Source organism: Balaenoptera musculus, chromosome 3, assembly GCF_009873245.2.
Source record: "Balaenoptera musculus isolate JJ_BM4_2016_0621 chromosome 3, mBalMus1.pri.v3, whole genome shotgun sequence".
Classification (NCBI taxonomy): Eukaryota; Metazoa; Chordata; class Mammalia; order Artiodactyla; family Balaenopteridae; genus Balaenoptera; species Balaenoptera musculus.
In genome coordinates this window covers 90,655,129-90,943,486 of record NC_045787.1, presented here as the reverse complement: position 1 = coordinate 90,943,486, position 288,358 = coordinate 90,655,129, and the positions used below count along the sequence as shown (strand labels likewise).

Genomic DNA, 288,358 nt, shown 5'->3' with positions numbered 1-288,358 from the left:
CCTTCCTAGGTCGCGAGGTCACAGATCTATACACTTAGTCAATTTCTAAACTCTCCTCTTGACTCTTTCTTTCTCTTACTCATTGCCTTCCTTTAAAATAAAATTTTTTTTACTTAATACAATTTTTAAAGGTTATTTTCCATTTACAGTTATTACAAGATATTGGCTATATTCCCCATGTTGTACAATACATCCTTGCGCCTATCTTACACCCAACAGTTTGCACCTCCCACTCTCCCACCCCTATATTGCCCCTCCCCTCCCCCCCCCACTGATAACCACCAGTTTGTTCTCTATATCTGTGAGTCTGCTTCTTTTTTGGTACATTCGTTAGATTGTTGTATTTTTTTAGATTTCACATATAAGTGATATCATATAGTATTTATCTTCCTTTATCTGACTTATTTCACTTAGCATAATGCCCTCCAAGTCCATTCACACTGCTGCAAATGGCAAAATTTCATTCTTTTTTATGGCTGAGTAGTATTCCATTGTGTGTATATATGTATGTATGTATGTGTGTGTGTGTATATATATATATACCACATCTTCTTTATCCTGTCCTCTGTTGATGGACACTTAGGTTGTTTCCATGTCTTGGCAATTGCAAATAATGCTGCTATGAACATTGGGGTGCATGTATCTTTTCCAGTTAGAGTTTTATCTGGATATATGCCCAAGAGCAGGATTGCTGGATCATATGGTAGCTCTATTTTTAGTTTTTTGAGGAATCTCCATAATGTTTTCCACAGTGGCTGCACCAATTTACATTCCCACCAACAGTGTACGAGGGTTCCCTTTTCTCCACATCCTCGTCAACAGTGATTATTTGTAGACTTTTTGATAATGGCTATTCCGACAGGTATGAGGTGATATCTCACTGTGGTTTTGATTTACATTTCCCTTATGATTAGCAATGATGAGCATCTTTTCATGTGCCTGTTGGCCATCTGCATTTCCTCTTTAGCAAAATGTCTATTCAGTTCTGCCCATTTTTTAATCGGGCTGTTTGTTTTTTTGATGTTGAGTTGTATGGGCTGTTTATATATGTTGGATATTAATCCCTTATCAGTCACATCATTTGCAAATATTTTCTCTTGTTCAGTAGGTTGTCTTTTCATTTGTTGATGGTTTCCTTTGCTGTGCAAAAGCTTTTAAGTTTAATTAGGTCCCATTTGTTTATTTTTGTTTGTATTTCCTTTACTTTAGGAGACAGATCCAAAAACATTATTGCTGTGATTTATGTCAAATTGTTGCTCTTTTATGTAGCCTTTAGCTTTCTTTGTTTAGCTGTTGAGCCTTGCTATAATCACTCAGGTTTAAAGTTGCCACTCTGTTGGCGTCTGTACACAGTAGTTCATCAGGGATACACAGAGTGGTCCCAGGAAAATTCACTGAGAGACACAGGGTCTTTCTTCACTGAAGTTGAGTGCTCTACACCTTAGGAGGTTAGGTCTCCAGAAGTAGTCCTTCTCTTCTAGCAACTGTTCAGTTTAGATTAGCCAGTGATGGCTAATACTCTAAGATTTTTATTGGTGGTGACAGAAAAAGATTTATTTCATGGCCATCCCCTGAGAAGATATGATCATATAGTTAGAGAAGTTGAAAGGATCCACATCTTGCAGCCAGATTTGCAGGATATTAAGAGACGCTCTCCATCTCCTAAGTCACCCCAAGAACCTTCAAAAGTTGGCCATCCCATAACTCCCTCAAGTTATGTCATTTTTATTAGATCACTCCTGTGTTCAAAAGTTTTCAATGTCTCTTTCTTGCTTATTTCATCTAGTCTTGCTCCTTCTAAAGTCTTTTATAAACCAGCCCTACCATACTACCATCCATATGATAAAACAAGCTCTCCACTGATGCAGCCCTTTCTTCTCATGGTTATGGAAGTTGACCTTGCCTCTTTCCACCTGCCCTGTTGTCCTTACTTGGAACACCATCCTCAGTGCAGGCCCTACCCCTTCCTAGAGCCTGCCTACCAATATATGCCAGGCTTCACATTATTCTCTTCAAACTCCCAGAGCCCTTGACATCCATCCATAATTCAGCCTTTTACCTCACCTTGACTTTCTTTCTGTTTCCTTTTTTATTGAATTATAATTGATTTACAATATTGTACAATATTGTGTTAGTTTCAGGTTTACAGCAAAGTGATTCAGTTATTTTTTTTCAGATTATTTTCCATTACAGGTTATTACAAGATATTGAACACAGTTCCCTGTGCTTTATAGTAAATCCTTGTTGCTTATCTATTTTGTGTATAGTAGTTTGTATCTCTTCATTCCATTCTCCTAATTTGTCCCTTTCCCTCTCCCCTTTGGTAGCCATAAGTTCGTTTTCTATGTCTGTGGGTTTGTTTCTAAGTGTACATTCATTTGTATTATTTTTTAGACTCCACATGTAAGTGATATATATTTGCCTTTCTCTGTCTGGCTAATCTCACTAAGTATACCTCACCTTGATTTTTAATCTCATTCTGTACATTAGTCTAAACTCTCCATCCAAATGATAAAGTCCTCTCTAGTCTCACCACCTGCCCACTGACCTAGGTCAAGCCCTATAATCTCTCACCAGAATGATTTCAATAGCACTTAAATGGTCTGATATAGTACCTCCTCTACTTAGAAGTCCTTCACAGGCTCTCAGGATGAAGTTCATTCCCTTAACCAACACACACAACCTCTCATGCTCCAGACTCGCTGGCCTTCTGGCTTCATCTCCCAGCTTTCTCCTCCCTCACCATCACACACAACTTCAACCCAGTCACACAGAGCCCCTTGTTCCCTGAACCTGTCATCCTGATTCGTACTTCTCATGTGCCATTACCTGGAATGTGCTTCCATGCCTCATTCACCTACCAATCCCCATTCACCCATTCATTTTTTAGACTTAGCTAGAGGGAAACTTCCTCCAGCAAGTCTTCCCTCATTTATTTATTTATTTATTTATTTATTTATTTATTTATTTATTTATTTATTTATATTATTATTTTTAGTTATTGAGTTTAGAGATTCTTTTTTTTTTGAAGTTTTTAAAAATCGAAGTATAGTTAATTTACAATGTTGTGTTATTTCCAAGTGTATGGCAAAGTGATTCAGTTACACACACACACACACACACACACACACATTCTTTTTCAGATTTTTTTCCATTATAGGTTATTACAAGGTATAGTTCCCTGTACAAGATACAGATATATACAAGATATAGTTCCCTGTGTTATACAGTAGACCCTTGTTGTTTACCTATTTTGTATAGAGTAGTGTGTATATGTTCATCCCAACCTCGTAATTTATCTCCCTGCCCCCACCCAGTCTTCCCTCATTTAGATGCCCCTGTCCATGCTTCCAAAGCACCCTATTCCTACCACTCTCAGCACTTCTTGGGCTGTTCTGTAAGCACTGCTTCACTTTAGCAGCAGAGGGTATGTCTTTTTTGCATTGGTATCCCTAGTGCCCAACATTACAACTGGCACACAATAATAATAAAATATCCCACAAACATTTGTTCAATGACTGGAAGAAGTTACTATTGGTTTCCTGCCTGCTATTTCTCCTTCTTCTCATTTATCCTACATATCGGTGCCATAGTAACCTTCCTATTAGAACAGATACCTTATATCTTCCCTACCCCCAAAGCCACTGATGGCTCATCATGGCTAACAAAATCCATCCTCTTCAATTTAGAATTCAAGATCCTTGGCAATCTGATCCCTACTCTGCATATAACCCAGTTCTACTTGCTGTTTTGTAAGAATGTCTCCTTTGCTTTCCAAACCCTGGTTATTGACTCAAACCTGAATAGCCAGCCTGGAGGGATGTCCTTTTGTTTCCCCTCCTATGTTCTCCTATCAATGCTCAACCCATTCTGCAAGCCTCAGGTCAAATCTCATCTCCTCTATAAAAACATTCCCAAATTCCCCCTCTGCCTGAGTCATAATTAATTTTTCTCCTCTTCTACTTTTATATAATTTTGGTATCTAATTATAGTATTCATTGCTGTTTGCTTTATATTAGGGGAGTATGTGTGTGTGTGTGTGTGTGTGTGTGTGTGTGTGTTCCCCACTAGATCATGAACTCCTAGATGATACAGTCCCCATGGTACCTAGGATATAGTGCATGCTCAGTAAATGTACTAAACTAAACCTTTTTGTTAGAAGCCCTGAGTTCCAGTCTGGCTTCTATTCCAGGCTTGGCTGCTTATAACCTTGGGCAGGTCCCTTAACTTCTTTTGGCCTCCCTTGCTTCATCTCTAAAACAAGATTAATCATATCAGGGATGCTGTGAAAATTAATTATTTATCGTTTTGCAAGTGCCTTGAGATCCTTAGAGATTGGCATTTCTATTTTTGTGGCATCCTTCTCACTAGAGCTTGCAGTTCTTTTAAAAGAAACAAGCAAAAGAGAGGCATGGACTGTTCAAAGAACAGTTTTTTCAGAATCTGAAATAATTACACCCTGTATTTCAGACAAGGTCATCTTTTACCCTTTGTAGCAAATGATGGAGTCTTGAAGAAACCTATTTTTCCTACCAGTGACTTTAAAGTGATTACAGTATTTATGTAGAATTTTAAAAAAATGAGTAAGGATTCTATCATGCAGAGAACAGAGATTTTCCTGAGGGAAGAAATAGATGAAGTAAACTTTTAAAACACTCCAAATGTAAATGACCTTTACAGAAACAAGTCACCTGTTATATGTCCTGGTCAAGGCTAGCAGTAGAAACACTTACTTGAGTGACTTGTTCATTTCAAGACACTCAAGGTATGCCCAAAGTCAAGGGCAAAGGGAGCAATGTCACTGATGTACTAACTCTTGTTTCATACACATTAACTCAATCCTCACAATACTCTCATGAGACACTCAGAGCAGGTCTTACTAAACCCATTTTATGGTTGAGGAAATTGCAAGCCACTGTGGTTATGCAACTTGTCCAAGGCCACCCCATAAGCAGCAGAGCCAGGACTCAGTTCAATCTTTTGACTCAAGTTCAGGGCTCCTCCCACTCACCTCACTATATCTCAGCCCAGTGCTCTAAGCACTGTGCATAGGTAAAGGATAAGATGAAGGTGAAGGATAAGATGGGAGGGCAAAGAGAATGGGGTACTTCAGAGAACTTCCTATGCACGTCCCTCCCCACACCCAGGTCCCTTAACCACTCCACCCTTGTAGTAGGAGTCAAGTCACAGCATGAAATGGGACGTAAGAAAATGAGCGGCAGGTTATTTCTAAAAAGATAAAAGACCTCACCTCTCCCAGAGCCAGGGGCTAACAAAGCCAGAGCTGAGGCTGCACACCGACTGCCCATGCCCCGAGCTGCTCACACACCCACCGTGGCCATCACCCTGCCCAGGTCTTCACTCTTGTCTCCCACTCATCGCAGCGTACCCAGGCTCCTACACGGGGGTTTCTGCTGTAGTCCGTAGCAGACCTGAATTTAGAATCTTGCTCTTCCAAATGTTGTCCCTGGACCAACAGTATCAGCATGATCTGGGAGCTTGTTAAGAATGCAGAGCCTCAGGCCTCACCCTAAACCTACCTAAGCTCTGTCCTTGGCTTCTCTTGGTGATGATTTCTGACTCGTGGCCCTGGCAGTCTCTGGAAAACATCTAATTTCTCTGACCCAGATTTTACCCCACCCCTATCCCCAACTCCTTCCCCTGTGTCATCCCTACCCAGCCTGGACACACTGACCAAACCACTTTCTAGCACTCTCATGCTGGGGATATGGCAATGAACAAACATTCCCTACCCTTATGGAGCTTACATTCCAGAGGAGGGAGATAGACTGATAAAAAAAATTAGGTAAAAAATGAAAAAGACTACAAAAACAAACCTAGCCTTCGGCAAGGTCACTTCTACTCAAGCACCAAGGTCAGGGCTGGGTCCTCTGGATAGAGATCTATCGCCTCTGGCCCTATGTACACCTCCGCCCCCTCTCTGCTTGCCAAGAGATGACAAAGACCTTGCTGACTCCAATGCTAAAACCTGGCATAAGAGATCGGTGTTCAGCAGTTCCCAGGGCGGATGGAAGCAGTTTGACCTTGCCCAGCAACTGGCCCTTCTCCAAATGTAATTCCTTCTGGAGATAGTCACATTTTTAAAGTTAACCACATGCACATCTGTAATGTAACCTGTGGTGCTTATTACCTTTTTTAATGAATGGGGTGTAACAGATCAGTTTTATAGACAGACCTAATAAGCAGGCCTACTTATTTTTTCCAGTTGTAAGACTGCTCCACAGCCTAATTTGCTGCTTCCCTTAGGTCATTTCCACACTCAGAGAGTCACAGACATGGGAGGAGGATGCAGGCTGTCATTTCTTAAGAGCCAAAGGTGACAGCAGCCTCAACCCCTGAGATGCCGCCTGGTTGGTTTGATTTCTAAATTGGGACTTATCAGACTTCATTTTTTTAGAAGTGTTATTATCATTATTTTTGTTCAGACAAAATAATCAACTCTCAACTAATTTGGAGATTTTCTATCAAGAGAGAAGAAAAGCAGACTATAGTGAAATGGGGTTGAGCTGGAAAGGAAAGGAAGCAGAGGGAGTTTTTCAGCAGTATGGGTGCAGTCTCAGCTCAGACGCCTCCCTTCAGCCAGAATGAAAGAATGGTCTCTTTCTCTCTCCTTCATAACCCAGCCCAGTTTACTTTTTGAAATTCTGTAGTGTTTACAGAAATCCACCCAGGCATACGTAGTTATATTTCTTTCTTCCGGAAAGATTTTGATTTCACAGTTTCAAAAAGTTTACCTATAATGTCTCAACCTAAAGGAAATAATTGTTTACATTCCTTTAGTTCTCCTAATCTTTTTCCACATATACACATACTTTTCACATGATTTGTATCATAGAGTATGTATGATTTTGTGTTTCTAATGGAGATTTTTTCTTCAAGTCATCAAGGTTGGCTTGAGACCCTATTCTCTAATTCTTACGTTTCAAAATAGAAGATTTTTATTTTAAAGTGGTTTAAGTTATTATAAAAACTGAGTTGCAAGAGTTGCTTCAAGTGGAATATCTGTTTTATTTAGTTTCTGTGTGAAGAGAGTCTACCATAAATTCATGAAATCATAATCTCCCTAGTTGTCTGATTCCGCACTTTGTTCCATGTCCTTCATGCAATATTTCTAAGAATGAAGTGCCACTGTGAACTTTATAGGAGAAAAGTACTTCTTAGAGATTTCAAACAGAGAAGATTGAGACTATGAACCTCGTGATACAGAAGAGCAATCAATTCCAATCAGCTTGAAACAGAGGGAAGACAGTAGCGGTGCTGGTGACTGAAGGATCTGACATTCCAGAGGATCCAAGAGGAGTTTTAGAAGCAGGTAGAAAAAAGTGAAGAGATTCTTGGAGATGGCATCAAAGCCTTCCCTTGTCTAGAACTTGTTAGAGTACCTCTGTCAACTAAAAGTATTAACCTCCTACCTTGTTCTCTTTATAGATAAAATGTGAAGGGAAAAGACATACTGAACAGCTTCCGCCTTCACTGTTGTCCAAGAAATAAAGTGACAAAAGATTCCCTAGGTCCCCTATGACTTACGTACAACAGAAAGGAGTAAAAAGCAAAGTTTAACATATTATGCCACGTTCAAGACAAAAGAGTTAACTTCAAAGGTGTTTAACATGGTGAATTTAAATTGCATATTTAAAAAAAGGAGAGCAAAAAATAGTTTAAGGGCTTCCCTGGTGGCGCAGTGGTTGAGAGTCTGCCTGTCAATGCAGGAGACACGGGTTCGAGCCCTGGTCTGGGAAGATCCCACATGCCGCGGAGCAACTGGGCCCGTGAGCCACAATTACTGAGCCTGCGCGTCTGGAGCCTGTGCTCCGCAACAAGAGAGGCCGCGACAGTGAGAAGCCCGCGCACCGCGATGAAGAGTGGCCCCCGCTCGCCGCAACTAGAGAAAGCCCTCGCACAGAAACGAAGACCCAACACATCCAAAAATAAATAAATAAATAAATAAATAAATAAATAAATAAATAAATATTTAAAAAAAAAAAAAAAGAGCAAAAAATAGTTTAAGGGCTTCCCTGGTGGTGCAGTGGTTGAGAATCTGCCTGCCAATGCAGAGGACACGGGTTCGAGCCCTGGTCTGGGAAGATCCCACATGCCGCGGAGCAACTAGGCCCGTGAGCCACAACTACTGAGCCTGCGCATCTGGAGCCTGTGCTCCGCAACAAGAGAGGCTGCGACAGTGAGAAGCCCGCACACCGCAATGAAGAGTGGCCCCCGCTCGCCGCAACTAGAGAAAGCCCTCGCACAGAAACGAAGACCCAACACAGCCAAAAATAAATAAATAAATAAATAACTTAATTAGAAAAAAAAAAAAATAGTTTAAAATCCAGCCCCCGGCTTCCCTGGTGGCGCAGTGGTTAAGAATCCGCCTGCCAATGCAGGGAACACAGGTTCGAGCCCTGGTCCAGGAAGATCCCACATACCGCAGAGCAACTAAGCCCGTGCGCCACAGCTACTGAGCCTGTGCTCTAGAGCCCGCGAGCTACAACTACTGAGCGCATGTGCTGCAACTAGTGAAACCGTGTGCCACAACTACTGAAACCCGTGCGCCTAGAGCCCATGCTCTGCAACAAGAGAAGCCACCGCATTGAGAAGCCCATGCACCACAAGGAAGAGTAGCCCCCGCTCGCCGCAACTAGAGAAAGCCCGCATGCAGCAACGAAGACCCAACACAGCCAAAAATAAATAAATAAAGTAAATTTTTAAAAATTAAAAAAAAAAAGCCAGCTCCAAATTTACCAAAAAGAACCTAACTAGGAAATGGAAAATCCTAATCAATTCTATTATTTATCTCTTGCTGCTTAACAAATCACTCCCAAACTCGGCGGCTTAAAACGACATTTTTTTTCAGTGTTGGGGAGTCAAGAATCTGGAAACAGCTTAGCTGGGTGGTTGTGGCTCCAGTTTTCCCATAAAAAGACTTGCCTGGGGATGGAGGATCCTCTTCCAAACTCACTCATACGCTCTTGTCCAGAAGCTTCAGTTCCTTGCTGGCTGTTCACAGAATCATCGTGTGGCTTTGTCCATCGGGCTGCTGAGTGTGCTCACGATAGGGTAGTTGGCTTTCCTCAGAGCGAATGTTGAGAGGGAGAGAGGAGCGAGGAGAAAGGATGCCTTTCATGACCTAATCACATACCTTCACTTCCACCATATTCTATTCATTAGAAGACAATTCAGCCTACACCCCAGGGGAGGGGAATGCGCCTCTGCCTTTTAGGGAGAGGATGTCAAAGAATTTGTGGATATATTTTTAAACTGAAGCACAACAAACTTCTAAAACTGGGCAGTTGGAAGGCTGTGTGGGCAGTATGGAGGGCTTAGGAGGGACACCAGCTTCAAGAACAGAGCATAGAAGCTAGATACACAGGAAAGCTCAGCTCCTAACCTCACTCCACTCCCAGAAACTGTAGAAGATAGGCAACAAAATCCTGAGGATTCTCACCAATCTGAAGAGAAATATATTGAGTACATATGTATATCTCTTTCATCTTCTGACTGAGGATGCGTGGAAACGGATATGGAGAGAAAGGAAAAAAATAGAGAACAGGGCAGTCAATGGTGTTGACTCTCTCTGGAAAACATGAAGGATTCGAGTTCCAGGGTGAATTGGGGAAAAAATCCAAAACCAAAGGTATCTATCGACACTGTAGGGGCTCTGCCCACACCCGCTCGGCATTCACAGTTGCCATGTTTGCTTTTCAGGTTTCCAATCGCTAGCACCTACAACTCTCTGAGCGTTTTGATTTGTTTTTGACCAGCTGAGCCCACATAACCTCTTGTGGGGCAGAGAGAAGTGCTGGGGAAGTAATGCCTCCTTCCAGTAAAGCTCAGTCAGTGACTGACAACCAGGGGTAAATATCCAGTTCCTCTGTTCTCAATTATGCTGACTCTGCTACATGTTCTACACTGTCTCCCAGAGTTCCTATTGCCCACACAAGTACCCTACTCGAACCACACCATTTACTGCCTTCCTCCCCTACCCTCCCTCACTTTTTCTCCCCCTACCAGTGCTTCTTGGGATCACCTCCCAAATAAACCACTTCCACTCATTTCCTTCCCTCAGGTTCTGCTTCTGTGGAAACACAACATACAGCCCACTGAAAAGAATGGAATATACAGCTATATATATATATCACCTATATGTATACATATATCCCCATATCCCCTCCCTCTGGCCTCTCCCTCCCACCCTCCCTATCCCACCCCTCTAGGTGGTCACAAAGCTCTGAGCTGATCTCCCTGTGCTATGCACCTGCTTCTCACTAGCTACCTGTTTTACATTTGGTAGTGTATATATGTCCATGCCACTGTCTCATTTCATCCCAGCTTACCCTTCCCACTCCCCCTGTCCTCAAGTTCATTCTCTACATCTGCATCTTTATTCCTGTCCTGCCCCTAGGTTCATCAGAACCATTTTTTTTTAAGATTCCATATATATGTGTTAGCATACGGTATTTGTTTTTCTCTTTCTGATTTACTTCACTCTGCATGACAGACTCTAGGTCCATCCACCTCACTACAAATAACTCAATTTTGTTTCTTTTTATGGCTGAGTAACATTCCATTGTATATATGTGCCACATCTTCTTTATCCATTCATCTGTAGATGGACACTTAGGTTGCTTCCATGTCCTGGCTATTGTACATAGAGCTGCAATGAACATTGGGGTGCATGATTCTTTTCGAATTATGGTTTTCTCAGGGTATATGCCCAGTAGTGGGATTGCTGGGTCGTATGGTAGTTCTATTTTTAGTTTTTTAAGGAACCTCCATACTGTTCTCCATAGTGGCTGTATCAATTTACATTCCCACCAACAGTGCAAGAGTGTTCCCTTTTCTCCACACCCTCTCCAGCATTTATTGTTTCTAGATATTTTGATGATGGCCATTCTGACTAGTGTGAGATGATATTTCATTGTAGTTTTGATTTGCATTTCTCTAATGATTAATGATGTTGAGCATTCTTTCATGTGTTTCTTGTCAATCTGTATATCTTCTTTGGAGAAATGTCTATTTAGATCTTCTGCCCATTTTTGGATTGGGTTTTTTGTTTTTTTGATATTGAGCTGCATGAGCTGCTTGTAAATTTTGGAGATTAATCCTTTGTCAGTTCCTTCATTTGCAAATATTTTCTCCCACTCTGAGGGTTGTCTTTTCGTCTTGTTTATGGTTTCCTTTGCTGTGCAAAAGCTTTGAAGTTTCATTGGGTCCCATTTTTTTACTTTTGTTTTTATTTCCATTTCTCTAGGAGGTGGGTGGGTCAAAAAGGATCTTGCTGTGATTTATGTCATAGAGTGTTCTGCCTATGTTTTCCTCTAAGAGTTTGATAGTGTCTGGCCTTACATTTAGGTCTTTAATCCATTTTGAGTTGATTTTTGTGTACGGTGTTAGGGAGTGTTCTAATTTCATTCTTTTACATGTAGCTGTCCAGTTTTCCCAGCACCACTTATTGAAGAGGCTGTCTTTTCTCCACTGTATATTCTTGCCTCCTTTATCAAAGATAAGGTGACCATATGTGCGTGGGTTTAACTCTGGGCTTTCTATCCTTTTCCATTTATCTATATTTCTGTTTTTGTGCCAGTACCATACTGTCTTGATTACTGTAGCTTTGTAGTATAGTCTGAAGTCCAGGAACCTGATTCCTCCAGCTCCATTTTTCTTTCTCAAGATTGCTTTGGCTATTCGGGGTCTTTTGTGTTTCCATACAAATTGTGAATTTTTTTGTTCTATTTCTGTGAAAAATGCCAGTGGTAGTTTGATAGGGATTGCACTGAATTTGTAGATTGCTTTGGGTAGTGTAGTCATTTTCACAATGTTGATTCTTCCAATCCAAGAACATGGCATATCTCTCCATCTGTTGGTATCGTCTTTAATTTCTTTCATCAGTGTCTTATAGTTTTCTGCATACAGGTCTTTTGTCTCCTTAGGTAGGTTTGTTCCTAGGTATTTTATTCTTTTTGTTGCAATGGTAAATGGGAATGTTTCCTTAATTTCATTTTCAGATTTTTCATCATTAGTGTATAAGAAGGCAAGAGATTTCTGTGCATTAATTTTGTATCCTGCTACTTTACAAAATTCACTGATTCACTCTAGTAGTTTTCTAGTAGCATCTTTAGGATTCTCTATGTATAGTATCATGTCATCTGCAAATAGTGACAGCTTTACTGCTTCTTTTCCGATTTGGATTCCTTTTATTTCTTTTTCTTCTCTGATTGCTATGGCTAAAACTTTCAAAACAAAGTTGAATAATAGTAGTGAGAGTGGGCAACCATGTCTTGTTCCTGATCTTAGTGGAAATGGTTTCAATTTTTCACCATTAAGGACAATGTTGGCTGTGGGTTTGTTATATATGGCCTTTATTATGTTGAGGTAGTTTCCCTCTATGACCACTTTCTGGAGAGTTTTTATCATAAACCGGTGTTGAATTTTGTCGAAAGCTTTTTCTGCATCTATTGAGATTATCATGTGGTTTTTATCCTTCAATTTGTAAATATGGTGTATCACATTTATTGATTTGCATATATTGAAGAATCCTTGCATTCCTGAGATAAACCCCACTTGATCATGGTGTGTGATCCTTTTAATGTGCTGTTGGATTCTGTTTGCTAGTATTTTGTTGAGGACTTTTGCATCTATGTTCATCAGTGATATTGGCCTGTAGTTTTCTTTTTTGGTGACATCTTTGTCTGGTTTTGGTATCAGGGTGATGGTGGCCTTGTAGATCAAGTTTGGGAGTGTTCCTACCTCTGCTGTATTTTGGAAGAGTTTGAGAAGATTAGGTGTTAGCTCTTCTCTAAATGTTTGATAGAATTCGCCTGTGAAGCCATCTGGTCCTGGGGTTTTGTTTGTTGGAAGATTTTTAATCACAGTTTCAATTTCAGTGCTTGTGATTGGTCTGTTCATATTTTCTATTTCTTCCTGGTTCAGTCTTGGAAGGTTGTGCTTTTCTAAGAATTTGTGCATTTCTTCCACGTTGTCCATTTTATTGGCATAGAGTTGCTTGTCGTAATCTCTCATGATCCTTTGTATTTCTGCAGGGTCAGTTGTTACTCCTCCTTTTTCATTTCTAATTCTGTTGATATGATTCTTCTCCCTTTTTTTCTTGATGAGTCTGGCTAATGGTTTATCAATTTTGTTTATCTTCTCAAAGAACCAGCTTTTAGTTTTATTGATCTTTACTATTGTTTCCTTCATTTCTTTTTCATTTATTTCTGATCTGATCTTTATGATTTCTTTCCTTCTGCTAACTTTGGGTTTTTTTGGTTTTTCTTTCCTAATTGCTTTAGGTGTAAGGTTAGGTTGTTTATTTGAGATTTTTCTTGTTTCTTGAGGTAGGATTGTATTGCTATAAAGTTCCCTCTTAGAACTGCTTTTGCTGCATCCCATAGGTTTTGGGTCATCGTGTTTTTCATTGTCATTTGTTTCTAGGTATTTTTTGATTTCCTTTTTGATTTCTTCAGTGACCTCTTGGTTATTTAGTAGTGTATTGTTTAGCCTCCATGTGTTTGTATTTTTTACAGTTTTTTTCCTGTAATTGATATCTAGTCTCATAGCATTGTGGTCAGAAAAGATACTTGATATGATTTCAATGTTCTTAAATTTACCAAGGCTTGATTTGTGACCCAAGATATGGTCTATCCTGGAGAATGTTTCATGAGCCCTTGAGAAGAAAGTGTATTCTGTTGTTTTTGGGTGGAATGTCCTGTAAATATCAGTGAAGTCCATCTTGTTTAATGTGTCATTTAAAGCTTGTGTTTCCTTATTTATTTTCATTTTGGCTGATCTGTCCATTGGTGAAAATGGGGTGGTAAAGTCCCCTACTATTATTGTGTTACTGTCGATTTCCTCTTTTATGGCTGTTAACATTTGCCTTATGTACTGAGGTACTCCTAAGTTGGGTGCATAAATATTTGCAATCATTATATCTTCTTCTTGGATTGATCCCTTGATCATTATGTAGTGTCCTTCTTTGTCTCTTGTAATAGTCTTTATTTTAAAGTCTATTTTGTCTGATATGAGAATTACTACTCCAGCTTTCTTTTGATTTCCATTTGCATGGAATATCTTTTTCCATCCCCTCCCTTTCAGTTTGTATGTGTCCTTAGGTCTGAAGTGGGTCTCTTGTAGACAGCATATATATGGGTCTTGTTTTTGTATCCATTCAGCCAGTCTATGTCTTCCGGTTGGAGCATTTAATCCATTTACATTTAAGGTAATTATCGATATGTATGTTCCTATTACCATTTTCTTAATTGTTTTCAGTTTGTTATTGTAGGTCTTTTCCTTCTCTTGTGTTTCCTGCCTAGAGAAGTTCCTTTAGCCTTTGTTGTAAAGCTGGTTTGGTGGTGCTGACCTCTCTCAGCTTTTGCTTGTCTGTAAAGGTTTTAATTTCTCTGTCGAATCTGAATGAGATCCTTGCTGGGTAGAGTAATCTTGGTTGTAGGTTCTTCCCTTTCATCACTTTAAATATGTCCTGCCACTCCCTTCTGGCTTGCAGATTTTCTGCTGAAAGATCAGCTGTTAACCTTATGGGGATTCCCTTGTATGTTATTTATTGCTTTTCCCTTGCTGCTTTTAATATATTTTCTTTGTATTTAATTTTTGATAGTTTGATTAATATGCATCTTGGCATGTTTCTCTTTGGGTTTACCCTGTATGGTACTCTCTGTGCTTCCTGGATTTGATTGACTATTTCCTTTCCCATGTTAGGGAAGCGTTCGACTATAATCTTTTCAGATATTTTCTCAGACCCTTTCTTTTTCTCTTCTTCTTCTGGGATCCCTATGATTTGAATGTTGGTGCATTTAATGTTGTCCCAGAGGTCTCTGAGACTGTCCTCAATTCTTTTCATTCTTTTTTCTTTATTCTGTTCCTTGGCAGTTATTTCCACGATTTTATCTTCCAGGTCACTTATCCGTTCTTCTGCCTCAGTTATTCTGCTACTGATTCCTTTTAGAGTATCTTTAATTTCAGTAATTGTGTTGTCCATCACTGTTTGTTTGCTCTTTAGTTCTTCTAGATCCTTGTTAAATGTTTCTTGTATAGTCTCCATTCTGTTTCCCAGATTTTGGATCATCTTTACTATCATTACTCTGAATTCTTTTGCAGGTAGGTTGCCTATTTCATCTTCATTTATTTGGTCTTGTAGGTCTTTACCTTGCTCCCTTCTCTGTAACGTACTTTTTGTCATTTCTTTTTTTTTTTTTGATGGGTGGGGCTGTATTTTTGTCTTACTGGTTGTTTGGCCTGAGACATCCAGCACTGGAGTTTGCAGGCAGTTGGATAGAGCCAGGTCTTAGTGCTGAGATGAGGACCTCTGGGAGGCCTCACTCCAATTAATATTCCCTGGGGTCTGAGGTTCTCTGTTAGTCCAGTGGTTTGGACTCAGAGCTCCCACCACAGGAGCTTGGGCCTGACCTCCAATCTGGGAACCAAGATGCTGCAAGCTTCGTGGTGGGGTTAAGAAAGAAAGAAAGAAAGAAAGAAAGAAAGAAAGAAAGAAAGAAAGAAAGGGGCAGTACAATATCAAAGAATAAAAAACAAAATAAAACTTGAAAGATAAAAAATATATTAGGAAAAATAAAACTATAATTGAAACAACTACAACAAGGTAAAATAAAACCACAACAACAAAAAAAAGGGAGCAGGGGGAACAAGCAAAAGGAGAGAACAATAACAAAGAATAAAATAAAATTAGAAAAATAAAAAATTTATTAGGAAAAATAAAAATATAAAAGTATCAACAACAATGAATCAACAAGGTAAAACAGAATCTGAATCTAAAAGAGGAAAAAAGAAAAAAAAGAAAAGAAAAGCCTTGGCTATGGGGGCGGAGTTTAGGCGGGGGTGGAACTTAGGCAGGGGTGGGGTTTAGGGTGGGGCAGGACCTAGGCGGGGCATTGTTCAAGTGCAGGGCAGGACCTGTGCTTAGGACCTGCATGGAAGGGGAGTGGCAGCACTTCAAAAGGAGGGCCTCTGGAGTGTGGGGTTCCGGAGTTTGGAGTTAGGGCCCTGGGTGAGGGTGTGTGGGTGAGGTTTAGGCCCAGCCATTGGAGGGGGTCTCCGATTGTAGAGGTGGGGCCCTGGGTGGGGGTGTAGGGGCGGGGCTTGGGCTCTGCACGGCAGGAGGGAGGCTCTGGTGCAGAGGATTAGGCATGGGAGCCCAACAGGCTTCCTGGTGCCTAAGTGGACAGGGAACGCACTGGCCAGCGTTCCCTTCCATTCCTTCGCACCCCTCCCCCACCATCTCCCCCAGGGTCTCCCCTGTCCCTGCTGGACCCCTAACCGTGGGTGGGTCCCGCTGGGTGTAGGAACTGCTGCCCTCTCCCATTGGTGCCGGTCCTGGAGGTCCGGCCTTTACTTTTGCTCCCCCTTCCCTCCCTCCCACTCCCTCAGGACCTGCGTGGCTGGAGGGGGCCTAGGTGGGCAGAGGATCAGGCCCAGGATCTCAACAGGCTCCCGGGGGCCCAAGTGGGCAGGGGAAACCTGGCCACGCTCCCTTTTGATCCTCTGTCCTCCCAGTGGTCCCCCAATTTCCCCCTTCGGGCGTGGGATCCCTTCCCCTCCCCCAGCCACCCCTCAGGGGCGTCAGTCCCAACCCGCCTCCACTTCTCCTCCCCCTTCACTCCCCCCACACCCCACATCCTACCCGGTCACTGGGGGCTCCTCCTGTCCCCTTAGGTGTCCGTGGTCCCCCACTGGTGCCTGGTAGGTGCCCTAGTTGTGCAGAAACGCGAATTCCACGTCCTCCTAGTCTGCCATCTTGATACACCTTCGAGGTGGACATTTTTAATCACAGACAACTGAGGCAGAATGAGAAGGTGACGGGTGCACTTTTGTAGGTGATACTCATTTGCAGTTTCCAGCCTCAGACATAATCCTGTTCTATCTGCAATTTCGTATTTCTGCCAACTTCTATCACAGGAGAAGAAAGTAATTAGGAGCCCTCAGGTTCTGCTGTTTTCACATCTGTTCTATCCCCAGATAACTCTACTCCCAGCTGGACGGTGGTAACTTAGGAAGGTAGAGCTGCTGCTTCAAGTAAATAGCAAAGGGCTTAATTGGATACTAGTGTCTCTCCAGGTTTTGGTGGGAGGGATAACTAAACCTAAAGACTTCGGTAGAATTATTGATATTTTTAAGCCAATGTAGAAAGTTGCTTTAAATTGAGTGAGGGAGATAGTTAATTAGAAATTTTTTTCCCACTTAATCTAAAAATCAGGCTAAGAAGCTGGAATTACTATGGCTTCAGGGGAAAGAAAAGCAAAAACTGTTTGAGGTCAGCACAATCTCAGTAACCAAGTTAGAAAAGTTATGCTATTTTTCCTTAGCCTCATCTTGTTCTCAGTAATTGCTTCCTTTCAACCATAAAGTTGTTTAGTGTAGGAGAGATATTCCAAGGCTTCTCTTTATATTCACTGCTGCAAGATCCCATTTTAGCATAATTACAGTCTTGGAGTTGCAGAGACAGGCTCACTCTATCTAGCTGTGCAGCTGGCTTTCTCAAATGACAATGGGATGCTCACCAGCTTAGTGACGGCCAAGGCCGTGAGCCAGGGGGAGGCCCTCATGCTGAAATTTTGCCCTTGCTTTGTCTGCATTTCCTCTGGGAAGATGGGGAAATGGTTTAGAATTTTAAAAAGCACTGTTTTTATTCTCTTAGGGCTTTTAAAGGGATGTGCTGAGCTTCAAATGCAGATTTCAGAATCCTAAATCAGAGATTATTCATCTTTACATCTCAGACTGATATTACAGAGCAGAAACAACAAAAAAGAAAGATAAATTTTGTAGTACTTTTCTCCTTGTCCTTCTTCTTATATTTCTCTTTTCTTTTTGAGAGAAGATTAAAGAAAGTCTAAATTTGCTTGCCTTATTTACCTGCAAGATAATTCCATATTCAGCTTACTTATTTGCTACAGAAATTCTTTCCATGATTTGATAACCAATAACTATTCACACTCAACCCTCAGTTATCTACTTAGAGACTTCTGCTTATATATACTTTGATTTCCCTGCTTCTCAGTAAGACCAGGGCCCTTTCTGTCTTCTACCCAGCTTACCCAGATGTACTGTCCTCTGCCCCCAAGTTCTGTACATTCTTCCTTCACACGAATTCTTGCATCCATCCCCTTTCTATTTCACTTATCACAACCTTAGTTCAGGTCTTTACATCTCTTTCTCAATTATTACAGAAGCTTCCTAAATGGTCCATCTACTTCTAGGCTTTCTCTATCCAACTTTTAAAGGTTTCAAATCAACTTTCTTATAGCACCATTCAAAGAGGAATGAACAAAAAAGACTTATACACCATCCATGATGTGTCAAGTGCCAAAACTGACACTTGGAATACATAGGTGAAAGATACTCTCATGAGTGGACTTTCTGTTCTGATCAAATTGATGCCTTTTCTAGCTCAGGGACAGGCTCCATATATCAGTGGTTCTCAGACAGAAGGCATTTTTGATTGTCCCAATGGGGGTGGAGAAGGGAGTTACTGTCATCTAGTATTTAGAGGCCAGGGTTGCTGCTAAGCATCCTACAATGTAGAGGACAGCTCCCTCCAACAAAAATAGAACAGTACAAAGTGTCAATGGTGCCAAGATGGAGAAAGTGCACATGTTAATAGTTAATTCATCAATTGCCCCCTCAGTTCAATGCCTCCCATCTCCACATAATCAAATCCTACTTATTCTCCAAAGCTTACTTCAACTCCACCTCGCCCAGTTCTCTCCCTGAATTCCTAAGGCACTTTTGGGCGGAAGCACTCCCTATGTGTGTATCATTTTCCTTTGGAGATAGTGCTCTGTGTCCCATGCACCCCATCTTGTCAGGGTATTGCTGCTGCAAGTCAGTGGGTCCATATTCTACTTTATTGTCCACACTAGCAAGCACAGGGCCCCACATATATTACACAATCAGTAAATACTTATAACTCAAAAGTTGAATCCATTAGCACAGAAATTGACAGCTGAAGTAGTCAGAAGAGAACTTGCTACAGATTTGAGATTAGGGCAATTAATCTGCAACTATCTCATTAAGAGAAAAGCCAAGGGAAATGGGAATATAAAGAAAGGGACAAGGACATCAGGATGTACTGCCTAGGATAAAATAGTTGCAGTGTGCAATTAATCAGATTCTTTTATTGTGGTAAAATACATGTAACAAAATTTATCATTTTAACCATTATTAAGTGTGCAGTTCAGTGATATTAAATACATTCATATTGTTGTGCAACAATCCCCACCAACCATCTCCAGAACTCTTTTTTTTTTTTTGGCCATACCATGCAGTTTGTGAGATCTTAGTTCCCTGACCAGGGACTGAACCCACATCCTCAGCAGTGAAAGTGCAGGGTCCTAACCACTGGGCTGCCAGGGAATTCCCCAGAACTCTTTTTATTTTGCAAAACTGAAACTCTATAAAAAATAGAAACTCATTTAAAAAAATACCTCCCTTTTCTCCTTTCTTCCACTCCCTAGCAACCTAGGGAGTGGAAGAAAGGAGAAAAGGGAGGTATTTTCTGTCTCTATAAATTTGACTACTCTAGGTACCTCATATAAGAGGGATTATGCAAGATTTGTCCTTTTGTGACTGGCTTATTTCACTTAGCATAATATCTTCAAGGTTCATCCATGTCGTAGAATGTGTCAGAATTTCTTTCCTTTTTAAGGCCGAATAATTTTCCATTGTATGTGTATACCACATTTTGTTGATCCATTCATCCATCAGAGAACACTTGGGTTGCTTCCACCATTGGCTATTGGGAATAAAGCTGCTATGAACATAGGTGTATAAATATATGTTCAAGTCCCTGTTTTCATTTCTTTTGGATATATACCCAGAAATGGAATTGCTGGATCATGTGGTAATACTATTTTTAATTTTTTGAGGGATTGCCATACTGTTTTCCACAGCAACTCTACCATTTGACATTCCCAAAAGCAATGCACAAGGGTTCCAATTTCTCCACGTCCCTGACAGCACGTGTTCTTTTCTGTTTTTTTTTTTTTTTAAATAACCATCTTAATGAGTGTGATCTTAATAACCATCTTAATAACCATCTTAATGAGTGGTATCTCATTGTGGTTTTGATTTGCACTTCCCTGATGACTAATGATGTTAAGCATCCTTGCATCTGCTTAAGCGGCCATTTGTATATTTTCTTGGAGAAATGTCTATGCAAGTCCTTTTCCCATTTTTTTAAAAAATTTATTTATTTTATTTATTTATTTTTGGCTGCGTTGGGTCTTTGTTGCTGCATGCAGGCTTTCTCTAGTTGCAGTGAGCAGGGGCTACTCTTCGTTGCAGTGCGCGGGCTTCTCATTGCGGTGGCTTCTCTTGTTGCAGAGCACGGGCTCTAGGCTCGCGGGCTCTAGAGCGCAGGCTCAGTACTTGGGGCGCACGAGCTTAGTTGCTCCGTGGCATGTGGGATCTTCCCGGACCAGGTCTCAAACCCGTGTCCCCTGCATTAGCAGGCGAATCCTTAACCACTGCACCACCAGGGAAGCTCATTTTTCCCATTTTTTAATCAGGTTGTTTGTTTTGTTGTTGAGTTATAGGAGTTCTTTATATAATCTAGATATCAATCCCTTATCAGATATACAATTTGCAAATATTTTCTCCCATTCTGAGGGTTACCTTTTCACTCTGTTGATAGTGTCTTTTGATGCACAAACATTTTTAATTTTGATGAAGTTCAATTTATCTATTTTTTTTCTTTTGTTGTCTGTGGTTTTAGTTTCACATGGCCAAATTCTATGTCATGAAGATTTTCCTCTGTTTTCTTGTAAGAGTTTTATAGTTTTAGCCCTTATGTTTAGGTCTTTGATCCGTTTTATGTCCATTTTTGTACATGGTATAAGGTAAAGGTTCAACTTCATTCTTTTGCATATGGATATCTAGTTTTCCAACACCATTGATTGAAAAATCTGTCCTTTCCCCATTCAACGGTCTTGGCATCCTTGTTGAAATCATTTGACCATATATGAGAGAGTTTATTTCTGAGTTCCCTATTCTATTTCATTGGTTTATATGGCTGTTTTTATGCCAATACCACACTGTTTGTTTACTGGGATTTTGTACAAAGTTTTGAAATCAGGAAATGTGAGACCTCCTACTTTGCTTTTCTTTTTCAAGATTGTTTAGCTATTTGGGATCCCTTGAGATCCCACATGAAATTTTAGGATGAATTTTTCTATTTATGAAAATAATGTTGTTGGAATTTTGATAGAGATTGCATTGTATCTGGAGATCACTTTTGGTAGTATTGACATCTTAACAGTATTACACCTTCCAATCCATGTACACTGGATGGCTTTCCATTTACTTGTGTGTTCTGTAATTTCTTTCAACAACATTTTATAGTTTTCAGAGTACAAGTCAATCAGATTCTTTTTTAAAAGAAGTTATTTTTTCAAACAATATAATGAGAACAGTAATGGAAATTTTAAAATGGAGTTATTCATCCCAAATCTCACTTCCCAAAAAATCATTTGGCCTCACTTTCTCCTGTCTCCTTCGAATCTTGTCTGCATGTATATATGATATCAACAAAATTGCAATCATTTCATGAATCCAGTTTTGAACCTTGGTTTATTTACTTATTATTATACCCTATTCATTTTCCATGTTGTCATATAATCACTTTAACAGATTCTAAGGATGCTATACCAATAGTGAACTCTATCTGGGAAGGGCAAGGGCAGCCAGTGGCTTGATCTTTGGGTTAGGGGTAGGGATGGAAATACTCTTTTTTTTTTTTTAACTTCCCAAAGTAGCAAAAACCAATACTTCCTTAGCAAAATGAAAGCAAGAGATTTAGAGATTGTTCTGGGGAAACTGCTTTACTGATTGAATGGGAATAGTCACAATTCAAGAAAATATATTGACTGACTTTACCAGTGCTGTCTGAATATTCTCTAACCCTAACTCTAAAATGTAGCATTTAACATTTGGAATTCATCTTGAAAGAAAAGCGTCCCAAAGCATCAAGAACATTTATTTGCTACACTTATTACAGTGGATGACTGAAATATTTATATCCATCTGTAACTTTCAGTTACTCAGTTTTCAATAGCTGTTCAGAAATTCTATGAAACTGGATAAAATGCAAATAGGTTTTTGTATGAAGAGCCATTTTAGTAATATTTGATTTTATCACCTTTCTTGGAATGAAAAACTAAGCTGACAGTGTTAAGTGTTGAATTGGGAGGTATGAATTGGTAAAGACAGGTTTGGGAAGACTTACCGTGCCAAAGTTTATAATCAGAGTAGTGAACATGCCCCTACAGCAAAAGCAGCCTATCTCCTAGAATTATCTCTCCTCAGATAGTTAGAAGGAGCCTGTACATACTTGACTGCGCCAATGAAAACCCACTGCTTACCTTTCTTTTACAAGATTTATGCCATTTTGTGGATGAATTTAAGGACAAGATATAAGCATGGATCTTGGAGTCTTCCTTTCTCTGGCTGCCTGCCCCCTGCCTTCCCTTTTATTTTTCTTAATTTAGGGACCATGTATTTCTAATCAGACTTACTAAAGATATTATGGACCAAAACTTCCATCAATTGTTTTTCTTCTTCTTCTTCTTTATCATTATCATCATCATCATCATGAGAATTTTTTCTATATGAAATATTTTTTATTTTATATTATTTTATTTTTTTGATGGGTCATGTAGTTCTATTTTTAATTTTTTGAGGAAATTCCATAATGTTTTCCATAGTGGCTGCACCAATTTACATTCTCAACAACAGTGCACAAGTGTTCCCTTTTCTCCATAATCCTGACCAACACTTGTCATTTGTTGTCTTTTTTTATTATTATTAATTTTTATTGGAGTATAGTTGCTTCACAATGTTGTGTTGATTTCTGCTGTACAGCAAAGTGAATCAGCTACACATATACATATATCCCCTCTTTTTTGGGTTTCCTTCCCATTTAGGTCACCACAGAGCATTGAGTAGAGTTCCCTGTGCTATACAGTATGTTCTCACTAGTTATCTATTTTATACATAGTAGTGTACATATGTTAATCCCAGTCTCCCAGTTCATCCCACCTCCCCCTTCCCCAGCTGGTATCCACACATCTGTTCTCTACATCTGTGTCGCTATTTCTGCTTTGCAAATAAGTTCATCTGTCTCATTTTTCTAGATTCCACATATAAGCGATATTATACAATATTTATTTTTCTCTTTCTGACTTACTTCACGCTGTATCATCAGAGATTCTTATTCTAGTTTTAAAACTATCTATACTGTCTTAATAAGTCACATTTTTCTAGTATCACCACATTCTCCAGGTTCAAGAATTGAGACCTGGGTAAAGCAATCACAATGTTCCCTTTAACTAATTTCTAGTGTTTGTTTCCCACTCAGTTTAAAATGGAATATTTTTTTAAACTGGAATGTATTTTGATGGTCTGGGATTAAAAACGTTTTTTAACTCCTAGAGACCAGCCCTGAAAGATCTGAGATTTTACTTAAGAGGTTAAAATAACAAATACCCCCACTGAATAGCTCCTGGAGAACTGGTTAGTTTAACTTTTAAGGGTGGCTGCCCAAGGTGGTCTGCTTCCATCTGTGGGGCACACACTTTATTGTAGAGTTCAGAAGGCATACACTTCATCCAGTCACTTTCAACATTCACGAGGGTAGTAGATAGCTCCATTAGGCAATGTCAGAGACGATAAATGTGTCCAAATTACTAGCCAGAAATGCTTAGTAAGCGTCAGAAGATGGGTTCTGCTTTCCAACTTATTAAGCAGATTATTCAGAAATACTGAAACATTCGTTTTTCATTGCAGATTTTGTTGACCAGAAGCCAGGGACAGCTGTCTTCCTGTAATGCCCCATGGCGACGCCCACAGGAAATTTTCCCTTCAGTGTTCAACCCACTAAAAGGTGTGAAAGGATGTGCAGTCATTTAGCATCCTTGACATCTAGGATTTGACTGCAAGGTTTTATGGCGAGAAACCCATGGATCCTGGAAGGTCAGTTGTCTACCTTTAGATGAATTTGTTTCAGTAATATCAATTTGTCTGCTTTTCTCTGCATAAAAATAATGAAATGGTCACAGTATGTATATGCATTGTCTGCATAAATGTATCATAGGCCGTCTGTATGCATCTTTCTGGGAAGCAGGCCTTGGATCTAAGTCATGATAAGTTTAAAATATGGCATTTTCCGTGGAGCAACTAAGCCCGTGCGCCACAACTACTGAGCCTGCAATCTAAAGCCCACGAACCACAACTACAGAGCCCACGTGCCACAACTACTAAAGCTCACGCGCCTAGAGCCCGTGCTCCACAACAAGAGAAGCCACCACAATGAGAAGCCCGCACACCGCAGCAAAGAGTAGCCCCAACTCGCCACAACTAGAGAAAGCCCGCTCACAGCAACGAAGACCCAATGCAGCCAAAGTAAATTAATTAATTGATTTTAAAAATAAAATAAAATAAAATATGGCATTTTGCTTTGATTCTACAAAAGGTAGAGTGGAGAAATCAACCATCTTTAAGGAACAGTTTTTGAAAATGAGGTCCTAGGACTGTCTGCATCAGAATGATCTGACTTTAACAATTTTATATTTCAGAGTTTCACCCCAGGTAGGGCCTGGGCACCCTGCTTTTTAGCAAACACCTAGGGGATTCTGATGCAGATGGCCCCATCATCTCTCATCTAACAAACACTACCCTGAGGAAACAGCAGAGGACTCCCTCAGAGGAACTGAGCTGAATTCTCCCCTTGGTGGAAGGACGGAATTGAGCATTTCCAATACTGAATTATTTTAGGCAGAACTAGTCATAAAAAGGACTTAAGGGCAGTTAGTAGCATTACTTTGACAGCTATCAACTTATTCATCTTTTCTCATTCTGGCATTTCTTCAATTTTTCTCCATGATGAAATGAACCCTTGTGGTCTAGCCATGGACCCTCAGTTATTCTCATTTACAGTTTTGTAACAGAGCAGAAAGCTATGCATCATCATAGGGGAATGAATCATTAGGGAATGATTCAGTTATCAAATGATTATCCTTTTATTAGTCACTAATAATGTAATGGTGTGACTAGAATTCTAGCTGGATTTTCCCTTCTGACCACTAGAATATTTTATTTTATTTTATTTTAATTTTATTTTTTAGTGCTTTCCTTTTTAAAAATTAATTAATTAATTAATTAATTTTTTTTTTTTTGGCTGCATTGTGTCTTCATTGCTGCGCACAGGCTTTCTCTAGCTGTGGCAAGCAGGGGCTACTCTTCGTTGCGGTGCGCGGGCTTCTCATTGCAGTGGCTTCTCTTGTTGCGGAGCACAGGCTGTAGGCACACAGGCTTCAGTAGTTGTGGCACGCAGGCTCAGTAGTTGTGGCTCATGGGCTCTAGATTGCAGGCTCAGTAGTTGTGGCACACGGGTTAGTTGCTCCGTGGCATGTGGGATCTTGCCAGACTAGGGCTCGAACCTGTGTCCCTGCGTTGGCAGGCGGATTCTTAACCACTGCACCACCAGGGAAGGCCCTAGAATATTTTAAATAGAAAGCATACAATAAGAGGTATACGAAAAATATAGGAGGTATAGGAACATTTTCTTTGAATGATTTGAAACCATTTCTTACGAAACTTGTATAAAGTAGGTAGAGTTCCTATTTAATGCTTTTCTTATTGCTTGGGAATTCCTCAATCTCCTCATCAATTCTTTTGATGAGAACACATAGCTGTCGTACTCCTCTGCTTGCCATCACCCAAGTGCCCCTCCTCTTCACTAAGGGGTCTCCAACTAAAACCTTCTCTTCCTTTCTCTACACCAGAATTTGTTCTACTGTCAAACTGTGCCTATTCACTTATTAATAACAATGCAGAAATTATAAATTAAATATTATCAAACAAATCCAGCAATACATCAAAAGAATAACTCACCAAGTCCAAGTGGGTTTCATTCCAGAGATGCAAGGGTAAGTCCATTTTAGGAACTCTATTAGCTTAATTCATTTTAATAGATCTTGTAAGAAAAGTCATCTAATATTACCTACGCTGATGCTGGAAAAGCTCTTGAAAAAAATGTACATCTATTCTTCATAAAAACTCTCAATCCCTAACATGACTGAGTAGATCTGTCTTAACCTGAAAGCCTTCATCATACTTAATGGGAAACCACCAGGATTATTTCCACCAGAGTCAGAAACAAACAAAGGATATTTATTTACTCACACTTCTCTTAAGAGGTGCTGTAGTAAATGGTAAATCTTGTGGACTTTGGTATTCAACTACCACTACCAAGGTTCAAATCCCAACCTTGCCACCTAGAACCTGTGTGACTGTGGGCAATTTACTTAATATTTCTCTGCTGAGTTTCCCTTTCTGTAAATGGGGATAATGATAATACTTAAAATCAATCTTAAGGCTGCTTGCTATGAGGTATTAACAGCTTGATAGGAACAAAGTAATTGATAGGTGCATATAAGTGTTTGGTAAATATTAGCTACCATTGCAATTATTTAACGTTATTTCTGAGGCAGTAGACAAACCAAACAGAAAGAAGAAGGGATTTAGAGGTGTTAAAAGAAGAAATAAAATTATCTACATTTTAGTTACTATAATTGTAAAACTTGAAAATCCAAGAAAGAGTACTGAAAAACTACAACAAATAGTAAGAAAATTCTTTAAATAGCAGGGTATAAAATTCACATACAGAAATCAACAGAGCTCATGTGTTTGAAGAAAAAAATGAATGAAAAGCAAAGCAAAGCATGTTCCTGCATAGGAAGACTCAACATCATAAAGATGTTAATCCTCTTTAAATTAAGTTATAAGTTTGACACTGTCATTAATAAATACAAGGAATTTTTAAAAAACTGGATAAGTTGATTCTAAATTTCATAAGCAGAACAATCATGTGGGAAGTTACAGGGAATTTCTGGAAAATAAGAGTGTAAGTGGTAATTTATTTCACCAGATGTTAAACATTATATAGTCTCAATAATTTTTAGCACACACATAGACAGATTGACTGAATAGAATCTGAGCTCAGAAATGAACCTGAACTCATACAAGAATTTAGCATACAACAAAATTGGCATCTAGAATCAGTTGGGAAAAAAGGAACTATTCCCCACTTGCAAAAAAAATAGTGATGGGGTAACAGCCATATGGAAAAAATAGAGGCAGTTCCTGTCAAGAACGGTGATGAGTCTGAGATTTTACCCTGCTTGTAAGCTAACAAGTTCGCCTACTAGGTTTTCATAGGTGCTGTCAGAAGACATGAGACTCCTAGGCCAGAGACAAAAGATTTTCTTACTCATGGACCAGCAAGAAGCATGAGCTTCACGATTGTGTTAGTTCATCTTGCTCCCTAGGTAATGCAGAGTTTGGTCCAGATAGAAGCTGCATACACAGTGGGTTTGTGTCATGGTTGAGGAACTCTGAGCTTAGGAAATTCTCTATCTTATAAGGGGACTGCTAGCAAATCTGATCCAGAGGGAAACATTACCTTTATCACGCTGGACAGCAAACAAATCTGCCCTTCGACGTGGAGGAAAACACTATTTCCATCTCCCAAGGCTGATTATTATACAAACATCCTTGAAAAGATAGTTCAGAACAAAAGCTGTCATAAGATGTACAGAAACATGAGAGATCCATGGAGAATCAACTTCCCACAGACCCTTACCTTTCCCCTATACCAAGATAAGTTCCAAATGGATCAAAGAATTAAACGTTTACCAAAAAGTAAGCAATATAAGAATGATAAAAAGAGAGAAAATCCTCAGAATGGTAAAGGCCTTTCTAAACTATAACACAAAAACATCAAACATAATTTTAAAGTACATGCTAAAATCAAATAAAAGAAAGAAACTTGGAAAAAGAATTTGCAAATCATATTATAAACACATAGCTAATTAACTTAGTATAGCTGTTACAAATAAGATGCTGAATGAAAAACCAAAGACCAATAGAAAAAGGGACAAAAGAGATAAATGGTTCACCAGAAAAGAAAATATAAATGGCTCCTAAACATATGAAAAAAATTTCAGTTAAAATACACTGACAATATTTTTCACCTATTAGATTGGCAAAAAAAAAAAAGAAAGAAATTTGATAATACACTGTGTTGGTGCTGTGCAGTACAATAAGTTGTATATGCTGAACAAGCCCATCTATTGGATTTGCTACAATATTACTGTTTACAATTTTGAGCCACAAGAAAGTGTTTTAGCTATTTCTAAAAGTTAAATTAAAAAATTAAAAACTTACCAGTTCTAGTTTATAATGGCTTTATTCATAATTACAAAAATAAAAACAACCCAAACGTCCCTGTATTAGTCTGCTAAGGCTGCTGTAACAAAATCCCACACACTGGGTAGCTTAAACAACAGAAATTATTTTCTTGCAGTTCTTAAAGATGGAAAGTCCAAGATCCAGGTGCCAGCTGATTCAGTTTCTGGTAAGGACTCTCTTCTTGGCTTGCAGATGGCCGGCCGCCTTCTCTCTGTGTGCTCACATGGCCTTTCCTCAGTGTGTGTGCTCAGAGAGGGAACTCTTGTGTCTCTTCTTCTTCTTATAAGGGCACCAGCCCTATCGGGTTAGAGCCCCACCCTTTTGACCTCACTTAACCTTAATTAAGGTTATAATCAATTTAACCCAAAGGCCCTATCTCCAAATACAATTATATTGTGGGTTAGGGATTCAACATATGAATTTTGTGGGGGACACAATTCAGTCCACAGCAGTCCCTTAAATGGGCAATGAATAAATAAAATCTGGTACCTCCATACAGTGAGATACTCTTCAGCGATACAAGTGGACAAATTATTGAAACAGAAAGTAGCATGGATGGATCTCGAATTATGCTAAGTGATAAAGCCAGATTTAAAAGGCTATATATTATATGTGCCCATTTATATGACATTCTGGAAAAGGCAAACCTATCAGATCAGAAAACAGATCAGTGGTTGCTAAGGAATGGAGAATGGTTTGACACAAAAGGATATAGAGGAATTTTTTTGCTGTGATGGAAGTGTTCCATATCACCTTGTTTGTGGTGCTGGTTACGTGACTGTGTTTATTTGTCAACACTAACAGAACTGGACAGTAAAAGGGCTAAAATTTATTGAATCTAAATTATATTTTGTTTTAAAAATGAAAAAAGCTAGTCTGTATCCTATACCCTATTAGTTTGTCATCAGACTGTAAGGCTATAATGTCTAATACTGATAATAGTTCTTTCCTACCAAGGATTTCTTATTTTTGTTTTTTGAATTTAACAGAGCCTTTCAGAGAGAGATAATGACTTAAAAAAAAAAAACAAAAACAGAATCTCAGTGAAAGTTTAGGGAAAGATTTTTTTTCCTCTGGGTTAGGATGTCCTTTGTGTAACCCCACAAACAGAAAGTCACTAAGTGAGCCTCTAAGCCCACAAACTAATATTTTTGCTATCAAGGTTAAAGTAGAAATCTGTGGAAACAGCCCTGAGCTTTCTTTCTGGGGGCCAGTTTTTTTAAAGAATGGACAAAGGCATCAAAGGCATTCAGAGAACATGAACCCAACCTGCTGTGTCCTGTAGCAACACCTGCTCAGAGGAGGAGAGTTGGGTTCTGTTTCACAACTGATGTCCTCTACCATGTGTCCCCACCTCTCTCCATTTTCCTGCCATCTGCCCAGTGTCCACACAGCGACCAAATATCATTTCTACCATGCTTTACCATCAACAAAAGAAAAATAAACTGGTGAGCAAAGTGCTTCCTTATAGCAACATCAGAATGTTTTTAAACACCACCAAGCAGGAAATAACAGATGAAAGTCACAATCTCTAAAGGAACTTCTCTTAGAGAAAAACAGTAGCACAGTATTGATAGGTTATCAGTTAGAGGATGTGGCAACTATGCAGGCAAATTCCCTAGACAGTGTCTCCATTTATTTGATATGCAGTGATATTTGTTTAAAATATTTTACCATCAGACTAGAAATCATCAGACTGAAAAGGTCACCTGTCCAGGATGAAAACAAAAACTACTTTCCTCTAAAATAAAATCTCCCACTCTGCTCCTTACCCTTAGATTCCTCCTTTCATCACTTCCCCAATAGTCAGCTTTACACCCTGTGGAAAGATGGGTGTGAGTCTGTAATGCAAAATATTTCCAAGCTGGAGGATCAGTGTGAAAAGTAGATGGGAGTGGGACTGGGGATGTGTAAATGGGTACAGTTCTTGTAGGAGCGCTGGACCCCTGTTCTATAGGACCTGAGCCTCCAGTCCTTACTGTGGTTCTGAGGTCTGTGTTCCTTGGGGCCGGCCTGCACGGGAAGAAAGTGCAGCCACTGTGGAGAATAGCTCTGCAAGATAGCCGGCGGTCAGGTAGCTGCGCATGCTCACTGCTGCTCTGTTGCTGCAGCTGCAGAAGCAGCTTTGCACTGCCTTTGTCAGGTCTGGGCTGCCCGATGAAACCCACGGAAATATCTACTCCTCCCCACCCCTCTCAGCCAGTCACTCATCCCTATTTTTAGGATTCCTTAGCAACTGAGTGGCCTGTTATTCCGTAACTAATATTTTGCATTCCTGAGTCCATTACTACAGTTATCACCCCCTCCTTCCTCCTAAATGTATGCCATATTGTCCCTGCAAGTTCTCCCCGTGAATGTATGTCTTCTTGTTCCTGCAAGTTCTCCAAGGACAGGAAAAGCACATTCATCAGGATCTGCTCTGTGCCTCATAACTCCTGGATTCACGAAATTCTTCCTCCGTCAACCCTAAATTCCTTCTAACGAAGTTGAACCCTATTCCTCGCTGTCCATCTTCACCAGAGATGAGGACTAGCCAATCAACATTCTCTTTGTAATAAACTTTCATTTTGCTTAATCAGAAACAAGAAAAGCATGATATTTTAAAAAATCAATTATCTGCTTTTGAAGAAGTCAAAGGGCAAGAGAGCTGCATCTGGCCCACTATGCCCCACTACGGGAGGAGGTCAGGGGAGAATTCCTTCTTTAAGTCACCAGACCTGAGGAATACTGCCATTTTGGTTGTAAATCAAAGAAGCATTTGTGCTACTGTTGCAAGATGTTATAACACAATGGAGTGGGGGGGAGATCTCTGCCTTTTTAAACTTAGGATCATTTATAATCATTCAGTCTTGGCAGGTCTAGTCCTCACCCATCACTCCCTCTTACTAACAGCTTGTTCCTATTCTTAGCTTGGTGGGAATGTTTGAGTATGTGATGTATTTTGGGAAAATAAGCTAGAGTCATTGAATGTACAAAGGAAGAAGCTCATTTTGTAGATATTTAAATTAAGATAATGCTAACCTTAAAAAAAAACAAAACTAGTCTATCTTCACAATAAAATCCAATTTTAAATGTATCATATTTATTATGAACATTTCTTTCTAATGAAAAAGAGGTTCTATTTGTCTTTTACCATGAGAACTTGACAATAGCCTGTTCTATAGTGAGCTTCAACAAATACCAATGTACTTTCAAGTTGGACAGTGTGGGTTCTAGGCTCACTGATAGGGATTTTGTACTTCTGCTTTTCTGGGGCAGCTGGTATGCTCCACTGAAGAATTTTTGCTCAGTGGAGGCTGAAGCAGGACATTCTTTGGGGCAGGCCCTTCATTTTCTTGCCAACTCTTTGAAGCTTTGCCCAGTGCAAAGCTCACATCACTCTAGTACATAGTGGAATGACAAGATGGCATTTGCATTAGCATGAGCTCTGTGAGCCCAGGAATTGTAAACTCTTTGGATATAGATTAGAATAATACCTTCACTAACTAATACCAACACTAACTTCAGCCTGGTAAACTAAGATAGAAAATTTAAGAAAGATGTTGTGGTATTCTTGGTATATTAGAGCCACTGATTGCCTCAAAGAGCCCCCTTTTACCCAGAATATTACACGCTTCCCAACAGCCCAGTGGAGGAAGTCACCATTATGACTCTTAACCCTGAGATTAAGGTATGTGTAGATTTCATACTTCACTCTACAATTTTGCCATCAGAGTCTGTCTTTTAGACATTGTCATCTGCTCTTAGTAAATGCTGTGGATAAATGTATTCTAACAACTTCATCCACATTAATGTATACATTTTCCTAAAAAAATTATTTTAATTCTCACGTATACTTGCTAAATGATGTGAATAACTTTCATTGTTATCTAAGATAAGCCAAAAAGACTACTTTTGCATCAGCCAGCTGTATGTTTGAACAGAATTATTTAGGCAATTTGCCTCAATTTTCAGAATCACTTTGATCCAGCTGACACTCTGGTAATTTTAGTCAAATGCTGCTTGGGATGACCCCGCCCAAATGGTTCCCTGGGGACCTTAAGGACCCAGAAGTCTTTGGTCCCCTAAGTCTAAAAGCTTTCAGCCAAGGAGCTAGAGGCAGAAGTGGAGACTAAACCAATCCATGCTACCGCCCTCACTGCCGCCCTGCCCTCTGCAAGCTGTTCAGTCCAGGACAAGAGTCCATCTGAGATCTAGCTTGTTTCCTTTGTTTCAGAAAGCACTGAGAAAGGGAAGCTCCGTGCTCTGTAGGGCTGCTTTTCCTAAATTCCTAGCATCAGGATTTGATGGTTCCAAGTACAGCAATGGAACCCTCTCCCCCTCTTCTCCTCCCACTGCAACTTCCTATCTCCTCCAGCAGGAACAAATGGTGGGCATCGTGTTTCTCCAACCTCAGCCAGAAACTAATTAAATTCTGGTACCCAAAGGGGCCCTTTTGTTCTTTTACTAAAGGCAAGTCCAGCATCTTCTGTGTTTAATACCTGAAAAGCCAGTTTGTAATAGCAATTTATGGGTAATACACCTAGAAACAATACATCCAAGTAGTTCCTTATGGCGAGATTTTGCCAAAATGTTCTACTTCATTCTTATGTAACTCCTATGAGCTAATTTGTGAGATAAGATTTTGGCCCTAAGCACATTTCTTAGAAGTAAATAAGGAATTTAGGTAAATATCATGCGAGTTACTTTGAGCTACTACTCCTGTACTCCCTCCGCTATCAGTTTTAATAACTTTTTAAAATACCATGTTTTGAAGGGAGCTTTGTTTTTCTCAGCTCTGTCTCCCATCTGCTACATTTAGTAACAAAGCTATAATCTGGGGTTTATGATATTAATTGCTGTGGAGATTAATGTAATGCTATGCTCTTAATGTTTTACTGAGACAGCATGGATGGGTAAAGGGGTTTGAAACATAAATAATACACTACAGTAAGCATTTGAGAAAAGTAAAACATTTAAGAAATAGAATCAGTTTTAGAATTAATATGTACTCACCTTTGTACACATATTGCTTGGTTGCACGTACAATTTAAAGGATTAGGTCAAAGCAAATTCTGTTTGAAAAAAAACCCTATTACTTGGGAAATGAAACTGCACACAAAAGAAGAGATGATGCTATTGTATTTCAAAGTGACCTCCATTCTACATCCCAGCATAAAATATTTTTACAAAAATAATTGACCTCTCTTCCGCCTCAGAATACTAGATTAGTAACACCTGGTTATGGTGTGTGTTGAGGGGGGGGAGGTATGTGAACTAGTATAGGAGGGAAGATAGCCCTGTAATAGAAGACTTTTCTTGCTTCAATAATAATTTTCTTAAAGCCTTTTATTGCTGCCACTAGAGTGAAAGGAAATAATGCCTCTCTTTCTTAGCAGATGCCTGCCTTCCCATTCCCTCCAGTTCAAGGTAGAAGAAGAATAGGCCTGAGCCTTCCTCCAAGCTTCCTGTCTCAGGAATTTACTAACCCCTGGGAACTGGTGAGCAATTTACAACGTCCATGTTCAACAACAACAACAAAAGGAACCTCTACCCTTATCTTGTGCTATGTGCAAAAATAGATAATAGACATAAATGTACAACCTATAAACTATAAAACTTCTAGAAGAAATCATAGGAGAAACATTTTGACCTTGAGTTAGGCAAGTTTTCTTAGATATAACACCAAAAACGTGTTTTATTTAAAAAACAACTGATAATTTGGATTTCAAAATTTTAAACTTCTCCTCTTCAAAAGACACCGCAAAATGAAAATACAAGCTACAGACTGGGAGAAAATATTTGTAAAATGCATGTCGGTTAAAAGATTTGTATCCAGAATATGTAAAGAGTTCTCTAAACTCAATCATAAAAAACAAGTGCCACTACACACCTATTAGAAAGACCAAATCTGGAACATTGACAACACCAAATGCTGGCAAGGATGTAGAATAATGGGAACTCTTATTCATTGTTGATGGGAATACAAAATGGTACAGCCACTTTGGAAGACAGTTTGGCAGTTTCTTACAAAACTAAGTTTTGTAAGTTTCTTACTCTTAGTATACAATCCATTAATCATGCTGGTATTTACTCAATGGAATTGAAAACATATCCACACAAAAATCTGCACACAGATGTTAATAGCAGCTTTATTCATAATTGCCAAAACTTGGAAGCAGCTAAGATGTACTTTAGTAGATAAATGAATAAATAAACTGTAATACATCCATATAATGGAATACTATTCAGCACTAAAAAGAAATAAACTATCAAGTCCTTAAAAGACATGGAGGAAACTTAAATGCATATTACTAAGTGAAAGAAGCCAATCTGAAGGGGCTTCATACTGTATGATTCCAATCATATGACATTCTAGAAAAGACAACTCTATGGCAATAATAGAAACATCACTGTTTCTTGGGGAGGGGCGGTAAAGGTATAGGCAGAGCACAGAGGATTTTAAGGGCAGTGAAAATACTCTGTATGATATTCTAATTACGGCTATATGTCACTATACATTTGTCCAAACCCACAGAATGTACAATACCAAGTGTGAACCTAAGATAAATATGAACTTTGAGTGATTGTGATGTGTCACGGTAGTTTCATACTTGGTAACAAATGTATGTACCGTTTTGGTGAGTAATGCTAATAATGCAGAAGGTGATTCATGTAGCAAGGTGCTTGGGGATATGTGGAAAATCTCTGTACCTTCCTCTCAATTTTGTTGTGAACCTAAATCTGCTCTTCCAAAAAAGTCTTTAAGTAAGTAAATAAACACGTGGAATTATTCATAACCATTCTAAACTAAAAGCAACGCAAGTGTTCCTCAACCAGTGAATGGGTAACAAACTGTGGTACTGTATACTGCAATCTGTATACTGCAATAAAAAGATATGAACTACTGATGCAGGCAACAACATGAGGGAGTCTCTAATACATTATGTTAAGTGAAAGTAGCTAGACTCAAAAGGCTACATACTATATGAGTCCTTCTAAATGTCATTCTGGAAAACAAAACAAAACGAGAAGGATAGGAAACATTGGTGGCTGTCAGCATCTGGAGATGGGGAGGGGGGTTGATCACAAATAGGCTTAAGTGAATTTGGGGGGATGATGGAAATGTTCTATATCTTGATTGCAGTGGTAGTTACATGACTATATGCATTTGTCAAAACACATAGAACTGTACTCTATGAGGAATTTTACTGTGTATAAATTATACCTAAATTGTTTAAATGTTAAAAATAAACAAACAAAAAAACCCTAAAACAACCTCTGACCCAGAGTCAGCATGGTCACTGTTGACGGAGACTGCTGGCTTCTTAGCTCTCTAAAAGTGGGGTTGCCAGCTAATCCCACACATGTTTGTTATTCCAGGTCACACGGGTTGTGCAGTGGTTTGTCTCCTTTCTCGTAGACAGCTGCTGACTGATGTTGAAAGACAAGACAAGGAGAACTTTCTCTTTCCTTTCTTTCTTTTCTATTTCTTCCTCCCTTTTCTGCTTTCCCCCCAGCTCTTTTCTTTCACTTCTTTTCCCTACTGATTTATCAGTCTGTGCCTAGCTGAAAGGGATCTGCTGGAGGCTATGGTGAGTGGGGCAAAGGGAAGCATTTGCTCTGAATAGAAGTGTATTAGTAAATGATTAACAACCAGCTTTCTGAAACACACACGTGAATGCACACACAGATTTATTTTAAATTCTACTGATATAAAGGATATAGAACACATAGTTTATAAATAATAATAGAATATACATTATTCTTTAGTGTGAATTCCATATAGCCAATTGATTCCCAGTGAATGTTTCACTGATTCTTGCTGAACTTTTGTATCTGTAGCCAACATACCATTGTAAATAACAAACAAGTGTAGTTTTGACAAGAATCCTGGCTGATATTTTCACTGACATTAATGATTAAGATGAAAGTGAAACAACAAAGATATGTGTTGGAGCTTGACTCATTCACCAATGACCTGAGTGACTTGGATGAATTTGATAATAGTTTTTGAATACTGGAGGAATAATTCCTTGAACTTTGTGCTAGTCACAATGTAACAGCTATAGACACGACATATTTTTAAGTTTAATCTACAGTATTAACATTTTCCCCATCACTATACAATCAACAAAACAATAAATTGAGCCCAAATTTGGAGCATCCTTCTATTTCCATGGTTTAAATACTCTCAGACTGAACAATTCCAAACTACCAATGTGAAATCACTGGACAAAGAGAAGTCCTCCAGCACACCGTTATACACTATTTCCACCATCCAGATACAGTAGATGGAAACAGCATCAGGAACACAGGCAACAGCAAAATGTAGTAAAATAATTAAAAATGATGAGTTTTGAGTATGACCTTTGCTCTGAGTGTAATTTATTTCATTGAAAGCTTACATCATTGAATTTTTAATAATGACTGTGTTTAAGAACTAGCTCACAAAATTCCTGAAATTTAACAGTTTTCTAGCACTTCTTTGAGCTGGCTCCAGCCAATTAAGGATCCGAGTGCAAGGCTATGAGCCCCTGCCCCACCACAAATTCTGTAGCAGCAGAGGCAGTATGAAGGGAGAATGCGTGCAAACCTATGTTGCTTCCCCAAGCGCCACTACCCTCAATATATTGCCAGGGTTGCTTTAGCCTTGTGGGATATTTCCCTGAGCCATTCAGACTGGTTGTCAGGCCTAAAATATCAGTGTCATCAGCCACATCTTAAACTGTATGAGAAAATGGATGTGGATTTCAGTGGCATAAATGGTTTGGTGTTCTTCATTAAATTTCATCCATTAAAATATTCTCTTGTTGCTAATGAGGATTTGTTGTTCAGGGAAAAAATATTATTCTGAAATTCCTTTTATTTTTAAAGTCAAATATGGGTAGATAGTCATCAAAATGTGAACAATTACCTTGGATGGTGAGGTTTTTTTCCTTCTTCTCGCAATTTTGTGTGGTTTACAGATTTTCTACAATAAACATGTAACACCACGGTAATATGTAAAAAAATTGAGACAAATCTTTGGTAACTTGATATTTAAAAGTGCATTGATGTTATCCTTTTAAAGACCAAAAGAACAAGTTGCATTTTCGGTAAAAGAATGCCCCCGGAAACAAACAGTACTATGTTCAGTTTCATTTAAAAGCCAGATGTCCAGGAATTGGATATGGCTAATTATCAATTTCTACCCAGATGAAGTGTTTTCTTTTTTTCTGTCATTAGATGGAAAAACACAGTATCTCTGGCTGCTTACTTTATTACATTTAGTCACTTTAGTTGGAAAGCTTTAAGGAATAGGTGGAGCTTAGATAAAGGGCAGTTTATTCTATTATGAATGAAAAGTTGAAGCAGGTACAAGAGATAGAAGGCAAAGAGTTAAAATGTGTAATTGGTTATGTGACAAAGATTTTTAAGCCTGCTCTTTGTCCAATTCCAGCAGTGTTAGAAATGGAATTTATCCCTTCTCATGTATTAATCTTCTTCCTGTATTAATCTGTAGCTGTGTAACAAATTACTCTAAGACTTAGCAGCTAAAAACAATAGCTATTATTTCACAGTTTCTATATGTCAGGAAGTTGAGCATAGTTTATGAATTACTTGGCTCCCTGTAGCTCAAGGTCTTTCTATGAAGCTGTTAGCCAATGCTGTGGTATCATCTGAAGGCTTGACTGGGAGAGGATCCACTTCCAGGCTCACTCACATGATTGTTGGTGGGATTGCATTCCTTGTGAACTGTTGGACTAAGAACCTCAGTATCTTGCTGGCTTTTGGCCAGAGGCCTCCTCTGTTCCATGTCATATGGGCCTCTCCATAAAGCAGCTCACACCATGGCAGCTGGCCTCCTTAGAGCAAACAGGCAAGAGAAACATCTAAGGTATAATATTTGCTTCCTGTCTTTCAGAGCTCACTGCTCTCCACTGCCAGGTGTCCAGTGCCTCAAAAACAAACAAACAAACAAAAACATTGCTTCACATATTTCATCCAGTTTTGGGTTGTTTAAAGCTTGAGGGTGTACCTGGTACTTATTACTCCATCTTATCCAGAAGTGGAAGTGTCTGAAAATCTTTATTAATAATCCTATCATACTTCTCTGCCAGAAACGAATTTAATTTAATTTCTTATATTTTTATTTTTGTAAGCATAAGGTAATGTGTTTTAAAATTATTCTTATTGATTAAAGAAAAATTACCAGCACAAAAAGTAAAATTAGAAATCAATGTCTTAATGAGATGGACTGGGGGCATTATTAATAAATGTTAAATTATTCTTTTGCTTGGCATTCAGGGCAATGAATCATTGAGAAATGCTTGCTTCTCTTTGGTAAAGTGGTGGGATAGCTATTGTGAAAATGGAGTCGAGAAAGAGAACCAGTATGACTCCGGATGCCTTCTCAGGCAAATCAGTTTTAGAGACAAAGTCATATGAAAGTTGTTGATCTGAAATCACTTCCTTAAAACCATCCCTTACACATATTATTATTTCCCACATGTGCCATGACATAAAAATGGTTGGGAAGCACTAGTGTTGACAGTGCTCCATATCCCATTTCTGTTTGTAACTATGACTGGCTAAACTGTATCTTTGCTAGACTTCTCCAAGAAGAACTAGCAACCACCTCTGCTGTGGTCCTCCACTGGAGTCTTCCTCCCCTTATGTTCTGGGCTGGAGTCTTTCCTCCACCTTGGTTCTTCTGTCACTTCCTGTCTTACAGATACTTGTCAAAAATCTCTCATGAACTGATGGAACACTCTCCCATTCTCAACATTCATGGATGTTTTCCCTTTTATGTACACTTATTGGTCAGGGAGCAGGTCCAGGTTTTGTCATGAATAGGTTTTGGATTTGGACCTTGTCAAATGCTTTTCTCAATCAATTGATAACGATCATATGGTTTTTCTTCTTTAGCCTATTGATATGTAGATTACATTGATTGATTTTTTTTTAATGTTGAACAGTCAGGCATACCTGGAATAAGTCCTGCTTGGTCATGTATATTTTTTAATACAGTGTTGGATTTGATTTGCTAATATTTTATTGATGATATTTTCATCTAAGTTTAAGGGAGACAGTCTGTAGTTTTCTTTATTGTAATGTCTTTATCTAATTTTGGTATCATAGTAATACTGGCCTTATAAAGTGAATAGAGAAGTATTCCTTCCTCTTCTATTCTCTGAACAGATTGTATAAAATTGGTGCTAATTTTTCTCAGAATACTTGAAAGGATTCTCCATTTCTTTTTCCAGGGAATTATAATGACAAGTTCAATTTCTTTAATGGTTATAGGACTCTTCTATTTCATCTTGTTTGAGTTTTGGTGGTGTGTAGAATTGGTCTATTCTAAGTTGCTGAATTATAAGTTATTGGTGTCTGTGATATTCCCTTATTACTCCTTTAAAGGCTGCAGGAACTGTAATGATAAACTGTTTCATTACTGATATTGATGATTTGTGTCTTCTCCCTTTGGCAGTCTTGCTGGAAGTCTATTAACTAGCTTTTTGTTGCATTTGTTTGTTTTGTTTTATTTTGTTTTCCAATGTCATTGATTTCTGCTCTTTCTTTTTTCTAGCTTCTTAAGGTTATTGATATGAGACTTTCCTAATGTAATCTTTCTAATTTTTCTGAGTAATATTTAATGTATAAATTACCTTCTCAGCACTACTTTAGCTGTAACCCAGAAATTTTGAAATGTTGTATTTTAATTTTTATTCAGTTCTGTGTATTCTTTTATTTTTTAATATTTATTTATTTATTTGGCTGCGCTGGGTCTTAGTTGTGGCATGCAGGATCTTCGTTGCTGCATGTGAGATCTTTAGTTGAGGCATGCGAACTCTTAGTTGTGGCATATGGGATCTAGTTCCCTGACCAGGGATCGAACCTGGGCCCCCTGCATTGGGAGCGCAGAGTCTTAGCCACTGGACCACCAGGGAAGTCCCAGTTCTGTGTATTCTTTTAAATTTCCTTTGAGACTTCTTCTTTGACAAGATGTGATATTTTTTTGTTTTCGGCTGCACTGCGTGGCTTGCGGGATCTTAGTTCCCTGACCAGAGATTGAACCCGGGCCTTCAGCAGTGAAAGCACGGAGTCCTAACCACTGGACCACCAGGGGATTCCCCAGAAGGTTTGATTTTAGAGGGTGTTGTTTAATTTCCAAGTATGTGGAAAATTTCCTGTTTCCTTTCTCTCACTGATTTTTAATTCAATTCCATAATGGTCAGAGAACATACTTTGTATAGTTTCAATTCTCTTAAATTGTTAACATTTGTTTTCTGACCCAGCATTTGGTCTATTATCAGTGCTTGAAGAAAAAAATGTGCATTCTGCTATTGTGGGTAGAATGTCTATAAATGTCATTTAGATCCTGTTGGTTGATTGTGTTGTTTAGGTCTTCTATATCTTTGCTCATTTTCTGACTCTTAGTTCTATCAGTTGCTGAGAGGGGGATGTTGAAGTCCCCAATTATAATTTCAGGTATCAATGTTTAATGAGAGATCAATTTTGGAGTCCCTGTGTAAGAGAAAAAATAGAAAATTTGAATACAAATTTAAGTAAGGAAGTAAATATTAATTTAGAATGAGAAAAAATCACAACAAATTATACATTTTGGAATGCTAACATAAAATCCACAAATATCACAAAATCCAAAAAACAATATAGTATGTTTATTATTTTACTGCCTGACATAGTTATATAATACTTTTTCCCTACATTTTTTGTCTGGATGCTCTTTACTTGCCTCTGCATATGACAGTGATTTTGTTTTATCATATTTGTATCAATTGAACAGATCATTCAGTGTTTCTTCAAGTATGGTTGATCAAAAAATTTTTTATTACTGATAGGTTTTTTTTTTTTAGCTTGGCATCTTGTAATTTTTTAAGATTGTAGTCACATTTGGGGACGTTTCTATTAGGTTTCATTTATAGGAGCTATAAAATTTGGAAGAATTTTCTACAGACTAGCTTCTGGCTTTGTACTTACTTCTGGTACAAGTACCATAGGATGTGTTCATATTGCAACACAACCTCTGGCCCTGCACCTTGGTATTACGATGCTGGGAAAGTCAGACAATGGCTGGAGGAGTATTCCTGGAAGCTATTCCTCTGCAAGGATGGCTAGCAATAAAATACTACTCACAGAAGTGACTGTGAATCATATAAATATTCTCCCACTCAATTCTAACAAATTGTATCCCAAGCTCAACTTTCCTTTAACTGGATCCCAAAATGACTCCAACCACTCTAATACTACCTGACACAAGGAGAGCTGTGATAGAGGGGAAATCAGAGTAGGAAGAGACAATGCCCTTAACCAATTGTGGTTGAAATATATTACTTTTACAGGTTTTAGAAAATCATATAAACACATGAACATATTGCTAAGGCACCTTCCAGGACCTTGGAAAGGGCCTGTGCAAATGGGGGTCTTTGAAACTTAACCTTCATTAGTTTCATTGAAAATTAAGCCCTGCTGACATTTTAATGGGATACAGAGAGAAGGGAGGTAAACACTTGTACTTAGTCTGCTATCTTGAAGCAGAAGTTTCTTGGATGTCTTTTTTTTTTTAACTCTTTATTATGAAAGTTTCCAAGTATACCCAAAAGCACTGAGAATGGTATAATGGATATTCATGGTTCTCATCAACCAAGTTCTAAAATTATCAAATTTTGCTGATCTTGTTTGTTTGGATGCTTCCAGTTCAAGGCATTGTAGGGCATAGATACAAAGATGAATGAGACATGGATTCTGCCCTCATATATGTACCTGGTGAAGAAGATGAGGCATGAGCCCAACACACCATGTCATACTGCCCAAAGGAGAACCCAGGACCGTGGAAGGAGAGAACACCTTCAGCCAGGAATGACCAGTAAAAGCTTCAAGGAAGAAATGGGCTACTTAGGAAACAAGTCCATTTTTTTAACTTGTTCAAGCTGAGACAGAATTGAAGTATCTGAAATACATATTTCTGATTTTTCACTCTAGAATGTTCATCTTGGCTTTGGGGAAATAGTTCAACCTGTTTGCTCTTTATCTAGATCTCTAATACTCAGATTCATCCAGATTTGAGTAACATTTATTGAGTGCTTGGTAGGTGCCATGCATTTTCACACACAATATTTCATTTAATCCTCACAACAAGCCTGAGAGACAGATATCATCATCCCCATCCTTGAAGATGAGAAGACAGATCCAGAGGGACAACCTGCCTAAGGCTGCACAGATAGGAAGCATAACTAAAATCCAGGATTCTAATTCCACTTTTAGTATTCTTAAAGTTATACCTGTATCTGCATGGTACTTTTCTTAAACTTTTCAAAGGATTTCCCCAGTTCAGAAACCCTCTGTGGTTCCCAGTCACTACAGGATACGACTGATAATGAAAGTCCTTACACTAGCATTTCCCTTTCTCTACAATCCAGTCTTTGTTTTCCTTCAACTTTGTCTTCCATTCACAAGACTGCATCTGAATCCTCTTCCGGTGTCTGGGAAGTTGCCTTCCTCATGAAGCAGAGCCCACCTCTCACAATGGAAATCCAAAGTCCATGCGGTCATTCTCCCAGCCTCCATATCAGTTAGAGCTGTGCTGTCATATATGATAGCCACTAGCCATGTGTAGCTATGGAGCACATGAAATGCAGTAGCGTCACAGGTTGAAATGATAATATTTTGGATATATTGGCTTAAATAAAATATGTTGTTGAAATTAATTTCACCTTTTTCTTTAATTGTCTTAATGTGGCTACTAGAAAGTTTAGGATTATGTATATGGCGTGCATTATATTTCTATTGGACAGCATTGAGCTAGAGTGTTAACATGTACCTGGGTTGTGTCAATCATTTGTCCCCAGGCTTGGGACTGACAGCTAGCATGGTGAAGTCACAGTGACCCTCTGTTCTAATGAGAGTAGTGGCAGCAATAGTAACTGTATCTGTTTCCAGGGGCAGCAGTGACATCAGCCAGTGTCTAGGTCAAGTGGTGTTGGTGGTCCCAGTTTTGGTTATCTGTATCCAGCAGTGGATACAGGGGTGGCTCCTCGGGACCAGTTCTGGGCATAAAGTTGAGTGTTGCTCCTGAATATCCTGCAGGCACCCAATATTCTTCTAACGAATGCCTTTTCTGCTAAGGTTCTTCATGAGTTCTCTCCTCTCCACCCCTGTCCACAATGATTCTTCTTTCCATATCAACAGTGAATCAGATCCAAACTACACACTTGACACTTGACCTGCGCTAGTTATATTATCACAGGAAAGTACCTTTCTCTTCAACCAGACTGTAAAATTCCCCAGGGCAGGAACCCTTTTTTTTTTGCATAATTGTTTCTCAGCAGCTGTCAGGTCATCTTGGTTATATCATCTCTGGAGGAATACTTGTTAGCTATCGCTGCAGAGCTCTGAGGTAGGCAGAGCAGCTATCATAATTCCTGTTCATGCAGATGAGGAGACTTGCTCCGTGGGGTGGAGGGACTGGCCCCAAAGTCTTGCAACTGGTTGCTGCCAAATTGAGACAGTAACCCAGACCTCCTCACTGCTCATCCCCACCTCTTTCCTATACTTCAGGCCCTAACATATACATATACATATACATATATATATATATATACACACACACACACACACACACATATGATGGTGTATTTGTTTCTAGGGCTGCTGTACAAAGTGTCACAAACTGGGTAGCTTAAAATAATGGGTACTTATTGTCTCACAGTTCTGGAGGCTATAAGTCTGAAATCAAGGTACTGACAGGACCATGCTTCCTCTGAAACCTGTAGAGAAATCCTTGCTTGCCTTTTCCTAAATTCTCATGGTTGGCTAGCAAACTTTGGTGTTCCTTGGCTTGTAGCCACATAACTCCAATCTTTGCCTTTGTCATCACATGGCTTTCTCCCTGTGTGTCTCTTTCTTCATATGGCTGTCTTCTTATAAGGACACTAGTTATTGGATTAGGGGTCCACCCTACTCTAGTATGACCTCATTTTAACTTAACTAATTACATCTGCAATGATCCTACTCCCAAATAAGTTCATACTGGTTAGTACTTGAGGTTAGGAATTCAACATATCTTTTGAGGGGTGGGGGAATATTCAACCCATAACAGATGTTAACCATAAGAGGAGAGAATACCATAGAAACCAAAGACATTGCCTTGATTCCAGGATTTATTCTAAGGAGGAATCATACTACAGTGGGGTAGAAGGCAGAGGAGTCTTTTTCGGTATATATTCCCACCTACTACTTGGTTTGCTTATGGACTAACTGGGTTTGGTGGACAAGTGTGTGTTATTGTGAGTTAACAGTATAAAAAACTGAATGGCCTTCATATAAAAACTGAATGGCCCTGGGTATAAGATAGTGGCCCCATCCTTTCTAGTAGTTCCTCACAGCTATCCTGAGGCAGCTATCCTGTTTAGAGGGAAATGATGGTGTATAATTCTGATGAGTAGATGGGATAAGTGACTGTTGCAGTAACCCTGTCACTCTTTGCCAGAGAACTGTCTCTGATGACTAAAGTATTACTTGGGACCTAGATGAAAGAGTTAGTCATTCAGTAACAAGCCTAACTGAGGGGATGCAGCTAGCATTTAGGGAATGCACCCATTTTTCTGTATCTCCTCTTTTCCCTTGATCAAACATATAAAAGTTATTAATAAAAAGAAATACAAATTTTAAAAAGACATGAAAAGGAAATGGTAAAATGAGTTCTGCTCTAGTCTGAAAGAAAAGAATGACAGCAGTTTCCAATCAGGCCCTTTGTTGAGATCCTGTACAAGAATAGCAGTATGATTGGGATTCTTAAATGGCAGTAGCTGAAATCGCTAATGAGAGCCTGCTAATGACACAGACTCAAATCACCAAACAAGCCCATCTTGAAATCCAGTTTCTCTAGATGGGAAGGACATGGGCTTTAGGCTCGGCACTATCTCTTAATGTAGAACCCTGGGCAAGTGACTTAATCTCTCTGAAGTTTTCTATGTATAAAAACAAGGATAACTACCTAGCAGGGGTGTAGTGAGGTTTAAGTGTCCAGCAGAGTACACAGCACATATAATAGGTGCTCCATTAAATTGAAGCCTTCGTCCTCCTAGTCCTGCAAATATCAGTATATGCAATACAGGGCTTCCCTGGTGGTGCAGTGGTTAGGAGTCCGCCTGCCAATGCAGGGGACACAGCTTTGAGCCCTGGTCCAGGAAGATCCCACATGCTGCGGAGCAACTAAGGCCATGCAGCACAACTACTGAGCCTGAGCTCTAGAGCCCTTGAGCCACAACTACTGAGCCCACGAGCCACAACTACTGAGCCCACGAGCCACAACTACTGAGCCCACGAGCCACAACTACTGAAGCCCATGCGCCTAGAGCCCGTGCTCCGCAACAAGAGAAGCCACTGCAACGAGAAACCCGCGCACCGCAACAAAGAGTAGCCCCTGCTTGCCGCAACTAGAAAGGCCGCGCGCAGCAACGAAGACCCAGTGCAGCCAAAAATAAATAAATAAGATAAATTTATTTAAAAAAATATGCAATACAATCTCTGCCCACTACCCCACCATCACCTACTCTTCTTCATCTCATTCTCTTTCTCTCTCTCTCTCCCCCTCTCTCTCTCATTCCTATTTATAATCTAGCAGAGGAGACATAAACAGGAAATGACTTGCATTTAATTTTAAAAACCAACAAGTGCAAAACAATGTAGTATACCATTGACTATTTAGGTGCTGACAAACTTCCACATTCATGAATACAACAAACATATTGAGTGACCACCCATGCCAGGCATGGAGCTAGGCATGGGGTATTCACTGGTACATGAAACATCTTCCCTCTCTTGTGGAGTTCACAGTTTAGTGGAGAGCCAGTGAAGAACAATGAACATATAATTTAAAAATATGTTGAGTGCCCTGGAAGAAATGATCAGGTGCAATGATGGAGACTAATGAGAGGGCAGGAGGGAGACTTAGTTTAGGAAGGATAGCCTTTTTGAGGTGACATTTAAACTGAAACATGAAAGATGACAAGCTAGATGTGTAAAGAACCAGAGCAAGGGTCTTCAGGACAGTGGAATCAGCACGTGCAGTGAGGTAGTCAGGAGCTAGAAGTGACTGAGGAGGAGTAGTTCGGGCAGTGTCACCGAGACAGAGGGGCCGCTTGGAGTAAACTCCAACTCTTACCATGGCCTCAATGCCCTACCTAATTTGGCCCCTGCCTCCCCCTGACCTCATTTCCTCCCCAGGTGTCCATGCCGCCTATTCTTTCTGTCCCTTAAGTGCTGGTCTCATTCCCACCTCACGCCTCTGCTTTTGCTGTTTCCTCTGTCTGGAAGGCTCTGCCCCAGATGGTCTCATGACTTCTGGCTCCTATGGTCAGTCAGGCCTCAGATCAAGTGTCATCTCTGGAGAGATCGCTCGTTAATTACCACCTCTCACTCTCCATCATCTTTTCGTGGTTTGTTATCTTCCCATCCCTTTTCACTATCGACCGTTATTTTGTTGATTTCTTTTAGTCTTTTATTATTTTCTCCCCTAGAATGTAAGTCCCATGAGTTTATATTCCTTACTGCTATAAACCTAGAATCATATCTAGTATATAATAGAAACTCAAATATTTGTTGAATTAATGCTGAATGAAATAAAGCTAAAGAGGTAACGCAAGGTAAAAGAACTGATCAAACAGTGTGAGAGGGAGGACTTCCTAGAAGAGGTATGTTTTGAATTAAAATTGCGGGGGCAAGAGAGAGGAGGTCGTGTGCAGTTACAAAACAAGAAATTAGGAAATTACTCTCTCTTTCACTAGAAGAAAAGTTCGCTTTTTCAATAGATTATGAGCATCCTTAGCGCTGGAGCCGAGTTCTACTAATCTATCACCAGCGCCTAGCCTGGGAGCTGGCACATAGTAGGCACGAGATAGGTTTTTGCAGAATGACTGTGGGGTGCGCAGAAGGGTGTATTAATTTGGCCGCAGTACAATTCAGGAAAAGCCGGCAGTACCCGGGCTAGACAGAAGACAGCGACGCCGAAGCGGAACACCGCAGCCGTGCGCAGCGGCCGATACGGCTGCGCATTATATAGTTCCCTCTCCGCGAGGCTGGGGGACGCCCGCAACCTCGACGCACGCCTGCGCACTGCATTCTTCCCGCTTCCGACAAGATGGCGGAGGCCAAGTAGCGAGGGGGCGGGGTGTGGCCGCCGGAAACCCGGCCGCTGCTGGGGGGTGGGGGGGGGGAGCTGCGGGTGAAGGCCCGGGAGCAGTGGGCTGAGGCTGGCAGGATGCTGTTCCTGGGAAGCATTGTTGGCTACCGGTAAGGAAGGCGAAGCACAGAGTTGCCTTCTCGAGCCCCCCGGTGCCCCCTATGTACGCCTCCCTCGGCTCGGGTCCGGTCGCCGCGTTGCCTGCTTCGGCACCACCCTGTCCTCTCGGGTCCTGGAGCTCCGGCGGCGGCAGGGGCTGTGTCCGGCAGGAGAGGAAGCGCCGGGGCTGCGTCCGTTCTTCTGTCCGCGGGGCGAACGTCTGGCAGGTGAGTGAAGCTGCAAGCTTCGGCGTCTCCTCCTTTGGCAGACCTTTGTCGGCTTTGCCCCGCCGGTGCTTAGACCGTAGTGGTGCTTAGCTGGACTCTGCCGCTCCCTTGTGTCCACGTCCCACCCCCTCCCCGCCCCGCGCCCCCTTTCAGGCCTCCAGTTGGCCCCTGGCTTTGCAGGTCCTCCGTTCTCACCCAGTGGGTGGGGGTTGCGACGCCTGACGCCCTCCGCACCTTTCCTGGCTCCTAGTGAAGCGTCAGCCCTGCAAGCGGTCTCTCCTTCGCGTTAGGTGGGTGGGTCGTCCTCCTGTTTTAATCGCCTCCCCATCTTCCTGGTTTCGATCTTATTGCTTCCTTTAAAAGTTTTTAACTGTCTGGGAAGCTTAGCCGATAGCCTGGCTTACAGAGTTACAAAGAAAAAGCTTGTTATCCAGAGGCCAGTGGGTTTTGTTCACCTTGTTGGGGGAATCCAGTCCCCAGGAGACTGGGATGGTTTGGGAGAGTTTGACTCCTTGACCCATCGAACTCCTGTAGAGTTGAGGAATGGTGCCGGTGACGGCAAATGATTGATCATCTAAATTAATCTTTTTCTGACTATCGCAAATCTGGTCTGTAAACTTTGGGCGGGGGGCGTAAGTGTTCTAGATCTAGGGAAAGAATTGGGAAGTGTTCGTTTCTTAAAAAGAAGGCTTTATGAATGTAAGAAATGTAATAGTACAAGAAAGGGTGATTTAAGTGATTCTTTTATTGTGTTAGCTTACATTGTCCACTGAAGCCGTAGAATCCCATACTGTCCAAGCCCTTTGTTTTATTTAGAAAGGACTAAAATGGAGAAAAAGCTTTTTAAACTCAAAACTTCTCAAATTTCTTGGATTCTCAGTTGTTGCTACTACTTAACAATCTGTATAGTACTTGATATTTTCTGTTAAATTTAGCCTGTGCCAGTCTCATTTCTCCTTCCTTTAATATTGGGGCAAGAGTAGTCAGAATTAATGGTGTAAGAAGTTGTCCTAAATAACATGGTACCTTGCCAGAGTTCATAAGTGCAAACTGCAGGATCGAAGTGGTAGGGGAGGAAGTTGCCATGGCTGATTCTCCCATCTTTTCCTGTAGTTGGATGATGTATCAAGAGCCCCAGAATGGTAAAAATGAGGTTATAAATATAAATGGCAACTTGTCCATTGAGATTGCAAACGGGTGGACCTTTTAAAATTAACATTAAATTGAGTGATATCATTTTGTTGAAGCTTTGCTAGATGCTCTCCAAAGTTATTAAAGCACAAACTATCCTTGCCCTATTTGAATTCTATACTAAAAATCTTTAACAGGTGGGTTACAATTGGCCTGACAGATTTGTTAACTTTTCATTCTTCTTCATGACACACATCTGCCTTACCCTTTATTGTAGACTTTTGACTTTGGAGCTAGAATTGTTCATTTTAAAAGGAGAGGAGGTAGTTTAATGTTTGATTCCTGTATGGTCTAATTAATTCATTTGTTTGTTGCTAGCCTTCACTTTTCTACAACCAAGGACTGCATGTTTTTAGAGCTGGTTGTCTCTCAGTTTTGTGCTTTAAGCTGAAAGGATGTAGGACTGCTGAGCCCCAATCAGTGGCTCACTGCCCCTGGCATTGTGTTGAGACCTTTCTGGCCACAAACAATCACTCTTCCACTCTTAATGGAACCTGTTTTCTCTCTCTCTCTCTCCCCCTCTTCCTCTCTTTAGGAAAACACCCCTCTTTGTCTCTCTGTTCATTCAACCCATTAGCCTACTGCTGCAACTCATTTGCCTTCCCGTGTAACTAGGATCCCATGGTCATCAGTTTTTACCAAGCTGTCATTGATGCTTTAGAATGCTTTACTTTCTGTAGATTTATCTTTCTAGTCCCCTGTCCTGAACAAGTCTCATCACTAGCTTTGTCAGTTTGATCCCAGAAATCTTGAAGGATACAAGAGACAGTTATGTGAGGATATTGGTTTGCTTCCATACCAATTAGTGTTCTGCTTATCTGCTGGATCTTTAGTGTTGATTGTGTTCCTTTTTGTCTTATTTCCTGAAGGTTTTTATAGCAAATAACTCTTCCTTTCCTGAGAAAAATCTCAACAACCTGAGGTATAATCTTTTCTATCTTGGTGTCATTTCCTTATTTACTCATATCTCAAGAGAAGAAATGTCCTTCCTTTTTTTTCAAGAGCAACCCTCTCCAGATGTGTCCATGATCATCCCTCTCCATCTTTCTTTCTCCATAATTGTCCAATATCACTCCTTTTTCAGTCTCTCCCTCTCTAGCCTATATACATGCTTATGTATACCTTTTCCAGGGCTGTCAAAATACAGTGCTCTGTGCTGTGCAATTCAAGGAGGCCAGTCTGAATCTTGAGCCTGTTGTGCCACTGTATTTTTATTCTTTAATCCCAGGAGCCTGGTATAGTAGGAAGAACATTGATTTTTAAGCCACATAGATCTGGTTTTGAAGTCTGCTAAAACCAATTTACTGGCTATGTGTCTGTGGGCAAGTTACTACTGAGACTCTATTCTTTTTTTTTTTTTTTTTTTTTTAATCTATTTATTTATTTATTTTTGGCTGCGTTGGGTCCTCGTTGCTGTGCGTGGGCTTTCTCTAGTTGCGGCGAGTGGGGGCTGCTCTTCTTTGCGGTGCGCAGGCTTCTCATTGCGGTGGCTTCTTTTGTTGCGGAGCACGGGCTCTAGGCGCGTGGGCTTCAGTAGTTGTGGCACGTGGGCTCAGTAGTTGTGGCTCGCGGGCTCTAGAGCGCAGGCTCAGTAGTTGTGGCACACGGGCCTAGTCGCTCCGCGGCATGTGGGATCTTCCCAGAGCAGGGCTCGAACCCGTGTCCCCTGCATTGGCAGGCGGATTCTTAACCACTGCGCCACCAGGGAAGCCCGAGACTCTATTCTTGATCTATAAAATAGAATGTTACAGTTACCTCACAGAGTTGTAATAGAAGGAGTTTAACCCATGTTACATGTCTTTCCAAGGGTTTGGTACATTATGGAGTTTTTTTTTTTTTTTTTTAATTAGTTATTTATTTATTTTTATTTTTGGCTGTGTTGGGTCTTCGTTTCTGTGCGAGGGCTTCCTCTAGTTGTGGCAAGTGGGGGCCACTCTTCATCGCGGTGCGCGGGCCTCTCACTGTTGCGGCCCCTCTTGTTGCGGAGCACAGGCTCCAGACGCGCAGGCTCAGTAGTTGTGGCTCACGGGCCCAGTTGCTCCGCGGCGTGTGGGATCTTCCCAGACCAGGGCTCGAACCCGTGTCCCCTGCATTGGCAGGCAGATTCTCAACCACTGCGCCACCAGGGAAGCCCCTGGAGTTCTTAAAAATATAAATTATTCTTTCCTTTACACTCTGACTTCCTTTACCATTTCAGCACTGAAATTGCTTTTTTAAAAGTCACCTATGACAGTTTAATTACCAAATCTAATGGCCTTTCCTCAGTCATCCTTGGTTTCCTTAGACCATTTTTGAAATATATTCTAAAGGAATAAAATGATCTGATTTCTTGGTTCTTGTGCATTTTACTTCCTGATTCTCTTACTTCTCTGAAAACTTCTTTGCATTTCCTGCACTGTCTTGATTTTGCTCTTCCCGCTAAACATAGCTGTTTCCTACATCAGGTAGGATGCAAACTGGACTTAAAAACAAAAGAAATGTATTAGCTTAGGTAATTGGCAAGTGCATAGGTAGAATTGGTTTAAAGAGTAGTTTGTTCATAAACTTAGCTTTGTTATCAGGGGAGAGGTTCTGTTTTTCTGCTTTTCGCTAAACTTTGTCCTCCTGTTTGGGCTTCATGCTCAGACTGGCTTCCTTTCTAGAAAAAGACAGGTGTCGGCAATGCTCGTGTTAAACCCTTCTTCATTGACTTCCGAAGAGAGAAGGCTTCTCTTCTCCTAGCCTTTTCCCAAAAGTCCTAAGCTTTACTTTGATTGAACAAATGGAGAAGATCATGCTGCCAAGTCTGTCACAATAGCTTTGTCAAGAGGGATGGAACTATTCTAATTGGCCTAATCTGTGGATAAATCCCATCTAAAATGAGAGGGAGGTGGAATGGATCATAGGGAGATAGCAAGCATTTTCAGGGGTTTCTTTGCTTTTCACTGTGTTCTCTTGGTGATCATGTCCTCTTTTAAATGATGTAAGTCATCATTTGTGTGTGTGTGTTTCTCAGTGCTGTAACTCTACTTCCCTTCTACCCCTTGCTATATATATCTCTACCTTAGATGTACTAATGTAAGCTTACCTCATACCACACTGAATCAGTCTGATTTCCGTCCACCTACCCTCACCTAATGTGTTTACATGTGCATGTGTGAAGGTATATATATATTCCCTTTCCTCCTGATTTCCTTTTTCTAACCACCTTTCTCTCAGCCACCCAGTCTTGAAACCTTGTAGTCATCTTGGTTCTTCTCCCACTTTCATTCAGATATCAGAGCTTGAACATACCTTAAATTAGTTGGGCCCCAGGATACGTAATACTGAACTAACAGTGATTTAAACAGTATCTCGCATAGAAAGAAGTTCAGAGTTGGAGGATTCCATGGTGAGTCAGTTTAACAGCACAATGATGTTATCAAGGATCCACGTGCTTTTAATCTGTATCCACAGCTGCTGACCTTTGTGCTCAGGTTTATCCTCTCATGGTTGCATGTTGCTCTTTCTACTCCAGGCATCACATGCTTACATAGCCACCAAAGACAGGAGGAAGTTTGCCCTCCCATCTCCTGATGGGACAAGTAAACCCTTCACTGAAGCCCTGTATCAGATGTCATCCTGGCATGCTTATGCCCTAGTTGCAAGGGGGCTGGAAAAACCAATATCTGGCATTTCAGTCTAGAAGGAAATTAGCTGAATGGCTACAGGGAAGGTAACCAACAATGTCAGTGACGTATCTTGATAGTATTGTGTGGAGAAGTAAGCTTAAATAAATGAGAATTTTCAGATAGTATTAGCAAACTTAAAGCACTGAGTTGATATAAGCTATACATGGGATTTTGGCCAATCATTTAGATAGTCATGGATGACTGATTAAAATTGGATTATTATATAAAATTAGGATATTTGAGTGGTATATCCCAGTTCTTTTAAGGTTGTTGTTAAGTACATTACGCATGCATGGATATATATATAACAACTATTAGGGAATAGATTTGTGGTTCCCCTTGGAGGTGGGAGGTATTTGGAAATATATGGGGATATTTTTGGTTGTCATAGTGATTGTGAGGTCCTACTGACAATTACCGGGTAGAGACCAGGTACACTGAGTGTCCTGTGATGTTTGCCCACAAAACAAGAATTGTCCCTTCCAAAATGCCGGTAGTAACCCTATACACTGAAATAGCATATGCTTTGGTTTTTGAAAGAATTCACTGAGATTCATCTGTATTCTTATATTACAAGTGACAGAAAACCAAATTCAAACTGCTTAAACAATAAAAGGCATGATTAGATCTTGTAGTTGAACTTTAGCTAGGGCTTCATCCAGCCTGAAATCATCAAGGACCTTGGCTCAATTTCTCTGTGATTCGTTCTGCTCTGTCATTCCCCTTGTTTTGATTTCATTCTCAAGCTAGCTTATCTCATGGTAGCAAATTACTGTAACATTTTCAGACTTAATACCCTCATTTCATATACAAGGTAAAGTGAAGAATATCTTTTGTATTTGATTTTGCAAGTATTTGTTGATTACTTCCACTGTTATGTTACAACTTATATATCTCTATTACATGTCATACTCTATGGGTATTATTTTTATGTCTCATGAATTACCTTGTCTTACTTATCTTTGTATTCTTAATGTCCAGAATACTCTCTGGCTTAGTGGTACACAGTAACCATTTATGGAAAGAATTAATGAATGTCGGAGGAAGGATATGGGAAGGGGCAGAGAAATACAAGAAGGCCCCATTCCTTCAGTAGTTGTTATTGAACCTTGAATTATGAACACTGTACTCCTTCTACCACCAAAGTATGTGTGTAATGCTCTTGTGATTGCATATGAATTCATTTGAAAGCCTTACTGAATTCTAGTAGTGTTTTGTCATTATTTTCTCAACAAAAATAAAACCAATTACCATCATTCATTCATTCAACAAATATTTTTGAGAGCCTGCTGTTTGCACATAATGTGACAACAGTGGGGAACAAAACAGAGCCTATGCTTTCTTTGAGCTTAAATGTTAGTAAGGGAGACAGTAGACATTATACATGTGTGCACACTCAGTCACACACACACAAACACACACACATCAGGTAGCTAATAGGCTTTGAAGTAAAATAAAATAGGTTTCAGGGGATAAAAAGTAACGGGATACTACTTCAGCTAGGTTGGTGAGGGAAGGCTTTTTGAGAAGCCCTTTGAGCTGAGACCTGAATGAAGTGGAGTAAGCCATGGAACTATCTGGGGGAAAATGTTCAGGTAGAAGAAGCAGCGACTTCTAAGATAGAAGTAAGTGTCTTTGGTATGTTGGAAGAACAACACGGAGGCTAGTGTGGCTGAAGTAGAGAGAGAAGGGGAGTGTGGCAGAAGAGGTGGTAGGACAGGTACACAGAGGTTAGATCAAGTAGGGTTTTGAAGGTCATTTGAAGACTTGATTTTATTGCATGAGATGGAAACCATTGAAGGGTGTTAAGCATGGGAATATCCAGGTTTGACTTGTTTTTTGAGAGGTTTACTCTGGCTATGTGTAGAAAATTGATTGTATGAGGCAAGAATGGAAGCAGGAAGACCAGTTAGGAAAATCTTACAGTAATCTAGGTTGGAAATATGGTGCTTGGGCAGGGTGGTCGTGGTGGAGGGCCAGAGAAGTGGTCAGATTTGTGATATATTTAGAAAGTAAAGTAATGAGAATTCATTGATGGAATTGATGTGGAGTGTGAGGGAAAGAGAAATAAAGGATGACTTCAAATTTTTTGACATGAGCAACTGGTTGAAAGATGGTATATCTTATTGAGATAGAGACTATGGGGCAAGGGTTAGGAGTTGGTGGGAAGCAGGTTTGGAAAGTTAAATCAGGAGATTTGTTGTGGATGTGGCTTTGTTTGAAATACCTATTACATAAACCAACTGGAGACATTCAATAGGTATACATATTTAATGCTAGAGATAAACATTTGGAACATTTGGAAACATTTGGAAATTATCAGTGTATAGGTGGTATTTAGGGCCATGGGACCAGATGAGATCACCTGGGGAGTGAGAATGGAATTCATGAAACATTTTGGTACTAAAAATGGTTCTTATATCGAAGATTGGGAGCTATTGTTTTGGACAATAATAGTTATAGCATCCCGCGTATGGAGAGGTTAGTGAGTAAATCTCTGAGAAAGAGGTGGAACTTGACCTGGACTTCAAAGGATACAAAGGATAGAAAAGGCTTTTTTCTTCTATCATGCCAAGCATAGTGCCTGGCTTGTGGTGAACATTCTAAGGTGCTGGTGAATGAACAAAAAAGCATTTAGGCTAGGGAACAGCTTGAGGAGAGATATGGCAGCAGGCAAAGTCTACAGTGTTTTAAAAGAAAGTCAGAGAACTAAAGAAGACAGTTTGTGTTGGGCAAGTAGTGAAAAGTAGGATTGGGTTAGTCTGTTTAAGGCTTTAAATGCTAAAATGCCAGTTATATTTAACCCTATGATCTAATGATTTTCAACTCTATTTCAATTGTTAGCACAGTGCCTCTAGTTCCTGGCCTCTAATAGATGCTTAGTAAACATTGAATAAGTGAATGTGGAGTTCCCAACATGTAAGCTTTATCTTTACAGTATTTTCTCTCTCTCAATAAAGTATACCGGGATGCAAAGTACAGTAAGTCATATGGGGATAACCTTATGTTTGCTTCAATTTATTATTATTTCTAATGATAAGCTTTAAAAACAGTTATACTTTATTATTGATATCAAGTTACTTGCAACATCTCTCAAAACTGGTCAGAAAATACCAGGGTTGGCAACACCGAGGTAGAAAAATGGCTGCTCAAGAAACTGAGGAGCCATTAACAGTCTTATATTCAGAGACTAACAGTTATTTTGTTTTTATAGGAATAACTACTTGAAGCTTGTTTGTAGATCATTTTCTCCTTTAGCTGTCAAGGAGCAAACTGGTTTACAATTATGGGAATGTTATTGGAGAAAGAAAGAAAATTGGAGATGATACATCTTTGGGGATCTACTTAAAGTTATAATATTTTAAATACTAAATAATTAGAAATTATCTCTGTTCTAAGTAATTAGCATATCATAGACTACACAGTTTAAATGTTAGAAAATAATTTATCTAAATAAAATCATACTGAGATAAAAATTGAAATATTAAAGTTATATTTTAAAGTAACTTTTTTTAATATTTAGGATACTTTAGATTTGTGATTATTGTCTTCAGTTCTTTTTTTTTGGCTGTGTTGTGTCTTCGTTGCTGCGCGTGGGTTTTCTCTAGTTGTGGTGAGTGGGGGCTACACTTCGTCACGGTGCGCAGGCTTCTCATTGTGGTGGCTTCTCTTGTTGCAGAGCACGGGCTCTAGGCACGTGGACCTCAGCAGTTGTGGCACGCGGGCTCAGTAGTTGTGGCTCGCAGGCTCTAGAGCACAGGCTCAGCAGTTGTGGCGCACAGGCCCATTTGCTCCGCGGCATGTGGGATCTTCCTGGACCAGGGCTCGAACCCGCGTCCCGTGTATTGGCAGGTGGATTCTTAACCACTGTGCCACCAGGGAAGCCCCTTTTTCAGTTCTTATATACCCCATTACTAAATTTTTATGTAGTCATTAAAGAAAATTCAGGAAATGCAATGAAAAGTACAGATAAAAAAGTACAGATGACATTCATAAGCTTATATGAAGAAAACCAGTGTAGTTTTTGTCTCTCCCAACCCCTCCCTCCCTCTTTCCCTACCCTCCCTCCTTCTCTCTCTCATTTTCTCCTTTGTCTGTGCCTAGCACTTTTTCCCCACTTTATAGTATAAACATGTGTATATATCTCTAATTTTTAAAAAATTAGGTTATATACATTTCTTGGAATATTTTGTAAATCTTATTTTTATTGATTGTATAATAATCCCATTATAAAAATTATTTTTCTTAACTATTTCCTGTAGTTGGTTATTTAGTTGTTTTCTATTTTATTATCATATGGGCAATGAACATCTTAACACATTATGGATTTTTTTTCTCTTTATCTTGGTCTTTTTCCTTAGGATAGGCTCATAAATGATGGAGTTACTGGATAAGGCTTCATGGCCTTATTCAATTACACATTTTTAAGGTTTATGATACATATTGCCAAATTGTACAATGTCTTACAGGCCCAATAAATGTTAATTGGTTTGAAAGTACGGTAATCATTATGGGGAAAAAATTAGGACCTACGGAGTTGCTGAGCTTGAGTGATAGCCTAGGTCAACCTTTTGTTCATCTCCAAGTATTTCTTTCTTTTTTGTCTTTAACATATATTTCAAAGTATACATAAAACATAACATGAAGAACTTAACGTGTTACTGTAAACACACATGAAGTCATTACTCTGGTCAAGAAATAGAGCACTGCCATCATCCCAGAGCTACTCTCCCTTCTGGTTCCTGATCTCAAAAGAGAAAGCTTTTACTCTTTCACTCCAAGTATGTTTGCTGAATGTTTGTTTTCTGTTTTGTTTTGTTTTTGTGAAAACCTTTATTATGTTAAAGTAGTTCGCTCCTATACCTAGTTTACTAAGAATTTTGTGTTTTGTTCTGTTTGTTTGAATTTAATGCTTTTTTTGTTGCTGTTGAAGCTTTTCATTGCCATATTAATTTTCTCCTTCACTATGTTAATATATTGAATTATATATTATTTAAAATGCTAAACCTAACCTAATTCCTGAGATAAACCTAATTCGGTTTTACTGTATTATTCTTTTTATATATTTCTGGATTCAGGTTGTTAATATTTTGCATCAGTGTTCACGAGTGACGTGGCCTGTATTGTCCTTGTCAGGATTTGAAATCAACAGTCAACATTATGCTAGCCTTGTAAAATGAGCTGATCCTCATCTTCTATTCTGGAAAAGTTTGTGTAGGACTAGAATTATTTTTTCATTAAATTTTTACGAGGATCTGGCAGAGAAGCCATCTGGGCTGGGAATTTAATTTGTGGAAAGGTTTTTATTTATTTTATTTAATATATGATTTATGTTTATTTCACCATTTTTGCTTTCTTTTTTCCAATATATTTTTTTAATTTTTAATTTATTTTTTGGCTGCATTGGGTCTTCGTTGCTGTGCGCGGGCTTTCTCTAGTTGCGGTGAGTGGGGGCTACTCTTCGTTGCAGTGCATGGCCTTCTCATTGCGGTGGCTTCTCTTGTTGCGGAGCATGGGCTCTAGGCACGCGGGTTTCAGTAGTTGCAGCATACAGTCTCAGTAGTTGCGACACACGGGCCATAGAGCATGCGGGCTTCAGTAGTTGTGACACGTGGGCTCAGTAGTTGTGGCGCTCAGGCTGAGTAGTTGTGGCGCACAGGCTTAGTTGCTCTGTGGCATGTGGGATCTTCCCAGCCCAAGGATCGAACCTGTGTCCCCTGTATTGGCAGGCAGATTCTTAACCACTGCACCACCAGGGAAGTCCCAGAAAGGTTTTTAATTACTAATTTGATTTCTCATTTTTAAGCCTATTCAGGTTTTCTGTTTCTTGATTATTTTGGTATTTTCCCCCTAAGAGGTTGTCTTTTTCATCTAAACTTTTAAATTTACTGGCATAAAATTGTTTATAATAAATATCATTATCCTTTTAATGACTGCAGGAAAGAATTACCTTCTCACGTCTGCTATAGGCTATATGTACATTTTCTTTTTCCTTTATAAGTCTCACTGAAGATTTAGTAGTCTTTCAAAAAACCAAATTTTGAAACTTGCTAATCCTTTTTTTAAAATTATATATTTGTTCTCTGTTGCATTGATTTCTGCTCTTTATTTCCTTCCTTCTACTTTTTTGGGATTTACTTTTTGTTCTTTTGCTAACTTCTTGTAGATCACTGTTTTTCAGCATTTATTCCTTTTAAATATATGCATTTAAGTCTAAGCATTTCCCTCTAAGCACTGTTTTGCTAGCTCTATTACTCAAATTTTAATATGTAGTACTTTTATAATTCACTTAAAAATGTTTTCTAATTTTTATTGGTGTCTACTTTGACTTTTGGATAAGTTGAAAGTATTATATTTCTCAATTTCTGAACACGTGGAGGTTTTCTGATTATTTTTGAATTTGTTTCTTATTTCTAACAACATAATTTAATCAGAGAACACTTTCAGTGTTTCAGAGGTCTGACTTCAGACCTTTAAAATTTGGGAACTACACTATGGCCCAGTATATTATCTTTTTTTTCTCTGCAGTTATTGAATTTGGTGTTCTGTATATTTCCATTAGGTCATGCTTGTTAGTCCCGTGTTTCAAATCTTCAGGATCATTAATGACCTTTGTTTGCTTGTATTAGTTACAGACAAGAGTGTGTTAAAATATCCCATTTAAGTTGTGGATTTTCCCCCTTGTATTCTGTCAACTTTTGCTTTATATATTTCAGACAGTTAGTAGGTGGATAGAAATGTGTAATGGTTATATCTTCTTAGTGACTTAACATTATGAAGTATTTCTCTTTTATTCTGAAAATACTTTTTGCATTAAGGTCTAGTTTGTCTGGGATTGATACGAAAATACCAGCTTTCTTTTTATTATTGTTTGCATGGTTTATCTTTTTCCATTCTTTTACTTCCAGTCTTTCTGTATTACGTTTTAGATGTGTCTCCTGTGACGTGATTGGGTTTAAATCTCCCATCTTATCATGTACTTTATGTCTGTCCTATTGGTTAATTGTTCCTCTTTCTCTACTTTCTTGCCATCTAGATGAGGTGGCTATTCTATCATTTTACATTTTTCCCCATATTATTTGGAAATTATGACCTCTTTTTCTCTTTTTTTTTTACTAGTTATTCAAGAAATACAATATGCATTTTATAAAGTCTAATGTTAATCAATGCCTTTATCCTCTTCTCAGATGATACACTTTAATTATATTTACTTGCAGCCCTACTTATATAGTATTGTTGTGCATTTTAATTCATTCTTATTTATTCTCTTCCTCATTGTTGTTGTTATTGTTTTATACCATCCATATTCAGTTCAGGTTAATGCATATTTCTACCATGTCGTTACGTTTCCTATGATCTTCCATTTAGGGCCATTTTCCTTGATCTTGAGGACTGTGAAACACACTCTTTAGAATTTCCTTTAGTCTGTTTGCCTGGAAATGTATTTATTTTACCTCATTCTTGAAGGATATTTTTGCTAGGTACAGAATTCTAGTTTAGCAGCTACTTCAGTACATGGTAAGTTGGTGGTTACTTTATTTCAGTACATTCATTGCTGTTGAATCCTCAGCTCTTTGTGTCTCATTTTCCTTAAAAAAAAATCTGACATTTTCCTTTGGATGCTTTTAAGATTTTTATCTTTGTCTTTGGTTTTCTGTTGTTCTATTATGCTGTGATTAGGCATTGGATTCCTAGGGCTTCATGAATGTGTGGATTGGTGTCTTTTTCAGTACTAGAATTTTTATTTGGTTCTTTTTCCAATCTACCATGTCACTTTTTATAGTTTTCAGTTTCAAGCTATTCAGTTTTCAGTTTCAACTATTCAAAAATAGTTAAGCTCAACTTTATACCCTTGAATGTAGTAAGCATAGTTATTTTTCAGTCTGTGTCTTATGATTCCAATATTGTTAAGTTTCTGTGGGTCTGATTCTGTTGTCTGTTGTAGAAATAATTTGATGTATAAAATGAAGTGAATTTTTCTCTAGAGAAGATTTTCATTTGCTATTGCGAAGAATAGGAGACCATCTTAATCCAATTTCAAACGTTTACCTTTTCTGGACCACCATCTGGTTCTTTCTTACTCTTCTTAGGGTGCATCCCTTTGGAGTCCCAGCCCAAAGACAAGGGCATTTTTATTATCATCCTTACCTTCGGTGGGTCCCAGACTCTGACTTTTGTCCCCCAGTCCTGCAAGGCAGGCAACAAATTATAAAAGCTCAGCCTCTTAAACACTTTTTTATTGGCAAACCCACAAAAGGCAAAAGCTGAGCTTACCTGTAGAGAACAAATGTATGGACCCAAGTGGGGAAAGTGATGATGGGGGAGAGTTGGTGGTGTGATGAATTGGCAGATTGGGATTGACATATATACACTAATATGTATAAAATAAATAATAAGAACCTGCTGTATAAAAAATAAGTAAAATAAAATTGAGAAATTCAAAAAAAAATAAACACACACACACACAAAAAAGCTGAGCTTACCTTTCTGAGTTTTGACTTGTGGTAAATTTGAACTAGTGATTCATTCCTCACTATGTTGGTAGTTATTTGATGGTTTTAAGATTATTTTAATATTTTGTCTAACTTTTTAAGTTGACTTCAGAAGGATAGTTGGTCCGAATTGTGTAGTTTGCTACTATTACAAGTGGAAGTCCAACTATTTCTTTGACTAACTGTTCAAGGAGAACTTGACATTTCTATGTTAGTCATTCCTTTGTTTTAAGGCACATTTTGTGGTACAAATGAGATACCTGGGAAAGGTAAACATTAAGGTATGGTTGCCTTTTAATACTTTAACGTGTGTTGCAATAATCTTCAGTTCTTATTACTTTGCAAAGCTCCAGAGGAAGGAGGCAGACGGTATTTTATTTCATGGGAGAAGTCAGAAATACTTGTAGCATGTGGGTAGTGCTTTGGGGTAGGAATTGTCCTTTATGTGAGCAAAGAGAATACAAAGTGAACATTTTTGAAGTGGAGATGTGTGAAGAGGGAGGGAGAATGCTCTGAACTGAGGAGGGACTGCAAACAAATTTGTCCTTTGGTATTTCTTTTGGAAGTGGGGTGCCTTTCTAATAATTAATGCAACAGCTCTATATATGTCATGTTTTATTTTTATTTTTAAAAATATTTTTTGGTATACCTCAGGGACAGAATATAACTTTTGAATCTTTCTACTCACATCTATTTAAAATATTATAGGTACAATTTGCATTTGATTTCTGAGATTAAATCTATTAAATAGGAGGTTAAACACAGGTTAGAAATCACACTAGGCAAACTAAGTTATAGTAGTCTTTACATAAATTGACTTTCTTCTGTGGTTGCAAGGATGTTGAAAATTTAGTATAACATACCAATAGATTTTTATTTTAAAGACACATTTGATGTTAATCACAGCTCTTAGTATGAAATGCCATCCGTCACTTTGTGATTACATTGGTGCATCAACAAAATATAAAAGCAGTTCTCTTTTAAGGAAACCTAGACTTCTTGTATTTGTTTACTTGATTCTTTCTTTTTTTCTCTCTGCTAAAAGAAAATAAGTTGAAGATTCTTGTTAATTATAGTTCCTTCCCTTCCCTGCTATGTTAGATTTAAACAGTGGTTGTTTTTGGTTTGCTTGCTTCCCTTCAGAAAACTGAAGGGTGAAATGAGGTGACAGAGAATTTTAGGAATCAATTCTCTCATGTGCGCCCCTTTCCCACACCTTTCCCTTTTTAAATATGTGAAAACAGAGGCCCGATCTGGGTGACTTGATTTGCCTAAAGTTACGCTGAACTGATACCCAGATCTCTTCCTCATCATAGTTTCTTGAGGTTCTTTTCAGCCAGATGACTCCATTAGCTATACCAGACATAGATAAGATGATGATTTATCTGTAACTATTAAGATCTGGTAAGATATTAATGCATCTTGATTAGCCACATGTTTATTGCAAATGCAATTAATTTTATACTTCCTAAACTCAATTCATGAGTCTAGTGTTTAATTTTGTAAAGTTTGCTGTCTGTGACTAAACTCAGGTGTGTCTGTCTCGGTATTCAGTCTCAGCATTTGTTAATGTCTGTGCTGTTTCTGAGTTGGACTCTTACATATATTTTCTGGAGATTTTTACTTCAATAATATCACCTGTAAAGCAACTCTTATGTTAGAGTAAGTACTTAAGACAATGGATGAATGATACTGTTCTACTATGATAACACATTTAGCATATTTAGTCATTGTTAAATAACTTGTTTCCGAAATCTTGCAATGCTTGCCACACATTTTCCCTGTTGTATTCATCCATGTTCATTAGAGCCTGATTTTAGTACCTCTGTTTAATTAGGCCTAGGGCATTTTCTCTTCTCACTGTAGTCATTCTTTCATTTCTTCTGTCTTTGCTCTAGTTTCATTTCAGAGATGCTGATATCTTTTCTAATATTTCAATGGCATTTCTTGTATGGCTTTGGAGTTCTAACACAAGAGTTTTTCCTCTGCCTTCTCTAACAAACGTCAAGTTACATATTAGTATCACTGAAAGATGATATTAGCCATCAGTTAAGAAAATAAACTCTGGTTGGAAAAATGTCACACTGGACAAAATATACAAATATATTTTAATTATGTTCTCATTTAGTGCTCAATTATGTGCTCATTCATATCACATTATTCTAATGAATTACTGAGTTGGGTCTCAGTTAAAACTAAGTTTGAAATTTCACAGAAATTTAATGCTTACTCAAACACCAAAAGTCATGTGGGAGAAAAATCACTTCTGTTGTACCAATATAATGTATTATGCCAGCTTTAAAATCCAGCTTTACTTCACTTTTATAGAAGAATTTACATTCTATCTATTGGAAGTACATATTGGTAGAATTTTTTCCCCACAACTTAATGATATTTTATGATGAGTTGCCACATGCTGTGATTTCCTATTGGTTATATTGGACTAATGAGATTCTTCATTTAGTGTCCAATTAGGTCTTTGACAAAAAGTTTTAAATCTCAATTCTGATAACAATCAGCTAATTAAATATTATTATTAGGACCTTGAGGACTGGACTTGAACCATGACAGTTTTCTTGCCAAAATGTAGGGAATTGAAAAGAATAGCTGAATGGGGAAAAGAGTTCTTCTCATCTTCTGTAAGCAGTGTTTGGTATATTGCTTTACTATATTCCTGAAAAAAGTAGATTATTGTATGTAATTTAAAAAAATTCTATTCTAATCTATCTCACCATTGCTGAATTGCAAATTAAAATCTTTTATTTGGCTTTTAATTGGTTTTTTTTTTAATTTATTTTTTTATTTGGTTCTTAATGAAGTTGTGTAAGGCACTCTGTAAACCTAGTAGTGGAGGCTTCTGGTTTTATTACTTAGGTTACCTATATTCATCATTTAATTTAAGTTTGGGGTATTTTACACAGTTTTCTTCATATCTGACACTTATGTCTCATTATATTTGTCCATTTTTTATTGAAATTAAGGACCAACCAGTGGCACAAGAAGACATCTCTTTGTTAAAAGTAAATATATTTAGGTTTCTAAATCAGAAGTAATTTACTTTTTTTCAGTGGAAAATGAAACCTGGATTCAAGTCTGGCTCGGCCTTTAACTAGATCAGGACAAATCACTTGACCTTCCTGTGATTTAGCTTTTTCGTCCACGAAATGAGGACATACTACGTTTGTTTGTTTGTTTGTTTAGGCTGCGTTGGGTCTTCGTTGCTGCGCACGTGCTTTCTCTAGTTGTGGCGAGCAGGGGCTACTCTTCATTGCAGTGCGCAGGCTTCTCATTGTGGTGGCTTCTCTTGTTGAGAGCACGGGCTCTAGGTGCGTGGGCTTCAGTAGTTGTGGCTCACAGGCTCTAGAGCGCAGGCTCAGTAGTTGTTGCTCCGTGGCATGTGGGATCTTCCTGGCCCAGGCCTCGAACCCATGTCCCCTTCATTGGCAGACCGATTCTTAACCACTGTGCCACCAGGGAGGCCCCAAAGAACGTTTTAACTATGCTTTTTTTCGAATATTTTTCTGAAGTGATATAGCGAACAACTGTCAGATAACTTTTCTAAGGCAGATCTACATATACAATTTAAAAAATCGTACTTCTCTTTTATGTTATTAAAGCCAGATTGTTTCTTGTCATATCTTCTTGGTTGTTTCCAGAGTTGTAACATGTAACGTGCTTCTTGGCCTCAAACCTAAATGTAGGCACTAGTAAGATACTGAGATAATGTCTTACTTGGTACACTTTAAAAAGTAATGAGCATGATTTTGAATAAGTACTGAAGTTGTTTTAGGTTTCTCTTATTTTAAACATTAAAAAATGTAGTTTTGTCAGGAAAAGAGACTTTAAAATTTATATCCTTGAGCAGATGTTACATGCATGTAGTATACATTTCAAAAAGTACAAGAGAAAATGAAATGAAATGAAAATAAATTTCCTACCCCTGTTCCTTAGTTGCACACATCCCCTGCACAGAGGCAATCGCTGTTACCAGTTTCTTGTTTAGCTTTTCAAACTACAGTCCACAGAAACCCAAATCTCACAAACATAGCTGTTGGATGTTCTTTAGAAGGGCAAATATATATTATTGTGGTAAAATCTAATTTGTGCTTTCATCAAAAAGTAGCATTCTGGAACATGACATACTTAAGAATTTTAAATTATAATGATAACTCATTCAAGCTCCAGAACAGTTTTTCACTTCAAAAATTACAAAGCAGATCCTGGAAGAGGATAAAAAGCTTTCTACTTAAATATGATTATCCAGTACTTCAGTGTGGAAATCCTACTGGTTTGGAGTTTAACAAAAGCAGCTCCATGATTGAAGATAATTCGGAGAAATCTGACAAGGATGGCTCATTTGCTAGCTACCCAAGAAGGTGGTTGTGAGGAATTTCCATTGTGGGTTACAGTAAGGTGAGAGAATCTGTGTATTTTGCTTTTTCCCTGTCTACATGGGCAACAAATGTTGACTGGGGCTAGAGGATCTGCTTCTAAGGTCACTCACTCACTCATTTGGCTGGCAAGTTGTTAGTGGTTTGGGCCCCATGTTGGCCTTTCCATAAGGTTACCTGAGTATCCTTATAACACAGAGGCTGGCTCCAGAGTAAGCAATTCAGGAGATCAAGGTAGAAGCTACAATGTCTATTATGACCTAGCCTCAGAAGTCACACACTTCTGCAGTATTTTACTGGTCACACACGTCAGCTCTATTCAGCATGGGAGAGCACTGTACAAAGGCTTGAATAGCAGAATTAAAAGATCATTAGGGATAATCTTGGAAAGTGGCTGTGGTACTTCCCAACCATAGCCCCACCCCCCATTTAAATAAGTATTGGATCCGCAATCTTATATTAGGTGTTTATGGTAATCTCAAGGTGAATTTATGCAAAAAAAAGTAAGGCTTTTAGAATGCTGCACACCTTTCTATTATTTATGCACTGCTCAGGAAAATGCCTGTTTGATTGCCAAGCTTTTCACAATGATTTATTTTTTATTATGTTTGATGCCTGATGAGAACAAAACTCACATAATCTGGGAATATCTGAAGATACTAATTCTGGCTTCCTCTTAGAAATTGTAGGATACATCCTCGAGCTTTAACACAGTGCTGAAATCTTCACTACCTTCTATTGATGTTACTGCTTTAATCTAGCCATTGGATCCAGGTGTCATTCAGAAACCTGACTAGATATAGGGCATCTTTCATTCACAAAGTAATGAATTCCGACTATAGTCTTCAGAGATTTTAGGTGCTGGCATACTTACGCTGCTGGAATAGTATGGAAGAATAAGGCTGCCACTGTAAGACAAAAAAAAAAAATGCCCTTTGTGTTGTTTTTGAGAGAAATCTTTAGAGGAGTAAGAATTTGAAGATTTAAGTCTGGTAGGGAGAGGACAGGAAGATTTGTGGATCAAGTATCTGTTTAGTTTAAATGTCCCAGATATCAAAGTGAAATAATCAAATAGATAGTTGGATATTCACAGAAGAGGGTTAGGATGGAGATACAAATTTGAGATTTAACATCATAAAGATGATGGTTAAAAGCCTTGGGAGTAGGTGAGAAAACAGTGAAGAGAGAAAGCAGTCCTGGTACAAGCCCTGAGGCACTCATGTTTTAGAAGACTAGTGAAGAGACAGAACCAATAAAGGAAATTAGAGGGAGGAGGAAAACCAGGAGAATATGTCACTAGGGCCCAAGAGAAGACATCTACTTCAGGTAGAAAAGAGTGATCTGCTTGGTCTAATGTTACTAAGAGGTTATTGTACTAAGATGAGGGCAATGGAATTTGGCCACATGGTGGTCATTGGTGGCCTTGATTTGAGCTTCAGGAGATTGTTTAGGATTGGGGTGGGTTAAAGAGTGAATTAGAGGTGAGAAAATAGAGACAGGAAATGAAGGCCACTAGATCAAGAGGTTTGGCTGTGAATAGAACAAAGAAATGGTCTTATCTAGTGGAGGGGGTGCGTGGAGGGGAGCTAAGGTCAGGAGAGGAATTTGTAAAGATGAGTAATATTAGAGCATGTTTGTGTGTTCATGATAATGATCCAGTAGAGAAGGAGAAACTGATTATACAGGAGAGAGAGGGGCTAATCAAAGGTTTTCTTGATTAGCTGGACTCCATTGCCCAAGTAAGGTATTGGTCTTTGATAGGAGCAGGGATGCTTTTTCTATTTTAATAGGAGAGAAGCAGTGTAGGCATGGTAGGGAAATATGAGGGAATTTCTCTTTAATGGAATGAAGTAGATCTTCAACTGAGAGTGGCATAGGTAGGAAAATAGATGTTACAGGTTTGAGGAGAGAAAAAAGGTGTAAAGAAGTTAACTCAAGTAGTGAGAAAGCAGACTTTATAGGAAACACAGTAGGCCTGCCAGGCGGTGTTAAATATTCTTCCATGTTTATAGTTGTGAATTTAAAGTGAAACCAGCCAGCCCCTATTATCTGATCATTCCTCCACCCCCACTCTCCCCAACACACACACACACACACACACACACACACACACACACACACACACACACACACACACACACACACACACACACACACACACACACACACACCTGCCCTGATGAAGGCATGCAAAAGTAGATAGTTCATTCAGTTCAACCAGATTTGGGGTTTTACCAGGTAAATATAGTAGAGGGAGAGAAGAATAAAGGGTTTGAGTGAAAGGGAATGGCTATTGTTGGGTCTAAGGAAGAAAGTAAAGATGAAAGTGATAGTGAAAATTGATGAGAACATCGGATTGAAGAAGCCAGTGAGGTAAAAGAATGTTGTATTTGGAGACGGTAGCATAAACTAGAGGGATAGGAAGTATGCTTCAGAGACTGAAACTTGGGGAATTGAGATTTTTTTATTCAGATTTTGGAGTTGGTCAGAGTTGTCTTATCACTTCACAGGAGACTTTTTTTTTTTAAGAACTTTGCGTTCTCTATTGTAAAAGAACAAGTATCAAAAATATCTTTTCTATGAAAGTTCCAAGTGTTTTAATTGAGCAGATGTAACTATTAGTTTGAATTAAATAGCAGACCTTCTTTGGGAACAGAATAAGAAAATGCCTTTTTCATATTGTATCAAGTACAGACTGGTTTGAGAATCAAGGTACTTATTGACTGCTGGTGTCTGTTGAGGAAGATATTTGAATGTGAATGAAATTTAGTCCAATTCTTAAGAAATCTTACTTTTTGCTTCTATAAATGCTATGTGACAATTCAACTAATTCTACCTAGTCTTAGAGAACTTGGCAAAGCAAGTTTTTTTAAAAGACTTAACAAAATAAATATGAAGTTTTAGTTTTAAAAACAATCTATATTGAAAAAAGGAATTAAATTTATTAGTTTGCCTTGATTTTTCTTTCTCTCTTCCCTCTTAGAACATAATGTTAAGTGTTCATGTTGAACTCTTATGAGATGACTCATTCTCTTAATCTTTAAAATGAATCTATATATTAGATACTATTGTGGGTAGTCCAAGTCACCCAGAGGTTTCTGATTTGATTGACACAGTCCAGTAACGCTAGGTAGATTTTGTTTTTTCATTTTACTTAATAAGACATTTGGATTTTTAAGCCTATAATAGCAAACATTTATCTTTAGATATCCAGACGTGAAATAATTTTATAGTCTGTACTGTGCCTTATATATTAAAATTCAGCATAAAGCAAGAAGGAGAGAAGCTATTCAAAAAGGAAGGAAATGGTATTATAGAATTAGGCAATACCATCTTCAGTTGGTATATAGGGTATTGAAAAAGTCATTGCTTTCTCATTCAAGGTAAGAATTTGGGGATATTGTGTAAGGATAAAAGTCTTGACCCAAGGATTTGGTTTAAGGTTCTAATAAATACACACCATTACTAGGCCATAAATTTATTCTTTCATATACACCAAATTTTGTTTTTAACATCAATTTAAAAATTGGATTTTTTGTTATTAATTCTGATGTATTTCAAGGGGTAATTCGTGTGTTATAAATTGATAAATGATTTGTCAAGTAATCTAAGTATTTTATGATATTTTAAATGTTGAAATGATGGGAGTTTTAATTATATTTGGGGAGAAAGACTATTTTTAAAAAACTCATTCTGTGTGCTCCTTTTTCTTGAATTCACAGTGACACTGTAAACATTTGGTGCTGTTTTGATGACATAAGTCACTGAAGTCTTTAATGTTAAAATGTTATCTTTATGAATAGGGTTTGTAAGTTTGTATTGTAAATTGTACCTTTGGGAGCAGTCTTACAGCTGCTTTGGGTTTTCAGTAAAGATCAAACTAAAAACATTAAACAAGACACTTAAAACACACACATGGGCAAGCATAAAATTCTGCTTTAAACACTTAGTTTTTAAAAAATTAATCAGAATTTGTTTTTTTTTCCCCTAGGGGAAGGGTAGCTTAAAACATTGGTTGACCGGAAACTGGAACTTTATCAGATTAGGGCATGTTAAGAATTTAGAAAAAAAATTTTCTTTACTTGCATGGAAATGTTTGAATATTTGTTAATTGGGCAAAATGGTTGCCAAAGGTGATTTTGAGTTTTTTGTCTTATTAACAACATAAATTAATAAGTAAGTGTGTAGTCAAAACTGCCAAAATAAGACCAAATAAAACAAAATTAAACTTCTCATAGAGTGTAAAATTTTGTGGTTTTTTTCCTGCTATTATATTTTCCAATTGAAAAAGCCTTTGACCATTAAATTTAACTATAAATTAGTAACAGTATGCATATGACTTCTGATTATTTCTTCTTTTGAGTAGGAACTAGCAACTAGTTCTGTTAATTTTTGTAGATCTGGCTGTAACCATGTATCCTTCCTTATTTGAAATGTTTATATTTTTCATTGCCTATAAGATATCTAAAATTTTTAATCTAACAGACAAAATCTAAATCTCTGTCCTAAAAAATTCCTAAACATCTTTGAAGGCTAGTTCTTTTGCTGCTTTCTCTCTGAAATCTTTCTTGATTACCTGGCCAGAAATTATCTAATCTCTCATCCTTTGATATACATGTTGCCTTGTATTAAAACTTTTCTTGTGCACATTTTAGATCCCCTATCAGATTGTAAGTTGATGTCTTATTCATCTTTATATCATCTACATTCATGCATTCAACAGTGTTATTGAATGCTTACTGTGCACCAGACACTGTTTTAGGTGTGAAGGAAACAGCAGTGCATGAGAATATAGGTTCCTGTCCTCATGACATTTGTATTCTAGTTTGGGAAACGATGAGGGAGACAGAAAATTAAACAAACAGATAGATACATAGGTAGAACCTTTTAGGTCTTAAATGATTTGAGGAGAAAACAGTATGATGTGATAGAAATTTAAGGACAGTACCAGTGTTGATTCGATGGTCATGGAAGGTCTCTTTGAAGATGAGACATTTATGCCAAAGCTGAATGATACAATAGAGCAGTCATTTGAGGATTTGGGAACAGAGTTCTTGAAGCTGAAAGAAAGGCAGTGCAAAGGCATTAGAGAGAGGGAAGAAAGGGAGAGTTAGGGAGGAGGGTGGGAATGGGAGCAGGAAGTAGGTTATACAGAGTCTTGTAAACCGAGTTAAGGAATTTGAAATTTATTCTAATTTCATTTGGAAGCCAGTGAACAGCTTGTAGCTTTTAAGGGCTCGTGATTACATAGGGCCCACCCAGGATCATCTCCCCCTTCCCCCTTTTTTTGTTGTTCAACAAGCATTTATTGAGTGTACCGTATGACTAGCACAATATTACGCACTGATTTGCATTATTGAACAAGCAAAGATTTTAACCCAAAAGTCATGTAAAAACAAGGCAAAAGTGACCTGCATTCTCAAGGAAAGTCCATGTCTAAAGGCCCAGGACTGCAGTGCTCTGGAGTTGGCCTACTTGAATCTCAAGAGTTTGACTGTGGCTGTAAGAGTTCTTCCTTACAAGTTACCAGTTTCTCTTCTCATGTCTCCACATGGTTCTTCATCTGCAATAAAGCACTTATTTTATTACATTCATACTTGCCTCAAAAAAAGCAGATGTTTTCAGTACCATTATTGGATAAATTTCAGCTAAACAAAGCCAAACAAATCCTGCCATTGATCACTCCTGAACTTCTGGGCAAGGGTCACAGTGCTCTGGGGGTCATCTTCCCCATATAAGCTCATCCTTCAGGGTGTGTTACCTCCTTTAGGGGCACAGGATACCATATGGCATGCAGAGAAAGTGCCGAACCAGTGACAGGTAGTGAATTTCACCTCCCTATTTTAAAGTCAGCCAACTAATAACTTTAATTACATCTGCCAAGTCCTTCTTACCATGTAATGTAGCGTATTCACTACTGTAACACCAGGGCATATTTAGCCTAATACATGTTTAACATATTTAACATCATACAAGGGCAGTGAAGCAGAATTAACTCTGACAGAGTAGCCTTTTTTGAGTCATTCACAGTTTTTCTGCTTTCTTTTGCCTTTGCTTATATGCCCACTATCAGTCATTGCCTTGTATTTGCCACATGCCCATAAGACAACCCCAAACTGTTTCTCTTTAGTTATTTAACTAAATTAACATGACAATGTGAAAATGTCTCCTGCATTTAAAGAAATTTTGTTCTAGATATCTTCCAGAGAAATCTGTGGTTACCCATTGATAAAAATTTATGGGTTAAGGGGATTTTTTGTAGATTCCAGATTGACATTTTCAAAGCTGTTTGAGATTTCTTGTTTTCACTTATTCTGATTATTAAAAAATGTATTCACTCAATAAGGATTTATTAAGCACCTACTACTACAGAACTAGGTGCTGCAGTAATCATCAGGATGATAATAATTGAACAAGTAACTTTTTATCAAGCTGCTCTTGGAGATGACACACAGTCGTCCCTTGGTATCCACGAGGGATTGGTTCCAGGACCCTGGAGGATACCGAAACCCAGGGATGCTCAAGTCCCTTATATAAAACAGTATAGTATTTACATATAACCTACACATATCCCTCCCACTATACTTTAAATCATCTCTAGATTACTTATAATACCTAATACATTGTAAATGTTATGTAAGTAGTTGGAGGCTGCTTGGCAAATTCAAGTTTTGCTTTTTGGAACTTTCTGGAATCTTTTCTGTATATTTTTGATCCATGGCTGGTTGAATCCTCAGTGGTTGAATGAAGAACCCAAGGATATGGAGCACCTACTGCATTTAAATCTAATAATATATTTGCTGATCATAATGTCTGCTACTGGTTTAGAAGATTTATCATGAAACTAATGAAGTTTAATGCACCTAATTTCATGGACCCTTCCTAGGTTCTTTTGCAGCAGCAATAGCAATTTTGAATTAATTTGTATTTTCCTTAAGGAAGGCTCCCCCATAATTTATATATGATCCTGAACCCCACAAAATCTGGATCTACCTTTGGCTACAGATGAGATGAGAAAGAAATGTTAATTTCTCTCTTCTTCTCATGTGGTGATTTCAAATTGTGTCCAAAAGGCACTTAACTTTTGGAAAAAAATACAGAAATTATGTGTGTTAGGTTGTGGAAATTTTATAAAATTAAAAAAAATTGCAGTTTTTATAATTTCCACACCCAGGGAGGACACTTGATATTTTGTTGATCTCTTTCAATCTTCTCTGTGCACCTATATAATTCATTTAAAAAAAGACAAGGCTAGTTGGTACCATATATTACGCATATACAGTGTTCTGCATTTTTGCTTAATATTATATGAATTATTTAATGCAGTTATATATAATTATCTTCTTTGACAATTTTATTTTATTTTTTTCTGTGAATTTGGCTTTTTATTTAGATTCCTCATATAAGTGATTCCATGCAGTATTTGTCTTTTCTGCCTGGCTTATTTCACTTAGCATAATGCCTTCATGGTCCATCCATGTTGTCCCAAATGGCAGGGTTTCCTTCTTTCTCATGGCTGAATAATACTTCATTTCTTGTGTGTGTGTGTGAGATTTTTATCCACTTATCCATTGATGGACACTTGCTTTCATATCTTGGCTGTTAAGAATATGCTGTAATGGGCTTCCCTTGTGGTGCAGTGGTTGAGAATCTGCCTGCCAATGCAGGGGACACGGGTTCGAGCCCTGGTCTGGGAAGATCCCACATGCCGCGGAGCAACTGGGCCCGTGAGCCACAACTACTGAGCCTGAGCATCTGGAGCCTCTGCTCCGCAACAAGAGAGGCCGCAATAGTGAGAGGCCCGCGCACCGCGATGAAGAGTGGCCCCCACTCGTCGCAACTGGAGAAAGCCCTCACACAGAAACGAAGACCCAACACAGCCAAAAATAAAAATAATAAATAAAAAATTAAAAAAAAAGAATATGCTGTAATAAACATGGGAGTGCAGATCTCTCTTCCTTTGGATATATACCCAGAAGTGGGGTTGCTGGATCATATGGGAGTTAAATTTTAATTTCTTGAGGAACCTCCATGCTGTTTCCATAGTGGCTGCACCAATTTACATCCCCACTAAGAGTGCACTGGGGTTCCCTTTTCACCACATCCTCCCCAATATTTGTTATTTCTTGTCTTTTGATGACAGCCATTCGAACAGATGCAAGGTAATATCATTTTGGTTTTGATTTGCATTTCCATGATGATGGGTGATGTTGAACATCTTTTCATGTACTTGTTGGCCGTTTCGATGTCTTCTTTGGGAAGATGTTTGTTCAGTTCCTCTGCCCATTTTTTAATCCAGTAGTTTGGTTTTTTGGCTATTTAGTTTATGAGGTTGTTTTATATATATATATATTTTTTTTTTTTTTTTTGGATATTAGCCCCTTATTAGATATATGATTTGGAAGTGTTTTCTACATTTTGATAGGTTGCCTCTTCATTTTGCTCATGGTTTCTTTCACGGTGTAGAAGCTTTTTAGTTTGATATTGTCCCACTTGTTCATTTTTGCTTTTATTGCCTTTGTTTTTTGGTGTCAAATCCAAAAAAATTATTGCCAAGACTGATGTCAAGGAGCTTATTCTATATGTTTTCTTCTAGGAGTTTTACCATTTCAGGTATTAAATGTAAGGCTTTAATCCATTTTTAGTCGATTTTTGTGTATGGTGTAAAATAGGGGTCCAGTTCATTCTTTTGCATGTGGCTGTCCAGTTTTCCCAACATCATTTATTTATTTTTTTTAATTTTTACTTACTTATATTTATTTTTGGCTGTGTTGGGTCTTCGTTTCTGTGCGAGGGCTTTCTCTAGTTGTGGCGAGCGGGGGCCACTCTTCATTGCGGTGCGCGGGCCTCTCACTGTCGCGGCCTCTCTTGTTTCAGAGCACAAGCTCCAGATGCGCAGGCTCAGTAGTTGTGGCTCACGGGCCTAGTTGCTCTGCGGCATGTGGGATCTTCCCAGACCAGGGCTCGAACCCGTGTCCCCTGCATTAGCAGGCAGATTCTCAACCACTGCGCCACCAGGGAAGCCCTTCCCAACATCATTTATTGAAGAGACTGTCTTTTCACCACTGTATATGCGTGGCTCCTTCGTCATAAATTAATTGACCATATTTGCTTGGGTTGATTTCTGGGCTTGCTATTCTGTTCCTTGATCTACATGTCTGTTTTTATGTTAGTACCATGCTTTTTTTTTTTTTTTTAATTGAAGTATAGTTGATATACAATTATCATACTGTTTTGATTACTGTAGTTTTGTAATATAGTTTGAAACCATGAAGTGTGATGCCTCCAGCTTTGTTCTTTTTTTTTTTTTTTTTTTTCCCTCCAAGATTGCTTTGGCTATTTGGCGTCCTTTGTGGTTCCATAGACATTTTAAGATTGTTTGTTTTATTTCTGTGAAAAATGCTCTTGGAGGTTTGAAAGGGATTGCATTTAATCTGTAGATCACTTTGGGTAGTATGGACATTTTAACAATATTAATTTTTCTAATCAGTGAGTGTAGAATATCTTTCCATTTATTTGTGTCTTCTTCAGTTTCTTTCATCACTGTCGTATAGTTTTCACTGTACAGATCTTTCACTTCCTTGGGTAAATTTATTCTTATGTATTTTATGCTTTTTTATGTAATTGTATATCTGGCATAATATTAATCATCTTTAAGAGTGCCAAAAGTATAATTAACCAAGCTGTTGTTATCAATCATTGAGGTTGTTTCTAAAATTTCACTTGTGGAAACAATACTGAGTATCTTTGAATATAAATCTTTGTGCATGTACCTGATTGTACATAAGATAGTTTCTTTTAACTGGACTTATTTCACTATAAGCATTTTAAACATTTTAAGGATTTTCAAAAGCTACTGCCTATTTTTTTAATGTATTATCTCTGACCCGCAATATTATTTTAAAATATCATTGCTTATTTAATAGGTGAAAATGATACTCTTTTGTTTTTATTTCTTTGATTCCTTAATGTAGTAGAACATATTCTGTGCATTTATTAGTCCCTATTGTTTTTCTTATGTTAATTGCTAATACATGACTAGGAAGCTTTTTGACAGGAAAAAGGAAGGTTTTTTTCCTCTGTAAGCAAATGCCTCAATCTGTATAGCACTCTGAATTAAAAGGCATTTCAAAATGGTCTCCCTATCATAGTGCAATAGGAGCTTTGATAGCAGAAGCTAGAGTGGTGCGTGGTGCTTCGCAATCCTGGCAGCACACACCAGTGCCTGGACCTCATCCTCAGAGATTCGGACTTAATGGTGTTTTTAAAACTTCTCAAGCTCCTAAAGTGATTCTACTGTGCAGCCACCTAACCTCAGAAACTTAGTCCCAAGGCTGCGCCACATTTTTTTCACTTACAGCGCCTAGGGTTTTTATTTAAAGCATTCCATTTCCTCTGTAAAAAGTTATACTTTGTACTAATATTCATTATTCAGCATTTGCTCCACTATTATTCCTTGAGAGCATCTGCATTGGGTGCCCTTTGGAGATTAATTTTAAATCATTCCTTATACTAATACTTAATGAACACCTGTTATGTACAAAATATTATGGTATACACCATGAGACGTTCAAGATAAAATCAGGTGTGGCTCTTCCCTCGGATTCTTATAGTCAGGAATGGGAAAGGAGATGTACACACAGAGCTACAATGTGTTTTTGCCATAAAAGGAGGGAACAGTGGAGGGGAGAGGAGGGTGAGGAGTCTAGGAGTCTAGGTGGGATGGTATTACTTCATGGAAATGTATGTTTAAGCTGAATCTTGATTTGGACCAATAGAGCAATTAATAATCCTTTACTTGTAAAACATATTTCATAGTTTATAAAGTTTGTTCACAGTTACACATTTGATCCTTGTAACAGCTCTATAAAATAAGCCAAACAGTTATTCTCATTTTACAGATGAAAGAGTAGCCAAGTCTTAGGATAGTTAAGTAACATCCAGAGTCACAGAGCTACAAAGTGAAAGATGCAGAACTTTAAACCTGATTCTTCAGTCTCCATATGCTGGAGCCTTCTACTGTACCACATTATAGTAAAGGCAGAAAGTTCTATGTCTAAGGTGAGTTTTAGAAATGGCTAAGTGGGGACTTCCCTGGTGGCGCAGTGGTTAAGAATCCGTCTGCCAGTGCAGGGGACACGGGTTCGAGCCCTGGTCCTGGAAAATCCCATGTGCTGCGTACCAACTAAGCCTGTGCGCCACAGCTACTGAGCCTGCGATCTAGAGTCCGCCAGCCACAACTACTGAAGAGCGCGCGCCTAGAGCCCACGCTCCGCAACAAGAGAAGCCGCCACAATGAGAAGCCTGCGCATCACAACGAAGAGTAGCCCCTGCTCGCCGCAACTAGAGAAAGCCTGAGCACAGCACAAAGACCCAACGCAGCCAAAAAATAAACAAATAAAGAAAGAAATTTATTTTTTTAAAAAAGAAATGGCTAAGTGTTTAGTTTGATTGGACTGGTATTAGGATGCAAGTTCTGGAATAGTTGAAGATAAAGCTTTAGTGTGGTAGGCAGAATAATGGCTCCCTAAAGATGTCCAGTTCCTAATCCCTAGAACCTATGAATATGTTAGATTATGTTACAAAGGGGAATTAAGGTTGCAGGTGGAATAAAGTTGCTAATGAGGTACCCTGGATTGTTGGATTATTGAGGTGGGCCAACGTAAGAACGGTTTTTAAGTCCTTAAAAGAGGGAAGAGAAGAACAAGATTCAGAGAAAGAGATAATGACAATAGAAGCAAAGTGACAGTGCTGCAAATTGAGAAGGACTCAGGCCACCACTGCTAGCTTTGAAGATGGAGGAAAAAGGCCTTGGACCAAGAATATAGTTGGTCTCTAGAACCTGGAAGGGCAAGAAAACAGATTGACCCTTAGAGCCTCCTGAAAGAAGTAGAGCCCTGCAGACACCTTGATTTTAGCTCAGTGAGACCCATTTTGGACTTCTGAACTACAAAACTGTAAGATAATAAATTTTGTTGTTTTAAGCCACTAAATTTGTGGTAATTTGTTATGGCGGCCATGGAAAACTTAATACATGTAGGAAGCCTTTTAGCGTAGGCAGTCTACAATTAAACTCCAAACTATCTCACTTCCACTGTCAGTAACAGAATGCCGTGAAATATTCTTGAGCAGGGGTGTAAAAGTCTATTTTGATATTTGCTGATTAGAGAGGAGAAAGATTGGAGGGAAAAACACTAAGATTCTATTATTGGTGCTAGAAACATTTCTTTTGAGAAACTTCTGCTTTTTGAGGTAACACAGAACACATCTATATGTCTGGCTTGTAGAAGACCATGCATATATCTCTCACTTAGTTTATACATCACTAAAAATTCAATTTCCATCGCAACATTTCAGCTCCTTCCCATGTCCCAGGAGAAGTACAGAAACACTGGGAGAATTGGTCTTCGGTCTTTGACCCACTTTATTCTGTTCTTAGGATTTTTTGTCATACCCTAACCCAGTATGAATCTGAAGACTGGAAGATTTTTAAATGAATTTGAGCTTTATTTGGTTGCTTAGCACCTGGAGAACTTGCATTAGCATGTGCTTTTACAATACATAATTATTATTTTTAAAGAAAAAAACTTTTGTTGATGTCTTTGTAGGCATAAATCGATTCTGTTCTGCTATCAATGTATCTGAGGTCTCCAGTAAAGAAAGAGTTAAGTATTGAAGTACGAGTTGAGATAACTGAATTCAGAGCACTGATTTTAACTCATTTTATTCTAGTTGATATTGTTGCCCATATTCTTGTCAGTTTTTAAAATCACAAGTCTTAAATTAGGCCTAACATGTTCATGTTAAAATAGAATGCAGGATTTAAGACATTAAGAATCCTATTATTTCTATTGAGTCATCAATTTTTTTTTTAAGTTACAGAAGTTTCAGAGGTTATTTATTTTTTTAACATGAACTATGTGTTCATATTTATAACATTTACTTAGTAATATTTATTAAAAACAGTAAAGCTAATCATAATGAGCACAGATACTTGAAATCAGGGGCACGTTTGTCAGTACAGTCTTATAATAACCTTAATGTACAATTTATTTCTGTAGTAAATTTTGATCAGAAAATACTTTTAATGCATACATATGTATGTAGCCTGAATGATAACATTTTTATATAAATAGGGATGGCAGGAGCTTTATTCTGAGATACATATAAACCTAGTAGCACAAATTAATGCTTCAGTGACCTCCATTGTTTTCAAATTTGGTCTAAAACATTTTGATTGTATATGTTTTTAATTGTTTTAAAAATAGCTAAGTATATATTTTTTTTTTTAGCTACTTTATTTATTTATTTTATTTTATTTTTGGCTGTGTTGGGTCTTCGGTTCATGCGAGGGCTTTCTCTAGTTGAGGCAAGTGGGGGCCACTCTTCATCGCGGTGCGGGGACCGCTCTTCATCGCGGTGCACGGGCCTTTCACTATCGCGGCCCCTCCCGTTTTGCGGGGCACAGGCTCCAGACGCGCAGGCTCAGTAGTTGTGGCTCACGGGCCCAGCTGCTCCGTGGCATGTGGGATCTTCCCAGACCAGGGCTCGAACCCGTGTCCCCTGCATTAGCAGGCAGATTCTCAACCACTGCGCCACCAGGGAAGCCCTAGCTAAGTATATTTTTAATACAAAATTCAAATCAAACTTTTGTGGAATCTGAGAAAACTGGTTTGAAAATTTTACTGAACAAATTCAGTTGGCCACATTGTAAAATGTAAAGTTTTTAGATTGGCTTGCTTTTTGATTGATTTGAGTGTTATTGATTGGTGAACATATAATGGTCATAGCTTTCTTTAAAATTTTGTCATTTGAAACACTGTTACAACACATGTAATAAAAATTTAGACAAATATTTTGGCTACAAACTGGTATACTAAATAATAGCTTGAGTCATAGTCTGAGTCAAGAGTAATAGAGTTGTTTCTTAGGGTACTAAGTTATTTTAGGAGCTTCTAAAATGTATTCTTTGTTTAGAAGGGTACTTTTCCTTTCCAGAAGTTTTAGGCCTTATGAGAAATTATCTATTCAGAATTTGTCACAAATAGTTGATGACTGTATAAATAAGTCCTGTTCAATGAATCATGCACTTTCAGTAAGAGAATGTTGAAAGCCTTTTGTAAAACTAAGTCATCTTGACAAAAGAGATATTTAAGATAGAACCAAATTGATTTATGTTTCCTTTATTTCAAATATCAAGGGAAAGTGTTTCTAAAAATATTTAAATTTTTATATAATATATAATTTTTCTACTTACTAGTAAATTACTAGTAATATGTGATTGATGTTGGTTCATTTGTTCATTCAACAAATATTTAGGGGGTATTTGCTATATATTAGGCATTATAATACAGAGATAAAGAAAAAATATCCAAAAGCAGAAAGGAAAAGCAGAAGTCATTCCATAATCCCACCTTCCATGGATAACCACTGCGAACATCCATTGTGTGTACATCTACGAGCATTTTGCTATTTGTCTATTACTTTTCTAATTTATACCATTTTTAATAAAATGAAATTGCTCCAAGTGTGCTGTTTAATAGCTTGCTTGCTGCTTTTCATGCTATTAATTTGAAAAATTAAAAGATTAGAGTAAATACATTTCATTAAAAAACCTAAAGTTAAGTATCCTTTTAAATTTGAAATAGATCATGAAAACTGATTCCACCCCCATCCCCATTTAAACAGAATTTAAATCCACTTTAAATTCTTGGCAATTTGGATTTTGTCCTTTTAACTCATAAAAATTAGTAATTCAAGGACTTCCCTGGTGGCACAGTGGTTAAGAATCCGCCTGCCAATGCAAGGGACAAAGGTTCGAGCCCTGGTCTGTGAAGATTCCCATATGCCGCGGAGCAACTAAGCCCGTGCGCCACAACTACTGAGCCTGCACTCTAGAGCCCGCGAGCCACAGCTACTGAGCCCACATGCCACAACTACTGAAGCCCGCGTGCCTCGAGCCCGTGCGCCGCAACAAGGGAGGCCACTGCAACGAGAAGCCCACGCACCGCAACGAAGAGTAGCCCCCGCTCACCACAACTAGAGAAAGCCCGCGCGCAGCAATGAAGACCCAGTGCAGCCAACAATAAAATAAATTTATTTTAAAAAATTAGTAATTCAAACTTCACTTGGTTAAATTTAAGTGAAATGCAGAATTTGCATTAAAATATTTAAGTCTCAGATTAGTAGTGACTAACAGCATTTACTGTGTCAGGGTCTGCTCTAGATACTGCTTCCTATATATTAACTTCTCTATTCAACATTTCTACTCCCGTTTTGCTGGGGAAATGAAAGTGACTAAAGTCACACAGCTAGTAAGTGACGGGAGCAAAGATTCAGTCCAGAGTGTGTGGCTCCCATGATTCTGATCTCAACTACTCTACTGTACTGCCACCATAGCTTTTCTGGAGACTGTATTTTTAATTCAAACACAGTTCCAGTGATTTACCTAACAAATCGGTGATACGTAATGTAAAATTATTCGTTTTAATACATTTAGTAAAATTCTGTTTCTCTGTGTTGCAAGCATGTAAATCTTAGCGAATGAGATGTAATTTATTACCCACCCACCGCCTGTATCTTGTGCTAATCTTCCTGCGCCGTGGGCCTCCCCCACCCGCACCCGCATTATGCTTGTCCGCTTCCATCAGCTCCAGTGGGTTGCCCGGAGGTGGAGTCGGTGAGCACTAAGTGCGGGCTAGGGCTCGGAGCCGTGGGGTGGGGCGGGGCGGGGCCCTGTGTCCTGCTGCGGAGTGCGGACGGAGTGCGGAGTGCTGTGGAGTGCAGGTCGGGAAGCGGAGCGTGAAGCAGCTGTGTAATCCGCTGGATGCGGACCAGGGCGCTCCCCTTTCCCGTCGGGGACCCTCCGATTGGCTGGGCGTGGGCACACGTGACCGACATGTGGCTGTATTGGCGCAGCCCGCCTGGGTGTCACTGGAGACGGAATGGAGGTGCTGCTGAGCTCGGAAATGGGGTAGGTGCTGGAGCTACGATGGCCCGGCTAGCTGCCGGGGGAGAAGGAGGCGATTTTCCCTTGCACTGCCTAAAGCCGATGGTCTTTCCTTGGCACAGGGTCTGATGCCACATGCCAAGCGAGGAGGCAGGGGCGTCTCCCCCCCACCCCCCCACCCCCCATTGCAGCACAGGAGATGGATTTCCTGTGCTTCTGATCCAGGGTTTTTGACAGAAGAGGAAGAAGGGGGGGAGGGGTGGGAGTGTTAAGGGGAGTCTGGTGAGAAAGAGCTGTTTTTGAAGCTAGAAGGAGGTTTTGTTTTTATAATGCATGTTGACAGAGTCGAGTGGAATAACAGTATCTAAGGAAACGGGTAGAGGACAACAAAGAATGGAGCATATTCATGGCGAGGAGCAAAAGCTTTAGCCCACTGAAAGGCTGCTTTTCCTCCCTGGCCACAAGGACACATGCAGCGGTAGCCAGGAGAGGGGTTACGAAGCTGCTGCTGATGGCTGTTACGAACCTAGTGGAAAGGGCTCCTTGGGAGAGGAGGAAGAGGTGGAGGCAGGAACTGCAGAGCTTCAGTGGTGGTTTTGGTTGATCCGTGAAATTTGGGTTACCAAAAGTGCCTGCTTTTGCAGTTCTAAGTGAACTGCCAGTGTATAGGGTGGCAAAAAGATACCAGTGTCTTTGTTAGTTTTAAGATGCAATGGTAGTGCCTTTTTTGCAGATGACTGCAGCAGTGCTTTTCTCCTTCCCAGGCTGGAAAGATAACTGCAGAGGAATAAGAACCCTTGCAGCAATGCTGGCGGTAGAAGTCTATTTACAAAAAGCCATAGTTTATAATTACAACCTGGATAGAAAGAATAACTTAGTTTTTTAAAGTAGGAAGAATATCAGGCTATGAATGTTTTGACAGTGGAATTTATCAGACACTTTGATTCTATATCACAAAAGAGATGCTCAAATTCTTTGCTTTAAATAAATCCTATAGGAAATCTTAATAAATTATGTATGAAGCAGTGGATCTTTTCCTTTGTTAGTATAGCTTTATGCTATTAATTAGGTTACTCAAGAGTAAATCACTTTATAATGTAAATCACTTTGTGAAAAGTTACAGTGATAAATTTTTCATAGGCTTAATATTTAAGGTCTGTGTTTATTAAGTAATTTTTTATTACTCTGGTCAGTTTTAGATATCATTGAATAAAGTCTATAGGCAAATATTTCAAATTAAAGCAGTATGATTTTTCTTTTAGGTATATTTCTGTTTAGTGAATATTCATAAGATATACTCTTGATATAGAGTGTTTCCGTTGCACTGTATTTTTGTTTCATTAAATGTCTAAAAGCAAGTTTTCAGATTGAGTACAGTTTTAAATGCCTTATCTTTATGCCTATTTATGGTAGCCAGCTTGTCACATCTCCCTACTCTCTGAACAGGATGGCAGTGGCTTTATAAAGCCCTCCAGGATCAATGTCTCTTAAGTAGTGTTTATGTAATAGAAAGTCTTGAAAGAACCTATAATTTTTGTTTCAGTAATTTTTTTCAAGATAATAAGGAATTGGACTTGAATAAAATTAGACTATGTAAAGTTTTCACTGATAAATAAGCGATTTTATTCTTTATTTTTAAAACTATTTTTGCTTTAAGAATTATTTAGTCATGGGTATCAGGGTTAATAGTTCTTAGGATCTCTTTTTAAAATCTTATGGAAACTGTACCTAGAATTAAAGGTGTTGCATTAAATTTTCAAGTGAAATTTATTTATTTTTTGTTTTTTGCAGTTTATCCAAATTTTCCAGAAGATCCTTCAAGAAACTTTTTTCAATAATTTAAAAAAATTTTTTCAAGTGAAATTTAACAGCTAATACCATTCATTTCTTTGAACTCCAATTGGTATAGTTTTTGAGAGTTTATGATTCTTATTTTTACATAAATTATCTTATTTTATGATTTAAACAGCTCAATGTAGCATTATTTTCATTTTAATGTTAGATTATTCCTAATTGCATATGTTGTGACTTTATCCAAGGTCATGTATTATATAGGGATGTAAAGAACATAAGTCTTCTATTTTGTTCTAACTCTATGAGACTATCATCTTATTGATCAACTTAAACTCAACTAAACAGAACAGTATTAGATTGAGATATTTTTTGGAATTAAATAAGAAATAAAGAACTAAAGTAAGAAAAGTTGATTTCTTTCCCCTTATATTATGAAATACCTAATATAAGACTGTACTGTTGGCTTTAGTGGTCTTTGAAATTATTCATTGTTAGTTGATATTGCCAGAATTGAGCTATTAAGGAGTTCAAAGGTTAAATATTCATAAGTAGGTCTATGAACTGAATCAAAGCTATTAATTGCAGTCTTTTCATGCATTGCTCTTTGGATTATTATTTTACCATTTTTCTCTCTTTTTTTTTTTTTTTTTTTTTTACTAATTTTACATAATTTAACAGTCCTTTTATATTAAATGTTCTCTTTAATTTTGACCTCCCTCTTTTTTTTTTTTTTTTTTTTGGTACTACACTCTGGAATTTTACATAGCACATAATATAGGATAGGGCAATATAATATAGAAAAGATGACTTGAGGAAATACATTCACTACACATTTGAGTACCTACTAAATGCCAGACCTATAAAGGTTCAGAAGAATCAAATAAGACATGGAAGCTAACCTCTAAGAAACTTACAATAGAACTATGTGAAATATTATTGCTATTGCATTGAAAACACTGATTGCTTTGGCTACTCCTAGGATCTTTAAAGATTTATATCATCTAAAATGTCTTCTAACTGAAAGAATGTGGTGGTTTGCTCTTTGAAACACCATGCCTTGTAAAATCTGCTTGGAATAGCAGATAATTCTGAAAAGCAAATTACTTTTGAAGTATTAAGTGCCTTGAATGTAAAATGAGGTTAGATGAAGTGATTTCTAGATGTTCTAGTTCTAATAGTCAATAATCTGTGGTTCTTGATTTCTGTAAGTTCACCTCTTAGAAGGAAAGCTACCTAGACGGTTTCTTGTTTTGGTATAGGTGACATCTCACATGTTATGTAATAGATATGTTCTTGAACATTGTTTTTGTAAATCAAATCATGACATCATCAGTCCATAAAAGGCAAGCCTTCTCCCCTTTATTCCCAGGCCCTATTCCCACTCCCCTTATAGGCATTCATTCACATATGTTCTTAAATATGCGTTAATTCTTGTGAAATATTTAGCATTTTGTCTTTTTTATAATTAATGAGGGTTTTTTTAATTGTGGTAAAATATACCTACATAAAATTTACCAGCTTAACCATTTTTAAGTGTATATATAGTTCTGTGGCATTAAGTACATTCATATTGCTGTGAATGTATCACAGTCCATCTCCAGATCTTTTTCACATTCCCCAACTGAAACTCTACCTAGTAAACACTAACTCTCCGTTTTCTCCTGCCCCCCAATTCCTGGCAACCACCATTCTGTTTTCTTTCTCTATGAATTTGACTTCCCTAAGAACCTCATATAAGATATGTCTTCAGGTTTCATCCATGTTGTTGCATGTGTCAGAATTTCCATCTTTTTTGAGGCAGAATAGTATTCCAGTGTATGTATACCACATTTTGTTTATCCATTCATTTTTCAATGGACACTTGGGTTGCTTCCACCTTTTGGCTTTTGTGAATAATGCTACTCTGAACATGGATGCACAAATATCTGTTTTTGAGTTCCTACTTTCACTTCTTTGGGGGTATGTACCCAAATTTATGTTTTTAATTTACATAACTTTTGAACATTTTTAACTCGATACTGTTTTTAAGACCTATTTTACTTTATGTCCATGTAGTTTGTGGTTCTAACGCTGCTATCTAATGTTCTGTAGTGTCTTATCAGATGTGAAGGTCCTAGGTTTTTTCCAAATCTCTTTACCACAAACTTTGCTGTGGTGTACATTCTTGTATATGACTTCTTATGGACTATTTTAGTTACATATCGGTGTACAATAAATTACCCCAAATCTTAGTGGCTTAAACAACAAATATTTATTACTTTAGAGTTTCTCTGGGGCAGAAATTCAAGAATATCTTAATTGGGTATATGGTTCAGAATCTCTCATGAAGTTACAGTTAAGATGTCAGCCAGGGCTACAGTCATCTGAAGGCTTGACTGGACTGGAGGATGCACTTCCTAGATGGCTCACTCACAGTCTGTTTCTCATGGCCTCGCTTCTTTTCCATGGGTCTCTACAAGGGGCTGCCTGAGAGTCTTCATGACATTGCAGCTGGCTTCCCCAGTGATCCCAGAGAGAAAGAGCAAGAAGGAAGCCATTTATGACATAGCCCATCACTTCTACCGTATTCTTTGTATTAGAAGTGAGTCACTAAGTCCAGCCCACACAAGAGGAGATGAATTAAGCTCCACTTTTGAAGGTATAAGGTCAAAGAAATTGTGGATCTATTTTAAGATCACTACGCAGTCAGTGAGATTTCACTGAAATTTATTCTTTGGAGAGGGATCACTGGATCATAGGAAATTTTTGGTATTGCTATTGTAACAAATTATCACAAACTTAGTGTTTAAAACAACCCAAATTTATTATCTTGCAACCCTGGAGATCAGAATTCTGAAATGGTTTCCATTGGACCAAAATCATAATAGCAGCAGTGCTGTACTTCCTTCATAGACTATCTGGAGAATCCATTTCCTTGCTTTTTTCCAGCTTCTAGAGTCCAGCTGCATTCCTTGGCTCATGGCCTCTTCCTCCATCTTTGTGCGAGCAGCACAATAAATCTCACTCTGACTCCGACCCCCTTTCTGTCTTCACATATCCTTCTCTGACTCTGAGTTTTCTCTCCTTCTTATAAAACCCTGTGATTACAGTAAGTCCACCCATATAATCCAGGAAAATTTGCCCATATTAAGAGCCTTTACTTGTTCACATCTGCAAAGTCCCTTTAGCCTTGTAAGGTAACATATTCACTGGTCTCCAGGACTAGGACATGGATATCTTTGTGGGGCCACTGTTCTGTCTACTCTAGGCATACACATACAGGTCTTCATCTGTTTTCAGACATACACATACAGTTCCTTGTATTAAGCCGAAGTGGTTTTTTTAAAGTTGTATTTTTGTGAGTGAACATTACTTTTTTGGGTAAATTCAGATTTTCCAGATTTGTTTATAGTATGGTATACAATGGTGACTAAGATAGTAAGCAGATATCCAATGAAGAATATTGAAATATATATTCCACTAGCTATTTTTAGATTCTTGGTTTTATTATCATTAATTAAATGATAAATTATCTGTCAGTATGTTAGCTACTAATGACATTGTTTATAATAGAAACTGAGAAACGTTAAAGCAACGTGACTTTGTACCTTTTAGCCTTGTTATCGTACCATTTCTGTGGGTTCTCTATCCAAATCTCATCTTCTTCACACTGTGAAGATAGCTAGCCACAATGAAGCTCCAGTCCATATTTGTGCCCTTACCTCCAATTTTCTCAGCAAGGTGTGACTCCCATAGACTCTATATCAATCTTTTGGACCCAAACTTGCCTCTGAATTGTAGGTAATTTGTATCGTAGCATGGGTCCCCTGTAAGTCAGAATCTTGAGACAAGGCCTTGTGCGAAATACTTGCTTTGGGAAGTGATCCAGGGAACAGGAGTAGTGGCTTAGAAAGTGTTAAATAGCGAAGAGGGACAGCCAGTATAAGTATATGTTCTCAAGTTGGTCACCACTTTGGATAATTTGGAAAGTCCTGAAAGCTGGGACTTTTAGAGAAGCCATATAAAATTGTCCATCTAAGGAAAAGAATTATATTTACTAGCTCCCATTCCCCTTTAGTCAAGGATTGTCCCGACAAGTGTTCACTCTTTTATAGGCTGTATATGCATGAATGCTGGGGACCCACACTGGGGTGTCACTGAGACTAGAACAGAAAGCAAAAGGATACCTGACAGCCGTTGTGCTGTCAGTTTATCTCTTGCAGTGAGCTGATTGATGCGGCAATGACTAGAGTTAAAGTGAGCCAAGAGAATGTAAGATGAGACACAAACGTCTGATTTATTTGTATATGGATCCTATTTCCCCTTCCTACTGGAATACTACCCATTTGCTAGTTAATAAGATACTTGAGAATAAGGAACATGTCAATTTATCTTTTCCCCTGTGTTGTAGAGCTGCTGTGACAGAGTACCACACACTCGTGGCTTAAAATCATAGAACTGTATTCTGTCCCACTTCTGGAGGCTGGAAGTATAAAACCAGAGCGTCAGCAAAGTTGATTCCTTTTGGAGACTCCGAGAGAGCATCTGTTCCGTGCCTTTCTCCCTAGCTCGTGGTGGTTGCTGGCAGTCTTCGGCATTCCTTGGTTTGCAGCTGCCTCACTCCAGTCTCTGCCTCCGTTGTCACTTGGCCTTTTTCCTGTGTCTCTGTGTTCACTTCCTCACGTGGCCTTGTTTTAAGTGTACCAGTCATTGGATTTAGGGCCCACCCTAATCCAGTAAGACTTTATCTTAACTTGATTACAGCTGCAAAGACCCTGTTTCCAAATGAGGTCACTTTTCACAGGTACCAGGGATTAGCTACCTGTGACTCAATGTATCATTTTGGGAAACACAATTCAACCCACAAAAATCTCCTTATAATACTTGCACGGTGTCTTGTGAATAATAAGTTCTCAAATGTTTGTCGATTTGAATCGCATAGAGAGAAATCCATCATCTTACTCTTTTAATGGGAAAGTCATCCTGGACATTCTCTGAATCTGTGCCCTCTTTTTTCTCTTCTTTGCTCTCCATGGCTGTTTATTCTTGCATGTATTTATCTTTTTGTGGCTGTCACTGAGTAAAGCATTTTGGGAATTACAAAAGCTAAGTACTAGATACAAACCTTGTTTTAAAGGGAGAAAACAAAACTTGCCAAAGTAAAGTGGAATAATTAGAGAACAGTTAAGCCAAGTTGTATAGTATTTACTGTACAATCAGCAGGAAGACTCATTACTGGCTGGCTGTAGGAGACAGGAAGGTTTTTTGTTTTGTTTTTTTTTTTAAATTCACATTCTTTTTATTTATTTATTTATTTATGTATTTTATGACTGTGTTGGGTCTTCGTTTCTGTGCGAGGGCTTTCTCTAGTTGCGGCAAGCGGGGGCCACTCTTCATCGCGGTGCGGGGACCACTCTTCATCACGGTGCGCGGGCCTCTCACTGTCGCGGCCTCTCTTGTTGCGGAGCACAGGCTCCAGACGCGCAGGCTCAGTAATCGTGGCTCACGGGCCCAGTTGCTCCGTGGCATGTGGGATCTTCCCAGACCAGGGCTCGAACCCGTGTCCCCTGCATTGGCAGGCAGATTCCCAACCACTGCGCCACCAGGGAAGCCCCAGGAAGGTTTTATGTAAGGCAACAGAATTGGGCCTTAAAGGATAGCAAAGCAGAGGGGAAAAGGATGGGGCATTCAAAAAAGGAGATGAATTATGAGCAGAAGTACAAAATAGTTTGTATGGAATGGTGAAGAGGGAATTACTTAAGGAGAAGGGTTATACTGGAACTTAATAGAAAATAAGTTTGGAACATAGACTGGTATCGGGTACACCAGGTCATGAAAGTCCTGTAGAGGTCTTACATGGTCTTAGGAGCATGAGCATTGGGAACAAATATGAGTTTGAATCCTGGTTTAGCCACATGATCTGTGTTTTTACGAAAATTATTTGCCATTTTGAAGTCCCAGCTTCCTTAACTCTAAAATGGGAAGTGATACCTACCTCACAGTTGGGAAGATTAAATTACATATATATTAATATATGGTACTTATTGTATTACATGACATATTGTAAATATGCAATAAATGGTAGGGTTTCTAAATTTCACCTATCAAGTACAAAAATTAACAGATATGCAGAGGATTTAAATAATATGCTACAGTCAATAAATAGGTATATAACTTTGAGGACTTTGTACACTTTTTCCTTTTTTTAAATTTCAGTGAGCTATTTATGAAAATTAGTCATGTTCTTGACTACAAGGCAAACCTTAAAAAATTCAGAATGGTAACATTTGTAGGCAACAATCTCCAATCAATCTAATAAACAATAAATCAGTGGCAATAAAAAGATGACTCACAAGTCATCTTATACACCTAATAATTGAGAAGAATCTTTGAAGTATCCCTGAGTCAAAGAGGAAATCAGTATTAAAATTATGAATTATCAAGAAATAGAGGCGGAAACATTTTATACTAAAACCTATGAAACATGGCTAAAGCTGTATCAAGAAGAAAATTAGTACCTTAGGGACTTCCCTGGTGGTGCAGTGGTTAAGAATCCGCCTGCCAATGCACAGCACACGGGTTCAAGCCCTGGTCCAGGAAGATCCCACAGGCCGCAGAGCAACTAAGCCCGTGTGCCACAACTACTGAGCCTGCGCTCTAGAGCCCGCGAGCCACAACTACTGAGCCCATGTGCCACAACTACTGAAGCCCACGCGCCTAGAGCCCGTGCCCTGCAACAAGAGAAGCCACAGCAATGAGAAGCCCGTGCACTGCAGCCAAGAGTAGCCCCCACTGGCCGCAACTAGAGAAAGCCCGCGTGTAGCAACAAAGACCCAGTGCAGCCAAAAATAAATAAATAAAATAAATAAATTTATAAAAAACAAAGAAAAGGTTGGAATACTTTGTTCCTCAAATGTTTGGTAGAACGTGTCTGTAAAACCATTTGAATCTGGAATTTTTTCTGTTAGGAGAAGGAAAGGGGAAATATTTAACTGCTGCTCCAGTTTTTCAATTGTTGCAGAACTTTTAAGATTTTCTTTATCTTCTTGAGTCAGTTCCCCCCACCTTTGAATTTTGTTCATTTTAAATGTTTGGGCTCTTCTCTCTCTCTAATCATAATCAGTCTCTTCAAAAAACCAACTTTTTGCTCTGATCTTCAAACTTTACACAAAGATGTACAATGAAAAGGAAAGCTTCTTCTCAGCAGACCTGAGACCGTTTTTTCCAGAGGCAGTGACTGTACTTTTGTATATCCTTTCAATGACAATTTTATCTTTATACAATCCTTTTATTTTTTACCAGAACAAGATGGACAGTATGAGACATAGTGATCTGTACTCTTTTTTTGATTTCTCCCCCTTTTTTTGTTTGTTTTTACATCAACCTCGTTCTTTTTAATGCCAATGTAATATTCCACTGCATGGATGTATCCTATTTATTTGAAAGTAGTTAAGCTTTTATACCAAGTAAAAACTTTCGCATTTGTTTAAAGGAACCTAAGAACCCGATCTGTCACTCCTAGTCTAGTAATAGACATCATCACTTCAGAGCTCCGACAGGCCCTCCATGTGCCTTACCCATTAACTAATCAGTTAAAATTAAAATGTTCATTTGCTCCATAATAGCCTCCTTGGAAGCAGGTATATTCCATTTAAGTATCTTTAGTTAAAAACAGAACTGTTTCTATGATTTAAATGCCACGTAATGTTCTTAAACATTTAAATCCCTGTTTCTTTTGTAATTTACCCTGGTGTGTAGTATAAGGAAGGGTGCAGTTTTGTCTGTTTCCTCACGGCTGTCCTGTTTCCATTGTCGTTTATTTAAAGTTAATCTTTTCACATGTGTTTGAGATGCTACCTTTATTATGAATAAATTTACATATATTTACTTCTGGAATTTAAAAAAATGTGTTCCCTTGGTTGATCTATTCATCTGCCAATATCATAGCTTTTTTTTTTTTCTTTTAAATTTTATTTATTTTTTGGCTGCATTGGGTCTTCGTTGCTGTGCACAGGCTTTCTCTAGTTGTGGCGAGTGAGGGCTACTCTTCATTACGGTGTACGGGTTTCTCATTGTGGTGGCTTCTCTTGCTGTGGAGCACGGGCTCTAGGCGTGCAGGCTTCAGTAGCTGCAGCACGTGGACTCAGTAGTTGTGGCACACGGGCTTCAGTAGTTGTGGCGTGTGAGCTCAGTAGTTGTGGCTCTCGGGCTCTAGAGTGCTTAGTAGTTGTGGCGCACGGGCTTAGTTGCTCCGCAGCACGTGGGATCTTCCCGGACCAGGGCTCGGACCCATGTCCCCTGCATTGGCAGGCGGATTCTTAACCACTGCGCCACCAGGGAAGTCCTATTATGGCTTTTTAAAGCCTTTTTATTTTTAAATAACTTTGGACTTACAAAAGAGTTGGAAAAATAATAGAGAGTTCCCATGTACCCTTCACTTAGCTTCTCCTAATGTTAACATCTTACATATCCATAGTATAATGATCAGAACTAAGAAATTAACTTACTGGTACAGTACAGTTAACTTCATACTATTTTACTTATAATGGCTTTGTACAGTAATTTAGTATGTGGTAGGTGTACTCCTATTCTTCTCTTTTCATGTTTTCCCTTTATTGCTTGTTTGTTTTTTTCAGTTTTCTAGCTGCAGAAAACAAAATAAAAACCAGTCTTACATAATATTTATATTGGGACCATATAAAATTTATATATTAACTTAGGGAGAAATGACATCTTTATGATACTGAATCTTTACGTACACAAACAAGGTATGTCTTTCCATTTGTTGAAATGTACCTTTGTGTCTTTCAGAAGCGTTTTATAGTTTTCCTCATAATATGTTTTGAACTCTTTGTTCAGTTTATGCCTGTGTTTTTTTTTTTTATTATAAATAAGATCTTTTCTTCCATTTCATCTTCTATCTGGTTTCTCTTTGCACATATGAAGGAAAGATTTCTGTATATTTTGTACTACACTAAATTACTAGACTATCTTGTTGTAATATTTAGTTGATTCTTTTGGATATTCTAGGTATATAATTATATCATCTGCCAATAGTATTCCTTTCTAATTTCATTCTTTAATTGTGTTGACTGGTATAATGAGTAAGAGTGGTAAAAATGGGCTTTACCTTAGTTTAGCAATATAGTATATCCAGTGTTTCCATATTCTGTGGTACTGGCTTTGGGCTGCTATATATTGTTTTAAAAAAAAAAGTGTCCTATTATATTCAGTATTTTCAACAAAACTGGACATTGAATTTGTAAAGCATCTTTTCATCACCTTTGGCATGATAATATTTTTCTTCTGTGTAGACCTATTAATATGTTGAATAATGTCAATTTTATAATAGTGATTTTTGTTGTAAATTTTAGGTTTTCCATCTCTTTTTGTTGTTAGTTTTTTTTTTTTAATTATTTATTTATTTATGGCTGTGTTGGGTCTTCATTTCTGTGCGAGGGCTTTCTCTAGTTGTGGCAAGCGGGGGCCACTCTTCATCGCGGTGCGCGGGCCTCTCACTGTTGCGGCCTCTCTTGTTGCAGAGCACAGGCTCCAGACGTGCAGGCTCAGTACTTGTGGCTCACGGGCCCAGCTGCTCCACGGCATGTGGGATCTTCCCAGACCAGGGCTCGAACCCATGTCCCCTGCATTAGCAGGCAGACTCTCAACCACTACGCCACCAGGGAAGCCCTGTTGTTAGTTTTGATAAATTACATTTTCTAGTAAATTGTCTGTTTCATTTAGTTTTCAAATTTATTTACATAGAATTGAGCAAAGTAGTCTTTTATAACTCTTGGTTTCTTCTCTTTCTATTGGTGTTTTCCTCTTTTTTCATTACCATCTAACAGTACTGGCAAATACATCTTTTTTTAATTCATTAAAACAAAACAATAAAAGCAGTTTAACTAATTTTTTAAAAAGTGATCCCAAACTTCTTAAATTATAATAAAGAATCCTTCAGATTTAATTCTAATTGAATCCTTCAGATTTATTTCTAATTGCCTGCCTAAGCTTTTCTGCCTCCTTGCATTAATTTCTTAGGATGCTTGTAAATTTGTTTTCCAGTCAACATTTGGATAAAAATCTAAATAACAGTCCTTTTGCTTTCTTCTCCCCTACCTTACTCTTAAGGGGTGAGGATCTCTTTACTGGGTATCCTTACTGAAAAACAAATTTAGATCTTTGTATATTCTCAGTAGCGTGAAAGATTCAGAGTTTTTCCCCATTTCATGTGATAAATTTTGATATTTTTAATGATGCTGAGTGACTTTCATTTAAGATATATTTGGTATGAAATTCATGTGATTGTATAAAAGGCATTCTAAAATAAGTTTATGATTTTTTAAATTTTTCAGTAAGCAGTTTTGACTTAGGGATGGCTACAACATCCTGCAAGGATATAAGGCAAAGTATTACTCCATGAAATGTCTTATTTTTCCTGTAAAATTGTATGAAAGCACCCTGCTTTCTAAAGTAGAAATGACTTAAATGATTTGATTCTGGAGGGGGTAAAAAAAGGTGATCGAATTTTTTTTTTTTTAATATTTATTTATTTATTTGGCTGCGCCGGGCCTCAGTTGCAGCATGCGGGATCTATTTCCCTGACCAGGGATCGAACCCGGACCCCCTGCATTGGGAGCGTGGAGTCTTAACCACTGGACCACCAGGGAAGTCCCATGGTCAAATGTTTTAATTGTCCATCTGAAGGGCTGAATTCTTTTCCCTCCAGTAAAGAGCACTTTTAGTAGTCTCGTGTTCATTTTGCCCATCTGGTTCTTTTTGTGATTGTGTGAGGTTATAACCTCTGTGTCTTAGCATACTTCTGTGTACTTTGCTCTTTCTCTGTGTTATTACCTGTTCTCTTATTTTATTGTTTTAGTGGAAAATTACCTGTTAGGATTTTATTTGAAATGAAGAATTTTAGGGCTTACATTATTAAATACTGTCAGATCCCCACTTCTGTCACATGGTTTTTAATGTGCTCTTTCCAGACCTGCTTATTAATGGTATGGTGTAAAACAGATAAGTGACCCCACCTATGAATTTCTCCCTTGTTTTTGAGACATCTCTGTCCTTTTCAAGAGGGTGAATTATTCTTCACCTCCTGTCCATTGGTTGGGGGACTGGGGCTTACAACAATAGATCAACAGTAGGTCTTACTAAGGAAGTTATGTTTCAAGTGTATTTTCGTAATATAACTTACACAGCACTTTTATTTTTAGACCCTCCTTTTGTTTCTTAATTCTAACAATATCCCTGTAAATTATATTAGAACAGGTAGTAAATGTCCATTGTACAAGTGGTGAAATGAATTACAATGAAGGGGCAAAGGTAAAAACAGGACCAAGACTGAAATTAAGACCCAGATCTCCAAATACAAGTCATTCTTTTCAGCAGTAAAGACTTTTGTGAGTGATCCCCACCTCCTCCCAGGATTCTGTTTCCTCCTCAGGAGACGGTGGGTTGCACCAGGTTTATCATTGACTCTAGCCGTTCGAGAACAGACGAGACCTGAGTCCTTATATTTCCCTTGTTAGGGACCTTCCAGTTGCTGAACCCCCAATATTGTAATGACTAGCCAGTGTTATAATTTGTCTGCCTTATTTTGTGTAGTGGATTTTTATTACAGAAATATTTTTCTTAATGTCCAGATCTTTAAGTATTCCTTGAGTACAAACTTTGTTATACTTTTTAGCTTTTAAATATAGGTAGAATTTTATTTATTCCTAAGTGAGTTTGGGATTAAACTAAAAAGAGAATCTGGGTCTTTGAAACTTGGTTAGTCTGAACGTAACTCCTAGCATTCTCTAATTCTTCAGGCCAAGGACCTCTTATTACCTGGCTATCTTCTATATCTTTCTTTTCTCCCCTCTTCTTTCATAGTCACATAATTAATAGCCAGGCTCTTCTTCACTTCTCTTTGACAGTCTCCACTCCTAAAATCATCAGTTTTCTTTAAGTGTCTTTCAGCCTCAGTCTGAACACAGTGGGTCCCAAGATGCATATGCCATAGCATGGCCTGTTATATTCATCCTTCTGGATGACTGTATTAGAATTTATACTAGTAATTATTATCATCTTTCTATCCAAAAGATTTGAAGTCTCAATCTAAACTTCTCCCTTGTGTCCATTTTGTTAATGACTGCCTTTTTAATGAGGCCTTCTTGGAACTTCATACTTCCCTATGGATAATGTTTAAGACCAGCCTTTTATCAAATGAAAAGTGGTAGAATGCAATACCTAATCTCATTAATCCATTCTGGCTTTAAAATTATGTGACTATTGGACAAAATCCAGAAATATATTAATATTACCAATATAAATAAATTTCTTATCAATGATTATATTTCCTAAGTCTTGCCATTTAAAATATCTTTAAAACCTTGGAAAAATTCTAACCTGATAGAAATCTCATCCACCTGTGAAAAGACAAATGTTTTCAAACACTACTGAAGTGCTCTTCTATTTTAGTCCTATCTGTCTTTAATTAAGACCCCAGTATTTCATCCTCTTAGAAAGATGGTGCTAGTTGCACAGTATTGTTTTGAGATGGAAACTACTACATAAACACAATTCTTCTTATTAAGTGTCTCCAGGGTTTTGTTTCTTTATCCCTTTCTTTGTAAACAAGCAGCCACTATATTTTTAGTAGTGAATTTCAAAATCCTTTTTAACCTTATAGGTCCAAGGGTAGCCAAGGATGGCTGCAGCTTCATATGATCAGTTGTTAAAGCAAGTTGAGGCACTGAAGATGGAGAACTCAAATCTTCGACAAGAGCTAGAAGATAATTCCAATCATCTTACAAAACTGGAAACTGAGGCATCTAATATGAAGGTATCAAGACTGTGACTTTTAATTGTAGTTTATCCATTTTTATTCAGTACTCCTTTCTGTAAACTTGGGATTAGACACTTCACTTACTTAAAAGTGTGTTGTAAGTTAAACAGTAATATGTAAACTCTTCCTTGCAAAAGTTAACATTTATATTTTTAAACAAAATGTTTTGAATTCATCCAGCAAATCATATAAAGAAAATGATTGTAAAACCCCAGTGACTCATTAGTTAGTTCTTAGTTATTTTTAAGCTTAAAAATAAAAGGCCAACTTAACCATCACTATAGTGAGGCTGGGTGTTCTGTGTAATTCATAGAAACTAACCTCACAACCTTAGAATATATCTCAAGTATTAAATATTGCCATCATCCCCAACTCTCTCAGATCTTGTCTTCACTTAAGTGCTGCAATGATAGATGATCAAGAAAATCAGGGTGCCCTAGTGGGAAGAGTCCTGAACTGAAAGTCAGTACCTGGTCCTGTTCCTGGTTTTGCCATAAGCTAAACTACATACTCTAGGGTACCCTTCTAGAATTAAGTTGCCTTATTTGGAAAATACAGTCATTGCACTAGCATAGATGATTTCCATGACACCTTCACGCCCTGAAATTGGTTTCCCAAATAACATTGAAAAGCTGTGATAACCTCCACGAAAAGTTATAAAATATTAAGTCTGCACTGGGGAAAATACGTTCTAATTTCAAAATAATTAAGGTTAAAACTTTAACTGTTTTACTTTCCAGCTACTTAGGCAGATTCTCCTCTCACTGAATTTAATAACTGTATAGAATTGGAGATTCAACAAAACTGTTAACCTCCTTCTCTTTTAAAAAATTCTTCCTGCTACGTGTTGTTTCTGTGCCTTGGCTATTTTAACATCTGAGTTTCCGACCCTTTCTTCCTGTCTGCTCACTACTCTTATTCCTTATTCATTTCCTAGTCTCTTCTAGTTATTTTTCCATGCATTTTGAGGTCTTCCTTATTCTTCAAGCTTCTGTATATCACTGAACTATTTTCTCTCCTCTTTTACTTTTGTATTCATTATCATAACAGTTCAGCCTTTTACTCATATGAGCTTTTCTTTTTCTTTTTCTTTCTTTCTTTCTTTCTTTCTTTCTCTCTTTCTTGCTTTCTTCCTTTCTTCTTTTCTTTATTTCTTTCTCTCTCTCTTTCTGTCTTTCTCTTTCTCTTTCTTTCTCTCTTTCTTCCTTCCTTCTTTTCTTTCTTTCTTTCTCTTTCTCTCTCTTTCTCTCTCTCTTTCTCTTTCTTTCTTTCTCTCCCTCCCTCCCTGCCTCCCTCCCTATGTATCTATAAATCTTTTCCACTCTAATTGCTTATTTCTGTGGCAATAGCAATTGACAGATCTCCAAGATACCTACCTCAAGTCCTTTTGGAGTTTAAGTAGACTATAAAGAAACATTTTTTCTCACCACAGACTTTGGGTGACCTTAAAAACAGCTGACTCAATTATCTACTAGGTTAAAAAAGAATAGTCTGGTATTTTAAAACAGATCAACATTATATCTAAAATTATTGTACATGGCATGTGGTTTTAAAAGTTTAAAGATAAAAAACTTAAAATTCCCAGCAGGACTACTCTTTCATCTACTTCAGAAGTATACTTAGTAGGGAATTCTTCCTGGCACGCCTATCTCAATGTCTCTTTTGTAGTGCAGAATTCTGAGGTCCCTTTTAAAAGTTGTTGTTTTTTTTTTTTAAACTGCTTGAGCAAATTCAAAATTCACTTTTGGGAAACGTTTTAACCTATCTTTAGATCCATCTCCATGTTGAAATGGAATGTCTCTCAGAGTAACAATACAAGTCAGACCCTTAAATTTCTACAGTGGAATATCAGGGTGACCTCTTAGCCATGTGGTATAATATACATCATGAATATTACTATTTAATATTAAATACTAATTAAATACTAATATTGTCTGAATTCAACTGTGAATTGATTATTACTCAGCAAGTGCTTTTACAGACATCCTTGCTAAGCCATCCACATATTTCTTCAGGATTGGGTGTATGGTATCATACCAATTACGCCCTTGTACTGAAATTATTTATGTATCTCTCCCGTTAAGAGGCTTTATGGTGTTAAAGAATAGGAACCATGACCTGTTTATTTTGTCTTAGAATATCGATTTGTGAAAAGACACTTGGAAACATTGGCACTTCCTACATTGGATTAAAGTTAATCCAAAACAATGGTTATTTCTCAAAAAATCACTTATTAGACTTTGGAATACATCATATGATCTTGAATTATGTTTCCTGATCATTAACATATTTACCCTATGGAAGGCAAGGTGTGTCTTCTCCAGCTAGATATCTCAGGATTTCTGAAGTTTATGCAGTAGTACCATCTAGTGGCAAAAGAGAACACTGCTTTGCTATTGCTTACATGTCATTGATACTATAAAAATATTTTTTTTGTGTGTGTCAGGGAAGTATGTGTGCAACAGTTAGGGAAATGTGAACACTGACTGTATATTTGAGAATATTAAGGAAATGCTTATTTCTTAGGTATAATGATGGCATTGTGGTTGTGTTTACAAAGAATCCCTGTGTAAATATACATATCGAATTTTTTTACAGAAGAGACAGTGTGTCTGAGATTTGTTTTTCAGATAAATCTGGGTTGTGGGGGAATGGAGAAAATGATTATGGGTATAGATGAAAGAAGCCCATGAGTTGATAGTTACTGAAGTAAGATGTGAGGATACATAGGAGTTTGTTATATTGTTCTCTACATTTATGTATATACTTGACATTTCTGTAATTAAAATAAAATACAGATTTTGTGGGATTTAGATCAGATAAATGCAGCAATTACAGCTAAACTTAAGAGAAATTATGTACTATATTTTTTACTGCAGGGCTAGAAATCAACGTGATTTACTTTAAAATGTTGAGCATAGCAACAAGGTAAATATGGTGAGTTGTGAAGCATTTAAACTGAGATATGGCATGGTATAGAAAAAATTATCTTTAGGTAAAATATTAATCAACCATTTAATCTTTTTTGTATTTTAGCAAAATGAAATATTTATAACTTGCTCTGTAAACTATAAAACCATACATGGAAAGTATCTTTTATTTTCAGAGTATAAGAAAAAATGAGAAGTAGAAATTCAAATTGGCACATTTCATAATTTATTTTGAAGATTTAATTACCAAGTATACTTTTATCTGGTAATGAAAAGAATAAATAACTATGATATATTGAGAAAAACAGAAGTGGGTCAAGCAGAAACCCCCTTGAAATGACACAGTTGCTCATTGATAAATATTTCCTATTTACTGATATGACCACAGCATATTTTGTCTCTACTAATTAAGTCTCTGATGTTTTTAAAATCTTAAAATGTTTTTTAAAATAATGTGATTATGTAATGTAACTAAGTAATTTTTTAAAACCAAACTTCCAGAATTTATAAATACAAATGAATATTCTCTCCTTTAAAATTTACATATTAATTTAAAAAGCTGTCGTTTCTCAAAACATTTTTTGAAGTATTTTATTTGGAATTGCTTTGCAGTTGTGTTGGATTTTCTCTTAAAAACTCTCTGAAATTGAGGACTTCTTTTAGTTTGTATGCAACATGCAGCCCCAGGCAATCAATCAGTACTACTGCAGCAACTAGAAAACACTGGATAAAAAATAAAAATCGTACTTTTAAAGACATTGGAGAACTGTGAAATCATCAAGGACTGTATTAACTAAAATTCCTAAGAGGAAAGAGCCCTTTCTAGATGAGCTGAGATCACTGGTAATTTTCTTCCCCAGGGGTATTTGCTATTTCTAGGGACAGACTGATAATTCAGCACTGGCACAGGACTCTACTGGAGGAAAGAAACTGTTGGAGGTCTTGACAAACATGTGGGCAGATGTGAAGTATTGACATTTAGAGGAGCTCCAAATGCATGGCTAGTTTTCCCGAATTTTATCCAAATGCATGGGGCATTGGCTGAGTCTTGCTGTGGGGAAGGACGCTGGGGATGGACTATGGAGGCAGGATGTTAGGAGGCCATGTCCTGCTAGAGGAATACTCATACAACAGGTCTCCTCAGGCTAAGTGTAGAGGAGAGAGACATTCAAGGAACTTGGCAAACCAAATCAGATATGAAATTCACTTAAACTGCAGCTGCAACCTATTTTCAGTTATTGGATGAAGGAAATCAGACCCCAATGGTGGAAAGGGCAAACTCTTTGAGGCAAAATCTGATCTGAAGTCTTTATTGTTCTTGTATACATAATGACTAGCATGCAGTTAAAAGTTACAAGAAATACAAAGAAATAGGAAAATGACTGATAATCAAAAGAACAAATAGAAAATAGAAGCAAATCCCAAGATGATCCACGTGTTGTAATTAGTAGTCAAAGATTTTAACATAATTTAAATGTTTTGAAAAAAAAGGAAAAGATGGATTAAATGGATGAAAAATCAGAAAATGTCGACAGAGAATTGGAATCTGTAATTAAGAAGAATCATATAGATATTCTATAACTGAAATATTTTTGACATTAACTTATTGGATGGGCTTGACCACAGGTTAAACACAGGATTAATGAACTAGTGAGAAGATAGAATTAGTGAACATGTAAAAAGGTCAATAGAAAAATATCCAAACTGAAGCACAGAAGAGGAAGAAAAATGGAAAACAAAAAGAGTATGTAAGAGTTATGAGGGACACAGGCAAATAGGTAAAGGCAAATATAATTGAAGTCTTAGAAGGGGCAGGGGAAGAGAATGGAGCAAAAGTAATATTTAAAGACGTAGTGGCTGAGAATTAATGTAAAGCTGTTGTACAGTTATTAAGACAATGTGGTAATTAGAGTAGATTAGTAGACTAACAGCAATAGAGTTGAGAAAAATACCTACGTATATATGGTCACCGATTTATGATCCAGGCATCCCTGCAGATCAGTGGGGAAAGGCTGGTCTTTTCAATAAATGGTGCAGAGGCAATTAAATATCTGTATGAAGGAAAAAAAACCAAAAAAGAACCAAGAGCTCTACCTCAAATCATATGCAAAAAAGTAATTCAGGTAAATCATATGCAAAAAAAAATGTGAAGACAGAACAGTTTCTTCTGGAAGAAAACTTAGGGAATAGCTTCATCTCCTTAGAGTAGGCAAAGATTTCTTAAATAGAACGCCAAAGTACTAAAAATTTATCAGTTGGACATCATTAAAACCGACAGCTTTTCTTCATCAAAAGACTCCATTATGTTTCTAGAAGAAGATATAGGATAATATTGCTTTGACCTTCATGAAGGCAAAATTTCTTAGTACACATAAAGCTCTAAACATAAAAGAAAAAAAGGTATAAAATGAATGTCATCAAATTTAAAACTTAAAGTCTTTTCAAAAGACTTCATTAAGAAAATGAAAAGGCAAGGCATAGACTGGAAGAAAATATTTGCAGTATGTATATCTGATAAAGGACTTGGTTCAGAATATACAAAGAATTTTTACAAACCAATAATTTAAAAAGTCCAGTTTTTAAAATCTGGCCCAAAACTTGAAAAGACAATTAAAAAAGGAAGGTAAATGGTCAGTAAGCACATGTAAAGGGATTCAACATCCTTTATCCTCAGGGAAATGCAAATATCATTTCATTCCTACTCAAATCACTAAAATTTAAAAGACTGATCATGCCAAATGTGGAACATCAAGATGCTTATACATTGCTGGTAGGAGTATAAAATGGCACATCATCTTTGGAAAACCATTCAGCACTTTCTTTTAAAGTTAAACCCTATGACTCAGCGTTTAAACGTTCAGATATATACTCAAGAGAAGTGAGTGCATGTGTCCACCTGAAGATATGTGCAAAAATGTTCATAGTAGCATTCTTCATAATAGCCTCCAAACTGGCAACAACCCAAATGTCCATCAAGAGTGAGGATAAAGGATAAATCAGTTGAGGTGCATTCATACAGTGGATAACTACAAAGCATTAAAAAAAAAATAACTGATACATGCAACAGCATGAATAAATCTCTAGAAATTTTGGTGAGCAAAAAACGTGAGACACAAAAGACTTTATACTGTATGATTTCATTTATATGCAGTTCACAGGCATGCCAACTAATAGATACAGAAATCAGAATACTGGTTACCTCTGGGGAGTGAATATTGATTGGTAAGGGGCAAAACGGAACCTTCTGAGATGCTGGAAATGTTCTGTGTCTTCCCTGGGTAATGCTTACATGGATACTTAGATTACATCAGAAACTTAATATTGGTTTACTTTTCATATGTATGTTGTATCTCAGTAAAACAAAAAAAATTAAGGCTAATTTTTGTCATGGAATAGCCATAATCTATTCACAACAAAGTAGTGAGTAATCTAGTCATGCTGGATGATGTCATCTTGAGGCAAGGTAACTGGATCTGACTATGAATTAATGTGTGCATTTTTTTTCTTTTTTTGGTGAGGTTCATAACTCAGAATGTACAAAAAAAGTTTAATGGAACATATTGGAATAAGTAGCTTCCAAGGTGGCTGCTTTGAAAGTCTTAAAAAAATTTTTTTTAAACCTTAAATTTCAATAATTTTTACTTTTGTGGTTAGAGCTTTTATCAACAGACTTCTAACCACATGCAGAGAAACTTTAAAAAAACATATTACAAGTTGTGCATATTTACTATTTTTAAAAATTAGGAAATACGGGCAAACAAAAAGAGATATCAAAATCACCCATTTAAAAAATGTTTTTAATACCAGCAGTAACCTTTGATAATATGTATATTTTTCTCTCTGTGCATTTTATGCAGTCATGCATTTAATGGGATCATATTTTGAAGCATGCTTTTTAATTTAATATAGTCATCTTTTCATGTCATTAAATATTTTATAATATTTTCATAGTTCTATAATATTCCATTGTATGGCTAATGCCATAAATTTATTTAATCCTTTATTGTTGGACATGCAGGTTTACATAGCCTTTTAATTTCTATTGTTGGTGTTATTTTAATTTTTCTTTATTATTTTTTAACATGTTTTAAAAAAACTGTTAATGTGCCATTAGTTTTGAAAAATTAGGTATATGTCCTATGAGATGCCAAGGATTTCTTTTTCTTGTTGTTTTTGAACTCTTAAGTACTTGTACCTTTTCTAAAAACAATATTTTTTTGTAATACCTGTTGTTTTAAAATTAGGACACCAAAAACAAGCAAAAAAATTGCTTGCAATTCTAACTTCCATAGAATACCACTGTTAACTCTTGATGATAGGCTTTGGAGAATAATCTTGTATAAAGAGAGACCTGATCAGAGCTGTGTTTTAAAAGGCTTACTCTGATAGTTCTGTGCAAGGTAGGACCGTTTAGGAGTTTATTTTAGTAGTTTTGAGGTTAATAACCAGGATAGTGACAGAGTAGAAAAGAGATGGCTATAAGAGAGATAATAGAGCTAGAATACAGAATTTGATAACTGATTGGGAAGATGAAGGAGGGGATGCTGAGGATTTGAGCCTGGAGGTACAAAAGAAGGCTACTGCCATTTAACTGAAGGAATACAAGGCGAAGAACAGGTTTTAGTGGCACAAAATGATAGTTCGGACATTTACATGTGCAGTGCATATCATCCAGATGCACTGGATGTAAAGCATCTATCAGTCATACTGGGAAAGTGAGTCTGAAATTTGCAAGTGAGGTTAGGATTAGACATATAATTGGAAGTTATTTGAGAAAGGCAGTTGTTGAATTGTGAGACTGGGGATTATAAGAAATAGGGATAAGATTAAAGGATCAGGGGCTTCCCTGGTGGCGCAGTGGTTGAGAATCCGCCTGCCAATGCAGGGGACACGGGTTCGAGCCCTGGTCTGGGAATGATCCCGTATGCCGCGGAGCGACTGGGCCCGTGAGCCACAATTACTGAGCCTGCGCGTCTGGAGCCTGTGCTCCGCAACAAGAGAGGCCACGGTAGTGAGAGGCCTGCGCACCGCGATGAAGAGTGACCCCCGCTTGCCGCAATTAGAGAAAGCCCTCGCATAGAAACGAAGACCCAACACAGCCATAAATAAATTAATTAATTAATTAAAAAAAAAAGATTAAAGGATCATTGAAAGACTACAAGCAGCAGTGGATGGAAGGAGAATTGGGATCCTAAACACTGCAGGTAGCCTACAGTGGTAATCTCAAACTTTATGGAAGAGATGGTGTCCTGATGTTTATACCAGATGTTTTAGAGTAATCTACATTCATTCGAGAAAGGCATCCCTGTGCAAATTTATTTCCTATCCCACAGTTGTGATACACTCTGACATAATTTCTGAACATGAATATCAGTCACCTCCACATTCCCACGTCTACTTATCTAAGCCTTTTAACCTCCAACATGGTCTGTTATTTGAAGGTCAGATCTTAAGGTCACAGGCTATTTCTTGTTGTTAACATAAGGATTCTTTTCTTAATGCTTATAATGTCACTGTCAAGGTAAACCAGTGAAGTTGTCTTTGCTACATTTACTCACTTTTTGACAGATTTCCTTTTCAATCTATTTATGGATCATTTTTCATATAGAGGAACACTACCCATAGCTATAAGATTGTAAATGTTCAAATACACTGTTTTGCATTGGGAAACCTAGTTGACCAACAAAAGATTTTGTTGTGAACTAGAACGGGATGCCTCAGAATATATAAAATGTAAATGTATATAAATTATAGAAAAACTAGTAGAAGATGAAAGTTCCCAACCTTCTTTGACAAAAATTTATCAAGAGAAGGATTTAGATGGGAAAAGAAATAATGGATCAAAAGTCAGGAGACAGTGAGCATACAGTCACTTAACTATCTGCTGATTATAAATCAGTGTACTAGTAGAATGTACATAAATGTAGTATATAAAAGCTTGCTGTTTATTGGGGTGTTAAATAAAACAGCATACTGTGTTAATCTGGTGTTTTTCATGGCCATGTTGGTGTAAGCTTAAGAGACATGGATTTTAAACACATAACTAGCTTTTGCGCCTCGGGCAAGTCTTTGAGTCTCAGTTGATCTGTCTGAAAGATGAGAATGATCCACTTTGCTATATTATTTCAGAAGTTACAGATAATATATCTTAACTATTTCATATATATAGTATATTGCATGGAGACTACCCATAATCACCATTATCACAAAATATCACTGTTGTTGGGCTATAATTTATTATTCATAATTAGTAATAGGTAATATATGTAGAGTACTTTACAGATAGATACGTTTTCAGATAGATCTGAAATAACTTTGTTCCCCGAGCAGACCTAAATGCCAAGAAACTTAGAAGCATGTCTTCAAAAAGATATTTAGGGGACTTCCCTGGTGGCACAATAGTTAAGAATCTGCCTGCCAATGCAGGGGACCTGGGTTCGATCTCTGGTCCAGGAAGATCCCACATGCCATGGAGCAACTAAGCCCGTGAGCCACAACTGCTGAGCCTGTGCTCTAGATCCCATGAGCCACAACTACTGAGCCCACGCGCCACAACTACTGAGCCTGCGTGCCTAGAGCCCGTCTCCGCAACAAGAGAAGCCACCACAATGAGAAGCCCACGTGCAGCAACGAAGACCCAACGCAGCCAAAAATTTTTTTTTTAATTTTAAAAATAAAGTTGATATTATTAAAAAAAAATTACTTAGAATTTTGTCATGTTAATATATTGTGTTCTTTTTTACAGGAAGTACTTAAACAACTACAAGGAAGTATTGAAGATGAAGCTATGGCTTCGTCTGGACAGATTGATTTATTAGAGCGTCTCAAAGGTAGATTCCTTTCTTTATTTATTTTTTAACATCTTTATTGGAGTATAATTGCTTTACAATGTTGTGTTAGTTTCTGCTTTATAACAAAGTGAATCAGCTATACATATATATATATCAAAGGTAGATTTTTAAAAAGTGTTTTAAAGTAATTTTTTTAAGCTCCAGTTGTCAACTTAAGGTGTATATACCCAAGTAGAGTTTCTCTTGATTGAATGTTGGTATTGGGTTTTCTTGGCTTTGAATAAACTATTTTAGTTTCCTTCCTTGATAATCTTCAGCTCTTTCTAAAACTCATTGCTGTTCTGCTAGTCACTAAATAGGCCTTTAATAAGCTGTATGCCACAGAGTGGGCCCATTGCTTCATGTGAAGGAGTCAGTGACCTTCTTTGTTTCGTCCAGCATAGAAGTGCTTTATCTTCATGTACATATGGCCTGATTTTTCGTGGGACTGTTTCTCTTATAGAACCAGGAGTCAATGAATTTCTCTGAGCATCAGCATTTGTGATAAGGATTTCTTCTGTTTCCTATATAAATTTGCTGCTCAATAACTGCCATAATTTAGTACTCCTACAGGCTTTATGTAATATATATAATGTATTTTCAATTATATTATAAAATGGCTTAAAATTGGAGACCTAAAATATGAACCAAAGATTTCATTTTTAAAAGATAGAAGCGCCGGGCGGTTCCGAGGAGGGAGTCGCGGGGTGGCTCACTGCCCTGTGTGTAAAGTTTTCTCCGCGGGGGGCTGGGTTCACGTGGCAAGTTATCTCTGGAGTTCAAGTTTCAGTTGAAACCAGCCTCAAGTTTCACCTGTCCTCACTGACCCGTGGATTTCTGTGTGACCAGCTGTGTGGGTTACAGGCTCTAGGTGCTCCAACCAAGAGTCAGGGCTGTGCCTCTGAGGTGGGAGAGCTAAGTTCAGGACATTGGTCCACAAGAGACCTCCCAGCTCCACATAATATCAACTGGCGAAAATCTCCCAGAGATCTCCATCTCAACGCCAAGACCCAGCTCCACTCAACGAGCAGCAAGCTACAGTGCTGGACATCCTATGCCAAACAACTAGCAAGACAGGAACACAACCCCACCCATTAGCAGAGAAGCTGCCTAAAATCATAATAAGGCCACAGGCACCCCAAAACACACCACCAGACGTGTACCTGCCCACCAGAAAGACAAGATCCAGCCTCATCCACCAGAACACAGGCACTAGTCCCCTCCACCAAGAAGCCTACACAACCCATTGAACCAACCTTAGCCACTGGGGGCAGACACCCAAAACAACGGGAACTATGAACCTGCAGCCTGGAAAAGGAGACCCCAAACACAGTAAGTTAAGCAAAATGAGAAGACAAAGAAACAGCAGATGAAGGAGCAAGGCAAAAACCCACCAGACCTAACAATGGAGAGGAAATAGGCAGTCTACCTGAAAAAGACTTCAGAATAACGATAGTAAATATGGTCCAAAATCTTGGAAATAGAATGGAGAAAATACAAGAAACGTTTAACAGGGACCTAGAAGAACTAAAGAGCAAACAAACAGTGATGAACAACACAGTAAATGAAATTAAAAATTCTCTAGAAGGCATCAATAGCAGAATAACTGAGGCAGAAGAACAGATAAGTGACCTGGAAGATAAAATAGTGGAAATAACTACCACAGAGCAAAATAAAGAAAAAAGAATGAAAAGAATTGAGGACAGTCTCAGAGACCTCTGGGATAACATTGAACTCACCAACATTCGAATTACAGGGGTCCCAGAAGAAGAAGAGAAAAAGAAAGTGACTGAGAAAATATTTGAAAAGATTATAGTTGAAAACTTCCCTAATATGGGAAAGGAAATAGTTAATCAAGTCCAGGAAGCACAGAGAGTCCCATACATAAATAAATAAATCCAAGGAGAAACACGCCAAGAAACATATTAATCAAACTATCAAAAATTAAATACAAAGAAAAAATATTCAAAGCAGCAAGGGAAAAACAACAAATAACACACAAGGGAATCCCCATAAGGTTAACAGCTGATCTTTCAGCAGAAACTCTGCAAGCCAGAAGGGAGTGGCAGGACATATTTAAAGTGATGAAGGGGAAAAACCTACAACCAAGATTACCCAGCAAGGATCTCATTCAGATTTGACGGAGAAATTAAAACCTTTACAGACAAGCAAAAGCTGAGAGAGGTCAGCACCACCAAACCAGCTTTACAGCAAATGCTAAAGGAACTTCTCTAGGCAGGAAACACAAGAGAAGGAAAAGACCTACAATAACAAACCGAAAACAATTAAGAAAATGGTAATAGGAACATACATATCGATAATTACCTTAAATATAAATGGATTAAATGCTCCAACCGGAAGACATAGACTGGCTGAATGGATACAAAAACAAGACCCGTATATATGCTGTCTCCAAGAGACCCACTTCAGACCTAGGGACACATACAGACTGAAAGTGAGGGGATGGAAAAAGATATTCCATGCAAATGGAAATCAGAAGAAAGCTGGAGTGGCAAATCTCATATCAGACAAAATAGACTTTAAAACAAAGACTATTTATTACAAGAGACAAAGAAGGACACTACATAATGATCAAGGGATCAATCCAAGAAGAAGGTATAACAATTGTAAATATTTATGCAGCCAACATAGGTGCACCTCAATACATAAGACAGATACTGACAGCCATAAAAGAGGAAATCAACAGTAACACAATCATAGTGGGGGACTTTAACACCCTACTTTCACCAATGGACAGATCATCCAAAACGAAAATAAATAAGGAAGCACAAGCTTTAAATGATACATTAAACAAGATAGACTTAATTGATATTTATAGGGCATTCCATCCAAAAACAACAGAATACACTTTCTTCTCAAATTCTCATGGAACATTCTCCAGGATAGATCATATCTTGGGTCATAAATCAAGCCTTGGTAAATTTTAGAAAATTGAAATAATATCAAGTATCTTTTCCGACCACAATGCTATGAGACTAGACATCAATTACAGGAAAAAAACTGTAAAAAATACAAACACATGGAGGCTAAACAATGCTCTACTTAATAGCCAAGAGATCACTGAAGAAATCAAAGAGGAAATCAAAAAATACCTAGAAACAAATGACAATGAAAACACGATGACCCCAAAGCTATGGGATGCAGCAAAAGCAGTTCTAAGAGGGAAGTTTATAGCAATACAATCCTACCTTAAGAAACATCTCAGATAAACAACCTAACCTTACACCTAAAGCAATTAGAGAAAGAAGAACAAAAAAAAAAAACCAAAATTAGCAGAAGGAAAGAAATCATAAAGATCAGATCAGAAATAAATGAAAAGGAAAAGAAGGAAACAATAGCAAAGATCAATAAAACTAAAAGCTGGTTCTTTGAGAAGATAAACAAAATTGATAAACCATTAGCCAGACTCATCAAGAAAAAAAGGGAGAAGACTCAAATCAATAGAATTAGAAATGAAAAAGGAGAAGTAACCACTGACACTGCAGAAATACAAACGATCATGAGAGATTAAAACAAGCAACTCTATGCCAATAAAATGGACAACCTGGAAGAAATGGACAAATTCTTAGAAATGCACAACCTTCCCAGACTGAACCAGGAAGAAATAGAAAATATGAACAGAACAGTCACAAGCACTGAAATTGAAACAGTGCTTAAAAATCTTCCAACAAACAAAAGCCCAGGACCAGATGGCTTCACAGGCGAATTCTATCAAACATTTAGAGAAGAGCTAACACCTGTCCTTCTCAAACTCTTCCAAAATATAGCAGATGAAGGAACACTCCCAAACGCATTCTACGAGGCCACCATCACCCTGAGACCAAAACCAGACAAAGATTTCACAAAGAAACAAAACTACAGGCCAGTATCACTGATGAACATAGATGTAAAATTCCTCAACAAAATACTAGCAAACAGAATCCAACAACATATTAAAAGGATCATACACCATGATCAAGTGGGGTTTATCCCAGGAATGCAAGGATTCTTCAGTATACACAAATCAATCAATGTGATACACCATATTAACAAATTGAAGGAGAAAAACCATATGATCATCTCAATAGATGCAGAGAAAGCTTTCGACAAAATTCAACACCCATTTATGATAAAAACCCTCCAGAAAGTAGGCATAGAGGGAACTTACCTCAACATAATAAAGGCCATATATGACAAACCCACAGCCAACATCGTTCTCAGTGGTGAGAAACTGAAACCATTTCCACTAAGATCAGGAACCAGATAAGGTTGCCCACTCTCACCACTATTATTCAACATAGTTTTGGAAGTTTTAACCACAGCAATCAGAGAAGAAAAAGAAATAAAAGGAATCCAAATCAGAAAAGAAGAAGTAAAGCTGTCACTGTTTGCAGATGACATGATATTATGCATAGAGAATCCTAAAGATGCTACCACAAAACTACTAGAGCTAATCAATGAATTTTGGTAAAGTAGCAGGATGCAAAATTAATGCACAGAAATCTCTTGCATTCCTATACACTAATGTTGAAAAATCTGAAAGTGAAATTAAGAAAACACTCCCATTTACCACTGCAACAAAAAGAATAAAATATCTAGGAACAAACCTACCTAAGGAGACAAAAGACCTGTATGCAGAAAATTATAAGACACTGATGAAAGAAATTAAAGATGATACAAACAGATGGAGAGATATACCATGTTCTTGGATTGGAAGAATCAACATTGTGAAAATGACTATACTACCCAAAGCAATCCACAGATTCATTGCAATCCCTATCAAACTACCACTGGCATTTTTCACAGAACTAGAACAAAAAAATTTCACAATGTGTATGGAAACACAAAAGACCCCAAATAGCCAAAGCAGTCTTGAGAAAGAAAAACGGAGCTGGAGGAATCAGGTTCTCAGACTTCAGACTATACTACAAAGCTACAGTAATCAAGACAGTATGGTACTGGCACAAAAACAGAAATATAGATCAATGGGAAAAGTTAGAAAGCCCAGAGTTAAACCCACGCACATATGGTCACCTTATCTTTGATAAAGGAGGCAAGCATATACAGTGGAGAAAAGACAGCCTCTTCAGTAAGTGGTTCTGGGAAAACTGGACAGCTACATGTAAAAGAATGAAATTAGAACACTCCCTAACACCATACACAAAAATCAACTCAAAATGGATTAAAGACCTAAATGTAAGGCCAGACACTATCAAACTCTTAGAGGAAAACATAGGCAGAACACTCTATGACATAAATCAGAGCACGATCATTTTTGACCCACCCACCTCCTAGAGAAATGGAAATAAAAACAAAAATAAACAAATGGGACCTAATGAAACTTCAAAGCTTTTGCACAGCAAAGGAAACCATAAAGAAGATGAAAAGACAACCCTCAGAGTGGGAGAAAATATTTGCCAATGAAGCCACTGACAAAGGATTAATCTCCAAAATTTACAAGCAGCTCATGCAGCTCAATATCAAAAAAACAAACAACCCAATCCAAAAATGAGCAGAAGACCTAAATAGACATTTCTCCAAAGAAGATATACAGATTGCCAACAAACACATGAAAGAATGCTCAACATCATTAGACAAATGCAAATCAAAACTACAATGCAATATCATCTCACACCGGTCAGAATGGCCATCATCAAAAAATCTACAAACAATTATTGCTGGGGAAGGTGTGGAGAAAAGGGAACCCTCTTGCACTGTTGGTGGGAATGTAAATTGATACAGCCACTATGGAGAAGAGTATGGAGGTTCCTTAAAAAACTAAAATTAGAATTACCATACGACCCAGCAATCCCATTGCTGGCCATATACCCTGAGAAAACCATAATTCAAAAAGAGTCATGTACCACAATGTTCATTGCAGCTCTATTTACAATAGCCAGGACATGGAAGCATTCTAAGTGTCCATCGACAGATGAATAGATAAAGAAGATGTGGCACATATATACAATGGAATGTTAGCCATATAAAGAAACGAAATTGAGTTATTTGTAGTCAGGTGGATGGACCTAGAGTCTGTCATACAGGATGAAGTAAGTCAGAAAGAGAAAAACAAATACTGTATGCTAACACACATATATGGAATTAAAAAAAAAAGTTCTGAAGAACCTAGGGGCAAGACGGGAATAAAGACACAGACCTACTAGAGAATGGACTTGAGGATATGGGGAGGGGGAAGGGTAATCTGGGACAAAGTGAGAGAGTGGCATGGACATATATACACTACCAAATGTAAAATAGATAGCTCGTGGGAAGCAGCCGCATAGCACAGGGAGATCAGCTCGGTGCTTTGTGACCACCTAGAGGGGTGGGATAGCGAGGGTGGGAGGCAGACGCAAGAGAGAGGAGATATGGGGATATGTGTATGTGTATATCTGATTCACTTCGTTATAAAGCAGAAACTAACACACCATTGTAAAGCAATTATACTCCAATAAAGATGTTAAAAAAATAAGAAGATAATATAATTGCATTAGCAATATTTTAGACCATTTAAAGCAATTGTTTTATAAAAACTTGTCTGTATTTTATTTAGAACTTAACTTAGATAGCAGTAATTTCCCTGGAGTGAAACTACGGTCAAAAATGTCCCTCCGTTCTTACGGAAGCCGAGAAGGATCTGTATCTAGTCGTTCAGGAGAGTGCAGTCCTGTTCCTATGGGTTCATTTCCAAGAAGAGGGTTTGTAAATGGAAGCAGAGAAAATACCGGTTATTTAGAAGAACTTGAAAAAGAGAGGTAACTTTTCTTCATTAAATAGTAAACTTCTATGCTCCAATTTTTGCTAGTATTTTGTCATTTTTTAATGATACAAGATAGGAATTATTAAGCGTGTATAGTGGATGATCACAAACACTTAGAGAGCATTTTGCATTTATTATCTCAAAAACAATATGTTATTGATTGTACTTACCTTAAATCGAAAAAATGTAAAGGAGGCAATTTCTTGGGATTCCCAACTTCTACTTTGTCACTTAAATACTCACATGCTCTGTACCTTGAGTAATACACATGATCGCAATAGTTATATCTGGCTAAAGTATGTAACTGATTTTTAATTGAATTTCTGGTTATCTTTTGAAATGAATTAAATAACTACTAGATCCAGTATAAGATGACTGTTTCCATTATTAAAAGCCTATTACAAGTGGCCACAATTGAAACATTTTTTAATTTATCAGTTTCCGAGTCTAAAAAACATTACTTGACATAGAATAAGTTCTGGTTTCTCAGAGCTAGCCTATTAATTCTTTTCTTCTTGAAGTTCAAATCATCTCACTACGAGTATCAGAATATATATCGTTATTAGGAACTTTGTCAAGTGTTTTGTACCTTCTAAAAAATTATAAATTCCTTTATGTGTGATTAACACCATATTATATTTATATTCCTAAAAGTTCTATTAGACTTTCAAGAAATATTCAAATATATAAATGTTACATATTACCTCTGGGACCTTGGTCAAGTCATTAAATTTTTGTGTCATTCCTTTCTGTAAAATAGGGGTATGATTCTACCTTGTGGAGTTATGAAAAATGAATATTAATATATGGAAAATACCTAGCATATCTCACTGAGAGGCAAAAGACCTTTTACTACTTTCCCTCTGGTTTCAGGTTTGTCCATCTCTAAAAATAGGGATAATCATCTGGACCAGAAATAGTGTTAAGCTTTCTTTACTGTCCTGAGTTTACATGAGTCTCTATTTCATACCTGGAACCGTGACTGTTTCTGAGAGTCTAGGAAACACTATCCTGAAAAATAAGAAGCTAATAACTAGGGTCTACAGTCTTCCATCTCTTTGTCCCCTTTGAGTTCTGTTAAGAGGAATGTGAGCATACTGACTTTCCTAGGAACTTACTTTGCTTCATGTAGATAAAAGTCTAATTTTATTAGCAGAGAGGGGGGGGAGAGTATATGTGTGTGTAGTTCTGATATATCTTGTGTCCTCTTGGTTTTCACTGTGTTTGGAGGTAAATTTAGTTCTTATTTATGTGACAAAATCTTTATTTTGCTCTCACACCTGATAGTTTGGATAGGTTTAGGCTCAAACTTATTCTCCTTCTTCATAATCAATGTCACTGATGAGAAATTTGGTATCGGTCTGATTCACATTCCTTTTCAGGGAACCATTTTTCTTCTTTTGAAACTTTCAGAGTGCCTTGGTATATGTGTTTTCTTGATTCATCATGCTGTATACTCGCTGTGCCCTTTTGCTCTGGAAATTTATTTTCTTCAGCTTTTGAAAATTCTGTTATTTCTTTGATGATTTTTCTCCCTCTGTTTTTCTATTCTTTCTTTCTAGACATCCCTTAAGTCATAGATCAACTATCTCTGTGTCTCTTTTTTTCTTGTCTTCCGTACTGCCCAAGATAATTGAGATAAGTGTTAGAAATTAGTCAAGCCAGGACTCAAACCCAGGTCCATAACCTTTTTGAACTTCAGTTTTCCAGTCTGTAAAATGAGCATAAGAATAACTACCTTGGGCTTCCCTGGTGGCGCAGTGGTTGAGAATCTGCCTGCTAATGCAGGGGACACGGGTTCGAGCCCTGGTCTGGGAAGATCCCACATGCCAAGGAGCAACTGGGCCCGTGAGCCACAACTACTGAGCCTGCGCATCTGGAGCTTGTGCTCCGCAACAAGAGAGGCCGCGATAGTGAGAGGCCCGCGCACCGCGATGAAGAGTGGCCCCCACTTGCCGCAACTAGAGAAAGCCCTTGCACAGAAATGAAGACCCAACACAGCCAAAAATAAATAAATAAATAAATAAATAATAAAAATAAAGGAATTCCTTAAAAAAAAAAAAAAAAGAATAACTACCTTAAAAGATGTTGTGAGGATAAAATTCGATTTTTAAAAAAGTACTTAGCACTCTCATACACTCAATAGGCAGCTATTGTCACATTAACCATTAATACATTTAACAAATATTTAAGTGCATAATACATGTGCCATGCTCTTCTAGATGATCCTGAATTAGCTAGAGGACTAAGAAGACATGAGATTTACATTTTAAAGAAGACTCTTGGCAGTCAGTAAATAAGCCGTTAATACACTAAACAAACCATAGAGACCCACCAGCTTCTGGGTCTGGACCTTGTTTCAGTTTTGAGTCTTAAGCACTGTTGTGTGAGTTACAAGATCAACTACGCTCAGTTAACCACTTGTTATCATGCTGGCTCAAGACTCGGTAACTTTTGCTTCCCCAGAGCATTTTGCCACAGTTCAGTCTTAAACTTGAGAGTAACAACTTGTCCCTATTCTCCTTAACATTTTCCTCACTCCACTACCATCACTAACCTTAGCCTATCCATTTAAGCACTTTTAGCACCCAGATCTTATTTAAATAAGCCTATTTATTGGAGAGTAATCAGAGGAAATAGCATCTCCATCTATCCCTTATTTCCCCACCTTAGTCCTGGTAGGTCCTACAGGTACTCACCAGGGAACATTGAAAAATAGAATCAGATCTCATTTTTATGTCAGTTTTAGTATCCAGCCTGTGAAAGAGATTCAAGATTTCTACATTGCTTTCTCCTGGTTCTGTTTTCAAAAATGGAAGGGAGGGGACAGCTTCTCATTGGTCAGCACACCTCCCCTGCCCCAGGTTGTTACATCATAACCAGGGCCTGGCTTCCTTCCCATGGATTCCGTCACTACTGAGGTCGCCACATCAAAAGTGAAGGCTTATTTCTTATTTTTTAAATTGCTTCTCAGTAAAGGAAAGGGAATTTTAGCAAGAATAGAACCTTCCACATACTCACATGCATACATATTCTTCAAGAAAATATAATCAAATAGAATTTTAAAGTAACAGTGTCAGAGTGGGGAACAACTCTGTGTAAGAGCAAACCCCAGAAGCCATAATAAAAAATATCCTCAGATCTGACTACGGGAAAATTAAAATTTTCTACATGGCAAAAACATAGTGAAAAAACAAGTGTAAACTGAGAAAAAATATTTATAATTGACAAAGTGCTATCATTCTTAATATAGAAGAGGTCCTATAAATAAGTAAGAAAAAGTCACAGAAACGGAAATACAAATGGATTTTAAACTTGAAAAAATACTTAACCTTACTCATACTAATAGAAATCAAATTATAACCATAGTGATGTACCATTTCTTAAAATCCTAGGTATGTAAAAATTTTTAAACATTTGATAAAACGTTTGCATTGGTGAAGGTGGCAAGAGCATAAATAGGTACAATACCTAATAAGGGCAGTAATTTTAAAATTTACATACCCTAGGAATTTATCTTCTGTACATGCTTGAACATTTGTGAAATGAACTTATGTATAAGGTTATTCAGTGCAGCATTGTTTATAATAGCATTGTTTATAATAGCAAAAGATTAGAAAGAGTCTAAATGCCCTCCAACATAGAACCAGTTATAGTTTATCCCTGTATGGATTCATGAATATCTTTGCAGCTAGCAAAAAACACATAGGACCTTTTTATGTTCTGATACAGAATGATCTCCAAGATAGATTTTTAAGTGGGAAAAAAAAGTTATAGGACAACACACATAAAAATATGCTACTATTTATGTTTAAAAATGTACATGTAATTATATACATATATCCTTGCATTTTTATAGAGTATCTCTGGAAATATATACAAGAGAGTGATAATGGTCTCTTTGGGAAAGAGCCACATTAAAGGAGATAGATCATATACTTCTTGTACCTACTGATTTTTTCCCATTAACACTCTTATTTTGCATTTATCTTTATAATGATCAGATATGGAATATCTTGATATAGATTGTTATTGAGGACATCATCGATTAGGTTGTGAGGAATTATGTAACAAATTCATCTTCAAATTCCAAACTAAGAAAACGTTTCTCTCCCTCAGAATAACTTCCTCTTATTACACAGTGACAATATATTTCTTAGTGTTTTGACTGCTGAGAAGCCGAAAGCTACATCTATGTCCAATGCAGTAGTTCCCTGTACTCTAGGTTTGTTTTTTGCATAATTACTGCTTTTCTTTACTCCTTTATTATACTTTTTTATTCTTGTATTAAGTCCCACCTTCAAAAATCCAAAATTAATAAAATTTTCATTTATTCATTATACTTTAAATAGAGAACAGTACAGTTACAGCTTATAAGAACTGCTGTTGTGTGTGCTATATTAGCATTGTGTAAACTTAACTTTTTTTGAAAAACAGATCATTGCTTCTTGCTGACCTTGACAAAGAAGAAAAGGAAAAAGACTGGTATTATGCTCAACTTCAGAATCTCACTAAAAGAATAGATAGTCTTCCTTTAACTGAAAATGTAAGTAACTTGCCAAAATGACTTATTTTTAATATCTAAAAGTATATATAAATTTATAACTGCATTTATAGTTATTTGTAAACAGTAATATGTTTTATCCAACTTTAAACCTAAATATGTAATAATGAATTTTGTTTATAAAGATGATAAAACTTCATTACGCTCAAGCATATTTATTTTAAGTCCCTTGTTAAGAAAACCTCTTAAGTTTGAATACTAAAGGACTCAGGGTTCTACTAGGAAACTGGTTTTTTATTCTGTGTGTTCAATTACCAGACATACTCTGTAGAAATGTTTATTACCATCTGTCTGTTTTTTGAACCATATTACAGGACTCATGCCAGATAATTTTTGCAATAAAAGTATCTTTGAGATAACTTGTGTCCTATTCCAACGACAGTATCTGGTGGTATGGATCTTAGGGCTTTTTGCAGGTATACTAAATTTGTTTTGCAAATATAACTATGTAAAAAGTAATTTAATTCTGTCAGCCTCTTCTTCCCCACCCAGCCTCTCCATGTGAACTGTTTTATTCATGGGGTGGCACATGTAAGAACATTTCTGAAATACATTAGTAATTTTAAACAAGACTTTAACTGTTATCCATAAATTTAAAAATAATTTTTAAAAAGAGAAAAAATAGGCTAATTAAAATATATCTTCCTCTCTTAGCTTAAATTTTTCATTTTCTTTTCTTTTTTTTTGGTCCCGCCACACGGCCCATGGGATCTTAGTTCCCCAACCAGGGATTGAACCCGGGCCCCCTGCAGTGGAAGCAGGGAGCCCTAACCACTGGACCGCCAGGGAACTCCCTTTCATTTTCTAATAGCACTTTTGAGAGAGCATAATAAAGAAAAGGCAAAAGTGCAAAGAAGGAAAACCTTTTTCAAAACACATAGTCAGTTTCCTGACTGGAGTGGGCATTGCCTGGTGGGAGCTAGAACTAGAAGCTTAAGTGCTCAGCCTCCTAGAACAGTCATCCAGGATTTTGAGAGGGAACGAATCTCCCTTCCTGACGATGTCTTAACGTCTTTTCGGGCGTTAAGGAGACACCACTAGTGAAAGAACAGTTCATGGAGAGTTCTTGGCACATGAGGATTAGGAACTCAGGAGGGTTTGGTGGGATTTTTACTCTTAAAAATAGTAAAGCATTGTTTTGCTTAACATTCACTTTGGTAATTAGACTATACAAAATTTAGAGTCCAACTGTCTGCATGCAGTCGTGTATGTGACAATTCAAGATCGATTGGTTAATATCTGAAACAAAGATTAATTGTCAAATCATTCATTCCCATATTAATTTACTAAATAGCCAATCATGCTTATTTAAGAGGATATGTAAGATGTTATGGACCATTTGGCAACATTAGCAAATGTAAATTGCTTCCATTTCATAAATATTTTTTAATTTCACAAAACTTTGCTTTTATATTGGGAAGCCAAGTTAAGAACACTCTCATATGGAAATACTTATTAAGATACTAGGTATTGGGCTTCCCTGGTGGCGCAGTGGTTGAGAATCTGCCTGCCAATGCAGGGGACACGGGTTCAAGCCCTGGTCTGGGAAGATCCCACATACCGCAGAGCAACTGGGCCCGTGAGCCACAACTACTGAGCCTGTGCGTCTGGAGCCTGTGCTCCGCAACAAGAGAGGCTGCGATAGTGAGAGGCCCGCGCACTGCGATGAAGAGTGGCCCCTGCTCGCCGCAACTAGAGAAAGCCCTCGCACAGAAACAAAGACCCAACACAGCTAAAAATAAATAAATAAACTTATTTAAAAAAAAAAAGATACTAGGTATTGCTTAAAACATCAGATCTAAACTGCATTATTATAACATACTGTGTCATGTTCAACTTTTTGTGCAGGGGGGTTGGGGAAGTGGAGGACAAATAAGTGTAGTTACAGCTGGCTCACTGGGAATTAGAAATAACATGCAGACTATTTCATCTGTGTTGCAACCCGTAATGTGGGTATGCCTCTAGGAATACATTCTGCTTATGTCATCTGTATATTGCAAGGGAAATGGGTGAGTGCTCCTCTAACTTATCTGACAACACAATTTGGGATCCTTAGGCCTACAGAATGCTATTCTGAGTCAGACATGTGCACATGCAGCTTTTTTTTTTTTTTTATGGGATCTTAGTTCCCTGACCAGGGATCGAACCCAGGCCCTCAGCAATGAAAGCTCAGAGTCCTAACCTCTGGGCCACCAGGGAATTCCACACATGCAGCTTTTTATTGGGCATGTAGAGCATGAAAAATCTACAGCACTTCCTTACTCCCGTCATGGCCCATTATAACTCTGTTACCTATCATTTTGTGTAATCATATTTTTAGCCTTTATCACCTCTTGGAGCATGTCTTTGCAAGTTTATTTACCTTGTCCTTTTCATCCTTTTTTATGCCTAGCAGTTACCACAGTACCTGAAATTTTAGTTAAAGGGCAAATAAAATTTTGAATGAATTAACACCCACTCTGTGAAGAAGTACTTTTTTTGGTTTGTTTCAACTTGGGTTCACAATTGGATTTTTACCAAAAAGTTTGCGTTGTCTCACAATTAATGATTGTATTATATAAAAGCTTTTTCTTATTCTATTTTCTTCTTTTTACAAATGGAAAAGTTCTCTCTGTTTAGTCTACATGTATACAACAGTCCGTACCTAAAATTCAGGTATAAATTTAAGGATGATGGACCTGATTCTTGATTATTCTGTGTTGTCCACATTACTATTACTATCTGGTTTTTAATAATTCAAAGTAGTACCTTTTCAGAGCAGAAGGATTATAAGGTGACTGAAGATAGGCTTACCCTAACTGGACCGATTACATATTTTATTTTATTTATTTATAAAATTTATTTATTTATTTATTTATTTATAAAATTGATTGATTGATTGATTGATTGCTGCATTGGGTCCTCGTTGCTGCACGCAGTCTTTCTCTAGTTATGGCAGCAGGGGCTACTCTTTGGTGCGCAGCCTTCTCATTGTGGTGGCTTCTCTTGTTGCAGAGCACGGGCTCTAGGCGCGCAGGCTTCAGTAGTTGTGGCACGCAGGCTCAGTAGTTGTGGCACGCAGGCTCAGTAGTTGTGGCACACAGGCTTAGTTGCTCTGCAGCATGTGGGATCTTCCTGGACCAGGGCTCAAACCCTTGTCCCCTGCATTGGCAGGCAGATTCTTAACCACTGTGCCACTAGGAAAGTCCCCAATTATTATATTTTAAATGAAAGAGTACAATTTAATTAAAGCTGTTTGTGACTAAGGGGCAATAAAAGTGTTTCAACTCTGCATTTCACATCAGAGACCCAGTCTGAGCCTAGCACTTATAATCAAGTTTTAGGAGTCCTTGGAGTAAAAATTAATTTTCTCATGCACAGTAACTTACATATTTGCTTATTCATTTTCTTTATTGGTACTCATATGCTTTTTTATTTTTACTGATAAACACACAAGATATTAACATTTCCATTTTATTTGTGGTTTTAGTTTTCCTTACAAACAGATATGACCAGAAGGCAATTGGAATATGAAGCAAGGCAAATCAGAGTTGCAATGGAAGAACAACTGGGTACTTGCCAGGATATGGAAAAACGAGCACAGGTAACTTATTTATTATTAAACTATGAAACAGCACTAGCTAGAGATCTATTAAGAATCTAATGAATTACAGCTCTGTTACCATTGATTAAATTTTATTATTAGAGATATGTTAAAGTCTGTCTTTACTTTGACACTAGTTCAAAGTAAGAATAATTTACCATGACCCTGATACCAAAACCAGACAAAGATGTCACAAAAAAAGAAAACTACACACCAATATCACTGATGAACATAGATGCAAAAATCCTCAACAAAATACTAGCAAACAGAATCCAACAACATATTAAAAGGATCATACACCATGATCAAGTGGGGTTTATCCCAGGAATGCAAGGATTCTTCAGTATACACAAATCAATCAATGTGATACACCATATTAACAAACTGAAGGAGAAAAACCATATGATCATCTCAATAGATGCAGAGAAAGCTTTTGACAAAACTCAACACCCATTTATGATAAAAACCCTCCAGAAAGTAGGCATAGAGGGAACTTACCTCAACATAATAAAGGCCATATATGACAAACCCACAGCCAACATCGTCCTCAATGGTGAAAAACTGAAACCATTTCCACTAAAATCAGGAACAAGACAAGGTTGCCCACTCTCACCACTATTATTCAACATAGTTTTGGAAGTTTTAGCCACAGCAATCAGAGAAGAACAAGAAATAAAAGGAATCCAAATCAGAAAAGAAGAAGTAAAGCTGTCACTGTTTGCAGATGACATGATACTATACATAGAGAATCCTAAAGATGCTACCAGAAAACTACTAGAGCTAATCAGTGAATTTGGTAAAGTAGCAGGATACAAAATTAATGCACAGAAATCTCTTGCATTCCTATACACTAATGATGAAAAATCTGAAAGTGAAATGAAGGAAACACTCCCATTTACCACTGCAACAAAAAGAATAAAATACCTAGGAATAAATCTACCTAAGGAGACAAAAGACCTGTATGCAGAAATTATAAGACATTGATGAAAGAAATTAAAGATGATACAAACAGATGGAGAGATATACCATGTTCTTGGATTGGAAGAATCAACATTGTGAAAATGACTACACTACCCAAAGCAATCTACAGATTCAGTGCAATCCCTATCAAACTACCACTGGCATTTTTCACAGAACTAGAACAAAAAATTTCACAATTTGTATGGAAACACAAAAGACCCTGAATAGCCAAAGCAGTCTTGAGAAAGAAAAACGGAGCTGGAGGAATCAGGTTCCCAGACTTCAGACTACTACAAAGCTACAGTAATTAAGACAGTATGGTACTGGCACAAAAACAGAAATATAGATCAATGGAACAGGATAGAAAGCCCAGAGATAAACCCATGCACATATGGTCACCTTATCTTTGATAAAGGAGGCAAGAATATACAGTGGAGAAAAGACAGCCTCTTCAGTAAGTGGTGCTGGGAAAACTGGACAGCTACATGTAAAAGAATGAAATTAGAACACTCCCTAACACCATACACAAAAATCAACTCAAAATGGATTAAAGACCTAAACGTAAGCCCAGACACACTATGAAACTCTTAGAGGAAAACATAGGGAGAACACTCTATGACATAAATCACAGCAAGATCTTTTTGACCCACCCACCTCCTAGAGAAATGGGAATAAAAACAAAAATAAACAAATGGGACCTAATGAAACTTCAAAGCTTTTGCACAGCAAAGGAAACCATAAACAAGACGAAAAGTCAACCCTCAGAGTGGGAGAAAATATTTGCAAATGAAGCAACTGACAAAGGATTAATCTCCAAAATTTACAAGTAGCTCATGCAGCTCAATATCAAAAAAACAAACAACCCAATCCAAAAATGAGCAGAAGACCTAAATAGACATTTCTCCAAAGAAGATATACAGATTGCCAACAAACACATGAAAGAATGCTCAACATCATTAGACAAATGCAAATCAAAACTACAATGTGATATCATCTCACACCGGTCAGAATGGCCATCATCAAAAAATCTACAAACAGTAGATGCTGGAGAGGGTGTGGAGAAAAGGGAACCCTCTTGCACTGTTGGTGGGAATGTAAATTGATACAGCCACTATGGAGAAGAGTATGGAGGTTCCTTAAAAAACTAAGAATAGAACTACCATACGACCCAGCAATCCCACTACTGGGCATATACCCTGAGAAAACCATAATTCAAAAAGAGTCATGTACCACAGTGTTCATTGCAGCTCTATTTACAATAGCCAGGACATGGAAGCATTCTAAGTGTCCATTGACAGATGAATGGATAAAGAAGATGTGGCACGTATATACAATGGAATATTACTCAGCCATAAAAAGAAACGAAATTGAGTTATTTGTAGTCAGGTGGATGGACCTAGAGTCTGTCATACAAAGTGAAGTAAGTCAGAAAGAGAAAAACAAATACTGTATGCTAACACACATATATGGAATTTTTAAAAAACGGTTCTGAAGAACCTAGGGGCAAGACGGGAATAAAGACACAGACCTACTAGAGAATGGACTTGAGGATATGGGGAGGGGGAAGGGTAATCTGGGACAAAGTGAGAGAGTGGCATGGACATATATACACTACCAAATGTAAAATAGATAGCTAGTGGGAAGCAGCTGCATAGCACAGGGAGATCAGCTCGGTGCTTGTGACCACCTAGAGGGGTAGGATAGGGAGGTTGGGAGGGAGACGCAAGAGGGAGGAGATATGGGGATATGTGTATATGTATAGCTGATTCACTTTGTTATAAAGCAGAAACTAACACACCATTGTAAAGCAATTATACTCCAATAAAAACGTTAAAAAAAAGAGAATAATTTACCGTGGCTGCTGGGCAACATAACCAGTGTTCAAATAATTCTCGCTTCATATTTCATTTCCCTGATACTGTTCTGCTATGCCTTGGAATTATGAGGGAAGAAGAATTAGATGCTGATCTTCTGTAGCTGATAGCTAGTTTCTGTTAGCTATTTGTTAGTAATTGTCCACAGTACATCTTTCCCTCCTAACTCTGTACTTGAGTGACTCAACATGTAAGACTAGAATGGCCAGCTAATGGACATGGGGAAGTGGATCCCAGGAAGACCTGAAGCCATGAGAAAAAAATGTGGGATCTCATTTGCAAGGAGAAAAGATGGATAAAAATTCCAAATAAAATAAGAATAGAGTAAAAGTTTTTTAAGGAATAATTATGTATCAGAAACCAGAAGGCAACTTTATATTAACTTGAATAGAGAAATAATAAGATTATTACCATTGCACTCATTAATATGGTTGGGTGCTTGCTGTCATCACTATTATTTAACTGTGTTTGGAGGCTCCACTAATTCAGTTAGAAAGAAAATAAGTTGTTTAAATACTACACTATTTTCCAGCTAGAAGGGAAGGGACCAAATAATTGTCTTTTGTAAATTATATGGTTGTTTGCCTAGAAAAGCCGTAGAGAAGAGTCAAAAAATATTTCAGCTAATGAGAGAATTGAGTAAGGTGGCTGGAGTTAAGGTACATTACTAAAATTAGTAGGTTTTCTCTAGTAGCAATAGCTACCACTTGGAAATGGAAGATGGGGTAGGAGGACCTGTTTACAATAACAGGACACTTTAAAATACCTACAGCATACCCACATGAAGAAAAATATAAAATTGCTAAAGGATGCAAAATGTGGCCTTAAAAATAGAGGAGCCTGTGCTGCTGTCTGTATTGTATTTGGGGTATCTGGTTGCAGTGTCCCCTACATACCTGACCCCAGGGAATCGCGGAAGAGGGGCAGACCCTGATGGTAAGGGTCGTGCAGGGTATGGAGGGGTGGAGCGTGTGGTCAGGCCACCCAATATGGCTGTTGTCTTGCTCTCTGTACGTCCCCAGCTCGACCAGTGCCTGCTTCACCTACACCCCACTCACATGACTGACCTTCCTGCACGCTTGCCCCAGGCCCCAGCTAGTGATTGTTCTCATCAAAGGGGCGGTGAGGGACGTCCCCCTCTGCTAGTTTCTGCTGGCTTCCCTGGTAACTAATGAGCCAGCCTGAGGTAATTCTCCCTATAACTAGCAAATCTCCCCTTCCACCAGGAGGGAAACCCGCTGCCATGTCCTGCCCGCTGTCCGCTGCACATGGCGGGGTGTCACTCCGGGACCTTGCTTCAGGTGTGTAAGATCCCCCATCCATTAAACCATTGATGTCTCTGTTGCTGAAAACAATAAATAAATAAAGAAGCCTAGGTGAGAAGACTTTATTAATATCCTTTAAAATGTTGATATATAATACAATTCCAGTCATAACCTTAAATTTTTTTTGGAGCCCGGAAAAGTGATTCTAAAGTTTGCAAAGTAAAAATTTCCAAAAATATTTAAGAAAATTATGAGTGAGGATTTACCTTACCATTTGTTAAAACTTACTGTAAAGGTGTAGTAATCACAGTATGATAGCACAGGTATAGATGTAGGCAAATAGAACAGAACAGAAACTAGAAAAAGATATAAGAAAACATGGAATCTTTTAATGATAAAAGTTATAAATTTGGGGGAAAATGTTAAATAACTCAATAAATGCATAGGTATAACTAGGAACTTGTTTGGTAGAAGAGAAATTGAATTAGATCCCTAACTCACATCTTGTACATGAACAATTATAGGTGGATTAAATATCTAAATGTAAAAAATAAACATAAAATTAATAGAAAATATAGGACAAGAGAGATCTTAATTAAGAATGGAAACTCAAAAGCAATAAAGGCGGGGTGGGAAACAGGATTTATTTCATAAAAATTTAAAACATTCATCCTGCAGAAAATAAACTAAAGGAAAATATTTGTACACATAAGGGGAAAAGGTTAATATCCCTGTACTATAAGAATTCCTACAAACAGTAAGAAAAAGACAACTCTTTTTATATGGGCAGAGGATGTAATCATTCAATTTATTGAAAAGAAAATGCAAATGACCAGTAAAACATACAAATGACTGGCGAACAATTTAGGGAAAGTTGAAACAAAATCCACCCTTGCCCATGCGTGTGTGAGTTAGTCTCTATCTCTGTTAACAGTTTGGTTATTTATTTATTCTCTCCATTATTTGTTCAACACATATTTGCACCTAGTATGGTGGTCCCTGCTCTCCTCTATGTGTAAATTTTTCACTGTTAAAACAACTCTGGGGGGCTTCCCTGGCGGCTCAGTGGTTGAGAATCTGCCTGCCAATGCAGGGGACACGGGTTCAAGCCCTGGTCTGGGAAGATCCCACATGCCACGGAGCAACTGGGCCCGTGAGCCACAACTACTGAGCCTGCGCGTCTGGAGCCTGTGCTCCGCAACAAGAGAGGCCGCGACAGTGAGAGGCCTGCGCACCGCGATGAAGAGTGGCCCCCACTTGCCGCAACTAGAGAAAGCCCTCGCACAGAAACGAAGACCCAACACAGCCATAAATAAAATAAATTAATTAAAAAAAAACAAAAAAACAAAAAAAACAACTCTGATAAACATACTTATTCATATCCTATAAACACGTGCAACAGTTTCTCTAGGTCAAGAGTCAGCAGTCTTTTTCTTAAAGGCTGTATGGTAAATATTTTAGACTTTGTGGCCATCTGCCTTTGTAGCAAGAAGGCAACCATAGATGACAATATATAAGCAGATGGCCATGGCTGTGTTTCAGTAAAACTTAATTCATAAATACAGACGGCTAGCAAGCCCTAATTTGCTGACCTCTGCTCTAGGGTATATACCTAAAAGCGTAATTGCTGGTCATAAGGTATGAGTGTTTTGAATAGTGTGTGCCAAATTGCACTCAAAATGATTTTATCAGTTTACATTTCTCCTAGTTGTATGTGAGAATTCCTGTTTCTTTTACCTGATTTTTTCAGCAATTGTGAGTCACATTTTATAATTAACAAACAATGGGCATTTGAAACATTATCTTGTCATTTAGTTTGTACTTCCATGAGTACTACTGAAGCTGATTATCTTTTCATGTATTCATTAGATTTTCTTTTTGTCATTTTTCCATATCCTTTGCCCATTTTCTATTATGTTAAATGTCTTATTCTTATGTATTTGAGAGATATTTTAATATCCTCTAGATACCAATCTGTTATACATAATGTATATCACAACCCCTCCCTGCCAAATATGTTACCTACTTTAGCTTCATAACAAAAATTATTTTTTGTTATAAAGCTAAATTGTATTGCCATATTTGTGCTTTCTTTGATCTATTTATACATCTTTTCCTATCCTTAAAGATACCCTTGTATTTTTTTCTAATAGTTTTAATGTTTTATTTTTACAATTAGGTCTTTAATTCATCTCAAATTTGCTATTATATATGTTTTGGAGGTAGGAATCTAATTATATATATATACACACACATGATTTTTATATCAATGTACATACAATTAATATATATTATATGCAATATAATTTCTATTATTGAATAAATATATATTATTAATGATTATATAATATATAATTAATCATGTATACACACACATACATATACATAACACAGATACACACAGATCGATGTATTATTTATGTTGTTTAACTAAATTTCCCATTATCACTTACTGGATGTGCCACTGTTTCCCCATGGATTGGTAATGCTGTCTCTGGCATCTGAGAAGTTTGTATTTGCTGGATATTTGTAGACTCTATTCCAGTAGTCTGTTTTAACTTCTCTGTCCCTGTGCTGATAACCACATTTGTTTTATTTGCTATAGCTTTATTAATCTTGGTACCTAGTAGGGTGAGTCCTTCTTACTTTTGATTGTAAAAATGTGTTTATATTCTGTTTTGTTACTCATCTAATTCAAGGAAAAGCCTTATGGGCTTTTGATTAGAATTACATTGAATTTATAATTAATTTGAGGAGAATTTATATCTTTACAATATAAGGATTGGTTCTTGGTTGAAAGGGTGACTCTGGAGCCAGTCCTCCTGGGTTCTAATTCCCTACCTGTCACTTATCAGCACTGTGATCTTGGGTAAACTCTCTGTCTCAGTTTTCCCATTGGTAAAATACAAATAATGATTCCCTGTAAAATGTGAGGATTAAATGAGTTAATATATGTAAAATATATTGGAATCCAGCAAACAGAAAAGACTCAGGAAATATTAGGTATTGTTATTAATTTTTTATCTCTCTGTTCATTTAGGTCTTATTTTATGTCCTTCGAAAAAGTTTTGTAATATTCTTCATAAAACTCTTACACATCTTTTTTTTTACATTTATTTCTAGATATCTTACAGTTTTTGTTGCGTTGTGAATGGGATTTTCTTTAATTACATTACTAAGTTTGATTTGTTATGTGTCCAGCAGTCTTCCTGAACTCTTTTAGTAGATTGTCTCAGTAGTTTAAGATTTTCTTGGATTTTCCATTTAAACTGTTATTTTGTTTGCAAGTAATGACAACTTTGTCTTTTCCAGTCCTTTTTTTCTCTTTGTATTAAATAAGAACTCTAATACATCTTTGAATAAAAAGCAGTGATAATTGGTCTTCTTCATCTTCTCTTGGCTCTAAAAGGAATCCTTCTGAAATTTCACCATTAAGTATGTTGTTTACTCAAGGTTTTTGATACCATTTATCAAGTTAAGGAATTTACCTTCTATTCCTAATTTGTTGAGAGTTGTCCTGAATTCATATTGAACTGTATTACTATATGATTTTTTTAAATCAGTTTTGCAAAAGTCATACCATCTCCATATGCCTGAACAAGTAAGCATTTTTTGTTAAACATAATTTCATAAATATTCAAGATTGTCATATAGAGAATGGAAAGAAATACTACTGGCTTCTTCCATTTTCATGTTGAGTAACAGAAGCACAAAGGTTGTTGTGTCAGAAATCATCAAGGCACAGACTTGACTTCAGAATTTAGTGACCTAATAGCAATACAGAAATGTAGTTCTGTGGAGAGGAGTATTAGATATGATTTCCTTTTTTCATCCTCTGAATATTAAAAATTTTGACTTAGGACTTTATTGGTGAAGGGGAGCTAGTTACATAGAGAGAGGAGAACAATAAAATATTACAAAGCCACTAATTGTGTGTAGTTTCATTGCTTATGTAATGGCAGGAAGTATTTACCATCTGATGTAGAGGTGATCACTCATCTTTGCAGTCTCTTTAGAAAGCTACCAAAAGCACAGGTATTTCTTCTTCAGCATGTTTTCATGATGAAAATTGGATGTGGTAAAATTTCTTAATTAAAGAATATTATTTACCTTAGGTTCACTATTTTCAGAATTATGATATAGGATCAGCACAGTTGTAGTGTTACAAAGGAAGGAAAGAAGGGAGGGAGGGAGGAAGGAAGGATTCTTTTTTGGTGAGCGCAACTTTTTCGAGCTTTTCTGTGTTTGTTTATCATAACATTGGAAAATAGCAACAATAATCATTTTTACTATGGCAATAAAATCGTAAGGACATTGTATTTAAGCAAAATCAGATATGCTCAAAGGGTAAGTTTTGTATGTAAGTTTTATAACTATATATACTTAAAGCTATTTGTTACAGTACTTTTTTTAAAAATATTTTATTTATTTATTTATTTATTTATTTTTATACTTATTTTTGGCTGTGTTGGGTCTTCGTTTCTGTGCGAGGGCTTCCTCTAGTTGCAGCAAGCGGGGGCCACTCTTCATCGCGGTGCGCGGGCCTCTCACTATCGCGGCCTCTCTTGTTGCGGAGCACAGGCTCCAGACACGCAGGCTCAGTAATTGTGGCTCACGGGCCCTGTTGCTCCGCGGCATGTGGGATCCTCCCAGACCAGGGCTCGAACCCGTGTCCCCTGCATTAGCAGGCAGACTCTCAACCACTGCGCCACCAGGGAAGCCCTGTTACAGTACTTTTATTATTTATCTATTGAGGTATATACATGCTCAGAAATCTTTTATTGATGGGTGCATAATCATAAAAGTTTGGAAATGGCTCCATCTAGCTTCTAACACTTTTTTCCCCATTGAAACAATTACTCTTAATAATACAATTTTTTTATACCAATATTAGGATGTTAACTATAGAATTATTACAGAAGATGTTACAACAGTGGCAGTACTTGTTTTTAAAACATATACTTGAAAACACTTTTCCCACATTTTTTCAGTTCCACATTGTTTGATCTGTAGTTACTGCTTTGTGTTCACTTGAAGGTCTCAGGATATGGGCAGAGCAGTAGCTCTTACCATCATTGTGATCTTAGTGTTGGGAATAAAAATAATGTTTAGCTGCAGTAGGTATTTGGGAAAGCTAAATCTGAAAGGTACCACTGACTTGTAATGAGAATAACTTTGGGGAAGATTATTCTTACTGTTTAAAGCCTGATGTTTATTAAAACAAATCAGCTGCTCTTTCCCTTTACAGGTATACCATGCTTTGTATAAATCCATTACACTGTACTGACATCTGGATTAATATAGAAGATTAAATTCAGATGTAATTTTCTCTTTGTTGAAGTAGTTTTTGAGACTAGCTTTTAAATACCAATTTCACACTATATGCATCATACAATTTGACATATGACTTATATTTTTACAGTTTCCCTAAGTAGATCTAGAGATCTGTTGTATAAAGTTAGATTTATTAAAAAATTGAACTGATCCTAATATGTCATCAGTGTATGAATATATATACATATCTAATTCTTATATAAGAGTGATTTGGTATAACTCTAAGCTGTTAAATGGTAACCATAGTACGGTTATTTAAACTAATGTTTTTAATAAAAATTGATCTAATTTGGTTACTTATTTTATTTTAGCGAAGAATAACCAGAATTCAACAAATAGAGAAGGACATACTTCGTATACGACAGCTTTTACAGTCCCAAGCAACAGAAACAGAGGTTAGTAAATTGTCTCTTTTGTTTGCAGACATAAATATAGGTAGTTATTCTAAGAAGAGGAAATAGGTATAATTAACGTGGCATCATCAAGATAGGTGTTCTTCTAAAGAATTGAGACACTTAATAAGTTTTTTCATTAAATTAAATAAATTTCAAAAACCTTTACTACTTTGGTTTCTTCATAACTTTAAGGCAGTTAAAATTTGTAGAGCCATAAATACAGATACTTTACTTCAGTTATCTGTTTTCATATAATCAGATAACTAACTTAATTTGGCTACTAACGATTTGTAAATAAGCTATCTCTTTGTATGTAATCCATAGTAAAAATTGATCATACACATATATCTATGCTTACTCTACAAACTCCATTAAAATGACAGTAAAAGGATAAAATGAAAAATCGCAAATACCAGGGGAGGTGACATCAATAAAATTTGGGGAGCTGGAAAGCAGATAAACAAATTACTCTTCTGGCATATGGTAGAGAGTTGACCTCTGAGTCAGCAGTAGCAACCCATTTTACACTGTGGAGTCCTACAAGGTTCCAGAATTGGTTACACCTGGATGTGCTACCTCTGGATGTGAGGATTAAGAAAGAGGTTAAAAGCAAGAGGATGACTGAAAGTTTAAGAAGCCGGTGGAGCCTCCAGAACCTCTCTTCAACTCTGCATGGCTAAGTGACTGCTACTTTCCAGTCTCAGCAAAAGCTGAGAGATTTATTCTGGAAAAGGTAAAACAAAGGGTCTTTGGATAAGGGTAATCCTAGTATAGTTGACATTGGGAGGGAGGTATCATACTAAAAACTGAAATCAGTGAAAATTTCCTTACTGAATGCTGAAACCCTCATTGGCATCCAGGTTTATAATACAGGCAAGTTTCTAGAAGCAACTTCTCTAAGAAGTGTGACTAACCCAGGAAGAGAGACCTACAGGTACTGACACTGGCGGATTCCTCAATAAAACATCCCAGCTAGACCACCCTACTGGATGGCTACAGCTGACAGACTCCAACCTTTAGGCATAGAGCTTCATAGGCAGTCCATTCCTAAATATGGCTAGACAGCTAAAGACCACCAGACATTTTAAGAAAGTTTCTAATAAAAAAGATTTAATGTAAATAAAGACTATGCAAGAAGAAGAAAACTTAAGAAAAATAGAACTAACATTAATATTCTCAAGATAAAAGATAATGCATCCATAAAGTGAGAAAATGATGGTATACAAAAGGAACATTCAGAGAATTTAAAAAAGAGTTCTTGGGAATTAAAATTGTAATAGTAGAAATGAAAATCTCAACAGAAAGGTTAAAAGATAAATTTCTCAGGAAGTAGAACAAAAGAATAATGCAATGGAAAATAGAAAAGATAAGAAAGTCAGAGAATCATTCTAGGAGGGTTCGATATCCGAATAAAAAGGGGGTTCCAGAAAGAGAATGGAGAAACTAGAGGAAGGAAATCATAAAAATAAATTAAAATTCCCCAGAACTGAAGGGCATAGTGTTCCAAGTAAAATGGTCTTTCCAGTATCCAGTGCCACAGATGAAAATCCCACACTAGGCACATCATGATGAAATTTCATCTCACTGGGAATAAAGAGAAAATCTTAAAACCTTGTATAGAAGGAGAAGAAAACAAATTTCACACAAAGAAACAGGAATACAAATGTATTTAGGTATATAAACAGCACACTAGAAGCTGGGAAGTAGAGTAGCAATTTCTTAAAACTTCTGAAAGATTATCTTCAGCTATGTTCCCAAACCAGTTCTCTGACACCACTAGTTGTCCTACAGTTCAAATCAGTTCTGACACTACCCAGACTTAGCGTAGACCCTACATTTAAGGGTGAAGTCATTCACAAGACTGCCCTCACTTCAGGTACCAGGCAAGTTTCAGGTGTCCCAAACCACCTGCACTCTGCCCAGCTTGTTATAAATCCTACCCAAGTGGGTGTATTACACTACAGTTCAATTCTGACACTAACTACTAGGAGGGAGCCTAGACCTTGCAGGTTAAGGGCAGAGCCCTTCACAAGACTACTCCCACTTCAGATGCCAAGCCTCCCATGCTTCTGCAAATTTGGGGTATCCTACAACAACCTTAGGTTTGATAATTCACTTCAGTGACTCAGAACTCAGTAAAAGTACTACACTTATGATTACAGTTTTATTATAAAGGATGCAGATCAGGAACAGCCGAGTGAGACACGTAAGGCAGGACCTAGAGAAGGTGAGGGTGGAGGATGCAGAGCTTCCATGATCTCTCATGGAATCTGGACACATCACTCTCCCAGGGCATCTTTGTGTTCAGCAAGCAGGAAGCTGCATTGAGCTTCCGTGTCCAGAGTTTTTATTGGGGTTTCATTATGTAGGCATGCTTGATTAAACAAGTGGCTACATGATTGAACTCAGTTTCCAGCACCCTTCCCATCCCTGGAGGTCAGTCTTGACTAGTTCAACCCTCTAGTCATGTGGTTGGCCTTTCAGGTGACCAGCACCCATCCTGAAGCTATCTAGGGATCCCCCATGGGTCACCTCATCTGCATGGCAAACTCAGGAAATTCCAAGGGTTTTTGAAGCTCTGTGCAAAGAACAAAGGGACGAAGACCAGATATATATATTTTTTATTATACCACACGAGCCTGTAAATTTATCTCTAGTCAACTGCCTATTAAATTTGAGAGTAGAATGCATTTTCAGATAGTCAAAGTATCAAAAATATGTATTTCTCTATACTGTTTTCTGGAAGCTATTAGAGGATATAGTTAAAATGAGAAGGTAAAGCAAGAAAAATGAAGATTTGGGATCTAAGACATAAAGAATACAATACAAGAGAAAGACATGAAAGACTCCCCAGAATGAGGATGAAGGGAGATTCTGAGACTAATGATAGAGAAAGTAACGAGTCCCTATTGGCACAGTTGAGAAGATTCTGGGAGAGATGAGTCTAAGAAGATGAAATCAGTAGACTACTTAATGTTTTTGAATTTATTGAAAGGAAAAGAAATTTACACAGTAGGAGAGAAACTGAGGGTGTCACAAGTACACAGAACACCAAATAAACAAAACAAAAAAAAGATAATCTTACTCCATGGACAACAGGAAGTTGTAAAGGAAAGAATCATAGTATACCACCTGTACTCATGACTATAATTTAATAGTCAAAATAATGCAAATGGTGAACAATTTATCTAACTATAAAATGTAAATTGGACAAATAGAGGAACAGGATGAGTATGGTGTGTTAAGGGTGGAATGTTGATAAAAGAGAAATCAGTCCTCATCTTACATAATAGGAAATCAATAAATGAGGCATTAAACTAAGAAAAGCAGAACCTAGCAACACAAGCAGGTTATTTAGAGATAGAGAGGTGAGTTCCAAAATAAAAATAAAAATCCTCTGAAGGAGATGAAAATGTTTGCCTTAAGATAACAGGAAATGGGACAGAGCAAGCAAGTGTGAAAGACCACTGTTCATTGTCACAAGGCTTTAGAACTAATGATTATTTCAACTATGTGTAACTATGATAAAAATAAAGCATTTAAAAGAGCCAAGGCTATCATTTAGAAGATATTTATACTTATCTTCCTGTATAATCTGGATTGGCTTAATAATTATACCTTGATAATGATGATTAGTAAAGAACTTAAGAGGAGCTTAGAGAAAGCAAAAACGTTGGTAGCAGAATATCCTAGGAAAAGTCATGTTTAATATACTATCAGTGAGTAACAAGAAGACCAAGCAGTGGAAGTAAGAGGAAGGTACTATCTCAGTGGAACACAAATACTGTATATTTATACATGCTAGAAACTGAATGTTACTGAGACTTGTGCGTATTTGTCAGCTCTGCAGCTGAAATTTGGTTTTGATCACCATATAGAAGGATGGGGGTGTAAAAGACCATCCCCTCACCTATCTGTTTATAGCCAGCGAATTTGGGCACTTCTCACCTTGTTTATAGGTAAATAATAAGAAAACCTACATGGGACTTAAGTGAACTATTGCTGAATAAGTTTCGGAGAAGCATGTGGGAGGCTCAGAGAAAATAAATTTTCAGGAAATTATTTGCTTCTTTAGTCAACTGCAGGAAGACCTGTCTCTGTGCAACAGGAGCAAAAGAAAAGCTGAATAAAAATCCACATTGAACAATAAACAACAGAATTGTTGCTAGGAAAAATTGGCTCAGTATTTGGGGACAGATTTGAGACACATCAGTGGAAAGTTTCTAATGTGCAGCCAGATTCAGACTCACATTCCAGATCACGAAGAAAGAAGAGACTGCAAAGAGTGAAACATCAGCTTAGTGCTGTTTTCTAAATATAATTCCTAAAAACACAATGAAGCATTTATTGAAATTTTTAAATGTTTATGATACACAAAATAGTATGTACACTTTGATCCCATTTTTTAAAAGGTATACAGAAACATAGTGTATCAGAAATAGTATGAAAAGGCAGATAACCATTGTTAATACCTCCTTGTTTTTCTGGCTTAGCCAGTTGTTTTGTAATTTTTTTATACTAACTATGTACAGTTTTTATAATGAGAGAAAACTTTTGTATACAAAACAAATTTGTCATGTTCTGTCATGGCCAGCACGTATTTTCCACCCGTGGAAAATTTGATCAAATAATGAATAGTTCTGTTTCGAGCCCAAAACAGTGCAGGCCCGTTTATACACAGGGAAGACAACTGTTTCTAATGTTAAAAGTACAATTTTTGGAAGTGTAGAGTCCTTTTTAAGACTATTTTCATCCATGCTTGTCATTTTAAATATCTTTGAATTCAGTACATCTAAATTCGAAATATGTAGAAACATGTATTTGCTAAATAGGCAGTTTAAGTACAGTGTAATAGTCATATTGCTCAAAGTAGTTTAACCTGGCTGTCCTAAGTCAATATAAACCAAATATTTGTAATATAAAGAATAAGTGTCCTTTTTGCAATGTTGACTCTTAGGAACTTTAAAAAATAACCCAAAAAAACAGTATCTCTGCTTCTTTTTCAGTGTCATTGGCATTGCTGTATGTGGCATTCTGGTTATTATGACCCCTTTTGGCTTTCCAGTGTAGTTTATCTGTGTTTTGGTGTTTTTTGTTTGTTTTTTTTTATACAGCAGGTTCTTATTAGTCATCAATTTATACACATCAGTGTATACATGTCAATCCCAATCGCCCAATTCATCACACCACCACCCCCACCACCCCCACAGTTTTCCCCCCTTGGTGTCCATACATTTGTTCTCTACATCTGTGTCTCAACTTCTGCCCTGCAAACTGGTTCATCTGTACCATTTTTCTAGGTTCCATAATATGCGTTAATATACGATATTTGTTTTTCTCTTTCTGACTTACTTCACTCTGTATGACAGTCTCTAGATCCATCCACGTCTCAACAAATGACCCAATTTCATTCCTTTTTATGGCTGAGTAATACTCCGTTGTATATATGTACCACATCTTCTTTATCCATTCATCTGTCGATGGGCATTTAGGTTGCTTCCATGACCTGGCTATTGTAAATAGTGCTGCAGTGAACATTGGGGTGCATGTGTCTTTTTGAATTATGGTTTTCTCTGGGTATATAACCAGTAGTGGGATTGCTGGGTCATATGGTAATTCTCTTTTCAGTTTTTTAAGGAACCTCCATATTGTTCTCCACAGTGGCTGTATCAATTTACATTCCCACCAACAGTGCAAGAGGGTTCCCTTTTCTCCACACCCTCTCCAGCCCTTGTTGTTTGTAGATTTTCTGATGATGCCCATTCTAACTGGTGTGAGGTGATACCTCATTGTAGTTTTGATTTGCATTTCTCTAATAATTAGTGATGTTGAGCAGCTTTTCATGTACTTCTTGGCCATCTGTATGTCTTCTTTGGAGAAATGTCTATTTAGGCCTTCTGCCCATTTTTGGATTGGGTTGTTTGTTTTTTTTAACATTGAGCTGCATGAGCTGTTTATGTATTTTGGAGATTAATCCTTTGTCCATTGATTTGTTTGCAAATATTTTCTCCCATTCTGACGGTTGTCTTTTCGTCTTGTTTATGGTTTTCTTTGCTGTGCAAAAGGTTTTAAGTTTCATTAGGTCCCATTTGTTTATTTTTGTTTCTATTTCCATTACTCTGGGAGGTGGATCAAAAAAGATCTTGCTGTGATTTATGTCAAAGAGTGTTCCTCCTATGTTTTCCTCTAAGAGTTTTAGAGTGTCTGGTCTTACATTTAGGTCTCTAATCCATTTTGAGTTTATTTTTGTGTATGGTGTTAGGAAGTGTTCTAATTTTATTCTTTTACATGTAGCTGTCCAGTTTTCCCAGCACCACTTATCGAAGAGACTGTCTTTTCTCCATTGTATATCCTTGCCTCCTTTGTCATAGATTAATTGACCATAGGTGCATGGGTTTATCTCTGGGCTTTCTATCTTGTTCCATTGATCTATATTTCTATTTTTGTGCCACTACCATATTGTCTTGGTTACTGTAGCTTTGTAGTATAGTCTGAAGTCAGGGAGTCTGATTCCTCCAGCTCCATTTTTTTCCCTCAAGACTGCTTTGGCTATTCGGGGTCTTTTGTGTCTTCATAAAAATTTTAAGATTTTTTGTTCTAGTTCCATAAAAAATGCCACTGGTAATTTAGGGATAGGGATTGCATTGAATCTGTAGATTGCTTTGAGTAGTATAGTCATTCTCACAATATTGATTCTTCTAATCCAAGAACATGGTATATCTCTACATCTGTTGGTATCATCTTTAATTTCTTTCATCAGTGTCATAATTTTCTGCATACAGGTCTTCTGTCTCCCTAGGTAGGTTTATTCCTAGGTATTCTATTCTTTTTGTTGCAGTGGTAAATGGGAGTGTTTCCTTCATTTCTCTTTCAGATTTTTCATCATTAGTGTATAGGAATGCAAGAGATTTCTGTGCATTAACTTTGTATCCTGCAGCTTTACCAAATTCATTGATTAGCTCTAGTAGTTCTCTGGAAGCATCTTTAAGATTCTCTATGTATAGTATCATGTCATGTGCAAACAGTGACAGCTTTAATTTTTCTTTTCCAATTTGTATTCCTTTTATTTTTCTTCTCTGATTGCTGTGGCTAGGACTTCCAAAACTATGTTGAATAATAGTGGTGAGAGTGGACATCCTTGTCTTGTTCCTGATCTTAGAGGAAATGCTTTCAGTTTTTCACCATTGAGAACGATGTTGGCTGTGGGTTTGTGTTATACGGCCTTTATTATGTTGAGGTAGTTTCCCTCTATGCCCACTTTCTGGAGAGTTTTTATCATAAATGGGTGTTGAGTTCTGTCAAAAGCTTTTTCTGCATCTATTGAGATGATCATATGGTTTTTATTCTTCAATTTGTTAACATGGTGTATCACATTGATTGATTTGCGTATATTGAAGAATCCTTGCATCCCTGGGATAAATCCCACTTGATCATGGTGTATGATCCTTTTAATGTGTTGTTGGATTCTGTTTGCTAGTATTTTGTTGAGGGTTTTTGCATCCATATTCATCAGTGATATTGGTCTGTAATTTTCTTTTTTTGTAATATCTTTGTCTGGTTTTGGTATCAGGGTGATGGTGGCCTCATAGAATGAGTCTGGGAGTGTTCCTTCCTCTGCAGTCTTTTGGAAGAGTTTGAGAAGGATGGGTGTTAGCTCTTCTCTAGATGTTTGATAGAATTCACCTGTGAAGCCATCTGGTCTTGGACTTTTGTTTGTTGGAAGATTTTTAGTCACAGTTTCAATTTCATTACTTGTGATTGGTCTGTTCATATTTTCTACTTCTTCCTGGTTCAGTCTTGGAAGGTTATACCTTTCTAAGAATTTGTCCATTTCTTCCAGGTTGTCCATTTTATTGGCATAGAGTCGCCTGTAGTAGTCTCTTGGGATGCTTTCTTTTTCTGCGGTGTCTGTTGTAACTTCTCCTTTTTCATTTCAAATTTTATTGATCTGAGTCCTCTCCCTCTTTTTCTTGATGAGTCTGGCTAATGGTTTATCAATTTTGTTTATCTTCTCAGAGAACCAGCTTTTAGTTTTATTGATCTTTGCTATTGTTTTCTTTGTTTCTACTTCATTTATTTCTGCTCTGATCTTTATTTCTTTCCTTCTGCTAACTTTGGGTTTTGTTTGTTCTTCTTTCTCTAGTTTCTTTAGGTGTAAGGTTAGATTGTTTACTTGAGATTTTTCTTGTTTCTTTAGGTAGGCTTGTATAGCTATAGACTTCCCTCTTAGAACTGCTTTTGCTGCATCCCATAGGTTTTGGATCATCGTGTTTTTATTGTCATTTGTCTCTAGGTATTTTTTGATTTCCTCTTTGATTTCTTCAGTGATCTCTTGGTTATTTAGTAACGTATTGTTTAGCCTCCATGTGTTTGTGTTTTTAACGTTTTTTTCCCTGTAATTGATTTCTAATCTCATAACGTTTTGGTCAGAAAAGATGCTTGATATGATTTTAATTTTCTTAAATTTACTGAGGCTTGATTTGGGACCCAAGATGTGATCTGTCCTGGAGAATGTTCCATGCACACTTGAGAAGAAAGTGTAATCTGCTGTTTTTGGATGGAATGTCCTATAAATATCAATTAAATCTATCTGGTCTATTGTGTCAGTTAAAGCTCGTGTTTCCTTATTAATTTTCTGTTTGGATGATCTGTCTGTTGGTGTAGGTGAGGTGTTAAAAGTCCCCCACTATTATTGTGTTACTGTTGATTTCTTCTTTTATAGTTTTTAGCAGTTGCCTTATGTATTGAGGTGCTCCTATGTTGGGTGCGTATATATTTATAATTGTTTTATCTTCTTCTTGGATTGATCCCTTGATCATTATGTAGTGTCCTTCCTTGTCTCTTGTAACATTCTTTATTTTAAAGTCTATTTTATCTGATACGAGTATTGCTACTCCAGCTTTCTTTTGATTTCCATTTGCATGGAGTATCTTTTTCCATCCCCTCACTTTCAATCTGTATGTGTCCTAGGTCTGAAGTGGGTCTCTTGTAGACAGCATATATATGGGTCTTGTTTTTGTATCCATTCAGCGAGCCTGTCTTTTGGTTAGAGCATTTAATTCATTCACATTTAAGGTAATTATAGATATGTATGTTCCTATGACCATTTTCTTAATTGTTTTGGGTTTGTTTTTGTAGGTCCTTTTCTTCTCTTGTGTTTCCCACTTAGAGAAGTTCCTTTAGCATTTGTTGTAGAGCTGGTTTGGTGGTGCTGAATTCTGTTAGCTTTTGCTTGCCTGTAAGGCTTTTGATTTCTCCATCGAATCTGAATGAGATCCTTGCTGGGTAGAGTAACCTTGGTTTTAGGTTCTTCCCTTTCATCACTTTAAGTATATCATGCCACTTCCTTCTGGCTTGTAGAGTTTCTCCTGAGAAATCAGCTGTTAACATTATGGGAGTTCCCTTCTATGTTATTTGTCGTTTTTCCCTTGCTGCTTTCAATAATTTTTCTTTGTCTTTAATTTTTGTCAATTTGATTACTATGTGTCTCGGCATGTTTCTCCTTGGGTTTATCCTGTATGGGACTCTCTGCGCTTCCTGGACTTGGGTGGCTATTTCCTTTCCCATGTTAGGGAAGTTTTCGACTATAATCTCTTCAAATATTTTTTCAGGTCCTTTCTCTCTCTCTTCTTCTGGGACCCCTATAATGCGAATGTTGTTGTGTTTAATGTTGTCCCAGAGGTCTCTTAGGCTGTCTTCATTTCTTTTCATTCTTTTTTCTTTAGTCTGTTCTGCAGCAGTGAATTCCACCATTCTGTCTTCCAGGTCACTTATCTGTTTTTCTTCCTCAGTTATTCTGCTATTGATTCCTTCTAGTGTATTTTTCATTTCAGTTATTGTATTGTTCATCTCTGTTTGTTTGTTCTTTAATTCTTCTAGGTCTTTGTTAAGCATTTCTGGCATCTTTTTGATTTTTGCCTCCATTCTTTATCCAAGGTCCTGGATCATCTTCAGTATCATTCTGAATTCTTTTTCTGGAAGATTGACTATCTCCACTTCATTTAGTTGTTTTTCTGGTGTTTTATCTTGTTCCTTCATCTGGTACATAGCCCTCTGCCTTTTCATCTTGTCTGTCTTTCTGTGGATGTGGTTTTTGTTCCACAGGCTGCAGAATTGTAGTTCTTCTTGCTTCTGCCGTCTGCCCTCTGGTGGATGAGGCTATCTAAGAGGCTTGTGCAGCTGTTTTTTTTTCCTTGATTGAACTTAACTACACTCTATTTTTTAAATTGTTTTTAAAGAGGCAGCTTTTGTTTTTATTGAGCAGCACTGTGTTGTTTTTTTTAAAATTTATTTATTTATTCATTTTTGGCTGCATTGGGTCTTTGTTGCTGCACGCGGGCTTTCTCTAGTTGCGGTGAGCAGGGGCTACTCTTTGTTGTGGTGCATCAGCTTCTCATTGCAGTGGCTTCTCTTGTTGTGGACAACAGCGTCTAGGTGCATGGGCTTCAGTAGTTGTGGCTCGCAAGCTCTAGAGCGCAGGCTCAGTACTTGTGGCACGTGGGCTTAGTTCCGCGGCATGTGGGATCTTCCTGGACCAGGACTCGAACCCCTGTCCCCTGTGTTGACAGGCGGATTCTTAACCACTGTGCCCCCAGAGAAGCCCTGTATTTTCTTTTTTGATATTTTATGCTTTGAGTTTTTGCTGCTTTCTATCTTATTTAGTTATAGTTAGTTTTTATTCCCCCCATCTTTCTTATATTCTGATTATTGCTATTTGGCTGCATCAGCAGAGTTTTTTTCTATTTCTAAATCAGTATTCACATTTTTTCTATTTGATTGACTCCTTTATGTGTATGAAATAGCCCTCCTTATTCCATTTAATGCTCTTCACCTTGACTTTTATTTTGTTTGCTATTAGTATTACTGCACTGGCCTTCTTTGTGTCATCATTTGCTTGGTGTAACATATTCCCTGTCTGTATATTTCCAAATTTTACCAACTTTCTGGCCCCTGACAATTCCTTAAAGAATTGTCATTTGTTAATAGCAATTCTCATTTTCCAGCACAATTATAAGGTTATTGCAGGTTGGGGGCTTGTTTGTGTTTTTTGTATTTGTTCAAAATTTTATTTAGATCATTGGATTTGGGGCTGCCTACCACTGTGACCTAATCTAATTTTTGTTTCTTTTTGTTATAATAATGGTCATATCATTCATAGTCTAAAATGTTTACATTTATTCAGTGAATGAAAACTAAAAGAAGGTGTTATGTCTTATTCAAGAAAGAAAATTCTAATTTTGCTGTTTGATGTTTCTTTATTCCATTATTATCATTCTGCTAATATAGATCAGAGAGAGAAGCTTGAAAATAGAGAAAACTGGGAATCAGATACTCATAAATTAGGTCACATACAGTGTAGACAAGAAAAGAAAAGATGTCTGCTAAATAATTTCTCTACCATGAAGCATCTTATAACATTGTCTTTGTCCTACCTGCCGACAACTCTGGTTTAGGGTCTAGATGTGGAACATAATTCAGATGATGTAATTATTACACATGATTCAAATCTCAAAAGTTCCAAAAGGATATGTGAGGCAACCAGTGCTGCCACTTTCTTATGTATCATTTCAGACAGGTTGTTTACTGGCAAACAGGTACATTTGGGGGCGGGGGGGGGGGCTCAGACGGGTGCGAACTGTGAGGAAAATTATGGCACGGTTTAAAAATCTCTAGAAAATAGCCAGTGAGAAATATTTATTAAAATCCCATGCAGCTAGCACAGGGAGATCAGCTCGGTGCTTTGTGACCACCTAGAGGGGTGGGATAGGGAGGGTGGCAGGGAGGGAGATGCAAGAGGGAAGAGATATGGGAACATATGTATATGTATAACTGATTCACTTTGTTATAAAGCAGAAACTAACACACCATTGTAAAGCAATTATACTCCAATAAAGATGCTAAAAAAAAAAAATCCCATGCAGAGTACTCTTACAACCCATTAATAAGGAGACAACCCCACTTACAAATGAGCAAAAGATTTGAATACACGTTTCACCAGAAAAATATATAGGAATGGCTAATAAACACATGAAAATATGCTCAACATCATTAGTCACTAGGGAAATGCAAGTTAAAACCACTATGAGATACCACTTCACACTCATTAGGGTGGCTGTAATCATAAAGAAAACAGTAAGCGTTGGCAGAGTTATGGATAAATAGAAGCCGTCATACACTGCTGATGGGAATCTAAAATGGTTTGGCCACTTGAAAAGTGTGGCAGTCACCTAAAGTATTAAACGTACAATTATTATATGACACAGCAATTCCACTTCTAGGTATCTATCTAAGAGAAATGGAAACATGTCCACATAGAGACTTTCACTTGAATGTTCATGGCAGTATTATTCACAATAGCCCAAAAGTAGAAAAATGCAAATGTGTATCAATTGGTGAATTAATAAACAAAATGTGGTATACCCTTACAATGGAATACTGTTTGGCAATAAAAAGGAACAAATTGATGACACATACTCTAACAGAGATGAACCTCAAAAACATTATACTAAATAAAAGTAGCGAGACACATAAGTCCACATATTCTGCTTATAATAAATGTACAGAAAAGACAAATTCATAAAGACAAAGTAGATTCATAGTTACCTGAGGCTGTGGGTGGGAATTGGGATTAACTATAAAGGGTTCTTTTAGAGCACAAGGGATCTTTTTAGAGTGATGAAAATGTTCTAAAACTGGAGTATTGTGATGCTTGGTAAGTTTATTAAAAATCATTGAGCTGTACACTTAAAGTGGGCCAATTTTGAGATATGTAAATACCTCAACAAAATTGTTTTGTTTGTTTTTTAAATTTTTTTAGTCCTAGGATAGAAAACTGGGGAAGGTGTCCAGCAACTATGGGAATAAGGAGACTAGATAGGATTATTCTTTCAAAGGAATCAGAAACAATCTCTCTGTTCTCAGTGTTAGCAGTAGTTTTAGATAGTGATCAAAGAACACAGACAGACCTGTCGCCTAGGATCAATGAAAGAATAAAGGGAAGTAAATAAGTAAAGAAAATAAAGATAGTAAGTGTTAAATATTACTTTGTGCTCTAGAGTCAGACTGCTTGGGTTGTGATCCCAGCTCTGGCTCTGCCATTTACCAGGTATGTGACCTAAAGCCAGATACTTATCGTCTGTGCCTCCTCAGTTTCTTCATGTGTAAAATGAGGATAATAATAGTACATGCTTCGTAGAGTTGATGTAAGGATTAAATCAATAGATGCCAAGTGATTAGTGCATAACAAACATTAGATTTTTTTTTAACTTCATTATTTTCATCATTATCACCATCATCAGTTGGGCCTGGCAGTCCTGCAGGCCTACTGTGTTTCTCTGGATCCCCCATTCTCTCTCTACTGGAAACGACTATTTCTGATGTCTACTAATCTTCATCCTGCTAATAATTTCATCTCCTCCTTCACAGAGAAAACAGTAGCTATCGTCAGAGCGCTCTCTCCTTCCTACCAGGAAGCATTCTGCCTTCCTTCCTGTGCTTTGGATTTTCAGCTCCTGCCTTCTCAGGAACTTAGTACTCTTACCTCGTTTCTCTCATATTTATCTTCTTTCTCTTCTGTAGCATCTTTTCATTGGCATTTAAACATGCTCAAGTCTTATCTTTAAAAACAGAAAATGAACTTTCCTCAATTCCACCTCTCCCTGCAACTGTTCTTCATCTGTCCCCTTCCCGTCCTCATTGTCTTTTCCTAATCTTCACTCCAAAGGTGTTTCTAGACTCCAAGTCTGTATTTCCTCCCCACCATTCACACACACCAGTCTAGTCTCTACTCTCATAGTTTCACTGAAATGGATCATTGATGACTTCCATATTGCTAATGGACATTTTCAGTCTTCATCTTCATATTTTCCACATTACTGAACACTGTTGCTTGAAATATTATACTCTTGGCATCTTTTTTGGTTCATACACATTCCTTAAGACATATTTCACTTTTCCTCTTTTATTTTCTCTCCCTCCCTGAGACCATCTTATTTATGCTTAGGGCTTCACTCACCATCTGTATGCTTTTGGCTCTCAAATTCATTTTTCTAGCCCTGAGCTCCAGACTCCTAAATCTGTGTACCTACTCTGCATCTCTACTTAGTTGTCTTAAAGTCACTTTAAATCCAACATATCCAAAGCATAATTAATGATCTTCTCCTCCTAAGTCCTCCTTATGAGCCCCACATCCTCCAAAATACCCTCATTCTCCTTTAGTATCACCTATCTCTGTGAATGGTACCATCATTATTCAGTCGTGTGAGCTAAAGAACACAGGAGTAATTCTTGACCAGACCTCTTCCTCCACTCGCCATATCCAATCTATCATGCAGTCCTTCAGATTTACCTCTGTCTCCACTGCTTTTATCTCCATCACTGCTTCCCTAGGTGTAAAGTACCATTATCTAATACTTACTTTAAGACATAGTCTCCAAACTGGTCGCTTCTCTTTCCTACCTACTTAGACCATTTTAAATTTGACTTAAAAAAATCAAAATACATGCACCTTTTCCCATTAGTATTACTGGTATTAGTTATGTGAGGGCAAGAGTGCCATCTGAGAATCACACTAAATTCAGTAAAATCAGTAAGATTTTTGTTTTTGTTTTTGTTTTTACCATCTTTGTGTTCTACTCTTCACACTGTAGTTCTTTGATGTTCTAGAGCAAGCCATGTTTCCTCCCAGCCCAGGTTCTTTGCACATGGTCTTCTGTTTACCTAAAACCTTCACCTTCTATCCCCATCCCATTTCCTAGGACTCCTGTTTGTATTTAGATCTCAGTTCAGACAAGGCTTCCTAAGGGAGCTCTTCCCCCCAAGTCCCCACAACATATGGCATCCCTCTGGTGTATATCCTTACAGCGCCCTGTACCCTTCTTCAGAGTACTTGTCAAAGTTTTAACTCTATTGTCATTTCTCTCATTATTTGATAGTATCCCTGACTAGACTGAAGCTTGAAGAGTGCGTTGAGCAGTGTCTGGTTTTGCCAGCGCTGTATTCCCCAGCACCTAGTGAAAGTAACCAACGTGGCAGATACTCAGTACTCTTATATTGACGTCTTCAATTATGTTAGTGTCAAATCTTGGTGGATTTAGTGGTTTTTGATTCATTTTGTCTCTAGATTGATTTTGTATTCTCTACTTTTGTTGATTTTGTTGAATTTCGTAGTGTAACTTTCCCATGGTGATATTTTTTCTTCTGTTTCTGAATTATTGGGACTACCTCTCTTTTGCCTGTATATAACTTATACTAGTTTATTGATGGAAATATTGGTAAATTATTAAGTCACATCTTAAATGGTCTAGAAAAGCTTTATGTTTAAAGAAATTCTAGTGGAAGCCATTTTGTAATACAGTTTTCCACTATTATGTCAAATTTTTTAAAGTGTAATTTTTATTTTTGCGTTATCATTTTCCTAGGGTAGGCACATTTGTGATTGTTTCTATAAAAGATAATGGAAAAGTTATTTTATTTCTTTGATTCTGCAGTGATATTTTTTCAAAGTGACTGCTTTGTACTGGATATAATCTCTCTTGAAATGACTGCTTTTACTGGATATAATCTGTCACTTTCATTTTACATAGCAGATGGTGGCTACATTAGAAAAGGTTTTTGGTTTTTTTCAGATGAGAAACTTAAGAACTTATCTGTTGGTTTCATATGACTTTTATTAGCAGAAGATGTATATATATATTCTGTGTATAAACATAGTTATACAGAAGGTGTTTTTAAGCTTAGGTTAATAGTTTAACTGATATATTTGCAGCTCTAGTAAACGCCAGAGCCATGTGACCTTGCGGAAAAGACAGTTATTTGTTCTAGTTGGGATATATCCCTGATAGTGATGTGAGCACAGCTGGTGGAGGATGGTGTTTCTGTGAGTCTCAGAAAATCCTTTGTCTTGTGTGGCTCTAATGCTCGAGGGACACACTTCACTTTCCTTTTACCGAAATAGTCGACAGTCAACCCTGCGGGAGCTGATGAAGTATAAAGTGCAGTTCCATGCTTTTGTAAACCTGTATAATTGAGGCATTCAAAGCTTTAAAGCAAGAACGAAGGAAAGCTCTGGGCTAAGAAAGCATACACCATTTTTGTATGTAATGATGTTAACTCCATATTAACAGAGGTCATCTCAGAGCAAGCATGAAGCCGGCTCACATGAAGCTGAGCGACAGAATGAAAGTCAAGGAGTGGCAGAAATCAACATGGCAACTTCGGGTAGTGGTCAGGTAAATAAATTATTTTATTAATTTTTTTTCCAATTAACTATTTAAATATTTAAAAAGGAATACAGAGTGAGATGATTCTCAGAAAGATCTGTAAATCTTATCTACTTTCTTAGTCTTGAATGGATATCTCCAGAAAAATTCAGTACCAAAATGCTATGTCATTTTTCTTTATTATATCTAACAATAATGCTTTCAAAATTTCTAAGTATATCTTATAGCTCTAAATTGTGTGTCTCTGTTTTAGCCTAAAATGATTAGCGTGAGAAGAATTTTTTTGAAAAATAAATACTAAGCTGCATTTTGGTCATATGTGATTTGACCTAGTTATTATTGCTTGCATTTGAATAGGTTTGCTCTTTCTCTGTGGCATTCTTTGCAAAGACATTTTTATGTTTTTAAAAAATGGTCATAAGAACTTATAGTTCTTGTTTTATGTTGTACTTCAAGGTTACATAAATCTAGAAATTTAAATCCTATCACTGAAAAAGATGATTCTAATGCTCATACCAAGTAGAAACATAGCCTAATGATGTTTACTATTGTCATCTTTAGCAAAATTACGGAAGTCAATTTTTGTTTTTTAATGTAGAACTATTATCTTGTTATGTTGCCATCAGTCTTCTATTAGAGTTTTATTGGAATGCATCCTACTATGACCGTATTTTTCTTTGGAGTGTTCTGTATTCTCCACATTTTTTCAATGAATATTTTATGTTGTAAATGAATCATTTTTTTAAATACAATTTCACTAAGTTAATTTTAAGGAAATTTTCTTACTGTTGATATAAAATATTCCCTTAGTGTCTGTAGGTTACTTTTAATGATACTATTTATTTTAAAAGAGCCTGCTTCTATTAGTTCATTAAAATTTAAAGCTTAAAATGTCTCATACTTGAGTACTTAAATTTATTTTACTGAGTTAAAACAAAAAGATAATTCATTTTAATATTACTGGTGAGCACTGTAGTGGAGAAAACTCTATAGATGGTAAATTAGGGAAATTATATCTAAATAGCACATTTGGGTTATTTCTTTGTGTATTGTTTAGGGAATTCTTTGGGAACATTATGTGTTCCTACACATATGTAGAAAGAAAAAAAGTTCTGTCTTTTTGATAGAAAAAAAAAATTGTTTGCTTAGGATTAGACCCACTATTAGTGCTTTGGGTTGTATTCCAATTATTATATACTTTAACGCCTCACCTATCCAATAAGCTGGATATTCATTAAAAAAAAATCGGATCCCTATTACACTTCTTACATCAAAATTAATTCTAAGTAGATTAGATTTGATGTCAAAAATGAAAACTATTAAAAATACCAAAAGATAAGAAGAAAATGAGGGTAGAATTTTTATAATCATGAAGTGGGTAGGAAACCATAAGAGAAAGGAACAGTAGGTTTCATATAAAAATGTAGAACTTCAGTATGCCATAAAATCATAGCAAAGTTACAAGATCACATTAATGATGCTACAGCTACTCCCAGATCCTAATGTAGATGAGTGATATATATCTGTGGGACTGTGATTCAGTTATGCCAAGATTCCTTTAACCTGTCTTAATAGGATCTACCCATGTGACAACCGCTTGGGGTTTGTTCATTTGCTTTGTTTTATTATTTGCTCCAGAGACAAAAACCATTGACACTAATTAAAAATGAAAATAATCTTTTTGACTCTCTCAGGATCACAGTAGCATGATCTACCAAAGCTGCTATCCTGGTGCCCTTATCTCTACCACTTTGTGGAAATTCATTCTACCTCACCTGGTTTCCTGCCCACATCCACTCTGCCGGAATGATCTTTACATGAGTAAATCACCCTCTTTGTAAAATCCTTTGTTGGCGTCCCTTGGTTCTTAGAATAAGATAACCCTTTATTGTGACCTATATAATCTGGCTCCTTCGCAACGTGTTAGCTTTATGTCACACTTTGCTCTCAGCACTTCTGCCGCGCTGACCTTTCCTGGGCTTTCTCCTCTGCAGCCCGCACACCGTCTGCTCCTGTTCCATGTAGTGCACTTCTCGTCCCACTCCACTCAGTTAACATCCGTTTGTGTGTGTCTGAGCTTCAGCATGACTTTCTCAAGAGGCTTGAACTCTCCACATCCCATTATTAAAGGCTGTCCTAGCTTGTTCTTCTCCTTTGCAGACCACATTTGCAGTTTTATGTTTATTTCTGTGATTATTTCTGTTTTCCCCAGTAGATTGTAAGCTCCAGAAGGGCAAAGATCCTTTCCAGTTTTATCCATTTTTATATCCCCACAATCCCTGATAAATAGTAGATAACAACAATAAATATATGTAGGTTGGAAGGAATGACTAACATCCCTTCTAGAAATAAGGTTTCTTGACCTGTGATTAATCTCCCCTGGAAGTTAAATGAAAAGAGAAAGCTAAAAGTAAATTATACAGATCAGATCCCTGCTTGCTTAGTATATAACTATGTGTGTAATTCATTTATGAATTGATCCTCAGCTTTTCTGTTTAATGTTTAGAACCAGATCTCTAGTGATATAACCAGTAAGTAGTAATGAACTTCAACAAAGAGTGGGAAAGAGAGAAAATGGTAGGAGGACCTTTTCTGCTGCTAGTAATGTGTTTTTAAACCTTTTATTATGGAAAATTTCAAATAGATACAGAGGCAGAGAGAATAATATAGTAATCTACATGTACCCTATCTACTTGCCCTCCCATTTTATTTTTGGAAAAGATCCCAGCCATCATTTCTTGCATAAATACTTCACTGTGTATTTCCAAAAGATACGAACACATTTTGGGGGGATTTCCCTGGTGGTGCAATGGTTAAGACTCCATGCTCCCAGTGCGAGGGGCTTGGGTTCAATCCCTGGTCAGGGAACTAGATCCCACATGCATGCCACAACTAAGGAGCCCATGTGCTGCAATGAAGACCCGGCACAACCAAATACATTTTTTTTTTTTAAATATTATTTATTTATTTATTTATATTTTTGGCTGTGTTGGGTCTTCGTTTCTGTGCTAGGGCTTTCTCTAGTTGTGGCAAGCGGGGGCCACTCTTCATCGCGGTGCGCGGGCCTCTCACCGTCGCGACCTCTCTTGTTGCGGAGCACAGGCTCCAGACGCGCAGGCTCAGTAATTGTGGCTCACGGGCCTAGTTGCTCCGCGGCATGTGGGATCCTCCCAGACCAGGGCTCGAACCCGTGTCCTCTGCATTGGCAGGCAGATTCTCAACCACTGCGCCACCAAGGAAGCCCCCCAAATACATTTTTTAAAAAAAAGAATACTTTTTTTTAATTGAAGTATGGTTGATTTACAATATTGTTACTTCCAGGTGTACAGCAAAGTGATTCAGTTATACATATATTTTTTTCCAATTCTTTTCCCTTATAGGTTATTACAAGATATTGAATATAGTTCCCTGTGCTATACAGTAAATTCTTGTTGTTTATCTAATTTATATATATGGAGGTGTATATCTGTTAATCCCATACTCCTGTTTTATCCCTCCTTCCCTTTCCCCTTTGGTAACCATAAGTTTGTTTTCTGTGTCTAAGATTACTTTTTTTAAAATTGAAGTATAGCTGATTTGCATTATTATGTTAGTTTCAACTGTACAGCAAAGTGATTCAGTAATTTTTTATTCAGATTATTTGTATCTGTTAATCCCATACCATTAATCTATCCTTTTCTCCTTCCCCTGTGATAACCATAAGTTTGTTTTCTGCGTCTGTGAGTCTGTTTCTGTTTTGTATATAGATTCATTTGTATTATTTTTTAGATTCCCCCATATAAGTGATATCATATAATATTTGTCTTTCTCTGTCTGACTTGCCTCACTTAGTATGATATTCTCTAAGTCCATCCATGTTGCTGCAGGTGGCAGTATTTCATTCTTTTTTGTGGCTGAATAAAATTCCATTGTATCTTCTTAAACTGATCATCTGTTGATGGGCACTTGGGTTGTTTCCGTGTCTTGGCTGTTGTAAATAGTGCTGCTGTGAACATTGGGGTGCGTGTATCTTTTTGAATTAGAGTTTTCCTCTTTTCTGGATTTATGCCCAGGAGTGAGATTGCTGGATCATATGGTAGTTCTATTTTTAGCTTTTTAAGGAACCTCCATACTGTTTTTCACAGTGGCCGTACCAATTAACATTTCCACTAACAGTGTAGGAGGGCTCCCTTTTCTCCACATTCTTTCCAGACTTTTTAATGATGGCCATTCTGACCGGTGTGAGGTGATACCTCATTGTGGTTTTGATTTGCATTTCTCTAATAATTAGCGATGTTGAGCATCTTTTCATGTGCTTGTTGGTCATCTGTATGTCTTCTTTGGAGGAATGTCTGTTTAGGTCTTCTGTCCATCTTTTGATTGGGTTGTCTGTTTTTTTGATATTAAGTTGTATGAGCTCTTTGTACATTTTGGATATTAACCCTTTGTCAGTTGCATCATTTGTGCATATATTTTCTCCCAGTCCGTAGGTTGTCTTTGTTTTGTTGATGGGTTTTTTGTTTTTTGGTTTTCCTTTGCTGTGTGAAAGCTTTTAAGTTTGATTAGGTCCCATTTGATTATTTTTGCTTTTATTTCTTTTGCCTTGGGAGACTGATCTAAGAAAATATTGCTATAATTTATGTCTGAGAATGTTTGCCTATGTCTTCTTCTAGGAGTTTTATGGTGTCATGTCTTATATTTAGGTCTTTAAACCAATTTGAGTTTATGGTTGATGGAGTGTTCTAACTTCATTGATTTTCATGTAGCTGTCCAGCTTTCTGAACAGTACTTGCTGAAGAGACTGTCTTTTCTCCATTGTGTATTCTTGCCTCCTTTGTCAAAGATTAATTGACCATAGGTGTGTGGGTTTATTTCTGGGCTCTTTATTTTGTTCCGTTGGTCTATATGTCTGTTTTTGTGCAAACACCATACTGTTTTGATTACTGTAGCTTTGTAGTATTGTCCGAAGTCCCAAAGCAATCTACAAGATTTAATGCAATTCCTATCAAAATGCCCATGACATTTTTCACAGAACTAGAACAAATAATACTAAAATTTATATGGAACCACAAAAGACCCAAAATTGCTAAAGCAATCCTGGGAAAAAAGGACAAAGAACAGTTTTTTAAAGTGCATAACTACAGTGCCATTATTACACTGCCAAAGAAACTAACAGTAATTCCTTAGTAGCATCAGATATCTAGTCAGTATTCAAATTTGCAATTGTTTCATAAATGTCATAATTTTTCAGTTTATTTGACTCTGGTCAGATAAGGTTCGTGCACAGAGATTGGTTAATATGTCTTTGAAGCCTCTTTTAATCTATAGGTTTCCTCTTTGTCTCTCAGTTTTTTGCTATATGTTTGTTGACTAACCAAAGTTATTTGTTTTCTAGTGTTTTCCATAGTCTGGATTTTGCTGATAACATCTCCACGGTGAAGTTTGACATGATCCTCTATCTTCTGTATTTCCTATAAATTGGTATTTAGATCTAGAGATGTGATCAGATTTGGTTTCAAGGCCCCCCCCCTTTTTTGGACAAGACTTTTTCATAGATGGCATTGTGGTCTTCCATCAGGAAGCACAAAATGTCTGGTTTTCTCTCTTTTTGTGGTATTAACAACCATTGATACTTAATGCTTAGCTCCATTAATTCATTAGGGGTTACAAAATTAGCTGTAGTATTTCTATAAAGAGAAACTTCTCCTTATCTACTGTTTGACTACTTCCAGATACGGTTTGTATGAAAACAAGGCAAGGTGAGGGGAGTGGTTGCTTCTTCCCCCTCATGTCAAGTTTCATAGTGAGTTAGAGACTGTTGCTACCTTTATGGTGAACCCTTTTGAGTCACTTTGTAAAGTGAGCAAGCAGAGGATAGAAGAGGGGTTCCAACCCAGCAAGTGTAATTGAAATTGACTGTATCCCAGCTGTGCTAATTTAACTGCCAGGCATAGTCCTTCTAGGGTCCCTCAGCAAACATTTGAGTGCCTGTAATGGCAATGGATATTTAAGGGTGAATAAAGGGGAATCAGAAGATAGATGCTTGATTCTAATATGTAGTGAAAAGGAATTGTATTTACTTGGAGGGGCCCCCTCCAGACAGTTCATCTTATCCCCACCTCTCTGCTCCTTAGCCCATTTTTCACTCTGCTGTTAACTTTCTCCCCCACCCCTTTTACCTGAAAGATAATATAAAACTCATCACTGTTCAGGATCTGTTTACTGAGGATCTGCATTATGCCAAGACTGTTCTCAACCCTCGGGTGTGGTGGTGGGCTAGGCAGATGCTACCTTGTCCTCAAGAAACTTATCATCTAGAAGTAAGACAGATGAGCATTTTCCACAAAGTGTGTTAAGTAGTATGAAAGGGCAAGTACGTAGTGCTACAGCACTTAACCTAGTGTTGGGGTGATTTTCATCCTAGAGGAAGTTACAAATTAATTTATTCTGACACCTTAAGAATGATTGGGTAAATTAGGAACAGTAATCTAGGTGAAAGATGATGGTGGCCTTGGGGGTTAGGGAAGAATTGATAGATGTGAGAGAGTCATTTAGTCAGCAGATATCTGAGTATCTGAGAGGATTTAGAAACTATAATCCATAAGGGTTAGTGTTGGATGCGAGGGCTGAGGAGGAAGGAGAAGTCAGGAATGACTTCCAGGTTTTTGTCATAGGCAGCTACAAGGATGGTGATACATTTCAGTGCTAACACTAGATGAGGAACAAGTTTGTGAGGGAAAATAATCTAGTTTCAAAAGTGTTAAGTTTCAAGATGTTAAGTCTGAGACAATGAAGCAGAAATGTCAAGTAGGCTATTAGATAGTGGGTTTGGAATCAAAGGGAAGGGTGAAAAATGTGATAATTAAAGGTATGGGAGATTTTTATATCCCCTGTGATTATAGAAAGAGAAGATGAAGACCTGGGCTAAAAAATTCCAAAGCAAGGGAATAACATTGTTGTTCCAAAAGAGGAAATAGTTAACAATATCCACCATTGACTGTAAGGACTTGAAAATTTTCCTTTAGGTTTCACCAAAAAAAGAACTTCAGTGCTGATCTTGGCAAGAGCCATTTCATTGGCTTTCTTCTCTACCATGTGATATTGGAGTGAGTTGAGGTTTAAATTGGAAGGTTAAAAAGTAGAAGAGAGCAATTTTAGCTAACTCAGAAAGTCTGAGTGTGAACTGCCCAAGAGAGAAAAGGCCATTAACTGACACAGAGTAGAGATTTGAGAGAAAATTGAGAGATTATTTTTCTTTTTATAAAATAGAAGAGATAAGCATATTTGAATGGTAATGGGAAGGAGCCAGTAGAGAAAAAGATTGAAGGTCCAAAAGAGCAAAGAGAAATGGGGAGGGAAAGGATCTAGAGCACACATGAAGGGGCGGGCCTTAGGTAGCAGAAGGGGTGCCTCTGAAGCAATAGCAGGAGGAGATGGAGATGGGTGTGGAGGCAGGTAATTTTGTCAGTTTGGTAGCAGCAAGTTTGAGGGAGTTTTGTCTGATGGCTTCTATTTCTCTGCAAATTAGAAGGTAAAATTATTTGTGGTAAAGGAGACATATCCAAAATAGCCACTGTGAGCAAAGAAGGGAGAGCTGACTAGGGAAACACAAGGATTACAGATGGAGGACTAAGGGCCCAGGTGTATTGGTGACCATAAATGTTACATGGGCAGCACCCTGGAGAATTGTGTGATATTTCTCACATGCTCATATTTCTCAAATACTGCTCAGCAGTCCATATTAGGGTGTAGAGAAAACAGACAGTTGGATTCATCTACAATTGCAATGTTTCCAGGCAGGTGAGATGGAATAGCCATGGGGCAAAGATATTGAAAACTGACAAAAGAATTACGGAAGTGATGGACCACGAAAACATTCAAGGTGGAGTATGTAGGGACATTCATGCGCTGGACATTCCAGTCATTTTAAAGACACTTTCTTGGGGAAGGTTAAAGGAGATTGCCAGAAGAATAGGTTTTCAGAGTTACCACAGGATAACTAAATGCATTATTCAGAGATGGTACATTTTAGGGTGATGGAAATGGTCTAGGATACAGCCATAGATGTCAGTGACTAAAATGGAGTAGAGGAGAAAAACGTCACTGAAGATACCAGAGAACTGAGAGACCACGGTTTTGAATGGGGCATAAGTTACCCAGAATGGTGGCAGTAATTGAAGTAGAAGGAGGTCAGTGACCCTTGTGCCCAAGTTGTTTAATGATTGAAGACAGTGATTGGTTAGTAGGTGATAGCACTGGGGAAAGGGAAAAGTGATTATAACACAAGGAGATTTGGGGCTATTATCGGAAGGTGGAGAAATAATAGTTTCAAAGTGGTGTTGAAGAGTGAGGAAAACATAGGCTTATGCTACCTCCTGACGCCAAAGTACATGGGATATAGGAGAGAGGGCTGCAGGAGGAGGTGGTGTCCAATAAGAGCTAGGTTTCAGTTAAGGCCAGGAATGAAAGGAGCATTATGTGAAAAGTTGAGGAGGTATGGGTATTTATGGAGCATGGAACCTAAATTTCACAAGGAAGTTTGGATAGGAAAGAAAATAGTAGGAAATAGTGTCTCACACACGTCTTAAGGCTGACAGTTGGAAATGATATGTTTTTGGACTTAGGTTTTGGACAGTGAGCAAGGCTGATTTAGTGGATGTAAAATATGGCTGATTTAATAGGTCTTGAGTTTGAGAGAGAGTTAATGACGCTCATTTCTTCAGAATTTAGTGATGCGTCGGGTGGGAAATACTTCTTAGGAAGGTACCATTTCTTGCAGGTTACCATTTCTCTGGTTCCTCTGAAAGATGTCGTTGCAGGCCTAGCCATAATAAAAAGGCCCAGGAAAGATTCTCAGGGCTCGAGTTCTAGGCCTATAGGTAGTGTGGGTATGGGAATGTTCTCTTGGAATCTCCTTATAAGAAATGCATCTGGATTTCTAGCTAGAGAGTTTGGGAGAACAGAGCGGTGAGTGTCCCAAAATCAAGGAGCTGTATAGGAAGATACGGAGACTGAAGCTTAAAGATGATTTGGTATCTACACTGAAATGAATGTCCGGAACATGTTTTAGTGTGGACATGGGTTTTCCCTTGTTTCATAGTTTAACCTCTTATTTCTCTTTTGTTTCAAACAATGTGTTAATTATCTATTGCTGCTTGACAATTTTAGCAAAATCAACAAACATTTATTATTGTTTCTGTAGGTCAGGAATCCTGGTGCAGCTTAGCTGAGTGCCTCCGGTTCAGGGTCTCTCACAGGCTGCAGTCACGGTGTTAGCTGGGGCCGCAGTCATTTCAAGACTTGACTTGGGGAAGATGTGCTTCTAAGCTCACTCATATGGCTGTTGGCAGGCCTCATGTCCTCAGGCTGTTGGCCAGTGATATCATGTCCTTGCTGCCAGGGTCTTTACAAAGGGCGTTTCACAACGTAGTATCTGGCCTCCCTCAGAGAGCACAAGAGAGGATGTCCAGGATGGAAGCCACAGTCTTCGTAACCTTATCTTGGAAGTGACTTCTCATCACGTCTGCAGCAGTCTGTTCACTAGAAGCCATTCACTAAATCTAGCCCACAGTCAAAGGCAGGGCGATTACGTGTGAATACCAGGAAACAAGGATCGTTAGGGGTTGTGTTAGATCCTCACTACCAGAAACAGTAAAAATATTTAGATATCCTCAAAGACAGTATGTTTGGAACTTCCCTGGTGGTGCAGTGGTTATGAATCCACCTGCCAATGCAGGGAACACAGGTTTGAGCCCTGGTCCGCGAAGATCCCACATGCCGCAGAGCAACTAAGCCTGCGCGCCACAACTACTGAGCCTGCGCTCTAGAACCCGCGAGCCACAACAAAGACACGCCACTGCAATGAGAAGCCTATGCACCACAACGAAGAGTAGTCCCCGCTCGCCACCACTATAGAAAGCCTGCACACAGCAACGAAGACCCAACACGGCCAAAAATAAATAAATAAATAAATAAATTTTTTAAAAAGAGACAGTATGTTTGCTTCAGGATAAGGAGTCATTCCCCTTCTACTGTAGAGCAAGAGAGGCCCCTTGCCTGAGTCTCCTTAAAAAGCCCCCTGACTATTCTCTTTACCTTGAGTCTTCGTCCCTCAACTCCATCTTCTTTATTGCAATCAGAATGAGCTCTTTATCTCCAAATCAATCAGTGAATCAGCTTCTGTCTCTCCCCTCTCTTTCTTTCTCTCCCTCTCTCCCTCTCTCCCTCTCCCTCTCCCTCTCCCTCTTTCTCTCTCTCTCTCTCTCTCTCTCTCTCTCTCTCTCTCTCTCACACACACACACTCACACACACACACAAACACACACACGTTCTTTCTGACCTTTGCTTATGCTTCTGCCTCGTCTGGGCTGCCGTGTGGCTAACTCTCCTCCTTTTTATTAGCTAAACTCTTCCTCGTAGTTCAAAATCGATAGCACTTTACTCTGTACTCCCAGGACTGAGTATATGCCATTCCTGTGTGTGCATGTGGCCTCTGTCAAAGCACTTACTACTGTATATTTACATGTTGAGCAACCTGTCTAGAGTCTGTGTGTGGTGAGGATGGGAATATCTTACTCACTTACATCCCTAGTGACTAGCACTGTACCGAGAAAGTAGCAAGAGCTCAGTAAATGTTTGTTGTTTGGTTGCGTGTGAATTGAAATACCATTATAGAAGCACCCAGCAGCTAGTGGCAGTGGAAGGAGTTGCAGGATGTCTTTCTCTGCTGCCTGTTCTCCCTACCCTGAGGGGTACTAACCTGCTGCTCCAGATTGAGAAGTATCCCTAGAGGACTAAGCAACATAAAGCATCCAGACCCATAGAAGGAGTAGAGACTAGAAAGGGTAGCCACTCTGAGACTCTGTTTTAGTATTCTTAATCTAACCCTAGATTTCCCTATGTGGGTGTGAATAAGTGGGTCTTCATGCTTTTGTATGCGGAGACATAAAAAAGACCTCTCAAGTTGCAACTTCTTAAAATCAGCTTTATTGAGGAAAGACTAACATACTCATTTAAAATATACAGTTAAATGGATTTCACATTACAGTTTTTTTCTGCAGTTACATTTACAAATGTAATTTTCTCTTAAAACTTTTTTTTTTTTAATAATAGCCATTCTGACAGGTGTGAAGTGATATCTGGTTTTGATTTGTATTTCTGCAATAACTGGTGACGTTGGGCATCTTTTCATGTGCCTGTATGTCTTCCTTGGAGAAATGTCTATTCAGGTCTTCAGGTCATTTTTTGATTGGGTTGTTTGTTTTTTTGATGCTGAGTCACGTGAGCTGTTTATATACTTTGGATATTAATCCCTTGTTGGTCACATCATTTGCAAATGTTTTCTCCCATTCTGTAGGTTGTCTTTCGTTTTGTCTGTGATTTCCATTGCCATGCAAAAGCTTTTAAGTTTAGTTGGGTTCCGTTTGTTTATTTTTGCTTTTATTTCCTTTGCCTTAGGAGACAGATCCAAAAAACATTACTACAATTTATGTCAGAGAGTGTTCTGCCTATATTCTTTTCTAGCATGCTTTCCATATTTATCCCTTTACACAGACTCTTCCATCATTCTCCCAAAATCCAAGGCCTACCTTTAAGTATAACTTATCTTATTCAGTCTTTAATAGTTCTTAAGCAAGTAGTTGTTTCTGTTTTCCGTCAGTATTTTATGCATTCTTCTTACTAAGTGCTCATGATATCTCAGTACAATTATTTATTTTTTCATGCCTTTCTCCAATAGAGGTTTCAAGTAGTCTTTTTTCTACTCTGAGCTCCTGGAGAACTTGATCTGTACGAAATTCACAGTTAGTTTTGTGGTAATTTAGAGCATTTCGTCACTCAGTGGAGCTTTCTACCAATCAATTTATATTTAACTGAATGTGGTTTCATGCCTTTTAATTTGTGAAAGAATATTACTCTTAGAATTTCTGCAGTGTTCGGTTACTTCCACATTGTACTTTAACTGTCTTTTGCAGCAACCTTTTTTCCTTCAGTGTTTCTCTAAACTCTACTTAAGTTTATAGGTAAAAATATTCATTTTGAGCAGTTATAATGTTCACACTTTTAATGGTATATTTAGCTGTTTACCCTAAAGACAGTTCATTTGGAGTACCTTAACATGAAGTTAGCTGTATTTATCTATAATCTAAATTATACTGTCTATAATTTGCTTAATTTCTAGGGTTCAACTGCACGAATAGATCACGAAACAGCCAGTGTTTTGAGTTCTAGCAGCACACATTCTGCTCCTCGAAGGCTGACAAGTCATCTGGGAACCAAGGTAATAGATTATAAGCACTGAGCACTCCCTGTGACTTCTGCCTCTGTGCCTTGCCTGCAGCGGCACACACCTCCACTTCCCACCCCACCGAAAAATGACTGTCAGAGTCCTAGCCAGCCTTCAGAAACCTTCTTGGGCTTTCCTTCTTTACAAAACGTTTTCTGATTTCCAGGGTCCTCTCACCTCCCCATGCAATCTGTCTACCTCCTTTGAATCACTACAGTTGGAGCACAGGGACTGTTTTTTTATCCTTTGCAGCATCTAGCACAGAATCTGCACATAATGAGTGTTTAATAAATACTTAGTGGATGGAAAAATTATTGAAATTGAATATTATCCTATCCACTGCTGATAAGTGAGTTTTCTTAGGGTCTCTTAGATGTTAGTAAATATTTTGGGGGACTTGAGAATAGTATGTTTGAAAAGAAAATAATTATTTTATTATTGTTTTAAAGCCAGAGGCTTTACTATTATATGAACAAAGATGAAATTCTAATATTACTAAGCAGTATATTTTCAGTTAAATCTAAATAATTCCACTAGTTGTTTTCACAGCATACTCTACATAGTCTTTTTTACTTTAATAATATAGTGGCTCTTAGGAAAAGCATTACTGAAATAACTAATGTCGATTTAAGAAATGAATTTTAGAGTATCAATGGTATTGTTAATATGAAACTTAATCCTTTTAATAGCTCACAATGGTTACTACTTGGGACCACTAGGATGCCAGTAACTGCTGGGAGTTGTATGTTTATTATCTCTGATCTTCTCGAAAACCCTTTGAGGTATTCTTGCCCCTCTTTTTAAAATGAGAATACTGAAGCCAAAAAAAGATTCAGACAGCTGAATCGTGTAATTAAATTGGAATTCAACCCCAGATCTGTCCAACATCAACAAGTAGTTTTCACTATAAAGAAAATGTTTAATATTCAACAGTACTATTGCATGAAAACTGGCAGCTAGAATACCATTTCCTTTTGAAGTGATTTATGTATGATAATATTAAGACCTTACTACATTTTTGAATGCCAGTTACTGTGCTATACATGTGTTATTTTATTTAATCTTCACAAAGAAAACCCTATTAGGTAAATTTCTCCATTTTGCAACTGAGACAACTGGGCCTCAGAGAATTCAAATAACTTGGTCGTGTCACACCACTCACTTGTAAGTGGTGGAGTCAGAATTTGAAAGACTATTTATCCACAGTTCTGTACTGCCTTCCTAATAATACTTTCATATCTAAGAGTAGTGTGTGTTTACCCATTTAGAGTAGAGTTTCTCAGCCTCAGCATTACTGGCTGGATAATTCCTCATTACATTGTAGGATGTTTACAGCATCCCTGGTCTTCACCTACTAGATGCCCGAAGCTTTTCCTCCCGAAGTTGTGACCGCCGAAAATGTCTCCAAGATGTTGCCAAAAGTGTCTCAGGGTGGCTAAAACTGCCCCTGGTTAAGAACCACTAATTTACAGATATGATACATTTATGTAATGGCCTCTACTTTTATGCAGTAGCTCTCACTTTAAAATGAGGTTGGTCACAGTGCAGGATAACTGGGTACTGTTTCCTGTTTCTAATCTGCTTCTAAGTAAATTCTTCGAATTTATGGTCAGGGAGTAATTGATGCTTACCAGCTGCTTTTAAAAAAAAATTGAATAAGAATCCTGGCTTTGTATCCCTGTATGATCAGAGCATTCTCCTTTTTATAACAAGATATTTTTACATGTATAAGGGAGAAATCATAACTTTAACAATATTATACAGTAAGTCCCCTACATATGAACCTTCAAGTTACGAACTTTCAAAGATGCGAATGTATTGTAAACCTATTACAGTATAGTACTAAATGCCGATTGTGTTAGTTGGGTCCCTGGGCTAACTTTGTTGGACTTATGAACAAATTGGACTTGTGAACGTGCTCTCAGAATGGAACTCGTCCATATGTAGGGGACTTGACTGTAATTATAATCTGGTGAAGGTTACCAATTGCTGAGAGCTAGTACTTAGTAAGTAATAATTGCAGAAAAATATTTTCTCTTTATTGATTATGGTTGTAGATTTTAAAAATTAAAATTTTAAATTGTGTAAAGAATTTAGATAAACCACATTTCTGACTCTGCGTGTGTGTTGGCGGGGGTGGGTGGGTGTGTTGCGGGGGGAGATATGAGAGAGAGAGAGAGAAATCAGTTGATTGTCATTCATTATAATCAGTGGATTATCACCAGCTGATCCAGACAAACAGCAATTTAGGTTTATGCAAGAACCTACTTTCTCTTTTTCAACACTATATACTACCACTACTAATATTTACTCATAAACAAGTTGGTGATGATTATATTATATGGATTTTGAAATAACGCTCATTACTTCATCCTGGAAAGGGGTTTTTGTTTTTGTTTTTAATGAGTTACAATAAATATCCCATTCATCACTTCATTGGTGTTGGCTTTTGGATATTAAAAGTCATAATTTTGTTTCTAAACTCATTTGGCCCACAGGTGGAAATGGTGTATTCATTGTTGTCAATGCTTGGTACTCATGATAAGGATGATATGTCGCGAACTTTGCTAGCTATGTCTAGCTCCCAAGACAGCTGTATATCCATGCGACAGTCTGGATGTCTTCCTCTCCTCATCCAGCTTTTACATGGCAATGACAAAGACTCTGTGTTGTTGGGAAATTCCCGGGGCAGTAAAGAGGCTCGGGCCAGGGCCAGTGCAGCACTCCACAACATCATTCACTCACAGCCTGATGACAAGAGAGGCAGGCGTGAAATCCGAGTCCTTCATCTTTTGGAACAGATACGAGCTTACTGTGAAACCTGTTGGGAGTGGCAGGAAGCCCATGAACAAGGCATGGACCAGGACAAAAATCCAAGTATGTTCCATATGGTGCATGTTACAAAGCAAATGTAAAAGTTTTGAAATGAAAACTTTAAATTAGGATGGTGTCTTTATGAATAGGCGTAGGAAATTCATATTAGCCATCTACGCTGCTAACATAGTTTAAAGCTTAATCTCTCTATTTCTCTAGAAAAAATTAGCAAAGGAAAATGTTATATGTACTACAATGCAACTACAAAAGAACAGAAAATCAAGACAGAGTCATAGCATAGCAGATCTAGAAAGAACTTGAGCGATTATGTCCTCCATCTCTTGAGATTAAGCTCAAGAAAGTGACTTTACACAAGTTCCTTCAGCTGTTAGTGACCAACCCATAATCTCTTACATTTGCATATCACTCTACTCAGTGGATACAGAGCTGTGTTATATATGTTATTTGATCCTTACAACAACCTTGTGAAGTAGGAAGGGAAGATATTATCATCTCCATTTTACAGATGAAGAAACTGAGGCTCAGAGAGGCTAAAAGACTTGCCTGTGGCCTCACAGCTAGTGGGTGGTGGAGGCAGGATCAGAGGTCAGATCTCCTGACTCTCAGCCCAGTGCTCTTCCTACTTCACCATCCTGCTTCAGGCCATGGGGCCCCAGTTGCTGGGGTGATCAGCCTCCCAGCTCTTTGCTCAGGGAGAAACCCTTGGCCACCAGCCCCTCTCCTTCAGGAGCAGGGAACATGGGAGTTGGGACCTTTGGGGACATAACTTACTTCATTCCTGTAGCAAGAACCAAAAGCAGTAAGTATATAAGGTAAGACCTTCCTTTCACCTGATAAGAACACCCACATGCGCACACACACATGACAAAGGACTATTGTATCAGTATCTTGATTGTGGGAGTAGGAGAAAGACTGATGTTGAGAACATGATCTATAAAGATTTAGATTTTTTTTAGGTAGGTATAAAGGTGAATTTATTTAAAATTTAAAAGTTTTCAAGAATAGAATACAGCAGAAATGTCCTTTATATCTATTTGTCCTAGGGATGAGGAGAACTATAGGATGCTTTACTGGAAGAACATTGTCTTTCTGGATTGTTTTCTTTGTCCACAATTATATAATGACTCGCATTTTGTGCTCTTAATACCTATTCTCAGAAAAGTTAAATAGAATAAATATTATTACTTCTGAAAAATAGACTTGCTTTTTAAATTTTTATTTCAAGTAACAGTTTTGAAACTTTGTGCATAGTATTAAATGTGCAGGTACATTTTCTTGGACACCTTGTCTTTAAATTTTTGTTTACTATCTGGTATCTGTATAGTAAGCTTTCTATACTAGGTTTATACTAGGTTTCTCTACTACATTTGTATACAGCCATGTGTCTTTAAGTTTAAATAGAGATTGCAAATAAAAAGTTTTATACCAAAATGTTTTTATTATTTCATATAGCCAATATAATTTTTAAGTTATTTGAATTATAGCATAAACCTGCATGGGACTTAGTCCAGCAGACTTGGTCAAAGGCTGATGAGAGGTAGACATTTTTATGGAACCAAAAAAAACCCTTACGTTTTCCTTTCCATGTTTGTAGTATTTATTCATCTCTTCAGCAAATACTTGTTGATTCACTAAACTGCTATGCATTAGGGATGTATTAGTGAGCCCTGAGTATTTTTTAAGTATAATAAATATCACTACTTTTGAGAAAACAAAGCATATGGTTTATGTCAATTTTATCTTTCAGTGCCAGCTCCTGTTGAACATCAAATCTGTCCTGCTGTGTGTGTTCTAATGAAACTTTCGTTTGATGAGGAGCATAGACACGCAATGAATGAACTTGGTAAGACAAAATGTTTCTTAATGCCACAGAAGAATACTAAAGATTTTTCATCATTGTTGAATTAGGATATAAGGCCACTAACTTTTATTACCATCTGCTTCCTCCTTGTAGCAAATGACTATACTCTGGTTTCCAGAGGAGACAGACAATGTCCTAAGTGGCAGAAACTGCTACCCTTGTAACCTAACTTGGATTTCTAAAATCTTAGCCAAAGGTTGGAAAAAAATACTAAATGGTCCATTCTTGCCCCTATTGTCAAGGTAGACCCTGGGTGACAGTTGACGGGGAGGGTAATTTGAATTGTTTTGAGACGTGGGGCTATGTAATTATTCTTGAACTCAGTCACTTCTGAAAGACATCAGAAGGAATTATTATTAAGATTCTCATTTATCTTCATGGTTATCAGTACTTTACTAGATTTTCATGATAAGCAGCGTGGTATCTCTGAAACCGATTAATACGGAAAAGCATTATGCTCTGATTTATGTTAGAAACAGTCCATTAATTGTGGAAGGATTACTCTTAGGTATGTGTTCTCACATACTCTAAACCTTATATAACCTGCATTTGTGCCCCCCATTTTTCATGTAATGGTTTTTCTTTGATTTCTAGGTTCATTTTGCACATGTGGTATTTATAAGTTGCACCATGCTGGGCCATCTCATGTGAACTGGATCGCTCTAGTCGTGCCACAAGCAAGAACCGCACACTGAGTTTCCATCTTAGTGTAGCTGTGCCCTTGCTTTTTGTGCCGTTTATGTTACATTTCATTCAAGCCCCCACTTTGTATTCCTGCCACCCCTCATCATTATCATTCATCACTTATCTTAAAAGTGACAAAGTCATGACACTCTTAAACACAGAGAACCTGAACGGCCAAAAATGAGTGTTGTCTCCTTCAGAGTCATCACTTTGGGAGGCTGTGTACTTTGTGATTTCCGCCTGCCCTCCAGCCATGCTCTTCTTCCCACAAGCCCTAGCAGTCGGCCCACTTGATTCTCTTTCCTTCCCTCATGCCCCCAGCCTCCTGCGAAACTGAGTATGAGCTTATGAGTTCTCCCCTCCTCAGTACTGTCTCAGCATTGGTGAAATTTTAAGTTTGGGTGTTTTTTTTAACGCTAGTAATAATGGGGAAAATAATGAATAAACGGGTAAACTAATCCAATTTTTAGCTCCCACAAACGTTTTTTATAAATGTTCCTGTGTTCCAATGAACTATAGACTAGGACTGACACATTAATCATCTGAATTTCCAAGTAAAATCTAGACTCAGTATTTGTTCCTCTTCCTTCTTCAGGTAGGAAGGCTACCCGGGGCATTTCATCACAGGAGCTAGGGCAGGGGCTTTCAGGTGAGGAGCAGGATGGGGCCTCTGGGGGTGTGACTGCTGGGGATATAGCCACAGGGGATTACCTTCTTCTCACTCCTAGCCTCTGAATTTGCATTGGAGCAAAAGAAGGATCAAGGTGTGTGGACCGTGGGGAGATGGATTAAGACAGCACAAGGGATCTGACAGTGAGGAATAAGGAGGAAAGAAGTCCCAGGTGGATGAAGGGAAATTTCTAAGCCCGGTCAGCTAGGACTGTCATTTGTACATAGAAGAAAATTCTACAACTATTAGGGTCATTTAAGTTTGCACCTATTAGTATTGCAAGTTTCAGGCCATAGTATCAGTAATGTATACATTTATTAATTCCCAGCTCTGTCCCAGAAACTGTGCTAGGCACTAGGTATAAAAATGATTAAGACGTGGTCCTGACTTTCAAGGAATTCATAGTTAATTTGCATTAGTGTTTCCCAAACTAGATCATAATGATCACCAGAGGCAGTTGTCAAACCATGTATTTCTCTGGCCCGTGCGTGGTAAAGCAAGCTTAGTAAAATAGAATCTCCGGAGGAGGGAACCTAGGAATCAAATCTAATAAGTGGCCCAGGTGATTCTTATGATCGGGAAATTTTGTGAAACACCAATATATAGAATATTGATGCTGAGCCCCTAATATTTATTTTAGAATGAGGCATTTCATGCTAATGGTGACTATCTAAACCAAGTAAAAGAAAAGTAATATACTGTTTTAAAACTTAAGTATCATCTTTCTATTATCTCTCTCTGATAAGTTTAAATTAAGGATTTTGTTAAATGTCACCTGAAGCCATTGATCCTCTACTATCTGTAAGGTTATGAGATACCATATGAGATAGTATTTGGTTCATCTGGACCACTGTTCTCTAACATAGACACCAAGAAAATGTGGAAGGATGTGTTCATGACCTTTGCATTACCTTGAAACATCCTAATATTTCTTAGGGCAACCTATTTTTTATTGTATTGATCATGAATTCACATCATATTTTTGTGAATCCATTTATAGTTTTAATGTATAGATTCTTTGCCTTAAAATTCACCGAAAGTTTTCTTTTTACCTCTCTGAAATCATAAAGGGCTCTCTCTTTTATCTGACACACTAAATTTTATTGAATGTCCTTTTTTTCATTAGCCACGTTCTTCATGGTTTTATTGGCATTGACCAAATCCTTCTTTAATCTTTGTTTTCACAATCAAGTCCTAAGATTTTTGGTTTTTCCATACAAAAGTAGTCAAGTGCCTTCTTGGGATTTTCTTTAGATCATTTCACCTTTCTTAAAACAGTATCACAGATACTGCTGTGCCAGGCAGGATTTTACGTAGGCACGAAGCATAGTATGTTTTGTTTTGGCTTTGATCGTCTGCTTTATAATCCTCAACATTTTGGTGATCTCCTCAGTACACAAGGCCACTGTCTTCAGGTCAACAATGACTCCCGGATCTGTTTCCTGGGTCAAAACTCTCAGTTCTTTTACCGGTGGTTCCTTCTTCTTTACCAAAGTAATAAATAGTGGACTTTTTTGAAGCTCTGTACTAGGCTTTCTTCCACTCTCCCTAGGCAGCATCCTCTACTCCATGGCTTCAGTTACAGTGTTTTTCAAATTTACAGCTTAATCCAAGTTCTCTCTCCTGAGATTTACACACATTTTTCAAACTGCTCATTTGACATCTTCACCTAGATGATTTTTCAGACATTTCTGACTCAGCTGACAGAAACTGAGTTTGTTGTCTCCTCCATCCCTAAATCTCTGTCTCTTCCAGGGTTCCTTTTCTCAGAAAATGGTCTTCCAGTCAACCCACTTGCTGAAGCCAGAATCTTAGAGGACATCCATGAGTCTATTCTTATCCCCTATATCTCATAAATGCTTTAATTCTGGTTCTTAAATATATCTCAAATCACTGCTCTTTTTATCCCCACCCCAAGCAAGCCTCTATCGTCTCTCCTGTTCTCCCATAGTTTGTCTTACTTGTCCCCCCACTTCCAATCATAATCCATTCTGCAGCCTACAGTCATAGGAATCTGTTTAGAACATACATCTGATTATTCCTTCCCCTGCCTTAAATCCTTGGTGAGGCACACAAAGTCTTGCATAATCTGGCCTTTACCCATTTTTGTAGCCTCACCTTGTGACCCTCTCCTTCTTGCTGTATATTTCAGGCCCAGCAGTCCTTGCATATGCTGTTTCATCTGCCTGAAATGCTTCCTTATTGTTTCTGCCCCACCCTTTTTAGATATTCATTCATCCTTTAAGTCTCAAGTTAAACATTGTTTCCTCAGCCATTTTCTTGATCCTCCCAGTCTAGGTTAAGTTCACCTGTTATCTTGCCCTGTGCTTCTACACAATCCAGTACACTTAAATTAGTTGTTCAGTGGCTGTCTTTGCTCTAATCTGTAAGCTCCATAAAGACATTGGCTGTTTTTTTTGTTGGCTGTTTATCTTCCCATCATCATGGGTGGATGGTGGAAAATCTTCCTAAATATGGTTTGGATTTTCCTTAACCAAATTAATTTTTACTTACCTACATTCAAACTCATCTGTCATTGGTGCTAGTTATAAAGATTTACACCAATGTTCCAAGAGTTAAATCCCCTGACCTGGCATTCTTGACCCAAGATAGAACTTGGTCTATTTTGCAGATTTGCTGATTCATCTACATACTGACACTTCTAGATCATTTACAAAAATGTACCGATCCTCTTTCAGATTAATGACCTGATTGTTTAGACTTACAGTATCCAAGAATTGCCTGTTTATATTCATCTTCTCTTTTTCTGTCTAAGCCACTTCTCTGACAAAAGAATATCTCCAGTCCCATGATGATTAATATTGATGATGAATAATATTTTGAATAACCTCCATATGCATTTTTATTTTTCTTTTTATTCACTCCCTCACCATTTTGCTTCACCTTTTGTCTTTTTGTTTTGTTTTATCTTTTTACCACCCCTGCCTTTATGTCTTTTCCTTTCCTTTCCCTTCATTTTCCTCCTTGCCTTCCTACTGCTGACCACTGTGGGCATTGTTAAGTATACCCATTGGTGGGAATCAAGGGGAAAGAAAATACTAAATGCTAGTATTGGTATTTGACACTTCATGAGTATCAAAGAAAAGTAAGAATTAAAAAAAGTAAAAATTAAAAATGATTTTATAGAGTTCAGTAATAAGTTGAATAGGTAATTCTTTTTCATAAAAAAAAATAAGCTTTGCTTCATGCACAGTTTCATTTAGAAGTTTTAGTATTCCTAAGGATACTAAAAATTATTTGGGAGATAAAAATATATTAAAGCAATTAGGCCACAGTGTGTGACAATGAAGAGTGTTTGTAAAGTCCTAATAATAAAAATAAGTTACCTTTTACTGCGTACATTCAGGAAGACCTAGTGTTAGAAAACAGCCTTCTTCATCCATGACAAGATACAGTGTATGTGCAGTAAATAGAGTATAATGTTCATTTCACTCGGTAAGGCAAGGGGCTGGAGGGTGGAGAAACTGGCAGAAAATGGAATAGTTGTCACTTGTACTTTATAAGTATATTACACAAGAGTCCTTTATAGTATTTTCTGTAGCTTGTAATTCTAAAGACAAAATTAAATTTATATATTCTCATTCTTTGAGGTTTTTTTCCTAATAATTTATAAACGTGGTACCCATTTGTTTTATTTTAGATTATTATCTTTTTCCTCTTGCCCTTTTTAAATTAGGGGGACTACAGGCCATTGCAGAATTATTGCAAGTGGACTGTGAAATGTATGGACTTACTACTGACCACTACAGTATTACCTTAAGACGATATGCAGGAATGGCTTTGACAAACTTGACTTTCGGAGATGTAGCCAACAAGGTATGTTTTATAAGATCCATTTCTTATGATATCTCTGGTATGAGTTATTTTACTTTCATACAAACTACTTTTCACCGACTTTTTGTCACTCTGCTCATTAAACACTGACCAACAAAAACCTGTACTTCATACCTCACTGCATATCCTTAATCATTTGGTTGTCTTATGCCTAAACAAAGGCAAAAGATGGAACACAGTAGTGGATTTATGTAATCACATTTAAAATACTATTCCTGGGAATGATAACAAAAATCTGGAAATCTTGGTGCAAGTGTTATACAGGTGTTGGTTCCATCCGAATAAAAGACTTTAAAATCCTTTGCTTATTGTTTCTTATCATTTATTCACTTTATTTTTCCGGTTTGCCAAGAGAAGAACAAATACCAAAGGATTAGGAGGGTATTTGTCTTTCATTTATGTAATCTGGTTCTAGTTCTTTTATGGGTAAAACATTAGTTAGGATTGAATGAGACGATTGAAACTGGATTTGAAGTTTACTAGTCAAAAATAAAGCATGGCTCCAGGTTGCCTTATTATTGACCCTCTGTAATATTTGATTTACAGGCTACACTATGCTCTATGAAAGGCTGCATGAGAGCACTTGTGGCCCAACTAAAATCTGAAAGTGAGGACTTACAGCAGGTACTGCTTAGAATTTCAAATGTTTTTCTTGGCTGTTAGTGGGTTAATACCCTGATTTAGATTAATTTAAGCTGTGGCTCAGTGTTTAGCATCTCATGTTTAAATTGTGGCTACATTAACACCAAAATAGAGGAAAATAATTATATTGTAGGAATTCCTTTTGGCACTATATTAGCATTTAGGAGAAATTTATTTATTAATATATTTCTACTCTTAATATTGCGAACAAGAAAGCAACTAGTATGAATAATTTTATAAACAAATTATTCTAAAATGGATTCATTTGCAGGTTATTGCAAGTGTTTTGAGAAATCTGTCTTGGAGAGCAGATGTAAATAGTAAAAAGACTTTGCGTGAAGTTGGAAGTGTGAAAGCATTGATGGAATGTGCTTTGGAAGTGAAAAAGGTACCTTTGAAAACATTTAGTATTGCAATATGGATTTCATCTTTGGTTACTTTTTTGCTGCCATCTCCCACCCCTGAGACTCACTAATTTCTGACCCTCTTATCTTACCTATCCCTAGACTTAGACTGCTCCAAACTCCTAAAGTATTAAGCTGGAAAAGATTGTACAAAGTAGCCTAGTATAAGTCAGGGTTTTTCAGACTCAGCACTGTTGACATCTTGCACCAGATAAGTCTTTGTTTTGGAGGACTGATCTGTGCCTTGTAGGATAGGATGTTTAGCAGCATCCCTGGCCTTTGCGCCAGTAGATGCCAATACACCTTCCCCTCAGTCATAACAATCAGGAATATCTCCACATATTACCAGATGTCCTCTGTAAAGGAAAAGGGCCAGAATCACCCTCAGTTGCCAATCACTGGTGTTAAGTGTTAACTCTTCGCTGCCCAAATCTCAATCTACCTGAGTCCTCAAATTCTGATAGTCACCCTGTCAAGAGGTAATCAGACCCAAAGGTGAGAAATCCCTCAAATAATAATTCGTTTACAAAAGGAAATAATCTCCAGATAGTATATCTACTTCAGAAACTAAGCTAATTTTTTTTTTTAATTGAAATTTGAGAGGAACTAAGCAAGTCTTTTTAGCTAATCTGAATTTCCTTTCACCCAACCAGTCCTCCTTGATCCAGAGCCTACATGTTTTTCTCTTCAAAATTTCCTTTTCAGAGAAGGAAGAGTCTGCGGATTTTGTTTGTTTACTTATGTATTTTTTCTAAATTATATTATTTTATACCTGAAAAACCCAAGAAAATCAACTGAAGAATTGTTAGAAATAAGTATTCAACTAAATAACTGGATATAAAGATAATATTCAAAGGTGGTCAAAAGGCACAAACTTCCAGTTATAAGATAAATAAGTACTAGGGATGTAATATACAGTGTGATAAATCTTATTAACACTGCTGGATCATTATATATGAAAATTGTTGAGAGTAAATCCTGAGTTCTCATCACAATGAAAAAAATTTTTTTTCTATTTCTTTAATTTTGTGTATGTATGAGATGATAGATGTTCACTAAACTTATTGTGGTAATTATTTCATGATGTTTATAAGTCAAATCATTATGCTTTATACTTTAAACAGTGTTACGTGTCGACTATATCTCAAAACTAGGAAAAAAAGGTAATACTCAAATATACTTAGGGTCTGCATAAAGATACCTTTAAAACACTACCGAATCAGCAGAACACTTGTACTCACACTGCAGAAAAGAAGATACGTGAATAGCCAATAAGCACTTGAAAAGATACTCAACATTGTTAGTCATCCGGAAAATACAAATTACAATGAGATACCATTACAGATATTATATTGGTTAGAATTTAAAAGATTGGCCAACTGTTGTCAAGGATGTTAAGCAGCTGGAATTCTCACGCACTGCTGGCGGGAATGTTACATGGCATACAGGCATACCTCGCTTTATTGCACTTTGCAGATATTACATTTTTTATAAATTGAAGGTTTGTGGCAACCCTGCATTAAGCAAGTCTATCGGTGCCATTTTTCCAACAGCATTATTTTTCAGTTAAGGTATGTACATTTTTTTATACGTAATGCTATTGGACACTTAATAGACTACAGTGTAGTGTAAGCATAACTTTTATATGCACTACAGTATAGTGTAAACATAACTTTTATATGCACACCAAAAAAAATCATGATGTGACTTGGCTTTATTGCGATATTGGCTTTATTGTAATGGTCTGGAACCAAATCCGCAATATCTCTGAGGTATGCCTATCCAACTTTAGAGAACATTTGGCAGTGTTTTAAAATTAAACATTTACCTACCATACAACCTGGCCACCCAGGAGAAACAAAAACTTAAATTCACACAAAGACTTACAAATATTCACAGAGAGATTATTTGTGATAGCCAAAAACTAAAAATAACACAAATGTCCATCAATAGGTAAATGGGTAAACAAATTGTGGAATACAGTTTGGCTATTAAAAAAAAAAAAAAAAAGAATGACCTATTGATACATTCAATAATCTGCAATGACAGGAATCAGAATAGCCGTTGCCTGGGGTTGGGGTTGGATTATGGGCGGCATGAGGAAAATGGAGGGGGTGATATAAATGTTATCTTGGTATACACACACATCAAAAATGATCAAATTGCACACTTGAAATATGTGCAGTTTATTGTTCTCTAATTATACCTTAATAAAATTATACAAAAAAAATTAGCGCCATGTACACTTTAAGACTCCTTTCTCATCAAGCTTGTGTGTTTTCAGAAAGATTTAATGTATTTGTAGGTATTATGGGAACTTGTATTGCTGCTGAATAGCTCATTATTTTATTGTCGCTCAAGGACCTCAAAGATCTACATACGAACTAATTGCTACAAACCAAGAAAGTTAGATTAAAAGACACATCCTACTGAGAAGCATAAGAGAAGACCATAGTAAATGGAAAGACATAGCCTGTTCTTGTAAAGGAAGAGTAGTAGTTTAAAGATCATTTCTCCCTAAATTCATCTATAAATTCTTAATGCAAGCCCAATCTTGGAAAAAGTAGCCCATCAGTAATTTATAATATCCAATTCTGGTTTGGGCCTGCTCTGGTTAGCAGTATTAGAATTTATTTTTTCCCTCTTTTTCTACATTCAGTGCAACCGTCATTATGAACGTTCTTTTCTCTTTTTTTAATTTGTCATCTCTTCCTTGTCAACTTCATTTACTACTAATGACCACAAGAACCAAAACTACCTTCCATGTTCCCCACGTACTGCATCATTTTACCATCATTCGCTGGCTCTTACTCTTCTACACAGCAGAATCTTTCCTTCACCTGCACTCTGTGCCCTAAGCGTGGCTATTTACGCAAAGCTGTTAGTCCCTTGCTCTTGTCTTCTGTATCTTCTCTACTGGGTGTAGAGAAGTAGGCTTTTTTATGTTTCAGCTATCTGTAAGAAGCCCAATATTTTGAAAATGAAAACAAAAATCCTCTGTTGCTTCTTCTAACTTCTGCAGTGTTTCTCTTTTTCCTATAAGAACCAAAACCCTGAACACATAGTCACTTGCTTCATTTTTAACTGGCCATACCTTCTTCAGTCCTTTCTAATATTGCTTCTAACAAAATCTAGACTTATAGATTAACTAGGGTATTTCTTTTCTACCTACACCTATATTTGATACTTTGTGATCACATTCCTTACTGAATCTCTTCCCTTTGTTTTTACCACGTGTACTTCCAACATCTAATCATTTCTCCTTGTCTCCTTTAACTATAAAGCTTCTTTGAAACAAGACCTTTGGCCCTCTACATGCAGTCTTGAAGAGAGCAAATTCTATTTTCCTACCTTCAACTCTCACCTCTAGGTCAGTTGTAAGTTTAGCTCACTCCTCTAAACTCTTGCCATTTTTTTCTGTTCTCAGGATACTTTGAATGTCCCACCTTTACCTCATTCACAATATAATTAAAATTGAGCTCTTAGCCTTTTCACATCTTCAGTGGTGAAAGCACTTCTTCCCTGCTTCCTGATAAGTAGTATCTAAACCTGCTCCTACACTGTTTTATTCATTTACTACCTTGATGAAGAGAATACAATGGCTAGTTCCTTATTGGGTTAGGCCCAAAATGTTTGCCATGACATTCAGGGCCTTCTTTTACCTCTCTGACCTTACTTCCCACAATGCCCCAGCATGGACTTTGACTTCCTCTGTGTCTTCTTTCTGTTCTTTAGTCCTCCCTTGCTTATTTCCACTTCCATGCCTTTCCTCCTTCTACTTCCCCGGCCTTCTCTCTGAATGTACGGGTCTTTTCTTCTGCAGAGCTGCTCTCCTCCACGAAATATTTTACTTATTTAATTAAATTCAGATGGCAATAATCTTTCCATTAGAGCCCTTGGTTTCAAGTATGGTTTTGCATTCTTTTTTCCCCAGAGTAAACAGTTAGCACCTTCAAAGCAAGTATCAGTTGCTATGTTTTCTGGAGTGCCTCTAATTGTGATAGGCACAGAGTAGATCTCTAATGAATGTTTGTTTGTTCCCTGATTGATTTGTAGTAAGAAGAAAGACTGACATCAGGATCATGGCAAGTTTTGACCAAATATCCTTAACTGTATACTCAGAGTATTTTCTGTGACATTTATAATTTGTCAGTTTACTGTGATACTGTATACCAGGGAGTTCTGGTTTTTCAATTACTTTGTTTCTTTGGGGATTTTAAGAAATTGGAGTTTTCCTAGTATGCTTTCTTTTTAATAAGTTACATTGTTACTTTTGAATCAACCACACATAAATATATGTATGTGTGTTTTTATACAAACAAGATTGCAGATACTCTTCTGCAGCTTGCTCTTTTCATTTAATGATACATCTAGATATCTTTCCATATCGGCATGTAGAGGGTTTTTTCTAGCTTCTGTTGTCCTGAAAATGCTATCTTTTCAGAATGCACATCAGTTCTGTTTCATATTGTAATATAAGCTCTTGTGAGATATGTGTGCACCATCTAAACACTTAGAATAAAGTTCATAAAGGTCATTATTTTAATATTGCGTTTTGCTTGTTTCATGGGGATATCACTGTCTTAAGTTCGATTTGGTATTTTATGAAAGTTTTTCTAAATGAGGAGTTCCTAATACTTTACCAGTGAAGGATGGGCAGCAGGGAAGATTTAAAGAGGAAAAAAAAAAAGAAAAGCTTCCTCAATAGAAGTAAACATAGACGTTATAAGAAGGAAATTCCAACTCTAATTAGATGACGCATATTCTGTTTCTTGATAGGAATCAACCCTCAAAAGCGTATTGAGTGCCTTATGGAATTTGTCAGCACACTGCACTGAGAATAAAGCTGATATATGTGCCGTAGATGGTGCGCTTGCATTTTTGGTTGGCACTCTCACTTACCGGAGCCAGACAAATACTTTAGCTATTATTGAAAGTGGAGGTGGGATATTACGGAATGTGTCCAGCTTGATAGCTACGAATGAGGACCACAGGTAAATACAGGGTTTTATATTACTTTTAAATGAAATTGTAAGATTCATACTCTCAGAAAGACTCAGCTGTATGCAGTGTTTTGTGTAATTATGCAAGTTCTAAGCCAAATTACATTTATGACAATGAAAATATAACTATTAATTCCTGACTTATTAACATATTTATTCTAATAAAAGTTCATAGTATCATAAAGATGTCTAGAAATAAATGATACTTGAGAGGTATAACCCATGTGTAGAAGAAAAAATGAAAGTCATAAATATTACAGAGAAGAAAATCCTTTCCTATATGTTAGCATGGCTTAAACGAGTATGAGGTTTATAAAAAACAAAACCTTGTGGTTATGATCCAGAGAGTACAATGGTTCACATTTTTCTAGTGGTGCCATAACATCAATAATCATAATATTTTTCAGCCAACCGCCATTCATCCAATCTGTTAGAGCTGTGAAACCTAAGAGAGCACCTCAGATACAAGGCACATATTTTCAGAACTTGAGCTCTGTATTATCTCAACAAAAAATATGGGTATCTTTCACAGCATATTTATTTATTTTATCCTGTATTGTTCCTCTCTCATTTTCAAAAAGACTATGAGGTACTTTTAGTAAAATGGCTTTGAAAAGAATGTAAACATCTTTTCTTTAAGTTTTTGATGCACCAGCTACAAGCCTTATAGCCCTTTCTTCTGTTCATAGAAGACCTCTTAGACTCAGTAAGCACTCAGGTGTCTACTGGACTGCTAGAGAGCCGCCATGGTAAAGCTTACTGCACCCTTGCCTATCAGTTTTAAAGCCCACCAGCGCCGACTGTGCTGTCATTAAGCTTCATTTTACCATGCCTTAAACAAGCCATAGCTCTTTCAGATCCTAACATTCATTATGCTGACTCTTAACTCTTGTTTTTATAGTTAATGTTTTGAAAACTTTTCTTTCACTTTATTTTTAGAAATAACGACTACACACAGTTTGCCCGAGAACACATGTAAGGGGGAATGGCAGTATTACATAATCAAACCAGAGGCAGAAAGATTATCTAAAAGTCATTCTGCTGACCTAGGAGCTTACAGTGTGCTCCCTGACTTTGTAAAGATCTATTGTCAATCAGTTTCTTCCGTCTACCTCTTCTGAGATGTCTCAGTTTGTCGACATTGTGGTGCCCATCCAGAGATTAAATTACCACAGCCCCTGTTCAGCTTAAGATTTCATAATACATCTGTACTCCTCAAACTGAGAAACTCCGTCACTATGTAAATAAAGTAAATACATCTGCTCGAGAAAAAATGTTTAAAGCTATTGGGTCAGAATAGGAAATGCAGAATTGATTAAACTTAATGCTTCTACTTCTTTTAGTCTGACAGATGAGTACTTTAAAACAATAAACATTAAATGAACTAAGATAGAACAAAAGGAGATGGGTAATGCTTGAAATTTATAGTATAATTTGGTGTAATTTTATTATGCCTGTTGTTAATAAGCTTTAGTAGTTATCCTTAGATTTAAATTTGTTTTCTGTCCTTTTATTTGTTGTTACTATGAACAGATTTTTACCTTACTTTTGTGATATTTTTATTTCAGGCAAATCCTAAGAGAGAATAATTGCTTACAAACCTTATTACAACACTTGAAATCTCACAGTTTGACAATAGTCAGTAATGCATGCGGAACCTTGTGGAATCTCTCAGCAAGAAATCCTAAAGATCAGGAAGCATTATGGGACATGGGAGCAGTCAGCATGCTCAAGAACCTCATTCATTCAAAGCACAAGATGATTGCTATGGGAAGTGCTGCAGCTTTAAGGAATCTCATGGCAAATAGACCTGCAAAGTATAAGGATGCCAATATCATGTCTCCTGGTTCAAGCTTGCCTTCTCTTCATGTCAGGAAGCAAAAAGCCCTAGAAGCAGAATTAGATGCTCAGCATTTATCAGAAACTTTTGACAATATTGACAACTTAAGTCCCAAGGCATCTCATCGTAGTAAGCAGAGACACAAGCAAAATCTCTATGGTGACTATGTTTTTGACACCAATCGACATGATGATAATAGGTCAGACAGTTTTAATACTGGAAACATGACTGTCCTGTCACCATATTTAAATACTACAGTGTTGCCCAGCTCCTCTTCATCAAGGGGAAGTTTAGATAGTTCTCGTTCTGAGAAAGATAGAAGTTTGGAGAGAGAACGAGGTATTAGCCTAGTCAACTACCACCCAGCAACAGAAAATCCAGGAACCTCTTCGAAGCGAGGTTTGCAGATTTCTACCACTGCAGCCCAGATTGCCAAAGTCATGGAAGAAGTATCAACCATTCATACCTCCCAGGAAGACAGAAGTTCTGGGTCTACCCCAGAACTACACTGTGGGACAGATGAGAGGAATGCACTAAGAAGAAGCTCTACCGCCCACACACATGCAAACTCTTACAACTTCCCCAAGTCAGAAAACTCAAACAGGACATGTCCAGTGCCGTATGCCAAAGTAGAATACAAGAGATCTTCAAATGATAGTTTAAATAGTGTCAGCAGTAGTGATGGTTATGGTAAAAGAGGTCAAATGAAACCTTCAGTTGAATCCTATTCTGAAGATGATGAAAGTAAATTTTGCAGCTATGGTCAGTATCCAGCTGACCTAGCCCATAAAATACATAGTGCAAATCATATGGATGATAATGATGGAGAACTAGATACACCAATAAATTATAGTCTTAAATATTCTGATGAACAGTTGAACTCCGGAAGGCAAAGTCCTTCACAGAATGAAAGATGGGCAAGACCCAAACATATAATAGAAGATGAAATAAAACAAAATGAGCAAAGACAATCAAGGAGTCAAAGCACAACTTATCCTGTATATCCTGAGAGCACTGATGATAAACACCTCAAGTTCCAACCACATTTTGGACAGCAAGAATGTGTTTCCCCATATAGGTCAAGAGCAGCCAATGGTTCAGAAACAAATCGAGTAGGTTCTAATCATGGAATTAATCAAAATGTAAATCAGTCTTTGTGTCAGGAAGATGACTATGAAGATGATAAGCCAACCAACTATAGTGAACGTTACTCTGAGGAAGAGCAACATGAGGAAGAAGAGAGACCAACCAATTATAGCATAAAATATAATGAAGAAAAACATCATGTGGATCAGCCTATTGATTATAGTTTAAAATATACCACAGAGATTCCTTCTTCACAGAAACCAGCATTTTCATTCTCAAAGAATTCATCTGGACAAAGCACTAAAACTGAACACATCTCTTCAAGCAGTGAGAATACATCCACACCTTCATCTAATGCCAAGAGGCAGAATCAGCTCCATCCAAGTTCAGCACAGAGCAGAAGCGGTCAGACCCAAAAAGCCACCTCTTCCTCTTGCAAAGTTCCCTCTATCAACCAAGAAACAATACAGACTTACTGTGTAGAAGATACCCCAATATGTTTTTCAAGATGTAGTTCATTATCATCTTTGTCATCAGCTGAAGATGAAATAGGATGTGATCAGACAACACAAGAAGCAGATTCTGCTAATACCCTACAAATAGCAGAAATAAAAGAAAACAGTGGAACTAGATCAACTGAAGATTCTGTGAGTGAAGTTCCAACAGTGTCACAGCACATTAGAACCAAATCCAGCAGACTCCAGGCTTCTGGTTTATCTTCAGACTCTACCAGGCACAAAGCTGTTGAATTTTCTTCAGGGGCCAAATCTCCATCAAAGAGTGGTGCTCAGACACCTAAAAGTCCACCAGAGCACTACGTTCAGGAGACTCCTCTCATGTTTAGCAGATGTACTTCTGTCAGTTCACTTGATAGTTTTGAGAGTCGTTCGATTGCGAGCTCCGTTCAGAGTGAACCCTGCAGTGGAATGGTGAGTGGCATTATAAGCCCCAGTGACCTTCCAGATAGCCCTGGACAAACCATGCCACCAAGCAGAAGTAAAACCCCTCCTCCCCCTCCTCCTCAAACAGCTCAGACTAAGCAAGAAGTACCTAAAAATAAAGCACCTAGTGCTGAGAAGAGAGAAAGTGGCCCTAAGCAAGCTGCTGTAAATGCTGCAGTACAGCGGGTCCAGGTTCTTCCAGATGCTGATACCTTGTTACATTTTGCCACAGAAAGTACTCCTGATGGATTTTCTTGTTCATCTAGCCTGAGTGCTCTGAGCCTCGATGAGCCATTTATTCAGAAAGATGTGGAATTAAGAATAATGCCTCCAGTTCAGGAAAATGACAATGGGAATGAAACAGAAAATGAGCAGCCTGAAGAATCAAATGAAAACCAGGAAAAAGAGGCAGAAAAACCCACTGATTCTGAAAAAGATCTATTAGATGATTCAGATGATGATGATATTGAAATACTAGAAGAGTGTATTATTTCTGCCATGCCAACAAAATCTTCACGCAAAGTCAAAAAGCCAGCCCAGACTTCTTCCAAATTACCTCCACCTGTGGCAAGGAAACCAAGTCAACTGCCTGTGTACAAACTTCTGCCATCACAAAACAGATTACAAGCACAAAAGCATGTTAGTTTTACACCAGGAGATGATATGCCTCGGGTGTATTGTGTAGAAGGGACACCTATAAACTTTTCCACAGCTACATCTCTAAGTGATCTAACAATAGAATCCCCTCCAAATGAGTTAGCTGCTGGAGAAGGTGTTAGAGCAGGAACACAGTCAGGTGAATTTGAAAAACGAGACACCATTCCTACAGAAGGCAGAAGTACAGATGAGGCTCAAACAGGGAAAGCCTCATCTGTAACTATACCTGAACTGGATGACAATAAAACAGAAGAAGGCGATATTCTTGCAGAATGCATTAATTCTGCTATGCCCAAAGGAAAAAGTCACAAGCCTTTCCGTGTGAAAAAGATAATGGACCAGGTCCAACAAGCATCTATGTCTTCATCTGGAACTAACAAAAATCAATTAGATGGTAAGAAAAAGAAACCTACTTCACCAGTAAAACCTATACCACAAAATACTGAATACAGGACACGTGTAAGAAAAAATACAGACTCAAAAAATAATTTAAATGCTGAAAGAAATTTCTCAGACAACAAAGATTCAAAGAAACAGAACTTGAAAAATAGTTCCAAGGACTTCAATGATAAGGTCCCAAATAATGAAGATCGAGTCAGAGGAAGTTTTACTTTTGATTCACCTCATCATTACACACCTATTGAAGGCACTCCATACTGTTTTTCACGAAATGATTCTTTGAGTTCTCTAGATTTTGATGATGATGATGTCGACCTTTCCAGGGAAAAGGCTGAATTAAGAAAGGGGAAGGAAAATAAGGAATCAGAATCTAAAGTTACCAACCACACAGAACTAACCTCAAACCAACAATCAGCTAGTAAGACACAAGCTGTTCCAAAACATCCAATAAATCGAGGTCAGCCTAAACCCGTGCTGCAGAAGCAATCCACTTTTCCCCAGTCCTCCAAAGATATACCAGACAGAGGGGCAGCAACAGATGAGAAATTACAGAATTTTGCTATTGAAAATACTCCGGTTTGCTTTTCCCGAAATTCCTCTCTAAGTTCTCTTAGTGACATTGATCAAGAAAACAACAACAACAAGGAAAATGAACCTATCAAAGAGACAGAGCCCCCTGACTCACAGGGAGAACCAAGTAAACCTCAGGCATCAGGTTATGCTCCTAAATCATTTCACGTTGAAGATACCCCTGTTTGTTTCTCAAGAAACAGTTCTCTCAGTTCTCTCAGTATTGATTCTGAAGATGACCTGTTGCAGGAATGTATAAGTTCTGCAATGCCAAAAAAGAAAAAGCCTTCAAGACTCAAGGCTGTTAATGAAAAGCATAGTCCCAGAAATATGGGTGGCATGTTAGCAGAAGATTTGACACTCGATTTGAAAGATATACAGAGACCAGATTCAGAACATGGTTTATCCCCTGATTCAGAAAATTTCGATTGGAAAGCTATTCAGGAAGGTGCAAATTCCATAGTAAGTAGTTTACATCAAGCTGCTGCTGCCGCATGTTTATCTAGACAAGCTTCGTCTGATTCAGATTCCATCCTTTCCCTGAAATCAGGAATCTCTCTGGGATCACCATTTCATCTTACACCTGATCAAGAGGAAAAACCCTTTGCAAGTAATAAAGGCCCACGAATTCTAAAACCTGGGGAGAAAAGTACATTGGAAACTAAGAAGTTAGAATCTGAAAATAAAGGAATAAAAGGAGGGAAAAAAGTTTATAAAAGTTTGATTACTGGAAAAGTTCGATCTAATTCGGAAGTTTCAAGCCAAATGAAACAACCCCTTCAAACAAACATGCCTTCAATCTCTCGAGGTAGGACAATGATTCACATTCCAGGAGTTCGGAATAGCTCTTCAAGTACAAGTCCAGTTTCTAAAAAAGGCCCACCCCTTAAGACTCCAGCCTCCAAAAGCCCTAGTGAAGGTCAGGCAGCTACCACTTCCCCCAGAGGAGCCAAGCCATCAGTGAAGTCAGAATTAAGCCCCGTTACGAGGCAGGCATCCCAGACACCTGGGTCAAATAAAGGGCCTTCTAGATCAGGATCTAGAGATTCCACTCCGTCAAGACCTGCCCAGCAGCCATTAAGTAGACCTATGCAGTCTCCAGGGCGAAACTCAATTTCTCCTGGTAGAAATGGAATAAGTCCTCCTAACAAATTATCTCAGCTGCCAAGGACGTCATCCCCTAGTACTGCTTCAACTAAGTCCTCGGGTTCTGGGAAAATGTCTTACACATCTCCTGGCAGACAGATGAGCCAACAGAACCTCACCAAACAAACGGGTTTATCCAAGAATGTCAGTAGTATCCCAAGAAGTGAATCTGCCTCCAAAGGACTAAATCAAATGAGTACTAGCAATGGAGCCAATAAAAAGGTAGAACTTTCTAGAATGTCTTCAACTAAATCAAGTGGAAGTGAATCTGATAGGTCAGAGAGACCTGTATTAGTACGCCAGTCAACTTTCATCAAAGAAGCTCCAAGCCCAACCCTAAGGAGAAAATTGGAGGAATCCGCTTCATTTGAATCTCTTTCTCCATCTTCTAGACCAGATTCTCCCACTAGGTCCCAGGCACAGACTCCAATTTTAAGTCCTTCCCTTCCTGATATGTCTCTGTCTACACATTCGTCTGTTCAGGCTGGTGGATGGCGAAAACTCCCACCTAATCTCAGTCCCACCATAGAGTATAATGATGGAAGACCAGTAAAGCGCCATGATATAGCACGCTCTCATTCCGAAAGTCCTTCCAGACTTCCCATCAATAGGTCAGGAACCTGGAAACGTGAGCACAGCAAACACTCATCATCCCTTCCCCGAGTAAGCACTTGGAGGAGAACCGGAAGTTCATCCTCAATTCTTTCCGCTTCATCAGAATCTAGTGAAAAAGCAAAAAGTGAGGATGAAAAGCATGTGAACTGTATTTCAGGAACCAAACAAACTAAAGAAAACCAAGTATCCACAAAAGGAACATGGAGAAAAATAAAAGAAAGTGAAATTTCTCCCACCAGTAGTACTTCTCAGACCACTTCCTCAGGTGCTGCAAATGGTGCTGAATCAAAGACTCTGATTTATCAAATGGCACCTGCTGTTTCTAAAACAGAGGATGTTTGGGTGAGAATTGAGGACTGTCCCATTAACAACCCTAGATCTGGAAGATCTCCAACAGGAAATACTCCCCCAGTGATTGACACTGTTTCAGAAAAGGGAAACCCAAACGCTAAAGATTCAAAAGATAATCAGGGAAAACAAAATGTGAGCAATGGTAGTGCTCCTGTATGCACCATGGGTTTGGAAAACCGCCTGAACTCCTTTATTCAGGTAGATGCCCCAGACCAAAAAGGAACTGAGGCAAAACCGGGACAAAGTAATCCTGTCCCTGCATCAGAGACTAATGAAAGTTCTATAGCTGAACGTACCCCATTTAGTTCTAGCAGCTCAAGCAAGCACAGTTCACCGAGTGGGACTGTTGCTGCCAGAGTGAGTCCTTTTAATTACAACCCAAGCCCAAGGAAAAGCAGCGCAGATAGCACTTCAGCCCGACCATCTCAGATCCCAACACCAGTGAATAACAACACAAAGAAACGAGATTCAAAAACTGACAATACAGAATCCAGTGGAACTCAAAGTCCTAAACGCCATTCTGGGTCCTACCTTGTGACATCTGTTTAAAAAGAGCTGGAATGATGAAACTAAGAATGTGTTATGTGTTAATTACAACTGCTATGTAGAAATTTTGTTTCAACCAATATGTATAAAACAGATAACTAATAAGAACCTGCTGTATAAAAAATAAAATTCAAAAAAAATTTTGTTTCAAATGAAACTAAAAGACTGAAAAATTTTGTAAATAGGTTTGATTCTTGTTAGAGGGTTTTTGTTCTGGAAGCCATATTTGATAGTATACTTCATCTTCACTGGTCATATTTTGGGAGGCACTCTTGATAGTTAGGAAGAAAATGGTAAAGCCAAGTATATTTGTACAGTATGTTTTTCATGTATTTAAGTAGCATCCCATCCCATCATCCTTTAATTATTGCTTGTCTTAAAATAACACTACAGATAGAAGATATGATATATTGCTGTTATCAATCATTTCTAGATTATAAACTGACTAAACTTACATCAGGGAGAAATTGGTATTTATGCAAAAACCATTCTGTTTTAGTCCTTGTGAGTCCATCTGACATCATAATCATGTGGCTGTGAAATTCACAGTAATATGGTTCCCGACGAACAAGTTTACCCAGCCTGCTTTGCTTTACTGCATGAATGAAACTGATGGTTCAATTTCAGAAGTAATGATTAACAATTCTGTGGTCACATGATGTTCATATAGATAGCTATAGTGTAACAACTTACACTATTTTGTGCTCAAAACAAACAAAACAAAATCTGTGTAACTGTAAAACATTGAATGAAACTATTTTACCTGAACTAGATTTTATCTGAAAGTAGGTAGAATTTTTGCTATGCTGTAACTTGTTGTATATTCTGGTATTTGAGGTGAGATGGCTGCTCTTTTATTAATGAGACATGAATCGTGTCTCAACAGAAACTAAATGAACATTTCAGAATAAATTATTGCTGTATGTATAAACTTACTGAAATCGGTATTTGTTTAAGGGTCTTATTTCACATTTGTATTAATAATTATCAAAAGGGCCTCTTTTAAAAGCTTATGTAATTTTTTTCTTCAAATTCTATGCATTAAGAGTAAAATTCCTCTTACTGTAATAAAAACAATTGAAGCTGACTGTTGGCATTTAACCATTCCATGCATTGGCACTTAACCTTTCCTGAAAAAAAAAGTTACTGTGTGATTAGCACCAAGTATAAATCAGCACTTTGCCATGCTCAGAAAATGCAAATCATGTTGAACTTCAAAGGTAGATTTAACACTATTAAGATATTCAAAAGACTATTTAGAAACCCCTGTCTGTTAAGGGAAACTTTGTTTTTGATAGGTTTGCGGAGTATGTGTTCAAGCTCCCCCTTCCTCACACAGCAGGGAGAGAATCCTTCAGGAAGGAGGATAAACTGATAGAAGTATTTAAAAAGCTAACTTAATATATCTTCCCAGAATTTGTTCTAAATGATCAGAGGGTAAGGATGATGATAAATGCTCACATATTTGTTGAATAAATGAAAATTTATTTTTAATAATAAAATTCATGCACTCTGCGTTGGGGGGAAGGGAAAAGGTATTTGGATATAGCAGGATGCTGGGAAAAGGGGTGAGGAGTAAGCACATCTACCTGGTGTCTTTGAAATCACATCATGTAGTTAATTATCTACCCTTACCTGTGTTTATCATTTACAGGTGATGACTTTTTTTTAAAGTCATTTACTAACATGCCAGTAAATAAGTGCTGTGATTTGAAATAAGGCATTTGACTCCAAAGCCCATACTCTTTCTACTGCACCACTTTGCAAACACCTCAATTTACTGACCTTTGGAGTATATCTACATTTAAATTTTTGTCAAATTTTATCTGAATGAAATAGTTTTTAAGTAATAATACTAAATTATTCTGTTTTTCTCAAAGGCTGCCTTATCCAACAGGGACACATGGATATAGGTCATATTTCCTTTTCCTTTAGTCCTGATTTTCTATTTTTTTGAGTTACTCGTGCCAATTTTTATAAACCACTTCAAATACTTTTATGGAAAGAGATGGGATATAAGTCAATTAGAATAAAATTGCCTTTCTCAAGGAAGGAGAAAAACATCAATGCTGAAAATGAAAAAAGGGTGCCTTCCATATGCCAGAAAATTCAGGAATTCCGGTAGACAACGCCTACTGGGAGAAGGTGCAATCAGTCTGCATTGCCCATTGAGGAAAAAGTTGCTGTATGAGACCTTCTAGTTAGAGAGAATGGCTCTGAATTAGTAAAGGAGCAAATCTCAATTCTACTTTTAGAACTTCACAGAGTGCTGCCATAAGTGATAGCAGGCCAAATACTCTCAGTTTATGCTTGTTACAAACGGCGTACTGAGCCCAGCGTGGAGTTGCAACGCCTGTTAAGAGAAGTAGGGAAGTGCCCTGTTATCTTTGGACTGCAGCAAACAGCACTCCTAAGGCAGTGAGTGGTTTTCAAACTAGAGTGCATTTGATCTTAGTGCAAATCCAAGCCACATTTGTTTATTGTTTGTTTGTGTGTATTTTTTAAATTAATCCATACATTTATTCTGTAATGTTGTAATATGAAAACATGCTCAATATATGTCCTTTGTGGTTTAAAAAAAAGAAAAAACTAGAGTGCATTTGAATCACCAAAAATGTTAAGACACACGCCCACACTTTGTGATTCTGAGTGAGGCCCAAGAATGTGCAGTTCTGACAAGTTCTCAGGTGATGCTGATGCTGCTGGTCTGGGAACCACACTCTGAGAGCCACTGCCCTGTGTCACCACAGCGAAGCTCCTTGAGTGACTGCCTTCAGTTCCAGCTGCTCTTCTCAACCACTGGACTCGACATACGAGAAAGTATACCAAACTTCCCTCTCCTTTAGGCAGGAAAGATTTGAATATTGAGCCATACAATCTGATACAGCCCATCGCAGCTCCCAATAGTAGACAAATTTGCCAGACATGAACGAGCAGGTAATTCTAAAGACAATGACTGTGTCTGAGGGATTGACTAATGTTCCCTTTGGAACGGTTATCAAAAAGGCAAAAATTTCAGCAAATATCTAATTTGGATTTGCAATAAGATCGAAAGAGACAAACACACACCAAGAAAAGGGGAAAGAGAACTTTGAAGTGAAGGCAGATTGACTTCAGATGAAAGAAAAATGCACCCGTTTTGTTAGTATACAAACAACCAATTAACTATGGCAAATTGGTATTTGAGAATAAGCTTTACAAGTTACCTTGCACTAACAGGAAAGTTAATGAGAGGGAAATAATGAAATAAAAGATAAGCCCAAAAGAATCAAATTGCACTCTAAGTACAGTCAAAAAACTTTTTTTCCATAAACTAGTTACCACAAGGTTAATTAACTGAAGGGATGAGTCTTGCTGGAGAAGGGAGCCAGTTGCACTATATCTGCATTCATGTTATCACAGGGGGTTCCTTGTATCTAAGATAGCAAAAGAACAGAGTGCCACAAATGCAAAAAGAAAATTGCCAAGAGCTGAAGAGTATTTCAGTAATCAGATTGTTCACACTTACCAAACAAAAATAATTTTTCAAGAGTCTTGATGGTTGAAATAGAGTGTATAAATTATTTTTTTTTAATTTCTAATTCCTTCATATTATGCCTACTTTTAAATATTACTTTGTAGTGTTGAAACCTATGGACTTTGACTCCTATAAACACCAGGTCATTTTCCTGCCATTCTCCTCTGTTCTTTGGTCTATAAAACTATATTCTGGTTTTTGTTAGACCATTGATGCTTCTTTCAACCTGTATGTTTTTTTGTGTGTATAATGTTGTTCTTGGTGCTAAATACACTTCTGATATTCAGGATAACTCTCAAAATCTGTGACTATTTGCTTATTTTCTTGAAGTTATGAGACTGTTCCTTTTTTTAATTAAAAATACTCAACTTTATGCTAGTGGAGGTGACCACTGAATATAAAGCAACAGTAGTGAAAAATGAACTATTGAGAATGTTGCACACATTACCTGCCCCAGCTACACCACCTTTTGGAACCCAGGCACTTAGTCTCACTGTTGGTCACTGAACCCCATACCCAGTCTTTCCCCCCAACCATGGCTGTTTGCACCAGAGGCAGATGCCTGACCCAGGGGAGACTCATCATTAACTGACCAGTGACCAAAGACTTGTGAGGCTTGTCAAAAACAAAAAAAAAGACTGGGCCAATTTTAAATAAGGGTCAAAGGAAATTTCTGGTTGGTGATTGAGTGCTGGAACTAAAAGATCGTGTAGAGTTAAGGCTGAGGCCACTATGATTGGCATCATGAAGCTAAAAGTAAGAGAAAGTCACTAGAGAGAGAAGGAACAGATATGGGAGGGAGGCATAGAAAGCAAGTGAGAGACAGACAAGAGTCACTAGCTCCTGGCGTTACCTCAGTCCCTGCCGATTCTGGGGCCTGGTTCTACTTTTCCTTGTGTTTGGGGCATTTATGAACTTCTAAACCCACTTTATTCCTGAAGTAACTTGAAACTAACAGAAGACTCTTTAGACACATCTTCGTGAGGTTTTTTGATTTTTTAATATAGAGAAAGCTTTCTAAAATCATCTGTGGGGAGAGAGGAATAGGCTGCCTACCAAAAAAAAAAAAAAAAATAGGTTGGCATCAGATTTCTTCCTGCAATACCAAATGCCAAAAAAGGAAAATAAAGCAATGGAACAATATATACAGCATTTGGAAGCAAATGGAAATACTACCTAAGAATTCTGAAACCAGCCAAACTAGCATTTAATTTATCTGGAATACTTGTATCATTTGGGATTCTTATTATAGTTATTAACAACAAGACCTTCTCTGAAAGACAAGACATTCATTTAAGGAATCTTAGGTAGCTCACAGGAGCTGTATGAGGGCCAGAAAATCAGACTTGGAAACCACAGTGGAAATAATACCCAAACCATACTGTGAGACTGCTTCAAAAAGAACAAGTTGTTGCCCCTAACCTCTGGAACCCTCTGACACCACCCTCCCCATAAATTAAGATTCTGTGCAGCACTTGCTTCCTCACACTGCTTAATTCTGGATTGAAGTCTTGCTTGGGTGGACATGATTGGCAGAAGCTCTGTCACCTGCCTGTAGAGTCTGGGAACGCTCGGTTGTTTGGTTTCTCCATTGAGGAAGCAGGATGCATAAGACATGAATTCTCGAAATCTATGAGGGGCATTTCTAAAGCACTGGGAAACCAGAATCCATGACATACCTCTACCATAGTATTCTTGCTGCCCAAGCAATTAAAATAAATGGGAAACTATTAAGGAAATGGTTTGAGCAATAAAACCTTTAAACTTGAATGAACGTGTAAATAATTGTGGTTAATCTGATAATGAATCTCATTGTGAATGTCCATGTAACTCAAAACTGAAAAGATGAAATGCTTAATAATTTTAATAATCTTAAATTCCAGATTATTCCAACCCAAACTGGGAAACGAGGGAGAGAAGACTTAAAAGCATGCTAAATTTCTAATCTTAAGTAGGCAGTGTCAAAAGATACTATTTTACTTTTAACTTGGAAAAATACAAATTCAATTTTTTTATTTAGTGGTAACCCCAATGTTAAAAAGAAAGAAAAATTTCCATCCAAAGCATTAGTCAAAGATAACTAAGAATACTTGAACAAAATATCAAAGAATGGAGAAAATGGGAGAGGGAGAATTAGCCACAAAGAAGCATATAATGACACAGTAATACCAAATAATGAGTGGATTGAGCACATATGGTAAAATAACCACTCTCAGGTTGGAGTCAAGTAAAAAAAAATATCCTCCAATTATACGCCATTAGTAAAAGACACATTTAAAATGATCCAGAATGGGGACTTCCCTGGTGGCACAGTGGTTAAGAATCCAGCTGCCAATGCAGGGGACACGGGTTCGATCCCTGGTCTGGGAAGATCCCACATGCCGTGGAGCAACTAAGCCCATGCGCCACAACTACTGAGGCTGCGCTCTAGAGCCCACAAGCCACAACTACTGAGCCCACATGCCACAACTACTGAAGCCCATGCACTCTAGGGCCCGAGTGCCACAACTACTGAGGCCCTGTGCTGCAACTACTGAAGCCTGCACACCTAGAGCCCGTGCTCCACAACAAGAGAAGCCACCGCAATGAGAAGCCCGTGCACCGCAACGAAGAGTAGCCCCGCTTGCCGCACCTAGAGAAAGCCCTCGCGCAGCAGCAAAAACCCAACACAGCCAAAAACATAAAAAATAAAAAATTAATTAATTTTAAAAATGATCCAGAATGTATAAAACTAAAAGCACAACCACTTTTGCACAGGCAAATGCAAAGAAAACAGTAAAGGTAAATTTATGTCAAACTATAATTCTGGATAAAAGACATCAAACATAATGAAAAGAAGGTGAACATCAGTTATGACTTTCTTTAAACATCAAATGATAGAGCATCAAGTGTATGAAACCAAATTACAAACACAAAGGGATACTGACAAAAACCATGGAACCAGTGACACTGTCAGTCTTTGACAGATGACTTCGTCTATACAAAACAAAAGGAGAGTTATTATTTAAAACCACAACTTCCTTCCAGAAAGGGTGGCTCTTGTTAAGGTAAAATTCTCAAAAGGTCCTTTTCTTTAGCTGAGGACCTTGGTGGGTTTGGGATCTGTAAAGCCAAGCCTGGAGTTTGAGTGGGAGGAGGATTAGAGAAAATCTCATAGGTGTGCTTAAGAGAGGCAAGAACTTGGGGTTCTTGGGGTACCCAGGAATGGGGGGGGGGTTGAGGAACAGAGACAGGAAGACAAAAGGAAAGAGAAGGCAGAAAAAATGGTAAGAAGTCAAGGTCCTATGAAAACCCTGGTGATGTAGCAGGTAATGATTTTAGAAACAGAGACATACACTATTTCAGTTGAAATCTAAGTTCTCTGCAAAATCTCTGTTCCAGTAGTAACGGATTCACTTGTTTTTAATTTTCAGAATCTTGTTTTAACAATTGCAGTTATCTTCACCATCACATTATTAATAATTATTTGAATTCACTTAGATATAAGTGTTCACCACTGTTTCCCCTATATAGCATAGAGGAAACACTTTCTTCAAATCTTTATGTTACTATAATTTGGCTTGGCTGGAGTATGTCCTTAAATAGTTTTGTTTTGTTTGTTTGTTTTTTCCCAGAAAAGCTAAGTTGGAAATATACTTTCTAAATCCTTGCTTGTTTAAAATTGTTTTTCTTTTGCCCTCACACAAAGGATAATTTGGGTCACAACTTCAGTCACAGTTCATTTTCTTCAAAACTCTTAACTTCTAATGTTTACTGTGTCTAAGAAATTCAACAGTCAGTCTGAGTTCTTTTCTCCTATAGATAACTTTTATTTCCTACCTTGGTGTTTTTAGAGTTTTGTTTTTATCCTTGAAATAAAGCAGTTTTACTAGTGTAAGTCCATGTGTGTGTTTGTTTTCACAGCCCTATCTTTTAGTACTGAGTCTTTTCAATCTTGAGTCTTCAGCTCAGTAAATGTTCTCATGTTATGTCTTTTCAAACCAACCAGATCTACCAAAAGTGCTCTCCATCAGACACCAGCCAGAATCTTGGTGGTGCCTAAGTGGGGAGACCATACTGTCAGGAGTTCCTGGTGTCCAGCAGTTGCACTCTATTCCTCTAGAAGTGGAAGAACACCTGTCCTCCACTTTGGTATTTGGTATAACACTTCCCCGTAAGAGTACCAAAGCAGTACTGCTTGTGTTCAAATGCCTTAAAGGATTTGTAATGAAACAGGTTCACTAAAAGTAATTTTACTTACAGTCTACCCTCCTACACCAAGATATATCAATAGATATGAATCCAACAGAGGCTGGAGATGGAATGTAGACAAATCTTACTCATAAACACCACGTTGTGCTCTGGAATTCCCCCCGTGACAGTTATCCTAGGGCAAATTCTCAGACTCCTGTAGAAACTGGTTTGGTTTGGTCATTGCATGAAGCTCTTTTTACAGGAATCTTGTGCACTTCAGAAAGAAGTAAGACATTTATATACATCAGCACCAAACTAATCCACCAAACTAAGACACTAGTACAAGGAAGACTGAGAGACAGGAACTGAGGGGATGGAGAAAAATCAGGGGCTTCCAGTCAGACCAGCTGGGTATTTATGCTCAGCCATCATTAGCGTTGAATGGCGAAAATTACCCAGCCTCGCGGAGACTCAAGCCTTTGGGCAGATTTTTGTTTTGTTTATTTTGTTTTTTCATTTTTAGAAGAAAATACCTATTTTACCTTGTCCGGTTTTCTGAATAAACGGCCGCTACGAAAATAGGAATAAAGTTGTGTTTAAAGAATGGGATGCTCAAACAGTGCTTTGCAATTAACCTAAGGTATGTAAAAATACAGTGAATTTTAGGGTAAAGGTTTTGAAAAGTGTATAGTCAAATCTCTAACATTACACAGCACACTGAAATACACTGCCAAGTAATTTTGCTAGTTCCATTTTTGCCAAGTTGAAAGCAAGCTGCAGGGCCCAGGAGCGGTTAAAGATTAAACATAAAGGGTATTTTCTTGCCTACTCTAACTTGCTCGGAACTCACAGATCACCCGTGGTGTGGAGCCCTACTCTAAGGACGAGAGAAGTTAGCACCATCCAAACGCAATGTGAAATTGGTCAAGAAAGCGCGTAAACGCTTAAGCCAATCTTACTGACAGAGCAAGCGCCCCAAGGGCTGGTTTTGGCGAGATCTTGAGAAGCGAAGGAATTAGTAGCGTTCGTGGACCCCCTCGCGAGAGGTTTCGACGCCACGTCAGAAACTAGAGATCCTGACGCCGAGCGACAGGTGCTGGAACAAACCGACGGTGAAAAGCGGCGGACGCATAGGCGCTTCGGTGGGTAGGACTTCCGCCGGAAATGGGGTTGTCTGGGAAATCTCCGAGCTGAATTGAGGCCGGGTTTTTCCCTGCAGGTTTGGCCTGGGGGCTGGGTGAAGATGGCTTGTGCCGCTGCGCGGTCCCCGGCCGACCAGGACAGGTGAGTCCGGAGAGAGGACGGGGCTTGCGGCGAGCCCGCGGGTGTTGCGCAGCCTTCCCCAGCCCTGAGGAAGGCTCGCCGGGGGAGCTCAGCCCCAGCCCCGGGCTCCGGGCCTGTCCTCCGGCGTCCGTTCCTCCCTGAGGCCGGCTGCGCCAGGGCTGTTCGCAGGTCCCTAGATCCCACTTAACCTAGCTCAGTGTTTACCTGTACGTGAGACAGAGGACTTTGGGTGCTACGTGGACATGACGTTAAGTAATCACAGTGTGAAAAATCTGTTCTTTCAGTTGTTGGTATGTTCGGAAAGGCTCGTTTGAGTTCTTTCAAGCCTTTAATACCTCTGACTCCGTAGTTCCTATATGAGAGAGCAGGCCCCGCCCTCAGAAGCTTTTGACAGGCACCTGCATCTAACTGAACAGTTACGGCGCTGCTTCCTTCCTTCCTTCCTCCCTCCCTCCCTCCCTCTAGCAAGTGATGTTTTTTTTCCATCTAAGATAGTAAGTTAAAGTTCGCTTTTTAAGTAGAGGGGAGGCAGTTTAAAGAAAAAAAGTTAAGCACATAATAGTATAGGTGTACCGGCAATCCTGATGATGATGATGATGATGAAAGAAAGAATGAATGAATTTTTGGAAATATTTCTCTAGTGATACCAGCTGGGCTTTTCCTGTGGCAGGTTCATTTGTATCTATCCTGCTTATTTAAATAACAAGAAGACCATAGCGGAGGGGCGGCGAATCCCCGTAAGTAAGGTAAGCGGGCTGTTACTTCTGTCTTTGAGGGCCTGGGGAGGTTGTATTGTCAGGGCCACAAAGGCTTCTTTTACTTTACTCCATTGTTTGGGGCATGAGGAGAACGGCAGCCAACAATTGGGGTGCTTTCGTTAATAATGGTGATGCAGGAGGGCACTGATTCATAACTGAAAGAATTTTTTAAGTGGTTCTTCATGAGCCTGTGTTTGAAGGAAGTTGGGGGTGGAGCGTTGTAGGGTTTGCACGTTTTTGTTTTTTTAAACTTAAGGTTATGACACTCTTTCCCTTAATAAAGGAAACCAAAATTATGGCATTGTACAATACGATATGCAGAATGCAGCTGAGTTTTTAAACAAGACTTGCAGAAAATTCAGATATGTTGAGTTTTACAGTTTTATGTCCGTTATCATCGTCATCGTCTTCTTTTTGAGAGGGGTAAAGTTACTTTAAAATTAATACTTTTTAAAAGTAGGTGTTTATAGTTTTAAAAGAGATGATTTCTCCCTTGTGCTGTTTCAGTAGAAAAACCCGAGTTCTTAGTTGGCCTGGTGGCTTAAGTTTAGAAAGTGCCTAGTGCCAAGTGAAGGGGGTCTTTGTAGCTTTTCATTTTCAAAATTAATGTTATAGTCTATTTTTTTTAAAGATTAATTTACATTTTGTAATCTGATGATGGATTTAAGGAACTTGGCCTGAAGCAATACATTATTTTTGTGTTATTTAATATCTCTCATTTTACTGCTTAAGTGTGTAGAGGAAAGTCTACTTTGCTGCTACAGGGTAAAAGAGAAGACGCCAAAGCACTGATTCAGAGTAATGCCTAACATCAAGCCACATTGACAGAGGCCTCTGGAAGCAAGCTCTCAGGATAATTTGGAGAATGATTGAATTGTTTTTAGCTTTATTGATTTATAGCATACATACGTAAACATACGTAAATCTTGTGTTTATTTTGATTAAATTTCATAAAATGAGTACGCATGGGTAACCAGGCACCCAGATTTTAAAAAGAACACGTTACCAGCACTCAGGAAGATTCCTTTATGTCCCTTCCCAGTCTCTGTTCCCTCCACATACACTCACTACAAAGGATGACCCCTGCCCTGACTTCCGATACCATAGATTACTGTTGCTTGTTTCTTATTTTGTTTCAGTGGCATTACACGCTATGTACTTTTATGTCTGTCTGATTTCAATGAACATGAAGCTTATGACGTTTCAGCTTACGAGTGCTTATACCCTGCACTTGTGAGTGTAGTTTGTTGAATCTCATTGCTCTGTTGTAGGGTTTCCCGACAGCAGCACCACCGGCGTTTTGAGCCAGATGATTCATGGTTGCAGAGGCTGTGCTGTGCTGTGCTGTGGGGGGTTTAGCGGCATCCTTGGCTTCTACCCACCGGAAGCCAGTGCCCTACCCCACCCTAGTTGTGATGATCAAAAATGTCTCCTAGCATTGCTGAATGTCAGGGGGCAAAATTACCTTGCTGAAAGCCACTGCTCTGTAGTACTGCATTGTGTGTATATACCACAGTCCAGCCTACTATTGATGGATAGTTGGGTTGTTTCTAGTTTGGGGCTATTAAAAATAGTGCTACTGTGAACATTCTTGAGATGTCTATTTTGTATTTTTCCCCAATACATACCTATAGCAGTGGAATTGCATGGCCATAAAAAATGCATATATTTAACTTTAGTAGATGCTGCCAAACAGTTTTCTAAAGTGGTTGCATCTGTATTATGTAGACTTCTTGAAAAAAAGACCCTTGTGGCAAAGACAGTTCCTAGCATATATTTATTTAATAGACAGATGTGTCCATCAAAATGTACCATTAATGACTACAGAATTCTGAGGGCTTCTGGAGGAGCCAGAAAGGGTACTTGGTGATAAGAACAAACACTGCTCCTCATTAAGCAGTGGAATCTCCATTACCCATACTAAGCTTTGTCTATCCTGAATACTGTTGTTATACCTTATAATTTGCTGAGTATGGAAACCAAAGAGTAAATACAGACAGACAGAAAGAAAGAAAGGAGGGAGGGAGGAAATGGTTGCATCTGTAATAGTTGTTTAACCAGTATTAACCCTGTGAAGTTTATGTTCTCTTGGAAGGGAGGTGGATACACAAGTATGAATCAGTGTGAGTCCCAGGAATTTAAAAATTACAATTGAAACAACTGTACCTAGTTAAAAAAAAAAAAGAAACCTAGGATTTTGGTATGTGTTTTGATCATAGTATTTGAAATGATTTATACAACAATGTAGCAATATCCACTTAAAGCTGAGCTATTTAGTGTTTTTGTTTTTAACTTTTCAGGCTGTTGAAAATCCTACAGCTACAGAGATCCAAGATGTATGCTCAGCAGTTGGACTTAATGTATTTCTTGAGGTATGATATGGTTCTTTGTTCACTATTTTCCATACTCATCTCATTGACATAATAACTTTCTTAAAGCCTGTTTTTATTTATTTCTTTATGTTAGAAAAATAAAATGTACTCTAGAGAATGGAATCGTGATCTTCAGTACAGGGGCAGAGTCCGGGTGCAGCTCAAACAGGAAGATGGCAGCCTCTGTCTTGTACAGTTCCCATCACGTAAGCTTTTTTTAATGAATGAATTAAGTTTGGGATAGGTTACTCCTCTACACTGCCAAAAATGTTCTAAAACTGACCTTTTGACAGGTCAAAAACATAATTTGCATTCTATAGATTAATTTAGAAAAAGGGCTACTGCTGATGCAGAGAGGTAAACAATGCTTTTAACTTCTTTTAAGTTAAGGACCTTTGAGAATGTGATGAAACCTACTAATCATTTCTCCAAAAAAAAAAAAAATTGTTGCATGAACATTTTATAAACCTCTGGAAGTCCCATCATTGTTCCCAGGTTAAGAATGTGAAATTATTAAATGGTCATACATTACTGCTATTTCAGATCCTAGAGACCCTTGAGGTCTGTTATTCATTTCTATCAGTAAATTTAAGAAGCCATATTGAGGGCTTCCCTGGTGGCGCAGTGGTTAAGAACCTGCCTGCCAATGCAGGGGACATGGGTTCGAGCCCTGGTCCGGGAAGATCCCACATGCCGTGGAGCAGCTAAGCCCGTGCACCACAACTACTGAGCCTGTGCTCCACAGCCCGTGAGCTACAACTACTGAGCCCACGTGCCACAACTACTGAAGCCCGCGTGCCTAGAGCCCGTGCTCCGCAACAAGAGAAGCCACCGCAATGAGACGCCCACGCACCGCAACAAAGAGTAGCTCCCGCTAACTGCAACTAGAGAAAGCCCGCGCACAGTAACTAAGACCCAACGCTGCCAAAAAATAAATAAAATAAATAAATTTATTAAATAAAAAAATAAAAAGCCATATTGAGGGAATTCCCTGGCGGTCCAGTGGTTAGGACTCTGTGCTCTCACTGCCAGGGGCCCGGGGTTCAATCCCCAGTCAGGGAACTAAGATCGCACAAGCTGCGCGGGGTGGCCAAAATAAATAAATAATTTTAAAAATTAAAAATAAAAAGCCATATTGAGTGAAAAACACAAGAGATATGCATAGTGTGGTGCCACTTAGGTATACATTTAAATATAAAATATTACTGTTTATTGATTGATGTATATGCAGTATTGTTTATTGACATATATATAAACACTTTTGAAATGGACTGGAAGAAAACACCAAGTCTCAAGGTACTAGTTAACCTAATGGCGAGTAGGGGGTGAGGAGTGTGGTCAGGGGTGTGATGGTCAGAGTAGATTGTAGCATTAGTTCTAGTGTTTTATTTCTTAAAAAACAACGAGAACCAAACAAAACATACTTCAGTATTCCAATATATTAACTCGGTGTATTGGGAAGATGAGTATTTATTTACATGTAATTCTTTACTTTTCTGAATTTTTTATTTGTAAAAAATATGTTCTAGGTTTTTTAAATGGAGCTGTTAATTTTTTTCTTGACACAATAACCCCAAAGTGACAACTGAATTGTTTTTAATTGAATTAAAATAACTGGTTATTATTCTAACATAATTATTTGGTTATTAGTATCTACCAAAACCTGTCAGGATTGGTAGATATTTCTAGAAACTTAAGGGTCTGACTCGGGAATGACAGGTAGTATATTCAGTGTATTTTTTCTTTTCTTTGGCATCTTCCTACACTACTTCTTACAAGTCAAAAGACAAAAAAACCAAAACAAAAACCATCAACCTTTTGCTTTGACTAGTTAATAACATAGAAGTAAAAATTACAGTTGAAAAGATGTTGCTTCCTGTTTCCAGTAAGAAAATAGTAAGAAAGTAAAAAGAACAAAGCTGAGCAGCGGGGTGTGTTGAAAGCAGCTACTGGAGCTAGAGGAGGTGGTTGGTGCCCAGAGCAGGGGTGCATGTATGCATAGATCATTTGGACATGTAAGTAACATATTTTGTAGCTTAATGACATGGGTTTTTGTTGTAAGACTGAGAGGGCTTGTGCTTCCTAGCTTAAGTTACAATGATATCCTGACTGTTTCCAGCTTGTTATGTTTAGATATATTTTCCTTTGATCTTCAAGTCAATTCCTAGGACCAAGATCAAAATTTTTATTTTGTTCATTTAAATATTTCAGCATTGTTCTTAATACGTTTTCTCCAGGAAAGGTCCCCACTTGAGCAAATCATTGTCTTCATGGTCATTTGATTTTTTCTTTTTAAATTCTTATTTTCTTGATGTGGTGATGATTTCTTAAACTTTATGATTTTCAAGTTAGCAACCTTTTATGTCTTATTTCTCAGATTATACACTAAGCCTAACTTCTTGTTCCTAGGTAAGTCAGTAATGTTGTATGCTGCAGAAATGATACCTAAACTGAAAACAAGGACTCAAAAAACAGGAGGTGGTGACCAAAGTCTTCAGCAAGGAGAGGGAAGTAAAAAAGGGAAAGGAAAGAAGAAGAAGTGACCTGGTATGAGAATCAAGGATGTGGTACTACTGTAAGAGACATGAATGGAGGTTTCTCATTTGTATCTGAGAGAAACAGAAGCTTTCTGTTTGCATCATTTAACTGAACTATGAACATTTGTGCCTCCCAGCTTCAGCATCAGAGTTGACAATGAAATAAATTTACATAAGAAGTATGCATCCAGCTCTTAGGCAGTATAAAAGAAATTTTTTCTTTTTGCCTTTTAATGCAGAATTTTTGTGAAAGAAAGAATCATATTTTTAAATGGACAGTGGACTCTACCATAAGTTACTTGAAATCCTATATCTGTTTGTCCTCTGTGTAAACGTGTTTCAGATAAATGAGTTTAATGAGATTTGAAGTACACATTTTGTTCATCTTTTAAGTTAATGAAATAAAATTTCAAACTGACTTTTGTAGCTTTTGCTTACGAACTAATTAATGCCAGTAGAGGAGATAAAGAGGATAAAACGGGGAGTGGAAGCGTAGTGTGAGCCTAAAACCAGAAGAAAGTGGTTAAATCCTTTTGGAGGTCTATGAACAGGCAGTCTGTAGATCATATTCTTTTTTTTTTTTTTACTTGGAGTATAGTTGCTTTACACTACTGTGTCAGTTTCTGCTGCACAGCAAAGTGAATCAGCCGTACATATACATATATCCCCTCATTTTTGGATTTCCTTCCCATTTAGGTCTCCACAGAGCACCAAGTAGAGTTCCCTGTGCTATACAGTAGGTTCTCATTAGTTATCTGTTTTACACATAGTAGTGTATATATGTCAGTCCCAATCTCCCAGTTCATCCCACCCCCCCGTTCCCTCATGGTATCCCTATGTTTGATCTCTATGTCTGTGTCTCTCTTTCTGCTTTGCATATAAGATCATCTATACCATTTTTCTAGATTCCACATATATGCATTAATATATGATATTTGTTTTTCTCTTTCTGACTTCACTCTGTGGATATATTCTTCTACTCAATTATTGTAATTGAATTGTTTAATCAATTACTAGTTTGTTGGCATGTGGAAAGTCCTGGAGTTTAAGCTTTAGATTTGCTTATTGTGTAGACTTAAGAATATTATTTTAATTGGAGTTCTAAAATTACCTATGCTTTAGCACCTTGACATAAACAGTTTTTCAAGAAACTAAATTGGATTGGTGATTCTGACTTTATTCCAAAGCACTGTTCTAAAAGTGGTGATTTTGTATAAAATTTAAGAGACTCCTTATCCAGCCATATGTTTTTGTCTACTGATCATCTCTTGGGGAACTGCCTTCCCTGACTCCATATGCTTCTGGAAGGGCAGTTAATTACAGGACTGCATCCTGACCACAGGATATGATCCAAGCCAGGCCAGTGGATTATTTCTCACGAATTTTAAATCTGGAGTAGAAACACAAGTACAGATGGTGATGGGAATTGTTTACAAATTTGAGCTATCCTGATTCCTGTCTTCCTGAGGCCTGGTATAGCTCTTCTGTGAATCTTATGAGCTCCCTTATGTCCTTCTTTAAATCCCCATTTCTTTAAGTTTTCATTGCTTGATATCAAACAATTCCAAGTGATTACAGAATAAACGAAGCCAGACTTTCAGAGCTTTAAAAGGGGTTACACATCCAGGCTGTATGAGATGATCCATTGGTATGCAGGAAGAAGTATTAGAATTGCTACTTAGGTTTTTTTCTCTCTAATGACTTCTGTTGTTAATACGTTTTATAGTGAACATAATAGTACAGCAGTTTATATATCAGACTTACAAATAAATACAGGGGTGCAAAACATGATTCAGAGAAGCCCTCTTTGGGGAAGTGTATCACTTAGGAATGTGTTTGGCTGTGTAACAAAACAATGAGGGACTTAAGCAGGAATTAAATTTTTTCAAATAACATGAAACCCAAAGGTTATTATAGGTGTTGGTTAGGTTGCTCAGTGATGCCCTCATACCTTTCTACTCCACTATCCATGGCATGTTTCTAATAACATCCTTACAGTTGTCGCAAGCTTGTAAAAGGGCTGATACCAGACCCGACATTGTATCAGAGTTCCACATCTGTCCCCCCCTTAAAAGGAAAGCCAAAGATTTCTCAAAATCCCTCCTGGCCAACTTTCACTTAAGTTTCATTGTCGAGAACTCTGGCACAAAGTGAAATACAGCGTTTCAGTCCTGATAGTAGACGCAGCCAAGGAAGTGAGTAGTTGAGAGTGGATACTGGGGCAGTCAACTTAAAAGATTTCTTACAGAAAGATGACTAGAATCTAAAATTCTTTTAGTTATGGGGCAATAGGATTGTCAGAAAAGGTTTCACAACTATTGCTGTAACATATTGCTGTTTCTTCATCTTGCTGCAATCAGTGAATAATTAACTTTGCTTCTTTCCCAATCAAGTGAAAAATAGACTCTTTTATAATGAGCAAAATTGAGCATTTATTCATATGTTGAAATGTCATTTGTATTTATTTCAGTGAATTATGTTCACATCCTTTGCCTTTTTTTTTAAGGACTTTATTGTTATCAATATTATACTTGTACATAATTTAAAGAGCCAGCCAGTTTTAATAGTTTCAATTTTAGGCATTAACTTCCATCTGTAGAAGAGGATGATTTCGTTTTCCTTCCTTTACCCCCAACACATGCATGCATCTTTCCCATCTTCCCTCCTACCACTGTATTTTATAATTTTAATCACTATTCAAAGTTTACATTATTATCCTGTATTCCATTCATAGCTGAACCACGTAGTACTTTTGCTGTTCAAAATTACGGTCAGGGATCCAGCAGCACTGGGCTCCCCTGGGAGCTTGTGAAAAATGCAGAATCTCTGGCCCAAGCCCAGAACTGGAATGCATTTAGGAAGATCCCCAGCTGATCTCCAGAAACACTCTTGAGTATGCTATGGTTATTTTTTATTTCTTTGGGGCTAATTTTTTTTCTTTTATTTGCTCAGTTTTCTGAATATTTGTCACTAACTCAGCCATAAACTATCAGTTGTCAAAACGTCCTTACAAATAGATTGTTCACATCAGATAGTTTATTTTTTTTGTTTTTTATTAATTTATTTTATTTTTATTTTTGGCTGCGTTGGGTCTTCGTTGCTGCACACGAGCTTTCTCTAGTTGCTGCGAGCAGGGGCTACTCTTCGTTGTGGTGAGCAGGCTTCTCATTGCAGTGGCTTCTCTTGTTTTGGAGCATGGGCTCTAGGTGCACGGGCTCAGTAGTTGTGGCATGCAGGCTCAGTAGTTGTGGCTCATGGGCTCTAGAGTGCAGGCTCAGTAGTTGTGGTGCATGGGCTTAGCTGCTCCGTGGCATGTGGGATCTTCCCAGACCAGGGCTCGAACCCGTGTCCCCTGCATTGGCAGGCGGATTCTTAACCACTGCACCACCAGGGAAGCCCAAGTAGTTCATTAATTTCATCTTTTTAAAGAAGTCTCTTCTGGAGCCTTTCACCTGGCTCTAATCTCTACTAGTTACCCTTTCCACCCAGTGCACAGCTTCACTCAGGGCTCTCTCTTAACCATCATTCAGAGTGTGACTCACTTCACTACTTTGCTGTTTTTGGATATCCTGTATTTCTGCATGTTATGTATTCTTTCTTGAGTTACTTCTTTGTTTTGTGTAGCCCATCTTCAGGATCTTCCTGGGAAAAATGTAAGGGAGGTAAATGTTCTTAGACTTTGCATATCTGAAAGTGTCATCATTCTACCCTCACACTGTTTGGCTGGGTATAGAACTAGAATTGGAAATCATTTTATTTCAGAAGTCTAAGGGCATTGCTTCATGGTCTTCTGTTGTAGCCATTCTAGTTCATGATCTATCGTGACTCACATTTTTCTTACTGAAACTCAGATCTCAGTATTCTTAAATATCACAATAGTGTGCTTTGTGTGGGTCTCCTTTTGTCTATTGTACTGGGTACCTAATGGACCCTTTCAATATGGAGACTTGTGTTCTTCAGTTCTGGGAGATTTTCTTGAAAATTTCATTGATGATTTTTCTCCCCTTTCTGATCTTGGAATTGCTTTTTTTAAAAAATTAGACCAACAGCTTTATTGAAAGATGAGAACAGAGCCCCTCTTCCCCCAGGGTCCTTGTGGCATCGACCTCAGGCTCTGAGCATCCAGGCATCCTATAGCCGGAGAGCTGATCTTGGAATTCCTTATTTGAATATTGGACCTGCTGGGCAAGTCCTAAAATTTTCTTATCTTTTTTTCTTCTTATTTCCATTTCTTTGTCTTTATGTTCTGTTTCCTAGAATTTCTCAGCTTTATCTTCCAACCCTTCTATTGAACTTTTCATTTTTCTTGTTATTTTCAACTTCTGTAAGCTCTTTTGTCATCTAAATGTTTCCTTTTTCTAGCATTCTATTCTTATTTCATGGATGTAATTTCTTATTTCTTAGAGGGTATGGTTTATATCCTTTTACTTCCAAGTCACTTTTTTAAAAAATTGTTTTTATTTAGATCCCTGTCATGTTTTAAGTGGTTTTCCTTAATTTTTTTTTTAAGAGTGAAAGACCAAAAAAGTTGATTGGAAGTTCTGAGCACATAAGAAGGGCTTGCAGGCTGTGAGTTTCACTAAAGGGATATCTGGCTGAGACATTTTAGGGGAAACTTCCAAGATCAGAGGTGTTTTCTCTTAGGCTGATGTGCTTCCCCAGAGAGAAGTCTAAGAAGCTTCCAGGAGGATAAAGATCTGGGAGCCTAGTGGGAGAAGGCAGGGTGGGGCTAATGGGTCTCAGCATTTAGTCGCTCAATCCTGTTTTTAATGCAGCTTCCCTCCCTTAACTCTGCCCGTGTCACCTACTCCAAAGATCTTCTTACTATCTTCAGACGATAAACCTCCAGTATTTACTTGGATATGAATAGTTCTTCCCTAAACCCTCTTTTTTTTTTAGTTTCCTCCCAACATTAAGATGCTCTTTGCAGTTATTTTGATATTGAGGGTAACTATAATGAAATTTCTGTACCCAAAGAGAGACTAGGTGGGGTAGGCAGAATGGGCCGCTCTCCCTACCACTTGCCACCCGCACAAAAACAAAAACAAAAACAAAACAAAACCACCTGTGAGTATGTTACTTTACATGGCAAAAGGCTTTGCATATGAGATTAAGGATCTTGAGCTGGAGAGAGTATCCTGGATTATCCAGGTGGGCCCAATGTAATCACAAAGTTGCTTATAAAAGGGAAGCAGAAGTCAGAGTACCAGGTAGCCACAAACCGAGGAATGCAGGCAGCACGTAGAAGCTGAAAGCAGCAAGGAAATGGATTCTCCCCTACAGTCTCCAGAGGTAATGCAGCCCTGCCAACCTCTTGGATGTCTGACCTTCAGAACTGTAAGCTAATACATCTGTGTTGTTTTAAGCCACTGAATTTGCGGTAATATGTTACAGCAACAATAGGAAACTAACACACCAGGTGAACTAATGAACTAAGACAAACTCTCCAGACCTTGGGATTCTTGACCTTACTAGTAGTCTCTACCAGTAGTTCTTGTTGGCAAAAAATTAATCAGTCGATCTAAGAAAGAACGGGAAAATTTTATTCAAGCCAAATTTGAGGATTGAGCATCCTCAAACCTGGGAAGAGCATCTCAGAAAGCTCTGAGAATTGTCCTGCCCATTAGAAGTCAAGACACAATTTATATATGGTTTTTTTTGAGACAGAGGGCTGTATGATAGATGATGTGTTTGTACTTGACAGTTTTCATAATCCAGATCTAAGTGTCATCGTGGTGGGTCACGTGAACCTTTACAAGCTCAAGAAGGCCTGTTATCTTTCAAGGAGTTGTCTTGTTGATGCTAGGAGAATGTTGCTATTTATGGTTGAGCAGGTATTCCTGCTGATGGGGGGAGCTTTGGTCAATGCATAATGTGGGTACACAATGCACACTGGGGGGAGAGGGGAGACCAAAGGACAGAGAAGAATTTTTATGTTTAAATTTTTCTTGTCTTGCCATAAATACGAATTTTATTTCACATTCTCAACCCTGGCTGCATATTTGAATCACCTGAAGAGTTTTAAAATACTGGCACCTGGGTGTATAGTAGATTAATGTTAGAATTTCTGGTAGTGGAGGCAGATACCAGTATTTTTTGAAAGCTGCTCAGATGATTGTAATGCACAGCCCAGGCCTGAAAACCTCTGTATACTAAGTGTAACCCAGTGGTTTTGTGTCAAATTGTGATTCCTGGATCATTAGCATCACCTCGGATCTTGTTGGAAATGCAGATTTTTCAGCCCCACCACAGACTTCCTGAATCAGAAACTTTGGGGATGAGGCCAGCAATCTGTTTTACCAATTCCCGCTCCTGCAACCCCGGCCAAGAAATCCTGATGCACACAAGTTTGAGAACCACTGATTTGACCAAATAACCTCTTTATTGCTCTTAATTCTCTGAGGTGTGTGTTTACAAAGACACTTTATAAGCTAATATTGTAGTAAGCAGCCAGAAAAACTTTTAAATAAGGTCATTCTCAAATATATTTACTTTCTCCTGCTATATTATATAGAACTGTAATATTTGATGGCTAAGGATGTGAATTGTATCTATTACTCAAAACACCATGATTCTAGACATACAGACATGGTAATAAGCAAATGTAGGAGATGAAGCTGACCAAAGTACGCCCTCCAGAAGTAGGTATTTTTAATAAAATCCCAAATTCTTTTCTTGGTCTCTTAAAGTACAGAGTGATTTGGAGGCACATATGTGTTTACTACATCAAAATATACTTACATGCAATAACACCACCAACTAGTAGTTGTATGTGACTGTGTGTAATACATTATGCCAGTAGAAAGCAGTACAGCTGACAGCTATCACAGTCAACTATCCAGTGATAACTTTGCAAACAAACGGCTCTCCAGGGCTGCAGTTTTGCAACTGGATATTCAATCAACCGCAGATCGTGTAGTACTGTAGTATGTATTTATTGAAAAAAATCCGTATGTAAATGGACCCGTGCAGTTCAAACCTGTGTTATTTCAAAGGTCAAGAGTAGTTTAGGTTTCCTCTACATCTAATGCTAATTACTGGTAGAAACTCTTTTTTTGGTTGATATGTTTTTAGGGAAAGTCTTTCCTCTGACAGGTAGTTACCACCGGGGGAAAATTACAGGCCAGGTGAGGAATGGGGGTCAATAAACAGCAGTGTTTAAGGTTCACTTATCTGTATTTACTTAAGATTTTGCTTAAATTATTCTAGATTTCTTTTAAGCCCCATCAAATAAAATGAACTAAAACAGCTCAATGAGATAACGGAATTTTATTTACATCCATTTTCATTTACTATATCACATCTTCAGGATAGGTGGTAACTTATTTAAAGGCTATGCTCATGTTCTTCAGGCTGCAGGTACAAGACTCCCCAGAGTAGCAGTAATTGTCAATCAGAAGCTCTTAAGTAGGAGAAGAATTGTCGTAGGAATTCTTTGCCTTTACATATCCCCGAAATAGTGTTCATGTATAAACAAATGCTTGTCTTATAGCTAGACACAGGCTCGATTAGTTTTTCAAATACTCTAGCCATGGCAGTATCTTATTTGGGAAAACTAAACTGAGACAGAATTGCTCAACTCATAAGTTCTCCTGTCATTAATATGTACACGTTGACTGCCAAAAAGAGTAACTAAAATTTCTTACAGAATGCACTGTAGGATAAAGCTATAGGGATTAAAAAAAAAAAATTGCATTCAGAATTTTCTTAGTAGTTTTAAAACTGGTATTAGCCTGTAAGTAGATATGAGCAATAGTAACTTGTATGCTCCACCCTGCCTGATACTTTGTATACTAAAAGTTACATATTTTGTATACTAACAATCTGATTATATATTCTGATTAGCTAGAAGTTGCTAATTTTCATTCTTCTGCCACCAAGAAAAGCATAGTTTATTTACAGGGAAAGGGATTTAAATACTCCTAGAGGTACTTTTTTAAATCTTTAACCTAAGGCTTGATTTTCTTCCAATAACAACTAATTCTGTTTGCTTTCTAAAAGGTTTTTATTTTTTAAGGTATGGTTAATAAGATGCCTAATCATCACATTCCCCCCCCCAAAAATATTATTATAATATTGGGTGTGATATTATCCATATTATTATAATATTAGGGTGATATTATGCCCTATTTTTGATATCTTTGATATTTCATGAGAAATGATTTCATGAGACATCATTATGATTTTACCTAATTGTTATCTAAAAGGGACGTAATCACCTTTATTTGCTTTAAGAAATATTTTACAGGCCTGGATATTTAATTTGAGTTTTGTTAGGCTCTTGTTTTGGTCAGTTTAGTCTAATTCAGAAGCATCCTAGCAGTATGGTTGGTGCAAAGCTCAGATTCTGTAGTACAGACAAGTTGTCAAGGTCCCTATAAGCTATGTGGCTAATCAAGCTAGTGACATTAATTTTAACTTTGTGTTCTGTACTTAAACTATGAGGTTGTATGCAGTTTATCAAAATAACGCATAAAGGTGAAGGCGTGTAAATGGACTACAAATGATTCTGATTTGTAAACTAGGGAAGCGTCTGGTGTTTGACCATAAAGGCCAGGGAAAGAAGGTGAAGGCCGTTTGTCTTAACCACTGCCAACTGGATTATGGGTTATATCACACTTCCTTTCTTCTCCGAGAATTGCTCTTAGAGCCTGGTGTCATCATTAGCATGTAGTTGCTAATGATAAAAACAAGAATGTACATGTAATCAGAAGTGGGCAAGCCTCCGGAGGTTCCTTAACTGCTTTTAAAAAGACTGGAAAAGAAACAAGACTAAACCAACATATTATTCAGCTATGAAGGTGAAACCAGGGATGGTTTCCACTATAGCATGTTAAAAACAGACAGATTGAAAGCTCATCAGCCAATTTTTAAAGAGCTACAAGACAATATTAGTAGTTCTACAGAACTGGGAGCTGTGATGTGTGTGTGTGTACATTTCCCCATTTATCACTCAACTGACTGCTGTACAAAGCTGTTTTTGTATTCAGCTGCTACAATGTTAGGAAAACCACCAGGCCAACCTCCAGTTCAGCCTCATTTATCACTTAACTGTTCATATGAAACATTACTCGTGTGTATTGCTTTTCTGAAGTATTATTCAGATCACACCAGCACAGTGGAACCTTCAGCCTTCGGCAGGAGCTCCCCATGAGCATTATGCCCAGACAGTAACACTTCCCTATGCGTGTGTATGCACAAATACATCAAAAACATTGAATACAAAATTGTACTTTACATGAAGTAGACCGTTATAGAGTATCCTAAAAGTACAGAGAAAATGCATGCAGAGAGAGCCCACTGAAGTACAAAGCCTGTAGGATATATAATTTTAAGTTTATATTTCCTGCAGGATGGTGACGTTATGTCTTTTCCTACCCAGAGGCAAAATGTACTTTCCAAAAACTTGGACACTGCCCATTACATTAAATTTAAATGCTCCCTGTGTATACAGACAGTAAAAGTAAGCAAAAAAACTTACACATTCCTTTTTTTAATATATCAAAAATGTTTCCAAGGCAACATTATTAAAATGATTATACCACAGTTCCTAATATAACATCAAGCTCTAAAAGGAAGGTACAGAGAGGGCAGAAAGGTTTCATCCAGTCAGTGATTTAGGTGCTCTTCTTTTCCTCACCCAGTAAATTCACAGCAGCTTTCTTGGCTGTTAGGAGGAAAGAAAATTACATCAGAGCTACTTGCAATGCGGTTCTGTGCCTAATGTAGCTACTAGATTAACAACTTGAATGACTCATGCTCAGATGAGAACATACCGAGGTTCGTGGGCAGGGCTAGGAGAGTTTCCCGGAAATGGACAAGAGACCTCTTCAAGGGCAAATCCTGAGTACCTGAGCAGAGTTACTGAAGGTCGTCTGGCCTAGCCCCCTTGTAGTGACTGTCACCTAAGCCATTGCCCTCTGTCCTTTAAGTATCACAAGAAGTAGAGATTCCTTGAGCGTATAGTGTCCCCTGTACATTCAAGAAATTCTCCTTTGTGTCTGGGCGCTCACCTGTACAATTTCACTATGTCTCAATCTGATGACAACAGGGTCGGCTGTCTATGCCTTAGTGACAAAAATCAGAGAAAATCATCATTCCCCGAATCAAGAAATGACGGAATACTTATATGCATGTTTATGTTCTATCGTTGTGCCACCATTTCCTTGTATGATGGGAAGAGTTTGCTGTAAGTCTTCAAGTTCGTGGCACAAAGCTACATTCATCAGGAAAATATTCTTACATCTGTGGGAGATTAAGCCCCACCTACCCTGCCTAATTACCAAGTGGCTTGGAATGTGCTGTAAGAACGAGTGTGATATGTGTGATGGGGCAGCGGGGAGTGTTCTGGAAGCCTCCAGGCCTCCTGAGATTCCACAAACTGCAGCTGTTCTTGATGGAGCCCCAAGGGGAATGCCAGCCAAGGAGACCCTCCTTGTTCACCAGCTGCCTGACAGCTGCTCTCCCTTCACTCAATTAAAATTGCTGAACAAAGTTTACACAGAAACTGCAGCTTCTCTCTTAACTAGCCTTTTGCAAAAATGTCCTTTTTGGAGAATCCAGAAACTCGGAGAAAAGTCTAAAATGTGTCAGCACCTAAATTCCTCTTAACTTATTTTCATTCTCACACCTCTGTTTAGGAATGTATCAAAGTAAAATCGGATCAAAGTAAAATCGGATTTCAGAGTACTGAGATCTGAGAGAATCAAAGACTAAGAAATGTGGGCAAACTAGACAGAAATGACATCATCAGAGGTTGCTGGTTAGGCTAAGAGCAAGGAGGAACAGTTAAGAAATCTCTTAACTGGAGTTAAGGAACTGTTCCTTAAAAGGAACTGGCGATCCCAACGTGGGAGGATGTGAAGAAACTGTAAAAAACATTCTGAAGGAGACTGGAGCCATGTGCCCAGGAGCAAGCGTCGGGAGAGAACGGCCTGTGATGCGGGGGAGGGGAGAGCACACCACTGCTGGGACACACAGCTGCTGGGGGACCGTCTGGGGGATCTTCCTTCCCCAGGGGCCAGGTCACCTCTTGTCTCCCACTTTCTCATTATTGTAGAACTTTTTTTTTTTTTTTAATTCTCTAATTCTATGCCCATTCTCCACTTTTTAAAACCCTTACTGTGCCCTCTGGAATTTAAGTCCCATCATTAGCGAGATCTCCTCTGTCCTCATCCATTTCTCTGAATGTGTCCTTTACCTCCTTGTTGCTTTTACAGAAACCTGGCTGTCCCCTAAGGACACTGCTTTCTCAAGTGTCGGCTGTTTTTACCTTCCATGACCCTGGTACTACTGGGTCTGGAGGTCCAGAAAGCGTCCTTTGTTCTTCAGGGCCATGTTCAGAATCTCATGTCATCAGATTATCTTTCCCACTTGCCCTTCTTTTTCCAGTCTGCTGACCCTTGGGCTGTGCTGCCTCATTTCTTTAAGATTTTACCTCCAAACTTAATATCACTCTCTAGCACTACTCTTACTTTAATTATCAGTGATTACGATATTCTTCCAGTATCCTGGCCTCTTGGTTCCTCCCCTCCAATAACCTTGACATTCCACCCTACCTGCTCCAGCCTACCTCACGTCCTCACTGTCACAACCAGTAATGGCTGCCCCTCTCTGGTCTCAGTGCCGAGCGTCCCACTCCACCATCACCTCCTATCTTTGCAGCCCGCTCCCTCTATTTTCCTGACTCCGAGTTCTTCTTCCCCCACCACCTGGTTGTATAGTCCATCGATTCTATCGCCCCTTTCACTGTCCCTCACTTCCCTTTTGTCCTCACTTCCCTCCTCTGCCATCGAACATGAACCACTCATTAGATCCCCCTTCAGAGCTCCTACTTAACCAAGTCAACCCGGACGCAGCTCTCCATCTATCCCACAGCTGCACCCACGCAGCTGGAAATGTGGCTGGAAAAGAAGACACAAGCAGACTACGCGGCCTCACTGTAAGTTCAGGAACACAAACCTCCAGTGAGCCTCTAATGCCCCCTGGCGATCACACGACACTGACCCAGTCCATCCACTCTCCCGTCTTAGAGCGGCCAGCACACTACAGTCACACTCACTGGTCACCGTGTCACCTCTGGCTGCGTGTTGCGTGAAGCAACAATGGCAGGGTTGAGTAGATGCCACAGAGACCTGACGGCCGGCAAAAGCTGAAGTATTTATTATCTGACCCGTTACGGAAAAAGCTTGCTGACCCTCGTCCTAAGTAACTATTTCATACCATCTTCCCTTTCTATCACCTCCTTCCCCACCCTCTCTCAGTTGACCTTCTTTCTTCTTAGTTTCCTGAGGAATTTGAAGTGATGAGAAAATCACTTCTGTAAGCTCTCACCATCACATACGCTCAGCTACCAGCATCTTCACCCATCAACACCGATTCCCCTCCTATAATTCTAAACTGTTCCCGCTCCTACGACCGATCCCTCTATTTGTACTCTAGACACTGTCTCCTCTGGTCTATTCCAGGACAGAGCTCCAGCAATTCACCTCCTCACTCCTATCATTTTTTTGCTCTCTACTGGATCATTCCTATTAATTTTCAAATGTACTTTGTTTCTTCTACCTTAAGAAAAAGAAATAAACATCCTCAGGACCCTAGTACCTTCCTCCAGTTACAGCCCCATTCTTCTACTCCTCTCTGCGGGAAACTTCTCAAAAGACTCATCTACGTTCTCTCATGCCCTTCCTCCCATAAAATCCATTCTGATCAGGATTTTGCTCTCGCCACCCCACAAACTCTGTTTTGTCAAGACCACTAGCGCCTTCCTCACTGCTAAATCCAAGAGTCAGTTTTCAGCCCTTATCCTCCTTGACCCATCTGCACCATGTGGCCACGGACCCCTCCCTCCTCTTTGAAACAGTGTCTTCACTTGGCCCCAAGGATACCACAGTCTCGAGTTTTCTTGCTTGCTCAACTGGCCAGTCCTTATCAGTCTGCTTTTTTGGTTGCTTCTCATTTCTTCAATCTCTAAATATTGGTGGCCACAGGGCCCAGGCCTCAGACTTCCTCTTTTCTAACTACACTCACTCCCTTGTGATCTCATCCAGTCTCATGCTTATTATACTGTCCATATGTGGGTAACACCCCCACCAAATTTCTATCCCTAGCCCTGCCCTGTCTCCTGAACTCTCAACATCCATATCCACCTGGCTGTGCCGACTTCTCCATGTACCCAGGAGACACAAAGGTATGTCCAGAACTAAATTCCTTATTTTCCCCTCTACACCTGTTAACACCCAGTCTTCCCCAGCTCAGTGGCAATCCTATCCTTCCATGTGTTCAGGCTGAAAACGCTTGGCCTCGTCCTTGACTCCTCTCTCGTACTCCATGCCTGATCCATAAGCAAATCCTACTGGTTCTAACTCCAGAACATATCGAGGATCTGACTTCTCACCTCCTACTGCTACCACTACAAACAAGTCAAGCCACCACCACCATCTTCAGCCAGATCACCGCAATAACCTTTTTTTTTTTTTTTTTATAAATTTATTTATTTTATTTTATTATTTATTTTTGGCTGCGTTGGGTCTTCGTTGCTAAGTGCAGGCTTTCTCTAGTTGTGGCGAGCAGGGGCTACTCTTTGTTGCGGTGCGCGGGCTTCTCATTGCAGTGGCTTCTCTTGTTGCGGAGCACAGGCTCTAGGCGTGCGGGCTTCAGTAGTTGCAGCACGCTCAGTAGTTGTGGCTCACAGGCTCTAGAGTGCAGGCTCAGTAGTTGTGGCACACGGGCTTAGTTGCTCCGCGGCATGTGGGATCTTCCTGGACCAGGGCTCGAACCCATGTCCCCTGCATTGGCAGGCGGATTCTTAACCACTGCACTACCAGGGAAGCCCCGCAATAACCTTTTAACTGGTCTCCTGATTTCCTTCTTGTCCCCCTTCAGTCTATTCCTAACACAGTGGCCAGCATAAGCCTGTTCCAACAGAGGACGAATCATGTTGCTCCTTTGCTCACAGTTCTCCAGTGGCACCCCATCTCACGCCCATCTCACGCCCATCTCACGCCCATCTCTCTCACGCAGAATAAAAGCCAAAGCCCTTACAACAGCCTGGAGGGCATTATATGATCTGTCCTCTTCCAGCTCCACTCCCCAACCTCTCTAACCTTGTCTCCTTCAACTCTCCCTCTGGATCGCCCCCCACCGATCCTACTCTGCCCGCTCCCGGCTTTTGCACATGCCATTTCTTCTATCTGGAGCTTTCTTCCCCATGGTTCCTACCCTTAACACTTTCAACTTTGACTCAGTAGAGCCTTCTTTGTGAGGATTTGCTACATCACTCTATTTAAAATTGTAACCTTCCCTTCAGCCCCTGGCACTCCCTATATTTCTATCTGCTTAGTTTTTCTCTGTATCATCTGCTAAGTATGCCATATAACTTGCTTTTCAATGGTATTGTCTCTCTCTCTCTCTCTCAACAAGATTGTAACCTTCATGAGTTCACTATGGTCCATTGGTCTGTCTGGTTCCCTGGTTCATGCCCAGTGCTATGAACATGCTTGGCACATATTAAGCACCTCAACAAATAAGTATTTGAATGAAAGGATCAGGAGAGCTGAGAGAGAGGGCATTCTCTTGGCCCTCTAACAAAAGCAGTGTGAACAGCATATTAAGCAGTTCAACCTGAAATGAAGTAAAGAGACTGCACTTGTGTATAAATACAGATGACTCTCTGAAATCTCTACCCACCAAAGGAAAGTCATTTTTCCTAATGTGCTGACAGAATGATGTGTTTTATGTGACATGGTAGAAGAATGTCGGGAAAAGTAAAGGCAACAGGCAAAGTCTTGGGAAAGAGATCCCAGACTAGCCCTGGCACACGGCTGAGGGAAGGTTATAGGACACGAAGTGAGGAAGCTTGTTATGTGGGCTCAGTATATCCCATGTCCTCTCACACGCTGAATCAGCTGTCCCCGAGCCATACCTTCTTTAGAGATGGCATCTGCAGTCTCTTTGGCTTTGTCCTTCAAGTCATTCACCACGTTGTCCACCTGCGACTCGTGCTTCAGGAAGAAAGGACGGATGATGCGCGTGTAGAGCAGGTCCGCTCCGTTGGCCGGGCTGGGAGCCATGCACCACAACAGGAAGCCGCACTGCACAGAGGAGAGGCAGCATGGTGACAGAGGGCAGCGGCATCTGACGACACACGCTGCCACCACTACTCTGGGGATGGCACTGCCTCTGCTATTTGCCCCAACAGCATTTCCAGTGTTTCCTGCAGGATACAGGTGCGCTTTTCTTAGATGGAAAAAACATGACAAATAATGACCTAGTAAGGAAAAGCTGAGACTGACAAAAGAAAGGCAAAACACACCAAGTCCAGCAGCTTAACTTCCTTCCTAACTTGGACCACTTTTTAGTTGAGAGTTACAAGAGACTTTTATTAATTATAACTCTTAATCAATTAAAAAAATAGTATTTATCTGCGTGTGTAAACCCTGTCCACGTAGGTATCTATGAGGCTTGTTCTCAACAGGCTTACCTCAGTAAGTTTGTCACCTTTATTCATCCTGTTATAGAAAAAAATACCCTGGCCATTCTTGAATTCTTCCCTTAGTGGGATCTCAGTTTTGGGTAGATCTTAGCCTTCAAGGAATCTTTACAGTCAGCTGTTCATCATCTTTCACCTTGAACGTAGATATTATTCTTAACTCTTCCTTTATGGCTCTACTTTGCTATTGAGATGAAAAATTGATAAGAGTTCTACCCTAAACACTTACACAACAAGAACTGTCACACTATGTTTACTTTGAAAAAACCTTTACTGTTTATTCAAATGATAAATAACTCAGCACTTTAAGTTGTCCAAGCAATTTATTCCGCTATAATGTAATGAATGAGCAAAAAAGGGAACATTCAGAATGATATGCTCATTTCCCTAGAATGTTTGATAAACAGCATACTGTGTTCTTTCAGCTTAAAAGCTTCTAACTATATTGTATTCCACACAGCATAGGTGACTCTATAAAAAACAGAAGTCATTTCTTGAGATTCCAAATCTGTAGTTTTTACTTCTCCTCCTTAAAGTAAAAACCTTTCAACTTCTTACGCCATATATATTTATTTCTATAGTCCTTTTATTCCAAACCAAAGAATGTATTCAAATAATCAAGAAGCTACGTTCCTTTCTAAGATGGTCTTTTAAGTTTGCTCTAGAGATGCAAACCTGCTAAGGGGCTACTACTAATGACAGAGAGCTTGAGTTAAAATGCACACATTTGGGGCTTCCCTGGTGGCGCAGTGGTTGAGAGTCTGCCTGCCGATGCAGGGGACACGGGTTCGGGGCCCTGGTCTGGGAAGATCCCACATGCCACGGAGCAGCTGGGCCCGTGAGCCGCAACTACTGAGCCTGCGCGTCTGGAGCCTCTGCTCCGCAACGGGAGGGGCCGCGATAGTGAAAGGCCCGCGCACCGCGATGAAGAGTGGCCCCCGCTCGCCACAACTGGAGAAAGCCCTCGCACAGAAACGAAGACCCAACACAGCCATAAATAAATAAATAAATAAATAATTTAAAAAAAAAAAAAAAAGCACACATTTGTGCCCAAAACTCACCCCAGCAGTACCACGTTGGCTCTGAGAAATTTACATTACACTTTGAACTTCTATGACACTCAAAATACAAAACAAAATGCAGGTTCTAAACAGATTAGGGTCGGAGGGCGAGCTTTCAAAAGACAGGGGTTACCAGACTGGATTTTAAAAAAACAAACTATGGCTATATGCTTCTGATAAGAAACACACCAGAGGTAAAACCAATTAGGAACACTGAAAATAAGGAGATGAAAAAAGATGTATCTGACAAATACCAACTCTCAAATTAGCTCATATATTATAGTAATATTAATAGTACATAAACATAAGGCAAAATAAGTAAACAGTGATAAAGAAGGAAAACAGTTAGTCAAGGAGAACAAGTTGCCTGAACCTATATGTCTTTGAAATACGTAAATATATATAGGTTTGTGTTTTTTATATTTACAATTATATAATTTTAATTTTTATAATTATATATCACTTCCAATATAGCTTTGAAATGTATAAACTTGAAAGTCAGAATTATATAGATAAATGGACAAAATCCACAATCGATTTTTAACATTTCCATCAAAAATTGATATATCAAAAAACTAGAAATCAGTAAGAATACAAAGCAAAATACACAAAATTTAAAATCTTGATCTAAAGATATACACAGATCTCTCCACCCAACAAACTGGGGACTAAGAGAATTGTATACTACAGTATATAGAGGTAAGAGAACTGGGCTCAGAAAAGCTGGTTCCAGTCTTCTCACTAGCTGGGAAAACCTTGTGCAAGTTACCTAATTGCTTAAGTCTGTTTTGACTCTATAAAAAAAAATATTAATAGAAATTTAAAAATATCTACCTCATACAGATTTTGTAAGAAAATAAGAAACACTTGGAGCATCTAGCATAGTAAGGCTCTGTCCCTATCCCAAGAATACTGTGTTTTCTACCAACATCCATGAAACAGTAACAAGCTACCTCATTAGAGCTTTAAGCCAGGTAAAATCAAATCCCAGGACCAACATACACCCTTTTTAAACAATTATTTTGTTCTTACCTCTCCTTTTACTACCTGAAATGAAATGCAAAGTCATGACATACTTACATACACAATTACAAAAAAAAAAACAAAACAGTCTTCTAACTGGAATATAAAGAAAAAACAAAGTGAAAGTAATTTATTAAAAAACAATGTATTTTAAAATGTAAATATTCAAGCCAAACTATATTAGAAAACAACATAAAATAATAAGTAGAATCAGTGACTATTAACAGCTACAGACAAAATTTTCTCCATGTATTCCCAAAAAGTTGCCTGCTTTCCATATCAGAGAATTCAGCCAAATGCAATTCATTGCCATAATCTCCAAGTTATGATTTTAAGCCAGCCCTCTCTTTACCTGTCCCACCCCTTACGTGCGACAGACTCCAAAACTCATTTACTGAAAATGGGATGTTCAGACTTAGGAAAGCAAAGGATGGGAAAGCATGGCAGTAGGAAGGGGAAGGGCAAAGATTCAGACTGGCCATCTCGTAGTCTCACTACAGCTGTACGTGCAACCACCCAAAACTCCAGTGAGCCCGCACAGACACACAGTGGCAAGTAGGACCTTCTGTTACAGGTCCAAACTCTTAAATGAAGCCAATTCCTTGAAATATCCTCAGTCTTTAGTGTGTGTGTGTGTAGCTCCACATTTACTTTTAGTTTTCCAAGTGACTCTGCTCCAGCACACACTGGGCTTGGCCAGCCATCCTTGTGAAGATACGCCAGAGAAACCTGGTTTTCTGAACTACACATTTGCATTAACCCGAAGCACAGAACTAAGTGTGACTGCAGTTTTCACTGGCTTTAGCTTTAATGTCCTCTGCTTACAGCCAGGTTATTAACAGGCAGACCCTAGAGACCATCTCTCTAGTTAACATTTCCCTGTGGTTTTTAGTATCCAAACATTCATGTTTTCCATCATTTGTTTTTTTTGGGGTTTCTTTTCCGGCCACACACAAAGCATGCGGGATCTTAGTTCCCCAACCAGGGATGGAACCCGCGCCCCCTGCAGTGGAAGCGTGGAGTCTTAACCGCTGGACCACCAGGGAAATCCCTCCATCGGCTGCTTATATAGGTAACGCTAATACATACACACACACCTAAAACTTAATAAAACAATTTAGACAAAATGATATACAGGAAAAGGAAAAGTTACATGCTTGACAGAACATCGGAATTCTGTGTGGACATTTTGAAGAGAATGCAGTGTCCAAGGGGATGTGCCATGTACTACTTACTGCAAACAAAGCAATAGTTTCCCACCAACTATATTAACTATTTGGAGAGCAGGAACTATTTGGATTTAGTTTTTAGCATCTAACATCCAATATATTTGTTATTTATACAGGGGCATCTTGCTGTATTAATATTTAGGAAATTGGCATGGAGTTTTAAATTGACATGTAATACATTTTAATTGTTACTATTTAAAATTGTAAGAAATAGTCTCCTGGCTCGTATTCCTACGTAGAATATCTAATTGTCAGGAATGGATTATTGATGTAGACACACATGCCCACAGGCCTCAAGGTGAAGTAGAAATGACTCACTGGGTTAAGAACCAGGAGAGTTGGTATCTGTTCTATGACTTTAGGTAAATCAAACAACCTCTCTAAGAGTCGATTTTCTCTTCTGCAGGATTTTTAGGAAAGTCACAAATTAAAAAACGTACAAGATAGTAGTAGTATTACCACATCCTACAGTTCTTACTGTTGTTGAAAAATCTCTGAAATATTACCTGCCTATGCAGGTAACAGCCCTTCAGCAACCCAGAAAAGCTGATTCATTCACCTTTTCTGGATGAATTAAGCATGGCTACCAGACAGGACCAGAGCCAACAGTCTACATTTCTGTACCTCTGCAATGTGATTAACTTTATAGGCTATTCTCCAGGCTGTTCAGTTAGTTCTTTCTGGTACCCTCTAGCTATCGTCTTGAGACAATAAAATAATTACTGCTCTTTACCTACATCGTGAGCATTTTCCAGTTCTCATATGAAGTAACTTTCTTGTATTAAAAATAAAGTTAATTACTATTCAACTCTCAAGGTGATATTCAGCCACCAGCTTTTACAACTCCCTTTTCTTAATCTATGTAACTACTCTACAGCCGAGGAATACCCTGAGCTACACAGATCTGGCCATCCTTTTAATCAAGCTGCCCTCAAAGTGCCCGCTGACGATACTTCCAACAGCAAACACAAGCCCACTCAGACAAAGAGTCCAGGCATGCCATTTCAACTCAACTCTCGGCACTATTAGCACGGACACACTAAATCCTTAAATTACAAATTACAACAGGCCAGATAATTCTGTCTATGATTCTAATGCTGTCACTACTTAATTTTCCCCTAGAAGAGGTATTTCCAAGGTAGGGATACACTTAATATGCACGGTTTGGGACTAGCCTGGTGAGAACTGAGAGTTAATGTCAGAAAAAATGTATGTCAACACTGACTTCCTGGTATGCTGCAATCACTTGATCAGAAACAGAAGCCTTGGGAAGCCTTTGCAACATAGCCACGAGAATAGTCATGGGCTAAAGTTAAAACAGACTGCTCAGCATGCACAAATGAAAGGTAAAAACGAACATGGGAAGGGGAAGATTTTTCTATCTTTTTTGCCTCCTACAAAGTTAAGAAGAGAAATGTTATGCTCTCTGTCAATGGGTGAAACAATACAGGTGACGGTCTGGATCAGGACTTCAACTTGCCAAAGTTTATTCAACCTTGTTTTAAAAATAAATCTAGAAGATGATTCAAATGAGAGTAAAGATGAGGTGCAAAGATATTCATTGTAGCATTAGTTAAAATAGCAAGGTAAATGTCCTAAATGTCTATTAACTGGGGAATGAATAAGTTATTGTCTATAATGGATTAGACATTTATGTCAAAGAATATTGAACGAGAAAATACTCATAATATTGTGTTAATTGAAAAAAAGTGAGTTATAGAATCATATATCATATATATCAGCGGTCCCCAACCTTTTGGGCACCAGGGACCAGTTTCGTGGAAGACAATGATTTTTCTGCGGGGGGGGGCGGGGGGATGGTTCAGGTGATGATGCAAGCGACGGGGAGCGGCAGATGAAGCTTTGCCTGCTTGCCCGCCGCTCACCTCCTGCTCTGTGGCCCGGTTCCCAACAGGCCACGGACTGGTACTGGTCCACGGCCTGGGGGTTGGGGACCCCTGATATATATGGTTTCAACCATACATCGATGGTTAAGACAATAACAATTGTCTTACATCAAGCAATTTATCTGCACATTAAAAAAAAAAAAGGAAGACTACCCTAAGATGATAACAGTGGTAGTCTTCCAAATACTATTTTCTTCCCTATCTAAAACATGCCCCAACACACATGCACACACACACAACACAAATGCAAACAGTATGACAGCAGGGATTTTGTTTTATTCACCAAAATCCCCCTGACCTAGAACAGATTCTGGCACATAGAGGTTCTAAATAAATATCTGCTGAATAAAGAAATACACTACTTTCACAATCAGAGAAAAAATTTATTTTTAAATAAATACATTTATTTTTAAACCTTCTGTTCAAAGATGGACCTCAGAGCAAAGCTCTGAACAGGCAGGATCCACTTTTTCTAGCTCAATACATTGAACAGTATCTTCTCGACTAACCCTTGACGCCTAATCATTGGTTCCTCTTATATTCCTGCAATCTTACAGGCTGCTTTAGAAAAATGGGGGGAAAAGGCCAACAATACTAATTCTGCAAAAGATAAAATAGTAAACATGGCCTTAGTTGCAGGTCTCCTTTTCATCCTCCCACACAATCACCTTGTGATTGTAGCAATGGCGCAGGTAAGATCTATGCTAGTCCTTAAAATGGGATATTCTCCTACACACTCTGCAATTCAGAGACCTTTTCTCAGTCAGTTCACTGAAGCCACTCAGAATACGCCACTAATGCAGGAAGAAAGCATTTTTATTGACAGCATAATCAATTTTTAATCATCTCAAGTATATTATCTATTTGGAACATATGCGGTAAATTCACTCTCTCATTCTGGACGCTGTGACATCAAACAGCTGGACGCTCACTACTAAATGGATGTGCATTTGTTTTACTGTTAGGGAGGAAAATTTGTTGCAAAGCAATTTTTGTAATGTATTTCAAAATCAAATATAAATGACTTGGTGATTATCTTTTATTCTGGATACTTTCTACCTCAAGGGGCCTCCCATTAGCAGAGGCGATCAGGAGCAGGCTGAAGTCGGGCTTGTGTTTCGGAAGTCTGAGGTCAGATACTGGTGTGAGTGGTTCTGCGGACGGGATACTGTTCAGGGCAAGCAGTGGGGCCCAAGGCAAAAGCCCAGTTTCCTTCTGTTAGAGACCGCAATGTGATGTCACTGCCGTTAGATGGATCTTATTAAGGGGTTCAAAAATATTTTAAGTTTAAAATATGGACATTCAAATTAAAGATTATAAAATTATTTTTATAAGTGCTAAATATCTTTGGATAACAAAAGCACACGAAAAATCCAGCAATCTCTGGAATCTTAAATCTTCCCACAGACCAATTTTTTTCCCATTTGTTTTGAAGGAAAAATTTTCAGCTATGTTAAAGGCGTTCTGTGGTAACAGCATTCAAAATTAAGAGAATATCCATGTTTTCATTTAAGCTTTTAAACTATTTAGCTTTTCTTTTTTTTAACCATAAGTGGTTTCATACTGTAATATTCTATAATTTTTTATAATTAATGAATTATGCAAAATTTCTATATCTCTACAAATGGACCGTTTCATTTCATTTAACTTGTATGGATGTACTATTAATTCATTTAAGCATTTATCAGTTGACGGATCCTGCAGGGTTTTTTTTTTTTTATAATTTTTATTTATAACCAAAAATGCTGCAAAAAATGTCCTTATGCAGCTCTTTTATGTGTGGTAAATATTTCCTTAGGATGGATACTTAGAATTGCTAGAGTATCATTTTTCATCTTGATAAGAAACTGTCAGAACCTCCTTTAAAAAGGCTATTCCAATTTATAGCATTACCACCACACATCCATTTCCCAATATATTCACCAATACCAGATATTCTCAACCTTTTAAATACCTGCCAATGTAACGAGCAGGTATTTAAATGTAATATGGTATTTCACTATTTTAACTCACATTTCCCAGATCACTGACTACTCATATTTTTTTCTCTTCTGTGAAATGTCTATTTATAACCTTTGTTCATTTTTCTCCTTTTCTTCTTACTTGTAAATGTTTTTATATATTCTGGATATTAATTCCTTACCTGGTGTAAGTGTTGTAAATACATCCTCCTAGTCTGTCATGATTTTATCTTTGCTTATACTGCCCATTGTCATATAGAAATTTCTTTCTAGTTTCTATACCTCCAAGTTAAAAAACATTCTCCTATACTTTTTCTAAAACAGAGGTTTTGGCATAGAAGCCCTGCCCTGTGAGGCACTGGGGAGAACAGCTACGGACTAAGTAGCCAGGGCAGTTCCTCCTCAAGCCCTCCTGCTCCAACCCCTAGAGCTGTGAATTCCAACTTAGGAGCAGCTGCCTGGGGAGGAAAGGGTGACACCTGCACCTGAGGAGCTGTTTAGTGGGGGAAGGGTAATCACCTGTGGCTCTTCTGCTGCCTGGGAGTCCCCACCCTAGGACTCACACACCCCTGCCCCGAGCTTATGGACTAGCATGGATCAGGGTGTGGCCTCCTCCATTCTAACACCCGATGGAATAGCTGATACTCCTGGAGGAGAAGGAACTTACAGGCCAAAATAACAAGGTATTTGAAAAGTACAACCAGTTCAAAACAGAGACAACACAATCAACTACAGATTCTATCAGCAGCAGAAATTTTAGAAGTGAACGACCAAGAATTTAAAAACAGCTATACTAAAAGAAATACAGCGACATGAAAGAAGAACAAGAAAACATAGGGAAGAGCCAAGCAAAACTACTAGGTATGAAAAATATAACAGCTGAAATAAGAACACAATGTATGGCATAAACAGCAGAATGGAACAAAACTGAAAATTGGAAGATTGGATTGAGAAAATCTCCCAGAAAGAAGGAAAATACAAATAAATATGTTTGAAAAATAGGTAAGGCCAGAGGAAAAGAAAAAATATATCCATAATTACCAAGAATTAAAAATCAAGGTAATATCAACGTGGTGGCGGCTGTGGGGAAGGAGACCAAAGGATGACAGAGCTTCCGCTGTCTAATTTCCTGTAACTACATTTCTTTAGATAGAAAATTTAAAAAGCAAGTTAATAGAAATGTAGACACTAGGACAAATTAAAACAACAAGGACACTCAAAATAGGCCTAAATATAGAAATAAGGAAACAATTATTGATTCCGGGGAAACTAAAACACTGCAGTTAACACTGCATGTACATTATATATATACTATATGGCCCAACTAAACAGTGCTTAACAAGTCATAATAATAAAAGCAGTGAAGCCTTTTCTAACCAAAATTATCCCTGCGGAAGATGGGGACATCTTTTATTATTATCAAGCCTGCATGTGTGGCAGGGAGGAAGGAGGAAAGAAAGCCAAATCCTTATCTTCTGGTGGGAATCAAGGGCTAATGTGTAGGGACTTCCCTGGTGGTCCAGTGGTTAAAACTCCGTGCTCCCAATGCAGGGGGCCCAGGTTCTATCCCTTGTCAGGAAACTAGATCCTGCAGATATGCCGCAACTAAGACCTGGCCCAGTCAAATAAATAAATAAATAAATAAAAGAGCTAACGTGTAAAACATAAAAATTAAAAGGTAACTAAACAAGGATATTATTTAGAAACAGGGGTAAATGACAAAATAATCTGTCATAAATGAAGGGACAGCGGCTGCTTTTAAGGAAGGGCAATATAAGGGGCAGGAGTGCAGATCTTCAAAACTCTTCCAGAGCTATTTGAGTCTTTAAACTATGTCATGTGTAACTCTTACTAAAGCAAATACATAAGAGTATGAGGGAAAAGAAGAAGACCCAGAATTCATAAGAGCTGGACTCACCACCCTCGGCAGCTTGGGAAGTCTGGGTCGGTGAAGCTGAGGAACTATTTACATCCTATGCAACTAACCAGAAGCAAGCCTCTTCCGCGGAAGACACCTGAGGAATCAACTGAAGACAGTCCATCCCATTCAGAGAAAAAGAACCAACCACTCTATCTATCAGAAGATGCAACCTTTTCATCGTCATTTGCCTTGGAGGCCAAGGCTGGAGTTGATACAGGTGCCATTAGGGACGAGTTCAACGTCCTACTCCCTTTCCTCACACAGTAGTAGCCGAGGCGAGTTCTCTGGCAAACACAAGGTGTGGCAGGGCTGATCCCAGACTACTGCACCTGCCAGAGTTATTAAAATGACTTCCTCAGAGAGCCCGTTTCACATCTGCTTTTTCCAAACCTATTAATAAGTATTTTATTCCAGAAATAATGACTCCAGCACACCACTGTGAATAATTGATGACTTGGTAACATTTACAATGTTGACGCATCAAACACAGACAACAGAGCATGAAGATAGGATCTTGGCAAAGAGCAATGCTTGAGCTAGTTCACAGTATTTCCATCTTTTATTATTATCAAACACATTGTAAAGACAAAATTGCTTTGGCTGTTTCCAAGACAATATACAAAATAAGTTAGACATGTTGAATCCTGTCTTCCTGTTTATTAATCTGAGGCAGAGCCACAGATGTCCAACATTCAAGCATCTGTTCCTATTCCTTGTATATAGGTCCTGAGATGGAGTTTATTTCAGGGGTAGGGAGCAAAGCAAAAACACAGATGGAAGAAGACGGCAGTTCAGGAAAGCCAACGTACCTTCAGCATGTAGTAGAAGGGGAACCATGACAGGAAGAGGTCAGAGAAGAATTCGGCAATGCTGAACACACCATACACTACCCAGTAGGTCAGCCACTGGGTATCATCTTCTTTGTTTGGACTCTCTATCGCTTTAATTCTGAAAGGCAACACAAAAGCAAGGGTATCATGTAGTAAGATCTCAATGAGACATTTTCAAACATTATACTTTCACAGCTGCCCTCCAACACCAACTGAGAAACTCAGGCAAATGCATGCATCATGTCACTAGATGCAAAAGTACAATATGAAAACAGGCAGCAATGTAGAGATGTCAGGACAAGCCATTATAACTACCTGTTACCAGTTCTCTGGTTACCAGAGAAACCAGCACCAGTTGTCCCCTGGATCTCCACTCTGCTTGAGTCTCCACCAAGGCTCCAGGAAACACCACCAATGACTGCGAACTAGAGTAATCCCCACTCTCAAGTGGGGTCCTGCCACTAGGGATATATCAATAATTCACTCATGTAACTCAGTTCTTATGCACTTTTAATAACTGAAGTACATCATGGTGAGTAGGCATTCCATAAAAGACTTTCTGGAATATAGTTTAGGCACTGTCCAAAGTTCACAACACACTTCATTACAAAGAGGTGAAAACAAACATCATGGTGTCCATTTGGTTTCGACTGACATTATGTGATCCTCAGGCTGTGGCCTTTCCTCCTCTTATCGGTTAATAATATGACTTTCTCAGTATCTACTAATGCTTAAACAAAATTCACTCTGTAAATGAATAGAACTAAATTTAAAATAACCTTCTTTTACTTCTGCATCACAGGAATTTCTTCCAGTCCTGGGAATCCCTTCATTCTAAACCTCAATTCCATAATTTTTTATCCTATCCTGATACATGCCTGGATACTTATCGTACCTGAGCTGGACTACAACAGTAAACTAGAAGAAACCTGAATCTTGTTTGGCCTATGCGATGGGTTAACTATTAAAAATACATTGGCTACTTGGTAACACGGGTTCACCAAAGAGACAGGCTGATGAATCATGCTGAGTCATCCCCTAAGAAAGCCTCTGAATTAATTGGAAGTAGCCGTGGGTGTAGGTGTGTGTGCCTGCATGAGTGTTTTAAGAAGATGAGGAGGGGGTAAAAGTTATAGCTGAATGAGATGACTGCTAATGAGGAAAAGGGGAGGAGGGAGTGATGAAATGAATGCTGCTTTGAGCATCAAGAATAAACACAGAATCATAAAATGAATTGAAGGCAGCTAATTATAAAATAATGGCTTCTCACATGTGGACTGTGTTTGTGTTTTAGCTTTCCTCAGGTAGAAGCTAGCTGATGTAACAGAAGGCCAAAGGAAAAGCGTAGGCAAGCATGTGAACCAAAGAACTAACAAATGTATACCCTTCACACGTAAGGTTTTTTTCCCCTCTGTGCTTTATTTGGTATAGAATATGGTTTACCTATTTATATTTAAGTGGATTTTTAAAGTTATCACTACGATAAAAACTGTTTCTTACACATCCATCCTGGGCAGAGGGGATACATAGTTATATTTCACTTAAGGTCTTAGTTTTGGGAACCAAAGCAGTCCATGACTAACCAGCAAACACACATCCACACACAAATATAAACTGAAACAAACATTTATGAAACCACTGATATTTTCAATTCCATTCTATGTCATTATTATTTTTTTACTGAAGTATAGTTGAGTTACAATGTTGTGTTAGTTTCTGGTGTATAGCAAAGTGATTCAGTTATATATATGTGTATGTATACATACTTTTTAATATTCGTTTCCATTATAATTTATTACAAGACACTGAATGTAGTTCCCTGTGCTATACAGTAGGACCTTGTTGTTTATCTATTTTATATATAATAGTTTGTATCTGCTAATCCCAAATTCCTAATTTATCCCTCCCCACCCCCACTCCCCCTTGGCAACCACAAGTCTGTTCTCTGTGTGTCTGTTTCTGTTTCGTAGATAAGTTCATTTGTGTCATATTTTAGATTCCACATATAAGTGATATTGTATGGTATTTGTCTTTCTCTGTCTGACTTCACTTAGTATGATAATCTCTAGGTCCATCCATGTTGCTGCAAATGGCATTATTTCGTTCTTTTTTATGGCTGAGTAATATTCCATTTTGTGTGTGTGTGTGTGTGTGTGTGTGTGTGTGTGTATACACACACACACACACACCACATCTTCTTCATCCATTCATCTGTTGATGGACATTTAGGTTGCTTCCATGTTTTGGCTATTGTGAATAGTGCTGCTATGAACATTGGGATATGCGTATCTTTTCCAATTATAGTTTTATCTGGATATATGCCCAAGAGTGGGATGGCTGGATCATATGGCAACTCTATTTTTAGTTTTTTGAGGAATCTCCACACTGTTTTCCATAGTGGCTGCACCAATTTACACTCCCACCAACAGTGTAGGAGGGTTCCCTTTTCTCCACACCCTCTCCAGCATTTGTTATTTGTGGACTTTTTTTTTTTTTTATTTATGGCTGTGTTGGGTCTTCATTTCTGTGCGAGGGCTTTTCTCTAGTTGCGGCAAGTGGGGGCCACTCTTCATCGCGGTGCGCAGACCTCTCACTATCGTGGCCTGTCTTGTTGCGGAGCCCAGGCTCCAGACGCACAGGCTCAGTAATTGCGGCTCACGGGCCTAGTTGCTCCGGGGCATGTGGGATCTTCCCAGACCAGGGCTCGAACCCGTGTCCCCTGCATTGGCAGGCAGATTCTCAACCACTGCGCCACCAGGGAAGCCCAGTGTGGACTTTTTAATGATGGCCATCCTGACTGGTATGAGATGGTACCTCATTGTAATTTTGATTTGTGTTTCTCTAATAATTAGTGATGTTGAGTATCTTTTCATGTGCCTAGTGGCCATCTGTATGTCTTCTTTAGAGAAATGTCTATGTAAGGTTCTGCCCATTTTTAATTGGGTTGTTTGTTTTTTTGTTATTGAGTTGTATGAGCTGTTTGTATATTTGGGAAATTAATCCCTTGTCGGTCGTATTATTTGCAAATATTTTATCCCATTCTGTAGTCTATCTTTTCATTTTGTTGATGGTTTCCTCTGCTGTGCAAAAGCTTATAAGTTTGATTAGGTCCCATTTGTTTATTTTTGCTTTTATTTCTATTGCCTTGAAAGACTGTTATGTCATTATTTTTAAGATGTTAGTCAAGATCCACAGATTCAAAAACAGAAAAACTACTCTAACAGTTCAAGTTCAGTCCTTCAAGGAATAAGCTCCCTAACTTATCAACAATATGAATTCAAAAGTTTCCATGCTGATACACTTGGAACACTCTATAGTAACACTGAAAAGCAGGAAGAACTCAAAATTGAACACATATATTGAACACAACTTTGTAGAAAAGCAAGGCCCAGGAAAAAAGACAGGAAAAGATCACAGAGTCTCATTAAGGTAAAGAGATTTTTTAAATAGAACTTCTATTATTGAAGCATTTAATTAGTTTTAATTTAAAATAGCACAATGTTCATTTTTTAAAATGTGTCTACATGTCATAACATCATAAGCTAGTCAGAACAAGAAAGAACGTAAAAGATAATCTAACCCACTCGGTGTACAGTTGAGGAACCTAAGACTCAAAGAGGTAAGAGAAGAAAAGAGCTTAATACTGGGATTTCCTGAATGCTATTTACATATATACTTTCTTGTCCAAATGAGTGGATGCAAAATTGTGATTTATAAGCAAAATATATATTTGGTCATTCGAAAGACCAAAATATAGTTTTCCTATATATCTGGTCTTCATCCATGTTCCTGCACAGCTCCCCAAACCCTTGCAATTTCTGAAGTGTTGAGAGGGATAAAGGTGTCTTTTGTTATGTTAATGAGGTGACTTTTATAAAGCACATAAGGAGGGGAGCTGGATGTCCCTGGAGCCAACTATGTGATTAGAGGGCTGGAACTTTCAGTCGCATCGCTGACCTCTGGGGAGGGAAGGGGGCTAGAGGTTAAATCGATCACCAATGGCCAATGATTTAGTCAGTCATGACTATGTAATGAAGCCTCCATAAAACCCCAAAGGACAGCTTTTTGTCCCTTTTCAGAGAGCTTCCATGTTGGGGAACCACAATGCTTCCTTGTGCCACTGTGCTGGACCCCAAACTCCATGAGGACAAAAGTTCCTTTGTTTGGGACCTCGCCTATGTATCTCTTCATCTGGCTATTGATTTGTTTCCTTTTATAATAAATTGGTAATCTAGTGAGTAAATGGTTTTCCTGAGTTCTGTGAGCCATTCTAATTGAACCTGAAGAGGGGGACGTCGGGACCTCTGATTTATAGCCAGTTGGTCAGAAGCACAGGTTAACAACCCGGGCTTGTTACTGGTGTCTGAAATGGAAGGCAGTCTTGTTGGACTGAGCCCTTTACCTGTGGAATTTGATTCTATCTCCGGGTAGAAAGTGTCAGAACTGAGTTGAACTCTTGGACTCTCTGCTGGCATCTGAGAATTGCTTGTTGGTGTGGAGAAGCCTTTGAATTTGGCCCTCTGCACGTGAGTGATTCTTTGACAATGTGGTCTACTGCCATGTACCTATGCTAAATGGTATTTCAACTCACGTATCAGAATGAGGATGTATCAACTTTTCAGGCAACACAGGGGATTCAAGAAATCCTAAGATGCAATCTCTATCCTTAGGTCATTTGTAGTTTTTGGTCTTTAGCCAAAGTGGCAAAGCTAAAGAATGGGAAGGGTAGGAACCTAAAAATTATTTATTGTAACCTTGAGAATAGCCCTATGGAATAGGTAACGTTATTCTCATTTTTGAGAGGAAGAAACTGAGGCTTAGGGAAGAAAAATAACATGGACAGGGCACCCAGCTGCAATAGCAGAGACTGGGTTTACACCCAAGACTAACTCCAACAAAGCCTGTGTCTGTTTCTCTATCCCAAGCTGTTTTCCTAATTGGGAGAACCACTCACTACCCGACTGCACAGCACTTAGCAAAGTGTCTGGTGCTAAGTGGGCAGCTAATAAATTAAATATTTATTGCATAAATATAAATACAAAAGGAGTTCATAATCTTACTTTTGGAAGGGACCAGAGTCCTCTATTGGAGAAAATCAAGGCTTAGAAAGGTTAACTTGGGCACAGAGAAAACAGGAGAAAAGGTCATAGTCTCAACATCCAGATTCCTAAAGGACCATTCCACCCTCTATCCTGCTTCCTTGAGGTGGCGGGATCATTAGGAGTGAACAGGATGGGACCTCCCTGGTGGCTCAGTGGTTAAGAATCCTCCTGCCAATGCAGGGGGACATGGGTTCGAGCCCTGCTCCGGGAAGATCCCACATGCCGCGGAGCAACTAAGCCCGTGCGCCACAACTACTGAGGCTGCACTCTAGCGCCCGCGAGCCACAAACAACTACTGAAGCCCACGTGCCTAGAGCCCGTGCTCTGCAACAAGAGAAGCCACCGCAATGAGAAGCCCATGCACCGCAAAGAAGAGTAGCCCCTGCTCGCTCCAACTAGAGGAAGCCCACGCACAGCAATGAAGACCCAATGCAGCCAAAAATAAATAAACAAATTAATTAATTAAAAAAAAAAAGTGAACAGGATGGTATTCTGAGTTGGTGCCCCACCCCCCAGGCCGTGGACTGGGTACCAGTCCGTGGCCTGTTAGGAACCGGACCGCACAGTAGGAGGGGAGCAGCAGGTGCGCGACTGAAGCTTCATCTGCCGCTCCCCATCACTCCCTGTCGCTCGCATTACCGCCTGAACCATCCCCCGCCCCGTCCCTGGAAAAACTGTCTTCCACGAAACCAGTCCCTGGTGCCAAAAAGGCTGGGCACCGCTGCTGGTCCACTGGTTCTCAAACTTAGATGATGATCCACATCCACCTTGGGAACTTTTAAAAACCATACATGCCCAGGTCCTTCTTCAGATCTAGTGACTCAAACTCTCTACCACATACAGCACAGGTATGTGCTTTTAGGAACATGTGCAGGCGATCCTAACACACAGCCAAGTTTCAGAATCACCAGCTCCAAGTTCCAGTTTCAGTACCACTTCGTCATGTCATTTCTAGGACAGAAAATCAAAATGACTGATTTGGGTCCTATCAGCTATAGCCAGAGGGGAGACTACCCCTTTCCAGCAATGAATGAGAAGCCAAGAGAGAAGAAAAGCTCAATCCTAGAGGAGCTCTGGAACTGTCCCAACAGCAGCTGACAGCAATTCCACCACTCTCTCCACAGTCCTGGGCCACTATCTCTCTAATGCCACCTTGTCTTCAAATGGCAGGTGTCAGCAGTGACCTTGGGCTCAGAACTACTCCCAGGGGTTTGGGAAGGACACAGTCACAAAAGACGAGCACCGTGGTCTTACAGTGCTCTCTGCCCACTGTTACTGCCACATTCTCACCACTGGCCCAAAGCCTGGCCACCTAAGCCCAGAGCTGTGGCTCCTTATTCTCTCCTGAGCCACCTGCCATGTCCTAGAGGCAGAGCTTCACCTCCCTCAAGCAGGTGGCAAAAGGAAGCAAGGCCTGGGTGAGCAGGAGATGCACCTAGAGTGAGGAAGATGGTTGGCAATATTACGGGAGCAGCTAGCAGTTCTAAAAATTCACTGAGCGAATTAGAAATTGTAGAATGTTGAGCTGGAAGATATCTTAAAGAACTAGTTCAAATTCTACATTTTATAGACACAAAAAATGAAGTTCAAAGAGGAAAGAGTGATATTAAAATGAATCTCAACTCAAACTAAAAGATTATAGAAAAAAAAAAGATTATAGAAGCATGTGTTTACACATTTTTTTAAGGGCAGAATGGACTGTTTAAATAAATTTGGGTATATCCATACAATGAAATACTCTGAAGCCTTTGAAAAGGATATTAACAGGAAAAGATGTCCAAGATATAGTGCTATGTCAAAAGAGATTACTAATTTTGTGTTTAAAAGAAAAAAGAAAGATATATATTTGCATGTGTTTACAGACCAAAAATGATATTCAGAAATATATATTTCAAGTTGTATACAGTTAATCCTGAGTATTGGGATTGCAGAATTTTACTTTTTTAAGATCTTTACAATGAGTATGTGCTATTTTTTTTAATTGAGGTACAGCTGGTGTACAATACTATATAAGTTACAAGTGTACAGTAGAGAGATTCACAATTTTTAAAGGTTATATGCCATTTATAGTTATTATAAAATATTGGCTATATTCCTTGTGTTGTACAATATATTCTTGTAGCTTATTTTATACCTAACAGTTTGTACCTCTTAGTCCCCTACCCCTATATTGCCCCACCCTCCCTCCCTGTCCCCACTGGTAGCCACTAGTTTATTCTCTGTGAGTCTGCTAGCATGTATTATTTTTTTTTTATTGGAGTATAGTTGATTTACAATGTTGTGTTAGTTTCAGGTGTACAGCAAAGTGAATCAGTTATACATATATAGCATGTACTACTTTTAATAATGAAAGTGAGGAAAAATATTTCTGTTTGGAAGCAAAAAAACCCACAGGGCACCAGACTTTATACAACTACTTTCTCCTATGAGACTAGGTCTCTCTTTAGGGCTTTGTTAAAAACAAACACTAAAGTGAACATCAGACACATTCATTTAATTTCTCTCTTGAAGAAACAGCTCATGATTTTCTAACAAACAAACCTCTCTAACAGTGATCAGACACAATCTATTGTGTTTTAGGGCATTAAAAGGGCTTCAATACACACAGAAAGACACAGAGGGAGAAAAGAAAGTCACACAGCCCATCATATGCGATTGACTCATTCTGATTTCTTCCTTAAACAAAGCAAACTATCAAAAAATTATTAATTACACTGAACTATGAAAGAGCCAGGCTTTTCCCTTCATTTCTTCCCAACGCTCACCTGGCTTTACATCATTTCACCATTCTTGGCTTGCAGCTTTGTATCCTGGTTCTACCACTTACTAGGTATTGGTTGGCCAAAAAGTTCATTTGGTTTTAAGTAGACGCATTTTTCATTTTCACCAAGAACTTTATTGAACAACGTATTCATCAACCGAATGAACCTTTGGCCAACCCAACACATGACCGTGGGCCTCAGTGTGCTCATCTGTCAAGTAGAGATGATAAACCTCATTGTGTTGCTGTGAAGATTAACTTAGTTGATACATGTTAAGCACTTAAACAGGGTAAGCACTCAGAAATATTACCTTATTAGGTAGTAACTATAATATGGTGGTGATAGTTTATTATTATCACAGGGAGGCAAGAGATTAAAAAGAAAAGAGCAATAAGAACACTCCAGTCCTTCTGGCTAAGTAGAACGGGTAAAGGATTAATAGCATTGTTAATAAGGCTAAAGGGTGATTAGGGAATTACTCGTGAATTTTAATTGTACCTCACTCTCCAAATCCCAAATGCTACAGAGAGTAAAGGGTTAGCTGAAATCCAAAAATCCTATTTGCAGGTCAATGGCAACAAATTTGGACGCTGCTGAAAACATTTTTCAGGCCCATGCTACAGGGGAGGACTGGCCAAAAGTCTTGATGCTGGTATTGGATTGGTACTGATAGGGAGGTAACCACTGGCCAGCCCTTGTCCAGACCACCCAGCACCAGTGACTGGTACTGGCTGCCTCTACCTTGTTGGCTCATCTCTTTCTTTCTTTGCTGCTTTTTCTAAACGCAAGATCACGAACTAAAAACGGCCGAAGGATAGCATTAAACATGTGTGAAGAAACCAAAGTTTGAGCAGATACAGTCCTGGGCTACCAGCATCCTCTCCCTCCCAAATTAAGTCATCGTTCAGAGAACCTAAATATGCTTTGACCCACAGGCACCACTAAACTGCAAATCCCCTGAGTACTTTATTAGAACGAAATCATGTAAACTAAGGACAGTCCAGGGGTTTAAATAATTTTGTGAGGCAAAAGGAAGGTATTTTAGAGATGAACTAGTTCAAAAATCATTAACGGAGGCAACAGTCTTGTGATACCTTGGAGCTATGGGCATGGGCAGGAAAGCCAGCACTCCAGGGTCACCAGAAAAAAAGCGTGACCCTCTGCTGTCCCAGCCCTGGAATATCAACCTCCAGACTTTTTATTATGCTAATTCAGTGGCTCAGGCCACTGTTAATGGAAGCAGCTGACTGAACCCTGATATAAAAGGTGAGTGGCCTCACCAAAAGCTTTCTAAAACAAACTTACGTTAGATATCTAGGTAACTGTCAGAAACAGCTCTGCTTCCCTTACTGAGGTTTTATTTTATCTATTGATTAAATATATCATTGTTTACAGTTAATGCTCACGTAGGAGGGCAGGAAAGAGATAACCCTCCATACTATTTTTAGAATTATTTCAGACACAACACATCCATCAGGGAAACATTCACCTTTACACACATCCTCTTAATTCAGATTCATGTTATTAGTAAGCAAAATAGATAAAAATGCTTTTCTATATATGAATTGTACAACCTATTTATATTTCTGTCTCTAATTCTTGTCTTTTTAGGACAAAGTCCATGTTTATTATGTGTAACATGTAAATAGCTTTCAGAGGTATAAACAATTAACAAATATAAACAATAATATGTCAAATAATATGCTACCCAACTTTTACCTAATATTTACTATTATAAATATTCTATCATTATATCATTAAGAAATTAAAACTAGCAAATAGGAAAAGCAGATATGTGGAGGAAAGCCATGTTTTCTAAGCCTTTGAGATATGTCATAGATATTTGTTACTGAGATTTTCTTCTTCCATCAATGACGACTTTAGTTATGTTTATCATTGGGATGGATGCTGCATTCTCTTACTTTGATGTAGTTACAAATTAAGCTTTTTTTTTTTTTAATTTACTTATTTATTTATTTTTGGCTGTGTTGGGTCTTCGTTTCTGTGCGAGGGCTTTCTCTAGTTGTGGTGAGCGGGGGCCACTCTTCATCGCGGTGCGCGGGCCTCTCACTATCATGGCCTCTCTTGTTGGGAGCACAGGCTCCAGACGCGCAGGCTCAGCAGTTGTGGCTCACGGGCCCAGTTGCTCCGCGGCATGTGGGATCTTCCCAGACCAGGGCTCGAACCTGTGTCCGCTGCATTGGCAGGCAGACTCTCAACCACTGCACCACCAGGGAAGCCCAAATTAAGCATTTTTAACACTATATTAACTTTTTCAGACTCAAAGGTTATTCCTGGTTAATGGGTATTTCAAAACCTTCATTCATGTCATTAAGTTGAAAAATGTCAATTTCCTACAATAGTATGAAGGATAAACCGTGTGTATATTATATTTAGTATTATATACATGTATGTCTACAATGAAGGAGAAGCATAAGATAGAGGACAAATACAAAAAGCTCATTGAGAAGTTTTGCAATTATTTATTCCTATGTCCTGTATTCCAAATGGTCTACTTTAAAGGTAGCTTCTAACAGGGAATAAGACTGTCTGGCTTAATCTTCTTTGTTAAAATTTTTCTTAAGATAAAAAGGAAATGAAAAAATAAGTAAGATTGTTTACCATTAGTACAAACCAAAAACCTAACTGGCTCTACTTTTCTCCACTCAATTCCTAGTGGTGGGGGGTGAAGTGAAACGGCCAGAGAGGCCCTGTCTCGGTAATCCACCGCAACTGTCAGTGACAGGCTCATTTGGATGCAAGCATATGCCGAGCACTGACCATGCACTGACACTGTACTGAAGCTCTGGGGCCAAAACAGTGACGCTCAAGGACATAAAGGCAAAAACAGTCAAAAGATCATTCCATTCTTAAGTAAGCAGCACAGGTGTGCTTGGGGAGGGGTCCAATGAAGGAGTTATGGGAAACTGGAAATCTCAATGGAAACAAAACAAGTAAAAAATAGGTTTAATATTTAAAAATTGTTCGTTAAACCATGCCCAGGGCTTAGGAACATGTATACCACTGTACCAAAAGAGAAGAAAACCACTGGCCATATCACATATTTATAACTTGGAAGAAGAAAACTTTATGGTACTTTATTGCACCTTAGAATAACAAAGTCTTAAGCTGCTGATCTAAGTACAGGAAAAAGTAAGATAAGGTACAGAAAAAGAGTAAGCGAAAAAAATAAGTGAAAGAAAATACTACTTGGGAGGTTTTTCCTTAATCATTTAAAGTTCAATGACATGAAGTTAGACAACCATGACTATGATTGTCAGTTTTCCTCTTTGTATGTTAATCAAAAGTAGCCACACTTAATTAAGCACTTAGTAAAATCTTGATCCTGTGCTAGCGTTTAACTTATCCTTTCCTTTTACATATGAGAAAATTGAGTACTGTAAAAGTTAATCTATTTCCCCAAGGGTTAATTCAACTAGTAATTATCAGGTCCATGTACATATGTTTCTGATCACTCACACCAAGGAAACTTAGGTACACACTACCTGTACTGTACATGGTTCATATGTAACTTAGCCACTACAGTTCACACTAGCCAAATGACATAGAATTAAGTAATATTATATGTCTTCAGACCATGGCTTTACTACTGAAACCAGTTGTACTCATCAATAGGATTTTAATTTTAATGAGTTGATTATATTACCAGACAGGACATCAAAAAAGCAGTTCATGAAAAAAACCTATAACAATAAAAAGCTTTGAGATGTGCTGTTGGTAAAGAACAGAAAGGAATCTACTTTGGGTCCATTTGCTTTGTTTTATTTCTAACGTGGTAAGTTATGTTTAATAATAAATATTCCAGGGTTCAAGGTAGAGTCTTTGAAGCATGAATATGAAGAATACAGACCATAATGTTTATAATCCTTTCTGATACAGCAGACACACAGTGTGACCATCCACAGTGCCCACTATGTGTAGGACTGCTTTTGGCTGTGTTTATTAGAGAATGGGAAGCAGGAATTCCTAACAGCTCAAAATAATTTTCCTATTTCCTATTACCTCTGTTTAGCAGTCTGCCATTGCAAATATTATTTGACACATACAGTGTGTCAAATTAGAAGGAAAAAAAATCACACATTTTAAGACATGAACAGTATTTTATTTCCATGCCAGTAAGGAAAAGATTTTTCTTCTTCATGGAAAAAAGAAGGTCAGAAACTATGGGCACTCAGAAAAGTACACTTGTTTTTCACTGCAGAGTAGGTGTGCTTTCAATGCAAGAGAGAGAACCAACAGAGCAAGAGATCAAACAAACAAAGGGAAAAAACTAAACATACAATAAAACCAATCTGCTTATTTACTGTTTATATCATGCCCAATCCTCCTCCCCACCACAAAAGAGATACAATCACTAGCAGCAAATATGCTTCTTAAATATGTAGAAACTATAAGATGACTATACAAGAACAATGAAAAAATATACCATGCTCCTTTCGTTTTTAATATAGTGTTCTCCTATAGTATAAAATGACTGACTTAATGAAATGCATAATATAAGGTAAATTCACAAGCAAATGCATTTTAAGATGAGTCTGTAAAACATCTCTAACGGAGATTAAATTACAAAAAAAAACCAAAAGCAGTCATTTAGTGGTCAAATATTTTTGTGTTTAATTATACTGATCTTATTTGTCAACTGTTCACCATTTTGTTTTTTAATGCAAAATGGAAGCTTCAGTCACAGTCGAATATAAAGCATGAGGAATGTTGGCAGTGGGCGGGCCAGGGGAGTCAGGCAACCCTACACCTACGCCTGGCTTTGCCTCAACAGACTTGTGACCTGAGTCATAAAACTTCATTTTGTCTCCTCGGTTTCCAAATGTTAAAGATGGCTATAGCCCCAGCAGCCTGATCTCTAAGACCTCTCCTAGCTAACATTTTATAACTCAAAACAGAATGCATTTAGACTATTCAATAGACAGTTAAAAAAGATGAACGCCTGAAGCAATAAAACAGCAGATGCAAACAACAAGGTCCTACTGCATAGCACAGGGAACTATATTCAATATCTTGTAATAAACCATAATGGAAAAGAATATGAAAAAGAATATACGTGTAAAACTGAATCACTTTGCTGTACACCACATTGCAATCACTAACACAACTTTGTAAATCAACTATACTTCAGTAAACAAACAAACAAAAAAACAGCAGACGCACATCCTACTGGGACAACCCTCTGTCAATAAAATTGATGGCTCTGTATATATAATATCTATGTCAGGTCTGGCATCAGAAAATTTAACTTGTGCTCAAGCACCCTCACAACCTGCACAAGAACAACCTAAACTGACCTTTCCCAGACAAAAGAGGGCCACATCAAGATGTAGACAGCAGTCCAGAGTTACCTCTGACGTGTAAGTGATCCCTTTACTAGATCACCTGGCCAAACTACCAGAAGCTGCAGGATATATATAGTAGCCATGTGAGAGGGACGCATGATAGCTCCACTCCCTGATTCTTCCACTCCCAGGAATCAGGGAGTGTTAGAATGAAATCAGGATAGGTTTCTGCAGCCCCTGCTTATATTTCAACTGCTACAAAAGTAATTTCATTAGCAATTTTTGAAATTGTTTTTAAACTTCTGCTATAATCATTTATTCAAAAAATTAATTACTTGGTAATATTATTGATAGGCACTAAATGTCTTAAAATGGCCCATAAATATTTATACTTGTTTTAAATACTATCTGAGGATATTAAGTTGAAAAACAGAGTTCTCATTCAAAGTCCTAAAAAAGAGAGCTCTAGAACGGGAGGAGAGGGACGCAGCTCAGAAGGACAAATAGACCCTATCTCCAGGGCCTCCACAAAGAGAACAAAAAAAGTTCATTAAAGTTCATAGGGAACACTCCAGAACAGAGTCTTAGGAATAAGATCACCCTCCATAACTGCTTTAGAGCCCAGAAACTAGATCATGAATAAATTGTTTAAATCTTATTTGCTCCTCAAAACTTTCTTTTCTCTATGACACAGGCAAAGGGAAAAAAACAAAAACGTAACCAAAACGCTGGCTTTAATTATCAACATTTAAGTTTTCTCCACAACTCCTTCCTTTTAAAATAGTTCAGTAATGCTAGCCATAATACTAAGTAAAAACACAACCAGTAAAAAGCTGACAAAGGTAAATGTTTAAATGTTTACGACTACACTGGTGCTTAAGGCATTTACAGAATGCCAGTTATATTTTTGGTCCAAGTGCCCAGTAGGCCAGAATATGTGCATGTGCTTCACGCTACCCAGAGAAGGAAAGTGTGGGCGTGAGCTGCTCTGCCCTGAAGCGCTAGTAACAAAGAACACACGGTTGCAGAGAGAAAAGCTGGTGTAATAGGAACATAAGCAGCTTAGTAGAAAATATATCTGCTCCCAAGTGCTCATGAGTAAAAAAAGAAAAAAAATAAGTACAAGTTCTTTAAAAAACACAAGAAAACAAACACACCCCTTACTAATGAGTCCATGAAGACAACCACAAATACACATCCTCCAGCAACATTAGGGAAGCCTAGCTCTGCTTCAGATGACTTGCTCTTGAGAAACAGAAAGTGGTTCAGAACCATCAGTCAGAACCATGGCGACTTTCCCAAATTCTCCTCTGGGTAGTGAACCTGTTCAGCAATCTGCCATTGCAAACTGTAAATAAGTAGATTTCAACCCTTTTTAACCTATATTCCCTCATGTTATCTGCTGTGCATCATTTGCTAAGATGCTGTAGCTTTTACTTGTGGTTGACTGTATTACAACTCTTGTAGTTATTTTGACTGTCTCCTTCAAATATTCTCCCTCACGATCCCCTTTTCTGATCTGACCTCATAGGGGGACCATCCCCAAACATCTCCCCCTTGAGATTCGTTGCCTCCTGACAAAGAACTACAGACAAGGCTGCATTTCCTCAGGAGATCCAATGCAGTGTGTCATCTTCAGATGGGCATGCACTGCTTAAAAAAAGGAGAAGGTCTCTGCACATGATGAGCTATGTTGCTGCTGTTGTAAATCAATGCTGTACCACAGCCAACAAGAGAAAGAACTTGTTAGTAATATATTCTAACTCATGTTCACAAAACGCTGCAAATGACTATGTGTGCAGATATATGATTTGGGATGGTAGTACCTTATTTGAGAACTACACTGCATGAAGATCATGTATTTGCACTGACAGTGTCAAACTGATAAAAGAAAAAGTTACATCAATAGTTAATTTTCATCTCTATATAAGGTTATGGCATGTATCTGTGGGACACTCGAAGAGCCATATGGGAAGCAATATAACGAAAAGTTAAAAACATGGGCTTTGGGGCCAAGCTCCCTAGGTTTAAATATCAGTGTCACCGTCTACTGTTATGAGACCTTAATCAAGTTACTTCTTTCTCTGTTTCCTCACCTGTAAAACGGGAATAATCATAATACCTATATCATAGGGTTGTTATGAGGATTAAATAAGCTATATTTATAAAGCACTTAAACAGAGGTATTTAAGTGTTTATTAAATTAAGGGCTGCACAGGTGTTCAGCAGCCATGCAAAGACCTAAAAGCAGTAACACTCTTTGTACTGATAGCAAAAGGTTAAAATGGGCTGGTGAGGACACACAGAAGATAAAATGACACATCACTAAATTGGGTATCAGATTTGAAAAGTGTTGCCAAACATTAAATACAGACATTAAAATTCTGGACTCTAAGCATATTTAATCTTTTCAAGCTTGGTACTAAAATATGCTTAAATGTGCTTTCACATTTCTGTGTAGGTCTGGAGCCCTCAGTTACAAGTCTAGCCTCTGTGTGACCTTGGAAAACCTTCTAACTCTCTCTGTCCCTCGATCTTTTGAAAAGCGATCAGACTACATGTTTGATCTCTAAGGCCCAGCTCTGATAGTCCCAGGAAGGTGGCCACCTGGTCCTTAAGAAACGTACGAAATAAATGAGAGGAAAAGTAAAAGACGTTTTAATAGAATTTTAAACAAAAAGATGGCTGAGTTGGACAAAATCCAACCCTCATCCTTTCCCTTCGCTGCAGGGCAAAGATAAAAATGGAAAGCAAAGTCATTAGACTTCCGTCATAACTGCACTCGAATGAAGAAGCAGGGGCGGGAGGAGCCTCCACATTCCGGCACCACTGGGAGGCAGTAACCTTCGGTCTCGGGCTCCGACTCTGTGTATGTGACGGTGCAGCAAAGCACACTCCCCGAGAGGTCTCTCAGAAAGACTCGCTTCTGTGCCATTCAAAGCAGGGCCGCCCCAGAAACAAAGAACCACGTTATTATATGATTCCATTTGTATGAAACGTCCAGAACAGGCAAATCCATAGAGACAGGAAGTAGATTGGTGGTTTCTGAGGACTGGGGTGTAGAAGAAACGGAGAATGACTGCTAATGGGTACAGGGTTTCCTTTGGGGTGATGAACATGTTTTGGAATTAGAAAGCGGTGATGGAGACTCCAGGAGGGCACACACCAAGGAGGACCCCCCAGAATTTCTGCTGCCAGTGTCCTTGTCCCCGTGGTGAGCCACAGCCGCCCCCCACCTCTGCAGGAGCCCTTCCAACACTAGCAGATGGAGAACTTAATGTTCTAGATGATATTTTGACTGAAGTACCAGAACAGGATAATGAACTCTATAATCCAGAGAGTGAACAAGATAAAAAAATGAGAAAAAGGGTTCAAAAAGAAAAAGTGACCAAATGGAATCTACTGACACAAAGCGACAAAAGCCTTCTGTTCATTCAAGACGATTGATTTCTAAGCCACTGAGCTCATCCATTAACAATAACAAAAGAATGGTTAGTACAAAAGGAAAGTCAGTCACAGAGCATAAAAATGAGGAATATCAAAGATCTGAAACAAACAAACGTCTAGAAGCTGATCGGAAAATTCGTTTGTCAAGCAGTGCCTCCAGAGAACCTTGTAAGAGTCAACCTGAAAAAACATGTCTGCGGAAAAGGGATCCTGAAAGGAGGGTCAAATCCCTTACGCCAGATGGTTCTGAGAGAATTGGGCTTGAAGTGGACAGACGTGCAAGCAGACACAGCCAGTCTTCTAAGGAGGAAGGGAACTCTGAAGAAGGTGGCTCTGACCATGAGACTGGCACCAGTGGTTCTTCCGACGAGCAAGGCAACAACACTGAGAATGAGGAGGAAGGGGTGGAAGATGTGGAGGAAGATGAAGCAGTAGAAGATGCAGAGGAAGATGAAGAGGTGGATGACGAGGGAGAGGAGGAGGAGGAAGAAGAAGAATATGAACAGGATGAGAGAGACCAGGAGGAAGAGGGAAATGATTATGACACCCGAAGTGAGGCTAGTGACTCTGATTCTGAATCCATTTCCTTCACAGACGGGTCTGTCAGATCTGGTTCAGGAACAGATGGATCAGGTACTAATTTTTATATGTAAAGGTTTGTGTGTGTTTTTTTTTAATTGACCTCACTGGTTTTTTTCTTGAATATGTTTAAATTGAATTATAAAATTTTTGAGGCAATGGGGGGGATGTTAGTAAGACTGTCCTGTGATTTTTTTTTTATATAGTGTACTTTTGAGTATTATAAATGCACTCGAATAAGATTTACATATCTTAGTAAAGGCATTTCCCAGCTACAAATTGACTGTATTATAAATGTACACTAGTCTGATTGTTTCTCTATAAGGAAGTGTATTTGAGGTTTTAATGTTGTAAATTCTTAGATTTCCATACTAGTCAACAGCAGCTTATTTAAACACTGATGTACTTGAAGTATATTCATATGGAACCCGTCTGCTAGGTATAACAATATTTTCATGTTAAATGCCTCTAGATTTCATTCATGTGGCAACAGAAATCAAAATAACTTTCTTTTTCTCTTGGGAGCTCAAACTTTCTTTCATTTCTGTACCTGTGCGTTGACTGACTGGGGCAGGGTCACCAGAGGGCTGGGTATAAAGGTACAAGATGGAAAATAAGAGTATAAAATTATTGTGGAGAGACTGGGTAAGAGGCATCTTGGGCCATTCCTTCAATATTACATGCCCTGCCACTTTATCTCTATCTGACCCATGAGACTTGACTACGGGAATGGTAGATAGTTGCAGTCATTAGGCTGAGGGAGCCCTCTTTTGGGGGGAAATTCAGAGGGTAGAGCAAGGAGAGGTCAGGGTACTTAGAAACCGCTGGTCACTCTGTGATGATTATACTCTCATGGCTGTCTTATATAAAGATGCAGCCAGATCTCCTACACAGGCCAAACGTACTGAATATTGGGATACAAGAAAAATTCTATTCTTTTGATATATTTGATAGTTGCAATGGCTTTATTATAGAATTTTATCACTTTAATGTAGTACATTGTTAGTAAATCATATTCTTGATATAGTGTAAATGATAAGAGCAAATGACCAGGTATTTTCTAATTGGCACCTGAAGTGCTTCTAGCCTTTTGCTCACTAGAGTTCTAGGTTTAGGAGTTTAGACAGGTTTTGAAGGAGGTTAAAGAGTTAAACTGAACAGATGGGTAGTTGGCTTTAATATAAAAAGAAAAACTTGTGGAATCTTTAATTCTACTATTCCATCATACTTTTTGAAAACTGATGGGATATACATTTTATAATTTATGATAATGGATAGAGAACAAAAATTGCATTGGCAATATGAATGAATGTTCAATTATTGTGGAGAATGTGTGGAACCTGTAAAAGTAGGGAACATTTTATTATAGGAATCTTCTTTTTGGTGTCCATGTTAGGAACGATATTTCTTAGACTTGAATGTTTATCCTGTTTAAGTCAAACAAGGGAGACATATAAATATGTAGGGCCCGAAATAATGTGTATTTTTATTTTATTTTATTATCTTTTTTTAATAAATTAATTTATTTTTGGCTGCTTTTGGTCTTTGTTGCTGCGTGCAGGCTTCCTCTAGTTGTGGTGAACGGGGGCTACTCTTCATTGCAGTGCGCAGACTTCTCATTGCGGTGGCTTCTCTTGTTGCGGAGCACGGGCTCTAGGTGCGTGGGCTTCAGTAGTTGTGGCGCACAGGCTTAGTTGCTCCACGGCATGTGGAATCTTCCCGGACCAGAGCTCGAACCCGTGTTCCCTGAACTGGCAGGCAGATTCTTAACCACTGCGCCACCAGGGAAGCCCCATGTGTATTTTTAATAAGTTCCTTAGATGCTGATACTTAGCAAGATACCTATTCATACTTTGTTTTTTGTGGATTAGACATTTCAGATTGAATGGTAGCCAATAGTTTTATAAAACCTGGATATTAAAACTGTTAAGAGACTTACTGTTACAAAAGAGATACTTGCCTGGAACTCTTACTTTCCATATTAAAGGAAATTTGTGGCTTTTCTTTGGAAGAGCTCTTACGTGGAACATATTTTAAAGACTGTATTTAGTATGCAGGACATTATTATTTTTATTTTGGAGTAGTTTCTCTTCATAATAATGTATGAGAGAAAAATGGGGTGGATCTGGAACTCCACCAGAGGTAAAAAAATTTTTTAAGATTTTTAAACACAAGGGATTACAGTTTAGTTTTTGTGTCATGAATTTTCTATATTCCAGTTTATTTTACCTTATTTTTCTCAAAATTTCAGTAATTTTCTTACAAAAGTGACACACTTGGTGGCTGTTAAGGGTTTATTTGTTAGACGATTTTCATTGTTTTTTTGACCTGAGAATAATAGTCGAGAGAGGGGATCATAAACTTAAGAGCAGTGAAAGTTATTTATACAAAAAAGATTAAAAATCCTTGGAGATTTTTTAATGGTAATGGTAATGCTACATTTAACATTACATAAAAATTGTTGGGTGAGATCTTACTTCTGCTTCTGTTATATTTCCTGCATCATCTTTTTTTTAAAAAAATTAATTTATTTATTTAAAAAAAAAGAAAGAAAGCAGTGATGGTTGCAAAACTTTATACTAACCGCTGAATTGTACACTTTAAAGAGGTTGCATGGAAATTATATCTCAGCAAAAAATGGGGGGAGGGGCAGGTCTGCTGTAATAATGGTTCCTATTATTATCCAGTAGTCTGCCTTCTCTTTTCAGAAATAGAAGGAAGTAGGGAGATTAAAGTCATTCTGTCAACAGCTCTTGATAATGATAAGTCTGGAATTATATTTCAAATTGCCTATAAAGAGTGGCCAAAAAGTCTGGAAACTTAGAGGTAGAGGATTAATGGCCCTGCTCTCAAAGAGAAATTACATATGCCGAAAATAAGAGTAACCAGTAGGAAGGGGCTACCTGATAAGGCACTGGTTGCCCCACCCCGAAGGCTAGCCAGGCCTCCAGCTGTCCAGTGCTCCAACATGACAAGGCGTGGTGTGAAGCCAGGTGCACCTGGGCCCCACCCAAAGATTTCCCCGGGTAGTGAGTCACGAGAAAAGCTACGAAGCCAAATGGGCTTTTCCTTATTTTACTTCTGCACCCTGCAGCCTCTAAGCCTATCACTGACCGTTAAGCACAATCTGTGGGCCACTCTATGGTGGCCCAAAGAAAGGAAGCAGCAGGAGCAAAAGCTGAAAGGTGAGAAAGGAAGGGATTAGCAATAGTTTGGCAGGATCACCAATTCCTTCCAGGAATCACAGCAGACAGAATGACCTTAAAATGTACATTGTAACATGTCACCTCCTACTTAGAACCCATCCAAGGCAATCAGAAAACATGCCAACTCCCCACAGCTACCTGGAATAAAATGCACACTTGGTGTGCCAGCCACCAGCTGTGCCTGATGGCACCTGCACCTCTCTGGTCCTCTTTCGCCCCTCTTCCCTCTCAGAGCTTCCAACGCACCAGGTCCTCCAACAGCCCAAGCGCCTGGCTGCCCAGGGCCTGGCACACGCTGCTCCCTCCGCCTGACTCTGCTCTCAGCGGGCAGCTTCTCATCCCTCAAGTCTTAACTCAAATAGCAGCTCAGATAAATACCTACAGGGGGCCCCTCCTGTTAATCTCTACCACAGCTCCCTGCGGGTGCTCTGTGGAGGGCTCACCACGCTGTCACTACTTTTCTATTTATTGCAGTTTACCCCGTAGACTAGTCATGCAAAGATGGGGAGTATGTGCAACTTAGTCCCTGGTGTATCTGAGGTGCTGCCACAGTGTCTGGCGCACGGTTGGCATTTGATGTTTGCTAAATAGATGAACCTGTATTCTTAAAAATAACTCTGGCTGGGGAGAATTCCAAGAGACAAGGAGAACAATTAAAGTGGTCACAGATCACACCTTAAGTAACACTGATTGTGGTGCTACTAACAGTACCACTTACAAGGACTTTCTTTCTGACAATTATACAATTACATCGGTTAAGCAATGAACAGACTTGATTTGACTAATATAACAGTGATTGCCTGAATGTTTACTAACTGGGGGTCTGTGTGCTTTTACTGTGCACACAATCCCATGTGTCCTTGAACCTCCTTCACAAAGCAGAGGCCAGGTGGGCCTCTGGACTATTCCCAGGGTTAGCAGGCTGCTCTTCTGCCCCTTTCACCCCCTCTTCAAGTGTAACAAGCACAGGTTATGCTGCTGCTCTACAGCAGGGCTTCTCAGCGTGGGCTGCACATGAGACTCCTTTAAAAATTCCAAAACCCAGGCTGCACCCCAGACCAATTACATCAGAATCTTTGGGGATAGGGCCCAGGCATCAGTACTTTTTAAGGCTCCTCAGATAATTCTAATGGGCAGCCAAGGCTGAGAAGCACTGTTTTAGTGAAAAATCCAAGTACCCACAGAGACCAACCTTCACTTAATTCCCTTATGATAATAGGATCTTGTATTCATTGTAAAGGTAAAAGAGCTGGGTGTACCAAAAGGAAGCATCCTATGAATAAATATTAATCTAGAGATACTCATAAATTATTTCCTGAATGTTTATTTAAATCATTAAATCCCCTTTTTTAGATTTTTAATACTCTTCCAACTCCTATTAAAGTGTACTACAAATGTCACTTTGCCTCAGAATACTCAGATAGAAAAGTGTGTCTACTTGGTGAATAAAAAAATTCTAAAATATATAAAACCCACTTACCTGAACTACTCAGGTACATGACCATCTCTACCATTTCCTAAAATTCCTAGCAATAGACATGAACACTTAGCTTCTTGTAAATAAAGAGAGCCAATAATATTAAATTGACTATGTAGAAAATGAATGAAAGAATGAGTTCAAACAAATGATAAAAAACTGAAACTGACTTGCTTGAAATTACTTTAAAATACGACTTTAAAAATGGCTCCTGCTAGAAAGAGAGTCACATGTAGAGAACAAACTTAAGGTTACCAAGGGGGGAAGGGCGGGGTGGGATGGACTGGGAGACTGGGATTGACATACAGACACTACTATGTGTAAAATAGATAACTAATGAGAACCTACTGAATAGCACAGGGAACTCTACTCAATGCTCTGTGGTGACCTAATGGGAAGGAAATCTAAGAAGAGTGGGTATATGTATACATATAACTGATTCACTTTGCTGCACAGCAGAAACTAACACAACATTGTAAAGCAACTATACTCTAATAAAAATTAATTAAAAAACAGACAAACAAAGCGGCTCCTGCTAGAATTAATCCACTAGGTCAAAGAAAAGCATGTCCAAGCCCTGTCTGCCTTCAGTCACATCCACTTCCTCATACACAGATCTACACATCCCACCCAGAAACAGATTTTTACTTTTCTAAAGCTCGTATCAATCATCTAATCACACCAACAGACAAGGTTATGTTTCTCACAAGATTACTCACCAAATAGCACTGATGTGGAAAAAATGTTTTTTATGCTCTTCAGTATTTTTAAAGATCCACCGTCTTCCCTAGTTCAAAACAATTTAAGCAGCTAGGCAGTTACTAAATGTGATCAATAACATCTAAAGCACAAACTTGAAAAATGCTTCAAAATCTTTCTTACTAAAAGAACTCTTACAAGTAGAATACACAAACAGAAGAAAAGTAAAGGAATGTTCTACCTGGTTATTTTGTCCATTATCACAGACACAGTGATGTGCAAGCCATTTTGAACCAGTGTTGCCTACAGACTTTCTATCTACACCATCTATTATTTTATGGAGAACTGCTATTCTTATAACTTTTTCATTGATCTGAAAGTCAAACCAGTTTTTCTGGTCTGTCTTCAGAATCGTGTGGTATACACAAACAGTGTGGATGGTACTTTAGCAGATAATGCTGGAGAAGATCTCCAAATTCAAAAGCAAGTAGTGTCCTATATGCAGCTAGATTTTCTGGAGCCACTAAGTGTCTGTACCAGACTAATTCAGTAATTACTACTTACGTAATTTCGATTTAATTTTTCAAGTCAGAACTTTTTCTAAAACACATTTCCCCTTTCTAGTCATATATTAAATTCTAGCCTGGCCTATGATAGACACAGTTGTAATAATGTGTTATTGGTGTCTTAGCCTTCCAGCTGAAATTTTTTCTTCCTTTTTTTTTATCCCTATGGTTGAGGAAAGTTGTACAGACCAATTCAAGAGAAGTAAAACCCACCAGCTTTCTTGGAAAGAGCTGTAGAATAAAACAAAATTTATTTGTGGGGAAGCATAATTCCTATTGAATGAATGGAAAAATGAAATTGTAGAATATTTTCAAATTAAACACACTGTAAAAACAGCCTCAGCCAGCAGAAAAGTCAGATCGTAATCTGATAAGATTCACTTATAATTTAGATTAATTATATAAATGGGTCATTTATATAACCAAGGAGATATATTAGGGATGCATTTTATAAGGCTTGTTTTTGTTTTTATACTAGGGTGTTTCCCGTTTGCCTGTAATAAGTGGCCAGCCTTTTTAATATAAAGAAGACAAAATTCTCCCCAGTGTCTGAATTAACATTAACTCTGAATTAAAGAAGCTCTAATTGATGGGGTTTTACTGTGTACATAAATATAAGGTGAAATACACACTGAAATAATTATTAGGGAGAAAGAATCGGCTCTCTGTACCCGTTGAGATCGTCCCACCGGTAAAGGTCGACTTTGCTCTGCCTTTCATTTGTGCAGCTGTTAGAAGGCACACGCTCCGCCAGTTTAAGCTGATGAAATATACATTTCGGCTAGTCATCAGGAGATCAGGTGTCAAGGTAAGGATCTAAAATGTGTAACCTTAAGCAGTCAGTTACTACTCTTTGGTCCTCTGACCACTCTCCCAGGGAAATGGGGATGGTACAGTAACTAGCACAGCTCTGGTTGGGGGAAGGGGAGTGAAGGGGAGGAAGGGACGGTTGCAGGGGGAGCCACTTACGAGACGTAGGCTGGGTAACCAAATCCTATCAGGTTGCAGAGGAGAGAGGCTCCATAACCGAACACCAGGTACAAAGCCACCAGCCCGATGACACCTGCAGACACGAGGAGAGAAGTGGGTCGGGTGGCACACAGGCGCTCCAGCCGGGCAGCCCCCGCCAACACCGCAAAGCTTGGCCCGTTCTAAGCGTTGGAGAAAAAGAAACCGCACCGAGGCTGGGCCCGCGCCTTCTCGGGGCTTTGCCTTTGGTCTGGGGATACCCGGCAGGCCGCACCTTTGTGCCCTTCCTTCCCCAGTCCCTCCCGCAAGGGGCCCCACGCCACGCTGCGCACCAGCTGCAGGAGCCCCGCTTCCTTCCCGGAGGGTCTGGGGAGGCCGGGATTCCGGCGCCTGCCCGGGGCCCCTCCCGTCCCGCGCCCAACTCCGCGGAGGGTCTGGCTACGACCCGGTACTCCACCACGGGGACCGCGCTCCCTCCCGCAGGGGCCCCGCCGGTCGGCGCCAGCTCTGCTCTCGGCCACTGGCACGCAGCACTGGGCCGCAGGGCAGACACGTCAGCGCCGGCCGGTCCCCGACCCCACGTCCCGGGTGCCTCGTCACCGGGCCGCCCCGGGCGCGGTCTCTGGTCCCTGGCCTGTGCAGGCGGCCAGTTCTGCCCCCGACGACGCCACTGACCCCCGTCTGTCACCGAGCCCGTGGTCCCAGCTGCGATGCGACAGCTGCTCCCGGGCCGGGCAAGCGGCGGGATCCCGCGGGCCGCAGCCCCACACTCACCGAGGACGATGTAGCGCCGGTTCACGCCGGTCTTGGCCTCGAGCTTGGCCAAGAGGTCAGTCATGCAGTTCTTCTGGTGAAGGAACCGGTCGAACCTCTGCCTCATGGCTGCAGACATGGCGGGGACCGTCGCGCCGCCGCCTGGGGCTACTCCTGGTGCAGGGTGGCCGCAGAGCGAGGTGACTAGGGCGGCGGCGGCGGCGGCGGGCGGGGCGGGAGGCGGGCGATTCCCGAGTCCCTCCGCTCGCGCCCCGCAGCCCCCCTCCTCGCCCCGCCCAGCCGCGCCGCCCCCTCTCCCTCCCGCGGTCCGCAGCGAGCGCCACACCAGGGGCGGCGGCCCGAGCAGCCGCTGCTCCCTGCGGGGCGGCCGCCCTCCGCCTCTGTTAACTGGGTAAAAAGAGGGTGGTGAGTCTTGTGAGGTCCCTTCGGAAATCGTACTCGAAAGGACGTGGAAAGGAGGGGGCAGGCGGCCTTGTTGCTCCCACCTAAAAAGTAGCGGGACTGGTTTGATGTACCTACCCTGCTCTGCTAAACATGCTGAGACGTTTTAAGTCTAGAAATTGAAATGCTCGACCATCCTGAAAGAACTCTTTGGTTGCAGACCTACTTTTCCCTTCGTTGTCAGTACTCGGCATAGTTCTCACTTACAGCTAGTAGTCTTTTTGAAAAGACCCTTGAAGAAACTTAACACACCCTCCTCTGGGGACACCATTTCCAAGAAATGTCCTGCCCTACACTGCTTAAACCATTTCATGGTGGGCTTGGCATTTGCTTGATCTCTGATACCCTGGAAACTTTTCCAGACGCCAGCCGCGAAGACAGTAGTGTGCGCTTGCCTACAAGCAAAATTACCCTGCAGAAGGTAATTCCAAATCTTTGGGCAGGACTTCACTTTGCTTCCTTCAGAATGTCGTGCTCAGGCTCTTCCTCCACCTAAACTTAGGCTCTTGTTATCGCTCGCCCGTATTATTTCAGGAAACTCCCTTTGAAAGTATTCTTTCTTAGTCCTGTGATCTGCACCCTGCTGCAGAGTTTTCCTCGTTGCTTAAGCTTGAAAGGCTCTCCGTTCCCTACAGACCAGAGCTCCCATTCCTTAGTATAGCATTCACTGGCCCTGCGCACAGACTTGCCCCCAACATTCTCTCTTTGTCCTATGCAACCCCTCTGCTCTTTCAAATTGACTTTACAGTACTGCCTTACACTTCAGTGAAAAGCTACCTTGCCCACTCTTAGGCTTTTCCTTTTGTGCTAATTCTCCTTCCTCTTTTCTTCCCCAGATCTTAGCTCAATTCTCTCAGTAGTCCCATGACCATCCAGGCAAATCAGTGACCAAATTAAATCAAAAAGAAAAAAAGTAAATAAACCAATAATAGGATTACTGTGATAGCCTCCCCGCTGAGGTGTCCATTTCTGTCTTTGTACCTACAGGCAATTCTCAGTGTGGCAGCCAATTGGAATATTTTTAAAATGTGAGTCAGGTTGTGTTGTCTTTTTGCTCTTAACCCTCCAGTAGCTTCCCATCTGCTGAAAGAGTGGCCTCAAGGTCATAGATGATATGTGTGGTTCATCCTTCTCCCTTCTAATTTCATCTCCTATTGCCTGCTTCCTTGCTGTGCCTCAAACAAGCTGAGCCCACTCCTGCCCCTGGGCTTTTACTTTTCTTCTGTCTCAGTGGCTCTCAAACAGCAGTGATGTTGTCCCCCACAGGACATGTGGCAATGTCTGGAGACATCTTTGGTTGTCAGACGAGTGGTGACAACTGGGGTAGCAGATGTTACTCACCACTGCTAGCATCTAGTAGGGATGCTAAACATCCTGCAATGCACAGGTCAGTCCCCCCCCTCCCCCCCCCCCCCCCCCCCCGCAAAGAAGAATAATCCAGCCCCAACTGCCAGTAGTGCTGAAGTGGGGAAACCCTTCTCTATCTAAAAGCTCCAGATAAGCACTTAACTGTCTCCTCCCATTCGTCAGGTCCTTGATCAAATGACAAATTTGTGAGGCCCTCTCTGATCCAGAATCGCAACCCCCAACGCTCTCTAGCCACTGTCTTGCTTTATTTTGCTCTATAACACTTATTACTCTCTGATAGTCTATGTGTTCTACTATTTGTATTTTGTTTCTTTCCCCGCTAAATTATGAGATCCACAAAGGTGGGTATTTTTGTATGTTTTGTTTATGTCTGTGTCTCAAACACCTAGAACAGTGCCTGGTACTTAATAGGTGTTCAGTAACTATTTGATGAATGAACGAATATCTAACATGCATTGTACTACTCAGCAGTCTATGTGTTACATGTACTAATTCACTTAATCCTCACAACAGCATGGCGTAGATACTATCTATTTTATCCTCATTTAAGGGAGGGAAATGAGATATGCCAGGGTCTCAAAATTGATAAATGTCAGAGCTAGAATTCAGACAGGACTCTTACCCCTCAATATACTGCTGATACGGGTTAAATTGTGTCCCCTGCAAAATGGATAAGTTGGAGTTAAAACCCCTACATTGTTTGGAGGTAGGGTCTTTATAGAGGTAATCAAGTTAAAATGAGGTTATTAGGGTAGACTCTAATCCAATATGACTGGGTCCTTATAAAATGGGGAAATTTGGATGCAGAGACAGACACACATAGAGGGAAGATGATCTGACGACACATAGGGAGAAGCCAGCCATCTACAAGCCAAGGAGAGAGGCCTTCCCTCACAGCCCTCAAATAAAACCAACCCTGCTGACACCTTGATCTTGGACATCTGGCTTCCAGAACTGTGAGACAATACATTTCTTTTATTTAAGGCAGTTTGTGGTACTTTGTTGCGGCAGCCGTAGCTAGTACAACTGGCTACGAGGATAACTGAATTTTGAACTTTTTAACCAGTTGTGTGTTTGTATAATTTCCTACTAAGTGAATACAGTAATTATTCATTTGCCTGGACGTCAGTGTCATGTTTTTGAGAACTTCAAGTGATTCACAGTTTGATAGTCTTATCTTTTTTAAGCCAAGGAGCAACATCTTTCAAGTTAGGTATTCAAATCAGCCTAGATTTTTATGACTACATTTCATATAGTGTCAACACACTATGCATGAAGTATTTGGAAACATACTATTCATTTGGAATTCTTTTGTATAAATATTGCTCCCTTCCCAGTTTTCTGTGAAGTTAGATTCCAATTTTTTTTCTTTCCTCCGTCATTCTAACACTGGCAAGATGAGGCAGCAAGGTAAGGCATAGCGTGTGTGTGGAGCACAGCCTCTGGATCCAGCCTGTACAGATGAAATCCCAGCTCCACCATTTAGCTGTGTGACTTTGGACAAGTTACATAAGCTTTCTGTTCCTCTGTTCCCTCATCTGCAAAATAGGGGTGACAATAGAACCTATTTCATAGGGTTATCATGATGATTGAATGAGTTGCTATTTGTAAAGTTTTGGGAAGAGTGCCTGTTGCAAAATAAGTGTTTGTTAAGTATATATATATATATTTTTTTTCTTTTTTTCTTTTTTTTTTGGCTTGTGGGATCTTTAGTTCCCCGACCAGGGATCGAAACCATACCCCCTGCGGTGGAAGCATGGCGTCTTAACCACTGGACTGCCAGGGAAGTCCCTCTTAAACAATTTAAGAAAGAAGAAGAAAAAACACAGCTAAAATTGAGATAGAGGAATACATAGTTCTTGCCTTTAGGAAATGACAGTAAGGTTGGGGAGTGTGGGACCCTTAGCCCATTCAGGCATCACTACAAAGCTTAGACTCTTTCAGAGCTAAGAAAAAAGATGCAGAAGATAAGAGCTCAGACTTGGGTCTCAAACCATTCACCTACTCATATTTATGGAGTATATCCTAGGTGCCAGACGCCGTTAGACCTGGGAAGCAGACAGACCAGGTCTCTGCCTGGAAGGCCATGGAGCAGGCTGGCCTGAAGCACGCTGACTTTGGCAGCTCCTAAAAAGGAAGTCAAACCAACTTGGGATGATGCAAATGCTATTACTCTACCCTTTCCCGAGCTAGAGAAGAAATTTCTGCCCGAGACCTATGATCAGGTCACTTTTGTTCTCCACAGCCTGTTTCTTCAGGTTAAGATAATTTCTTAACCACTTGAAGTCATTAACATATTTTTGTTCTAACTCTCACGTATGTTAGGAAGAAGTTGTAGTGCATAGTTTGCCAGATAATCTCTTTGTTACCCTCCCCCCACCCCGCATATGGAGGGGGGACCCTGGCTTTTATTGGAGCCTGGCACCCATGAGGTAGCCAGCCTTCTCAGTCAGGAGACCCTCTGACCCTGTGGACACAGCCCTGTTGGACACACACCCCCTCCCTCTGCTGGAGGAGGCTAGTGGCAACATGTCATCGAAATAAAAAGAGGAAAAGACGAAGTAAACAAAACCTGAGGCACAGACGACAGGAGGAAAATGCAGAGGCTATTCATATAACTGAAGAAAGAGTATTAAAAGAAATAAAATGTGAAAATTACCATGCTTCATTGAATAGATTTGAATTACATTTTGTTTGCCTCATTTGTCTTATTCTTAAACATTTTCTACTGAAAATATGGACAAAGCATTTTATTGTGTTTCCATGTATCAAACAAGAAGTTGAATTTTAGAAAATAACTGCTCACAATTGAGAATAAATCAACCTGGGAATAACCTATTGTTTAGCAAAAGATTTTTATTCTGAAATTAAATATCATATGCCATTGCTATTGCACATAAATCTAGAGATTTTCACCAGTTATAAAATGGCCGTCCATTTCTCTCATAGTGCCTGCACAGGAGACAAATAGAAAATAAGTCACTGGTAGGTTGTTTCTCTATGTTCAAGACCATTTAGTCCAGTTCTGGACAAACCATGGCATTTGGATTCCATACTGAGATTGTCCACTGACCCTGGGGTCTGGTTCCAACCACAGAGAACAATCCAGATTCGCCTCATAGCCTATAGGGTGGTGTGCATTTTTTGCTTTTCTTTCCATGTAGGAGAAGCAGGAGAAAGAGTCAGATAATTTTGTGCACTTCCCTTTGTGACTAGGCATCAGGAAAATGTACTTAACTTGAATAAAGGAAGCGAGCAGTTGTATCAGTTTCTTGTGGCTGCTGTGACAAATTACCACAAACTTGGTGGCTTAAAACAACACAGCCTTGTTGCCTTACAGTTCTTTATGTCAGAAGTCTGGAACACGTCTCACTGGGCTAAAACCAACATGTCGTCAGCAAGGCTACATTCCTTTCTGGAGGCTCAGGGGAAGATCTGTATTTTGGCTCATTTTGGGTTTTTGGCAAAATTCAGGCTCTTGTGGTTGTAGGACTGAGGTTGCCATTTCCTTCCTCATCTTCAAAGCCAGCACCAGTCAGTTGAATCCCTCTCATACTTCAAATTTCTCTTCCTTTTTCTTCCATCTCATCTCTCTGACCCATCTTCCTTCCACTTCCATTTTTAGGGTCTCGTGATTATGTTGGGTCCACCCAGATAATCTAGGATAATCTTCCTATTTTAAGGTCCATAACCTTAATAACATCTGCAAAGTCCCTTTTGCCATGTAAGGGGACATAGTCACAAGTTCTGGATATTAAGGGCATGGACATTTTCGGGGGGGTCATTATTCTGCCTACCACACCAGCCATACATGGAGGGTCCAAAACCAGCCTCAAGGTCCCTAGAAAGAATGAATATGTTAAGATCAATGAGCTGGTGTAGCCCTTTTATTCACACTGAGGGCCCACCCAGGACATGGCAAAGGTTTAATTAAGGCACAGGTCCTGAAGCAGACGCCCTGGGTTACTAGCTGCAAAATCTTAGGAAAGTTCTCAAAGTCCAAAAGCCCCACTTTCCTTAGTCTATAAAATGAAGGTAATGTTAGTATCTACCTGCTGTAGCCTGAATGTTTGTGTCCTCCCCAAATCCATATGTTGAAACCTAAACCCGAATGTGGTGGTATTTGGAGATGGGGTCTTTGGAAGGTAATTAGGTCATGAGGGTGGAGCCCTCATGAATGGGACTAGTACCCTTGTAAAAGATGCTCCAGAGAGCTCTCTTGCTCCTTCCATCATGCAAGGACACAGAGAGAACATGGCAGGCCATGAACCAGGAAGCCAGCTCTCACCAGATACCAGATCTGGCAGCTCCTTGATCTTGGATTTCCCAGCCTCCAGAACTGTGAGAAATAAATGTTTGTTGTTCGTCACCCAGTCTATATAAGTCCAAATGGACTAATATAATACCTCATAGGGTTGTTGAGACAAATGGCATACTTCATCTAAAGCACTCCTTAGAGTGCCTAGCCTCACGAGTGCTGATGAAGTTTTCGCTAATCTGAAAGATTCATACATACATGAAGTGTCAGAAGAGTCGATACCTAAAATTCCTCTCTTGTCTCATCCCTTTGATTCCAGTATTTGCTATCTGTGAAAATAAAAATACTCTAGAAGAAATAAGAGCATATTTTCATCAGCAATTACGGGAAAGAGGAAGGAAAACAAAAATTTTCACTGAGCACCTATTTCGTGTTAGCGATTTGTGTCCATGATGGATCTAAGAGCATATTTTAATAGAGTGGAGGCACCAGGTGCTTGAGGATTTAAAAAGTAGGCTTTCTCCAGGTACACAATAGTGAAACCAAGTTGCTAATTTCCTATTGCATTTAGGACCCTTTGACTAATCAGTGGCCAAAGGAAATGGACTCGCCAGGCCTGCACAGATGAGAACAAGGAACTGACCTAACAACGTGTGCCTGGTCAGGTCAAGCTGTCCTCTGACACGCAGCAAGCTGATGTATGCAGCTCTTTATCACTTAACAGTCTCCAAATGCTTCCTCTCTCTCCTTGGGCTCTGTCTTTCAACCATTTTTCGATGGGTTTTGGCCCAAGATCCTCCAGCTCTTGGACATCAATCATGCCATGACCACATTCATTGACTCAAGAACATGCCTCTTCCTTAAAATACGTAAATAACTTTTGCTTTATTATGAGCTCTGCCATGCACTTAGGAGAGGATGACTTGATCATGTAGCCTTTTGCTTATTATCCAGGATGGTCTCTCTAAAATCAGTACTGATGTAGATTTATAACTAGTTAGTATTGAGGGGTTTGGAATAAGATTTGGGAGTACAGGCTGGATTTTTTTGTCACTTGTGTTTCTAAGAACTCCTTACCTATCGACCACCGAAAGAAAAACTCTCTGCTGAAAGTGAGAATGTATTAGTATAAAAAATTATGATGTGTGTACACTGCCTCCAAAAAACATCACCTGTTGTGTGTATCATCTTAATCAGCTTTACACAGTTTACTGAAAGTCACAGTGTTGAGATTTTTCATGATCATTCTTAGGCAAACAGTTTGAACTTGGAAACATTAATCATTACAGCTGTAACTTATAATTTTTTACAATTGTCACTAAATTTTTGTTTAGCACAGTACACCAAGTCTACATCACCTGAATATTTGGTATGTTTATAACATAGTGACATATGAAATGGATTAAAGGAGGAGTTTCCACTTCTGGATTTTTGGGGAGTGTGGTTACTTACAGCATATGTCTTTAACATGTAGGAGGACCTTTATACTTGCTTGATATCAAGTTCACAACTTTAATGTTAATACCATGATTTGGTTAGACACAGATATCTTAAATAAGCCACAAAAGACTTGAGTGCAAAATTAAGTGGAGGATAGGCAGTTATCTTGATAAGCTAAAACAAAAACATTGGCTCAATTTCAGAGTAATCTATTAAAAATAATTTTTTATAGTTACCTCAAATTACTTTTTCCAATTTGTATTAATTCAGAGGAGAATAAAGAAAAGAATCAACTTAGCCTGAAGACCTGCATCAGTTTATAGAGTATGATTTCTTTTCATTTGCCTTAGATTACATCCCCACTGACAGAGGAAAGTGGAGAGTTAAGCAAAAATCTTTGGATTTTACTACTAAAAATTATATGAACAATAACTTGGTGTAGACAGCCCCATGCTACGGCCTTTTAACAGAGAAAAATTGGACATGGGTAGATTTTTCAGGATGACTTAGAATGGTCGGTGCTGTTTTTGTCAAGCATAGAAAATATTCCAGAATATACTCCTCCACCCTTGAAGTCACTTTCCATTAATATTAGACCTAACTATTTAGATTTAATTTGCTAAAGGTTTTAGACTCATTTTCAGAAGGCTACTGAATCATCAGTACTTAATATTCATTCATTCAACATTTATTTACTGAGCACCTACTATCTGCTAGGCACTGAATATACACCAGAAACCAAGATAGATTAGGTCCAAGCTTTATGTATCTCATAATATTTGATATCTATCCGTGAGAATTCGAAAGAAACTTTAATATCTTAACCCAATACTTATGTTTTTCTTCACTAAAGAGAAAACTATTATCAAGGTCAAGAAACTTCTCCACTTGACCATTATGTGGTATCATTTGTTCATTCTTTACCAGCCCCCCTGTACTCTGCTAGCAGCAAATCCTTTCCAACTCCATCAGCTTTCTCTCCCCCTTTCCCCAGATCCAATAGGAGTTGGGGGAGTAGTGACTTCATGGATGAATCATCATTATGCCACATTACATAATAAATTCATAAGTGCTAATAGTGGAAAAAACTAAACAAGGGGGAAAGATCCATTGTTTATCCCCCATCTTCCAGTCTCCCAGTACTTCCCTAGAGGGGTCAGTTGTGAAATGATCAGACCCGTGAGGAGTGGGAGGGAGAGTTAATCATTGACCTGACCAAGTACCTTATGTTAATAATCTCTTTTTATTCTTTAGGGAGACATTTCCAACTGTATAAACAGACATATTATTGTTTTACCTTAATGCAAAATGTGTTGGCAATTAGAAATTGTTTGTTATACCAGTGAACTAACATCTGTTAAAAATGAGATTCTGGCATCCCATCCCACTTGAGTAATTCTGAGGAAAGGAAGCCAGAATAGCAGAGTCACCCCAAAATAGCCTGAGACTACAGCTTTGGTCAGGACAACACAAAGCCAAAATTGTGAGGTGAGCAGAGCTATTTATTCACTGACTCATCTGTTTTACGCATATCTATATAGTGGCTGTGATGTGCTAAGCATTGTTCTTGAAGGTGAATAAGATGCACTTCCTGCCCAAAGAAATCTATAAATTTTAGCTTCCCTCTCCTGACCTTTTTTTTTAACCTCTATACCTTCCCCATATGTCCAGTATCCTAGTACTTCTTGTTCTTTGCTCTCTTTATTCTCTCCTGTTGTCAAAAGCTCTTCTTAGCTTCAAGTTGAGAATAAATTGATTGTTAATTCATACTACTGTGTAAAAGACTGTAATGGCTAAATTCATTGTATTCTACTATCTTTCTCAGAGGTGTTTGCATTGTCAGAGAAAGGAATTCCTTAATCTGAAGCAGTGAAATTAACGGTAGAGCTCTAGACATTAGTGAAGCAATAATGGAGCCTTTCTCCCCTAAATGTATGTAACTTCCCAAGGTCCACCATAAATGAATAAGGCTAGTCCTGACTTTGAGTCCTGAATTATCACTTCACTTTTTGACATGAGTCCTACTAAACCAAGCTGGCTACATTTTTTTGTGCTAGTACAATTAAACCAAAATCTTTTAGGTATTAAAGCACATTTCTCCTTTCATCTGTAATTAAAGTTTTCACAACTTTTAATTTTTTTTTAATTTATTTATTTATTTTTTTGGTTGTGTTGGGTCTTCGTTTCTGTGCGAGGGCTTTCTCTAGTGGCGGCGAGCGGGGGCCGCTCTTCATCGCGGTGCGTGGGCCTTTCACTATCGCGGCCTCTCTTGTTGTGGAGCACGGGCTCCAGACGCGCAGGCTCAGTAGTTGTGGCTCACGGGCCTAGTTGCTCCGCGGCATGTGGGATCTTCCCAGACCAGGGCTCGAAGCCGTGTCCCCTGCATTGGCAGGCAGATTCTCAACCACTGTGCCACCAGGGAAGCCCTAATTTTTTTTTAATAAATTTATTTTATTTATTTTTGGCTGTGTTGGGTATTCGTTGCGGCGTGCGGGCTTTCTCTAGTTGCAGCGAGCTACTCTTCATTGCAGTGCACGGGCTTCTCATTGCGGTGGCTTATCCTGTTGTGGAGCATGGTCTCTGGGTGCACTGGCTCAGTAATTGTGGCACATGGGCTCAGTAGTTGTGGCACACAGGCTTAATTGCTCTGTTGCATAAGGAAACTTCCTGGACCAGGGCTCTAACCCACATCCTTTGCACTGGCAAGTGGATTCTTAACCACTGCACCACCAGGGAAGCCCAGTTTTCATGACTTTTAAAAGTAGTTTTCTCTATTATGTACTTACTCATTCAATAAATGCTTGTTGAATGCCTATAAAATGCCAGTCATACTATTAAGCAGAAATAAAAATTCCTATTGGCATTAATAACACAAAGCATAAAATAGATAAGTACAAATTTGATAAGACATTGTTGGACATTTAAAAATATTTATTTATTTATTTATTTAGGCTGCTCTGGGTCTTAGTTGCAGCACGTGGGATCTTAGTTGCGGCATGCGGACTTCTTAGCTGTGGCATACGGACTCTTAGTTTGCGGCATGCATGCGGGATCTAGTTCCCTGACCAGGGATCGAACCTGGGCCCCCTGCATTGGGAGCATGGAGTCTTACCCACTGGACCACAAGGGAAGTCCCTGATGAACATATTTAAAGAAAACTACATAACTTGACTGAGGAACATAAAAGACTTGGGACATATTCAATATTATAAATGTGTCAGCTCTTCCCAAATGTATCCATAAGTTTAACACAATCCCAGCGTTTTGGATTTGACAAAATGATTCTAAATGTCACCAGTAAGGATAAGCATGCAAAAATAACTAGTAACATTCAAAAAAAGAAAAATATGTGGGGAGACTGTCTTATCAGGTATATAGCTACAGTAATTAAAGCCATATATCCTGGTGCAAGAATGGACAAATCAGAGAAATAAAACAACATATAGACAGACAACAATATATACGTAAAAGTAATGTGAAACAAAGTGGAGGGGAGGACTTCCCTGGTGGTCCAGTGGTTAAGACTCCTCACTCCCAATGCAGGGGGCCCAGGTTCAATCCCTGGTCAGGGAACTAGATCCCACATACCACAACTAAAGAGCCCGCATGCCTCAATGATGATCCCATGTGCCACAACTAAGACATGGTGCAGCCAAATAAATAAATAATTTTTTTTTTTAAATGGAGAGGAATGGTAAAAACAGACCTCTAAAAGGCAAAAGCAAATCTGGAAAAATATTTCATGTGTATATCACAGACAGGGTTAATAACTATGTATAAGCAGTTATCTAAGAAAAATAGGAAAATTACAAGAAAAGTGGACAAAGTGAATAGGATAATTCACAAAATAAGAAAAATACACAACAACCATGGGAAACATGTTCATTCTCACTTTAAATCAAAAACTGCTGGTTAAAACAATGAGATACCATTTATGACTGGTGGGTGAAAAAAAAAATTAAAATTGATAATACCCAGGACTGATGAGAAAGTGCAGAAAACATACAGGAGGATATTCTATCAACACTGTTTTAATACCAAAAGATAGGAAAAAGCCTAAACCCCATAAGTAGACAATGGATTAAATGCTAGAGTATAGCTGTACAATGGAATATTATTAAACAATTTAAAAGATGACATAATTTAAAAGGGTGACAAATTTAGAAAGAACAATTAAAAAGGGTGACAAATATTTTAATGGACATGAAAAGCTGTTCATTATGTATACTTTTATTAATTTCTGAATCAGTACATGCCTTTTTAGAATAGATGCATATGTATATATAAAGTAAAAAATTTAAGTTTCCTCTACTTATCCCCCTTCCATCCCATTCCCTGCTGTTAAAAGTTTGATTTGTACCCTGCCAGATCATTTTCTGTACAAATAAAGTCATATATCTCTATATCTAGATTTATATTTGTATCTAGATATAAACATAGAATTTTAAAATGAAATACATTCATACTATGAACATATGTATTACTCAGTAACTTATTTTTTCATTCTACCACATACCAAGAATATCTATGATATATTAAGTAAAAAAATAAGGTTGTAGGGCTTCCCTGGTGGTGCAGTGGTTAAGAATCCTCCTGCCAATGCAGGGGACATGGGTTCGAGCCCTGGTCCGGGAAGATCCCATATGCCACAGAGCAACAAAGCCCGTGTGCCACAACTACTGAGCCTGTTCTCTAGAGCCCACGAGCCACAGCTACTGAGCCCACGTGCCTAGAGCCCGTGCTCCCAACAAGAGAAGCCACCGCAATGAGAAGCCTGCGCACCGCAACGAAGAGTAGCCCCCGCTCGCCGCAACTAGAGAAAGCCCGCGCGCAGCAAGGAAGACCCAACACAGCCAAAAATAAATAAATAAATAAATAAATTTAAAAAAAGAAAATGTATTTGCGTAGAGTGGTGAATTTGTAGCAGTAGTAAAAGATTTAACTCCATAAAATACTGGCCCCATGGATGTGGGTGTTTCTTTATGCCTTTGTGGGTATCTCTCTATGTATCAATCTTTGGTTTTGCCGTAAGATATTGAGAAAAATTGTGTTACTTATTGACTTCATCAAATAATTATATTTTCTATATATTTTATGTTAAGAGTGAAACTCAGTTGTTGCTTGTTTAGAGGTTTGGGATCAATCATCCTTTATATTTCTTTATAGCACTTACCACTGTCATTGTAATATTATGCATGTATTGGTATATGTCTGCCTATAGAATGCAATCTCCCTGAGACCCAGGACTTTGTCTTGTTTTCTGCTGTACCCTGATTGGGTCCATGTGCCAGCCACCCCAGAGGTCCTTCATTTACCCTGTATCAATCCCAAACCTTTCCCTTTTGCCCAAAAGTAACCATATCTTGACTTGTATGGTCATTTCCTTGCTTTCTTTATAGTCTGTCAACCAAGATACATCTCTAAACCCTATAGTTTAAAAAAATGTACACCTTTTAAGTCTCTTCCAATTCTCCAAGTACATTCTAGTCTTTCTTTGCCCCACCTTTTTCTTTACAACTTAGTTCTGGAAGAACCTGGGTTGTTTGATTTGCTTGTACAGTTTCCCACAATTGGATTTTGTTAATTGAATTCCCCGTTCCTCTATCTCCTGTATTTTCTACAAATTGGGAATGGGATTATGAACTTGATCAGATTTAGGTACAATTTTGTGACAGACTCCATTGTAGGTGGCATGGAGGAGACATGTAATAGCTGATTGTCTCTCTCTGTGTAATATTGAGAGCCACTGATCTACTAATTCATTAGGAGTTGCAAAATGGTGATAGTCAAATTAATCATTCTTTCTTTGTTTAGTTGGTGAAATACTTCCATAATGAGAAACTTCTCCACTTCTATTTGCTTACTTTGTATAGGAAAGGCAGCATGAAGTGTTGGATGAAAATACATTTTTAGATATGAAATATGGAAAATAGATATACAAAAGGAAAAGAATGTACTAATCATAGACCTACAGTGAGAGACCTAGTAAAAGATGTATTTCAATAAGAGGAACAGTAAACCCAGGGAGCAGAAATTAGATGCAAGAAAAAATAGTGAGCACAGAAATTAATTAATTAATTAATTTTTATTGATGTATAGTTGATTTACAACATTATATTAGCTTCAGGTATAAAACATAGTGATTCAAAAATTTTTATAGATTATACTCCATTTAAAGTTATTATGAAAATATTGGCTGTATTCCCTGTGCTGCACAATATATCCTTGTAGCTTATTTTATACAGAGTAGTTTGTATCTCTTAATCCCCTACTCCTGTCCCTATCTTGCCACTCCCTGCTGCCCTCTCCCCATTGGTAACCACTTGTTTGTTCTCTGTATCTATGAGTCTTTTTCTTCTTGTTATATTCATTTATTTGTTTTATGTTTTAGATTCCACAAATAAATGATAACATACAGTATTTGTCTTTCTTCATGTGAGTTATTTCACTAAACATAATACCCTCCAGGTCCATCCATGTTGTTGCAAATGGCAAAATTCCATTCCTTTTTGTGGCTGAATAGTATTCCATATATATATATGTATGTAAAATACTTCTTTATCCATTCATCCATTGATGGACACTTGGGTTGCTTCCATATCTTGGCGATTGTAAATCATGCTACTATGAATGTTAGGGTGCATTTACCTTTTTGAATTAGTGTTTTTGTTTTCTTTGCGTATACATCCAGGAGTGGAATTGCTGGATCATATGGTAGTTTTAGTTTTTCGAGAAACCGCTGTACTGTTTTCCACAGTGGCAGTACCAGTTTACATTCCCACCAACAGTGTACTAGGATTCCCTTTTCTCTACACCCTTGTCAATGTTTGTTATTTGTGGGTTTTTTTTTTTTTTTAATTAATTAATTTATTTATTTTTGGCTGTGTTGGGTCTTCTTTTCTGTGCGAGGGCTTTCTCTAGTTGTGGCAAGTGGGGGCCACTCTTCATCGCGGTGCGCGGGCCTCTCACTATCGCAGCCTCTCTTGTTGTGGAGCACAGGCTCCAGACACGCAGGCTCAGTAATTGTGGCTCACGGGCCCAGCTGCTCCGCGGCATGTGGGATCTTCCCAGACCAGGGCTCGAACCCGTGTCCCCTGCATTGGCAGGCGGATTCTCAACCACTGCGCCACCAGGGAAGCCCTGTGGTTTTTTTGATGGTAGTCATTCTGACGGACGTGAAGTGATATCTCGTGGTTTTGATTTGCATTTGTATAATGATTAGCAATGATAAGCATCCTTTCATGTGCCTGTTGGCCATCTGTATATCTTCTTTGGAAAAATGTCTATTCAGTTCTTCTGCCCATTTTTTAATTGGGTTGTTTGTTTTTCTGATACTGAGTTGTATGAGCTGTTTATATATTTTGGTTATTAACCCCTTATTGGTCATATCATGTGCAAATATCTTCTCCCATTTGGTAGGTCGTCTTTACATTTTGTTGATGGTTTCTTTCTCAAAGTTGAAGATATCAATACCCAGAAATCTACCTGTAGGCAAATACCACAGAGAAACTCCTTCTGTATGTGTGTAAGTAGATATGAACTAGAACTTTCCTTGCAGCCTATTTGTGAACCTGGGAAAAACTGGAAGTAGTTTATTTAAACTTTTTTTTTTTTTGATGTGGACCATTTCTAAAGTCTTTATTGAATTTGTTACAATATTGCTTCTGTTTTATGTTTTGGTTTTTTGGCCTCGAGGCATGTGGGACTTAGCTCCCTGACCAGGGGTCAAAACTGCACCCCCTGCATTGGAAGGTGAAGTCCCAATCACCGGAACACCAGGGAAGTCCCTGGAAGTAGTTTGAATGTGCATCAACAAGAAAATGGGTTTACTAAAATAAAATTCTAGATAATTAAAATAAGTTATCTACAGTTATATTAACATGAGATAAATTATAAATACATATTGCGAAGAGAAAAAAGGGATGTTGCAGAATAATAAGTAGAATATGATAACACTTAAATGTACATGACAACAATAGTATATATTATTTATGGATACATACTAATATGGAAAAAATATGAAAACATTCACAGGAATGATATGCAATGACATTTACAGAATGATATTCCAAGAAAGGGAGAAAGAGACTTTCAATACTTTAAAATAAATATCTCTATAGAGTGATTACTTATGGAATGAGTACCAGATTTTATAAATCTGCTTATAGTCATGTGTGTAAGCTTACTTAAGGCAAGTTTATAATACATGTCTAAGAAAATAGTCTGTAGTCACTAGAAGGTGCACACACTAGGTTTTCAAAATTGCTGCAGTTATATCAACAAGGCAATAATCTTTATTCCTTGGGAATCCTGGCAAATGCGAACCACATGTTGGTTTCAGCTGAGTTATCCTACATTTTGTTTGTGGCTTTAAATACACTCATGTTAAGTCTGGTTTGCATGGCTTAGGTAGAATTAATCAGTCAACAGTTATACATTTATTGAGTGTTTTATCTGCAAGGTTCTGTAGGAAATTTAAAATAAATATAAAATATTTTCCCTACACTCAAATAAGTTAAAACCTAATTCTAGATATAAGACAAACAGAGGACAATATGAAACCAAATATGGGCTAACTTGTATGTCATGTGTCATAAGAATTTAGAAAAGTTGGAGATCAGATAAGATCTGATAGCAGTTGGTGAAGCTTCATGAAGTAAGTGAAATCTGAGCTGGGCTTTTAAAAATGAGAAAAATGTCCTCTGGTGCAGAGATGGAAAAGCAAGGCTTTTCTTGGACTGTGCTCTTTTTCCAGATCTGAGGAAAATTCATTCCATCAACCACTGGCACTGGATTTAAAAGCAGCTCTATTCATAAACACTGGTCCAGTGGGGAACCTTCTGGTTGGATAACTCAGTGCTCACGTCTTTTCCTGCCCCCCACTGTTTACTAGGTTGAAAGCTGACATGAGAGTAAGGATCATACCAGGCCTCTTTCTGTTCCCCCTGAAGTCTGGTACAACTTAAAGCAAGGAGCAGAAACCCACGTAAACATGCAAAAGTGAAAACAAGTGCTTATTGAACACATACTGAGGTTTAGTAGACATGAATACTTGCATTCAAAGGGCCTGTGAATTGGAAAGTCAGGCTTTAAAATCTACTCTCTCTGTCTCTCCCGTCTCTTTCTTTCCTTGATTTTCCTGTTTCTGTCTCCCTCGTTGTTGTCTGTCTTCCTCTGTTCACTCACGTTGCACATAGCTCAGAATAGCAGCCTTGATCTGTCACAACTTTAGACACTCACGTTGCACATAGCTCAGAATGGCAGCCTTGATCTGTCACAACTTTAGACGTACATTCCTTTTACTTTTGCAAATCCACTCTTTGGAATTTGTGCTGTAGACATACTCACACAAGCGTGCAAAAATAAAAGTAGAAAGATCTCTAAAAAAAAAAAAAACAACCCCAGAAGTAATCTAAATGTCCATCAATAAGGGACTATTTAAATAAATTATGGTATACCCATTCAATGATATGTGTGGTAGACATTATTAGTGTTCACCAACATTTCTTAATCTCTTCTCCTTCTGAGTCCATGGGAGGAATACACTTCCCTGCCCCTTTGCAGTTGAGCATGCTGACGTGATTTGCTTTGGCCCTTGAGATTTGAGAAGAATTTTAAGAGCCCATGGTAGATTCTCCATGCTCTCTTCTGGTGCAGCATTTGTAGAAACACACATTGGGAGGGAGAGTCACAAGACAGAAGCAGTCAGACTGAGCCTTCACAGCAAAGACAGCAAACTTCACATGAACAGGAAATCAGCTTTTGTTGTGTTAAGCCACTGAGATTCTGGTGTTGTTTGTTATCATAGCATAACCTAGATTATCCTGACTGATTCTGTCTACTGAGCAGCCAATAAAACATATGAGACAGATAAAAATGTACCGAAATGGAAAATGTCCAAGATACACTAAGTGCAAGAGACAAGGGACATAGATTTATATAGAATTATTCTATCTTGTGATTTTATGAAAACATATCTATAGGAAAAGACAGACTGAGGAACTCCTCCAGATTAAGGGAGACTAAAGAGGCATGACAACTAAATGCAGTATATGACCTTGTATTGGATCCTGGACCAGAGAAAAATGCTTCTTCTTTTGCTATAAAAGACGTTAGTGGGGTAATTAGTAACACTTGAATAAGATCTGTAGATTAGATAACAATATTACATTGATGCCCATTTCTTTTTTTATTGAAATGTAGATGATTTACAGTGTTGTGTTAATTTCTGTTGTACAACAAAGTGATTCAGTTTTTTACATATATATACACACACACATTCTTTGTTATATTCTTTTCCATTATGGTTTATCACAGGATATTGAATACAGTTCCCTGTGCTATACAGTAGAAACTTGTTTATCCATTCTATGTATAATAGTTTGCATCTGCTAACCCCAAACTCCCAATCTATCCCTCCCCCTTGTCAACCACAAGTCTGTTCTCTATGTCCCCGATTCTGTTTCTGTTTCATAGATAGGTTCATTTGTGTCATATTTTAGATTCCACATATAAGTGATATCATATGGTATTTGTCTTTCTCTGTCTTACTTCACTTAGTATGATAATATCTAGGTCCATCCATGTTGCTGAAAATGGCATTATTTCATTCTTTTTTATGGCTGAGTAGTATTCCATCATATATATATGTACCACATCTACTTTATCCATTCATCTGTTGATGAGCATTTAGGTTGTTTCCATGTTTTGGCTATTGTGAATAGTGCTGCTATGAACATAGGGGTTTATGTATCTTTTTATTTGGGGTTTTTTTGTTGTTGTTGTTATTTATATTTATTTATTTAGGCTGTGCTGGGTCTTAGTTGTGACACATGGGATTTTCCTTGTGGCACGTGGGGTCTTTTAGTTGTGGCATGCAGACTTCTTAGTTGCAGCATGCGAACTCTTAGTTGTGGCATGCATGCGGGATCTTGTTCCCCAACCAGGGATCTAACCCCATCCCCCTGCATTGGGAGCATGGAGTCTTACCCATGGGAGCACTAGGGAAGTCCCAGGGGTGTATGTATCTTTTTGAATTAGAGTTTTGTCCAGATATATGCCCAGGAGTGGGATTGCTGGATGATATGGCAACTCCATTTTTAGTTTTTTGAGGAACCTCCATACTGTTTTCCCATTGATGCCCATTTCTTGATCTTTATAATTATACTATGGTTATAAAGGAAAATGTCCATGTTTTCAGGAAACACATAGTGATGCATTTATAAAGTGGTAAAGGGGCATCATATTTTCAACCCAATTTCAAATTGTTCAGAAAAAAAGTATAGAGCGAGAGGATAAGAAAACAAATGTGGCAAAATGCTCATCTTTGAGGAGTCTGGGTGAAGGGTATGTGTTTTCTGTGCCATTTTGTAATTTTTCTGTAAGTCTGAAATTATTTCAAAGCAAAAAGCCAAAAATATATCTTTATACATATGTGTATCTGCTTGTATCTGCTTAGAAATGTTTTAAAACTATAAAATATAGTTATCTCTGGGTAGATGAATGGATAGATGGAAGCGAAGTTCTGGAGTAGAAGGAAGACTTTTACTCTTTCTTTCTTTTTTAAAATGTTTTTGGAGCAGAGAAAAGTTTATTGAGGGGCCAAGCAAGGAGGACAGGTGGCTTGTGCTCAAAAACCTTGAACTGACTTTTACTTTTCTTGGAGTACTTTGATTCCATTTGAATTCTCCAGAGAAGATAAATGTTTACTGTTGTTTTCAGATACAAAGTTTTGCAGTAATTTATCTTGCAGCAATAGATAACTAATACACCAGATGACTCCTAGCAAAATAGAAATTACTACAGGAGAAAAATGACAACCTGAACCACAGCCCAAAAAGCCAGAGAATTTAATGTGATTCAATTATACCATGAAAGAGAATTTCTGGAAATATTAAGGATAATTTTCTAATTTTAAAATTTAGCAGATAAATTTAAATAAGGGGTGGTAGGGCTTCCCTGGTGGCGCAGTGGTTGAGAATCTGCCTGCCAATGCAGGGGACATGGGTTCGAGCCCTGGTCTGGGAGGATCCCACATGCCACGGAGCGTCTAGGCCCGTGAGCCACAATTGCTGAGCCTGCACGTCTGGAGCCTGTGCTCCACAACAAGAGAGGCCGCGATAGTGAGAGGCCCACGCACCATGATGAAGAGTGACCCCCACTTGCCACAACTAGAGAAAGCCCTCGCACAGAAACGAAGACCCAACACAGCCATAAATAAATAAATAAATAAAATTAAAAAAAAAAAAATAAGGGGTGGTAATGTTGAAACCTGAATTAGTGGTCTGGAAAGGGAAGAAAGATTTCAAAACGCAGAAGAAAAAAAGCAGTAGAAATGGTGAAAAAATAAAGACATGGAAGACAGATACTAGAGATGCAACATATAAATAATATTACCAGAAGGAGAAAAAGGAAAAAATGGAGAAGAGGCAATAACTGAACCAAAAAGGAAGAAATTTTATATGAGCTAAAGAACAATTTGAAGATTGGAAGACTTTCCTGAGTTCCAGTCAGATTGATTAAAATATAATAATAACAAAAAAAACCAAACATATATTTACACACAGGTATGTTCTAGTAAAATTCCTGAACTTCAAGAATCAGCAATACTAATCTTAGAATCTGTTGGATAGAAAGAAAAAGTTACTTAAAAAGGAAAGCTATCAGCCTGGCATCAGATTTCCCATTAAAAATCTGAAGCTAGAGAGAATGAAATAAAATCTACAGAATACTGACAGGAAAAAACAAAAATCCCTACCCAAGAATCTTTACCCAGCTCAGATAGCATTCATCTATTGAGGTGAAAGAAAAGTCTGTATGGATCCACAAGGATTCAGAGAGCACATCACAGAACTTCCCCATGATACGGACAACAAGTGAATGAGAACTGGTGCAAGGGGACCAGTATGCTATTTATTGTGAGGTATTAAGAAATCTGACTCTGATCCATAACTGCTGTGTGTGCATTCAACATAAAATTAATAAAAATGAATATTAAAAACACAACTATCACTTATTTCTATTTTTTTAAATTGAAGTATAGTTAATTTACAATGTTGTGCTAGTTTCAGGTATACAGCAAAGTGATTCAAAGCATTCAAATAATAAATAAATATTTATTTATTTATTTATTCTTTTTCAGATTCTTTTCCACTACAGGCTATTATAAGATATTGAATATAGTTCCCTGTGCTATACAGAAGGTCCTTGTTGTTTATTTATTCCATATATAGTAGTCTGTATCTGTTAATCCCAAATTCCAAATTTATTCCTCCCCAGCCCTTTCCCGTTTAGTAACCATAGGTTTATTTTCTATGTCTATGAGTCTATTTCTGTTTTGTAAATAAATTCCTTTGTATATCAGTTTTTTCTTTTTTTTTATTCTTCTCTTTTTTTTTTTTTTTTTTTTACAAAGCCTTCTGTCAAGAGCTGACTTTCAATAGATCTCAGCAAGGGTGTATCATTTTTTTAGATTCCACATATAAATGATATCATATGATATTTGTATTTCTCTGACTTACTTCACTAGATATGATAATCTATGGGTCCATCCATGTTACTGCAAATGGCATTATTTCATTCTTTTTTATGAGTAACATTCCATTGTGTATATATATACATATTACATTGTATATATATACCACATCTTCTTTATCCATTCATCTGTTGATGGACATTTCGATTGCTTCCATGTCTTGGCTATTGTAAATAGTGCTGCTATGAACATTGGGGTGCCTGTATCTTTTCGAATTAGAGTTTTCTCCAGATATATGCCCAGGAGTGGGACTGTAAGATCATATGGTAACTCTATTTTTAGTTTTTTGAGGAACCTCCGTACTGTTCTCCATACCGGCTGCACCAATATACATTCCCACCAACAGTGTAGGAGGGTTCCTTTTTCTCCACACTCTCTCCAGCATTTATTATTCGTAGACTTTTTAAATAATGGCCATTCTGGGGACTTCCCTGGCAGTCCAGTGGCTAAGACTCTGTGCTCCCAATGCAGGGGGCACAGGTTCAATCCCTGGTGGGGGAACTAAGATCCCACATCTGTGTGTTGCAGCCAGAAAAAAAAAATTGGCCATTCTGACTGGTGTGAGGTGCTACCTCATTGTGGTTTTGATTTGCATTTCTCTAATAATTAGCAATGTTGAGCATCTTTTCATGTGCCTGTTGGCCAGCTGTATGTCTTTTTTTGGAGAAATGTCTATTTAGGTTTTCTGCCCATTTTTTAATCGGGTTGTTTGTTTTTTGATATTAAGCTGTATGAGCTGTTTGTACATTTTGGAAATTAATCTCTTGTTGGTAGCATCATTTGAAAATATTTTCTCTCAGTCCATAGGTTGTCTTTTCATTTTGTTTATGGTTTCGTTTGCTGTGAAAAAGCTTTTAAGTTTAATTAGGTCCCATTTGCTTATTTTTGTTTTTATTTCCATTACTCTAGGAGATGGATCCAAAAAAACATTGCTGTGATTTATGTCAAAGAGTGTTCTGTGTTTCCTTCTAGGAGTTTTATAGTATCCAGTCTTACATTTAGGTCTTTAATCTTTTTTAAATTTATTTTTATATATGCTGTTAGAGAATGTTCTAATTTCATTCTTTTACATGTAGCTGTCCAGTTTTCCCAGCACCACTTATTGAAGAGACTGTCTTTTCTCCATTGTATATTCTTGCCTCCTTTGTTGTAGATTAATTGACCATAAGTGTGGGGGTTTACTTCTGGGCTTTCTATCCTGTTCCATTGATCTCTGTTTCTGTTTTTGTGCTGGTACCACACTGTTTAGATTACCGTAGCTTTGTAGTACAGTCTGAAGTCAGGGAGCATGCCAACACTTTTTACCAATATGCAATAATTAAAAAGAATAACAGTGCCTATGACTGGTGGCAGTAGAGGTGAGTGCAGGGGAGGGCACACTCATACATTACATTTGGAACTGTGAATTCAATACTGTGCATTGGGAAGGCAATCTGGCAGTACCTATTAAAATTTAAAATATGCACACCCTTGCCCCAGCAATCTCACTCCTGCTAGTCCTTAGAAACAGAGGCACCAGTACTTAAGGACTTGCATAAAGGTCTTTTATTGCAGAGCTTTTTTTTTGCAGGGACAAAAGTTTGAAAACAAAGTGTATGCCCATCATTGGGGAAATAATTGACTAAATTGTGGTATAGCCACATCATAGAATGTAGAGCAACACAAAATATTATATACTTAAAAGAATGAGTGAGTTCTCTATCAATTGACTGGAGAGATTTCCACATATTTTTACTAAGAAAGAAAATTTTAAAAATTTTAGAACCCTCCTTTATTTTGTAAGACAATGAGGAGGAAATCCCCATGAATATATGTTTGTCTAATTTAAAAAGTAGGGAGGGAATTCTCTGGCACTCCAGTGGTTAGGAATCTGTGCTTCCACTGCAGGGGCATGGGTTCGATCCCTGGTCAGGGACTAAGATCCCACATGCCACATAGCATGGCCAAAAAGAAAAAAGAAAAAAAGAGTAGGGAGAAGGCATGCAAGGACATGCAGAGATTGTTAACTTGCTCAGAGTAGGGTAAACGGATGACTGGGGAGAAGGGAAGAGAGAGGAGGTAAGCCAGACTAGGAACAAAAGCAGGGCAGAGGAAGTGAGCAATAATTCATTCAATAATTCATGACACACGTAACACCTGTATCGAGTGAGCTGATGCTTTGCACATAAAACTTTAAATTTGTAAAAACTAACATATGCTTTTGTATAGCTTTTATGCTTGTTTTCTAATTATGGATTTCTGGCAGAATGGGTGTTTTACCTAAATTAGGGACGCGTGCTGTGCATGCCAACTTTAGCAATGCAAATTCTCTTCTGTAGAAAATTAAATAAACAGACTTTAATGTAGGTACTGGTACAAGGCCAAACCAGTTCTTTTGAAACCTGGCAGTCTGCCGGCTGGTCATTATTTGCAATTCTTTCTCAAACAAATACCTCTGAAGAAGTGGCACTCAAAAGCTAGAGGTAGATCATCTTTAAAACATGTTAATTCTGGAAAATATAAATTTATGGTTCACATACCCCACTGTCATGAAAATAATAATATGTATGGGCAGGTGTACAGAAATTAACAATCTATTTTTGTATATTAATGACATCATGGCTTGGACTTTTTCAGCATAAAAATTGCATGCATTATTTACTCCCAGAGTGAGTCCTTCATCGATTTGCATGAATTTTTCATATTCAAAGTTAGGAAAATTAACTTTTAGAAAGTCGATTACTAGTAAAAACAATGAAGCTCTTTTAAGAAGTAAAACAGAAGGCACTTAATTTTTGCTTAAAAAAAGAAAATTCTCAATAAGGATGTCTATACAAGCGATGAAGTTTAATGTATTAATGCTCTTCATGGACATTTGCATTTGTCCAAATGTAAAAGAGGGGAAAAAGCATAAGGACAAAGAACTAAGTTTCTAAAATGGTATTTCCAACACTAATGAAAATGTGGATTTGGCCCCTGGTGGGCAGGGAGCCTTCTATCATGCAAAAATTAGGACCAAGTGTTGTGGGCCCTGTCCTTTAACCAGCCCCACATCTCAGAGCCCAAGCCAACAAAGGCCAGATGCAGACCCTCTAGTTTGATTAGAACCATTACCAAATCTCTTTGTTCATTTCCAACCTCATCTTTTATTACTCTGTCTCTGTCTCAGAAAGTGTAGCCCCCTCACCCAACACCACCTTCCAATTTCACACCCCTTTCCCAAACTCTGATTCTGTTTAGGACCCTCCAGACCTGGTCTTTGGACTTGGCCTCCTGGTGCAGTTAGATGTTGCATGCTCTCAAATGGTTTTAATCTGAACTTGCCTCCTCTCCTTTCCATGGCCTTGCATCAGCCTTGACAGTGCTGATGGAAGGCTACATGGATGTGAAATTGTAATCTTAAAGTTGCTTGAAGAGTGTTGAATTGAAATGGCACCTAAGTTGAGTAATTTTTAAAGGTTAAAGGTCCTATCAGAGCCATTATGTGGAAGAACTGCCAAGCAGAGGCTCAAGTTGGCTAGTCAGTGCGTCTCCAGTCTGTGGGACTTAGAGAGGCAGTGCCAAACTCTGCATTTCACATCTCTTTCAGGCTTTCCTCTCTACGCCTTGTTGGCTTGCTGTTTTTTGAAGATGTGAATAATATTAGCCAACCATCTGATTCAGCTCTTCCCACTTGGACATATGAGACAGTTTTTGCAGATACCATATTTCATTTATGATATACCGACATTATTAGTATAATCGGAGTGTTCCCAAGGTCTCCAGGTTTCGGAGGTCATTCTTGTTGAGTGCCAAACAGAGGGTTTAAGCTTTCATCTCCATTCCCAAGGTCGCCCTCTTGCTTTTGGCCTGCTGCTCCATTCCTGCCAATCTTCTCTTGCTCTCACAACTTTTTTCTCTTGATGCTTTGCTCTCCTAATAAACATACACTCCAAATGTAGGCACACACTTCTTCCTTGATTCCCCAAAACACAGGAAGACCAGACTTAGTGTGTCAGTCAGGACTCAGGGTTGCAAGAGACAGACACTCAACTCAAACTGGTTTTAAAGAGCAACAATACCACCATCAGTAAAAGAGAACGTGTTGGCTATGGTCATGAAAAATGCAGGGGATACATGTAGTTCAAGGCTCAGTTGGATTCCAGGGTGCAAACAATGTGATCAGAAATGGTTTCTTTTAATCTCGTGCCCCTGTTTCCTCTGTTTTGGCTTCATTCTCAGGCAGGCTCTCCTGAGTGGTAGCAGAGAAGGCACAGAATTTCCAGGCTTATGTTCTGAGCACTTTAGCAAGAAGAGCAGAAAGAAGACATTCCTTTCCCACTAAGCCCCCCAAATGTCATAATATTGGGTTTATTGAGCATGACTTGTGTTCCTAGCTTATCCCTTAACTAATCACTGTGACAAATGCTCTTGGAGATTGGGGGCTAGGGTGAAGGGGTTGGGGGTAAGGAATCAAACCCTCTCAAAACACAAGGACGTGGGTGGGGGAGGAGTTGCTCCTGAAGGAAACATAGCTTCCTGTTACCAGAGGGAAAATGGATGCGGAAAGGAAAGGAAAGGGAAGCGAAGGGAAGGGAAGGGAAGGAAGGCAAAGGAAAGGAAAGAAAAGACAGATGCTCACTACATTTGGACATCAGCAAAGAGAATTACCATGCAGGGAAAAAAAAAACTACCTTAAAATTAATGTATGCTGATATCCTGGCTCCCAGATCCATCTCTACAGAAGGCTGCCCCACAGGCTGTCACTCTCCTTAGGCCCCTGGTGGCAAGAGCGTCCTTGAGAGAATATATGATAGATGTGGGTATCCTGAACTTAAACTCTACCCAGGGTCAGGCCCTCAACTATATCCTTTTGTTTTCTTCTAAAAAAGATAAGAAATCCTTCCTTTCTGCTCCTTATCCCTTCCTCCAACATAGTAACCCTCTTTCTTCAGAGCCTCAACTCTACTCAAAGGAAGAGAAAATTTTGCATCATTCCACAGAGCTGGTTACCTCACACTGTCTCAAACCCTTCAGTCTGTAATCATTTCAGGCCTCTAATTTTATATGATCAAAAAGCCTATAGAAGTGTTTTTTTCCCCAAATCAAAAGAGCAGTTTCAAGCCTCAAATGAGAAAAGCCTTTGCCTCTAGATAAGGGGAAGATTGCTTATGTCAGCTTGGATTACCATCTGCATGTAAGAGAAAAAAGCCCAATATCATGGCTTACACAAGACAGAAGTTTACCTCTCTCTCTCTCTGTCTGTCTCTCTTTCTCTCAATAAAGTAAATCTACAGACAGGTATTCCAGGCCTGGTTTGATGGCTCCAAGGTCATCAGAGTCCACAGCATCTTCTATTTTACTTCTCTGACCAGAGGGTCAGTTGTTGGCCACAGGAAGGAGTAAAGAAAAGCTTGCCACTTTCTTTTAGACACTTTCCTGAAGTCCTAGACTAGCCTATGGCATACATCTTCTTGGCGAAATGTAGTTGCTCCATCTACTCACACACAGCTGTGGGAGGGGCCAGGAGATGTAGGCTTTTAAGTGAGCTCTTTATTTATTTAATTTAATTTTTTTAATCGAAGTATAGTTGATTCACAATACTGTGTTAATTTCTGCTGTACAACAAAATGATTCAGTTCTCTTTGTGAGTCTGTTTCTGTTTTGCAGATAAGTTCATTTATATTGTATTTTAGATTCCACATATAAGTGATATCATATAGTATTTGTCTTTCTCTTGCTGACTTACTTCACTTAGTATGATAATCTCTAGGTCCATCCATGTTGCTGCAAATGGCATTATTTCATTCTTTTTTATGGCTGAGTAATATTCCATTGTATATATATACCACATCCTCTTTATCCATTCATCTGCTGATGGACACTTAGGTTGTCCCCCTGTCTTGGCTATGGTGAATAGTGCTGCTATGAACATAGGGGTGCATGTATCTTTTTGAATTATAGTTTTGCCCGGATATATGCCCAGGAGTGGGATTGCTGGATCACATGGCAACTCTATTTTTAGCTTTTTGAGGAACCTCCATACTGTTTTCCATAGTGGCTGCACCAACATGCATTCCTACGTGAGCCCTTTAACTGAAAGGAACGAGGAGCCTGGATGTCGGAAGAGGCAGCTGGCAGTAGCAGTGTCTGTCACGTGTTTGATGACTGGGCCACCCAGGTGGTTACACTGACTGCCCTGCCTCCCTGCCATGCTGCTTTGATGCTGGAGTCCCAGGATGCTTCTCCACTATTCTGTGCACGGCTCTCAATCCCTTATTTGAGCTCATATTTCGCTAGTCTATCTATGGTTCCTAAAATTTGGTCAGTTCAGTTTTAGGATTATATCAATCAGTGTGTTTGACAGCTCTGAAAAATAGGTTTTGGTAATTTTAAGCAACTGCCAATAAGTTCCTAAGCAAAGCTGAGAGGAAGGCATGTAAAATTGATAAGAAGGGTCTTCATTTGGGATGTACAATAAATACATGTCACCTACACAGAAAATGCTGGCTATAAAAGGGCATCATGAAGGATCCTTATGGTGATGAAAATGTGTGTCTTGACTGTCCATGTCACTCTCCTGGTTGTGATATCCTGCTATAGTTTTGTAAGATGTTACCGCTGTGGGAAACTGGGTAAAGGGTATATCAGAGCTCTCTTCTTACAACTGGATATGAATCTCCAGTTTTCTCAAAAATAAAGTTTAATTTTATAAAAGTCAGCAGCATCTCATTGTAAATTATATCTCAAAAAAGTTTTTTTTTAAGTCAGTTGCATTTCCAAATTAGTGAATTTAATAAGGACATATTTAGTATGCAGTTTTGACTATTCTTATTTATTTTTTTCCCTGTCAAACAGTAAAAAAAAAAAAAAAAAAACCAAGAAGAGAAGTCAATTGAATTCTCACTAAGAAAGTCTTTTTTTAAAATAATTAATTAATTAATTTATTTTTGGCTGCATTAGGTTTTTCATTGCTGCACGGGGGCTTTCTTTAGTTGCGTGGGGGGCTACTCTTCATCGCGCCACGCAGGCTTCTTATTGCAGTGGCTTCTCTTGTTGCGGAGCAGGGCTCTAGGCATGTGGGCTTCAGTAGTTGTGGCCTGTGGGCTCTAGAGAACAGGCTCGGTAGTTGTGGCACATGGGCTTAGTTGCTCCGCGGCATGCGGGATTCTCCCGGACCAAGGCTCGAACCCGTGTCCCCTGCATTGGCAGGCGGATTCTTAAACCACTGCGCCACCAGGGAAGCCCAGTAAGAAAGTCTTGATTTTTTTTTTTTTTTTCCGGCCGTGCCATGTGGCATGCGGGATCTTAGTTCCCCTGACCAGGGATCAAACCCAGACCCCCTGCAATGGAAGCGCGGAGTCTTAACCACTGGACTGCCAGGGAAGTCCCAATAAATTCTCAATTTTTAAATTACGAACTTTTGAAAATATATGCAAAAGAAAAGAATATAATTAAACTCCATGTACTTATCACCCAACTTCAACAATTACTTACCTTATTTTATCTATTTGCCTTGCAACTTTTTCCCCTGGTGGATTATTTCAAAGCAAATCCCAGGCATTATTTTACCCTTAAATAAGGGCTGGTTTTAAACTGGGTGATCTCATGCACAATGAACAAAGGAGCAAAAACTGCATAATTCTAATTTACTAAAACTAGCTATTTTCAGGCACCATAAAAATTTGTCAGTGGGGACTTCCCTGGCGGCCCAGTGGTTAATACTCGGTGCTTCCACTGCAGGGGGCGTGGGTTTGAACCCTAGTCAGGGAACTAAGATCCCACATGCCGAGGGGCCAAAAAAAAAAAAATTTGGCAATGATTCCTGGAAGTGGAGTTAAGGGGGTGGGTAGGCACAGAGAAAAGCTGTAAAGCAAGGATACCTATACAGTGTGACAAGCAGAATAATGCCCCCCAAAATGTCCATCCCAGTCCCTGGAATCTGTGACTGTGTTATGTTAATGGAAAAGGGGAATTAAGGTTACTAATCAGCTGGCTTTAAGATAGGGAGGTTGTCCTGAATTATCCATTTGGGCCCAATGCAATCACGAGGGTCCTTAAAAATGGAGGAGGAAGCAGAAGGAGTGAGTCACAGGGAAACGAGACTATGCAAGAAGATCAGAGTAATGTGATGCAAGAAGGAATCAACCAAACATTACTGGCTTGGGAGGGGAGGAAGGGAAGCATGAGCCAAAGAAAGCAGGTGGTCTCTAGAGGCTGGAAAAGGCAAGGAAACTTATTTTGCTTTTAGAGCCCCAGTAGGGAACACAGCCTTGCCAACATCCTGATTTCAGCTCAGTGGGATCTTTGTTGGGCTTCTAACCTACAGAACTATAAGGTAATAAATTTGTACTGTTTAAGTCACCAAGTTTGGTAATTTGTCAGAGCAGCAATATAATATAAAACGAATGTAGAGAGTGAGATTATATCACCATTTGGCAGTGCCGCAGTGACTATAGAATAGAAAAGAGAAAGCCAACTTTCAGGGAGAGTTTTCCTTATGTGGGAAAGGGTTTTTTCGGAGATCTGAATCATTTAAGCAGATAATGATATACTCACCTGAAGTCATTAGAAGGGGAGTCCTACGTATGGCAAAAGGCTCAGTTTTCAAGTCCTGCTCTTGTGCTAAACACATGAGGAGGCTGTATGATGTCAATTTTAAAAATGGGAAGGGCTTCCCTGGTGGCGCAGTGGTTGAGAATCTACCTGCCAATGCAGGGGACACGGGTTCGAGCTCTGGTCTGAGAAGATCCCACATGCCGCGGAGCAACTGGGCCCGTGAGCCACAACGACTGAGCCTGCGCGTCTGGAGCCTGTGCTCCGCAACAAGAGAGGCCGCGATAATGAGAGGCCCGCGCACCGTGATGAAGAGTGGCCCCCGCTCTCCGCAACTAGAGAAAGCCCTCGCACAGAAACGAAGACCAAACACAGCCAAAAATAAATAAATAAATAAATAAATTTATTTTTTAAAAAAATGGGAAAAAGGAATGGACACCCTCTGCTGGTAGAGATAAAACAAGACTTTTGTTGTTTTGGATTCTGGTGTCCTTGTGTACTCTGGGAACAGTTGGGGCCACCCAGGCCTGTCAAAGATGGGGCCTCTATCTGGAGAGTAACAGACCAACTGTGGACAATGAGCCCTATGTCGACCAATGGGTAATGGGGCCCAATTAAGCTGATTATTTTAATAATGAGTGATTGGAGAAATGCTTAGGATTTGTATGCTGTTGTTTCAACGAAATTTCTTCTTTTAAAGAATTCTATATAAGAGATGTTATGAGATAAACAGCTTTTCCCAATTAAGATGCTTACAAGGTCAGTTAAAGAAAGAAAAACAAAACAGCCTCCAGCATGCTTACTCAACAACAAAATTTATTCAAAGAATCAACATAGTAATTAGTGCCTGTTAGTAATTTAGTTTCCGAAATTTTAGTAAAAAAAACCCACCAAAACCCCTTCATCAGTGACAGGGAATTAAATAAGAAAATTCTTAAGAATTGTTATAGAGATTATATTTCTGATTTTAAAAAATTAAGAAATTATTTCCAGAAAAGAAAAATCCTGAAACAAGTTTCTTTTTTCCTGAGCTGTCCCTCAGGCAAAAAAAGGTTGTTTACTACTGGAGTAGAGCTTTTTTATTTGCGTCTGACAACTTCATTTTCCCCCTTTCAACTGCTTCCTCCAATTCTGGGCAAACTTATCAGAGCATGGGAGTTAGATATGACAGAGGAGCAGGAAGGGGAGGGCAAAAGTAAAGGAAGGTATTCTAGAGTTCTAGAGTCTAGAGTTGTTTTATATACATAATATATTTATACGTATATTTATGTTTAACATACATAGGTATGTATTATATATTTATTATATTATTGTATATTATATTTTATATATTTACATAATATATTTATATAATATATATGATATAGTATATATGTATATATATGCCTATATATACACACATACATAGAGAAAGAGAGAGCAAGTGAACTCTGCATTAATTAGAACTCTTTGGTGAAAGTAACAAAAACCGGGACTTCCCTGGTGGCACAGCGGTTAAGAATCCGCCTGCTAATGCAGGGAACACAGGTTCAAGCCTTGAGCCGGGAAGATCCCACATGCCGCGGCCCGTGCACCACAACTACTGAGCCTGCGCTCTAGAGCCTGCGAGCCACAACTACTGAGCCCGCGTGCCGCAACTACTGAAGCCCATGTGCCTAGAACCCGTGCTCCACAACAAGGGAAGCCACTGCAATGAGAAGCCCGCGCACGGCAACGAAGAGTAGCCCCCGCTCACCGCAACTAGAGAAAGCCTGCGCGCAGCAACGAAGACCCAACGCAGCCAAAAATAATAAATAAATAAAATAAAAAAACAAAAACCCATCTGAGCTAGAATGAGTTCATCTTTTCCAACAGATTTCTAAGCAGAGACGCACTTTTTTTTGAAGAACTTCACATTTATTGATGTTAAGATTTTGCATCTTGTCACTTCTTCCTCAGTAATCTCAGCACATATTTGGTGATAACTTACTCATTTGCCTATTCTTAATTAGCAAATGTTTATAGAGTGCCTACCATATGACAAAGATATTCTAAGCACTGGGGACTCAATGAATAACATAGAAAAGATCCCTGCTTTCTTGTAACTTATGGTATAGTGGGGGAGAGGGAAAAATAGATTGAAAAAAATTCACATTGAGGAAGCATAGTATGAAGAAAACAAAGGAATGGGATTGATAATAACAGTAGAGACTATTTACATACAGTGGGCAGGGAAGGATTTCTGAAGAGGTAATGTTTAAGCTGTACATAAAGGATGAAAAGGAGGGAATTATAGAAGGGGGTGGGCAGCATTCCAGGTAGAGGGAATGGTATGCAGAAAGAGTTAGAAGGCCTTTTTTTCCTTTTTTTTTGGCCGTGTGGCTTGCTGGATCTTATCTCCCCAACCAGGGATTGAACCCACGCCCTCCGCAGTGAAAGCACGGTGTCCTAACCACTGGACAGCCAGGGAATTCCCAAGAGTTTGGAGTTTTTGATGAATCGGAAGAAGGCTAGTGTGGTTAGGGTGTAGTGAGAGAGAGATGCAGATGGGACATAGGAAGAAACAAGAGTGATAGTCTGGTGCCCCATCATATAGTCTCTTGGGCCACAGCATGCATATTGGATTTGACTCCAAGGATTATGAAGATTTCCAAGCAGGAGAGCGATGTGATCAAATTTGTGTTTTAAGATGATCACTCTTGCTGCTACATGGAGGATGGATTAAAATAGGGCAAGAGCAGAAGACAGGAGAGCCTATTGAAGTTGTCCAAGTGAGAGATGAGGTGGCTTGGACTGAGGTGGGGAAGGTTGAGGTTGGAGAAAAGGAAATGGGTTTTATTTATTTGTTTATTTATAATTTTCATTGAAATATAGCTGATTTACAATGTTGTGTTAGTTTCAGGTGTACAGTAAAGTGATCCAGTTATACCAATACATATAAAGGGGATGGGTTTTTAGATAGGTTTGGGAGGTAGAGTGGACAGGACTCACTGATGAACTGGAAATGGTAATGTGTGAGAAAGACAGGAATCAAGATTCACTCTTAGGTTTCTGGTCTGAGCCCCTGGGTGGCTAGTGAAACATATCAGTTGGAATGATTTGGGCCCATGTAACAGAAAGCTTGGGCTGAAATAAAAAGAAACGTATTGGGCTTCCCTGGTGGTGCAGTGGTTAGGAATCCGCCTGCCAATGCAGGGGACACGGGTTCAAGCCCTGGTCCGGGAAGATCCCACATGCCGCAGAGCAATTAAGCCCGTGAGCCACAGCTACTGAGCCTGTGCTCTAGAGCCTGCGAGGCACAACTACTGAGCCTGCGTACCACAACTACTGAAGCCCGTGTGCCTAGAGCCCGTGCTCCGCAACAAGAGAAGCCACCGCAATGAGAAGCCCGCTCACGGCAACGAAGAGTAGCCCCCACTCGCCGCAACTTGAGAAAGCCCGCGTGCAGCAACGAAGACCCAACGCAGCCAAATTTAAATAAATAAACTAAATGAATTTATTTAAAAAAAAGAAATGTATGGGTTCATGTAGGTTCAGAGGTAGGACAGGCTTAAGAGTCCACTTAATTCCAGCAGTTCTTGATGAGTCTGGCTCACGGTTAAAGACCTATGTGTGATTTTTCAGGCCTAATCCTGGGCAATTACAAAAGCTTTGCCTGGCAGGCCTCATGGGGAACAGCCCCATGGCCTTGGTGCACAGCCAGTGGACTGCAATCTCTGAGGAGGGTTGCAGTCAAGGACTCAGGCCTCCCAGACTCCTGTGCTTCGTTATTCGCATTCCTAGCCCCAGGGCCTTCAATCCTAGGTCTCCTTATCTAGGGCTTGGGCAGAGGTCTTCTTCAGGTGCCTCTGCTGAGACTTCCTTATCTGGGAAGGAGGAGTGCTCTTTGACTCCTAACCCTTTCCCCAGGGTCCATAAAACAGCTGGAGCCTTTTGTTCAGTGAAACCACCACCCAACACAGGTGGATCTGAGCTAAGCCATCTGACCTTGACAAGTGCTCTGTTCCATGGAGAAAATGGAAAGGAGAGAGTCATGCTTTGTCTGGTTTTAACCTCTTTCTCACACTGTAACAGTAAGTGATTAAAGGCTTAACTCTTTCATTTTTGGCTTGCTGGTTTAATTGGCTACTCTGATAACTGATGGCTCTCGTTCTCTCCTCTCTTTATTGAATGTCATCAGATCAGGATATGATGTCTGGAACTACCAGGGCCATCTCACCAGTGTCCTGCGGTTAAAGCTAACATGTGGAGTAGGGCAAAGCTGAAAGACCTGTAGAAAATGGAACCAGAGCTGTCAGGAGCTCAGCTGACTTGGGAGAGGCCAGTAAGCATGTTAAGTATTTTTTTAGAATTCTACAACAACTCATTTTGTTGTGAGGATTATTGTATTTGAAAATAATTTTATACTATAATATGCTTTACAGATATTAATAATTATTATTGTGTCTTTCTCCTTGAAGCAGAATTCCTGCTGATGAGTTCAAAAGACCTGAATTCTAGTTCTGGCTCCATTGCATACAATGGTTTAATCATTTAATCTTTATAAGTCACTTAACCTTTATAAGCTTCATTAATCTCTATCTGCCCATCCCATGTAGTTATAAACACTAAATGAGATAGCATATTTTAAAACTGTAAAGGTTTTGATCAACCCAATTATTTAAAAATCATATCAATATTATAAGTTAAGAATGCTAGCATCTTCCTTTCCCTCAACTCCAAACTCCAATTTATTTTCCTCTCTCAAGCCACAGGTTGCTGGGGCCTGTGGACAGTTGGGTTTGAATGAGGCCTTGGGTTCTTTAGAAGCCACGGCTCTGAGGGCTGCTATAAGGGCTGCTCCACTGTGCACTAGCCCAGCTCCTAGAAATGTGTGTGAGAGGAAGCAGGGGTGAGATGGGGAATGGGCAGGAAAGTAACTTGGAAGATACTTGCCCTCAGACATCACTGGAATTCTTTGTGGAGGAGATTGACTTAGCACTGTGAGAGAGTTTGGGGACTTCCTGGCCCCTAAAAGCCAAAGAAGGAGTTGTGTAGCTATCCCTGAGCTGGGAGACTATAAAGAAATAAGGGAGCAGGAAAACTTCCTCTAGGTTCTTCAGTGGGGCTGGTAGCCTGATTGTTTTTATGCCATTGGACCCTTGGGGGTAAACACCACTTTGCCTTCCGCCATTGTTTCACTGCCACCATTTAGAGTACTCTAAAAACCAGACTTGAGCTACAAGTGGACAACTAAGAAAAATAACCACCAAGGTGTCCCTCAGACACAGAAAAGAAGTTCAGTTAGTGTTACTGAACTCAGGTTTGTCTGCTCACTGCTCGAAAGCCAGTATTTGAGAGACAAGTGTTGGCAGGAAAGGAAAAACTGCTTTATTTAGGAGGCTGGCAACCTGGGAGAAGGTTTGAACTCATGTCCAAAAGCCAATTCCCAACTGCCGATCAGGGGGCAAGGGCTTTTAAAGGGAGTTTCAGGGGTGTATAGGCGGAGAGAGGGGGCTAAGTGCAGAAGAGCACAGTCAGCTCCGACAATTATATTGAAATTGGTGGTGCAGTGGTCTGATCAGTGTCATCTTGATTGTTTTAAGTACAGTTAATCTTCAGTTCCAGGGTTGGTTTGTTCCCATTTCTTTGAGGTCAGTTCTCAGACTTGTGTAAGCTAGAGCAGCTTATGTAATTGCTAGTCTGGTCATCACATAGTTAACTTTTTCCACCTGATGAGGGTTTTCAGTATCTACAAAATAGCTCAAAGGATATGGCTCAGAATATTATCTGTAGCCCTTGAGTAGGAACTAAAGGTCCTTGACTTTGTTTAATGGCTAAATTATTATTATTTTGTCTTGTTTTTTTCCTTTGCTTTCACATTTTCTCACTTCTCTGATTAAATTTATTATTTGGCTAAAGTTTTTCTACAGACAAGAGGCAGGTAGAGGACATGGTGGAGGGGGGGGCGGGGTCTGTCCCAGGAAGGCCTCATGGGGTCCTGCTTGTTACAGTAGGATAGATAGAATGCACACCAAGCAAGATAGAGCTACTGAAGGGGCTTACCATCATCCACCAATCCATTACACCAAGCTGCCTGGACATCTGCATGGTCAGGCCATTCAAGATGGCTGTTCTCTTGCTTTCTGTACATCCCTGCTTGACCAGTCCCTGCTTCACTCGCCTGACTGTCCAATCCTCTTAACTATAGGCCTTAATTAGTCACTGGTAACTGATGAGCCCACCTGATGTGAACTCCCCCTATAGATGGTAGCCTCCTTCTCCCTGCCATGTCCTGCCTGCCATCTGCTGCACATGGTAGGGGCACCCCAGGACCCTTTGTGTAAGATCCTCCCGTCCAATATACCACTGATATTTCTGTTGCTGTCTCCGGGCTCCTTCTTTGGTCTCGAGGCTGGGCAGCTACAAGGCTTGCAGGCTTGCCCTGGTGCAGCACAACAACATCCAACTGCCAGCATCTGGTCATCACGTAATTATCTTTTCCACCTGATGAGGGCTTTGCCTAAGGGCTTTTTCTGGTCAGCAGAGCTTGCCTTGCTGCCCATGTGGCAGGCTGGGATGCTGACCCCAAGGGCAGCCCTCAACCAATAGCTGGTGGAAATTAGTATATAAATACTCCATCTTTCTCACCCCTTGAGTAGGATAACTCTGAGGTGTGTTTCATACTGGCCTTCAAAGTTCTCCAGCTCCAGTTAACTCAGTGCTAACTTTGTTGATAATAATCCTTTCATTGGCTTTCTTCCCTTTCTTGACTCACTTCCCTGCTCTGCCACCAGTCTCTCCCAGGATCACATCTCAAATCAACTACTCGCACTCAAATCCTTGTCGCAGGGCCTGTTTCTTAGGAAACCCAAACTAGACTTGTACTGTAGCAGGGAGGACTGAATAGAACAAACAGAATACTCCAGCCTGTGCTTCCCTACTTGACTCCTAGAATATTTCCAGTTTGGCCTGAAAGGATTTTCTTTACGGGGAATTTGACCAGCTGGAAAGAATGACCTACAGATACCTATGCCATGTGTTCCCAACCAGCAGCCCAGCCAGACCATTCTACAGTGAAGCTCTCAGGAAACAAGTCCCACCCACATGCTGGGAGTTTCCAATCAGCTTTTATAGCACTTGACTCCAGTTTTATAGTTCCATACTCTTAAGTATGAGTGAATAGTTGAGGACCACCAGAAAACTTCTAATATGATAGGTGGAGGCCAAATTAATAGGAAAAAGCAACTGAGAGGAATAAAAGACTATTCAGGAAGAAGAAAACTTTTGAAATGTATTAATATCCTCATAGAAACAGAGGATCTATGAAGCAAGGCTATGACACCACGACGAAGAGCCATTTGAAGAATGAAAGAAAATTCTAGAAAAGTAAAAACTGTAGATGGCTGGAAAATAAACTCGAGGAATCTTCCGATAAAAAGCAAAAAGAACAAAGGTGGAAAATAGGAGAGTAAAATAGATGGTAACAGGGCTCCTATACCAAGTTTGGGCTTGAACGTACATCAGAAGCTGATGTGGGTGGGCTATCAGAAGCTGAAAAGATAGTAACCTGTTCATATCTGGACAAAACAAAACAAAACCTGGGCAGGTGTACAGTCTAAGAATGGAGGTGGAGGAGGTACTGGTTAGGCAGCTCTTAGACTAGTGAGAAGAAATAATGCGAACCTGATGTAAAGGCAGTGAGCATTTTAACAGAAATTAAAAGATGGGAGATTAAATGGCAGAACGGACTAAACTCACGACTGAGCAGGTGTGTGTGGGCCTGTGGGTCTGATACAAAAGGAGCAAGTTGAGAAATGGATGCATCCAGAGTGTCTCCAAGGATCCCAAATGGATTGGACTCCAATAAGCAAGATGTGGAACGAATGAGGACTAGCCAGTTGGAGTGGTGTGAGCGTGCAGGAGGTGGAATGCAGATTCCCGAGTTCAGGTTCAATCAATTCATGTTTTCTGAGATCTTACAGGGTGTCAAATACTGGGGTAAAGTCCCTTGTCTTCACAGTCAGGGTTGGGTGCCCGCAGAGTGAACGAGGTGAGCCACCACAAAAATGACAACTCTCTTGGGGGTTTGTAGCGAAAGGAGACACAGCCATTGGCCTGGAGTTGCTGGGGGCGGCGGTAAGTGTGTGTGCGGGATATCTGGTGACAGGAACCACGCATGCACACTCGTGCTGAAAGCGCCCACGGGCTCTGCAGTACAGAGGTCGGAGCGCCTGCTCGGTCACGGAGCGGAGGTGCAGACCACGCCGAACTCCTGGATATTGGTCTTGGGATCTAGTGGGAAAACCTGAGCCCTCCAGACTTCCTAATAGTGCGAAGGAGGCAGGGTGCGCATGCGTCTATCCACCTCAAGGCCCAGTCCAAGGCGGCGGGAAGTTGGTTTTCTGAGTAGCAACTGAGCAGCTTGAAGACGGATTGGAGCCGACGGACCAATAAACAAACGCCTCATTGGCTTAGTTTGCTCAGGCTGCCGGTTCTCCAGCTTCCCATTGGGCCTTTCAAGCAGAGCAGGGGCGTGGCTCCCGGGGCTCCGCCCCCGCGCCGCGGCCCAGCCTCGGGGTCCCAGGCTGAGGGAGCCGGGCGGAAGTGAGCGGGTCCCGCCCCTTCCCCCTCTCGTTTTCGTTGGAACCGCCGCGGCCGCCGCCGCCGCCGTCGCCTGCTCTCCGTGCCGTACCCTCGGTCCCCGGCCGCGCGGAGCCGGGATGCACTGCTCCTGCTGTGGGTCCTCATCATGGAGACCAAACGGGTGGAGATTCCCTGCAGCGTCCTGGACGATCTCTGCAGGTACTGGGGCGCCCCGCGCTGCTCCGGCCCCCTGTCGTCCCCTGCTCTTTTTTTCTAAGTTTCGGCGACCCCGGACGCCTCCGCGTCTCCTCCCCCGGCTCACATCCTTGTCCGGGCTTTCCGGTCCCGCCGCTGCTCCTTTTCCCCGTCGACCCTTATCTCGGACGACACCACCCCTCTTTTTCCGCCGCAGCCTCCCTGTTTCTCACGCCCCCCTCCATTCCTCCTCGCACAGCGCTGGAATTTCCTCATTTTCTTAGTTCCCCAGCTACTTTGGTTTCCCCGCAAGCGAAGCCGCTTCGCCAAAGCCTGGATCTTTGGCATTTTGGGGCAGCCCCTCCCCCCTCCCATTGCTTTTTCTGGCTCTCCGGCTTTCACAGACCGTTTTACCCCCTCCTCCCTCCATCACATTTCCCCAATTCTGTTGAAAGACTCCAAGGTTTTTAAGTCTTAGAATCCCAGGTTCTCGGACCTACGCAGGGAGCAATTTTCAAATTTACCTTTTCCCTGGAGTATTCTTATGGGTCCGTGGCGTTCTCTGTAAATTGCTGTAAAGAATTATTCTTTTGTTCATCCCCAAACTTATCATTGGAAGTGGGGAAAAAAGTCTGGAGTTGCTTTCCCCACCCACCCCCGCCACCCCCAATCTCTTAATTATCCTTCTTAAAGGAAATTCTCAACCGCTGGGTTTTAACTCCTGGAGTACTTTTACAAGAGAAATTTCCTGCGTTCTTCTCTCTTGTTGGCTATGATTTCAGATAGCCAAGCAAGTGTAAAATGGCCTTAAAATTTTACTTCAGGAAAAGGAAATCTTTTTGGTGCAGTAATACCCTGAGTTGTCGTCGGTGTAAGTGGGTTGTGAAGTAATTTTAATTACAAATGAGTGAAAGCTCTGATTAAAACAAACACATTTCACGTATTTATGTCTAAAAGTCTGACTTTTAGTAATTGTGTCCCATTCACGCCTCTTTTAATGGGAAAGGAAGAACTAATACTTGTGGAGTTATTACTGAGTGCCAGGCAGGCACTGGCTGCTCTCTTCACATGTATCATTTAATCCTCGAAACCACCCTATTTGGTAGGTGCAGTTTTTTTTCCATTTTCATCTGACAGACTCAGGTTGTAATTTACACAAGGTCACATTCATCTTAATTTAGAAAATCAAGATTTAAGACCTAGGGCTTTTTCTCTTTAATGTCTGCTTTTTTTCCTACGCAGGTGGATGAAATAGAAAGTCAAGTCTAATGTTATATCCTCACAAAAGAAAAGTACATGTAGATAAGTAAATAGACTAGTTCTGCAACCACTGAGAATTAACATCACTGTACTTCTTTAGTGATGGTATGATTATAACTTTTGGAATACGATAGACTCGAATGAACCACTTAAAAGGCACTCATTTTCTGTGATCATTTTTCTTAAGAAAAAAAGAGGTTTGATGTCTGTCTTAGGTAAATGACTGGAAGAACATATACCAGATGTGGGATTATGATTTTTATCTTCTTATTCGTGTTTCCAAGATTTTTTAGAGGATGTACATTTTATAGTTAGAAAAATTAAATATGAGTAGTATTTGGAAAGGTGAGCAATTGTTTATGTATGAATTAATAGGGATACAGGTGATTTAGAAAAGATGGGTAATCTTATACTTTTTACAGGCATCTAAACTAATTGTCCCATTAGTATTGGGTTTATTTTGTATATTACGGAGGATTACATCATTTAAAGAAGTCATATCACCATTATGAAGGTGGTTGATTTTATGTGTGTAGTCTTACTTAAAAATAATGGTGTTGTGTTTTGTAGACTTCATGTTAAACATCTGTTGTGTTAAATAAAGATTCTTGTTTTTCTAGTTGGTGTATTTAAACTATTTTATACAAATTTTTTGGAACAGAGAAATATTTTTTTCCTTTAAGAAAATTTTTTGTAATCACTGTGTT

At 38.6% G+C, this 288,358-nt stretch overlaps 4 protein-coding genes and 1 long non-coding RNA gene across 12 annotated transcripts in view; 3 read left to right on the top strand and 2 right to left on the bottom strand.

Moving 5' to 3' along the window:
* The first annotated feature begins 47,493 nt into the window (after positions 1-47,493).
* Positions 47,494-184,234, top strand: APC (APC regulator of WNT signaling pathway). Of its 6 annotated transcripts, none has more exons than XM_036845868.1 (17): positions 47,494-47,781; positions 95,910-96,062; positions 105,741-105,825; positions 112,379-112,580; positions 117,023-117,131; positions 120,619-120,732; positions 130,477-130,560; positions 146,685-146,789; positions 158,938-159,036; positions 161,844-161,919; positions 163,625-163,720; positions 165,018-165,071; positions 168,790-168,929; positions 169,494-169,571; positions 169,861-169,977; positions 174,773-174,987; positions 176,565-184,234. In XM_036845868.1, the coding sequence occupies exons 2-17, from the start codon at positions 95,928-95,930 to the stop codon at positions 183,148-183,150; spliced, it is 8,295 nt and encodes a 2,764-aa protein (XP_036701763.1). In that variant the 5' UTR covers positions 47,494-47,781; positions 95,910-95,927; the 3' UTR covers positions 183,151-184,234. The 6 variants fall into 6 exon arrangements, with proteins under 6 accessions (XP_036701763.1, XP_036701764.1, XP_036701760.1 ...); XM_036845862.1 differs by having other exon boundaries at positions 47,500-47,781; positions 161,541-161,919; XM_036845864.1 differs by lacking the exon at positions 47,494-47,781 and adding an exon at positions 78,149-78,169 and having other exon boundaries at positions 161,541-161,919; positions 176,565-183,150.
* A 7,661-nt stretch (positions 184,235-191,895) lies between these two features.
* SRP19 (signal recognition particle 19) lies at positions 191,896-198,206 on the top strand. 2 transcript variants are annotated; one of them, XM_036849059.1, is made up of 5 exons: positions 191,896-192,121; positions 192,792-192,867; positions 195,180-195,251; positions 195,346-195,457; positions 197,661-198,206. In XM_036849059.1, the coding sequence occupies exons 1-5, from the start codon at positions 192,081-192,083 to the stop codon at positions 197,792-197,794; spliced, it is 435 nt and encodes a 144-aa protein (XP_036704954.1). In that variant the 5' UTR covers positions 191,896-192,080; the 3' UTR covers positions 197,795-198,206. The 2 variants fall into 2 exon arrangements, with proteins under 2 accessions (XP_036704954.1, XP_036704955.1); XM_036849060.1 differs by lacking the exon at positions 192,792-192,867 and having other exon boundaries at positions 191,995-192,121; positions 197,661-197,715.
* Positions 198,207-205,038: 6,832 nt separating this feature from the next.
* Positions 205,039-248,324, bottom strand: REEP5 (receptor accessory protein 5). Its single transcript, XM_036846487.1, has 5 exons — positions 248,098-248,324; positions 247,324-247,417; positions 223,190-223,328; positions 212,712-212,880; positions 205,039-207,455 (listed from the first exon to the last, which is right to left on the bottom strand). The coding sequence occupies exons 1-5, from the start codon at positions 248,213-248,215 to the stop codon at positions 207,406-207,408; spliced, it is 570 nt and encodes a 189-aa protein (XP_036702382.1). The 5' UTR covers positions 248,216-248,324; the 3' UTR covers positions 205,039-207,405.
* Positions 208,851-211,763, bottom strand: LOC118892190. The gene is made up of 2 exons (XR_005019253.1): positions 211,632-211,763; positions 208,851-211,252 (listed from the first exon to the last, which is right to left on the bottom strand). It is a non-coding gene; the product is annotated as an uncharacterized LOC118892190 (long non-coding RNA).
* Positions 248,325-286,161: 37,837 nt separating the features above from the next.
* Positions 286,162-288,358, top strand: part of DCP2 (decapping mRNA 2) — a 51,643-nt gene continuing 49,446 nt past the window's right edge. The window contains exon 1 of one of the 2 annotated variants that reach the window (XM_036845625.1): positions 286,162-286,415. In XM_036845625.1, the coding sequence (XP_036701520.1) occupies positions 286,363-286,415 (53 nt within the window). In that variant the 5' untranslated portion in view covers positions 286,162-286,362. The remainder of the gene's footprint in view (positions 286,416-288,358) is intronic. The other variant, XM_036845624.1, reaches the window with a different exon arrangement.

Bases quoted from the DNA above. Each gene is read 5' to 3' on its own strand.
- APC (XM_036845862.1), top strand. From the start codon at position 95,928: ATGGCTGCAGCTTCATATGATCAGTTGTTAAAGCAAGTTGAGGCACTG. The intron at 96,063-105,740 runs GTATCAAGACTG...TCTTTTTTACAG, and splicing joins CTGAGGCATCTAATATGAAG to GAAGTACTTAAACAACTACA. The intron at 169,978-174,772 runs GTACCTTTGAAA...GTTTCTTGATAG, and splicing joins GTGCTTTGGAAGTGAAAAAG to GAATCAACCCTCAAAAGCGT.
- REEP5 (XM_036846487.1), bottom strand. From the start codon at position 248,215: ATGTCTGCAGCCATGAGGCAGAGGTTCGACCGGTTCCTTCACCAGAAG. The intron at 247,418-248,097 runs GTGAGTGTGGGG...TCGTGTCTGCAG, and splicing joins CCGGCGCTACATCGTCCTCG to GTGTCATCGGGCTGGTGGCT. The intron at 223,329-247,323 runs GTAAGTGGCTCC...GTTGCCTTTCAG, and splicing joins GGTTACCCAGCCTACGTCTC to AATTAAAGCGATAGAGAGTC.
- SRP19 (XM_036849059.1), top strand. From the start codon at position 192,081: ATGGCTTGTGCCGCTGCGCGGTCCCCGGCCGACCAGGACAG. The intron at 192,122-192,791 runs GTGAGTCCGGAG...TTCCTGTGGCAG, and splicing joins TCCCCGGCCGACCAGGACAG to GTTCATTTGTATCTATCCTG. The intron at 195,458-197,660 runs GTAAGCTTTTTT...TCTTGTTCCTAG, and splicing joins TCTTGTACAGTTCCCATCAC to GTAAGTCAGTAATGTTGTAT.